This window comes from Chanodichthys erythropterus, chromosome 2 (genome assembly GCF_024489055.1).
Source record: "Chanodichthys erythropterus isolate Z2021 chromosome 2, ASM2448905v1, whole genome shotgun sequence".
In the NCBI taxonomy this organism is placed as follows: Eukaryota; Metazoa; Chordata; class Actinopteri; order Cypriniformes; family Xenocyprididae; genus Chanodichthys; species Chanodichthys erythropterus.
This window is the reverse complement of record NC_090222.1, coordinates 3,208,042-3,496,399: the sequence shown is the minus strand read 5'-3', so window position 1 is coordinate 3,496,399 and position 288,358 is coordinate 3,208,042. Positions and strand designations below refer to the sequence as shown.

The following is a 288,358-nucleotide window of genomic DNA, read 5'->3' as shown; positions in this document are numbered from 1 at the left end:
CTTCAGAAATCATTCTAATATGATGAATTGATATATTGATTATGATTTCTGATTATTATCAATGTTGAAAACAGTTGTGCTGTATATAATTCAGAAATTGTTTCTAGTTCCCAAGCAGATTATGCATATCTACTTCAAGTTTTTGTTGTTCTTTTAACATTGCATTGATGGCAAACCACCAAATGAGAGTTTCCTCCAAATCTGATGTTTAGCCAAGGCTTATTGTGTGAAGTTTAGATACTTTTTTGGTCAATATGTATTGATCAGTGAAAGATGCATTCACTCTTAGTATTAAGAGGCCCTCACAATTTTCTTTTCATTGACTTCAATTCAAGTGCATGCATTAGAAAGGAAATACAAGCTCTTGCAAAGAAGTGTCGCATTTAAGTTCAAGTTTAGTGAATCCTGACTAGTGAATTTGTATCATGTAAAGACATGTGACCAATAGAGGATTGACAAGTAACAGTATGACCATTTACTTAGATGAAAAGTACACAAACATTATAGCTGCATTTTTGAAGAATTGCAGTAAATTGGAGTAGATTGTACATTTTACATTTTGGTTTTGTTATTTGTCATGAGTCTCTGTTTTTCAAACATGTGCTGCAGAGTGTGTCATCATATCACGAGCATTGCAAAATGTTTTCCGTGCTCAAAGCGTGAATGGAGCACAAGGTCTAATGTGGCCGCAGCTTCTGTCAGAGCAGCTGATGGTCACTTATCTTGCAGATGATGATACTTGATTTAGGTTTTTTGCATTATCTGTTAACGCTGTGATCTTTTAGCAGATGTTTCGCAGTCATCAAACCTCTCAGCTGTCTGTGAGAGGAGCGTTAGAGCACAAAACTATAGACAAGAGTGCATTTTCTTAGCCGTGATTGACACTTGTGTTTGACGGCTCTGTCAATGCGTTGTTTTCTCCAAAGATAAAAAGATAAAAAAAGTATTTACAGTGCTTACTCATGCACACACGCACACACACATACACACACACTTTGAAAAAAAAGTAGACCTGTTGAAACATGGAGAGATGTCTGGCTGTGGTTCAGAATGAATTTTAAATGTTGGATTCATGTTTGTTAGATGGGTGATAGAGCAGCACGATTCTGGATTAATTGAGAATCATGATTTTTTTGTTTGTTTGTTTTAAAGAGAGATCACGACTTTCCCATGATTCTGAAAAGACAACTAAACATAATAACATTTAATATACTAGAGGTATTTAACAAAATGTTAATTGTTGCAGTCTATTTAAAAATGTTTAATTAATTTGAATGAATTATTTTTTTTTTTAAATTGGTGTGAGTGAATGATTCAATCACTGCATCCGAAATCGAATACTTCCCTACTATATAGTATGTCTGAATACATAGTATTCAAAAAACAGTTGGCGAAAACTCTTTACTAGTACTTACTAGTATCAACAAGCAGTCCAGTCATTCCTCCTTGAAATAAGCAGTTTATTTTCTTTCTTTGTCTTCACGCTGCACACACCCACACATTTAAAACATTGCTGTTGAAAACTGGTTTGCTTAAAAACATAGTACATACACAGGTCATTGACAAATAAGGTTTTTAAAAGTGTAAAAAAAATAATGGAGATATTAATTTTGTAATTTTATTAACATCAATCAGATTTATTAACACATATTTTGTCATTTTTTACTAAAAAGTCATGGTTTTACGGAAAAGTTACGGTTTTACGGAATGACACTTTTGGTTAAACCAAATGATGATATTTTCAATCAGTGCCAACAGGCTGATATCTAGCTAGCTAGCTAAAGGACAACATTTTATATTTAGTACAAGTTTTAAAATATTACAACATTTTCCATGTTTTATAGCGGTTGTACCGAATGACCTGATGTTTCGGGACATGCGCATGATCAAGTGAAAATTTGTCAAATAGTTAAGAGAGAGTTAGTTACAATCATCACGATCATGTAGTCCTTTGCAGGGGTTTGAATGATGTCACATCCTGTCACATGATATTGACCGCATGGCTTGATCTAAAATGGTCTCTTTATATCGGTTACTCCGAATGACATCACTGAAATTCATTTTTCCAGCCATTCTTTCTCATAACAAAGCAACAGCTTTTACACATAATTGTAATACAATTTTGCACTATGTTGTTATAAAATCATGCCAGAATAAAAAATATATACATTTATTACATTTTAAGATATTTTAATCACAAATGAAATAACTGTATTGGCCTTTGGATGGTTAAACCGAATGACCTTTTGACACTTCAAAATCTTTAAAATAGCTTTATATGTAGATATAATATAAAATATGATTAAAACCTTTTGGATTCAATAAAAGAGATCTAGTTGTTCTAACTTACAAACCTGATTCCAAAAAAGTTGTGACACTGTACAAATTGTGAATAAAAACAGAATGCAATGATGTGGAAGTTTCAAATTTCAATATTTTATTCAGAATACAACATAGATGACATATCAAATGTTTAAACTGAGAAAATGTATCATTTTAAGAGAAAAATAACCACTGTGTGGCATCCCCTCTTCTTTTTATAACAGTCTGCAAATGTCTGGGGAGTGAGGAGACAAGTTGCTCAAGTTTAGGAGTAGGAATGTTGTCCCATTCTTGTCTAATACAGGCTTTTAGTTGCTCAACTGTCTTTGGTCTTCTTTGTCGCATCTTCCTCTTTATGATGCACCAAATGTTTTCTATGGGTGAAAGATCTGGACTGCAGGCTGGCCGTTTCAGTACCCGGATCCTTCTTCTACGCAGCCATGATGTTGTAATTAATGCAGTATGTGGTCTGGTATTGTCATGTTGGAAAATGCAAGATCTTCCCTGAAAGAGACGACGTCTAGATGGGAGCATATGTTGTTCTAGAACTTGGATATACCTTTCAGCATTGATGGTGCCTTTCCAGATGTGTAAGCTGCCCATGCCACACGCACTCATGCAACCCCATACCATCAGAGATGCAGGCTTCTGAACTGAATGCTGATAACAACTTGGGTTGTCCTTGTCCTCTTTAGTCCGGATGACATGGCGTCCCAGTTTTCCAAAAATAATTTTGATTCGTCTGACCACAGAACAGTTTTCCACTTTGCCACAGTCCATTTTAAATGAGCCTTGGCCCAGAGAAAACGCCTGCGCTTCTGGATCATGTTTAGATATGGCTTCTTTTTTGACCTATAGAGTTTTAGCCGGCAGCGGCGAATGACACGGTGGATTGTGTTCACCGACAATGTTTTCTAGAAGTATTCCTGGGTCCATGTTGTGATTTCTGTTACAGTAGCATTCCTGTATGTGATGCAGTGCTGTCTAAGGGCCCGAAGATCACGGGCATCCAGTAGGGTTTTCCGGCCTTGACCCTTACGCACAGAGATTGTTCCAGATTCTCTGAATCTTTGGATGATATTATGCACTGTAGATGATGATAACTTCAAACTCTTTGCAATTTTTCTCAGAGAAACTCCTTTCTGATATTGCTCCACTATTTTTCGCTGCAGCATTGGAGGAATTGCTGATCCTCTGCCCATCTTGACTTCTGAGAGACACTGCCACTCTGAGAGGCTCTTTTTATACCCAATCATGTTGCCAATTGACCTAATAAGTTGCAAATTGGTCCTCCAGCTGTTCCTTATATGTACATTTAACTTTTCCGGCCTCTTATTGCTACCTGTCCCGACTTTTTTGGAATGTGTCGCTCTCATGAAATCCAAAATGAGCCAATATTTGGCATGACATTTAAAATGTCTCACTTTGAACATTTGATATGTTATCTATATTCTATTGTGAATAAAATATAAGTTTATGAGATTTGTAAATGATTGCATTCCTTTTTTATTTACAATTTGTACAGTGTCCCAACTTTTTTGGAATCGGTTTGTACATACTTTGTTTTTTTATTTTTATTGAGGCCTTTGGACAAAAAAATTACCTGTCATGTCATTGACCCACACATAGTAAACTCTGCTCTGATCAATGTTTAATAAAAGCCTAAATTCAATCTGTTCATCATATAAAGTGATCGAGTCTCTTCAGAAAATTTGGGCTAAACCACTCAATTCATATAGATTAGTTTTCCGATCTCTTTATGAACTTTTTGAAGCATCAAAGTTTCAGTTGTGAAGGCAGTTTATGGAAGGAAATCTGACATCATTCTGTCATCAAAAATATCTTATTTTGTGTTCTGAAGATGAACAAAAGTCTTATGGGTTTGGAACGACAGGAGGGTGAGTAAATGATGATATAATTTTCATTTTGGGGTGAACTAACCATTTAATAAAATGTAGTTTTATTATTATTATAATTTTCTTTGGGGAAAAATGAAACAACATCTTTATCAAATCACTAAGCCTAAGTGTGAGCATTAGTAATTGTGATACTTGCTTTAGCGAGCAGCACTAACAACATCTTAACAATGACTTTGGATGACTAGGTTCAGTTTAGCACCGTGATTAATTGCCTCCTCTGTTTTATTAAAAAAACCTTCCTCAGAAGGGAAGGCAGTCCTCTTGTGTTAAAATGTAAGGTATGTCAGTAGTTTATTTTTAGTGAATGTTGTGTAAAACAGTTGAAACGGGTGCTTGTGCTGGCTTATTAATGTTCAGCCCTTCACTTAACGAATGAGATGCAGCCAGTTGCCAAGGATACAGCATCTCCTTCTCCACTGCTCACTCTGTCCTTCCTCTTCACACGTCCCCAAAAGAGTCTGCTGTTCACTTAAAGGACCAGTGCATCAAACATTCTGTCATTATTTACTCACACGCATGACGTTTGGAACACAAAAGGAGAACTTTTGAAGAATCTTCATGCAGCTCTTTCCATACGACAGGTTCATAGTTAGTGATCAAGTCTGTCAAGCTCCAAAAAACAAAACAAACACCATGATGGAACCATTAAAAGTTTTCTGAAGGGGGAAGATTGGTGAATAACAACTTCAGGGATGTGATTATACCTCATTTATGCAGATTTATATCTATATTTTCTGACCTGAGAAGTAAGACTTGTGGGAATTAAGTAAATCTGAGAAAAATATTTGTCTTTTTCTGATATATGTAAAATAAATTGTGTAGTATTATTATTATCATTATTATTTGTTTTTATATTTTATTATACAGTAGTAATATTTGTCTTTATTGATTTGTTTAAATGTTATAATGTGAATTACAATAAAATAAAATGTATTATTTTGTTACTTTTGTTTTGCAGAACAATAGTAATGTATTAACATTAAATTGATGTTATTGATTTAATTGCTTTAATTAAATGCAAATAAAATTTAAAAAAGAAATATAATAATTACATACAATTACAATAATAAAAAATGAATTTGCATTGTGTTATAAATTAGGTGAAGATGTGGAGATATTTAAATATAAATAATAAAGGGGATTGATAATAATAATAATAATAATAATAATTATTATTATTATTATTATTATAACTAAGCATTGTTGTATAGTTATACAGAATGGGGAAAAACTGGTTATCCCTCTTTTTGCTCATGATCATATTCCTGCAACTTAAATTTCACACAAAGCTTTTGTATGACATTAGAAGACTTGGATTATAGTGCACACATATGTAATTTTGACTGAACTATACATTTAATCTTTTCTATTTTTCCTCTCGTCCTTTGCATAAACATCAATATAAGAGAAAGAAAGTGAGAGAGAAAGAAAGAGGAGTGAGTCAGAGTCAGATAGTGATGTTATTATCTCTGTGATCATCTGTGGTGATGAGGGCACAATGACATGACTCCACATTAGTGTGAAATATAGACGATGCTTTCAGAGAGTTCATGCTCTCTATTTGCATTCTTCCATTAAACACTTTACCACACACACAGTCTTTATAATGATGAGTACATGCATTTTATTAGTCACATCTGAGTGCACATCTCTTCTGAGTTATAGTATGTCACATATGTTGTAACTCTTCTAGTTTTAGAGGCTGAGATCCATGCTGGAACAGGGAAGTTCATCCAACTTGGCTGAAAGTTGAAAAACCCTTGATATCTGAAGGTTATTTAACTGTGAGACAGTTGGAAGACCGATTAGTAGTTTTAAGGGTGTTTCAATGGTTGCTATGATGCTAAACAGTTGCTAAGGTGTTGTAAGTTGTTGCCAAAGGGTTCAGGGCTGCTTTTCCCATACAACAACATTACTCCCTTATTAACTACCATAGTACGATGCATCACTGGAGAAACCAACCAACTAGTCACGAATGCTTCCCGAAACTGTAGTAACGTGGTCGCACATGGTTGAATCACATTGTTTCAACAAAATAAAACTATCGTTAATTACGTCACACGCAGATGGAAGAGTAACAACTTCTGCTAATTAGTCTTAAAGGGATAGTTCACCCAAAAATGAAAATGTGATGTTTATCTGCTTACCTCCAAGGCATCCAAGATGTAGGTGACTTTGTTTCTTCAGTAGAACACAAATGATGATTTTTAACTCCAACCGTTGCCGTCTGTCAGTCGTATAATGCGTGTCAATGGGAACTTCGTCTATAAGAGTAAAAAAAAACATGCACAGACAAATCCAAATTAAACCCTGCGGCTCGTGACGACACATTGATGTCCTAAGACATGAAACGATCGGTTTGTGCAAGAAACCAAACAGTTTTTATATCATGTTTTACCTCTAAAACACCACTATGTCCAACTGCCCTCCACATCCAGTTAGTGAGGCTCATAAACAGAGCCGTAGTTCACCGATAAGCCACGCAATATCGCGTTCATTATCGAAGGCGATTCATCTGCGATATGAACGCGATATTGCGTGGCTTATCAGTGATCTACGGCTCTGTCTATTAAATGCCCCTCCATTTGAAAGCAGGTGATGGTGATTTAGTGGTAATCAGGGAACCGGCTTTACTGACGAAATGCGCGTGACAATCGCATGCGATATATCGCCCAGCCCTAGTTGCAGTGATGAGCATGTAGCCGATATCATGTTGAGCGCATGAATGCATTGATCTCTATTTCTGCACACTAACGAATGCTTTAACCATAACTAATCATGTAAACACAATGCAAATAAGAGATTTGTTGATTCTAACACTCGTGCTGTTTGATTGACAGCTCCAGCGATTGCAACGGCAGTGTTCTTTGATCGCTTTCTATATATAATTTAATCACAGTTTAATTAACAGAATATTTTCATCCTACTAAGAGAAACAATGTGAAGTTAAATGTTTAGTCACTGGTTTGCTTTACTGACAATAAACCATTTTGGTCATACAAACTGCTTTTATGATTTTTATACTGCTTTTTTGTAATTTTTTTTGGAGCTTTGCAAAAAATGTGAGGTCACTATTTGCTGTCATTGTATTGAAAATAGCGACTATAAAACACAGCTAATATAACCCTCAAAATTGATCTTTACAAAGTGTTCATCATGCATACTGCATGCATTCATCGGATCATGTGAGTATTGTATTTATTTGGATGTTTACATTTGATTCTGAATGAGTTTGAGGCTGTGCTCCGTGGCTAACGGCTAATGCTACACTGTTGGAGAGATTTATAAAGAATGAAGTTGTGTTTATGAATTATATAGACTGCAAGTGTTTAAAAATGAAAATAGCGACTGCTCTCTTGTCTCCGTGAATACAGTAAGAAACGATGGTAACTTTAACCACATTTAGAAAGACAGTTTACAAATATCACTAAATATATCATGTAATCCTGGATCATGTCAGTTATTATTGCTCCATCTGCCATTTTTCACTGTTGTTCTTGCTTGCTTACCTAGTCTGATGATTCAGCTGTGCACAGATCCAGACATTAATACTGGCTGCCCTTGTCTAATGCCTTGAACATGGGCTGGCATATGCAAATATTGGGGGCGTACATATTAATGACCCGACTGTTACGTAACAGTCAGTGTTATGTTGAGATTCGCCTGTTCTTCGGAGGTCTTTTAAACAAATGAGATTTATATAAGTAGGAGGAAACAATGGAGTTTGAGACTCACTGTATGTCATTTCCATATACTGAACTCTTGTTATTCAGCTATGGCAAAGGAAATTCAATTTTCCATTCTATGGCACCTTTAAGATTCAGTTATTTGAATTGCATATAAAATTTCATAAAATATTGCTTGTTCTGCAGCCAACTTTAATAAATGCAATTGTTTTCATAATGAACAGATTTATGCTGATTCTCAGCAGTTTGAATAAATGCATTTTGAAAATATGATTATTTAAATAAAATCAAATAATGCAAATAGTTTGCCCATGATTTTTTTTGAGAGCAGAAATCTTACCTGTTTCACTTATGCATGACTGACAAATATGCATCACATTAAGTTTATTAGTTTATGTTAAAACTGTGTAGTAATCCAAATGGATAGCAATTCAAATAAGTAAATCTTGAATTTTGGCCTTCATTTTTTGATTGTATTATTATTATTATTGCAATAATTATTACACTTTTTATTATTATTGTTAGCATTACATCAGACACCTTGCTCTTTAGAGTTCAGAATCTGCCATATAAAACCCCATCTATAGATTGAGCATTTGTCTGGATTCCGTTGTCGATTGCGGCAGATTATGAAAGCAGACTGGAGGGGTTTGACATTACTAACAGCTCGATGTTGTTTGACTTGCAGGTGTTGAACCCCATGGGCTGGGATGCGTTCGGTCTGCCGGCTGAGAACGCTGCCATTGAGCGAGACCTGGACCCCGAGGAGTGGACCAAAAGGTGCCGTTTCTCCACTCGATTAGTCACACAGCAGCCCTCACTGATGATTCTCCAAACAATCACAACTACACACACACATAACGATCCGTCGTACGGGTTCCTTAACACCCCTTATTGTCTTGTACGCCTATCTGTGTGTCTTACAGTAATATCGAGTCCATGCGGAAGCAGCTGGACAGCCTGGGGCTCTGCTTTAATTGGGAGCGGGTGAGTGAGCGGAGGTGGATGGAACAGATGTGGGAACTGACCTGCATCTCTCTCTGTTAACTTTGCTGGCTTACATCATTGTATCAGTACACATCAGGGGTTTTTCCTCAGACACATATCCTCAGACTGGCATGTCTGAGTTATGTATGCTGTATTTTGAGCGTTGTTAGTCGCCATGTGCATTACAGCTGTGTTTAATAACTTCTTACTCTTAATAGCTACAACAAAATCAAGAATAAATGGTTTTAAACCATTATTTTAAATCAGTTTTCTTAGGTCATGTAAAATATGAAAAAATCATGGAAATTTTCAAAATCGTTCCCTCTTCCCTATATAGTACACTTACAGTGTTTAAATTCTTAGAGAACAATTTCATTCCCTATTTAATGCCCTATTACCCACAGTGCACTCTCTTCTAAAGTGTACTACTGATCAGGGCCGTAACCACTATAGATAAGTCCCCCCAATAATTAGAAATAGGCAAATTGTCCGACATATATATTACATTTAAAAAGTTACATTTTTAGGCTGGTCTGCCTCAGCGGTCTAACAGCGCTCGTCACTGTCAGAATGAGTGAACTGGCCAATCAAATCAAAGAAGGCGGGGCTCACTGTTCACAGAAGACAAATGCGAATTCCAATGCAATGCTTTAATTTTAGCAGTGAAGAGTAAGTAGCTAAACGTTTAATATTTGATGACTGTTTTATGATTGAAATATTTAGCGACCGACAGTAATATCCAGTGATGCAAACTACAGTTTTTATGAAATTTCACCATTTTGAATTGAAAACATGCTATTATTTGATTAATATGATATGATTAATGTAATTCATAACTGCGTGTGACGAGACAAGAATCAAATAAGAGTGAATATATTTAAAAAAATATATATTATTTGCAAATAGTTTAAATTGATTACTTAAAGGTGCCCTAGAATTGAAAATTGAATTTACCTCGCTATAGTTAAATAATTAGAGTTCAGTACATGGAAATGACATACAGTGAGTCTCAAACTCCATTGTTTCCTCCTTCTTGTGTAAATTAGATTTTTGCAAAACACCTCTGAAAAACAGGCAAATCTCAACATAACAGTTGGGATCATTAATATGTACGCCCCCAATATTTGCATATCAAGGCATTAGACAAGCCAATATTAACGTCTGGATCTGTTCACAACTGAATCATCAGACTTTATGCAGGTAAGCAAGCAAGGACAATAGCGAAAATGGCAGATGAAGCAATAATAACTGACATGATCCATGATAACATGATATTTTTAGTGATATTTGTAAATTGTCTTGCTAAATGTTTCGTTAGCATGTTGCTAATGTACTGTTAAATGTGGTTAAAGTTACCATCGTTTATTACTGTATTCACGGAGACAAGACATTTCATTTTTTAAACACTTGCAGTCTGTATAATTCATAAACACAACTTCATTTATTATAAATCTCTCCAACAGTGTGTAATGTTAGCTTTAGCCCGTTAGCCACACATAGGCTACTATCAAACTCATTCAGAATCAAATGTAAACATCCAAATAAATACTATACTCACATGATCTGATGCTGCATGATGAACACTTTATAAAGATCCATTCTGAGGGTTATATTAGCTGTGTGAACTTTGTTTATGCAATGTATTGTATTATAGAGTCGAGAGCTTGGGGGCGGGGAGCGTGAGATTTAAAGGTGCCCTAGAACTTTTTTTAAAAAGATGTAATATAAGTCTAAAGTGTCCTCTGAATGTGTCTGTGAAGTTTCAGCTCAAAATACCCCATAGATTTTTTTTTATTCATTTCTCTAACTGCCTATTTTGGGGCATCATTATAAATGAGCCGATTCAGGGCTACTGGCCCTTTAATTCCCTGCTCCACGCCCACAGAGCTCGCGCTTGCCTTAAACAGCATAAACAAAGTTTTCACAGCTAATATAACCCTCAAATGGATCTTTACAAAGTGTTCGTCATGCATGCGGCATGCATGCGTCGGATTATGTGAGTTTTGTATACTATTATATTGTTTACATTGATTCTGAATGAATTTGAGGCTGTGCTCCGTGTCTAACAGCTAACGTTAATGCTACACTGTTGGAGAGATTTATAAAGAATGAAGTTGTGTTTGTGAATTATACAGACTGCAAGTGTTTAAAAATGAAAATAGCGACAGCTCTCTTGTCTCCGTGAATACAGTAATAAACGATGGTAACTTTAACCACATTTAACAGTACATTAGCAACATGCTAATTAAACATTTAGAAAGACAATTTACAAATATCACTAAAAATATCATGATATCATGGATAATGTCAGTTATTATTGCTCCATCTGCCATTTTTCACTATTGTTCTTGCTTGCTTACCTAGTCTGATGATTCAGCTGTGCACAGATCCAGACGTTAATACTGGCTGCCCTTGTCTAATGCCTTGAACATGAGCTGGCATATGCAAATATTTGGGGCGTAAATATTAATGACCCGACTGTTACGTAACAGTCAGTGTTATGTTGAGATTCGCCTGTTCTTCGGAGGTCTTTTAAACAAATGAGATTTATATAAGAAGGAGGAAACAATGGAGTTTGAGACTCACTGTATGTCATTTCCATGTACTGAACTCTTGTTATTCAACTATGCCAAGATAAATTCAATTTTTCATTCGAGGGCACCTTTAAAGGGGACATGCGCTGAATCGGTGCATTTCTAATTATGCCCCAAAACAGGCAGTTCAAAAATTGAATAATGAAAATCTATGGGGTATTTTGAGCTGAAACTTCACAGACACATTCAGGAGACACCTTAGACTTATATTACATCTTGTGAAAAAGCGTTCTAGGGCACCTTTAAAATATAATAAGTATCTGTCTACCAAGCTCTGATAATGTATGGATATATATATATTAATAGTTTATCCAAAAAACAAACAAACAAACAAACAAACAAGAAATACCATTGGCTTTAGGGGATGTCTGGGGTACAGGAATCGATGCCTTTTAGCAGCACAGACGTATCTGTCACCGGCCACATGCTGCTTTAAGGCAGACATTCCACTGGGAGAAACGGAAAAGGCTTTTGATCAAACTGTCATTAGTTACTAACTTTTCCCCATTCAGCCCTGTATTTCTCTTGTGTTTAATGAGCTGACTTGAGCTCGATGTGTTTTAAGAAAACTCGCAGGTTTACGGTGTATGATCTCAGACTCCGTCACTAGGCAAACAAAGACGCTCAAATGTAATCACGTGAAAATGAGCTCCTCTACTACTTCTGGTTAAATTAATTTCTTTATATTTGCTGTTAGTATTATCCACACTGCAAAATCCTTATGCGTTTATTCAGCTATGTGTTAACCTATGTAAAGTATGGGATGCATCATTCAACCTTTAAATACGGAACGATCTCGTATTTTATGATACGGGTGCTAAGACCATAATGCAATGTGAAAAAGACTGCCAAGCTTTAAAAAAAAATAAATAAATAAAAAATAAATTTGTTGTTTGGTTTTAAAAATCTGTACTGAAATTTACACTACCATTCAAAAGTTTGGGGTCGGTAAGATTTATTTAATGTTTCTGGAGGAAATCTCTTCTGCTCATCAAAGCTGCATTTATTTAATTAAAAATACAGTAAAAACAGTAATAATGTGAAATTTTATTATCACTTAAACTGTTTTCTAACTTAAAGGGTTAGTTCACCCAGAAATGAAAATTCTGTCATTAATTACTCACTCTCATGTCGTTTCACACCTGTAAGAGCTTTCTTCATCTTCAGAACACAAATTAAGATATTTTTGATGAAATCTGATGACTCAGTAAGGCCTCCGTTGCCAGCAAGATAATTAACACTTTCAGATGCCCAGAAACCTACTAAAGACATATTTAAAACAGTTCATGTGACTACAGTGGTTCAACCTTAATGTTATGAAGCGATGAGAATACTTTTTGTGCGGCAAAAAAACAAAATAACGACTTTATTCAACAATATCTAGTGATGAGTGACTTCAAAACACTGCTTCATGAAGCTTCGAAGCTTTACGAATCTTTTGTTTCGAATCAGTGGTTCGGAGCACGTATCAAACTGCCAAAGTCACGTGATTTCAGTAAACAAGGCTTTGTTACGTCATAAGTGTTTCGAAATTCCAATGGTTCATGTGACTCCGGCAGTTTGATACACGTTTTGTTTCACTGATTCGAAACACAAGATTCATAAAGCTTTGAAGCTTCATGAAGCAGCTGTTTTGAAATCGCCCATCACTAGATGTTGTTGAATAAAGTCGTTATTTTGTTTTTTTTTGGCGCATCTTGCTGTCACTGAACCATCAGATTTCATCAAAAATATCTTAATTTGTGTTCTGAAGATTAATGAAGGTCTTAAAACAACATGAGGGTGAGTAATGACAGAATTTAAATTTTTTGTGAACTAACCCTTTAATATATTTTAAAATGTAATTTATTCCTGTGATCAAAGCTGAATTTTCAGCATTATTACTCCAGTCTTAATTGTCACATGATCCTTCAGAAATCATTCTGATATGCTGATTTGATGCTCATGAAACATTTCCGATTTCTGAAAGTTCCAAAGAACAGCATTTATTTGAAATAGAATCTTTTGTAACATAATAAATGTCTTTACTGTCACTTTTGATTAATTTAATGCATTCAGTAATCTTACTGACCCCAAACCTTAAAACAGTAGTTTATAAACTCTACATTATAAAGATATGCTAATGAGTAATTGAAATTTGTGTTTTATTTCTCTTTCACAAAGTTTCTGCTATGGTTTTCTGAATGATCGTGTGATATCAGACACATTTCACATGGATGGAACGCTGTATTGACCAATCTGTTTTATCATTTATTATTAAAAGAGCCTTTAGAAGTTACCCAGGACCAGTGCTGTGTAAGTTACTCTAAAAAAGTAATTAATTACTAGCTACTAATTACATCTTCAACAGTGTAATTAGATTACTGTACTGTTTAATCTCTCTAAAAAGTATTGCATTACTTATTGGTAATCACTTTCTAAATCCCATATCAACCTCCACCAGTTGAACAATACAAGGATAGATGTGAAACTGCTCTTTCAAATAAATAATATAAAAATGCATAAATTATTCTTGAACATTATTCTGATAGTATTTAAAGGGAGAAGGTTACACTAAAAACATTTTACATTAGACGTTAAATTTTGATGTTAATTCCACTATTGTGTTTTATATAGAGTTGTTCTCTAGTCTATACAGTATTTAATGTGATTACATCAGAAGTAACTGTAATTAAATTACAGAAAAATTAAGAGTAATCCTTTACTTTACATTTAAAGTATTTCAATTACAGTAATTAATTACTTGGTAATGCAATACACCCAACACAGCTCAGGACCTTAGACGTATTTCAGAATTGATTCAATTAAATTTTCCATAAATTAGCACAGAACACTCTTTAATGACAAAATAAAAGCCACAAATAGTTAAAAGCCATAGTTTAAGCCATAAACAGATCTCTTCTGTACATTACTATTTAAACCCAGAGCCTTTTTGCCGGTGCTTCTGTCATCATTCACAGCAGGATTGTGTTGACTGTATCTATGGCGATAGCCGGCTGATGAGCAGCACCGGGCTGATGCCAGACGTGCCACTCTGAGTTCAGTTATACCTAATTGGATTAGAGAATGTCTTCTTAATGCTTTTAGAGTTCGTTAAGTGAGACAAGCTCTGCCTCTGGCTGTCTAATGCTCAAGACTGGCTTCGGTTTGGTCACATTACCATAGAGACCAGACCGATACAGAGATGACTGTCAAAGTGGACATTGGTTTCTTTATAACCTCTAGGTGACCTCTATTCTTCTGGCCCAAATACTCAATTTGGGACAACTTTAGGAGTCTGACTGTGAAAGGGGCTCTTGAAATAACACAAAAGGAAGTATGGGAAGTGTTAAACAACCCAAAAATCCTTTATATTTGAGCTCTGCTCAATCTGGACATTCTAAATAAATATAAAATAAATTAGCTTTGAAAAGAGATTCATAAATACACATTTGTATGTAGCTTATTTGTTATGTATTGGTATAAAATAAGTATAAGTATATGACTATAAGACTCATTCCAAGCGTTTAACCATTTAAATCCTGAAGGTGTTTATTGTTTATTTTTATCCAGACTTTTACTGTAGTGGATTTTTTCTTTATGGCTCGGTCTGACGAGTAATTCACGCATTTTCACTGATCCACTACAATTACCCTAAAACAAAATCATACATTATACTTTTAGAAATATTGTTTGTGTGCGTAAAAATATCTATACTATCCTTATTGTTTTGCCCTGTATATTGTAGTTTTGCTCTGCCTTCTATCCATGGGTTGGATATTTATCAGATATTTGTTTTGTATTGAAATGTGACTTCTTTCATATGAATGTGGTCTTGTCTTATCTTTTGACAGGAGGTCACAACCTGTCTGCCTGATTATTATAAGTGGACCCAATATCTGTTCATCAAGCTGTTTGAGGCTGGACTGGCCTATCAGAAAGAGGTGAGAACACGCGTCATGTGATCAGTTGGTTTTTCATCTATGGCTGAGAGATAAGTTAATTCCTCAGAAAGTAATGTTTATCAGTTTGAATAAATTACAAGCAAAACATTTTAAAAAAAGTAGTTTACTGATAAATGATAAAACAATACACTTCCATTCAAAAGGTTTGGATCACTATAATTTTTATTTTTTACTTTTCTAAAGAAAGTGATACTTTGATTCAGCAAGAATGCATAAAATTGATGAAAAAAGTGACAGTAAAGACATTTCAAAGAAATGCTGTATTTTAAACTTTGTTCGTAAAAATTTTGAAAAAAAAAACATTGCGGTTTCAACAAAATACAAAGCAGCACAACTGTTTTCAACATTGTTAATAATCAGAAATGTTTCATGAGCATCAAATCATCATATTAGAATGATTTCTGAAGGATCATGTGACACTGAAGACTGGAGTAATGATGCTGAAAATTCAACTTTGATCACAGGAATAAATTACATTTCAAAGTATATTCAAATAGAAAACAGTAATAATAATATTTCACAATATTACTGTCTTTACTCTGTTTTTGATCAGATAAATGCAGCCTTGGTGACCAGAATATTTAAAAAATATAAAAAAATCTTACTGATCCCAAACTTTTGAGCCCACAATCCACAACGATCCTATACTTCCTGTGATGGGACACCTGTGTGAATTTCAGGAGAAATGACTTCATACATGCACTAAGAATCACATTGACACCAGCTGATTACAAGCCATTGAGCCAAAATGATGAATAAAAGTCCATTTTAGTGAATAGAAAAGATCCTGCGCCATTAATTTTCAGATTCCACTTGGTTTAATATCTAACACAATGACATTTTATGTGTTCATATCTTTTCTCTGTGGCACTGTGTGCAGGCGCTGGTGAACTGGGACCCCGTGGATCAGACGGTTCTTGCAGATGAACAGGTAGATGAAAGCGGTCGCTCATGGAGGTCTGGAGCTCCCGTCGAACAGAAGCTTCTTAAGCAGTGGTTCATCAAAACCACCAACTATGCCAAGGTACAACAGCCTGAAGCAGTCTGATCCTATGATGCTTTTTTTCCATGTTCATCTTTCTTTAGTGTGTAATGTTGCAGTTTGAGCATGAAAAAGCTGTGCAAATTCCCTCCAGTGGGAATTATTCTCTTGTAGTGATTTTTACTTTGTCCATCAAAGGGCACAAAGTAAAATAGGGATTGGTACTCACGTCACTGCTGACGTTGTGATTTTTGGATCACACTTCTCTTAAGGTGTGGTTGTGAGTACATCAGATGACCACTTTCCCCTTTTTTCCTAGTTCAGGGCACCAGTCAAGGTCTGTTACCTTGGCAGTATGAGAACACTCCCAACAGGGGCTTTCATTCATTTAGAATTAATGTAAAGTGGTCAGCTGATTTATCTGAAAGATTGGTGAGATTGCTAACTTTTAGAACCTCTTCTGTATTATCAGCACAAGGAAGACACAAGTGTCATAAAATAAATTTTATTAACAAAAAGATAAACAAGAATAACTAACACAACTACTAAATGAATACCATGAAAGATAAAGGAATAAAGTGCATAAGATACATAGAATACAAGTGATTAAGTTGAGTGTGGCTATGGAAGAGTTACGTTATCTTATGGAAAGATAAACTGTTTCTCTGAAAATAATAAGGTGGAAAACCTTATTATGCACCAAACAAATAAATGAAAGATTATTTGTTATTAACTAACATCTGCTAGATTACGTCTAATGGGAATTAGGAAATTATATACTGACAATATACAGCAATGCCAAGGTGTCTGGAAAGAGGTTTGGTTAAGTGATATTTACGTTCCACGTGGTCGAGTCCGATGATGGTGACGTCTTCCACTGGTTGTGCTGGGTGACAATGCAGTGGGGAGAGGAGCCAGAATCTGTTTCAACAGTCTTGAACATGAAGCTCTGTGGGATGCTCCTGGAGCACCAAAGGGTCCTAAAATCTGGAACACGCAGACAAGGCCCTGGTGTAGGTGCAGAAGTTCCTTAACAATCTGGAACACGCAGACGAAGGTACCTTGGAGTGAAGGTTTGCTCTCCTGAGCTGAACCTTGTTGCAGTCTCGCTGGACGGAAACTCTGAACGCAGTGTTTGATGATGTCTCTTTCCTCACAAGCTGGAGGCTTAGAACATGGTCGTCTCTGTTGCTGCCTCACAAGCTGTAGGCTCAGATCACGGGATCTGTTGTTGTCTCTCTGGATGGACCAGAGGCTCAGAACGGTATATCTGTTATGTCTTCTCCCTTCGCAGGGCAGACTCAGAACGATGTATCTGTTGTGTCTCAGCTTCGCAAGCCGGGACTCAGACCGGTATATCTGTTATGTCTCACCCGATGGGAGACTCACCTAATGTCTTACTCCTTACAGAGTTGGGACCCAGAACAAGGGGTGTCTGTTGAAAGGGTACCTTTATCCCCTTCCGATGAGGAAGAGATTGCAACTTGGCGCTTCTCCATTCGAGTGCTGTGATTGGCCCTTCTCTCCCCTGTGGAACTCATTTGCATAAAGCACAAAGTTGGAAGTCTTTACAGTGTCTTTAAATTTACCAATGCATTTCTCACTTTCCAAACCACCACCAGAATACCTTTGGCAATATTCTAAACAAATTGAAAAAAGATTGAACTGTCATTCAGTTGTACATTAACAGCTGAATTTGTATCAGATGTTGCACTGCAAATAGCTGTCACTGAGAATAAGTATCAAATAAGTATTATTTCTGTGCGTAAGTATCAAATGGATGTGTAGTTTGCATCAGTTCTAAAGTTTGCAAACATAGTTTTGAATGGATTCGGATGGATTTCTGTGATCTCTCTTTGTTTCACCCATTTCTGCTAAGGTCCCGAGTAATTTTTATGGCAGTCTGTGGCCAACCTTAGGAAGTAGTGTCTAGATGGGTGAAGGGCAGAAACTGCCTGTGGACCAACGAGAAGTCCTGTCCTTCCCAGGCTTGGTACAAGAGGTCTTCTTCTTGCCCTCTAAGAGAGGTCTGGATGTTGTCCTTACATCTTTATCTGATGGCGTTGGACAGTTTCTTTGTGTTAGGCCACCAAGGTCCAATCAAATTGTAGCAAACCTTTGTCCGCTGTTACGGACAGAGAGGGGCCTGGCCATAAACTGGGCCCTAGAATGTGCTGTTCACTACACTCTACATCAGTGTGATCAGTGTCAACTCCTTGAAACTTTATAAATTTTCTTCCGGGAACGAACACATCACAGTATTTCTCATTTAAATAATTAATATGCAGAATAAAGGGGCGGGGCCTGGTTGAGTTAGTTAGTAGTGTGTTGAAACTCTCAGTTATGGTAAGGGGCGGGACATTTCCCAAACACAGTCAAAGCGCTTGACTAGGTATTTTGGCTAGGTATTGTACAGTACATTAAAATAGTGATCACAAATCAGACATCACTATTATTTGAAGCCAGTTTTGAGTTTTCTTTATGGTGAATTGGTCAGAATATTTCATAAATTAGTCAGAATTAGTCAATTAGTTTGAATTAGAATTATTTTATTTACAAACCCGATCCCAAAAAAGTTGTGACACTGTACAAATTGTGAATAAAAACAGAATGCAATGATGTAGAAGTTTCAAATTTCAATATTTTATTCCGAAAACAACATAGATGACATATCAACTGTTTAAACTGAGAAAATGTATCATTTTAAGAGAAAAATAAGTCAACACACTTACCACTGTGTGGCATCCCCTCTTCTTTTTATAACAGTCTGCAAACGTCTGGGGACTGAGGAGACAAGTTGCTCAAGTTTAGGAATAGGAATGTTGTCCCATTCTTGTCTAATACAGGCTTCTAGTTGCTCAACTGTCTTAGGTCTTCTTTGTCGCATCTTCCTCTTTATGATGTGCCAAATGTTTTCTATGGGTGAAAGATCAGGACTGTAGGCTGGCCATTTCAGTACCCGGATCCTTCTTCTATGCAGCCGTGATGTTGTAATTGATGCAGTATGTGGTCTGGCATTGTCATGTTGGAAAATGCAAGGTCTTCCCTGAAAGAGACGTCGTCTGGATGGGAGCATATGTTGTTCTAGAACTTGGATATACCTTTCAACATTGATGGTGCCTTTCCAGATGTGTAAGCTGCCCATGCCACACGCACTCATTCAACCCCATACCATCAGAGATGCAGGCTTCTGAACTGAGCGCTGATAACAACTTGGGTTGTCCTTGTCCTCTTTAGTCCGGATGACATGGCATCCCAGTTTTTCAAGAAGAACTTCAAATTTTGATTTGTCTGACCACAGAACAGTTTTCCACTTTGCCACAGTCCATTTTAAATGAGCCTTGGCCCAGAGAAAACGCCTGCGCTTCTGGATCATGTTTAGATATGGCTTCTTTTTTGACCTATAGAGTTTTAGCCAGAAACGGCGAATGGCACGGTGGATTGTGTTCACCGACAGTGTTTTCTGGAAGTATTCCTGGGTCCATGTTGTGATTTCCATTACAGTAGCATTCCTGTATGTGATGCAGTGCCGTCTAAGGGCCCGAAGATCACGGGCATCCAGTATGGTTTTCCGGCCTTGACCCTTACTCACAGAGATTGTTCCAGATTCTCTGAATCTTTGGATGATATTATGCACTGTAGATGATGATAACTTCAAACTCTTTGCAATTTTTCTCAGAGAAACTCCTTTCTGATATTGCTCCACTATTTTTCGCCGCAGCATTGGGGGAATTGGTGATCCTCTGCCCATCTTGACTTCTGAGAGACACTGCCACTCTGAGAGGCTCTTTTTATACCCAGTCATGTTGCCAATTGACCTAATAATATGCAAATTGGTCCTCCAGCTGTTCCTTATATGTACATTTAACTTTTCCAGCCTGTTATTGCTACCTGTCCCAACTTTTTTGGAATGTGTAGCTCTCATGAAAACCAAAATGAGCCAATATTTGGCATGAATTTCAAAATGTATCACTTTCAACATTTGATATGTTATCTATATTCTATTGTGAATAAAATATAAGTTTATGAGATTTGTAAATTATTGCATTCCTTTTTTATTCACAATTTGTACAGTGTCCCAACTTTTTTGGAATCGGGTTTGTATTTTAAAATCCTTATTTAGTATTCACAAATAACTGGAAAGTCTAAGGAAAAGTCATTGGTCGAAAAGGTAAAACAGGGAAAAACAAATTACAATCTACTATCTTTTTACAAGGTACCATCATAATAATTCAGAACAGCATGTGTCCTTATGAGATATTCATAATGCTCTCGGTTACAACAAAGTACTTCAGTATGATTCCAGACGAACATGCCTGCGATTTATTATTGTACAGTATCTGCTGCAGGGAGGCTGGCTAGAGTGCACTCGATCTTAATTATACTTCCTCTATTTAAAAAAATATATATTCCACCCACACAATAACTGTTTAAAAGTCCTGTGAGTCTAAATCAGTTTATCTGCTTAAGATCTCACAGAGGAGGCCTGTCTGTGCTGAAGATTTGGAGGCTTATGATGCCCTCGAGTCATGTCGAAATGATTGTATTTACATGAATGTCACTACAGTGTGGTACTCATCAGTGGAGGCGTCTGTTAAAGAATCATGTTGGAAGCAAAATTGAATTGGTCATAATTAAGTTTAAATTGTGAAATTAGTTTTGTATTCTACTAATGAAGCAAAAACAATAAAGCTTGCCGGAATTTATAGCTCATTTAGCCAGTTCATACAACAACAGACCTGTGTGACTGTTTTCCCATGGTTCTCTGTGGCAGCGCTAAAAAGATAAATAATGCTGCGGTTGCACACCTAATGCACATCATTTACTGTTCATTTACTTGCATTAACACTGTAAAGCTTTGTGTCCTTGTAAGTGCAAAAAGAGGAAAAGGAATGTGCCCTTGTATCTTCCGCACAATCCGTCGGTATCTCCCGCATGAAACGACCCTGTTCCCCTTGGTTCAGATTGATTCCATCTGAGGTGTGAACGGTTTGTCTGGTTCGTCTGGTCCTCCACCTCTGATTGTACTGGGATTTAGAGGCAGCTCTGAACCCGCAAATTTTTTTGTATTTATTTTTTTGTCCAGTACTGCTATTATATTGTGGAACAGCTATTATTATATAACCTAAAACTTGCCAGCTTGCTCATTCAATGATCCTTAAAAGCACAATGCCTGGCAGGAACCCATAACACTCTAGAATAGTGAAGCCAACTGGTTCACGGGCAAACACAACTCAGATAAAACAAAATAACTAAAAAAAACACACTGTAAAAATGTGTCATTTTTACAGAAAAAGACAAAACCTGTTAAAGGATTAGTTTAAATTTCCTGATAATTTACTCACCCCATGTCTTCCAAGATGTTCATGTCTTTCTTTCTTCAGTCGAAAAGAAATTAAGGTTTTTGAGGAAAACATTTCTAGAATTTTAATATATATTTTCATGTGACAACACTGAAGAAATGACACTTTGCTACAGTGTAAAGTAGTGAGTGTACAGCTTGTATAACAGTGTAAATTTGCTGTCCCCTCAAAATAACTCAACACCCAGCCATTAATGTCTAAACTTCTGGCCACAAAAGTGAGTACACCCTTAAGTGAAAATGTCCGAATTGGGCCCAAGGTGTCAATATTTTGTGTGGCCACCATTATTTTCCAGCACTGCCTTAACCCTTTTGGGCATCATGGAGTTCACCAGAGCTTCACAGGTTGCCACTGGAGTCCTCTTCCACTCCTTCATGACGACATCACAGAGCTGGTGGATGTTAGAGACCTTGCCCTCCTCCACCTTCTGTTTGAGGATGCCCCACAGATGCTCAATAGGGTTTAGGTCTGGAGACATACTTGGCCAGTCCATCACCTTTACTCTCAGCTTCTTTAGCAAGGCAGTGGTCGTCTTGGAGGTGTGTTTGGGGTCGTTATCATGCTGGAATACTGCCCTGCAGCCCAGTCTCCGAAGGGAGGGGATCATGCTCTGCTCATTCATGGTTCCCTCAATGAACTGTAGCTCTCCAGTGCCGGCAGCACTCATGCAGCCCCAGACCATGACACTCCAACCACCATGCTTGACTGTAGGCAAGACACACTTGTCTTTGTACTCCTCACCTGGTTGCCGCCACACACGCATGACACCATCTGAATCAAATAAGTTCATCTTTGCTCCAGTATTCCATGTCCATGTCTACTTGTCTTCAGCAAACTGTTTGCGGGCTTTCTTGTGCATCATTTTTAGAAGAGGCTTCCTTCTGGGATGACAGCCATGCAGACCAATTTGATGCAGTGTGCGGCGTATGGTCTGAGCACTGACAGGCTGACCCCCCACCCCTTCAACCTCTGCAGCAATGCTGGCTGCACTCATACGTCTGTTTCTCAAACACAACCTCTGGATATGACGCTGAGCACGTGCACTCAACTTCTTTGGTCGACCATGGCAAGGCCTGTTCTGAGAGGAACCTGTCCTGTTAAACCGCTGTATGGTTTTGGCCACCATGCTGCAGCTCAGTTTCAGGGTCTTAGCAATCTTCTTATATTAGAGACGAGTTGAGCATCACTCTCCATCCAGCATCCAGTCTCTAAAAGAGGTCATTCTTGAAGAATAGAAAAAGATAGATGTTTCAAAATGTCGCCAACTTGGTCATTCCATGCCTAGAAGACTTTGTGCTAATCATAGAGGTCATACAAAGTACTAGATGTAGTAGTTTTTGTTGTGGGGTGTACTCATTTTTGCATCACCCTAATTTGAGTAAAACTGAAAAATGTGTAATCTAAGTTATATTATTAACCTTACTTTCATGTTATAAGTTAAACAGATGTTATATTAAACTTAGTCTTGTCAACATTTTGGAAATTGTTTTTGTGTTCATTGAGATATTGCTTAAAATGTTACTTTTTAAAGGGGGTGTATTCAGTTACACAGAGCTCTGTATATAGGAAAAACAAAACGTGCTTCAAAGACTAGGATTGCAGAACATCGAAGCAGTATACATACAAATGATCAAAAAAATCCGGTAGCAGTACATTTTAACTTAATAAGACATAACCTTTCCAAACTCTAGTACATTGGAATTGCACATGTTAAATTACCAAGGAGAGGTGGTTATGTCAACAACATTTTATTAAAAAGAGAAGTGTACTATATTTTTACACTTTATACTCTTTTTTTTTTTTTTTTTTTTCCCCAAAAGTATGAATTTAGAACTTGATCTCAACTCATTTTTCTAATTGGTATTTTTGTACGGATATGTGAATGTTGTTAACATAGCCCTATTTGTACCTAATAATGTGTGTTTTATAGCTATGTGTGGATTGCTTCTAGGAATACTAATTATAAATTGTATAAAAGATGGTCCCCCATTGGGTGTGTCTTGAGGTTGTTTGAATGTTTTTGATTGTTTTGGATTTGTATTTAAATGATGCTTCAATGTAGTTGTCTTGTTTTTAATTGTGGTATACTATAGCTGTTCACATGATTGATCTTGACAATTGAAATTGTTTCATTCTGAGTTCCCTACTTATTGAGTTGTTGCTTTTCTATGTATGTGTGCCTGACGAAGGTCTCTGACCGAAACGTTGACACTTTTAAACGTGAATGTTAAATAAAGGGAGAATAACAGTGTGCAGATCTCCATTGGATTTAATAGATTGATGTATTAACTTTGCATCACTAAATGATAAACAGTTGCAAGAAAAAGTATGTGAACCACTTGCAGAATCTGTGAAAATGTTAATAATTTTAACAAAACAAGGGAGATAATACAAAATGCATGTTATTTGTTATTTAGTACTGTCCTGAGTAAGATATTTTACATAAAATATTTTTACATTTAGTTCACAAGACAAAACAATAGCTGAATTTATTAAAATATCCCCATTCATAAGTATGTGAACCATTGATTCTTAATACTGTGTGTGGTTACCTGATGATCCACGACTGTTTTTATGTTTTGTGATGGTTGTTCATGAGTCTCTTGTTTGTTCTGAGCAGTTAAACTGAGCTCTGTTCTTCAGAAAAATCCTCCAGCTCCTGCAGATTCATCAGTTTTCAAGCATTTTTGCATATTTGAACCCTTTCCAGCAGTGACTATGATTTTGAGATCTGTGTTTTCACACTGAGTACAATTGAGGGACTCGAACACAAGTTTTAAAAAAGGTTCAAACATTCACTGATGCTCCAGAAAAAAAAAACATGATGCATTAATAGATGGGGGGTGAAAACAATAAAATCATTTTGACACAGACAAGGAGTTTGATTGAAGTTGTTCTGCGGTGTGTCAGAAATGTTAGCAACATGTTATGAACATTCTAGAAACATGCTAGCATTGTGCCAAAACATGTTAGCTCTGTCTAGAAAGCATGTTAAATCATGATAAAAACACCTAGCAAAAAGCTAACAATGCCTAACGACACTTAAGAAATGCTAACATGCTAGAAATGCATATGTGGTTTATTTGGTTACTTAGGCCATGTCCACACTAATACGTTTTCGTTTGAAAACGTATATTTTTCTCTCCGTTTTGGCCTTCCGTCCACACTGAGACGGCGTTTTAAGTCAACGAAAACATAGCTTTTGGAAAACGCTCTCCTAAGCGGATAAATTTGAAAATGCCGTCTTCGCGTCGTAGTGTGGACTGTGAAAACGGAGGCTTTTGAATACGATGACGCATTTTTAGTCATGTGATGCAGTCATGACCAATTCAGCCAAGACACGTCTCCCAGTCTACATTCTCGCTTGCTTTGGCCTCCTGTGTTACTCGCAGCAACAACTCCACCACACTGTCGGTCCATTTAAAAAACTCAGTGCCTTTCCTCGACATTGCCTCAAAGTTTCAAAGAGCTGGAAAGTAAATAAACGCCTAGCGGGAATGACGCAGGTCGAAGCTTTACTCATGTGCAGTAGGGGGATGTAAACGTTTTCATACGTTTCAGTGTGGATGAGCAACTTTTGTAAAACGTTTTTAAAATGATAGTGTGGACGCGGAGCGTTTTTAGACGAAAACTCCGTTTTCATATCCGGATTAGTGTAGATGTAGCCTTAGTGATCTTATGAGGTCTAATTAGGTCTAAAAAAGATTATTGTGAAATGGTTTGAAATAGTAACTTGGTAGTTTAATGAGATTAAATGGGGTCTGAAGTAGAGCTGCACGATATCGTTAAAAGATCACGATCTCAATTCAAACATCCACACGATGCTATTTCTAAATGACAATGATTCGCCCGTGTCTATTAAACCTTTGACAAAATCACAGCGATCTGCACTGCCGCTGGTCCAGAGAGAGCAGTTGTCATGTATAGGTATGAAACAACAGTTATTAATGTGTTACAAGAATTCAAATTATTACAGGAGTAATTGGATAAAAGTTTATAGTTGGGATATAAACACTGATGTCTATGGTAGTGAACAAAATAAATCACCTTTTGAAAGTAACTTGATGCTTCAAATAAAGATTGTATTAATTACATTGTTACACCAGTAGGTGGCGACAGTTACAAAAACATTATTTGTCATTGAACCATTATTATTTCAAAATGTTTTTTTATATAATTCATTAAAATTATTTAAACATTTTTAAATAAACTGCAACAGTTAATATTTTAGAAGAACTTCTAGTAAACTATGTTACATGTTTAGTTGTTGTTCAGAATCGTGGGAAAATCTCTATTTAAAAAAAAGCAAAAAAACAAATTGTGATTCTCAATTTGTCCAGAATCGTGCAGTCTGAAGTGGTCTAATGTTGTCTGTCAGACATTGTATTTGTTTTCCAGAATCGCAGCACAAGTAGTAGGTCATCTGGGTACTTTTAACCTACTGTTAAATGTATTCGGACATGCTACTTTGTTGGCATGCTACATAGTAGGGAAGTATTTGATTTTGGATGCAGAGTATGTTTGTGTATTGTTTCATTAGCTTGTCAACATGCTATCGGAAAACTCTGTTGAAATCAGTCACAAGTCGAGTCTCTTGTCATACACTACATTATATTTGTGTCTAGTTGCCTCCTATGTAGATTGTTTCAGATCAGAAGCTGCTTTAGATAGCAGTTGTCTGTGTGCGTGTGTATGTTGATTCACTCTCTGTCTCTGTCGGATGTGTTGAAATGACACGGCATGTTCCTGCGATTCACAGAGATTAATTTTCTCAGTAGTGGAGGGGTGTGTGTGTGTCTGTCTGTCTGCATAACTGTCCTGTCCATTAAAGTAAAAAAAAAAAAATGCATTTCCTGTAAACATCAAGAAACATATTTTCCTTACACCTTGCATTAATGTGACTGTACATATTTTAAGCAACATACTTAAAGTTTTGAAAATAATGATGAAGATATCATTTTAATTATTTAATATACATTTTAAATTCATAAATATCATAATTTGGCGAGTTGCACCACATGAAATTTGACAACCTGAGCTTACCTGATTTTTAAAGAGATTTGTTGGCCTTGACACACATTCAGTAGGGCTGTCATGATATCATTTACTTCATATATATATATATATATATATATATATATATATATATATATATATATAAAATATATACATTTTTATTTATTTATTTATTTTTTTGCATGTTGGTTGCATCACATGGCAGACTAAAAATTTCCAAATATTTATACTATTTTAACAAAACTTCTTCACTGCTTATATTGTTTTTCTAAAAGACTAGCCAAACTTTTTAATAAGTTTTTTTTTCTAGAATTTTGTTTTAATATATGTTTTCTTCTTGATATCATGACAGTTATGCCCTGACACTTGTGTCTGCATTACACAATGTATTTTGCAATAAATTAAAGGATTAGTTCACTGCAGAATGAAAATGTCCTGATAATTTACTCACCCCCATGTCATCCAAGATGTTCATGTCTTTCTTTCTTCAGTTGAAAAGAAATTAAGGTTTTTGAGAAAAAACATTCCAGGATTTTTCTCCATATAGTGGACTTCAACAGTTACCATCGGGTTGAAGGTCCAAATGTTCAAATGTTCAGTGCAGCTTCAAAGAGCTCTACAGGATCCCGGACGAGGAATAAGAGTCTTATCTAGAGAAACCATCAGTCAATTTCACTTCCATTGAAGTCCACTATATGGAGAAAAATCCTGGAATTCCTCAAAAACATTCATTTCTTTTTGACTGAAGAAAAAAAGACATGAACATCTTGGATGACATGGGGGTGAGTAAATGATCAGGACATTTTCATTCAGAAGTGAACTAATCCTTTAATAGATCTGGACAAAGATTTAGCATAATTTCATTAACCCCATTGCTTAAGGGTTGTTCAAAACCTCTAGCCCGTAGTATTAAGCTTAGGTGTATAACTCATCCTGACTTCTTATTTTTATATTGTGAAATCTTATTAGGGCCCGAGCAACAATGGTGTGAGGACCCTATTGTAATTGCTCAGTCAATTCTTCTTCTCCGAAATTAATTGCATTTTTGAGGGCCTAAACCTGCTCGAACTCATGAAACTTTGCACACGCGTCAGAAGTGGTGAAAATTTACATCTGATATCGGTTTCAGAATTAGGTGTAGCAAAATGGCTCAATAGCGTCACCTACAAAATTTCAATTATGCGCCCGTACAGGTATGAAAATTCAGTTGACACATCTAACAGCCCATTACCTACAAAAAAGCCCCTGGGTGCAAAATCTGAAACCCCAACAGGAAGTGAGATATTTTGTGTTTTCTCTGCAAAATTTGTGCAGTTTTTGCCATTTCCACACATTGTATTTTAATGAACTCCTCCTAGAGCTTTAATCAGATCAACATCATATTTGGTCAGTGTAATCTAAAGGCCTTTGTGACATTAAATTGTGAAGATCTTGAGTTTTGAATTGCTTGTTACAATTGAATTTCACATGATCCTTCAGAAATCACTCTGATATGATGATTTGATGCTCAAGAAACATTTCTGATTATTATCAGAGAGGAAAACAGTTGTGCTGCTTCATATTTTTTGTGGAAACTGATAAATTTACTCTTAAGAAAGTTCAAAAGAACAGCATTTGAAAATGAAATATTTTGTAACATAAATGTCTTTACTGTCACTTTATGCATGCAATAAATTTAATGCCCTTGCTGGGAAAAAAAAAAAAAAAAAAAAAAAGTACTGACCCCAAACAGTAGTGTACATTGAAGTACATTGAAGGAGGGATCTTCATAGAGACTTATTATAGGATATAGGCAGTTAAACAACTGTCCAGAACAACTTCAAACCTTACTCCAGCAACACTCATGGCAGCTTCCAACAACTCCCTGTCATCATGGCGGTGAGTTACACAGGTAAACAGTGCTAATATTTTCACATTCAGTTCCTTAAAGCACTCTCTCACTCAGCCCTGAACATGCAGTCATGCGTCATGTACAGTATGCAAATAATTCTGTCTGCACCAAAGCAGATCTCCTAACAGATCACCAAACACTTGCTACCTTGCATCACTTTTTCCACTGTTTAATAGATTTGTGCGTTGCCATGGAGACTCTATAAATGGCTTCAGAAATGTTCTCTATAGCCTTGTTGAACCACATTTTATTTGAAAACATGGACAGGTTTGAATAGAGAGATGTAGCCTTTGGTTTGGCTCTTCTGCATTGCTTGGCTCTTTGAGCATTTTGTTTGCCTCTTACACCTCGCAGTGTGTCCAAGTCAGATCTAAGCGTGTTTGCAGACTGAATGCTGGCAGGCATGTTTGGCTGATAAAATCCTCTCCTGCAATCCACGCTGTGAGAAACCAAAGCACAAATTACATGGACGTCTTTGGTGAACATTTTTGGGGTCCTTGTATCTGTGGCTGTAGTTCTTTCTAGTTACAGCTTGGCTTGTGATATTTTCCTAGAAGTATTAAAGGTGCAATATGTAGGATTTTCTGTCCGCTAGAGGTGCTAGAGGCCTATTCAAAACATAGGTGTTGCTTGATGATGCCAAGTTTAAACGCGGAATCTTGGGACGTGTGGTCTTCACATCACAGCCAGTGGAAATAATCGGGATAGGACTTGGGAAGAAATCATGTTCATGGATGTGATTATTAACGTTAAGATAGTATGAAGCAGAGCAGGATCGAGTGTTAACGAGAGACGAACGCAACACACACCTCGCAAGCAGTGGAACTTTTATTATGCCACAGTCGCCCGCACATTTGAGAGTGTTGAAAATGGTGTTATAACGTTACTCTGTGCGTTCGCTCGGCGGCTGCTGTGAGACACTGTTACACACTGCAGTAAGATAGATCCATTTTACAATATCAGATTAAATACTGGATGGCTTGTGTTGATAAATGGCATGCAATTAATTTTAAAACGTATTGTATGATGGAGACATACAGTGACAAGTGACAAACGACCTATATAGGCGTATTGGTTGGAGAACATGTTGGATTATGCTATGTTAGCTACTTGACAAAATAGCGTTTCTCTCTGAGGCATGGTACTTGCAAAAAATCAAGAAAATTAGATTTAAACAATAAGACTAAACGTGTTGAGCTATTTAACAACAATTAGTTTTCTGTGTATAAATATATAAAAACAGTTGTTCCCTTGTCTATCAAAACATGTAATACATTAAAGCGTCTCTGGTGTTTCTACAAAATAAAACCGGAAACTGAGGGTAAATTGGCTCGCACACCGCACGCGAAACTCAGTGCCGTGACACGTCTTTAAAATTCGAACGCATTGTTTTCTATGAGTGTACGCACACCAGTGGCGACATTCGGCGCCTGTCCGCGACGCCCAGCTACGACTCGGGAAAACAATAGAAAACAATGTGTTCGAATTTTAAAGACGTGTCGCGGCACTGAGCTTCGCGTCCGGTGTGCGAGCCGCTTAACGCGGGTATGACGCAACTGGCAGGCGACTCCTCACACGTCCCGGAGCCTTGGTTAAAATTGCAATTTTCTCACAATTTACAAATAGCTGCAAACATTTGGGATATTATAAGTACTCAAGTGAACAAAATATATAACACTGGACTAGTGTTTTTTTTATATTTTACTATAAAATTCTTACATATTGCACCTTTAAAACAAGTATGTTGCTGCCCCACCAGCAGACTTGAAACAATGTGATTTTGGTAGGGTTTTCACATTGTTCATGGTGGAATCATCCCTCTTCGGTTTGGTCTGTCAGACAACAAAATAATTGATGGAAAAAGAATTGACACACTAAACACATGATTTTTTTTTAAATGTTCCTCAGGGTTCACTTAAAATATTAATGTTTTTTTCACAAAAAACATTATTTTCAAACCTCATTCTGACCTGAAATGATCCGTTTTTTAAGGGGCAGAACCTTTAAAGGGGTGGTTGATTATGATTTCACTTTTTTTTTTTTTTTTAACTTTAGTTAGTGTGTAATGTTGCTGTTTGAGCATAAACAACATCTGCAAAGTTATGACAATCAAAGTTCAATGCAAAGGGAGATATTTTCTTTTACAGAAATCTCTTTTTTTAAGGACTACAACAAACGGCTGGTAGGGACTACAATGAGCTTCTTCCCAGGTTTGTGACATCACTAACCCTCAAATTTACATAAACCCCGCCCCCGAAAACACACAACAAAGGGGGCGGGGCCATGTTGGGCTGCTAAGCTGTTAAGGCAGGAACGCACCAAGCCGACACCGACGAACTAGTGGTGACGAAAGCAGACTGCGGGGTTGGCTTATGCTTTTAGTGCAAAGGGTTCATGAACTGTATCTGTTTTAGTTTGGGTATGTCATTTTTTGGGATTTTCCAAAAGCGGGGGGGGCTGGCTAACAGGTTAAAGCTTCGCCCTCTTCTGGAAATTTATTGGGACACACACAAAAACGACGTGTTTTTGCTCACACCCAAATAGGGGCAAATTTGACAAGCTATAATAAATGATCTGTGGGGGATTTTGAGCTGAAACTTCACAGACACATTCTGGGGACACCAGAGACTATATTATATTTTGTGAAATGGGCATAATAGGTCCCCTTTAAGCTAAGAAACTTGCAGGATGTTTTAATGGTACAAAGACCTCTTACTCTTACCTCTTACTTTAATTTGATTTCTTATATCACGACTCCTAAAACCGTCACAGTGTTCACACACTTAAACAAGTCAATCTACTGGCTTGTGTACTGTTCTCCCTACACATCAAACAGAAAAAAATGTCACTCATGACCTTTAAGCATTTCAAAAAGTGCTCACATTGTCTTGTTCAGAACTCATTTGGTAACTCGCTCTGCTCAAATGAGTTGAAGATTTGAATCCCCTGATTAGAGCGCTCTCAAATACCCTCTTCCGCCTCTTTGTATAAGTGTGAAATGTCCTTCCTGCAAGTGCGTCCGAGTCACTAATGAGTGGAGTGCTGAGGAAATGACAACATTTGGGCTCCTTCAATTATTTTCTATTTGTTTTGCGCTCAGGGAGCGAAGCCTCTTGTGAGTGAGACCGCTAATGGCTAGTGACAGAGAGGAGCGAGATCTCACAACCCAACTGTTGGTGTTTCATATCTCGTCCTTTCAGTACTCAGCAGCCCAGCTGAGCCTTTTGGCCTGAACCTTCGTTATTATGCATAGCTTCCTCTTTTCCATCGTCTGCCTCATCTTTTCTGCCTCACCCCCAACAGTTTTTTTTTCAGCCCGAGTCTGTATGTGTGCGTGTGTGTTGAGACTTCGAGCAGTTCATGAGGCTTTCTTCAAGCGTCGTTCTGCACTCGTAATGTGAGGGCAGCCGCCAGTAAATTGACCATTTTCTGCTAAAACAGCTGGGGCTGTATGACATCAGCTTGGAGAGATCAAGGAAGTTGATAATATTTGGGTAAAGTTGCCCATTAGCATTCCCATTCCTCTCAATGGTGGTAGCTTAATTAGCAAAAGATCGCCCTGGAAGTATGCAACCTGCTTACAGCTTCAGTCAGTTTTTTGCCGGCTGAATGATGCAATTGCACCGTCCACCAACAGTGATTAAAAGATTAGTTCTCCCAAAAATGAAAATTCTGTCATTATTTACTCACCCTCATGTCGTTCCAAACCTGTAACACAAATCTTCCTTACAGATCACAGATCTTTTTAATGAAATCTGAGAGCTTTCAGGTGATGATTAATGTAACTGAGGAACGCAGACGAACTCAACGAATGTCCATGGAAACAAACTAGCATAAATAAAAGGGAAAACACAGTCAAAACAGGAACAGAACACCAACGAAACAAAAACAGAACTACAGATAGATAGATTATTTAATGCATTTTTAACTGTTTTTAGCATGTTTTAGCTTGTTGCTAGTAGAGTTGGGGTCATGGACTCGGACTGCATTTATGAATAAACCCGGGACTCAGATGCACTGGTGGACTTGAACTTGACACAGACTCTTATAGACTCAGAAATTTTTCAGAGTAGGCTACAGTCAAACCCACATCGTATGTAACATAAAAGATTAAAAAGTAAGTAACAACATAAAATTAAGATAAGACATTAATACACTGATCAGGCATAACATTATGAGCCCTGACAGATAAAGTGAACAACACTGATTATCTCTTCATCACGGCACCTGTTAGTGGGTGGGATAGAAGATGGATTGATGTGTTAGAAGCAGGAAAAATGGGCTAGTGTAAGGATTTGAGTGAGTTTGACAAAGGCCAAATTTTGATGGCTAGACAACTGAGTCAGAGCTCTTGTGGGGTGTTCCCGGTCTGCAGTGGTCAGGATCTATCAAAAGTGCTCCAAGGAAGGAACAGTGGTGAACCGGTGACAGGGTCATGGGCGGCCGAGGCTCATTTATGCACGTGGGGAGCGAAGGCTGAACCGTGTGCTCCGATCCAACAGACGAACTACTGTAGCTCAAATTGCTCAAGAAGTTAATGCTGGTTCTGATAGAAAGGTGTCAGAACACACAGTGCGTCAGTTTGTTGCGTATGGAGCTGCATAGCTGCAGATCAGTCAGGGTGACCATGCTGACCCCTGTCCACCGCCGAAAGAGCCAACAGTGGACACGTGAACATCAGAACTGGACCACGGAGCAATGGAAGAAGGTGGTCTGGTCTGATGAATCACGTTTTCTTTTATATCACGTGGATGGCCGGGTGCATGAGTGTTTCTTACCTGGGGAACACGTGGCAGCAGGATGCATTATGGGAAGAAGGTGAGCCGGCGGAGGCAGTGTGATGCTTTGGGCAATGTTCTGCTGGAAATGTCCTGCCATCCATGTGGATGTTACTTTGACACGTACCACCTACCTAAGCATTGTTGAGACCATGTACACCCTTTCATGGAAACGGAATTCCCTGGTGGCTGTGGCCTCTTTCAGCAGGATAATGCTCCTGACACAAAGCACAAATGGTTCAGGAATGGTTTGAGGAGCACAACAACGAGTTTGAGGTGTTGACTTGGCCTCCAAATTCCCCAGATCTCAATCCAATCGAGTATCTGTGGGATGTGCTGAAAAAACAATCCAATCCATCCAATCCATGGAGGCTCCATCTGCTGATCTGCTGCTAACATCTTGGTCCAGATACCACAGCACACCTTCAGGGGTCTAGAGGAGTCCAAGCCTCGACGGGTCAGGGCTGTTAAGGCAGCAAGTGGTCCAACACAATATTAGGAAGGTGGTCATAATTTTATGCCTGATCGGTGTAAATGTTTCCCAGTCTAACTCAATTGATTATGGACTTGGACTCGACTCAGACTTGACAAGGTGGACTCGTTCAACTCTAGTTGCTTGCATTATTTGTGCATTGCTAGCATGATTTATTATAATTAATAGCATAATTTAACATTTTGCTATCATATTTCTACCATGAATTGCTAGCATATTTTAGCATGATGCTAGCATTATTTAGTGCATTGCTAGCATGTTAGCATGTCGCTAACATGATTATAACTAACATGGTGTAAAATGTTGCTTGCATGATGTTGCTAGCATGTTTCTTACATGATTTAGCAGTTCCCAGTCTGCAAGCTGTAATGAGGACAATTTCTATGAGGACGTGATTTTTTTTTAAAATACGAGAAGTGTATTGTGATTGCTAACTGAACAGAACCCTACACTTTTGAAGAGTAGTGTATATTTTAGATAAATCAGTTATATTAACATGTAATTTATTTATTTATTAGTTATTATTAATGCAGAATCCTGTCTTGCAGCCTCTTCTGGATGCTTTGGCCGATCTCCCTGAATGGTATGGAGTCAAAGGCATGCAGGCCAATTGGATTGGTGACTGTTCAGGCTGTTTTTTCAACCACATATTGAAGGTACTGAATGCTTCATCTGTGAAATTCCCTTTACATCTCTTGTGCAGCCAGACAGGATTTGGATTTGTCAGCTCCACATCTCTTTTCAGAGGTGTCTTTACTGCTAACTGCTCACATGGCGCTCACTATGAAATTATGAATTTTTGACTGCAGGTTGTGTACTGTGCATGTCGCTTTGTTTCTTCAAGTCTCTTGTTGTTTCTGTTGTGGGAGGATATTTGTGCTTATTAAAATCGTAATTTGATTTCTAGCACAGAGAGTGTCGGTTTGCCAAAATCTGTTTATCCGTTGCATGTCTTTCTCTCTCAATTGCTTTCTTTCCCAGGTGGATGGTCATGACACAGGGGAGGTGTTATCTGCATACACCTGTTCTCCAGAGGCCGTGTTCGGAGCAGCCTATGTCTCAGTCCTGCCCTCCCACCGGCTGCTGCGCGGCTCCAGCGCCCTCAAACCAGCTCTGCTCGGAGCCCTGAGACCTGGGAGAGGTGAGCAACACACACACACACACACACACACACACACACACATGCACACACAGACTCTCACACACACGCACACACAAACAAACAAACAGATGTGACACCTAGCCACTATTAACTTGACAGCTGATTCTCTCAGAAACAGGTTATTGTATTTACCTAAAACTAAAACAATAATAATAAAAAATGAAATTTCTGAACAAACCTCTTCCGAAAGCTTGAACGTGCTGTGTAACACACGAGAATGAACCTCACTGTACTTGTGTTCCTGTTCACTTGAATGTACATCACAATAGGGAAAAAAGACTGCTGCAACTTCCATTTTGTGCCATTTTATTTTTATTTTTTTTTCAGCATATATATATATATATATATATATTTTTTTTTACAAAAACAAAATTACTGAAACTAACTAAAATGAAAATGGAAATGGAAATTCTAAAATTAAAGTGAATTCAAAATATGAATAAAAACAATAACAGTATCCCAATGAAGCTAAAGTAACGCTGCTCAGGAACATCATCTATAGAGACTGGAGGAGTTCAGCAGGGTACAATAGAGAAACATATATATATATATATATATATATATATATATATAATATCAGCACTGTTAAAGCTTTCATTATATAAAGTTTCTTATGTGAAGAAATCAAAAGGACAGTAAAGAATAACTGCATTGATGTATTAATGATCTACAGTTGCTTTTATTCAGAGTTTTTGTGGTGTGTCAGTGTGTTTTAACCCTTGTGCAGGTTGTTAGTTGTTGATCTTGTGGTCTTGTACCAAAACATGAAATAACGGTGAATCCCAAAGGCTTTGGAGGAGGACACATTTCTGCTAATGAGATCTAAGATTCAGCCTTAGGTATGAGATCATTGTTAGTTGATTGACCTTTGACCCCTGCATGTGCAGACAGTCTGAGTGAAGTAACTGCCCTCAACGTGTTCACCGGCCGCGAGGTTCCAGTGGTAATCTCTGCCAAGAATGAGTTCGACGGACATCTGGACACTGTGATAGGTGAGAGGAACATGTGTGTGTGTGTGTGTGTGTGTGTGTGTGTGTGTGGAGGCTTTTATGTTTTATCAAAAGCAGCAGTGTTCTAGTCTATAAATCTTTACTTTAATACAATAATGTAGAATGCATTCGGATGATATCCAACAGAGACAGCAGTCTCATTAGATTTTGTGTATGTGTGTGTGAATTCCCTAAGGAGAATCTACAGTATACATCAGGGAGTGTATGGAGTTCACCGCTCTAGTTGTTTTTCCACAGTTTTACACATATACTGTACCATAAACATCTCATTAAACGATTTCCCAGCATGCTGTACTCCAGCATCATGGATTTCTGTAAGAGCTCTTCAGCCTCTTCTGTACATTTGTCATTGCATGACCAGTGGATCCAAAAAATATTTAGACAATTATGCCACACTTAAAAATGTACGAAAGCCAATGACATGATGCTCATTATAAATTTGATTGAAAATTATTTTAATTTCTGAATTAGTGAAAATATCATGAAAAAAAAAAAAAAAAAAAAAAAAATATATATATATATATATATATATATATATATATATATATATATATATATATATATATATATATACAGCTATGGAAAAAATTAAGAGACCACTTAACATTGATTTCTGAACTTGGAGTGGTCTCTTAATTTTTTCCAAAGCTGTATATATATATTTTTATGTTGTACAAATTGTAGATTTTCAACAAAACGTGTGAAAACAGCATGAATACAAAGATTACATTTCTAGGAACCTGAAACATGCATTTTGACCTATGCATTAGACTCAAAATATGAAACCAAGTGACATATACCAGTCTATATGTATGAGTCAGTTCTCCTCAAGTTCACACAGATTTCCTATCAGAGTAACAAACATGTTCCACTACTGTTTCCCAAACACAAAGTGTCACAAATCTTTACATGTGCATTTACAATTAACAGAGATATATACACTAGCCCCTGGTTTAACAGACAAGGCTTAAAGGGATAGTTCTCCTAAAAATGCTGCTTACTGCTTACCCCCAGCGCATCCAAGATGTAGGTGACTTTGTTTCTTCAGTAGAAAACATATGATGATTTTTAACTCCAACTGTTGCCATCTGTCAGTCAAATAATGTGAGATAAGAGTCAAATAAACATGCTCAGAAAAATCTAAATGAAACCCTATGGCTCGTGACGACACATTGATGTCCTAAGACACAAAACAATCGGTTTGTGCGAGAAACTGAACAATATTTATATCATTTTTTACCTCTAATACACCACTATGTCCAACTGCGTTCAGCACTCGCTTAGTGAGGTCTGATCGCTCTCTGACAGCCAAATTGATGTCTAGCACTCATTGAAGTAAATGCGCGAGACATCACTGTTGTTGTCAGAGTGCGATCAGACCTCACTAAGCGAGTGCTGAACGCAGTTGGACATAGTGGTGTATTAGAGGTAAAAAATGATATAAATATTGTTCAGTTTCTCAGACACGAGCCGCAGGGTTTAATTTGGATTTGTCTCTGCATGTTTTTTTGACTCTTATAAATTGTGTTCCCATTCACTCGCATTATACCACTGAGAGACCACGACGGTTGGAGTTAAAAATCATCATTTGTGTTCTACTGAAGAAACAAAGTCACCTACATATTGGATGCCCTGGGGGTAAGCAGATAAACATCACATTTTCATTTTTGGGTGAACTATCCCTTTAAGCCAGTCCTAGACTAAAATGCATGTTTGAGATCTTAAAGGGATAGTTCACCTAAAAATGTGCATCCAAGATGTAGGTGACTTTTTTTCTTCAGTCGAACGCAAATTATGATTTTTAACTGCAACCGCTGCCGTCTGTCAGTCAAATAATAGCAGTAGATGGGAACTTCAACTATAACAGTAAATAAAACTTGCTTAGACAAATCAAAATTAAACCCTGCGGCTCGTGACGGCACATTAATGTCCTAAGACACGAAACGATCGGTTTGTGCGAGAAACCGAACATTATTTATATAATTTTTACCTCTAATACACCACTATGTCCAACTTCGTTCAGCTTCCTGTTAATGAGGTCAAAAAACGCATTGTGAAGACGGAAGTGATGTCTCGCCCATATACTTCAATGAGTGTCAGACATCACTTCCGTTGTCAGAGCGCGATCAGACCTCACTAACCGGAAGCTGAACGGAGTTGGACATAGTGGTGTATTAGAGGTAAAAATTATATAAATACTGTTCGGATTCTTGCACAAACCGATCATTTTGTGTCTTAGGACATCAATGTGTCGTCACGAGCCGCAGGGTTTAATTTGGATTTGTCTAAGCAAGTTTTTTCGACTCTTATTGTTCAAGTTCCCAATCACTGCTATTATTTGACTGATAGACGGCAGCGGTTGCAGTTAAAAATCATAATTTGCGTTCGACTGAAGAAAAAAAGTCCTCTACATTTTGGATGCACTGGGGGTAAGCAGATAAACATCAAATTTTCATTTTTGGGTGAACTATCCCTTTAAAATATGTCAGTGTCATTGTTTTGTCTCAAGATGCACACCAGTAATGTGTTTTCTAGTGTTTATAATGTTTATAAAAGCTACTTAAATACCCTAATAGAACTAAGGTCTGTGAAACTGGGCCTAGATGTCTTAAAATATTCTCTTTTATTCTTTATAACAGGGATCCCAGATAGCAGTGAGGAGGATGAGAGTTTGGCTCAGTCTCTGGGTTTGAGCTGGAACTCTGTTCTGAAGACAGAAGAAGACGGATCACAGACTCTCATGAACTCGGATGAGGTAAACTCACCATCCCGGTTAAACACGAAGACAGAATGATCCAGTTAACTGATTACAACTGACAATCTCTTCTGCTGTAGTTTACAGGTCAAAGCCGGGAAGAAGCTTTTACCTCTGTTACCCAGAAAGCCCGGGAGAAGAACGCTGGTGGATATCTCACTAGTACAAAGTTACGTGATTGGCTAATCTCAAGGCAGCGCTACTGGGGCACACCCATTCCCATAGTGCACTGCAGCTCATGTGGTCCCGTGGCAGTTCCAGCAGAGGACCTGCCAGTCATGCTACCTAAAGTACCTTCCCTCACAGGGAAAGGGGCGTCACCCTTAAAGACGGCACAGGATTGGCTGAGATGCCAGTGTCCGAGGTAAGCGCAGTCCTTCTCTAGTGACGGCCATTTGAAAGTAGCTCTTAGTGTTAGCAAATATTTATATTATTATTATAAAGAAATATTATTATATTACACCAGCTGAGCCACTGCCATGAGGATTTTTTTGTTTTGTTTTGTTTATTATGGGTTCAAGTGTGAATCCCTGAATCCCTATTGTAATTGTTAACATTTCCAAGTATCAGCATTCTCCCTCAGAAGTGATCAGGCAGACCAAACCGTAAGTCGTAGAGACTCGCGTAGGCTCAAGTGTCTTATATTGTTGGAATCCTTTCCTCAAGATGAACAAAATGCCCCAAGAATTAATTCGATCATCATTCTGGCTAAATTTTTGGGTATTTGGATTTTTTTTTAAAAACCTAATTTTGCAAACCAGTGCAGCAAGAGTCTGATTGTCAATAAATTTAAAAAAAAAAGTTGAAATTTCGTTTCACGATCCCTAAGGGAAAAACGTTCAAAAGTGGGTGGAGCCACTTTTACTAAAATGGATATAACTCATGAACTGAATGATATTTTCATCAAACTCAGCACACGTATGTAACAGCTCATTCTGTGGTCACGTGAAAAAGGATCTGGCAGCTGGCCACTTAGTGGTGCCGTAACATGGGAAAAAACTTGCAAATGGCTATAACTACTTCACCGTTAGACCGACTAACTTGAAAATTGGCATGCAGTGCCTTTGTCTGAGGTGCCATGATTGTCTATGAGGACATTGGCGTATCTCAAAAAACATGTTCGCCATCAGCTAATAAAATTTGAGCAGTTATCAGACAAGGTAAAATCGAGGCCGATCAGAACTCGCGTTCTTAGAGGCCTGTGAGAATTTTAAAAGAAATCAGCCACCAGGGGGCGCCTTGGTGTTTTTCAAGTGTGTCAAAAATGGTAGAACTCCTCATTCTGAACAACTTTGCCTCTAGGACCGCCTCTGTCCATCAAATAATTTGTTAAAGGTGCTCTAAGTGATGTCACGTGTTTTTAGGCCAAAACATTTTTTGTCACATACAGCAAACATCTCCTCACTATCCGCTAGCTGCCTGTCCCCTGAACACACTGTAAAAAAAAAACGCGGTCTCTGTAGTCAAACGAGTGCAGAAAAGGTGCAGGTGACTATGAAAGAGCTTCAGTTGAACAACAGTGAACTGCGGTCAGATGAGATGTTGTCAGACTTGTCGTTAAAACTCATAAAATTTAACAGCGACTGTCCAGTCAGCCGTTATACTGTGCTTGCGGCGCGCACTCAAGAATTGCATGCGCAAATGCGCCAGCGCGCTCTGCATAATTACTTTATTATAGCTTAAATAAAGCACAAAAGAAAAACTACGAGCAATGACCGTCCTTTTTTCTGTTGTAAGTTAAGTCATGAAATTACTACACATGCGATTAAAGCTGCCTCAAAACTGTGCATGCATGTATTTGTTGACATGGCTTTAAAGCTATTGTTGGTCTTAAAATGTCTTAAAATGCACATATGTACACTAAGGAAATCAAAATTTTCTCAGGTGAGCATGCCCTCGTACCCCCCTAGCAAACTACGTTTTCTGACCTCTGTATTTATGAAACCCTGCGAACGGCCCGGCTTATATTATATCTAGTGAAATCTGAGGTAAACATGTATGTCTACAATTGTGTGCACTTTTGGACTAAAAGTTTGTATGTGTATGCACTGTGATCAAAAATAAATGGGACCAAACGCGATTGAATATAAAGGTTTGTATCTCGTTATTCTATTAATAACTATGGATTGATTTTGCATTTCTATCAGAAATTAAGAATAATTAGTGTCATTGTAGTGTTGCAAATATCTAAACTATCTAATTCTTCAAATCTCAAGGTTAAATTAGAATTTTTTTTGTAAAAATGTTTCTGTAACAGCTGCCAAAAATCCACTGTTCAGGGTTCCCACTCGTCCTGGAAAACCTTGAAAACCTGGAAAATTGATGACAAATTTTCCAGTCCTGCAAAACAAATGGAAAATTATAGAAAATGTAAAATGTCCTGGAAAATCTTGTAGTTGTCCTGGAAAATTATTTTTTTTTTTAAAGTTCTTGGGTTTTTCTTTAGTTGAGACCAAAGAGTTTATCACTGACCTAAAACAATCACCATTAATTGCAGAAAGTGCGATGTTCAGGAATGCTGAGTTTTGACACGTGAGAGTAGTATTTTTTCAATGATGATGTTTAGTCTTGTGTTGCCACTTGCAGCAGTTATTATATTGTTATAGTATGTTATTAACTGCTTAAATGCATAATTTTTTTGCTTAATTATTATGCAAGTTGTTTTTCTGATCATATTTTTCCCAAGCACATTTTACCAATTCCAAACCAATCAAACTTAATAACTACTATTCATTTTGTATGTAGTCATGAAGTTAGTTTATGAAGGCTTGTTTTCTTTAACAGATACAATGAGCCAAAAAGAGATTTATCTCAGACTGAAAAGTCAAAAATTATTAAATTCCCACAAGAAGGATGCAATACTATTGCTGTTAAGGCATGACCATTGGACAGCAAAATGCTCATTGGGTCAGCAGGGTCAGACAAAAACAGGTGGATAAGAAAAGACACGTTAACTGAAAAAGAATTAAGAATTAAGGTGAAGAATTAAGTGTGAAACCATCAGAAACCTTTCAGCGCCACCATTTTCCAGAACTTCAACCTACCTGGGTTCTCCAGGAGTGTGAGGTGTCAGGATCTCAGAGACTTAGATTAGCTAAAGAATCCTAAAAATTGCCCCCCATTTAAGAATCACATACTGTATTGTAGTAAAATACAAGAAGACAGATTTTTTTATAGGCTTTATAGACAGACAGATTGAGAGTGACTCTTGAAGGACCAGCACCACATCCTCTTGTACCACTGTCTGAAGAATTTATCTTCCGGAATCTAGCTGTAAGGTGTTGGAGTTTATTTTTAGTCCATCTCTTACCCTGAAAAGTCCACCTTGCAAAGATAATGATCTTCCAAAAAAAGTAGTTAGAGTATTTATTTATTATTCAGTGGCGAAAACAAGATTCCATATTTTATTGTCATTACTTAATGTCAGCCTAAATGCAACTTTATATCTCACAAGTCTAAATATTTTTTCCTACAATTGCGAGTTTACATAATTGTGATATAAGCTTGCAACTGGCAGAAAAAAAAGTCAGAATTGCGAGTTTATATCACGCTATTCTGACCTTTTTTTCTCGCAATTATTATTTTTCTGGCATTTGACAGTTTATATCTTGCGATTCTTACTTTGTTTCTTAGAATTGTGAGATATAAACTTGCAATTGCGAGAAAAAAAATCAGAATAGCGAGATAAAAAGTAAAAGTAAGTCGCAATTAACAAAAAAAAAAAACCTTTTCAAAACATCCCCCCTCTGTTTTTTTCACAAATCGCACCCCGAATATATTTATATATATTTTTTTTATTTCTTTTATTTTTTGTATATATAATATATATATATATATATATATATATATATATTTTTTTTTTTTTTTTTTTTTTTTTTTTATAATATTTATATTATATTGTATTATGAAGAAATATTAATATATTCACATATAATGTAAAGTCATACTCCAGCTGAGCCACTGACATTGAGATTTTATTCTTTTTATTTTAGAATTCTGTTTTGTTATAGTATAATATTTATATATTACAAATAAGGTCATGCGGTAGCTGAGCCACTGCCATGGATGTTTTGTTTTCTTGTATTTCGCTGTATTGTTTTAATTATGTTTGGTTTTGTTTTGCTTTAGTTTTATTGGCATTTAATTTGATAAGGACAAAAAAGGTCAGTAAATTTAAAAGGTGAGAGAGGGGGGAATAAAAGAACTATACATAGTACAGCTGAATTTGAACCTGCATCCCCCATAGGAGCACCAAGGCTCAACCTGTCTGGAGCATGTGCACTAATCACTTGGACTTGTCTCAGAGGAAATGTTCTTCTCACATTTAGAGGTCAGACAATTTGGTTTCTTTGAGAGTATAAATTGAACTCTGAGAAAATGGAAAATAAAAAAAGTGTTTGATAAGAGATTCATCTGGTGGCATTGTAATATAAGTGGAATAATTTTCTTCCATTATCTGAGTCTTTGTACTCCCACTCTGTCATGTGAAATAATGGCAGACTGGACCAGAACTCATTGTCTCAGATATCATCAAAACAGAGCCAAGTTCAGACTCAGCCAGACTGAAGTGGCTTGTTTCTGGGAGCACTTGTCCCCTGGAGGCTACAGGGATCATTACCACTGAGTCATGGAGGTGGTGAAGATGTGCGCACAGATAGCACCTCCTCAGTGTGAAGGGTATTAATAGACCCTCTCTGACCATGAAGCACAGTAATGCCAGCAGAGCTGACATTTTTACAAAAATCCTTTGTCGGATAGCCACATGAATGGAGAGATAAACATGTCACAGCTGCCTCAATTCATGCATTTGTAAAATACATACACACAGAAATGTGGTTCAGTAATGATTGACCATTATGTTGTTGGTTTTTTATTTATTTATTTTTGCCAATATCCAGATTTAATGCCGATATTTTTTAAAAAAAAAAATATCGCAACAGAGGGTCCATAATGTGCAGAGAGAGGAAAAATTACTATCATAAGTCAGTTTGTTTGTGTTCTTGAAATGAGAATTCAAAAGCTAATACTAATGTCTTTCATTTTAAGGTAGACTAGATGAACAACTTAAAGTTAATGGAATGAAATTACAAAAAAAAAAAAAAAAAATTTTTTTGGCAATGGTGATAGATGCTATTTACACTAAATAAATGGCAAAAAAGTATTTTCTTTGCACTAAATGTAAATAGTTGTTAGATGCTATTTCAGTGTTTCTCAGTGTTTTGCACCATTGCTTTGGCAAAGTATCTGTCAAACGAACTAAAATCGAAAGTATGATATAGCTTTGTGCCCTTACTGAATCTCAAAAGACTGATTTATTTAAGTATGTTTAGTCTGTTTGTGCTGCGTATTTCAAAGCGAAATGCATACTTTGCTCACGTGATCAGCTCGTGATCCGGTATTTTCTGCGTCTTTAAATTTTTTTATTTTATTTTATTTTTTATTACAAGTATCCAATTCCAGAATTGGAATCAATTTTCAATTCCCAACCCTAAGCAGGGGTATTCAATTAAAATTCCAAGACGTCTGGTCTCTATCCTCTATCCCCAGCAGAGGTCCGGACAATACTTTTTTGGAATAGTTATATATTTCCATCAGGCCAGCAGTATTACTTTGTAAAAGAAAAAAATAACTAAACAAAATAGTCATCAAAGATGAGGATATTGGGTCCCGAGAGCCAAAGAAGGTTTCTGATAATTTAAAAATATGAATATTTCATCAGATGAGCCCAATTGGATATGAATATTAAAAGGTAATTAAAATCAGGCTATTATTATTTTTTACATTTAATTATGTATTGCAGAAGGCGGTGTGACAGAAAAGATACTATATGTGGTTTTTCCTCTTGAGTTCTTTTTATATTTTGCTTAAAATAAGTATCTACTAAAAACAAACAAACAACTTACAAAATAATCAAAATAATCGCTCTCATCATGAGCAGAAAATAAAGTTAACTAGTAATTTAAGTTAACTAGTAATAAAGTTAACTAGTAAAGTTTTAATTGCATGTCTTTCCTTGCCATCTACAACTAATTTTCCTAAATATAACATTGTTTATTATGAAATAATGCTGATTAATAGGACTAATGCTAAATGTAGAAAAAAAAAAATGTCTAGTCACAAACCTGGTTTGAATGGTTTGATCCATATACTGTATGTTTGACAGATAAAAATAACATTTTTCTGCTGCATTCTCATTTCTGAAGCGTTTTAGCGAAACTGTTGTTAAAATAACCGCGTCATCTGCAGCTCTTGTAGCGCTTTAGCATCTTCACGGGGGAAAGAAGCAATGCACAGAACGGAAAGGTCTTGAATGAAGCACGCTTGGCTTTAGATAAAAATATAGCACTGAAATCTCATTGCCATAAACAGCCCTGAGCACTTATGGTGTGTACTGCTCTGTTGTTTTGATGCGCTGCTCACTTTAAACTCTAGAAATGGTAAAATGGTTGTCACTTTGTCTTGTGGTCTGGATGGAAACAAGTCAGGGTCTGAAACCGGGCCGCGGTCTGCTATCTGAGGATGCCTGCCCTAGAGGTACCAAGGTCCACTCCCCATAGTCTCATAAAATCCTGTGGGAAACTCTGTACTATACTTAGAATGGCAAATAGTATGTGCATCAATAACAACATATTCATTGTATACGATTATATTTATTAAAATCATAATGGATGCTGCCTAATAGGGACATTACCTGACCCTGTCCCTAAAGCCCTCCCCTACACCTACCCCTAACCATATTGCACCTGCTGACCACGAAGGTCCAGGAAAGGAGCCATGGTTTTGTTTGAGTGTGGTAATATGAGCTAAAGGCAGTCAGAAGAGAAAAACATTTTTCACTCTCTATTAGAAACACCCTCACAGCAGCGTTAACTATTTATTTTGTAATTTGATGCAAAGGTAATATAATACTAAGTATAGTGTTATAAATGTTTACTGTAAAAAAAAAAAATCAAAATATAAAAAACTTTGCAGGATTTACAATATTGATGACTGTTAAACATCATCACACTCTGTGAAAAGGGTCTATAGTTGTTAAGGAGTCACAAGCTGTGTCCAGACACTTTTTGAAATATTGCAACAGCTGTAAGAAATTAGGGCAGGGAATCTGTGTTTCTGGACGCTCTGAAGTTTTTAGCAACCACACTTTTAATTGAAAACCTACAAGAAGAAACTGTTTAGTTTAGAAGAAACTTCATTTAGTTAAAAAGGCCATATTTTGCCCTTTTTCAAAGTCCTGATGTTGTTTTTGGGATCTACTAGAACAGGTTTTCCTGTTTGAATGTTCGAAACACTCATATTCTCCATTGTTGCAGCTCCTCTCTTCCCAGTCTGTCAGTAACGCTCTGTTTAGTTCCTGTTTAGCTCAGTGTGCTCTGATTGGTCGGCTGGATTAATGCTTTGTGATTGGTCAATTGTTTACCATAAACGCAACTTTCAACACGGTACTGATGATCTGAGATCCACTCTTTGTTTGGATCATAACCTGCTATACTGGCCCTCGGGCCTTGTTCATCTCGATCTGCAGGTGCCAAGATATCTTCTGATTGCAGAAAGCCAGTGGCGTCTGCAGAAACAGAAAGAACATGTGGATTGACCACATTCAATATATTTTTGACAGACTGATCCCTTTGCAAGGGCCCTGAAACACCTGAGTGGTGGGAGTACCCTCTGAAACAGGCAACCGATCGCCCAATCTAGCCAACTGTGATGGCGGGGGCTTTGGATGGCGTCATAAATAGGCCATACACACTTGGCCCTAGGGCTGTTTCTCAGACTCCGAAGGCTAGAGAGCACAGAGAACCTGAGACACGGCTCACAGAAAAGGTCTGGCTGGCATTAGTCCAGTCTTGTCAAGTTTCTTCAGTAAATTTGTCTGAAAACTGTTTGTTTCCATTCTGCATATATTTATAGTAACTAGTAGAATTTCAGTATTCGATTGATTAATTCAAAGTTTTTGTTGGTGAGCATTGCCGACAAGGAGACTGGATCATCTTTTATCTGTTGAGACCTCGAAGAAAATCACACCTCAGTTCTTTAAATGATCACCTAGATTCTGTGAAGCGGCTGTGGAGAGAGAAAGAGACGGAAACAAGATAAAAAGAGAGAGATGGTGCTTATCTGCCTCGTCCTTGAGGAAAAGAGGAGTCATTTCCTGAGCTGTGATATTGTCTCTGGCTTCGTTGTTAGAAGTTTAATTGAAATCTGAGGAAAAAAAACAGGGAAAGATCTCACAGCTGGATTTTGGTTCTGATTATATGTTTGAATGATTGTTGTGGGAAACTAACACAAAACAACACTCGCAAACCTTTATTTTCAACCCACGCTCATTGGAAAAAATAGTTAGTTTCTGGGGCAGGTTGCACCAGTTACAGCTTAGGGTTGCAACGTAAAGGGGCACTAAGTTACGACTTACACACTACTAAATATTTTTGCATTGCAGCATTAAACTTAGGAATATAACTCTACATATGAACAAAATGTTTAAAAAAGCCTCCAACCAAGAGTAATGGTTGGAATAAAACAGCAGACTGATTGAATTGCATCAGTAAACTTATGTTTTACCCAACAGAGTTCAACTCCTTAGACATATATGATCTTGACATTTAGAGAGGGAACAATATGTGAATAAATGACTTGTTAGCAGCTCAACCCGAACCAGAATCTAAAAACAAACCTCTGTCTGCATCGCTTTGTGTTGTGCATGCCAGATAAAATCATAATAAATAAATGTAATTTCTTGTTTTTTTGTGTGTACAAGTATTTAGTTATTGCTCCTTAACACTTTAAGCCCTGAAGGCATTTTAGAGTTATTTTTTTCTGAGTGACATACACAAAAGACTAAACTAAAATGAAATAAAGAAAAAAAAAAATGATTGCATTTGGACTTTCTCATGCAATTTTAATATCTTTCTTATTTGACATGCAATATCTCAGAAAGGAAATAAAGTAGGACAATTTTGTGTGATCGATACATTGGATTATGTTGATTTTGGACTAAAAATCGGGAGCATCCACTGTAAATAATAATGTGGCATTTTCTACGATCTGTGCATTCTTCATAAAGTTATAAGTGAAAACGCCACGTGAAAGCTACATTTGATTTTTGTTAGTGCCTGTGGAGTTTTATGTGTCGAAATATCTCATGATCGATGTAATGGATTATGCGTGGCTTCACGTACAAAAAACAAAAAGTTTAGTGAAAGCCCAAAACAATTATGCTTGTTGTATTCTACTCCATGAGACCTTTCAAATGACATATGACACATGATTATCTGAGCTGTATGATGCTTTTGACACATTGCAGTACATAGTACAAAAAGTATAAATTATGAAAACATTTTTTTTTTTTATCAGCAAATAACTTAGCACTACTTATGAGATAATCAAATTGGCTTCATTCATTGTAAAGTACAGTCTCTAAGCTTTCAAATGACAGCTATTTTATGTTGAGGCAGTAGTTTTGAAAAATAATGATTATTAATTTTTTCATAGCTAGGTGGCACCTTGATGCACTTCAAAAGAATGAGGACTCGCACTGGAATTGATACAGTAAACCGACACCATCTTTACTGTTCATATCACTGTGTATCAAATGCTGAGGAAGATCTGGAGCTGAAATTCAGATATGCTAATGACCATTTTTTTAGAGAGACTGAATCCTTTATTGAACCGTTTCAGACATTGTGGGAAAAGAGCTGATGCTACAATTGATATCATGAGAAAATTTAAAGGGGTCCTTGATTAAGATTTCACTTTTTTAACTTTAGTTAGTGTGTAATGTTGCTGTTTGATTATAAACACCATCTGCAAAATTACAACACTCAAAGTTCAATGCAAAGGGAGATATTTTCTTTTACAGAAATCACTTTTTAAGGACTACAATAAATGGCTGGTAGGGACTACAACGAGCTTCTTCCTGGTTGGTGTTTTTTTTACATAAATTTACATAAACCCCGCCCCCGAGAACACACAACAAAGTTGTTGTTGTTGAGCTGTTAAAGCTCCGCCCTCTTCTGGAAAGGGGGCGGGAGCAGCAGCTCATTTGCATTTAAAGGGACACACACAAAACCAGTGTGTTTTTGCTCACACCCAAATAGGGGCAAATTTGTCAAGCTATAATAAATGATCTATGGGCTGAAACTTGAGCTGAAACTTCAGACACATTCTGGAGACACCAGAGACTGATATTACATCTTGTGAAAGGGGCATAATAGGTCTCCTTTAAATGTTTTTGATCTTGGATGCATGTAAACCTATTGTAGGACACCTCCCAAACAAAATTAGGAGCTTTAAAATAGCATAATAACATTTTATGTTCTTTAACTTGCATTTGGAAAATAGACACATCGAAATTTTATTTCATGCCAACTTTTTTTGTCACTCATGTGTCTTCAGCTGTCACTGCTGAGCTGCTGAATCCTGTCAGTGTGCATCTAATGGCTTCCTCTCATGACATTCTGTGTTCAGTCTATTATCAGTCTAGATACACATTCTGTCGATAAAGAGTCGGAAAAAAACCCCAAAACAAAACTGTAAAATTGCATTTTTAAAAGAGCATAAATAAATAATGCCCTAATTTCCTAGTATATATCAGCTATAAACACTCTCCTCTGAGGCACCTCATTACAGTTCATATGTGGGATGCTCGTCTCTCAGATGGCACCTGGCTTTCAAAGAATTAACCTGCTACACCTTCGCCCTGTTGCTAGGCAACCGCGAGGCGCTTGGCTCCCACTGCCGGCGGTATAATAGGCAGGATTGTCTGAACGTTCGACTGATTATCAAAGATGGGGTGGACTCTCTCCGACTGGAGTGGAGGGAGGGGTGGCCGGCCACATACTTTGGGATTGACTTTAGCAAGGCTGGAATCTGCTGACGTTTGGCCGTTAATTAGTTTCTTTTGATGCTGATGATTAGCCGAATGAAGTCTGCCGAGAGCCGTTAGAGTAAGTGTGACTGTATTCTAAGTGACAGATGGCCTGGGATGCAAAGCACTGTTTGCTTTGGGTGCGAGACTGGCATTCGGAGACAAACACGCGGGACTGTGTTCGGCGGTGCCAGCTGAGAAATCCCACAGCAGTTATTATAACTTTGAAAAAAAATAATAATAATATTTTGTACTTTGATTTTTCAATTACAGTTTAGGTAACTTTAATTGTTCATAGAAAATGACTACTTGTAGTTTTCATCCTTTATAGGATAGCAACCAGACGGCTGATTCTTGTCTAATTAATATATTGTAATAGCCTTTTAAAGTACCAGTACTTATTATTTATCAATAGTAAATCTGAGACCTACCTTGATGCTTCAGTATTTCAATTCTGTCGCTGTAAGTTTGGAAATCATTTACACTAACATTCAAAACTTTGCCGTTGGTAGGATTTATTTTTGAAAGAAGTCTCTGATATTCTCCAAGGCTGCATTTATTTCATACAGTAAAACAGTAATATTGTGAAATATTATTACAAGAAACATTTATTATTATTATCAATGTTGAAAACAGTGCTGCTTCATGTTTTTGTGTCATACAGGATTCTTTGATGAATAGAAAGTTCAAAAGAACAGCATTTATTTGAAATAGAAATCTTTTGTAACACTATAAATGTCTTTACTGTAACTTTTGATCAATTTAATGCATCCTTGATGAAAAAAAGTATTTATTTCTTAAAAAAAAACACATTTTCCTCAAAATTTTGAACAGTATTTTGAACTTTTAAATGACAGTATCACCCGGTTTTAGTCTGTCATGTCATAGTAAATGAATTGATTTTGTTTAATGACAATGTTACTTTGTAAATGTTTAAGGGTTGAACATTATAGGGTCCTATCGTACACCCGGCACAATGTTACGCCAAGCCTGACGCAAGTAATTTTTGCTAGTTTCAGCCAGACGCAATTATCATTTTCACGTCCAGCGCCATGTTGTTTAAATAGCAAATGCACTCTGAAAACAAGTGTATTCAGGTGCATTGTTGGCGTGTTGCTATTTTGAGGGAACTGAAAATGACTGAACCATTGATGCAGCAATTTTTTTTTTTTTAAGGGCGCGTTAGTAATATGCGCCTATAGGCGGGTGCACAACACACGTACACTCTGCTTGCTACACACACAGGGACATGCAGCAGCACACAAACATGCCAAATATTAAAAACGTATTTAAACTGTTAACTGTCACCGTCCCACAGGTGGGCCCACAGCCATTACATATTTAAAACAGTAACATTCTATACTAAACCTAAACTAATCTTGACAAACTATATATCATTTGAAAGCTTAGAATCTCTAGTTTACATATTTGGTATTTGATTTTCAAAATAAATTACAGAGGAGCAGTAATTTATCAATTTGCAACAAGCATATCTTCATACTCATAAGGCATGTTCAGACCTTTATTTTGAAAGAGCGATGAACATGAAAAATCATTAAAGATTGGTTGAAACATGTTTGTTTTCATGCCAAGAGTTCAAAAGATAACATCCATTCAATTTTTTGAGGAAAAAAAGGTCTGAAAATGTTTTTAATAGAAAAAAAAAATACATTTATGATTGTGCCGGCGATCCATAACCCACATTCATGTTATTTTTATGTTTATTAGAGGCTGAATTCATATCAATTTTCTGCCAAACGTCCCATACTACTTCTATATAGGATGTCTACTTCATAAATTGTATGAAAATAATGGAAATATATGGTTCAGATCACTCAAACCATATATGGAAATGGAGGCGCCTTTATATAGTCACCAATGGAGCTTGGTTGTCATCTAGTGAAAAAGTGTGGTACTGCGCCCAAACAAAATCTTACTGAAAGCTCATTTTTTGAGATATCAACCTGAAATTTGGAACACAACTTGTTCAGATTTTTGGCTTTGATTTCCTTGCAGTTTTAGAGTAAAAGTTGTTTTGTAAAATATATATTTTATATTTTATATAAAATATTATATTTTTATATTTTACATTTTCATAAATGTAAACTTCTATAACTTTTTTTCTGTTTCACGTACATAGGTTATTATATTTCACTTCTACAATAATCTGCCAAATTTCTTCTTTAAAACAAGACCAGCCTTATGTCTATACTCCAAAGTATTCTTGAATTACAACCATTTAAGTTTGGATAGTGCATTTTCTTGTCTAAAAAAAAAGTGGGGGTGACAGTTAACAGGTTAAACTGAGGGCGTCTATATTACACTTTGTAAATAGTGAATCCACCATGGTGCAAGGACAATTGGCTTTTAAAGGGAATGGGAGATGACACTCTGATTGGTTTATTGCACGTTACACTCAAAACGCACCCATTATTCATTAAGAGTCTAGGTACAACCCTTTTGGACCATGCGCCCGGCACGCTGACCATTTTACCCGTGGTTAAATTAGAAAAAGAGGATTCAGACACACCCTAATGCACCTGCATCGTGAGCTTCAGACCATGAGCTTAGATCGTTAAAATAGGGCCCTTAGTGTTGAAGGTCTCACTATAAATATAAAAGAAAATATTAAAGCATGTGTTCAACGGGTCTTTGATGATATCACTCCCTAACTTTGGTGAAATTTATAGTACTATCCCAAACTCATGCCATTGGTTTAGAGGTTGTTGCGGTGTCGGGCTGGTTGGGATGCTCAAACAAACAGAGCAGTGTTTTGTTTCAGCCTGTGTTTACATTTTTCAGGAAAATTAATGCATGACTTGTGTTACGCTGTATATTAAGGGCCAGATTTACTAACAGCTTGGGCCAGTGCAAACCTCTTTTGGCCTTAAAATAGAAAACCATTATTTGGTTAGAGACTTGAGACTTCTTTTAAAAACATTATAATGGCAATGTGTTCAATATTTTGACTGGTACTGTAAAAACATAGGCCTATACAAAATTTTCTTCACATGATGTGCAATAATACGTGCATGCAAGAGATCACAAAAATCATGTTTTTTTTTGTTTTTTTTTGTCCAGAGTGGACATTAATCCTGTTATCAGCATGATCACAGAGGGTTTTTTCACAGCCTACCTGACTGAAAGAGCTCATTATTTATGCAGGTCATTACAACTCATTATGCAATTCTTTTGTCTTCTCAGGTGAGAATCGCCCATTATTCATGATGATTCACGCCTCCACGCATACTGTGTTTCTTGACCAAAGATGTTTTAGAAAATTTAAATCTAAATTGTTTTATATGAAGGAGTAGGCAGCATAATTTTTACTTCATTCTGAAGCAAAAACTCTAGTCTACAACCTCCAATACCCAGAAGTCTTAATACAGATTTAATATATTTTTTGGCCTTATTTCAGTGACTTAAGTTTTTTGTTTTTTCAATAACCACGCATAAACGTTATTCCTTCAAAAACACAAACATGTACATGCATGTTCCTCACATATTATTGTAGCCTAGTTTGTGCTGAATACATTGTAATGACACTTTTGCCATTAATATGTTTATGAACAACTGAAAAAAGCACAAATGTCAGGGCTTGTAAAAACTTCTCCAGGGCCCCAAAAATCCTCAGACCCCTGAGCGTTAAAAAACTACTGTCACGAGTTACTAAAGACACAGAGTGAGAAAGTAGTGCTGTAAAGGCATGGACAGTTATTTTTTGTGGCTGGTCTTATTGCATATGCATTTGTTGGAGTTTCCCTTTCAGATGCAATATTGGGAGGAAAATATTTAAAACATGCAATGTGATTTAATGTGATCTAAGGTTTGCGGTATTCAATTGGTATTTGGGCCATTATTTAACCCGTTTTGCACTTGTGTTGTTAGCTCACACTCACCTGATTATCATCGGCTCTGCTTGTTTACGACCCTACACGAGTTTGCGCTGCTCTTGGTAGATTGCGTTGGTCATTATGGAAATGATCTGGTTGTGTCTGTGCTCTTTAATTTGCTCATTGTCAGTAAATCACCCCCAGAACTTTACACTCCCATTGGCACTTTAATGGGATTGCGGTCACAGGCTAATTTGAGAAAGTATTTAAGCTTTAAAAATTATGCATATCATCTTTAAATATATCTAATAGTATGATGACCAAGTTCAGTATTCTGTTAATTATACAAGTCAAGGAGGAACAAATGCTATTGTTTCATGAGAATGAACTATATCTATGATCCCAGCACTTACAAAAGTATTCCTGTTGATGTCAGGTGTAAAGGGCCGGCGGAGAGAGAAACAGACACCATGGACACCTTTGTGGATTCCAGCTGGTACTATTTCAGATACACTGACCCCCACAACCCGCTGAGGTAAGGAAAACATCCAGCTGCTCCTCTGTCCCACCAGGTATTTGTGGAGACTGGCCTAGTCTGAGATGCTGAAAGAGCAAGACTCAGAAAGGAGGACCATCTGTCTGTGCTATTTCAGATCAACAACAATGAATTTAAAATGTCACTTCTTTGTCCCTGTAATGCGTCGCACACACCTTCATACAATGAAATGGACTCCATAGGCAGCATTATTGCATGACAGACTTACAGTAAGACTAACTGAATGGAAATGTAGTTTTGTTTAACACTTTACCATAAGCTCTCATTTGTTAAAGAGAACCTATTTTGCCCTTTTTCTTGATGTTGTTTTTGGGCTCTACTAGAAGAGGTTTTTAGAACATTATTTTCCTCATATTCTCCATTGTTACAGCTCCTCTCTTCCCAGTCTGTCAGTAACACTTTGTTTAGTTCCTGTTTCTATGAAGCCCCTCCTTCTGAAAAGCACAATGTGCTCTGATTGGTTGGCTGGAGCAGTGTGTTGTGATTGGTCAAGCGCTTTGAGCGTGTTTGGGAAATGACCCGCCCCTTAACATAACTGCCATTCAACACTCTACTAACTAACTCATGCAGGCCCCGCCCCTTTATTCTGCATATGAATTATTTAAATTAGGAATATTGTGAAGTTCTTTCCCAGAAGAAAACTCAAGACTGCAATGGAGGCGATTGTTAGTTAACTAAATGAGTTACCGCAACATTTTTATTTAAAACCCACTGCTATGATTGGGTAACAGCTTTGCATATGAAACAAGTTTTAGGCTATATGTGGAACACTTTTTGTAAACTTTTTTTCTATGGTTTTTCCCATTACAGCCATCATTATTACCTAGTTTTGAGAAGATTTTTATAACATTACATTTAGATGCATGAAAGGCTGCAGCTCTGAGCATTGTAGTCGATGTCTTTTGTCACGTCTTTTGACTGATGAATGCAGCCCGATTTCTCACAAATGCTTTCACAATATTACTGTTTCATTCTGTGCTAAAAACATATATGATATACAATATCTCACAGAAGTGAGTACACCCCTTACATTTCTGTAAATATTTTATTATATCTTTTCATGTGACAACACTGAAGAAATGACACTTTGCTACAATGTAAAGTAGTGAGTGTACAGCTTGTATAACAGTGTAAATTTGGTGTCCCCTCAAAATAACTCAACACACAGCCATTAATGTCTACAAAAGTGAGTACACTCTTAAGTGAAAATGTCCAAATAGAGGGTATGCATCGACATCACTTTCCCGCTGGAACGCACTCCCTCAGCTGGACTGAGTGGCAAAAGAACCTGCTGCGTGACTGGATTTAAAAGGGGAGACTGTGAAAACGTGAATAAAACAAACGATTACACTAAATGTTGGGCTCGAAAGTGTTTCTTACAACTTGTCAAATAAACCTAAACCATGGATATTGGCATGCAACCAGGAGTCATGTTTCCTGACATTTATATGCCTGATATCGACACCAGGGAAATACATAAAGCAAATCTGCCTGTGAATATTTTATATAACTACAATATAGGTTTAAATCTGCGTCATCACTTATATCATTGTTATACAGTAGGTGGACAACCAAAATGGGTATTACCGCGGCGCATACCGCCGTCGCAGGGCCGCGGCGTTAACTGAAATTCAGTCGCGTGTAAAAAACTACCGCCAGGTGGCGCAAAGGGACGGATTGGAAAGTGACTGTAATGATAAAATGTCGGTTTGTAAACGGAGATGAAAGGACGAAGTAAAACAACAACATTACAGTATAACCTTTTAACATCCTTAAAAACCATTAGAAAATTTAAAGTGAGAGTTAATTTCAAAATGTGGGATAGTCTTAGGCTACTCTATGCATCAAAAATTAAAAGAAAGACTTTTACACAAAGTCTTACTGCATGCTATTGTCCTTAAACAGTCATTAGGCATATATATATATATATATATATATATATATATAATATTTATATTTATATTAGGAGCACACACACGGATTATAAATTTAATATTTTCATGTTTAGTGATTTTGATGTCGCAGACTAAAATATCGGCAGGAATAAATATTTAGGCAAATTTACTCATTAAAACCAAAGGTGTTCATCTGTGATTGTACATCAAGAGCAAGGACACGTTGAGTGCATTTTGTTTTGTGCTTTTACCAGACCGAAACGCTCGATTGTCTGTGTGAAACTGCGCGTGTGCACGAGCGCCAAGAGAACTGATAACAGCAGCAACGAGCACTGGCCATGATTTCAGAAACAACACGTTCCAGTGGATAGATCACCTCTTATTTAACACAGACCTAACAGTTATATCTTATCGAATTGAGATATTTCTTTCTTTTTAGGTACAATTATTGCTGAGTTTAAGTTCACTTTTGAGACGTTTCAGATTCTCGCAGAGAGACAGCTGAAAGCGCACCCTGTTTTTTTATTTTATTTTATTATTCAAAAGTACAAGGTTTTGTTGTTATTGTGAGCGTACAGTCGTAGTCTTGCATCACTCTGTAAGCTATCGCCAAAAATGACGGAAGGCCTGTTTTTGTTTCAGCTGCATGAGGAAAAAATCCACCAGAACGCGCCGGCGCTTTCGTCGGCCAGACGGATAAAAATTTAACCAATTTAGTTTCATATTTATATTTAAATATTGGGCTATTGCCTATTATTTTTAAATGAATAAATTCCACCTATGTTCATTATGAAAAGGGAATAGCAATGTCGGAAGACAAATGCAGCGGGTGAGACATAAGTTTGACCACTTCATTAAGTTTTGTTTTATATTAAGTATTTCTTTAAAGTGAATTTCGTTTTGTAGAAATTGCATCTTAATTTTAATCAATGTTTCATCAACCAATTACATATATTTAATAATCAGGAAGAAAACCATGAACGTCGGATGTGGAATGGAAACGAAACCATGTTTCCGCGGCCTTTGAATAAGGCTGAAGCAATATACGTCTTTCTGTTTTAATTAAATGTATTTATTACTTTATTACATGTCTTTATTACTTAAAAATTAGATAAGATGTTCTTGGTCGAACAATATATTTTAGCTGGTCTACTTAGACACACATTTGCGTAGTGGCTTATTGTGCAAACCTTTTTTTCCTACCACACGCCAAACATTTCTTGCAGAATTAAAAAAACAAACAAACAAACAAAACAAAACAAAAAAAACACACAAAAAAACACAACGCTCCGACTTTTAAAAAATCCCTCCTTACTCCAGTCAAAACTTCGCACATACTCTGCTCGGCAGCTGCAGACGCTGGCAAACGCGCGGGGGGAGGGTCGATCCCATTCGGAACTTCTGGAGTGGAGCGTGAAACACTGCAAAACACTGCAAATCTCCATAATACACACAAATAAAGAAACTTACTGCAAATACTCATAACAGAGTCTAACAATTGTGTGTTTCGTCAGCTTATTTCATATGATCAGATCAGGATGTTAAAATTAACAAAAAGAACCAAGATTGCAAAAAGGTCTGTCAGGCGCATAGCTTAGGCTAATATTTTGAGTCTCCCGCCCTCTGGATTAATGGCTTTGGTGACAAACATTTTAAACAAAGCGCCCTTCCCCCATCTCAAACTTGTCAGGCACTGTTAGGTTGGGTGAGTGCTTTTTATGCACACAAGATAATGTAAAAAATTTATACATTGATATATAAATGGAACACAATCGGTTTGTTGTTTTTGTTTGTTTTTCTTTAACATTTTCATTTTATTTCTTTGTCTTTAAGGAACATTGGATGGCAGTAAAGATTCTGCGCAGTTATTGTTCTAATAATACGGAGCCATAATGTTACATATCTTGGTCAATTCTTTCAAGCTGCTTTACAGCTTAACCACAGTTTGCAACATCAGCAGTTATTGAAATGATCTGAATCAACACAGATCTGCTGATATAAATAAATAGGCCTAAATAAATAGCAAAAAACAAGATTGGGTTTGTACGGTTCATCTGAACTATAATTTAATGATTTATGTTATGATGTTATAGAAGTACAATGTACAGATGCCTATATGTTTTGCACAGTAATATTTAATAAAGAATCTTAAACTTCCAATGTTAAACATGTTCTCGTCATTTTGCTCTTAACTGCAGTCAAAATACAAATATATTCATATGCATTGTGTAGTCCATTGTGTAGAGTCAGATTAGGCGCAAACTATCTATAGCAGAAACTTTTTATCTTAATAGCCTAGCACTTGTTGAATAACAAAATGTTGATTATTGGGATAACTTTTTTTTTTTTTTTTTTTTTTTTTTTTCGTAATTGTGTAGCTTATGGTATGACATTTCTTTTTGTAATGTTTATGAGCATGTTAATGGATACAAACTGCACAATTGCAGTTTATCAGATTGTTACATAGCTATAGTTGAAACATTAACACATTAAAATCGTCTGATAATCATGCAGTAGTTAACATGAACCCTTTGTAAGCGATGTATTACCATTACATCATGGGCGTACGGGACACCCCCCACCCTATGATGGCCCCGGCGCAGATTATTTACTATTTAGCCTTTGCTTTTTTTAGAACTAAACTCAATTGACTAAAGATAAAAATAAAGCATCCAACTGAAGCCCAAAAATGCAAGCAGAATACCACAGAAACTAGTGCTAAATTACCACAAAAGGGGGAAAAATTCACTGTTGTTTCCATCGCCGTTTGTAAGGTAGCCAAGACAACAGCAAGCTTTGACGCGTTACTGTGTTACTGTTAGCGGTCCTGTGCCGAGACAAATAAATATGTTCGGTCTTTGCTGAGATATTATTATTATTATTATATTGCCCAAACGTAAATAGCATATAAGTCTAGAGTTAGGCTATTTCTTTATTCTTTTACTGTAAATACATGAATTTAGTTTTATAATTTGCGTCTAACTTAGAATTTAGAGCAGCTAAAATATATTGTTAGACCAAAACATCTTATCAATTATTTAAGTAATAACGACATGGATGTATTTAAGAAATTTAATAAAAACAGAAAGACTTCTATTGCTTCAGCCTTGTTTTATGTTTTTTTTTTTACATAAAACAAAACTTAATGAAGTGGTCGAACTTATGTCTGACCCGCTGTATTTGTCTCCCAACATTGCGCATCCGTCATGCTATTCACTTTTCATAATCAACATTGGTGACATCTTTAAAAAAAAAAAAAAATTAGGCTATAGCCCAATATTTAAATATAAATATGAAACTAAATTGGTTACATTTTTATCCCTCTGGTCGACGAAAGCGCCGGCGCGTTCTGATGGATTGTCTCCTCATGACAGAAACAACTTAAAACAGGCCTTCCGTCATTTTTGGCGATAGCCTACAGATTAGTACAAGAATACAAATGGTCTACTTTTATTTGTGCGCTCACGATAACAACAAAACCTTGTGCTTTAGTACAATAAAATAAATAAAAACAGCTTTTAGCTGTCTCTCTGCGAGAAACTGAAACGTCTCAAAAGTGAACTTAAACTCAGAGAATAATTACCTAAAAAGAAAGAAATATCTCATTTCGATAATAAATTCGTAGGTCTGTGTTAAATAAGAGGTGATCTACCCGCTGGAATGTGTTGTTTCTGAATTTGATATTTTAAGGAATAGAATACACTCCTGCATTTAAATGCGGCTGCAGGAGTTGCAGTTTTTTTATGACGTTTTATTAATCTGTCCATTCTTTTTAGTTTCAATGATTTAGCTAAATCGTGCCTTAATAATGGGAGCGAAATTATTGAGTGACTCACGTTTTACTAAAATAAAGGGATATAATTCATGGAACATGCAACAATTTCTTAATCAGTGTCCAAACAGATAGGTTATATTTTTCCTAAGTAGTTATCTGTCAAATAAAGGACAGGTAACGAATAACAAAGTATGTGCGAGTCAAAAATCCATGCTGTTTTATTAAAGGAGTTTAAAATATAAATAAAACATGTATTTGTGATAAATATAGGCCTAATATGTAAGAAAACTTACATTTTGCATAAAGATAAATGTGCTTTGATGCATTTGTTGGATAACATGTGGTTAAAGCGCCACTCAGCGGTCAAAAGCTGCAAATGCACTTTGCGACGCGGCGGCAGGCACGGCGGTAGAATCACCGTTTTGGATGGCCACCTACTGTATATATATCGTCATTGTCCATCCCTAAAGCATATATAATTTTATAGTATAGTTTTTGTCAGTGTTTGTGGCGAACCGGGCGAGCGAGAGCCGTGAGGGAACGGCGCGAGGCCGGTGACGCGAGTGTTAATGAGCTTCACCTGGGAGGTGCATCGGCCTTGAGTCCCTCACGGAGGAGCTCCGGGAGCATAAAAGGAGGAGCGACTACCGTGAAGGACGAGAGAGGACCAGGCCTGGACTTTATTTTATGTTTTATTATGTTTGTGTGGCCGGCAGACGTCCACGAAGGTCTGCCGGCATTACTTTCGTTTTGTTTGTTTATTTTATATTAAAGTTTTATTGAACGTTCGCCGGTTCCCGCCTCCTTCTTCCCACATCTACTAACCTCGTTACATTGGTGCCGAAACCCGGGAGGAAGGAGGGACATGCTGTCGGAGAGCCCTCGCTGCTGAGGGGGATCGCGGTGCTGCGGAGTTCGGGCAGCGCGGGAGTTAAGACCGCGAGAGGCTGCCCGAGGCGGTGGTGCTGGAGCCTTGTGAAAGGTGGGACGGAGACCTGGATGCCGTGCTCCTGGGACGAGGTGGGGTGGCTGCCGTCCAGGAGGGAGCGGAGGAGTCGCCGCCATCCGCCGTGGGCCGGAGCCTGCTGCCGTCCGCCATGAAGGGGAGGAGCAGGGGACTTGGGACTCGCTGCCGGCTGCCCTCAGCCGGAGGAGCCATCGCCGGCCGCCAGGAGGCGGTCGAGGATCGGGCCATCCACCAAGCATCCTGTGCCATCGCATGTGGCACCGCGAGGAAGAGCCTCTTGGCAGGCTGAGGACCGAGCGGCAGTGTGTCGGGGAACCGGACCAAGAATTTTTTTTTCTCTTTCTTTTTCCTCTCTCCCCTCTCTCGTCCTGTCGCTCCCCTTGCTTCTGTCTCCTTTCTCTCGTCTCGTCTGTCCTTACCCCCAGGTGCTGCGGCCGCCGAGACAGGCCCCGGGGGGGGGAGTAGAGCGCAGTCTCGGGAGTGGCGACCAGGGCGGGCGAGAGCCGTGAGGGAACGGCGCGAGGTCCCTCACAGAGGAGCTCCGGGAGCATAAAAGGAGGAGCGACTACCGTGAAGGACGAGAGAGGACCAGGCCTGGACTTTATTTTATGTTTTATTATGTTGGTGTGGCCGGCAGACGTCCGCGAGGGTCTGCCGGCATTACTTTCGTTTTGTTTGTTTATTTTATATTAAAGTTTTATTGAACGTTCGCCGGTTCCCGCCTCCTTCTTCCCACATCTACTAACCTCATTACAGTGTTTATTTAAAAACACCCAATTATGCAGAATATAAGATGGAAAATATTTAATTGATGAGTTGTCAACATAATATATAACAAATGAATGTTTCTCACCCTGGACTCCAGCTGTTTCTGTGAATTGCAGTGATCCATTTGCTTCTTTTTTCTGTAGCTTTCGGCAGTTTTTAAATATATATATATATTTGTACAGTCAATCACAAAGCTCTTTTTTGTTTTGGATGTGTTTTGTGTGTTTTTTGCGACATTCACGCTGAAAACCAGTGCTGCCACTCAGTCTTTTGCCACTCTGTGGGCATGACTGCAGTCATAACGGTCGACAGTGATGTCCCGTGCATACCCTCTATAGGGCCCAATTAGCCATTTTCTCTCCCCAGTGTCATGTGACTCATTAGGGTTACAAGGTCTCAGGTGTGAATGGGGAGCAGGTGTGCCAAGACCATACAGCGGTTTAACAGGACAGGTTCCTCTCAGAACAGGCCTCGCCATGGTCGACCAAAGAAGTTGAGTGCACGTGCTCAGCCTCATATCCAGAGGTTGTGTTTGGGAAATAGACGTATAAGTGCTGCCAGCATTGCTGCAGAGGTTAAAGGGGTGGGGGATCAGCCTTACAGTGCTCAAACCATACACTGCATCAAATTGGTCTGCATGGCTGTCATCCCATAAGGAAGCCTCTTCTAAAGATGATGCTCAAGAAAGCCCGCAAACAGTTTGCTGAAGACAAGCAGACTAAAGACATGGATTACTGGAACCATGTCCTGTGGTCTGATGAGACCAAGATAAACTTATTTGGTTCAGATGGTGTCATGCGTGTGTGGCGGCAACCAGGTGAGGAGTACCAAGACAAGTGTATCTTGCCTACAGTCAAGCATGGTGGTTGGAGTGTCATGGTCTGGGGCTGCATGAGTGCTACCGGCACTGGGGAGCTACAGTTCATTGAGGGAACCATGAATGAGCAGAGCATGATCCCCTCCTTTCGGAGACTGGGCCGCAAGGCAGTATACCAGCATGATAACGACCCCAAACACACCTCCAAGATACCACTGCCTTGCTAAAGAAGCTGAGAGTAAAGGTGATGGACTGGCCAAGTATGTCTCCAGAACTAAACCCTATTGAGCATCTATGGGGCATCCTCAAACAGAAGGTGGAGGAGGGCAAGGTCTCTAACATCCACCAGCTCCGTGATGTCGTCATGGAGGAGTGGAAGAGGACTCCAGTGGTAACCTGTGAAGCTCTGGTGAACTCCATGATGCCCAAAAGGGTTAAGGCAGTGCTGGAAAATAATGGTGGCCACACAAAATATTGACACTTTGGACCCAATTTGGACATTTTCACTTAGGGGTGTACTCACTTTGGGGGCCAGCAGTTGTGTTGAGTTATTTTGAGGGGACAGCAAATTTACACTGTTATACAAGCTGTACACTCACTACTTTACACTGTAGCAAAGTGTCACTTCTTCAGTGTTGTCACATGAAAAGATATAATAAAGTATTTACAAAAATGTGAGGGGTGTACTCACTTCTGTGAGATACTGTATATCATATATTTATAAATCAAACTCAAAGTAAATGCATTATATGGTGGAATTTAATCATCATCGAAGCTCAACAAGTGAAATATCTTCATCACAGGTGAAACATCATTATTCATAGAATATTTTCACCACATTTAAGATTGCATCCATAAAGTGTAGGGAAAGTTTAATAAATAATTGTTTTACAAAAAAATTGTTTCACCTACAAAATTTCAATTAAGCTTTGCACTACGTTTCACGTACAGGTATGAAATTCAGTAGACAGATGTAACAGCCCAATACCTACAAAAAAGACCCCGGTGCAAAATCTGAAAACCCAACAGGAAGTGAGATATTTTTAATTTTCCCTGCAAAGTTTGTGCAGTTTTTGCCATTTCCACACATTGTACTTTAACAAACTCCTCCTAGAGCTTTAATCAGATCAACATCATATTTGGTCAGTCTAATCTAAAGGCCTTTGTGACGTTAAATTGTGAAGTTTTCTTTGAAGGGCATGTCTGTGGCGGCCTAACAAAGTTTGATGTTTCGCCATGAAAAAGGAAGTTGTTGTAACTTGAGCATACAATGTCCCATCTGCCCCAAACTTGATAATAGTCCTGGCCTGAAGACATCTACATGCCAATATTCAGTGACAGTCATATCGCCATCTGCAGGCAACAGGAAATGACTTGTTTTACACTGATTAACTCCTCATAGAGCTTTAATCAGATCAATATCATATTTGGTCTATCTAATCTTAATGCTTTAGCAATGTGAAATTGTGAAGATCTGCCCCAAACTTCACATTTGTGATAAGAGTCCTGGCCTGAACACATCTACATGCCAATATTCAGTTTGTCATAGCGCCACCTGCTGGCAACAGGAAATGACATGCTTTACACTTTAATTCACTCACAGAGACACATTTCAATATGCCACGAAGTTCCAAACATGCTAGAGACACGTTAAATCATGCAACACTTAGCTAAGTGCTAATGTATGCGATTAATGCCACGAAACAGGAAGTTGTTGTAACTCAGGCATACAATGTCCGATCTGCTCCAAACTTGATAATAGTCCTGGACTGAAGACATCTACATGGTAATATTCAGTTACGGTCAAAGCGCCACCTGTTGACAGCAGGAAGTGTGGCACTTTCAAATGACTTTGCCATAATTCTCCTGTATTTACTCGCTTACATGCATGTCACCCACTGTTCACTGTTTTCCTGAGGCCAACAGGTGGCGGTGATCCCGGGTGCGAGGACCCTTTCATCGCTGCTTGCAGCTTTAATTTATTATCATATCTTATTATTATTAGCATATCTTAGTATATCTTATTATTATTATTAGTATATTCGCATATTACAGATTTGCTTTTCCAGTGCTGTTGGGTTCACTTTTAGACTTTTTTCCCCCCTTGTGAAGACAAATAAGTAGTTCTGCATAAATTCATGTTATTTTTAGGATTAATCATGATTAATTATATATAAACCAACTGACATCCCTAATTAAAATATTTTCATGTTTAATAGTAGCCCCTATTAAATCATTTTGTTTTCTTCAGAGTACCTATGAAAGGTTATGTTTAGTCAGTGGAATCACTGTTAGTAATTAGTCATTCTGTTAGTAATAGAAGTGTCATGTAAATACTGTACAATATTGAATGAAAGTAAATGCACGAGAATCGCTTCCAGAGCCCTTTTACTGTTGTCTACCGTATGTGGATATGTTTGGGTTAAATGTACGGTTAGTTCAGTGCTTCTGGCAGCTGGTTATAGAGTGTGACGTGTTTGTTTATCACAGTTTGTTCAAGTATGCTTATTGTTTTGTTTTAAGTCACTGTGCGGTTCACGTTCTCTCTTCAGAGAGCAGTTGAATGTGTTATTTGAGTGTGTTAAATGTGATGTCCGTATAAAGCGGCGCCAACAGTAAAGTGTTTTTAGTGAGTTCGTGAGATCTACCAACACCTGTCGCTCTGTAGCCTGTGCTCATGTTTCAGTGTGGATGTCTGTGCGTCAGTGACCCCTAGTGGCCGCTCTCTCAAGATAGAGCCTGAGGTGTTCCTCTCCCCTCACAGGCCTTTTGCACGTTCCCGAGTGGATCACTGGATGCCTGTGGATGTTTACATCGGAGGGAAAGAGCACGCCGTCATGCACCTGTACTACGCACGCTTCCTCAGCCACTTCTGCAGAGACCAGGGCATGGTTTCACACAGGTGCAACACACACACACATACACTAGTGGCCAAAACTGAAAATTGACCCTTTATTCAAGTATTATTACGAATGTCTTAAAGATTTTGTGCGTAGTTGTGCTTGGAGTGATTGTTTTCTTTGTGATAATAACACAATGAAATCATTTTATATAAAGATGATATGAATAATGAACACATGCAAAAACAAAATAGAACCAACGGATTATCTTGTAGTCAGTGTATGCTTTTTCCTGTGAGCTTTTAGTTTTTCTATGCATTTTTTTTTGCACCGTAAAATAAAACTTTTAGCTGTAGTTTGACTTTTTTTCTAAATAATTTTGTCAGATAAATACCTTAATCAAGTTTAGTGTTTTGTTCTTCCTTCATAATTAGAATGTTTAAAAAATATAAAATATTTTCCTCATATTTTGATGGTTTATTCGAACTTGTAGGGTCATCAGTGCAATGAAAAGAGTGCACGAAAGGGCTTTACAACACATTTAACTTTCATAATATGACATATAATGACGTGTTTACTGGCCTGAGGGCGGGGCAACTTGTCACTCACATGAGTTCCACCAATAGCAAACCACAACCATCCAATCAATTCCCCACAGATGAGATCAAGCCCCGCCTTACATATCATCTTGTTCCAGAAGCCGTTTAACTCGGATATACACCACAATAGGGAAGATAAGACTAGCGCAACTTCTGTTTCATGCTGACTAAGAACTAGTCAGACCTCGGGCCGGTTGCATAAATCACTTAGACTAGTCTTAAAAGTTAAGACACTAATGTTTTTCTTGAAGACTCCGAAATTAAAATCAACTAATATTTGTAAAAAAGTATTTTTCATTGTTAGTTACTGTTAACTAATGCAGTTAAGTGATGTTAACAGACAGAAACCTTATTATAAAATTATTATAAAGTGGGCTGGAATATTATTTTGGCATTGGCCTTGGTTACAGTATGATATATAATAAAGAAATGTGGTTTCTTGGTGGAGAAATTTATTTTAGATGAATAGATTTTAAGATAGATTATAAGGAAAGATTTCAGAAACAATTAATTTTTCTATAGTATGATAGTAAGAATGAAATTAAAACTTTTATTAAAACTTATCAAGAACATTCACTAAAGGGATTGTTGGTCGCACTTTACAATAAGGTCTCCTTTATTAGCATGAATTAATACATTTATTTTAGTTTACAGTGCACAGTTCACTGTTAACTAATGATAATTAGTTTATAAATCAGATATATAATTAGTTTAGAGATTAATTAGTAAATGTTGAAATTAACATTTTCTAAGTTTAATAAATGCTGTAGAAGTGTTGTTCATTCTTAGTTCATTTTTAGTTTAGTGTGTTCAAATAGTTCATCCAAAAATGAAAATTGTGCAGTTATTCGCTCACCAATGAATGAACAATCTCGTAAGCTGTTATTTTATTCTTGAAGAACATAAAAAGAGGACAGTTCATATTGTGGCCGCCAACTTTAAAGCTCAAAAAGCTTGAAAAAAATTCAATAAAAACTCATTTAAGTAATTCAAGTGTTCTGAAAGCATTCAGCAGGTTTCTATGATTACTTGTGCACACATTGAATGGACTATTTTGATGGTACTTCTAAGGTGTTTTCTGTCCTTTTTGGTGCTTGACAGTCGCAAAGATTCTTTTAAACATTTTCTCTTTTTGGTTCCAAATAATTACAAATATCAGGATACAGGTTTGAATGCATGAGGATTAGTAAATACTGACAGATTTAAAGGAATAGTTCACTCAAAACGGATTATTTAATCACCCAAGGCCGTCCAAGATGTATATGAATTTCTTTCCACAGCTGAAGAGAAATAAAGTTTTTCTGAGGAAAACATTCTAGGATTTTTCTCCATCTAATGCAAGTGAATGTCGCTCAGTGTAGAATATACAGTATTAATCCATATTTAGGCAGCTTCAAAGGGCTCCAGTACATGATTTGTATAACTGTACTCAAATTTAGTTTATTTCCCCCAAATAAATGATTATGAGTTTCCTTTTGTCACTACCAAAACAATAATGTCACTACCGAAACAGTCATGACCAAAACATGTTTTGAAGTTTCGGTAGTGACAATTTTGGATATGGTTAGCTAGCACAGTTCTAGACAGTTTTACACACATAAAAACTACATTTTATAGAATAACACCCAAAAAAGTTTGCTCATTGCAGAAAAAAGGTGTTTGGTAGAGATGTTTCTCAAAGTTACACACAAATTTTCAGACTTTTGAATACATTTAACTCAAAATGATGGACCTATCTACTATGAGAGGGAAGGACACGGGAATATTTCTTGATCAAAAATGTAGAAGTGTGCTTAAAATCAGTCTAATACTGTTTTGGTAGTGACATGAAAACACGGGACGCATTTTTTTTTTTTTTTACATAAAGCTTCATGATTTACAAAGAAAAAAAAAGAAAAAAAGAACTAAATATATATATATAGTAAGATCAAAGTTCGTCTGGAAGGAAGAGGACGGAGTTGGCAATTGACTGCTGACTGAGCTTTATTCAACAACTCAAAACTGTTCAACAGAAAGACTGTGCAACACTCCAGTCTCACTCCAGTCTGGGTATACACAATTCCCAAAGGGCTTCACTCCAGTATCGCTGTCGTGACCAGCGTCTCAGTCAGCAGTTCCTCTCTCTGTCTCTCATTCCTGCTTCTTGCGCCGTTTTATCCTGTCTCCTCGCCAATTACTGGAATGAGAAACAGGTGTTCGTGATTTACATTCAACCCGCTCACTTACCAACCCTCTCCTTTTATATACGCATATAATATATATACACATATTTATTTATTTATTTATTTTTGAAGAATCAAAAAGATATTTTTAAAAACAAATGGGGGAAAAAATGCAAAATGATTTCAATATAATTTCACAAGTTGAAATTTAGGGGTTAGGGTTCGGGACAACCACCTCCATATTGAAACTACCCAATAAATGATGATTTTATTATATATATATATATATATATATATATATATATATATATATATATATATATATATATATATATATATATATAGTTTTTTATATTATTTTATTTTTATATTTATAGTTTCAGTGCCGCTTTAAAGGGGCTCTATGTAAGATTTTTACTTTAATATAACATAAAAATACCCTAATATGTTTGCAGATATTTAGGAAACATGCGTTCATCATAAGTAATTTAGGAAACATAAGTTCACCTACTTGTTTCTCAGGAAAACAATGCTTCAGCCAGATATTCTACTTTGAAAATGTGCGTTCCGTGTCAGAATGTCTGTTTTTGTTTTGGTCTGTGCGAAACCATGTGCTGCAGTTTATCCAATAGTATTTCAACATGGCAGGTTGCCAGTTGGCGGAAAACAACGCTTACTGCAGCCATGGAAACCAGCAAACGAACTGGGTCAGAAAATCAGGCAATAACGTGAGCTGCGCGTTCTCGCTCTCTTCTCTGTCACGGTGAAGTGACACACACCCGCGCGGGCGCCTCCTCTCTCTCTCTCTCTCTCTCTCTCTCTCTCTCTCTCTCTCTCTCTCTCGTCTCATTCGCTCCGGTTAAGCAGTGTTTGTATTGCGCATTAATTTTAGTCATTCCCGCAGGTCTCGCGCTCACACCGAAAGCGCGCGCACTTGGAGCGAACAAGCCACGCTCAGTCTCAAACAGAGACTCAAGTACCAAAATAAGCGCCTTCCTGCGCTTAAATTGTCAAATACATACAAAAGTATGTCAAAACCAGCGGCACAAGCAATCTTGGCGAGTATACAGATAATCACCGTCAGTTTTGAATCGTTAAATAGCTGTGAACCCATGGCGTGTGTAAGAGTATTACTGTAGGTCCGTTGAACACCGTTCATAAACTCTTAAAGGGACAGCAGTCCAATATTCCTGCTGCTGTCTGTCATGTTAATCAAAGAACAAAAGACAAAGAAAATCACTTTCTGCTCTTGACTGAATAAGTTTTATAACTTTAATGGTAAGAATTGTTTGCAATAAAGACTACAGAAATTAAGGTAACCAATGCAAAATAACACAAAGTTTGTGTGTATGCACAGTGATAATCAAAAATAAATGGGACCAAACACAAGTTTGGTCCCAAACATTTGATTACTTTAATTTCTGTAGTATTTCTTGCAGGGGCGATTCTAGGGTCAGAGCTTTAGGGGTGCTGAGCACCCAATGAGCCCCACTGCCACCACCCACCCTCTTTTCACACAAAAAACAAAAATATGTCTATTGAAAACTAACTTTATCATTTTAACATTGATTAAACTAACTCCAAAATCCAGATTTTTTTCTTTCTTTTTTTTTTTTTAGCCTAGTTATTAATTGAATAACGAGACACAAATTCAATCGTGTTTGGTCCCATTTATTTTTGATTATCACAGTGCATACACACAAACTTTTAGTCCAAAATTGCGCACAATTGGAGAAATGCACGTTTACCTCAGATTTCATTAGATAGAATAACCCGGGCCGCACACGGGGTTTTAATTACCGAGGTCAGAAAATGTAGCCTAGTATGCTAGGGGGGTTGGGGGGCATGCTCCCCCGAGAAAATTTAGATTTCTCTGGTGTACATATGTGCATTTTAATACGTTTTAAGGCCAACAAATTGGATAACAATAGCTTTAAAGCCATGTCAACAAATACATGCCTGCACAGTTTTGAGGCAGCTTTAATCGTATGTTTGGTAATTTCCATGACTTAACTTACAACAGAACAACGACGGTCATTGCTCGCAGTTTCTTTCGCGCTTTATTTAAGCTATAATAAAGTAATTATGCAGCGCGCGCTTGCGCATTTGCGCAGCAATTCTTGAGTGCGCGCCACGAGCACAGTACAACAGCTGATTGGACAGTCATGTTAATTTTTATGAGTTTTACCGACATAGCCTGACAACATCTCATCTGACCGCAGTTCACTGTTGTTAAACTGAAGCTCTTTCATAGTCACCTGCACCTTTTCCGCGCTCGTTTGACACGCCTGGCGCTGAGGCGAAGTCGGAACGCGCGTCTGAAAAGTGTCCCGTTTGTTGTGGTCGTAAAGAGACAGATCTATATAAACGCAGCGTTTTACTTTGTTTAAAAAAAGATTTATATTTGTGGTACTTTATATGCTCTGTTGGTGGTTTGAGGAGTAGCATCACCCAAGGGGGATATTTTTTTATACTGACTCCAGTAGGCTACTCACCGATATGGTTTCGGAATCGGAACAACTCTAGGTAAAAGGAAAGAAGTGGGAGACACAACTTTGGAGCAACTTAGTTGATTCACAACACTAAATAACGGGTTCTCTCTCTGCGTGTTTCGCGCTGGATGACGGTCGTGCCGAGCGGTGCAGGTACAGAGGAGAAGTAGAAGAAGAGAAGAGGATGACACCATTTGCTAAGGGGGATGTTTTCATTTTCATCCTTAACACATACATTTTAAACCACAAACTACAGAGTATGTTTTGGACATTATTTAACCTTGTAAAAGACGAACAAAAATTTTAGAATGACTTTTCTTACTCCAAGTTTTAGGGGTGCTGAAGCACCCCTAAAAAGGGGCTAGCCTCGCCCATGATTTCTTGCCTGAATAAAAACCCAGTTAACCCAAAAAACTTAGTTTCATAGCTTTCTTTATTCTATTGCGTTTATTTGAGCTGTTTATATTTTTGTAACGAGGTTAGTAGATGGGGGAAGAAGGAGGCGGGAACCGGCGAACATTCAACAAACTTTAAAATAAAATAAAATAAACAAAGAACAAAACGAAAGTAATGCCGGCAGACCCTCGCGGACGTCTGCCGGCCACACCAACATAATAAAACATAAAATAAAGTCCAGGCCTGGTCCTCTCTCATCCTTCACTGACGTCGCTCCTCCTTTTATGCCTCCGGAGCTCCTCCGTGAGAGACTCGAGGCCGGCACGCCTCGCAGGTGATGCTCATTATCACTCGCGTCACCGCCCTCGCGCCGTTCCCTCACGGCTCTCGCCCGCCCTGGTCGTCACAATTTTATTACTGACTTTTAATTTTTTTAATGAAAATAAAACTCTGCATTGAAGAAAAGTAGATTTTTGTTTGTATATGTTGTCATTTATAGTTCTTAGAGAGAAAATCGGAATCGGCAAAAAATATGTATCGGCCGATCACACTAACAAAAAAATCGGAAATCGGAATCGGCCAAGAAAATTGCAATTGGTGCATCTCTACTAAAAAGCCTCTGAATCCATCAGCTTATAGTCTTTAAGTCTCTTCAGCTTTCATTGTCATTTGCACTACCTATTGTTGCTGGCAACCACATGCTGTAAAAGCTGGCAACTCGCGTCTTTGAACGAGGGGGCGAGCCGAACAATATTTTGAATTTGGACTGCAGTACCTATTTTGAACACTGGGTGTCATTCCTACAGAGAGCCCCTTTAAAGGGCTTTATGCAATACCAGTTGAGAAATAAGGGTCTTATCTTACTTATGGAACGAACGCAGCACCAGTTCTTTTTTTGCCGTAAGTACAATAGGGAAGGTGTAGGACATACAGCGTAAGCTTTTTGAAGAATAAAAAAGTGCGGTTTTGGCGGAAGCGCTTGGAAGGCGATCATTTGTTTATATAAAGCATATACATTTACATTTTTTCGAAAATAACCAATCGTTTCTATAAGGAGAATAATCCTGGAATGTTTTCATCAAAAACTTTAATTTATTTTCGACTGAAGAAAGAAGGACATGAATATCTTGGATGACATGGGGGTGAGTAAATTATCAGGAAAATTTTATTTGAAGGTGAACTAATCCTGTAAGCTTATTTTAAATATCATTGTTGGATTCAATAGATAATAGAAGGATCTTAGTAAACATCTATTTGAATTCTTGGACAGCAGTTTGCACCAGTTCTGTAGAATGGCCCATATACTTTTTAAGTACAAATGCTTGCCTTGACACTTCACACAGCTGGAATAAGGCGTGCAATTGTACTTACATTATATGTATATACATTTGTATCTTTTTCTGAAAATGACTGATCATTTAGCTAAGACCCTTATTTGTCAGCTGGGGTCGTGTGGAGCCCTTTAAAGGCTAAATATGGATTTTGGACCATCAAAAATGATCTACATTGAGCGACATTTAATTGCATTAGATGGAGAAAAATCCTGGAATGATTTCCTTAAAAAACACTTTCTTTCTCTTGGCTGGCCTTGGGTGAGTAAATAATCAGGAAATTTTCATTTTGGGTGAACTATTCCTTTAAGAAAGTAAATGTGGTCAGTTTTGATTTCATGCACAAAGCTCTGTGCTTGTTTACTTCATATGTCAGATTAATGAACATCTATTCTCCTCCTTCTTCTCAGGGAGCCCTTCAGAAAGCTGCTGGTTCAGGGTCTGATAAAGGGGCAGACGTTCAGGGTGGCAGAGACCGGCCAGTACCTGAAGAAAGAGGACGTTGATTTCACAGGTGTGTGTGTGAGTAAGAGGGTATGAAGTACAGTATGTAGCCATCAGTGCTGGTATTTGTGGTGGATTCATGAAATCTGGTCCATGTTGGGGTTTCTTTTAGCCCAGAATTGGACTCTGAAACTGCAAATAAATCTGATAATAAAGAAGAATATATAGTAACAATGGGAATTGAAGTCTGTTTTCAGTTAAAAGAAGAAATTGCCTTATTGGTAAAGAATCTGCCATTTCTTTTTACTCATGAATGTGCGTGTGCATTAGCTGAACTAACCTGAAGAAAGCAGACTGATAAAAATATGTGCACTCTGATTCCTGGAGATTGCATTAAGCCAGCAAATCAGACTGAAGTGTAAAACTGTGAGACAGCTTGTACCATTTTAGTGTGTAATAGCATGGACAGCCCTTCTCACATTTCTCACTCACTTCCTGTGATGCTTACTGTGGATTCTGGATCTAAAATGGTCTTATTTTTGTTGCCAGGCAACAAGGTAAACAGACTTGTTTGAGCATCTGAATTGGCTCCCTAAAACGCCTGTAATTTCTGTGATCTTAGCGTTGATGGTTTTATAATGCGTGTGTGTGTAAACAGCGTAGAGGAGAAGCGCTTATTACGGTAAACACAGCTGCGTCTCTTTCCGAGGGTTCAAACGTGCCAGATCACACCGAAGACCCTGTTTACTCCGTCTCGAGTGTCCGATCACAGGTGCTCAGCGCCTCATGCAGGTGTAAACAGGCTCTTTCAGAGCTGCTCGCAAACATTTAAAGCTTTGAGTTTTTGAAAGAAGTCTCTTCTGCTCACCAAGGCTGCATTTATTTGATTAAAAATTTAGTATAACTGTAAAATTTTGAATTATTATTACAGTTTTATACAACATTTTAAAGTGTAATTTGTTCCTGTGATCAAAGCTGAATTTTCAGCATCATTACTCCAGTCTTCAGTGTCACATGATCCTTCAGAAATCATTCTAATATGATGATTTAATGCTCAAGACTAGGGTTGCAAAATTCCAGGAATTTTCAAAGCTGGAAACTTTCCATGGGAATTAATTTGCAAAATTGCAGGTTAGCCTAAAACAGGGTACTTAAATGTAGTTTAAAAAACATCTTGCAGCATAATTTTGGTTAATACAACCAGATTTAATGCAATTTCACTTTATTTTTTTACCCTGACATTCGTCAGTCACATTCACACATCACATGACTTACTGCAGAGCTATTGAGGACACAGCCCCTGCATGCACTGTGCTTTCTCCCAGTCCATAACACCAACATTTGATCAAAAATACAGAAAAAAATAATATTGTGAAACATTACTACAATTTAAAATAATGGGTTTCTATTTTGAAATACATAAAAATATAATTTATTTCTGTGATCAAAGCTGAATTTCTCCAGTCTTCAGTGTCACATGATCCTTCAGAAATCATTCTAATATGATGATTTGATACTCAATTATCAGTGTTGGAAACAGTTGTGCTGTTTAATATTTTTTTATAACCTGTGATACTTTTTTCAGGATTCTTTGATGAATAAAAAAGAACAGCATTTATTTAAAATAGAAATCTTTTTAAAACAATATACACTACCGTTCAAAATTTTGGGGTCAGTCATTTTTTTCTTTCTTTTTTTGAAAGAAATTAATACTTTTATTCAGCAAGGATGTGTGAAATTGATAAAAACTGATATTAAAGTGATATTGTTAGAAAAGAATTCTATTTTGAATAAATTCTGTTCTTTTTATTCATCAATGAATCCTGAAAAAATTATCACAGGTTCCAAAAAATATTAAGCAATACAACTGTTTGATAATAACCATGTATCAAATCAGCATATTAGAATGATTTCTGAAGGATTATGTGACACTGAAATAAATAACACATAACAATTGTTGCAATAAAAATATATTTATTTTACATATTTACTAAATTATAATTAATTGAATGCGAATGTGTTATTACATGTTATGACCAAACAGTATGTTTATATTTGTTTTTATATGATACATTTTATATAAATATTATACATTTATATAAATTTCCCCAAATTTCCAATTAATTCCCATAAATTACCATACATTCCCGTAAATTCCTTTTAAGTTTTAAAATTGGAATATTTCCAAAATTCCCCAGGTTAAGTTCCTGTGGAAAGTTTACGGAAACTTTCCGCCCCTTTGCAACCCTGACACATTTCTGATTGTTATCAATGTTGAAAACAGTTCATATTTCTATGGAAACCCTCCTTCTGAAAAGCACAATGTTCTCTGATTGGTCAGCTGGAGCAGTGTTGTGATTGGTTTAAGTGTTTGGGAAATGTCCCGCCCCTTACCATAACCACCAGTTTCAACACACTACTAACTAACTCAACCAAGCCCCGCCCCTTTATTCTGCATATGAATTATTTAAATGAGGAATATTGTGAAGAAATCTCAAGAGTCAAGACTACAATGGAGGCGTTTCAGGGAGTTCAGAAACAGTGACGCTGAAGAACTCCCACTGGAGGGACTTTGCAGCTTTTTCATGATCAAACAGCAACATTACACACTAAAGAAAGATGAACATGGAAAAAAAACATCATACTGATGCTTTTTTCCAAAAATCTTCCTGAGCTTTTGAACAGTAATCATGAAATCAGAGACCCTTCCCTTAAAATCCTAAGGCAATGCATTTTAGATGTTAATACCAGGTGGAACAGTAATGTTTCTCAAATCTCATGACAAATGGAAATGATCAAACACATTCTCTCTGGCAGGTTCGGAGCCCGTTCAGAGGGACACCGGGAGCCGCCTGCAGGTTACATGGGAGAAGATGAGTAAATCCAAACACAATGGGCTGGACCCGCAGGAGGTGGTGCAGCAGTACGGCATCGACACCATGCGCCTCTACCTTCTGTACGCCGCTCCACCTGAGCAGGACATCTTATGGGACGTCAGGAGTGAGTACAGACTGTCTTTTTAATTATATTACATTTTAATTCATTAAAAAAATTATTACGTTTTAAAAAATATAGTAGTTATATTAAAATCATTTAATAAAATAATGGTTATTTCCCTAATTCCAGAAGTTTTAAGAATTGAATGTCCTTCAGTGCTCACACTGTTTATGTTCACAGTGAAATTTTTCAGTCATTTGTGATTATGGATTTATTATTATTTTTGTTATTATTATTGACTCAGAAATAGCAATTTTTACCTGATCAAATATTTTGACATACTATAAAAATGTACTCTTGTTACTTTTTAAGGATTTCATTCATTTCCATGACTACATATTTTTAATTTACTTATTTAATTATTACATTTTTAACTGATTAAATGTTGTTGGCATAACTACGAAAATCTATGACCTGTTCATTGAAATTCCTTGCTTCCTATATATATATATATATATATATATTAAATTTAGAGATCACACTTTTAAAATTCCCTTATATATCCAGGTTTTCCAAGATATCCAGATCTTGGAAGCCCGCATTCTTATCTTAAAAAGACAGATGTTCAAATTAAGATAATGAATTAAAATAAGAAATATGTCAGGTTACATCTTGATTTTTCATTTCAATATATTTACTCATGCTATATTGAATTAAATTGAATTTTGCGTCCCCCTCAGAAGTGTTTCAGAGCCACTGTCCTAAACTATTTTAAATATATTTAATTTATTATTTTTCATGGAGAATTTATCATGAAAATAAACTATTTGAAGGAAAAAATGTTATTACAAATGGTGAAAAACCTGAAATGAAAGATGAGCAGTTATAGAACCTACATATACATAGAAAATTTAACTTACAATCCAGATGTTGAGTTAAAAAAAAAAGAATCATGTGCATCTTATTTTTCAAATAAATATCAGCATTTAACAGCCCTAACCCATCCATCCAGTGCACTGACAGCTCCTCCTCACCAACATCTGTTTAACATCATGCTTCATTTGTGTGTGTAGCTGATGCCATCCCAGGAGTGTTGAGATGGCAGGCCCGTCTGTGGGGTTTGGTCACCAAACTGAGAACTGCCCGCGAGGGTCAAGAGACGCCCAACCCGTCCGTCCTGAACAAGAGAGAGTGCTCCGAGGCCAAAAAGATCTGGGAGAACAAGAACTACGCCATCACACAGGTGAAGCCAGAGACCACACTGATGTTCAGACATAAGTGTTTTATAAATCATTTCCCATCATCTTCTTCTGAAGCACCAAAATACACATTATACCTGCTTGTAGACAGTAGTGTGTTTACCCACCATGCAAAACACGCAATTGTGCGGAGCCCCGCGAGCTTGGGGGGCCCTGCGATTTCTCCCGAGGGGGACCCCACGGTGGTGTAGTCTACGTGATATGCAGGTATATGCCATATACCCACTAGGAAAGGTCAAGGATTTGCATATACCCGCTTTAAAAAGTGCGAGGATACGGATCTGGTGCTCTTTAATGTGCCGTGACAGATTGTAACGCCTCAGTTCTTGAGAAGCGGCAGTCTGACTCGCACATGAACTGATCCTCATCTCCGCTTTAATACCAGTTACAGCGCAAAATAAACATGAATGAACATCTGAAGGTATGTTAAAAGATACAGTACAACTTAACGAAATCCATATCATGTCTTGTGTAATCCTTTAATCAGTGTTTCAACCGCACAAAGACGTTAATAAAAACGCTGGTAAACAAACAAACGTAACGTCATATTTACCTCAGAACAAACATATTCATCATGACCATAAACTCGTTAGTCAGCTAGAAAACTTAACTCTAAAGAGGAGCATTTAGCTAAACATATGCTATGCACCATATCACATATTAATTATAATTTTTAATGTTCTTCAAGCCTATATAATGCATGTTTGAATAAATCGATCAAGTTGACAGCCACCATTTAAATGTTTATATTTTAAAAAACGCATTGGAGTAGAAATAATTTTAAATTTAGTAGGCCTACCAACTTTAATATTATAAAAATTTAAAGTTTGTATACAAATCAGTTAATTTTAACCTTCGATATTAATGTAGTACCAATTTTACAGCATTAGTTGAGAGATTTTTTTTCTTGAGAAAATTTGCCATGTACTGTACCTGATATACTACTTCCAAAATAACTGATACTGAATCGAATAGCAAACTTGTGAATCAAAATGCATAACTATGATGACATACTGGCAGGAAGTTATGCAAAAAAGAAAAAGTCCAAACAGGGTGATATTGTGACATACTGATAAGCCTCATCTTTCCATTATTGTTAAAGGTGGTGTAAAACATCTTTTTAAAAGATGTAATATACGTCTAAGGTGTCCCCTGAATGTGTCTGTGAAGTTTCAGCTCAAAGATTTTTTTTTTTTTTTATTCATTTTTTAACTGCCTATTTTGGGGCATCATTAAATATGCACCGATTCAGGCTGCGGCCCCTTTAAATGCTCACACTCCCCGCCCACGGAGCTCGCGCTTGCCCTAAACAACATAAACAAAGTTCACACAGCTAATATAACCCTCAAAATGGATCATTACAATGTGTTCGTCATGCAGCATGTCTAATCGCGTAAGTATGGTATTTATTTGGATGTTTACATTTGATTCTGAATGAGTTTGATAGTGCTCCGTGGCTAAAACTAATATTACACACTGTTGGAGATATTTATAAAGAATGAAGTTGTGTTTATGAATTATACAGACTGCAAGTGTTTAAAAAATGAAAATAATGACAGTCTTAATAACGACAGACCGTGAATACAGTAAGAAACGATGGTAACTTTAACCACATTTAACAGTACATTAGCAACATGCTAACGAAACATTTAGAAAAACAATTTACAAATATCTCTAAAAATATCATGGATCATGTCAGTTATTATTGCTCCATCTGCCATTTTCACTATTGTTCTTGCTTGCTTACCTAGTCTGATGATTCAGCTGTGCACAGATCCAGACGTTAATACTGGCTGCCCTTGTCTAATGCCTTGAACATGAGCTGGCATATGCAAATATTGGGGGCGTACATATTAATGACCCGACTGTTACGTAACAGTTGGTGTTATGTTGAGAGTCGCCCATTCTTCTGAGGTATTTTAAACAAATGAGATTTACATAAGAAGGAGGAAACAATGGAGTTTGAGACTCACTGTATGTCATTTCCATGTACTGAACTCTTGTTATTTAACTATGCTGAGGTAAATTCAATTTTTCATTCTAGGGCACCTTTAATAATAGTTGCAACCTGCACTCTTAAATGTGCAATGAAAATTGATAAACCCCCAGGAACGCGATCATGGGGCCCCCTTCTTGAGATTTGCTTAGGGCCCCCAATAACCTAAACACGCCACTGCTTGTAGAGTATATGAGCAGTAAGTTACATCTAAATATTTGAGCGCTGTACCAGTAAATGTAGTTGACACCACATACTGAGCAATGTTTGGAATTAATTGGTAAGTAATATAATAAGAGTTGTAATAAAATTAAATATTATATTGTATGTTGCTTTCAGAAAACGTTTGTCAGGATACTTTTGAATGACAATCAGTAGAGTATGTGTTTGGTCCCAGAATGGTGTATTTTCAGCATCTACCAGCAGGGGCAAATGGGTCATTCTAACCTTTACAGTCTATGATTCTAACCAGCCAAACCCTGACCCCTTTAAAGGGATAGTTCACCCAAAAATGTAAATTCTGACATGTCATTTGTTTCTTCTACCGAACACAGAATGTCAGTAACCAAACAGTTGATCGGCCCCATTGACTCCCATAGTATAAAAAAAATATATATATATATAAATATATACACACACTATGGAAGTCAATGAGGAATGTCAACTCTTTGGTTACTGACATTCTCCAAAATATCTATTTTGTGTTCAGCAGAAGAAAGAAATTCAAACAGGTTTGGAACAACTTGAGGGTGAGTAAATGATGTTGCACTCTTTGACCAGCAGAGGTCACTACAGCTCCCATCTGTATTTGTTCCATTCGGGTTTATTTAGATATTCTTGGGTTGTAATTCATGCAATTTCATGCAGTCTTTTAATTAAAACTCCATGAATAAAAATGACAAAAATACTGTAGGCTGCTGTGTGACACGTGTTACATTATATCAGTTTATGTGTTCTCCATAGTGCTGTCATTAAAAAAACTAATTAATTGCTCATTTTTATGTAATTAATCACAATTATTTTTACATTGTAATAATTTCACAGTTACTCTCCAAATGAATGTAGAAACAACTTAAAGACTGTATATTTTAAATATTTGTTTGATGGAATCTTTTTATGAATGAAGGTGAGTATACTGTACTGATGTCTATATGAAATTGATTCATTTATTAGGCTTTAAAAAATAACAACTTTATTTTAAGTGAACTTAAAACAATCTTCGCATAAACCCATTATAATAATAAATGTCATATTTGCCTGTCTAACAGGTAGGAGATATACAGAAATTGAATAAAGTTATCAAACACTTTACAGTCTTCACTGCATAAATTATAAATTAAATATAGATTAATCCTTATTAAAGCTACAATGTTCTCTGTTCCCTTTGTTCATTAATGACAGACTTCATCACAGCAACCGGTTTATTAGGCTGCTGTCACTTTAAGAGCTGTCGCTGCCGAACATGACGCGCATCTCATTTTCTCTTTAAGTTCTTTATTTAACTCATTTAAGACTGCTCTTATGAAGATACTCGACAAAACAGGCATGTTGGCATAATTCTGTGTGTTATTGTTTGTTCAAACATGAAAGAGAACTCAATACTGGCGCATGTCTTTCTGTAATATTTCATAATATTACCATTTTTACTGTATTTTTGATCAAATAAATGCAGCGTGTATGACATAGAGGTGCAAAAATGACATAATTTTCATGTTGGAGTGAACTATTGATTTAACAAATGAAAGGGTGTGTCCATTGGGAAAGTGATGTACATGTGGATTGTGTAAATATAGCCAGTATAAATAGCCTCTCCAGAGCTGAGATTGATTTTGCTCCGGTAAAAGGACCTGGAATGTACTTGATCCATTCCAGAGCTGCTAAGACTCTCGATCTTTGATCTTCTGCCGGGAAAAGACGCCGTCATCAGCTCTGTCCTTCCTTCGGTCAGGGCCTCTGGAGGATAGCTGTTGTTCATTCTGTTCTGATGTGGAGCCGGCCTGATCTGGACTATCCAAAGGAAATTGGTGATCTAGTCTCAAACCACGACAGAAGAGCAGCTTCCACCACAGAGGTCACATGTGTTCACAGTCTTTCATTAGTGAATAAACCTCCGTCCTCACAGGCAGTAATGAGGCACCTTGTGACATTCAAGCTCTGAAAACTTCTGCTGCCTACATAGGCAACTGCCTTCTAAGAAGCAGACTGAATTAAAATGCTCTACATAGACAGCATAACATGAAGCACTCGGAAGACTTGACTTACCATTGAATACTCAGAATTGAGTTTGGCATCAGCACATTGCTAAGCTCACTCACTATAAAGTAGTGTATTTTTTAATAAGGCTGAACTACACTACCGTTCAAAAGATTGGAGTCGGATTGAATGTTTTTGAAACAAGTCTTATGCTGAATTTATTTAATTAAAATACAATAAAATAGTAATATTGTGAAATGTTATGGGGTCATTCTGTCAAATCTACCAAATTTCTGAAACTTCCCCTGCTCAAATTTTTGAGTACAAATTTACTCATGGAGCCGCATATCTCTGGGACTGAACCATTGAGGGCCTTTAAAATGAAGATACTAAAAGGAAAGTTTGTTAAGAAACATAATCTAAAAGGATATTAAGATATCTTTAGTACTTCTTGAGTTGCAGGCATGCAAACTTGAGGCAAAAAACACAAGAAGTGCTGTTGGCATATAATGAAACATAAGTCAACAGATTTTACTAATAGATCTACCAAACTCTGTGTAAAAATAAAATAATGATGCTGCTATCTTTATAAAGTCATTTTTACACCCCTCTAAATTTGCTCCAAATCTCAGGTGAAAATGGTCATTTTGATCCCCTCTACAAAACAGTGGATTACTCAGTAAATATACATCTGTGACATTTAATATTTTGAATTTAATTGCGCTGTGTAATGACACTATTGTCTTTGTAGAGCTGCTTTACAGCTGAACAATATATATGTATGTATAAATGAAGGTGACTAGATAGGCAGTTCAGGTTTTAGGACAGAGCTCCAGTGTCCTTTAAAGTCGGCATGAAACAGAAGTTGCACTAGTCTTTTCTTCCCTATTGTGGCGTATATCCGAAACAGCTTCTGGAACAAGAACAAATGTAGGGCGGGGCTTGATTTTGACCCTGGGGAATTGATTGGATGGTTGTGGTTTGCTATTGGTGGATCTCATGTGAGTGACAGGTTGCCACGCCCTCATCATCAGAGAAGAGTTTGGTTCCAAAACACGATAAACGTCAGTATCGTATCTGGTCGATATTAAAAAGTAATTTATTAATTTTGCGCAAAATGTGATATCCGTCGTGTTATTCTGTCATGTTTTCCCCCCTTCTTTTCAAAAACGCGACAAACGGCAGTCTCCTTTCTCTGCAGAACACGATATATCTGCTCAACCAGCGCTCTGAATACACCCAGCATCCTAGTTTTCCTGATCTACTTTGTACTTTGTGATCAACAAAAACAGAAAAATGAATCATTTTGATGGCATTGATGAACCTGTGGTAGGGCTGGACAATAATTCAATATCAATATATATCGCGATATAGTTTTTTTCGATAACGGTGATATGATTTTTAAACACATTTCCGGTATTTCGATATATACATTACAACATTTCTCACTTACTTGAGGCGCAGCCGTTAGAAAGAGCAGAACGCGATTGGCTATTTGAGTGATGACGTACACCACAGACACGCTGCCATCAGCGTATCTATTGGTTAATATGGTTTGTTTAAAATAGCAACGTGGAAAACAGACAGAGTTCAGATAATGTATGTTTCAGTCGATGGATGCACAAAACGTTACAACAACGATAATCAGAAAGCGTGGACAAAACAGTAACTCTTTGTAAACTGTTAACAGCGAGTGCCGTATGCTCTAATGTCCAGTCATTTACGCCGTCATCACCCGGGTGTTGATAGCGCGCGAGCGCAGGTGAGACCTGAACAGCACACGATGCTATCTGTTTAAACTAAACTCATTTAAGCTTTGCTGATTTAAACCTTCAAGAACAAGACGCGAAAGAGAACTCGCACGCGCTGTGAGAAGATTTGTGTGCGCTCATGCGACGCGCGCACACGCTTATTTCAGTCAGCGCGCAAATACTGACTTCTCTTTCACGTCTTGCGCTTCGGCGGACAAATTCATACAAAAATTATGTCAACATGCCCGTCTTGGCGAGTATCCTAGCAAACATAGTCGGTTATGTCTTAAGTGAACGTATAACAGTCGAGAAAGACATGCATGTGTAACAGTATATGTAGCTACTGGATCGTGCATGTCTTAAAAGGGAAAAAAAATATTCCTGCTGCCTTTTTTTAATGTTAAATCAAACAAATAACAAAGAAATCACTCACTGCTCTTGACTGAATAGTTTTTGTAACTTCAATAATGATTAATATTATTTATTTTATACAGTAAAGATAATATGCAGTGTTATTTTATATTTGATTACTTTATCCATTCTGTACCTGAAAACTGCTGTTAGATACCTGAAAAGCACTGTTTATTTTATTTGAATATTTGCTTTATTGTACTTATTTGTGATGTACTTATTTGCTTGTAGTTTGATCGTTTGTTCTTATTTTCTTTATTTTTATTTGACAGTAGTCAAATAAACAGTAGTTTTTAGGGTCACGGTTTCGGTACGTGCTAATAGCACATACCGAACTGTACCAAAACCGTGATACGAACCGAACCATGAGCAATTTGAACCATTGCACCCCTAGTGTCATCAACACTCAACAATGTTCCTGCCCCAGCAATGTGTTTTTGTTGTTTCTCACTGTTTTTTTTTTTCTGTTTACTTTTCATAATCTTTATCTTGGCTGAAGCACTTTTGTTTTAATCTATATTAAGGATAATAAAATCAGCCTACGTTATAGTTTAATGTTAAAGATATTAATATTACAAAAGTGAGTGAGTCTTATGTTTATTTTTTATGTTTGTATGAAGGCTAAATACAAATAAAAGCTGAACATAAATTTATTTGTACTGTTTTTATTTCTTAAATATTATATAGTTTTATAGGAAGAGATTTCATAGATTTGGCAAATTCATTTTTCAGACGTTGTGGCCGTTCTTGGCAGTTTTTCTGAGGCTATTATATATTTCATATCGATATCGGAATTATATCGTATCGACCGAAATTAAGAATTATATCGTGATATAAATTTTGGCCATATCGTCCAGCCCTAACCTGTGGTGGTTTCTGCGGTGGGCAAGAAACGTAAATCATCAACATGTAATCATTTACGTGAGGAGATTAAGAAGATGAGGCACTCGAGTCGGGAGGAGGAAAAATGCTCGGTTTTATTTTGAAGAAACCATGAAAACACCAAAAACACTTTAATATATTGTGTTTTATTAGACAGGTTAGCAACAAGATGATCAGAAAACTAGTCATGTTATGTATCAACACGTTTAACCATATTGTTTAATTCTCGTTTTCTTGATTTACAGTGAGTACCATGTTTTATCATAGCAGCCGCAGAGCGAACGCAGAGTAGCTCTATAACAACTTTCAACACTCAAATGTATCTAATATGATAAACAGCGCTGCGTTACCCCACATGCGCTTGAGCCGAAGAAGCAGAAGTGGCGACTGTGGCATAATAAAAGTTCAAAGCTGCTCTCGAGAAGTGTGTCACACTCGTCTCTCATTAGCGATCACTTCAGCGGCCTCGTTCCGCTCCAACGGCTTTCAGCCACACCCTGCTTCATACTACAGTAATGTTCATAAATCTTTAATACATGAGCTCATCCATGAACATGATTTCTGCCCGAGTCCTGTCAGATTCTTTTCCACCAGCTGTAGATGTGAAGACAACATCTCCCATGATTCTGAGAAATCAGGGCATCATCAAGCTATGCCTTTGTTTTGAATAAGTGACCTCTAGAGGTGAAAAATACATAATGAGCCTTTATTGTTCATTTTTGATGTAAGGGTGACTTTGAAATGCTGATTTAAAGCTGATAGTGTTCTGAATGAAACTAAGCCAGATTATTCTGTTGTCAGGTCACAGGTCACTTCACAGAGGACTTCCTGTTTAATGCGGCCATCTCTCGGCTCATGGGGCTGACCAACACACTCTCAGTAAGTCAACAGTCAGTCTGATTTCAGAATAATGTGCTTGGAAGTTCAAATTTCCATTCTCTCTTACTGTAGCAAGCCTCAGCTCGAGTAGTTCTGCACAGCGTGGAGTTCGAGGAGGCTCTGGCGTCGCTCTGTCTGATGGCTGCACCCATGTGTCCGCACTTAGCTTCTGAACTATGGGCAGGTATGACAGATTCGCCCCCTCGACATTTCAAACTCCTGTCATCATTTACTCATCCTCATGTTTCCAAAGCTGTAACATTTAATCAAGCTACAAAAGGAAAAGTGTCATAAAAGTGGTCCATAAGACTTACTGTATGTGCTAAAAGTCTTCTTAAGTGATAGTTTTGTAAGGAACAAACCAAAAGTTGTTATTCACTGAAAATCATTGCTCTCAAATCTTATTGGTGTTTGCATTTATTCCAGTATTCCACATCAGGTCAATGCTGCCAGGTTTACATCAAACTTTGGGTTCAACCTGGCTAAAGGCGCATTGAGGTTAAAGGTGCATAGATGGCACAAAAGTTCACCGCAGCACTTTCATAAACATCAGCGTTTTATGATGAAATTTTCTCTTGATGCCATCATTCTGTGTTAATTTGATCTCTCAAGGTTACTACATCAAGATATATTCAATATATACATTTTTTCTGTATTTTTTAAATTAAAATATTTTAATTATGCTTTTTTTTTTTAGCAAAAATAAGTTTATTTATCAAAATAAAAAGAAAATGGTACAAACTTTGCTGAAGTGAATATATTAATTGAGCTAAAGTTTTTGTATCAGTACTGGTGAGCTGTAAAATCCCCACCTCCACCTCAAACATTTATAAGATTTTTAAAAACAAACCACAGTTATGATTTATTTTCAAACATAATGCCTTGCATCATCAATGTTCAGTAAAAACATATATATTTTTTCTGCAATTATACACTATGAGCAGGTCTTGACATTAAAGGGTTAGTTCACCCAAAAATGAAAATAATGTCATTAATTACTCACTCTCATGTCGTTCCACACCCGTAAGACCTTCATTCATCTTCAGAACACAAATTAAGATATTTTAGTTGAAATCCGATGGCTCCGTGAGGCCTGCATAGGGAGCAATGACATTTCCTCTCTCAAGATCCATTAATGTACTAAAAACATATTTAAATCAGTTCATGTGAGTACAGTGCTTCTACCTAAATATTATAAAGCGATGAGAATATTTTTTGTGTGCCAAAAAAACAAAATAACGACTTTCTAACAATATCTAGTGATGTCCGATTTCAAAACACTGCTTCTTGAAGCTTCGGAGCTTTACGAATCAAATCAATGGTTCGGAGCACCAAAGTCACGTGATTTCAGCAGTTTGGTGTTTTGATACACGATCCGAATCACTGATTTGACTCAAAAGATTCATAACGCTCTGAAGCAGTGAAATCGGCCATCAATAGATATTGTTAAAAAGTCATTTTTGGGGGGGTTTTGGCGCACAAAAATATTCTCGTCGCTTTATAATATTAATATTGAACCACTGTACTCACATGAACTGATTTAAATATGTTTTTAGTACATTAATGGATCTTGAGAAAGGAAATGTCATTGCTCCCTATGCAGGCCTCACGGAGCCATCGGATTTCATCAAAAATATCTTAATTTGTGTTCTGAAGATGAACAAAAGTCTTAGGGGTGCAGAACAACATGAGGATGAGTAATAATATTATTTTCATTTTTGGGTGAACTAACCCTTTAATTGCCACTCAGTATTTTCACTGGCCACAGTTTTGACATCAGTACCATGGGGAAAAACTGCCATATATATATTTTTTGATATAATCTCATAATTTGGCAGCAGGTTTATTAGGCTGCTGTCACTTTAAGACCTGACACACTGATCCATTATACTGTTACACATGCGTGCACTGTTTACGTTCACTTAAAACATTATTTTATCAGCAATTTTGACATTATTTTGTGTGTATTTGACTGTTTAAGTGCAATAAGCAGTGAATAAGAACTCAATTTATTACTGAGAAGCGGCTTCATGTGTGCACTTGACTAAAATTGAGTAAAATTATACGCAATGCGTGCAATACATGCAGTCCCACTCCAAAAATTAAAGCCCTTTAACACCAACAATATTCATCTGGAGCAAATGAAACGAGGCGGGTTTGTGTGTCAACTAGTCCGTCGGAGAGATGAGAGAGAGAAAGCTCAGCTGATATTGTAAAATGAGTATTGGAAGAGTTTCAGATATTTCGGTACTTCTATGTATTGAAAAGTTTATTATTGCAGATGCCATTTTAAAAGACTATTGAAAAATGTTTATATTATTATATATAAAATTCAACCCGCCAATTTGGCTAGTAGGAGTCACTGTGTTACACTCCACTGCTGAAATCCACCCACATTTGGCGGGTTGGCAGGTGTCAAGCCCTGATTATGGGAATTGTGGAAATCACAGTGGTGTGCCTTTAGCCCCATTGTACACTATAGGATGTATATATAACTAATAAGTACTCACATATTGGACCACTTTCATGATGGTGTTTTTTTAAGCATTAAATGAGTCAGTTCTGATGGGTGGATGCTAACCTTCAGGGAAACATGTCCATGTAGCAGCTTATCTAATCCTGAAAGAGTCTATTACACCCTGCTGAGGTACATATGCAAACATGACGCACTGCACGTCTCACACATGCACATATTGTTCCATGTTCCTAGTGAACATCTGCTGTAGCCTGACAGGAAGACTGCTATTTGTGTTTACACCAACATGGGCACTATTATATTGTTTTAAATACCTTACACAAAGTTCTGTATTTTTACGTTTACTACATTTACACCCGTATACATTGAACTGAGCCCACTGTCAAGATCATATTAATTGTGTGTGTGTATTTGTTTAACATAATATTGTTAAAGTTTATGAGCCAAATGCTTTGTCAATTCAAACATCAATGAGCAAGCTTATTTCAAATTCCTTATTAAACTCCTATATATCCATGTATGCACAATGTCAGTTGAACTGGTAATAATAGTGTATATCAGCAAAAACACACACACAAAATCCCTGCATCAACAATAGTAATCCAGCATGATCCGGGAGTTTTCTTCTACAAATCTCGTTTGATTTATGGCCTCAACTCGTGCATTCAGTCAGCATATTGTTCGTTTTCATGGTCACTTTTAAATGCTTTTGCATAATTTACAGTAACTTTATGCCACTGAATGTCAATGTTTTATTCCACACTAATTTCAGAATTCCCTCAGTGATTCTGTGCTGAAACCAGGTCTGCATGGAACAGTGTTTATTGGGAAAATCACTATTTTATTGGTTATGAATTTAAATAATTATTTGTGAACACATCAGCAGTCATGGACAGACTGTTTTGACTCTTGATAATTTATATTTATTCGATATATTTGTAGAGGCAGTGATTGTTTGACAGTTGTTTGCTGCTGAAAACGCTGTCGGTCTACAGCTACACCTCTATATCCAGTGATTCAGTTATGCTTTTAGATGTTTGCTGCCTCCATCTGACCACTCCATTAAAAATATCCTGGAGATGCCGCTGTGCTGAGTAGTGCTGACAAATGACCTGTTGTACTTTCCTGTTGTCAACATTTTAACCCTTTCAAAGAAAACTGGCAGGTCCATTATACACTAATGGTGTTTTTTGGTACTGAATGATTACCATATTCATGTAGCATGAAGTGTTTATTTCAGTGGTAGTGCCATTGAAGAATTGGTTTGGTTTTCTTTTAATGTATGAGTGTAGTTGATTTTGTATTTAGTTGGTCACATCACAGGAAGATGAATCGGAATGAGAAATTTACTGAATTGCATTTTAATTCAATAAATTCATCACAGATAACAAAAATTTGTCCAATGCAAATAAAAATACATTAATTATTACTGATAATGAATATTTTTTTCTCTAATATTGTATGTGGAATATATTTTTATACAGCTTACACTGCCCTCCAAAAGTTTGGAAACGCCCTAGAAAGGTGGGAATATTGGCATGAATCCTTTTTAATTTGAGATAATTTTGCACGGATAAGAGACAACACAAACTACGAAAACAGATTTTATTACATGAGTTTATACGTAGAAAAAAATTAAATTTTCGATTCATCAAAATATCCACCATTAGCAGCTATCTGACCTAAACTGGGTTCTGATTGGTTCATTATTCTAAACATAATTGGCAATCAATTGTTGAAGCTATTAAGGTGTGCTGACCCAAAAATCTACAAACCTAGGCCAAGTTTAAACCAGTAACCAGCATCACAGCTGGCAAAGGGGCATGTCTGACTTTGACATGTATATATTCTCATTATTATGTAATCAAAATGAAAATAAGAGAGATAATCCAAAATGCATGTCATTTTTTGTTTAGTACTGTCCTGAGTAAGATATTTTACATAAAAGATGTTTGCATTTAGTTCACAAGACAAAACAATAGCTGAATTTATTAAAATAACCCCATTCATAAGTATGTGATCCATTGATTCTCAATACTGTGTGTGGTTACTGATGATCTACGACTGTTTTTGTGTTTTGTGATGGTTGTTCATGAGTCTCTTGTTTGTCCTGAGCAGTTAAACTGAGCTCTGTTCTTCAGAAAAATCCTCCAGCTCCTGCAGATTATTCAGTTTTCCAGCATTTTTGCATATTTTAACCCTTTCCAGCAGTGACTGAATGATTTTGAGATCTGTGTTTTCACACTGAGGACAACTGAAGGACTCAAACACATTAAAAAAGGTTCAAACATTCACTGATGCTCCAGAAGGAAACATGATGCATTAAGAGTCGGGGGGAATTCAAATTCAAATATTTAAGGTAAATTGTATTTAATTTTTCTGCCGGGAAACATGCAAGTATCTTCTGTTGGTTCCGAAAGGCAGTACTAAATGAAAAACAATGATATTTAAAAAAAAAAAAAATAATGGACATTTTCTACCTGTTCAAAAGTTTTCACACCCTGACTCTTAATGCATCGTGTTTCCTTCTGGAGCATCAGTGAATGTTTGAACCTTTTTTAATAGTTGAGTTTGAGTCCTTCAGTTGTCTTCAGTGTGAAAACACAGATCTCAAAATCCTACAGTCACTGCTGGAAAGGGTTAAAATATGCAAAAATGCTTGAAAACTGATGAATCTGCAGGAGCTGGAGGATTTTTCTGAAGAACAGAGCTCAGTTTAACTGCTCAGGACAAACAAGAGACTCATGAACAACCATCACAAAACATAAAAACAGTCGTAGATCATCAGTAACCACACACAGTATTGAGAATCAATGCTTCACATACTTATGAATGGGGTTATTTTAATAAATTCAGCTATTGTTTTGTCTTGTGAACTAAATGCAAACATCTTGTATGTAAAATATCTTACTCAGGACAGTACTAAACAAAAAATAACATGCATTTTGTATGATCCCTCTTATTTTATTAAAATTATTCACATTTTCACAGGTTCTGCAAGTGGTTCACATACTTTTTCTTGCAACTGTGTGTATATTTATATATATAGGCTTTTCTGATTCAACTCTGAAAGTTCTGAGTGTACCATGGTTCATTCTGATAACAGTACAGCTTATTGCTAGAATGAAAGCAGATTGTAGAACTAACAAAAACAAAACAAAAATATAGCTGCAAGCAGCAATTCGGGGCCAAGCCCCAGAAGGGGCAGTAGCGCAATACGGAGCAGGAAGAGCAAAAACAGCAGAAATTGAATGTACATGCAAAACAGCTGGTTCAGAAGGACAGGTGGAAATGAAATGAAAATCAATAGAAGTTCAGAGAATGAACAGGGAATGAACTAAAAACACTTGTATCTCATTCAAGAGGAATAAAGATTAGTACAATGCTTATTTGGATAAAAAAGGTATCAAAATGACTCATTACACACAATTGTATAAAGGCACCCCACACGGGATTCGAACCCACAACCTCCGGGTCCAATGTCCATTTCTCAACTCATTGCGCCACTGTGCAGGTGAATGTTGGCACACCTGCCGAAGTTCATTAGTTCATGTGAAAATGAACTCAAAATGAAGAATTTTTATAAAACTGCACTGAATGTTATATATTTAATAACTACTTTAGATCATTCTGCAGCTCATCATGCTGTAGCGCAATACAGAGCAGGAAGAGGAAAAACAGCAGAAAATGAACAAACATGAAACAGCTGGTTCAGAATTACGGGCGAAAATGAACTCAGAACTTATGTACATAAGCTTAGATGAAAATGAACACAGCATGAAACAAAAAGCATTTATTTCTAATCCAAGAGGCAGTAAAGGAATAAAAACACACTATTTCATAAAACCGCTCCACCTGGGATTCGAACCCACTATCTTGGGGTGCAGAGCTCATCAGGTAACTGGCTTTACACATTGAGCTACTTGAGGATGCACATTCAACAATCTGTGGAAGAGAACTTTTAGTGTAAGAAAGAATTTACAAAAAAGCATTACTTAGCATGTTAACCATATTAGCATGCTAAGCTAACAAATGCTAATGAAGCTCATGGTTAACTTGATAGCTGAAGAGCCACATTAAAGAGAATGACAACTGGTTAGCATGCTAAGCAATTAGCATGCTAAGCTAACTAGCATAAGACAACAAACACAAGCAAGGTCACATTCAGAGATGAATATCTTGGGAATGGTAGCGAATATCAAAAATCCGTTCAGTCATTTCTGTGCGGCTCGGTCCAAAGATCACCTGAGCTGATTTTGGACAAAATTGGACAAAAATTGTAGGAGGAGTAGTGAAAAAAATGGAATACTGTACTTTTCAAAATGGCCACTACTGTACTGGGTGGAGTCTTAATGTAAGATATTGAATGTGATCAGTATGAAGAGAGAATCAGTTGTATTGACATTCATTTTTCTGGAACAAAGGGTTCAAAAGTTATAACCTTTACAAAAGTGAATATTTGAACTGGTGGTGGCGCTATAGACTTAGTCCTAGATACTCCAAAGTTGGTCAAATTACTTTTAATTACTATCACTACAAGCATGCCAAATTTGATAATTTTCCTTCTTATGGTTCATTGATTACCATACAGGGGGAAGAAGAATAACTACGAATTTGGACATAAAGGAATTGCATGTGATAGCTTCAGATTAGACCAGTTTTAGGCAGAATGCCTAGAACAGACACAAGTTCTGCATCTTTTCCTGCCACAGTACCTCATGCGGTCTGGGCATGTGTCACACTGAGTTTCGAACCCACGATGCAGAGCATTCGGGATCCGTGGCGTAACACATTGAGCTAATCAGCCATGCAAGTTCATCAGTATGCTAAGCAGAGGTTTCAGTGTGAGAAAGAGTTCACAAAAAAAAAAGCTTCATAGCATGTTAACCATATTAGTATGCAAAGTTATTTAATGCCAACTAAGTTTTGGTTAACCTGTTGACTGAAGACCACATTAGAAAGAATAGCAATAGTTTAGCATGCTAAGCAATTACTGTGCTAAGCTAACTAGTATAAAACAACAAACACAAGCAAGGTCACATTCAGAGATGAATATCTCGGGAATGGTAGCGAATATCAAAAATCCGTTCAGTCATTTCTGTGCGGCTCGGTCCAAAGATCATCTGAGCTGATTTTGGACAAAATTGACCAAAATTTGTAGGAGGAGTAGCGAAAAAACTGTTTTTCATTTACTTCAATACGGCAGACAGGTACATTTAAGGAAAATGACAAATTTTACATTGTCGGAATCGGCATAAGCCAGGGAATAAAATGACATGAAGCATACACATTTTGGAAAGTGTTTTCAAAAGTTATAAGCGTTTTTGAAATAATCATTACATCTGTGGAACAGTAGGTGGCGCTGTGCTGAAACTTCTCAGGTACCTTCACGACCTTCTAAAGGTCATACATACCAATTTTGTGAAGATATGTCAAATTGTTTAAAAGATATCGCAATTTATGACAAAATTCAAAATGGCGGACACGTGATTCATCCAATATTGACAGAATCGGTATCGTCGGATTCGGCATGATCCAAGGAATCCATAGACACCAAGATCTTGATTTTCTGACAAACTGTTCAAAAGTTATTGGCCAAAATAGCCATTTTTCATATCTCATGACCTGTAGGTGGCGCTGTTCCCAAGTTTGGCATAGACCCTCAGACCATGGTTCTGATGAAGGGTACCAATTTTTGTTTCGATTGCTCAAAGTTTGGCCGAGATACAGCCTCTATACTAATTTTGGGTCGACCTCGTTAACTTCGTGACATCATAACCTTTGAACAAAGATGAATAAAAAAAAATCTGTTCAGTCATTTCTGTGCGGCTCAGACCAAAGATAATCTGATCAAAGATTGGACAAAATTGGACAAATTTTGAAGGAGGAGAAGCGAAAAAAACAAATACTGTACTTTTCAAAATGGCCGCTACTGTAATGGGTGGAGACTTAATGTAAGAAGTTGAATAGCATCAGCATGAAGAGACGAATCAGATGAACTAAATTTAATTTTTCTATGACAAACAGTTCAAATGTTAAAACCGTTAGAATGTTGAAATTTTGAACTGGTGGTGGCGCTATAGAGTTGGTTCTAGAGACTCCAAATTTGGTCCAATCACTATTCATGAGCATCTCTACAACTGTGCCAAATTTCATCATTTTCTCATGTTCCGTTGATAGGGCTGCCATAGACTCCCATTCGGGAGGAAGAATAATAATAATAAAAGGGAAAACGTACAATTACAATAGGGGCTACAGCCCCTTCGGGGCTTGGCCCCTAAAAACGTACAATTACAATAGGGGCTACAGCCCCTTCGGGGCTTGGCCCCTAACAAAACAAAAAACTGACTCAGGATGAAAGTGAATAATTGTGAGCTGGGTGAAAAGTCGTGGAAATGCTAGTGGTGAGGAGAAAAGGAAACTGTTGGCCCCCGTTGTCCATTCCATCACATCCCGCTATTGTCACACACACACACACACACACACACACACACACACACACACACACACACACAAATGCAGAGACTTTGTGTTAGTCCCCTGAGGAAAAAATGTACACACTGTGATAACTGATACTGACCAGAAGACACAAGATGTATAATCATGTGACCAAATGTTGCTTGTTAAGGGTGTTTATGTGTGTGTGCTCATATAGATTTAGAGAACTTTTATGTTCTACAGAAAAAAATAACAGCATACAGCTTTGGAAGAGCATGAAGATGAGTAAATAATGACAGAATTAATTTTTTTTGTGGGAACTGTCCCTTCCTCTCCAACTTCCTCCTGTACTTATGCACACACACACACACACAAACACAAACACATACTCTCTAAAGACAAGCGGAGATGTACATCCTTCCTGAAGGCCATGTTGAGGTCAGGCGCAGGCTTCTAAATTTGTAGTATCGACGACTGCATGACCATCAGACGCTGTTTATGAGCTGGAGATCACTCACTGCCCTGTGTTATGAAACACTCCGAGCTGTTCGGTTCGGTGACACTAGTGATGCAGAAAATCTACTCTTCATACCCTTATAAAATCTACTTCTAACCCTGTAGACTACTGTATCATGTTTGATACTTTTCTGAAAAAGCTGTTACACACAATCTACTACATGCCTTCTGTCATCTGATTGATCGTTTATACATTTTAAGCATGTTAAAGATCTTTAGTATAATGTAAAAATGTCCCCCTCCAGCTCGTGTTCACGTGTCTTTGAGCTGTGAAATCTGCACTGATTTTTATAAAGTAAACGTAAGAATATAATTTTATATTGGTAGTAAGATGAACACTTATTGGGGTAACTTAGATATACATGATTGTCCTTGTCCTCATTTTTAGAAAAATCATGTTCAGTTGTATATTTTGTCTAAGGCTCTGTTTCCACCTGGTATTAAGATGTGTTTTAGTCGATCGGATCACAAGTTTACGACTACAAATACAGGTGTAATTTTGAGCTTGTCCACTTTTGACCACTTCCAGAGGTAGTCGAAAACAACCGGATTACTTTTGTAGAGGAAATGCTCTTGTGATCGAATGTGCTCAAACAGCCATTAAAGATCGTCTTCTCTCCGCCTACCTAACGTGTGAACATCATGGGAAGCGCGCTAGCCAAACAGGATTTCAACTTTGTCAAATGAAGACCCAAGTTTGGTTTGAAGATGAAAAACGTACCAAGCACAATATTATCTCACCATTCGTGTTCGGCTGATCTTGCGGCTGTCAGAGCAGAAACAAAAGCTGATGCTCTCCCATCATCTCCGGTCACGTTCATATGTAAATTGCTTGAGATTATTTTGTCCATTAGATTGAAAGATCTGAAAAAGCCCTTAGAAGAAATCAGGACAGAAGTGGTTGAAAGTGTAAACATGAATGTGTCTCCCTCGTCTACTTGTGATCCAATCGACCAAAACGCATCTTAATACCAGGTGGAAACAGGTTCAATAAACTGCTCCACTGTGCTTAACTCACCTGCCACACTAATGTCTTTAAATTGTCTTCATTTAGGAGCTTTTCTAAGCAAACATTAATATGTGATTCATTTGATTAATTATTAGCACAGTTTAATAGTCTTGAAACGATTTGACAGTTTCTTGAACCCTCCCTCAGGTTTGTCTCAGGTGAGGAATCCTCTAGGAAGTGTGCTGTCTGGGAAGGGAAGTGTCCTTCAGCAGCCGTGGCCTAGCGTGGACCCAGAGTACCTAGAAACCCCCGACACACTCCAGCTGTCCGTACGGGTATGACACACACACACAGAACTGTCAACACACTATATACACACATTATTCACAGTGTCTCTTTGTAGAATGTTTCGGTGCTCATGATGGGTAAAAATTCATTTTACATTATTTTAGATTGGCCCAGTGGTGTGAGTATTTGTAATTAGTCACTGTACTTAAAGGGTTAGTTCACCCAAAAATGAAAATGATGTCATTAATGACTCACCCTCATGCCGTTCCAAACCCGTAAGACCTCCGTTCATCTTGGGAACACAGTTTAAGATATTTTAGATTTAGTCTGAGAGCTTTCTGTCCCTCCATTGAAAGTGTATGTACGGTAGACTGTCCATGTCCAGAAAGGTAATAAAAACATCATCAGTCCATGTGACATCAGAGGGTCAGTTAGAAGTTTTTGAAGCATCGAAAATACATTTTGGTCAAAAAATAACAAAAAGTACGACTTTATTCAGCATTGTCTTCTCTTCCGGAATCCTTTCCATTGAATTGATTCCATTGAATTGATTCTATTGAATCCTTTCATCTGTCGGCGTTGGTAATGTACTTTTATGTCGCCGTGGTTGTTTTTGGCAATTAGGACATCCGCGACATGCACACTTACGCACCATTTTAAAAAATATAGCAATACCAAAATACAAACAATGTAGAATAGCTTGAATACAGCGTGCGTCTCCCTCAGACTGTAAACGAAGCTCGGGCGCACCGGATAACACGTAAGCAGCGTCTTACATCAGCAGCGTCACTGTGGAGTCGTGACGTGAACCACACTCCAGAGCAGAAGGGGGCGGTAATGCATCAATAAGCTGGATGCCAACCGCCGTAAAACAGGAAAGAAGAAGAAGTGGAGTCATGAACGCGGATTGACAACAGGAAGAGAAGACAATGCTGAATAAAGTCGTAGTTTTTGTTATTTTTTGACCAAAATGTATTTTCAATGCTTCAAAAACTTCTAACTGACCCTCTGATGTCACATGGACTACTTTGATGATGTTTTTCTTACCTTTCTGGACATGGACAGTCTACCGTACATACACTTTCAATGGAGGGACAGAAAGCTCTCGGACTAAATCTAAAATATCTTAAACTGTGTTCCGAAGATGAACGGAGGTCTTACGGGTTTGGAACGACATGAGGGTGAGTCATTAATGACATCATTTTCATTTTTGGGTGAACTAACCCTTTAAGTATCTTTTTAGCTACTTTGTACATTTTGAGTATCAAATATATTATCAACTTACGCTCTATTTGACTACATTTTTGAATAAGTACAAAATGAACATAAGTAATCTTTACTCCATTACACTGGTAGTAAGTAATCCAGTTACTCATTATTTTATTTATCTGTTATATTAAAAAATATTGGTTTATTTTTGCCCTTTTGAGTTTAACTGAGATATGATTTGAATCTCTACTTAAAGGATTAGTTCACCTTCAAATAAAATGTTCCAGATAATTTACTCACTCCCATTATTCTCCATATAGTGGACTTCAATGGAGCCCAAACGGTTGAAGGTCCAAATGACAGTTTCAGTGCAGCTTCAAAGAGCTCTACGTGATCCCAGACGAGGAATAAGGGTCTTATCCAGAGAAACGATTGCTCATTTTCCAAAGAAATGTAAATGTATATGCTTTATAAACACAAATGATAGCTTTCTAAGTGCTTCTGCCATTTCTTCAAGATGCTTACGCTGTATGTCCTACACCTTCCCTATTCTACTTACGGAAAAAAATGAAACTGGTGCCGTGTTCGTTCCGTAAGTTGAATAGGGAAGGAGTAGGACATACAGCGTAAGCTATTTTGAAGAATACAGAAAGCAGAAGCACATGCAAGGCGATAATTTGTGTTTATAAAGCATATACAGTTGGATTTTTTTCGAAAATGACCGAAAATGACTCTTATTCCTTGTCTAGAATCATGTAGAGCTCTTTGAAGCTGCACTGAAACTGTAATTTTGACCTTCAACCGTTTGGGCTCCATTGAAGTCCACTATAAGGAGAAAATTTTTTCATCAAAAACCGTCATTTCTTTCTGACTGAAGAAAGAAAGACATGAACTTCTTGAATGACATGAGGGTGAGTAAATTATCAGGAAAAGTTTATTTGAAAGTGAACTAATCCTTTAAGCATGAGCAGTAGTTCTAGTGATGCTGGATTTAGCAAACATAACCATCTCTCAGACGAATGGGTACCTCAGATATTTTCATGTCATCAGGATGTTTGTTTGCTGAATATTCAGCACAGGATGTTCTCTGGGAAAGTGGCAAAGGGAAAGTGTTTACCTCCAACTTAGAAGCCTGTATTTGAGTACCGGCGCTCTGTAATTTGCACGTGTGTGAAGGGATTGGCCTCTGAATTCGGCATGATGAGTGAACGATTATTACAGACTTCCACCATCATCTCTCTTTCAGGACTCGGGCAAGTGTGTGTCTCTACTTGCCCTCATGCATCTGTCAGTGTTCAAATTCTTGGCATAAATGGGTAAATTTATGCTACCTTCTAAGCTACTTCATTTTGTCCAAAATCTGTGGCAGCATCACTTGGATTCTTCATGGAGAAGACAATCCCAGAATCCTTTGCAAGAAAACTTTCATTCAAGCTTTTGTGTTTCTTGTGCTTACAGTACATTGTATTAAGCACATAACAGTATTGTGTTGTTCGTTCTAGAGGCCTGTTTCTGCCATGTAAAAAACACAGATTTTTTACTTGGCAGCTGATTTATTTCTCGCAATTCAAAGTTTATATCTTGCTATTTTGAGTTAACATCTCACAGTTTTGCATTTTTATCTAAATTATGAGTTTAAATCTTGCAATTCTGACTTTTTTCTTAGAATTTTGACTAAATTTTGAGTTTAAATCTTGCTATTCAGACTTTATTAGAACTGCGAGTTCACATCACAATTCTGACTTTTTTCTCTCTATTTCTGAGTTCACATCTCACAATTCTGAATTGATTTTTGCCAATTTTGAGTTACAGTACATTTCACTTACATTTTAGACATCTGACTACAGGACCTGAAGCCATGAGATGTGAAGCGGCTATCAGCACACTTTTTTATGGGGCACCAGATGACACCTGACTAATTTCGTAACATAAAATGCTGTATTTTATGACAAACTCCTATTAAACTTTAATGCTTTTCTTACACATAAATAACAAAAGCTGCATTTTGTCTACTGCAATGTAAAGTCACTTCATGCACAAAATTCTAAACCACAAACTGACTTCATTCCACTCGAAGACATAATGGTGCATGCATTTTGTTTCACTGATAGCTGTAGAACACCTTTTGTGGACCAAATCCACCCAGCATGCAAAGAAATGCATTTTATTACTAAAATATTCATTCCATGAATGTGTGCTTTTCGTCCAAGTGATGTTAAAAAAGTTGGAATTGCAAGGTGTAAATTCTGAGAAAAAAAAAACAAAAGAATGAGATAAATTAGCAATTCTGACATTTTCCGCAGAATCGTGAGTTTATCTCTTAATTCTGATGTTTTTTCTTGTTTACGTCTTACAATTCTGACATTTTAGATGTGAAAGCAAATTGCAAGCTGTAAACTCAGAATTGTGAGAAAGAAAGACAGAATTGTGGGATAAAAAGTCGAGCATGTCCATAAAAGCTTTCGTGCCTTCGTTCTGTTGCTATGGGTTGTCATCATTGTTCTGTTCTCATTGGTTGGTTCTTTATGTGGGTGATTTCATGTGCTAGAAAAGCTGTACCTGAATTACTCGCTTAAAGGGATAGTTCACCCAAAAATGAAAATGTGATGTTTATCTGCTTACCCCCACGGCATCCAAGATGTAGGTGACTTTGTTTCTTCAGTAGAACACAAATGATGATTTTTAACTCCAACCGTTGCCGTCTGTCAGTCGTATAATGCGTGTCAATGGGAATTTCATCTATAAGAGTCAAAAAAACATGCACAGACAAATCCAAATTAAACCCTGCGGCTCGTGATGAACTATCCCTATAACGCAAAAAAAAAAAAAAAATCTATGTATTGTTCCTAAAAAATGTATTACAGAAAATCACCTGAATTCTAACTACTATAAATGAACAAAAAGTAAACTTTAACTGTACATTTTCATGTTTTTCTCAACCAAACAATTTGCGAAAGTCCAAGGAAAGAATACTCACCCATTTTTGACATACAGTACAGTACGCACAAGTAAGTGTTACGATGAAGGATACAAAAAAAGAATTTCATCTACAAATAAGGAAAATAAGCATGAGATGTTACAGCATACCCTGTTGAAAAAGTGCTACCCAGAAGGCTTTGCTGCGCCCACTCATGGCGAGGCCTCAGGCTGGTAGTATTTTAGGGAATCCCCTGCTTTATGTGGACAGCTGAACTACTTTGGGAGTCATAATAACAGGGTTGATTTTCTCCCATGATGCAGTCCAAATGTAAGTGTGTGTTTAATTTCACCACAGACACACTGAGGAGCAGATGCTACATGAAGACCAGCTTTAGTTTCACACAAACCCACACAACACTAACAGCAGACGCGAACGCTAGGCATCCACCCTCAAAGGGTTTCTTTGTTTAACCATCCCATGATGCACTATAAGCACTTGAACACACACTATGGCAGCTTTAAAAACTACAACTACTGCTGATTTACAGGAAAATCATTTTACCAATATTTTATCTCTGGGCGAAGCATTTGGCGAATATGCACGGCACTATTCCCTACTCTTCAGAAAATGTCATTGTTTGCTTCAATCAGACCATTACCTGCTCAAAATAACATCTTTATTCTCTAACCTCTCAGAGGCCATCAATATTCTCTCTGTTTTCTCCTCAGATCAATAATAAGGCGTGTGGGAATATATCTGTTCCTCGTGAAGTGGCTCAGGACGCACAGAAGGTTCAGGAACTGGTACTGAACAGTCCTCTGGGCGCCCGTCTGCTCTCTAACCGCGTCATAAAGAAAGCCTTTCTCTCACCCAGAACGGCCCTCATCAACTTCCTGGTGGAGGAATGACATGGCGAGATGTGCCTTACTGGAGTTTTGGATCGAAAAGACTCTGAGCCATCTCAAGAGAACAGGACATGATGTACTGAGTAACAAGATGTGGAGTGTTTCTCAGATGTAAATGAAAATTGCTCTTTGCTACTAAATAAAGAGGTTTTTAGATGATTTCAGGTTTATGGGATACATTTTTTTTTTTGTACCAGCTCCACCTCTCAACCCTCGTCACCTCAGACTCCAGGCCTGTCGTGAGCTATTTCTGAACAGCCGGGTTTAGCCTGACATTACAACACCTCTGACAGACCTGCACTGCCTGAAATGGAGATGTGGAGATCATGCTGTGCTTTCAGACAACAGTGGGATTCCTGCTGGCTCTCATAACTGACGTCTCACCCTGACCTCATCAAACGCTCACTCGCTCCTGTATGTCTTTAATTACAGGAGTCACACATGCTAAAGATTACGCTGCGTCAGATCACACTGTGAATCACATTATTTCAGTGGGGATGCTGCATCACATGAACATATTTTGGTCTATGATGTACAGTACTGGTCAAAAATTTGGACACATTACTGTTTTTATTGGTTTTGAAAGAAGTCTCTTATGCTCATCAAGCCTGCATTTTTTATTTATTTTTTTTTTTATAAAAAAAAACAGAAAAAAACAGTAATATTGTGAAATATTATTACAATTTAAAATAATGGGTTTTTTTTATTATTATTTGAATATATTTAGGGGTCAAGCACAGAAGGTGGAACCTATTGTATCCATTGGCGTTCTTATTACTTTCTTCCATTTCTTCTTCTTCTTCCGCTCTTGAAGTCTATGGCAGCCCATAGAACCGTATGGTAAAAAGTTGTGACATTTGGAACACAGATAGAGGCCAGTCCCAACATTAACTTGAGAACTTAAAATATCCCAAATGTTTGCAACTATTTGTAAATCGTGAGAAAATTTCAATTTTACCCAAGGCTCCGGGATGTGTGAGGAGTCGCCTGTCAATGGCGTCATACCCGCGTTACCCTCGGTTTCCGGTTTTATTTTGTAGAAACCATGGAAACACCAAAGACGCTTTAATATATTACATGTTTTAATAGACAAGGGAACAACTGTTTTGATATATTTATAGACACAAAACTAATTATTGTTATATAGCTCAACACGTTTAGTCGTATTGTTTAAACCAATTTTCTTGATTGTTTGCGACTATCATGTTTTACCATGCCTCAGAGAAAAACACTGTTTTGTGAAGTAGCTAACATAGCATAATCAGATGCAGCTTTATTTTTAGTAACAGTAATACAGCATTTTCTCCATCATATACGTTTAAAATGAATTCCATTCTTCAACACAATCATCCAGCATTTAATATGATATTGTAAAATCGATCTATCTCACTGCAGTGTGTCTTAAAAAAGTGTCTCACAGTAACGTTATAACATCATTTTCAACACTCTCAAATGTTTCTAATATGATAAACAGAGGTGCGTTACCTCATACTCATGACCGGAAAAGCGAAAGCAGCGCCGGCGACTGTGTCATAATAAAAGTCCCGCTGCTCGTGAGGCGTGTGTTAAACAATCGCTCCAGCCCTTCGTTCAGCTCCACAACACTCACTCCTGCTCTGCTTCATACTACAGTAACGTTGATAATCACATCCATGAACTTGATTTCTTCCAGAGTCCTATCCCTATTCTTTTGCACCGGCTTTGAGGTGGAGACCACATGTCCCAAGATTCCGCGCTCAAACTCGCTGTCATCAAGCTACGCCTTTGTTTTGAATATACTTCTAGCGACCTCTTACAATCTTACATATTGCACCTTTAAGAGCTAGAAACAAAATTCTTACTCTGAAATTTTTCCGCTGATTCCCTGGCTCAAGACAATTCAATTGCACCCTATGACGTCATTTTCCGTCATGAAAATTTTCCAGCCATTTTGATTTTCTCTAAAAACCTCTAAAAACTTTTTCAAACTCCTCCTAGACCGTCAGTTAGATTTTCACCAAATTTGAGTAAGATCACCTTAAGAACATACCGGCAAAAAGTTATAGATGTCATGTCGATAGACAAAACCGTTTTCATACAGCGTAGCAACAAATTTGAGGCATGATGCCAAAATGACTCTGAGGCTGTATCTATTGGCCCTGGAATTGCTGCTTGCAGCTATATTTTAACATGCAATTTATTTCTGTGATCAAAGCTGAATTTTCAGCATCATTACTCCAGTCTTCAGTGTCACATGATCCTTCAGAAATCATTCTAATATGCTGATTTATTATCAGTGTTGGAATCAGTTGTGCTGCTTAATATTGTTTTTATAACCTGTGATACTTTTTCAGGATTCTTAAATTGATAAAAAAGTGATAGTAACGATTTATATTGTTAGAAAAGATTTCTATTTTAAATAAAAGATGTTCTTTTTAACTTTTTATTCATCAATGAATCCTAAAAAAATATCACAGGTTCCAAAAAAAAAAAAGCCAACTTTTCCCAACACTGATAATAAATCATCATATCAGAATGATTTCTGAAGGATCATGTGACACTGAAGACTGGAGTAATGATGCTGAAAATTCAGCTTTGATCACAGAAATAAATTACTTTTTAAAGTATATTCAAATAGAAACCCTTTTTTTATTATTGTGATAATATTTCACAATATTACTGTTTTTACTGTATTTTTATACTGAAATAGTATTTTCTTGTAAAATACTGTAAACTGAAAATCAATGCAAAAAGCTACACTTCATCATGGAAATAAAAACTGAGAAAATGAGGAATCTATATTGACCAATAAGAATTGCTTTCAAAATTTGCATTTTATGCTCTAACCACACCCCAAAACACACATACAGTACATATTTCTATCCATCAGAGCTTTCGGTCATGTGTTTGGTAATAGTCAAGGACAGTTTGTACTGTATTTTCATGAATATGCAATATATTGAAGTCTTCAAAACTGTTGGCTTAGTCTATGTTGCAGTAACAAGCCAAATCAGCAATAAAAGTTCAGTTCGTCGGTTATAAGGATTGAAAGAAAGTTTGAGTGGATTAAATGATTGGAGAATCCTGCATTCGTCTTTAATTTCACTGGAAGGTCCAGTTATGACATTTTAATTAAAAATGACAAGGTCAAAAACTTTGACCTGCTGAACATAAAATAAGATATTTTGAGAAATGTCTCTAACAAGGGTGAGTAAATGATGACAGAATTTTCAAATGAGAAATATTGCCAAATATGCATATTCACACACAGAATTTGTTCTGTTGATGCTTCCAGTGCACAAGACATAAAATAATAATAAACTTTATTTTATAAAGCCCCTTTAAAAGCAGCTTCTCAAAGCACTGTACACAATATAAGCAAAACAATTTATAAAAGTAAAGATAATTCAAAAAGAATGAGAAAAAATTATAATTAATAAACATCAACAAGCAAAAGCAAGTTTTAATAAAATATCTGAACTTCCCTAAATTCAAAATATTCCCAAATTGAAATATTGTATATTATACAATATCCAGCACTAAAATGGTATACATTTTGGGTGAACTATCTTTTTAATTTTAAGTTAAGGAGACTAACATGCAAACAGAACATATTTCCATTTTTAGTGAGGGACACATCACATGAAACCACAGAACAATAATCTGAAGGTAATGAGTAGATCTCTCCTTTATAAGACTACGAGGTCCCGTCAGACCGCTTTAGCAATGCCTGTCATTCCCTTTGGAAATGAGAACGGAGAGACTTGAGTCATCACGTTTCAACACTGGAGTAATTTGGCCCCATTTTCTCAGTCTCGGCAGCCCAACCCAATGACACACCGACACCGCGCTCGAGTTAGAGCCTCACTCAATGGGGTTCGACTGTGTTGCTTTATATGTTGAGTGTCTGACCTTCTCCAAACGCATCAGAGAACATGTTTCTCAGTACTTGAGTGAACAACAAGTTGGGAACCGGAAAGGAAGCCTTTCATGTCAAATGAAGTGTTGTGCCTTCAGGGTATTGCCGTCCTGATGGGACACTCACTGACAGTGCCTCTGTTGTTTGCTCATGTTTTTTACCATGTTACTCAGTAACCTCACATAATTCAGTCTGAAATCGATCCCCACCGCTGTCCCTTATGGCCTTATATAAGTGACTCACTGATAAAACACTGAAGAATAATTTCCCAGAAGTCCCACATTCCTCAAATGTGCTGACTTTAAAAGGAGGAAGGGGTTTTTTGGTCCCAGATGATATGTGCCTTGTGAACTTGATATTTTTAGAGTATTTATTTCCTGTGCATTGTGTCTTTTTGTATTGCGTTACTGTAATCACATTTGTGGTCTGTTATATCATGTTTTTGTTTCTGTTATTAGTTAATTTTGTTCATTAACTCACCCTAATTGTATTCCAAACCAGTAGGACTGTCTTCTATGGAAATATAAAAGATATTTTGAGAAATGTCTCAGGTTGTTTACAATGGAAGTCAATGGAAACCAAAACATTTGGTAACCATAACACCTTCTTTTGGGTTTCCCTTTAAGAAGCTGAACAAATCCTTAAGCCTATAAGCATTAAACTTTGGCACAACTCTTCGTATTGTTTCCTCAAATCATGTTACTGTTTGTGGAGAGGAGTGTTATTACTTTTCTTAAGAATCAGATTATTGATTATTACTTGGAAGGTGATAAAATGTGCAAAACAAAATCCCCTAGACTTACACCGAAGGCGTCCTATTTGGAGAACAGATTATGAATATACTATTGACAAACTAGGATTCAACATCTAATTTAAACTTAACATTTTTAAACACAGAATATTATGTCAAATATATTAAACGCTTCACATTATATATTATTTCTAGGTCATTAATCGAATAGTAAAGTAGTGTCATTGATCATGTTGACTTCTTTGTACAGACTCTCAGATTGTCTTGCTTCAACTGAAGCATGAGATGATCTTATGTAATTTTTCCAAAGAGATCATGATCATCAGGAAATTCATGTTTATTTGATAAAAGTCAGCTTTTCGCCAAGCACCAAATGTGAGTAAAAATCAGCATTGACGAGTATATGTAATGTGTCAATCACCAGATGGCCAGTACCATTTTTATGAATTCTAACAATGCAAAATTGTAAGAACGTGAAACGTGAAACGTGAACGACGCTTGAGACAGTTGATGGGCCATTGTTGCATTATCACAAAGCTTTGCCAATTTAAATATTCAAATATAGTCAATTCGTTACTCACCAAATCTGTCTCAGACAGCATGCGAATACTGAATTGAGTTTTCTTTCACGTCTTCTTGCACTTTAACAGACATATTCAAACTAAATTATGTCAAAATGCCCGTCTTCTCAGTTGTCTTAACCCTCATATTGTGTGTGGGGTCAATATGGGGTCAACTTTTCCTTAGTTAAAAAAAAAAAAATGACTCCTCATCTCAGTTACATAAAATTTTGTGACTTTTTCTACATTATCTATCTATACACACACACACACACAAACTGGGCTTGATTGGGTTGTTTTAAAGGTATGTAAAAAGAAAAAAAAGTCACTGCCCTTGGTGTGTGTTCACTCTTTACTCCTGTTCATATCTGCTTATTGCTGATTTTGTGTGTTGTTTTATTTACCTTTTTAAAATGATTTTTTATTCTAAAGTTATTTTTTTTTTTTTACATTTGGATTATTGAAATAAATAATACGTGATTATAATCAAGTCTTGTCTTTTAGTGGCAACTTGTGTGTCATTGTTGCAAATTTATGTGGCGTTATTGAAAAACAAGACACCTCAAAAGACCTCAAACAACGACAAAAATTCTAAACTTTAATGAAAATACGGATTGAATGTATTTTATACTGTTTAAATATATATTCACTAAATATACATAAAAGCTGTTATAAGTGCATCCAGAGAAACGAATGGATCTCTTTGGGTCCTCTGCTGGATGTATATGGTAATTACACAGTTTTTCTAAAACTATATTTCTTGCAGATTTTTCTCTAACCAGTAGATGGCGGAATTCTGCCTCTAACACCTAGATCAATATCCAGAAACAACTCATATTTAATTTTGATCATCATTAAAGTGTATATATATATATATACATATATATGTGTGTGTGTGTGTGTGTAATATTTCATATGCATGCTATGGTGTAGTTGATGAATTTTGCAGTAAATAGGTAAAAAAAATAAAATACAAAAAACTTAATACTTAATATCCCCCAAAATACAGCATAAAATATGTTCTATAAATGTTTGGGGTCATATTTAAGAAACGGGAAACAAACACTGTATGAGGTTAAACTGAACGCAAACAAAGAAATAAAATGCACGTGTAACTGAATATTGGATCCGTGCAGCTCTTAAAGTGACAGCAGCCTAATATTCTTACTGCTGTCTGTGTTTTTAATGTTAATCAATCAACAAAAGACAAAGAACAATTACTCATTGCTCTTGACTAAATAACTAGCTTTAATAAGGAATAATCTATGTTTCATGTCTGTTTTTATATATATAATATATTTTATATATATATATATATATATTTATGGCCGGTAAATTTTCTTACGTTACTGACCACTGGCAGGTGTGGCAAAAAGTTTTAGGCCCTGGTTGTACTGAATACTGATATAATACTGTTCAACAATAATGCATAACCAGCGTCAGCACAGCAGGTCTATAGTGGCTCCAAAAAGTATTTGGATACTTTTAGTCATACTCACAAATATCTGAATGTCATTGAAGATACAAAATATCAAACCAAATACCTAGCTAATGGAAAGATAGCAAAAGCATACTTTTCAAGAAAAACATCTCACAAAAACAAAAAAGAAGAAGAAGAAGCTGGGTTTAAAGTGATAAAACAAAACATTTAATTCTCAACATAAAGACTAGTGTGAACATGTTCATAGTTATTGTGATTAACAACACTTGAGCAAATGTGAGGGTCACTGACTAGAAATCAGTGTCACGGCGGTTGATTAAAAGATCCTGCAGCATTTAAGTGCAAATGACTCTTAATTTTAATATTTTGCAGCTAATTCAAAGACATTCAGACTTTTTAAAGTGTCCACATACTTTAAGGGATCACTTATAGGGGAACGCATTTCTGTCCCTCTTCTCACTGCAGATAATGTTGCTGTGGAATGTTTGGCTTGTGGAGCCGATCACATGAGCGCTGTTATCCATCACTTCACTTCCTCTTCACTCACACCGTCATGGTTTGGTTTGGAGCTTCGGCTTCTGGAACTCTCCGACATTCAGATGTCTTCAGATGAGGTCGTGATGATGTGGCCTCCATGTTAACTACCAAACACATGTGCATTGTGTGTATTTGAGCACTTTATATTGTGAGGCGTCATGTGATGTGATTAATGTGCACTCATGTTCTTTAAAAAACAAAACAACAATCAGCAATATGACAAAAGTTGATTAAATAGTCCAACTTGGATGTCTAATCTGCAATAGAGTATGAGTAAAAAGTCTTATCAGTGCCAAGCTCAAATATGTGGAAGTGCAAATGAGATTTGAAAGCTAAAATAGGAAAGACTATCAGTGCATATCATCTTACATTTTGGTCTGTTCATCACAAAGAGCTATCAAATGACTTCAAGAATTGGTATAGGTATAGTGCATGTGGTATACTTTATTAATTTTTGGGGCTCAGCAAGCATCATTTGTGCTCTTTGGAAGAAAGCAAGCCATTCAGGTTGGGAACATAAATGATGACAAAACTTACATTTTTGGGACTAAATGTGAAAACAATGAAAATGCCCTAATTAAAGGATTAGTTCACTTTCAAGTTAAAATTTCCTGATAATTTCCTTACCCCCATGTCATCCAAGATGTTCATGTCTTTCTTTCTTCAGTCGAAAAGAAATGAAGGTTTTTGATGAAATCATTCCAGGATTATTCTCCTTATAGTGGACTTCAATGGAGCCCAAACGGTTGAAGGTCAATATTACAGTTTCAGTGCAGCTTCAAAGAGCTTTAAATGATTCCAGACGAGGAATAAGGGTCTAATCTAGTAAAATGATTACTTTTTACAAAAATTTTAAAAATTATATATGTTTTAACCATAAATGCTCATCTTGAACTAGCTCTTCTTCTTCTTCTCTATTAGAATTCTGGCAGTGTAGACACTGCTAAGTGTATTACTGCCCTCCACAGGTCAAAGTTTGAACTAATTGTTGAATACTTGAACTAGCATATTAAATATGACAATTTACTTCAAACTTTGACCTGTGGAGGGCAGTAATACACTTAGCAGTGTCTACACTGCCAGAATTCAAACAGAGAAGAAGAGCTAGTTCAAGATGATAATTTATTGTTAAAACGTATATAATTTTAATATTTTTTTTAGAAAATGAGTGATGGTTTCTCTAGATAAGGAAGACTCTTATTCCTCGTCTGGTATCGTTTATAGCTCTTTGAAGCTGCACTGAAACTGTAATTTTGACCTTCAACCGTTTGGAGGCCATTGAAGTCCACTATAAGGAGAATAATCCTGTAACATTTTCATTAAAAAACCTTAATTTCTTTTCGACTGAAGAAAGAAAGACATAAACCTCTTGGATGACATGGGGGTGAGTAAATTATCAAATTTTAATTTGAAAGTGAACTAATCCTTTAAATAAAAACCTTTCATTCAAGTTTTTCATTTATGGATGAATAATAATCAAGGTTAATTCCTTTATGATATACCACAGGAGTTTTGTTTGTCCTCATTTGGCATCCATCTAAAAATAAACGTTAGATGTCAAATTCTCTATAATATAGGCTATAAAATGAAGTGCTGGATTATTTCCATGTGTGTTGTGGTGAGCAAATTCTCTTCAATGTACTTTAATCATGTGAAATTACAACGCAACCGCATGATAGTATAGAGAGTCCACTTCTCTTTCAAGTACAAGCTCCCAAAAGTACCAGAAAGACTGATCATGATTATTTATCCTGGGGATCGTGAGAAGCGGCTCCCCGCGGTCCTGTTTTCCTCTGAGCGCGCTCGTGAACAGCACAGCTGGTCGCGCGCTCTTGCCAGTGTCTCGCGCTTCTTCATTCACACGCTGAACTCGGCGCGAGCAGAGGAGGCGGGAGCCGCTCAATCTCTCATTGAGGAGAAGAGTTTACTAAAGGAGCAGTTTAAACTAGCTCTAGTCCGGTGTGGAGGAGATTTCACAGTTTCTGTCGGGTTTCGTTAGACTTAAACCGAAAGCTGCCTCGGAAAGTTAACGGAGGCGCACAGTTTTGCTCGTGTCCGTTTCTTTAGTTCGTTGGAGTTTCTGCTTTTTGTCGCTGTCTTCACTTACACTAGTTTTTACTCAGATTTACTGTTCCTGTTCACTTAGCGGAGTATTTTTTTACTTTTTTAGTGGATGTAATCTGTGTGGAAACTTAAACTCGTCACGTGGCTTTTTCAGTTTTGAGTGATATTATTATCCGTTGATTTTCACAGGTGAACAGCTGTTCCCCATCAGTTTCCCCTCTTCAATGGTTTGACTAAACCCACTGCTGGAGATCCTTAAAGCTTATACTTTCTGAGTGTGTTTCCATTTGAAAACATGGATAAATACGACGATTTGGGACTTGAGGCGAGTAAATTCATCGAGGACTTGAACATGTATGAAGCGTCGAAGGACGGCTTATTTCGCGTGAAGAGAGATGCAGGAAACAACCCGGATTTTGAAGAAACCAGGAGGGTATTTGCCTCAAAAATGACCAAAATACACATGCAAAAGCAGCAAGAGGAGATGGCAAGAAGCGAAAGTGTGCCAGCAAGGATCAATGGAAGTAATCTGAAAGTGTCAGATAACACATTTTACACCAAAGACAGACCACCCATCAATAGTTATAGACAAGGAGGTGAAGCAGCAGCCAAACCACCCATCATGTCCGGACCAATGGTTGGCACTGCCAATGTGACTCCATACATATCTTATGAAGGACAAAAACATTATTCAGCCGGCTTACACGATGGATCCAGCAGCAGTAAGGAGGTTGGAAATGCTGTTAACCCAATACCAGTGCCAGCCCGGGCATCGCCCTCAACCAGCCCCCCTGGCACATGGGCGACAAGAAGCGGCTACCCCTCTCAGGTGCCATCATCTCCATTCTCGAACAGTTCTAGCTCACATGGAGCTCATTCTCCAGTCTCCCAGGGCTTCTCTCAAACCTTTGCCCCATCAGGGAAGTCTCCCTCACAGTCACCCACAGGAACATATAGGGATTCATATCACCAGCCTCTTCAAGTTAGCCCTGGTCAACCCATCTCTGCCAGTGGACCAACACAAAACGGGGCAGCTAATAACATTGGCACCCCCTCCCTTACCCAGGTGACCCCACCTCCACTGTCCCATGGAGGGAAGCAAGGTGAGCCACTCCAACCCAGTAACCTGACAACGGCTGTTCCCACAGCGGCGGCCCCTGTGGAGTCGTGCCGTGATGAGTCTCCCAGCCCTTCTCGGGCACTCAAACTGCCATGCCAGACCCTCCAAGTACAGACAGATCAGGGGCCATCTGCGGCTGAAATAAAATTAGAAGCTCTAACTGAACGGCTGGAAAAGGAGATGGACGTCCAGCCAAAGGCTGAGTACTTTGGTAAGCACAACGTGATCACTGCCAGTGTGTTTTTCTATTTATCTTTTTCACATCTGCAATTGTATTTAGCAGCTTGCTGATTGAAAAACCCTCTGCCTGTTTCCACTTGACCTTCCCTCCATATATGTGTGTGTGGTTCTTTCCACAATGAGCCATACAGTCAATTGTGTGTGTGAAAGAGCGGTGTAGATCCCTGCTGCCGGTGCCTTTCCAAGCTTTTTCCTTTCCAGAAGCTATTCCTGGGCCTGCTTTCTTCCTCATCTGTTGTTAATTTCTTTTATTTCATCACGGTTTAATCACCGAAGGCAGACTTTGCTGTTACCTCTTTTTCTTTTTTTTCCATTGAGTTCGGCTGAGTATGTTTTCCTTGAAAAGTTCAAGCTAATGGAGATTTCTCACTAAGGAAAGTTTCCTCCCTTTCGCGCAGTGCCTGCTGAGTATGAAGCCACCCTAAACTAACATTGCCACCCCTCGCCCCCTCCTGCAAAACAAATCTGTATTCATTCACATTTGCCTCTGCAAACGACCTGCCAAATGTCTCTTGCAGGCTATATCGCAAAACCAAACACATAAGGTATTTTATTATCTTTTATGCTCAATGTTGAGATTAGTTTCAGTTTATTTTAGTTACAAGTTATTGACATAGGAGTAAAAGGATTTTGGATGAAGTTCAGGAGCTGATGGGATATTTAAAGGGGTAGCTCACCTGTAAATTAAAATACTGTTGTTAATTCAACCTCATATATTTCCAAAAAAAAGTTTATTTCTTCTGTGGAGCATTAAAGAGGATATTTTGAGACATGTCTCAATTCACGTACTTGTGCACTATTCTGATGTTTTTAAGTACAAACAGTGTGAGTAGTGTGTTCACAGAAATTTTCAGTAAGAAAAATTAAAATACCCGGATGATGCACTAAATTAACGGAAAAAACGAAGTGTGGAATGTTGGACACTTCATGCACTGAACTGTCACAGCTTTAATCACGTTGCAGAGGAGGAGTATAAAATTCATACAATACATGGATGAGTACATAGTGCATAAGTGCACCATTTGGGATTTGGCCATTTGGGACGCAACTTCAGTGTCTTTTTTGGAAGTCAGTGGTATCCAGTTTTGTTTAGTTTCCAACATTCATGTATTTTCTTTTGTGTGCCGCAGAAGAATTTAGTCTTGCAGGTTTGTAATGATGTGAGAGTGAGGAAATGATGACGGATGACGTATCCATTTACGTGGATCTATCGCCATATGACCAAAATCTTATTTCGCGGTATGTGAAATTTATCTCCATATAGCTAATTTCATTTTATTTTAATGAAAAATAAGAACAAAGAAGCAAATTAAACACAGTAGGAAAAATACACTAGAGCAAAGATAGAACTTAAATGCATTACATTTTCTCAGATACAGTACACTATAAAAAAATGAGTTGGGTTAAAAATAACCTAAGTTGGGTTGAAAATTGACAAACCCAGCGACTGGGTTAAAACTGCCCAGCACGTTTTGCAAACATTTATTGTTTTAAAATTACTATATATCCGGCTTAAAATGAACCCAAAATAGGTTGGAAGTTAAAAATCAGACACATAATACTAGAGGCAACAATAATGATAAATAAGCAATTTAATAAATGTTTATTGTTATTTTTAAAACTTATTAATAAATATTCATTATTAAACTTTAATAAATGTTCATTTCAAACATACTTTTGGTTCATTTTAAGCAAACAATACACTCATTTTTAAACAATAGTTAAGTTAAATAAAACTACCCAGCAGGTTGAGCAAACATTTAACCCAATTGCTGGGTTTGTCCATTTTCAACCCAACTTGGGTTGTTTTTAACCCAGCAGTTTTAGAGTGTAGGTTTATTTAATGTGGTAAAAAAAACTACAGAAATTGAAAAATCAAGTATATAACTAAAACACCACATAGTCTTCACCGTATGAATCAAATTTGAACTGATTCTTATAAAAGATACAAGTGATTCAGTCAAAAGCAGTGAGTGATTTTGTCTTTGTATTTCGTTGTTTGATTAACGTTAATAAAGAGACAGACATTTATTATGCTGCTGTCCCTTTAAGACCAAATGCACTGGTCCAATATAATGTAACTAATTTAATACTAATATACTAACCAGTATAATAATTCTCAACATCAAACATGTCCCACTCTTTATTTTGTCATTCATACATGTATCTTTATCAGTCTCACGTGTTACTGTAAGTAGTATTGTGCTACACGGATATATTTACATTTGTGAAAGAAACGATATAGTAAAATCTCTAACAATAGACACTTTATACCCCTGTCACAATATATACCGTCATAATGCCCAGCCCTATTTTTAGGTCACAGTTAATTTTCACAGCACATTTTTTGTTTTTCTGCCATATTTTCAGTGTTTTGTTGTACAACAAAGTACAACCCATTGAATGGACTGTGCTTTGATCCCTCATAGCCTCAGTTTCATCTGCTTCAAATTAAATATGCCATCTATCCTGAGTGAGGTCCATTAAAACCGTAACACTTCGGCGCCCAAGTAGACTACTAAATTACGTAAGGAAAACATGGGTGGTCTCTTGAGTGTTAGTCACCACATGACAAAAGGACACAAGAGAAGGAGCAGAATAACAGAATCTCATTTGGACCCTATTAATGAGCACATGTTCCTAAACTAGTTCAGTATTTTGACTTTACTGGAGAACTGGTGGCAATGTTGACATCTGATGTGCTTCTCTTCACATGTTCCAGTTCCACCAATGTCTTGCATAGTAGATGGGTGAAAAACAGCAAAATGAATCCGTTCCTTCTGTAACTAAATCGATTACTGAGAGGTTTTCCTGTCGTATATATAGCGCATTGAGGTATCAGTGTATAATATTTCTCAGATGATGAGCGTGATGGTCCAGCAGTCCCTAGCTGCTTTTACTCTTGCCACTGAACTCTTGTAAATTGTCTTTGCTATAGGAATTTCCTGCTGGAAAAGCCATCATAGTGTGTGGGAAGTATCTTTAGCATTTGTTACTGTGATTGCAGAAAAGATACAGATATACAATGTAGACAATGTAGATATACAAAGCCTACATAGACACACACATCGTTTCCTTTAAGCATGTCTCTGGACATTGGTTGTTTATATGTGCTGTATAATGTGATCACTGGGGAATAGCTGGTTTAAATTTAACTATTAAACACATGCTGCACAGCTCACATCCTCCTGACCTTTGTACTGTACTCTGGCTTGAAACTGTCACTCGCGCTCTGATTCATGCCAGAAAATAGATTGTGTGACAAACGCTGCCTTTAGCCTTGCATGAACTCAGAATCAAGGATTTTTTTTATGTAAACTGAGGAGTGAGTGATTCAAGTACCTTGCTTTCATTGTCAACCCCACACATTTTTCTTTTTTTAGAGCTCTAAAAGCCTTGGAAATGTCAAATATCATTCAGGCCATTACAAGTGTTATTTGGACAATGGTTTTTAAAACTAGATCTTATATTTCCTGAAGGAAATAGTGTAACCTAAGTATCACCAATGGACCCTTTCAACTAGTGTTGCTTTCGTCAACGAAAATCATCATTGTCAATGAACCTTTATCACGTGACGAAAACAAGACGAGATGCGATGTAAATGCTGGTCATGTGACGATGACTATAATTAAACATATAATGCAATATTGTTGATGAATATAAAATAAAAACTATGCTAAAATGTCTCTTAGTTTTCGTTGACCATAACGAGACGAGACGAAATGTTATAATGTTATTTCATCTCGTTTAGTTGCGTTATTATTATTATTTTGCAGTATTTGTTTCCTGTGTCTCACTTCAGGATCTGCATCAGGTCGCACTGCGCAGACGCCTGCGACGTCACTTCTTCAAGCCCCACTTGCGGCATTATTTATGCGGTGAGTTTAGCATAAATGACAAAGTTAAGTCTGACACAGAGAAAGGGACCGATATGTAGGGAAATATGTATATTTCACGTGCTCATAACTTCATGAAAAATGCACAGATCATAGAAAACGCACATCATTATTTAAAGCAGATTCTTACGAAATTAATCCAAAATCAACATAATATATTGCGTTGTTCACAAGATATTACACAGGAAATTATTTAACATACTTGGCTAAAAACGTGTCTCGTCTTTCCGGGATGCAGTGTGTATCCAATGATCCCGGACCCATCCATATTCATTTTCCAACGTGGAATAACACAAAATAGGTATCATCTTAAAGCTTAGAAACTCGGCTTTTTAATGCATCTAACCATTTTGAAAAACACCTAACGAGTGCTGAGAAGTGCCTTTTAAACCCGAGTTTACCATCCGTGGGCACCATCTAGCTGCGAAAAAATAAATAACACTTTATTTAACTATACTTTATGCCACAAAATTTGAACCAGATGCAGCTCACATGTAGGAGAGCGTCACCAAAAAAATTTTTTTCTCTGATCTTATTGCTTTCCTGAGTTATTCCATGTCAAACAAAAAAAAAAAAAAATTAAACATTTTAAATATATATATAATTTTTTTTTTTGTCTTTTATCAGCAGTTTTCAGCATGAAAATGTCTAAATGTAAAGTCATTTATATTTTCTAAAAAATTAAAAAGTGTTCTATCAAATGATACCTACCTTTTTGACTCTCCTTGCTACAGTTTTGGAGTTACGAGTCTTTACTTTTGTGTTTGTCGCTCAGAAAAAAAAAAAAAACACACACTCTAAAAAAGCCTTCAGGTCTTAAAGGGTTAAGAGAAATCTCAAGGCATTATAAGGTATTATCTATAAGGTAGCAATAATATAATAGATAACCTTGTTTTGAAAGGGGTTTGGCTAAAATAAAATTTTAGTTTGGTCTATACTACTAGGTACTTATACTATATTGACTGGGTTAAATAGAATTGCATTACTAAAAAGAGACTAAAGTACAATTTTCATTGACTAAAATTAGACTAAATGTCATCAGTTTTCGTCGACTAAAACTATACAAAAATAGTCATGGATAATTCTGACTAAAATAAGACTAAAATGCTCAGACTTTTAGTTGACTGAAACTTGACTAGACTAAAAAGAGTATGAACGTGACTAAAACGAATAAAAACTAAAGTGACCGCTTGACACAAATACTAAAACTAAAATTAAAACAGGCTGCCAAAAACAACACTATTTTAAACTAGGGATCGGCTGATACGTGTTTTTCAGGGCCGATACTGATTAAAGTAAACCGATAACCGATATATATGTCTGGTATAAAAATTGTAATTAATGTCAAAATTAAGAATATCAAGGGCTCTGACAAAAACATTCTTTCCCATGAAACCTGCGGGAATGTGTAGAATTATGTGCAATCCCTGTGGCGCTTGCTTTAGGGCCACAGAGCAATTATTTTATTGGCAAAACGGTTTTGAAAAAGACCGATACCGATAACCATAAAAATGCTTAATATTGGCGCCGATAATCAGTCGACCCCTACTTTGAACAGATAGGGTGATGAAGCACTATAAATTTAGCAAAGTTTTCTTATAAATGTAATAATTTAAAATTTGAAAATATATACAAGACTGAACTTTGTGTTTTATTACCTTGGTATAAAATGACAGAAAACTGGTGTGCTGTGAGTGTTTCTAATACAACGGCTGAGGGAGTGATGGCAAATTTGACATTTTTCTCTCTTCTGACTACTGTAATCAAGCTCTTGATATATTTTCCCCTTTTGGAAAGTCATACACTCTAAAAACACTGGGTTAAAATGGACAAACCCAGAAATTGGGTTGTTTTAACCCAGCGGTTGGGTTAAATGTTTGCTCAACCTGCTGGGTAGTTTTATTTAACTCAACTGTTGTTTAAAAATGACTTTGTTTGCTTAAAATGAACCCAAAGTATGTTTGAAATTAACATTAATATGTTTCATAATGAATATTTATTATTAAGTTTTAAGAATGATAATTAAACAATAAACATTTATTAAATTGCTTATTAATAAATGTTCACCTTTTGATTATTATTGTTGCCTCTAGTAATTATGTGCCTGATTTTTAATTTACAACCTATTTGGGGTTCATTTTAAGCCAGCCATATAATAATGTAACTTTGGGTAACTTTGGTTGTTTTTAACCCAGCATTTTTTGTGTAGAAATGTTAGAAGTGTAGAAATGCTAAAATCTTGGATTTTATCTTTCACAATTGGTTTCAAATGGGAATGTAAAAATTAAGTATAATTGCTGGAGTTTCCATTCACCACTATAGGAGTTTACCCAAATTGATAACTTCTCAGAACCCCAGAAATGTGAAAAGGGCCCATATTAGTAATAATGCCTGCATTAACAAACTGCACTAAATAGTAGTGAAAGAATTCACTCATTTTCTCGATGCATCAATTACAAATTCTGACGATGCATTGATTTGAAACATGGATTTTTGAATCGTGAATCATTTATTTAGTTATAACCGATTTAAAACGCTAACAATCGAATGAATAATTTTATGAATGAATAAATCATCTGTAGCATTTAATTTTAAATGAAAATAAGATAAAGAACCTCAAAAAAGAACAAATAGGACTTTTTTTCCGTGAAGAAAAGTTAGTTTAGGATTAGTTGGGAAAGTGCATGAAATTCTAAGGTAGTCAATCCATAAAAGCAATGTATGTATAATGCATCTGGAACACTATAATACGGTTGTGTAGCCTATACTTTAACACTATCCTACAGAATATTTAGCATGAACTAACAATACTTTTAAAGCAGTAAGCTCAGTATTTAGCGCTGTTGCCTCACAGCAAGAAAGTGATTTGCAAGATTTGAGTGCCGGCTGATCCAGGAGTCCTTTCTGTGTGGAGTTTGCATGTTCTCCCCATGTCAGCCTTTCCTCCGAGTACTCCGGTTTCCCCCACAATCCAAAGATGTGCAGATGACGTCATGAAATGATGTATGACTGTCGTTACCAATCAAAATGCGTGTTCATTTAAATGCATTGTGTGGAATTTTTACATCATTTGTCTTATTAACGACTAAACCTACCCCACCCCTAAACCTACCCTCAGTGATTTATAGTGCATATACACTTAATGAGCACATGAGTTTCCTTGGATTAAACCCACAATTGCATGATCACATGATTGCATGTTGTTATATATTGCAATGCTCTACCATTTGAGCTACGCAAAACCCGAAATATGACGCAGATAAAAGGGTACAATGCATTAAAATTAAAGTGTCCTGTTGTCGATAGGGGCGCAACTTTATTAAACGCTCCTATGGGTCGTATTTCAGGGAAGTGACAAACGACCTATATAGGCATATTGGTTGGAGAACATGTTGTATATTTGCCATTGGACTCTATTGATGAGCAAACTATTCTTACACCCAAAAGAGAAGAGCAAGTGAAGGCCTGAAGGATGTTTCTGCATACACCTGTGTCCTGTTGATGTGTTCTGGATGCTGAGTTGGCAGTAAATGGCATAATCATCCATGCTGGTGTTTATAGTCTCAGTCTGACAGCTGCTGCACCGCAGGGATTTTCAGGAATGTCTGGATTTTAAACATGGACAAAGAGCTGATGATAAATTACAAGACTTTAGTGAAGTCTAATGGTGGTTTCGCCTCTGCTGACATCCGAATGGTTGGCGTCCCCCCCCGTCTGGAGTCGGTTATGCTTGGCTCTGTTTTGTTTTGGAAGAGACACTGGAAGAGATGTGAGTTGGGGGTGGAGGGAGTCCCGCCTTGTGCACACAGACACACCAGCAGCAGACATTCATGCTTTGTGCCCTGTGCTCTTTTGATGAAGGATTCCTTAATCTCCCTGTCGACTAGATGGCTTTATCTTAATTGTTGTCTAGGATTCTTGGCTTCCTGTCCCATAGCTCTTGAGTTCATGTCCTGCTCTCTTGAATGGCTGTACTCTGGGTCCAGAATTACTTTTTGGCCTACATCCCAATAGTGTGCCTGCTATAATTTTTTAAGCCCTATTCAAACAGTAATTGATTCTCATGGGGACGTAAGGTAATTTCAGCGTTTATATTGGCTGGTCAGTTTTATTACCATCCAAATCTGTGTTTTCTCCCACGACCAACGTAAAAATTCTTGTGCATATACTATTGAAATCCGATCAGATTTAGCTGTATGAATGGCAAAAAATCTCATGTCATTGTCATGTTGTAAATAAGACAAACTCCTCTGTATTGCAAACCCCTCTATGTTGCGGTTGTTGTTGTTTTTGGCACGTAACTACCAATGCAACGTCATTGCCATAGAAACCAATGCAGATATTCCGGAAAACGAAAGAGCGCCATGAGACACACAAATTGGATCTGAACAGTTGCGATACACAATGTAGAAGTCAATCATTTCAGATAAGATTCCAACTGGATGCACAAATAATCATATTTGGACTGACAGTAGCTGGGTTTCCATTACAGATTTGGGCAAAACTTTCTGTGATATTTTCTAAATGTCGATAAACGATTGCGAAATGACAGCGTTTCCTCTGATGTTATGCAACTAAAACTTTTTTTTCCTCTCGCAATAAGTAATTACAAAAATCATGGAAACGGATATAAGTTGCACTAGTCGTTATGTTTAATCAAAGGAGACGTAGGCGTGTTATCCAAGCATTAAAGGTGCCCTAGATTCAAAAATTGAATTTACCTCAGCATAGTTAAATAACAAGAGTTCAGTACATGGAAATGACATACATTGAGTTTCAAACTCCATTGTTTCCTCCTTCTAATATAAATCTCATTTGTTTAAAAGACCTCAGAAGAACAGGCGAATCTCAACATAACACCAACTGTTACGTAACAGTCGGGATCATTAATATGTACGCCCCAATATTTGCATATGCCAGCCCATGATCAAGGCATTAGACAAGGGCAGCCAGTATTAACGTCTGGATCTGTGCACAGCTGAATCATCAGACTAGGTAAGCAAACAAGAACAACAGTGAAAAATGGCAGATGGAGCAATAATAACTGACATGATCCATGATTACATGATATATTTAGTGATATTTGTAAATTGTCTTTCTAAATGTTTCGTTAGCATGTTGCTAATGTACTGTTAAATGTGGTTAAAGTTACCGTCGTTTCTTACTGTATTCATAGAGACAAGAGCCGTCGCTATTTTCATTTTTAAACACTTGCAGTCTGTATAATTCATAAACACAACTTCATTCTTTATAAATCTCTCCAACAGTGTAGCATTAGCCGTTAGCCACTGAGCACAGCCTCAAATTCATTCAGAATCAAATGTAAACATCAAAACAAACATGGACTTACGTGATTAGACATGCTGCATGACGAACACTTTGTAAAGATCCATTTTGAGGGTTATATTAGCTGTGTGAACTTTTTTATGTTGTTTAAGGCAAGCGCGAGCTCTTGGGGCGTGGAGCACGAGAATTAAAGGGCCACACACCCTGAATCGGCTCATTTCTAATTATGCCCCAAAATAGGCAGTTAAAAAATTTATAAAAAAAAATCTATGGGGTATTTTGAGCTGAAACTTCACAGACACATTCAGGGGACACCTTAGACTTATATTACATCTTTTTTTAAAAAGTTCTAGGGCACCTTTAATGGTAAGGAAAGCCCCTTATACTTGGGAGCGGCTACATATGAGGTGTTTCTGGGTGTTTCTTACCTCTGTCTGCTTCAAGATCTTGATCAATTGTGGCATTTCTTTGTTGTTTAGAATCCAGTATTCCTGTAATTCTTTTGTCTTTTATAAGTTTAATAAAGAACCCCGTCTCATCTTCTGTCCAAACATAGCACGCCATCTTTAAAGATTTATCGACTTTTATGTATGCCAGGTGACCTGTAAATGCATTAAACTGTTTCCATTGCAGTTTTGCAAAATATTTCTTTTTCGAATTGTCTGAAAAACCACCTTATGTGAGCGTAAAATCTTTTGTTGCAAAATTTACGTGTTTCCATTGGCCATATTTTCAATTCGCAGTTTCAATTTGCGAAATTTGAAGGGTAATAGAAGCACAGGTAGTGTGAACGTAGGCTTATTCTACAAGAAGGGATCAATCCAAAAGTTTTGTAAATACTTTTTTGACCACTGCCAAGCACTGTACAGTAATTGTTGCATTTTGCAGTTGTGGCAGTACGGAAAAACAAAAAAGTTTTTTTCACTAGGCCAAGGTTATATATTTTGTTCACTTGAGTACTTAAAACATCCCAAATGTTTGCAGCTATTTGTAAATCGTGAGAAAACTGCAATTTTAACCAAGGCTTCGGGACGTGTGAGGAGTCGTCTCTCCATGGCGTCATAACCGCGTTACCCTCAGTTTCAGATTTTATTTTGTAGAAACCATGGAAACACCATGGTTTAATATATTACATGTTTTAATAGACAAGGGAACAACTATTTTTATATATTTATTGACAGAAAACTAATTGTTGTTATATAGCTCAACACGTTTAGTCTCATTGTTTAAATCTAATTTTGTTGATTTTTTGCGACTATCATGCTTTACCATGCCTAAGAGAAAAACGCTATTTTGTGAAGTAGCTAACATAGCATAATCAGATGCAGCTTTATTTTTAGCAACAGAAATACAGAATTTTCTCCATCATACAATACGTTTTAAAATTAATTGCATGCCATTTATCAACACAATCATCCAGCATTTAATATGATACTGTAAAATCGATCTTTCTTACTGCAGTGTTTAACAGTGTGCGTTCGCTCAGCGGCTGCTGTGAGACAGAGTAACGTTATAACATTTTCAACACACTCAACTGTATCTAATATGATAAACAGAGCTGAAGAGCATGAACATGATTTGTTTCCAAGTCCTATCCCTATTCTTTTCCACCGTTCGTTGAGATGAAGACCACATGTCCCAAAATTCTGCGCTTAAACTTGGCGTCATCAAGCTAAGCCTTTGTTTTGAATAGGACTCTAGTGGCAGAAATATTACATAGTGCACCATTAATGTAAAGTGTTTTTTTTTTTTTTACATATAATATGGTTGTGATTTACTTTTCTAATGGTTGCATGTTTTTTTTCTCCCTTTTTCCTTCACGTTATTTCTCTGAATCTTGTTGAAGTGTTGAATCTGTCGAAGTTTTCAAGCATCATACTTCTACCTCATAAGCACCAACTTTTACTGTTTTTTTCTTTGTTTTCGTTTTTTTTATCGTTAGTGTTGAATAACAAATTGATGAAAAGACTATTTTTTTTCTTTTGTTGACTGGTGAGAATATAATTGTGAAACTGAACTTGAACTTGCTTTGAACTTTTCTTTTTTTGCTTTCTTTCTTGTTGATTTGGCGAAAATACAACTCTGAAACTGAACTTTCTTTGTGTGGGACTGATTTATGTTTGTAATCTGTGGCTTAAAGGGCTATTCTGGGAAAAAGGACAGTATTTGTAGTATTTGACAAGATTGAGCTTGTCTGGCGCCCGAACTACGTAAAGTAATTTAGATTGGTGATTTAAATTTTCTTTGGGCCCGCCACTGTTACACAGTCATGTGTACGCATTTTAAATATGGACACTTTTATTACTGAAGTGCTAGAAACCGTTTACAAGAATAATGTTATGTCATCACTCCACTACAGTGAGTGGGAGCTGTTGAGAATAAACAGAAAAAAGAGAACAAAAGTGGGCCATTACTGTAATATTTTTTTAAAATATATTTATTATATACTTATAAATTAGGGCTTGCACAATTAATAATTTTACTACTTGGCAGAAAATCATTTAAACCATAGTGCATCAATTTTAATCAAATCAAATTTAATCAAATAATAAACAGTATAATATTTTCCTATTATTAAAATTAAATGGGAATTTTATTTATTGTGCAAGCAATAACATACATTTTGTTTACAGCTGAGAGCTGACAATCATGTGCCTGACCACGTGAGCCAGTTCAGTATGGGACAACTGGCAAGAAACTCTCTTTTACCCACTTGCCAAAGCTAATTTTTAGTTGCATGTGGCATTTGGCACGTGTAAATTTAGCACCATGGCTATAGTAACATGAATGTATTAATACGTACATGTAAGCTGGCAAATAACAAAAACAGATCTAGTCTTTTGAGATGTAGTGCTGGTGCTCATGGGAATCTATTGATTGGTCATGCTAGTTCTCAAGTGTTCTAATGCTGTGTGAACGCAGCCTGTATGTTACCGTGAATAGTGTTGAATATGATTTACTTCAGTGCATAGTGCCAATAGTAATCCGAAATGCACTTGTATTATTTTTTTGCAAAATGTTGCTTTCACTGACTTGGTGATACAAGCTCATTTCTGATTGGCACTGTTAGGGCCCTGTGATTTCCGCAAAGCAGAAAACGTGGATGGAATCGCAAAATCCAGTCATAAAAATGGAATTTACTGTATAGCACTGAATTTGTCAGAGTTTTGATGAATAAATAAAAAACAGGTCAGTACAGTTAAATCAGACCTTGATATAGACTAGTGTCTGTGAATATTAAACTGCTAAAACACTATTTAAAGCTGCTATCCATAACTTTTTTTGGTAATGTACATAACCAGACATTTTCAAGTACATAACCAGCCAGTGTTCAAAACTATCCCCTTACCTTAGCTCGATTCACAACGGTAAGCTTGTAATATGTTTTATTATTCGGGTGGTACTGGTGGGTTTCTGTGGGAAATTCGAGCATGTCGCCTTTTGTCTTTGCGTCATTACGTCACGTCTATTTACATGAAGGAGTCCCAGCTAGTAGGCTATATCGCGTATGAGGCAGATGCACAACGCACGTACAGATAATAATTCTGCATACAACTGCAATTGCAGGTTTCAAACAGAGATGGCGACAAAGAGGCAAAATTATGGACTGCAGCTTTAAATATGAATCCTGCATGTACTGCGTCTCTGTGTGAATGAATGGCGCTGATGCGTGGTTACATTTACCTCACACACACACTAGGGGTGGTTAATCTGTCTGATTTCCCGATTCGATTCGATTACGATTATTGAAGTCCCGATTCGATTACAGTCGATTTTCGATTATTAACGATTCTCGATTAGCGATTATTGATTTTCCATTTCACAACAGTAAACGAAAATACACTACAAAGTGATTGCAGTATTATTATTACTTAACTCTTTCATTGAGTAACAACAACTCAAAGCACTTTCTGTGTCTTGTAGTTATAACTTCAGAATTATTTGTATGTAGCTTATGTTCTGTAGAACACAGAAATGAATACATCACATTGTGTTGTGACTCATCAAGTTGAACTAAACAATAACAAATAAATGAAAGGCTTATTTCCTTTAGGAAGTAGATCAGAACCAACATACTGTAGAAATTGGACAATTTTCTTCTAGAAAGACAATGTGTTCAGGTGGAGGAAGACTGCAGGTTGCAGTCGAAACATGTCAAGGTAAAGAAAAAGTTTGGGTGGTTTAAATCGGCGCTTGTGACTTAAAGTCGAGTGCTTTTACTGTAATTTAGGCAGGCGCGCTCATAATAGAAGCGATTGAGAGCGCGGCTCATGGTTGCATAGCAACGACAGACGCCACTGGAGCGAAAGCGCATTGGAAAGGAGAATGCGGCGCGGACGCGATATGTGAATGCGCCTTAGAACGGCGACTTTTTCTTTGCATATCAGACAGGTAGCAACTAGAGAATAAGAATAAGAATAATTTAGCGGGCCGGATTATGTTTTATTTTTGAGATCAGTTGCGGGCCGGCAGTTTGAGACCACTGATCTAACGTCTTTGCTGCTTACTTGGCGGCCACGGCCAGTGCAGCTGGCATCCAACTTAAAGGTGCATTGCTGCCCCCTACAGTACTGGAGTGTGAAACAGATTAGTGGGGGAAAAAAACAGATGATGACTGCGTGCGTGGCGGTGGCCCGCCGGCCGTCCTGGAGTACCGGCCGTTCTGTGATTCTCCAGATCACACAGATGGCCAGTCCGCCCCTGGCTGGGTGGATCGGTTGGTTGCTCGTTCCTGGTTCTTCCATTTTACACACCTGCTCTGGCTGCCGTTACACGCGCTTGCTAACTGGAGCTGGGCGCGTTCATGACGTTCAACTCCCGGTATAACATTTTTTACAAAATAAAATAATGCAAAAAAATAAATAAATAAAAAATCGATTTTTGAAAATGTAATAATCGATTCATACTCGTCCATAACATACTCGCGATTAATCAATAATCGATTTTTTTCACCACCCCTAACACACACACACTGAAGTACGCGTGCCGGTTGCGGTGTTTTTAGCCTCTGCCGCCTCACTATATGAGGACATGAACACTTGAACTTCATCTCCAGAGCCGCTCTGAGAGTCAAATCATGAGCATTTTACAGTTTAATTTGAGAAAAACTATCGTCATATCATAAACACACAGAAGCTCAAAGGTCTTCATGGCAACCCTTCAAAATAAAAGTTCAGTCTAGCTTGAAATTGTGACAGAAATACATTACTGTTGCACAGTAGAATTTAGCAACGTCTCAATCTAACAATAATACTAATACTAATACTACTAATAATAATACATTATTATTCAAACTTTTTTTTAAGTAATAATCAAAATTTTTCTACCATGTTTTAATTTTAACAGTAAAGCTCCGTTGTGCAGCACTTTGTTTGACAAAAAAAGTTTGTTTAATGTCATATGATTAAAAGATAAGTTAAATATTTTATGCCTTCATTTGATTATCAGAAAAATTAAAATACACAAAACATAATTTCTAAAAAAAACAAAAAAACATTTCATAAAAATTATAATTTTTTTTTTTTTATTAATTTTGTTATTGTTATGAATTCATTAATTAGACATGCTTTTTGATTATTAAAATTTAATCAAACCATTAAAATGGAATCCAGAAAACTTGAAACAGAAAAATTCATAGGGCCCTAAAAATGTAATTTTTCATAAACTTGTAATAAATTGTTGTTAAATTGTATTTGCTATTTACAAGTTGTTATTTACAAGTTGTATTATTTATTTGGAAAATGTTGCTTACACCGACTGGATCTACACAATCTACGTTTAGTTTCATAGGTCTATATGCACATGAATACACAGGAATTAAAGAATTCCCACACTTCTGATGCCGCGATCATTGGGGATTAAACACAGTACGCATTCCACACGCATACTTTCATAATCAACGTCATTGATTATGTCAATGCGTCATGCTGGCCCTAATTAATTACAAAAATGTAACATTCTCCAGTTGTACTGAATCCAGACTCAGTTTAAAAGTGCTACAAAATAGTGTTTCACTTCAATTGCTTCTTTCAATGAAAAGCCTTTTTGTGAAGCAGATGTGAGTCTGATGGTGTTTGTGTAGAAAGTCTGACTGTGGTGCGTTTGGACCAGGCTTAGCTGAGTGGGCAGAACTTGTTAGCATGATGTTTGCTGAATACCAGATGAAACAGAGGCTCTTTTGTGTGGGGCCAGTGCTGGCCCTCCCTCTGTTTAACGCTGTTATCTCAGCTCATGCTTACTTAAATGTTCTCCTAGCACATGCCACGTAGACCAGCCTGAACCAACAGACATGGACAAAGAGCCTCTTGTTTTCGCAGCTCACCTTCCTCACAGCCAGTCTTGTGATTTCACTTGAGCTGGACAGTTATCTCAAGCTCATCTTAATGTAATGTTCTCTGAAGGTCATAAGGGTCTGGTTGTTTACTAATTAGCTCTCACATTACCATCTGATGTGTGTGTGCTAATGTGAACATCAGAAGTGTAGTGTTACTAATGGTAAGCAGCAAGCTCACAAGAGAAACAAACAATATTTTCAGTTCTCGTCAGGTATTTAGAATTGATATTTTCTTTGCATTGCATCAGTCAATATATCAAACTTTAATGCACCATTTCTATTTAGTGCTTTATTCGCAGTGCGAATGCAATATTGAAGCAATATTGTACTATTGCTACTACTTCAGTGCACTGTGCACACTAGTTTTATCATGCTTTAACTAGGGGTTGCATTGACCAGTCTTTTAGTACTGTTCTTAGTTGACACATGGACACACTGGTTCTGTGGCCGGATACAAGAGTTCTATACATGGCAGAAGGAAAATCCCTGTCCACAAAATATATCCCAATATGGCTGTTTGTCATCAGCGCTGTATAATAACCTGCAATAGCCACATAAATTTGGAATTACACAAAAGCAAAAAAGAGAGCCAGTTACTGACCTGTCAAATAGCTAACTAGTGAATAATTGTAGTCATGTAAGATCTAGCTTTAGCATGTAACACAAACTTTCTTCCTGGTATAACTTTAAAATAAATGTTATTATTGCAGCTAAACTATTAGCTATTGCAGCTAAATTGCATTCGGACACACTGTTTCTCATGATCTTTCTCATGAACCTTTTGATCTAAAACCCTAAATGCTTGAAATTAGTGTCTGGTCTAGAAAAAATTGACTTGTTTGTGTTCAAATAATATTAAAAAATATTTTGTAAGCATATTGCATAGTTGTGCTTGGAGTCAATTGTTTTATTTGTGATGATAACGCAATAAAACATGACAAATTGTGCCAACAACATTTTTGGCCAGGCTGTCATACAAGGAAATTGTAGCTGTAGTTTGTCTTTTTGTGTCAAATAATTTTGTATATAATAAATTAACCAAGTTTATTGTTTTGTTCTTCCCTCATATTTAACATATTTATTTTCCTTAAATTTTGATGTTTTAAGTTTAATCAATCTTGTGAGGTCATTAAAAACTAGTGATTCAGCAGATCACAAAACTCAGTGTTCGGATCATATTGTGGTTTTTGAGCCATGGATCGGATCGGATCATTTAAATCAGCAAGAAAAAAATGTTTTGGGGGTGGGGACGGGGTAACTTTGCTTTCCATTTATTATTTAAAGCACACTTTAAGTACTCTGATACAACAGCAAAAACTACTTGCCTAACTAATAAAGTTCAAACATTATTTAAAAAGGCAATTGAACAGTCAGTAAAAAAAAAAAACAAATACACAAATTATAAGCATAGATAAATACAATACAACAAAGTTACAAATACAGTAAGGTCTAACTGTAGTATTCATTTCAGGTACAGAAATGTAAACACTATAGTGTTCACTGTATAAATACAGCTTAATCTTGGTTAAAACTGTGTTTTGTTGTTTGATCAACATTAATGACAGACAACAGAACATGTTGCCATCACTTTAAGACCAAACGAACGGATCCAATATAATAAAACACATCCAATTTCTTTCTTAACTGTTCACATTCACTTAAGACATAACTGACTGTGTTTACAAGAATACTTGCCGAGATGGGCATTTTGACGTAATTTTGTGTGTCTGTGTTCATCCAAGTGCACTTTTATGGACACATACACACAAAATTATGTGTATTATTATAAAAGAGAAATCAATTCTTAACTACCTGCGCCTCTCTCTCTGTGTACGGCTGTGTGCACCGATAACAGAGCATGAGTACCGAATTAAGTTCTCTTTGGCCTCATCTAGTGCTGGAATTGTTTAAAATCTATTGGATGTGTAAACTCGCCAGACAGAACATGTGCAAATTATAACTCTATATTTATTTCTGGTTAAACTTGCAATTAATGCACAAATCAATTGCAGTTAACCGCGATCCGTTTAACCCCCTATTAAAAACAAATATCCCCTCGGGACATCATTTTTGGCCAATACTGTAGATCAAAAATGTGGGAGAATGTTTTCTGTGGATTATCTCATTGTTTAGTTTGAGGAAAACATGAAAATATAAAGTTATGGTTTAATTTTTGTGCACTAGTTTGGCATCAACTGCATTTAGATCAGTTTTCTGTAATCAGTATCTGGCAATAGTGCACAAGCTTTATGTTGCACCTCAAATGACAATGTAATTTATGTTAACTTTACCAGGCGTGTTCCCCAAACTATACCTTAGGAGGTTGCTTAAGGTATATCATCTTAAGTGCGACATTACCAGGTGCTGTCCATGACGGCGGTGCTGAATTGGTTGATAGCGATGGCTCGACAATTGATAATTCACTCTATGTAGGGGCCATAGGCACCGATTTATGTTTCTGCCGGTGGTTGCCCAGTACCCCCCCATTACATCTATATTATATTTTAGATAAATCCGCGCTTAATTGTCATATTTCCTAATGGTCTCGTGTTAGAATTCTTGTCAATAGAGTCAGAGGTCCAGCCGTGCTCTAATTATCAGCAGTTCGAATCTGCCCTCATTTAGTTTTTTTCCTCTGAGTTAAAAGAAGTTCATTAATGTTTGTATATCAAAATGTTTGTGTGCATTTTTTGCTAGTGTTTTCCCTGGAAAGAAGAGTCAAGCGATGTCTGAAGACTAACTTACACGAGCCATAACATTCCAAAAACAACTCGTTTCAGCGCCATTTCGCTTCTTATTTAACTCAAATCAACATAAACTGGATGTTTTATTGCATTATATCCATGCAGGAAGATGACAGTTTTGACCCAAAAGCACATTCTTTTCACAAGTGTTGTCGCGCTCTCGCTGATATCTGATGCAAGAAGAGTTTGAATTTGAGCGCGCACATGTATCTGATCGAGAGCAGAGCCATTTGTGTTCGTGCATCACTTGGATGCTCTCTCGACGTTTGCCATTAAAATATCGCCATAGAAACGGCCTTAAATAAACTATAATACAGGATCGTGTCTAAAAGATCCAATCGATTTTTTTTATATTGGTTAAAATCATTTTTCCACAGGATCCTATGGTAGGGGCTGCTTCACTGCATTATGTGTGAAAGCTGTGGCCTTTATGAAAGAAGCACTTCAGAAGTAGAAATAGCTTTTATTAGGACTCATGTGATCTTATAAAAATAATCCAAATTGCAAACTAAATCTATGTTGTAATTAACCTATATTCCGGGGGCTCTTCTAGCTGAGCCCCCAGCGTGAGTTTAAGGCGACTGTTATTTTAGAGCATTATTTTAGAACGTATTAATTCCTTGGAGATGCGTCATGCAGCTGACAGATATGTAGATATCGCATTTATTTCGTTTTTTTTTCTTAAAATATTCACAAGCTTGTTAACTATATCATGAATTTTATGATATATTCTGATTGTAAAATATGTGGAAGTGAATGTGTTTTGTCGCGTGATGAGTTTGTTTATGGAGCTGCATGCAGGATGTTTTGGTCATTTACACACAGAAGCACAGACAGACAGAAAAGAAGGGGATAATAACATTATCATAAAAGTATTTGATATGAATTTGTTGTAAATAACAAAATACTGTTAAAAACTCACAAAACAAATAATGGGAAGCTGGCATATTTTAAAATAATTTGGGTCCATTCGGTAAGAGCACATTTATTTCAAATTACCCGAGACCCGAGGCTACTAATATCAGACCCGACCCGTGTCCGAGGCGCTCGAACCCGCCCGGGTCTCAGGATCCAAGTGGACCCATGAAGATCTAGTCTGCCATGGACTGAAGCACTGGTAAATGAGTGTGCTGTTAAATCAGACATGTGTCAGTCAGAACAAACATTAATGTGTTTAGTGTCACAGCACAGCCGCCCTCTGCAGTGCTCCCACACTCCTCTGCAGCGTTGCTCTCTCTCTCTCTCTCTATTACTCCTTTTATTAAGTTCGTATTACTTATTTTTAATTTACATTGATGATATGGAATATAGAATGAAATTGAAAGTGTGACCTGGCCTGTTTTCTCGCTCTTTTGCAGGTAGTTGTGTGAAGTGCAACAAGGCTGTTTACGGAGCCAGTCAGGCGTGTCAGGCCATGGGCAGCCTGTACCATGACAGCTGCTTCACCTGTAGCGCATGCAGTAAGTATCTTGTACAAACCCATCTCACACATGCACCCTCGTTCTGGTTATATCTTCAGTGCATGTACATTTCACACTTGCATTGCCTTCATCTTGATTACATTATAACTCATGATAAATCAGAGATGATTTACACGCAATTTACTTTAGTATAACAGCATAAAGAGAAATAATTGGAAAAGGTTTCTGATTTGTTAAATTTGATTCATTTCTGTGAAACAGTTGAAACAGTGTTAAAGTGAATCCTTTCAAAACTTAGAAATGCTTATGGAGATCTCGTGGTTTTATATTTCAAAATGCTATATAATCATGTACATTACCAGTCAAAAGTTTGCAATAATTCATGTTTTTTTTTTTTAATGTTTTGAAGAGACTCGTGTGAGAGAAGCCAGTTGAGTTTGTGGAAAAACCTTTTACAGTGCTTGAGTATTGTTGTCTTTTACTGCACATGATACTTCATACTTAGAAAGTAGAACTGAAATGACATTCATCACAAGATAATAAGTAGAAACATTTCAAATGCACCTGCAGGCTTTCTAGTCATGTATTTCGTAACTGAGGGTTTTTTAAAAATACTGTGTAAAAATCTCATCTTGTGTCTTGTCTCGTCACACCCCTATTATTAATGTTGAAAACAGCTGTGCTGCTTCATATTTTTGTGGAAACCCTGATAGATTTTTCAGGATTGTTTGTTAAATAGACAGTTCAAATGAACAGCATTTATTCAAAATACAATACAGCAATCTTTTGTATCTTACAAATGTTTTATTATAACTTTTGACAGCACTTCGGCAGCACAGCGTTTTTCAGTTGAAATGCTTTGCTTTTTATGATACGGAATATCCACGGAAATGCTACTATTATCTCATCTCACAAATGGTGGGCCCTATTTTAACGATCTAAGTGCATGGTACGGCGAAACTGCGCTTATGGCGTGTCCAAATCCACTTTTGATAGTTTAAGGATGGGAAAAATAGTCGGTCCAAAAGGGTTGTCCCTATTCTCTTAAAGAGTAATGGGGTTTTTTTGGGGCGTAACGTGAAATAAACCAATCAGAGTGTCATCTTCCATTCCCTTTAAAAGCCAGTTGCGCTTGCATCACTAAATGCTTCTCTAGTGAGGAAACAGCTTTAACCTCGCGCACGAGCAGACCATCTATGGGAAAAGCCGGATTCCACCAAAGCATTTTTATCTTTGTGTGACACAATAATAATCTTTTACATTGTAATCCTTTTATTTTTAATATTTGTCATGTTTGTGTGTTGCTGCGCGTCCCTGTGTGTGTAACAAGCAGAGTTTATGCGCGTTGTGCACCTGCATGTAGGCGCTTATTACTAATGCGCTCTTTAAATAACAAAACAAATACTGCGTCATTGACTTTAGACCAGGTATTTGTTGGTCATTGGCGCAGTCATTTTCAGTTGCCTCAAAATAGCAACATGCCAACAATGCTCCTAAACACACCTCGTTACCAGCACACCCATGGACGCACAAATGGGCGCAAATGCATTTGCTATTTAAACAACGTGGCACATGACGTGAAAATGATAACTACGCTGGGCTGAAACTAGTAAAAAACACTTGCGTTGCGCCTTGTGCTGCATTGCGCCACGATGTTTCTATATAAATGTCGATACAATGTAAAGTATTTGCTCTGGCTCTTGTTTTAAATTATTTTTTTTCCATTATTATGCTTGTTGTTAGCAGAATGTGGTGGTTGGTTGGTGTGGTATTTGTCCCGCCCCTCCTCCACTGCGATTGGATGGCTGGGTACAAAGTGACAGTAATGAATGCTGCATTTTACCCAAAGTTGAACATTCTTCAACTCTCGGCAACTGGTAAAAAATGCAGAGCGCTCAGTGCTTCAGCATTAAAATAGACACTCAGCACTTCTCTACACTCCTGGCATTTTAATAAAACGTGGCTCTCCCTTTGAAAACAATTGGAAAAATATGCTAGCAGTGGAAAAAAAACTTTTTGGTGGACACACAGCCTTATGATTGAATTATTTGTCCATGTTTGTTGCTAGTATGTAAGTGTAGGTTGAATTCAGGTTGATTGGGACAGTTTTTGCAATTGAGATGACTGTTAAAATGTGTCCCGATCAACCTGAATTCACCCTTGTGTATGTGTTGGAGTGACTGACATATTTAGTCTTGAGGAAGCAGTTGTTGTGTTTGATCTCAGTTTGTCCGTGCTGTGTGAGTCATTTGCGTTTTTAGCTTGTGACTCAGGCATATGTGTGTGTTCAGAGCATATAGGCTGACAGGAAACAGAGTTGGGTCTGAGTGAACTAAACTAAACAGAACTCATGCTCAGATAAACCTTCATTCCATGCATTCATCCAGTCTTGTTTCCTCACACTTTATTTAGCTCTGCTCTGGCCCCTGGGAATGGGAGCTATTTGAAGGAAAATGAGCATTCCTAAGCTTCTCCTCTGCATGACTGCCTTTGACCCACAGCGTCGCTCTCTGCAACGGCTCTTTTGTTCTCTGTGTGTGTCCAGAGCCTTGTTATGAGCGCACCGAACGTGTCCACCTGTTTACACGGATTACGAGACTAAAGATAGTGAGAATGCGCGGCTCATAGTTGCGCAGGAGAGAGCAGTTTCCCTGCTGGAGAGGAATGCAGGGGAGCGTGCGAGTGAGGTAGGCTGACGGATCAGATGAGCGGAGGCAGGAATGTCTGATCTGTTATGTCAGCTGGAGCCAGAGAGGGAATGAGAGAAACAGGTGTTTGATCTCATAGGTCAGAGCGCAGTGTGTAAATGAAGACCCCAGTGCTTGGCTAATGCATTGCAAGTTCATAATACCACTCTGTGTACATACCATAGAAGCATGGAAATAGGAGTTAGTTTCAAATGTCTGTGCTGGTAAACCAGATGTGTTATTCAGATTGCTTGCTATAAACATGTCAACAAACTTGCTCGTTGCTGAAGAAGAAAAACATTTGAATACCAACAATGGAACGGAGTAATCAACCGATTAAGTTTTTAAAATGGATACTGAATAAAAACAAACATAACGCTTAAAATAGTGCTGAACTTTTATACAAAAATAAATAAATGAATAATGTACTGCACTTTTTAGATATAAATATTAATATATTAATTATATCTTGATCATTCATGCTAGTTCATAGTGCATTAATATTAAGAGATACAACTTTAAAATGTAATAAAAATGTATTACATACAGTCAAACTAAAATTTATCCAGACACTTTAAACACCATAGTTTAAAAAAATGGTAATAAAATATGACAAGATCTCAGAGTTAAACTGTGTCAGAAAAAAAAAATGTATCTTTATTATGTCAGAAAACACTTAAGCAAAACATGGTCAGGTCAAAGTGTGAATCATTTTTGGTTCCAAATTTTCATCAGTTTTACTGGTAGTCCACTGTATGAAGAATCTTTGGGTATAATATGTCACAGTATACTTTATTTTGCTATCCTCACTTACATAAATGAACTATAGTGTCCTAAACCCACTAGTAAAAATATATAAAAAATGTATTAGTAATTTTTAGTTTCACTGTATATATATTGTATGTTTACTCTCACACTTTATTTGCTTCTATTTTAGAACACTTGATGATTATCTAATCAAAATAACAAAATATGTATTAGTGTTGATAAAAAAAGAACTGAATATGGATGCGTTTCTGATTTGTTAATATGTTTCTCTCAGCTGCACGAACATATCAATTTGCTCACGTCACTAGCATTAAAGGTGCCCTAGAATTAAAAATTGAATTTATCTTGGCATAGTTAAATAACAAGAGTTCAGTACATGGAAATGACATACAGTGAGTCTCAAACTCCATTGTTTCCTCCTTCTTATGTAAATCTCATTTCTTTAAAAGACCTCCGAAGAACAGACGAATCTCAACATAACACCGACTGTTATGTAACAGTCAGGATCATTAATATGTACGCCCCCAATATTTGCATATGCCAGCCCATGATTGAGGCATTACACAAGGGCAGCCAGTATTAACGTCTGGATCTGTGCACAGCTGAATCATCAGACTAGGTAAGCAAGCAAGAACAACAGCGAAAAATGGCAGATGGAGCAATAATAACTGACATGATCCATGATAACATGATATTTTTAGTGATATTTGTAAATTGTCTTTCTAAATGTTTGTTAGCATGTTGCTAATGTACTGTTAAATGTGGTTAAAGTTACCATTGTTTCTTACTGTATTCACGGAGACAAGAGCCATCGCTATTTTCATTATTAAACACTTGCAGTCTGTATAATTCATGAATACAACTTCATTCTTTATTAATCTCTCCAACAGTGTGTAATATTAGCTTTAGCCACAGAGCACTATCAAACTCATTCAGAATCAAATGTAAACATCCAAATAAATACAATACACACATAATCCAACGCATGCATGCATTATGCATGACGAACACTTTGTAAAGATCCATTTTGAGGGTTATTTTAGCTGTGTAAACTTTGTTTATGCACTGTTTAAGGCAAGCGCGAGCTCTGGGGGCGGGGAGTGTAAGCTTTTAAAGGGGCCGCAACATGAATCGGCGCATTTCTAATGATGCCCCAAAATAGGCAGTTTAAAAAACTGTATTACAAAAAATCTATGGGCTATTTTGAGCTGAAACTTCACAGACACATTCAGGGGACACCTTAGACTTATATTACCTCTTATAAAAAAACGTTCGATGGCACCTTTAAATATGCAACTTTGCTGCATAACGAATTTATAAAGATGACCAGCTGGATATAAACTAATCCAAATAGATGGTAACAATCGTGACATTAAACATTTGGGTCAGTCTTGCGTGTGTTTTTGTTGCATTGCAACTTTTTGAGGTACTACTAATGTTAGCATCCTCTCAGCCTCGACGGCAAACACTGCTGTTCTCCACTAATGCAGCATCTAGTCAACAAATGAATTACTTTATAATGATATGAAAACACGTATGTTAGTGACTGATTGTATTACATACCATTTTGTTGTCTGTGTCCATTGTCCCTCTCTTTGTGTGTAGTCTCACGTGTCAAAACAAACACCACGAGGCATTAGTGATAGTTTTTATTTCACCTCTACAGGCCGCTTTCGTACTGTATAATTACAGTGAACCCTTCTCAGCCACTCCAGCAACGAACGCAACCCAGAAAAACTATCAGTATGGATTTTTGCCAATAACCGTTTGTTCCAGCTATCAGTTATTGGTGCCGATTAATCTGCAAAACTGATCAATCGGTCGACCTCTACATAAAACACATAAATAGATTATTTTCCTTAGTGATTGTGAATAGAAGAGTAAAAATCTGTAACTGGCTCTCATCTCTGTACTGTACTGAGTTTTCATGCTGAACATTTGTTGAAACAAGCATGTTTCAAATGATAAAAAAACCTGCAACTTTTATATTTCGGAAAATACAGTATGCTAAACAGTAAATAGACACCAAAGTGAAAATTTTCGGTTGCTATTTGTCCATAATTTTTGTTCACTGTAGCCATCAGACAGTATAGAACTGTTTAAATGATTTCTTCTACAGTGTAAACATTGTCTATGTGTCCTAGTTTTGTGGTGTAACTTAGAATAAGAATGTGGTCCAAATTAGAATAAAAATTTTTTTTAATGCTGGGGATTCAGTTGGATCAATCTTCTAACACTTCTACAGTCAAACTGATCTCTCAGTAATATCCTCTAGCAGAACTCACGCTGTGTTTAGATCAGAGAGGTTTGCCAAGCAGAGAGACTTGCATAGAAATAGCGTCATGGACTACACAAACGGCCCATATAAGGGAAAGTGCGAAGGAAAACATTGCAAAGCCCCCATAATACTTAAAATCTCAACGGGCCAAGAAGAAATTCTTTGATTTCTGTCTTCTTTTTGAACATACTTCATGGACCTCAGAAAAGTTGTACAGGAAGTGACATAGGCTTCTGCACCAACAAGTTCCAGGGATGAAAAATGTGTGTAGGATTTACTTTGAAACAATGTTCACTCAGAAATTGCTAGTAAATTTCACAAATAGGGAAAGGAAAAGGCAAGTAACACATTGAATTGCTGATAATGTTTTCATGTAAAACATACTCTTCAAAAAATATTTTACAGTATATTAAGATACTTTTAATTGCTAACTCTCGACATTTCAGACTATAAAGATAAGAATGATACTTCACTCAAATTGCACGTTTTCTGTCAGCATTTGACATTTTTCCTCTCAAACGCTGAATTTACTGTTTATATACTGTAGTAGATTTAAGTTCGTAGTGGGGAAGGAAGTGGTCAGGGACGACAAACAACAAGTCTTTATTGAATGTCAACAGAAGGACTGTGCAACGCACAACAACGAAAATAAACAATCCACAAAGGGCTTCACTCCAGGTTCGGCATACGCTATCCACAAGGGCTTCTCTCCAAGTTTGGTTTACACCATCCACAAGGGCTTCACTCCACGAACCTCGACTCGACTCAGTCAACAGTTCCCCTCTCTCTCACACGCTCGTTTTAACCTGTCTCCGCGTCAATCGCTGGAATGAGAAACAGGTGTTCGTGATTTGTATCCAACCCACTCACTTACCAAGTGTCTCCCGCTATTCTCTCCAGTTGCAGACCTCGCTGAACCACGCCCCCCTTGCCACATACCCCCCACCGCCCGACTCAGGCCGGGGAGCCGGACAGTCATTCGAACACCCGGCCTGTGGACCACCTTGAACTTAAAAGGCTGTAAAGCCAGATACCAACGAGTGATCCGCGCGTTGGTATCCTTCATGCGGTGGAGCCACTGCAGGGGAGCGTGGTCCGAACAGAGAGTGAATTCCCGTCCCAGGAGATAATAGCGGAGGGTGAGGACAGCCCACCTGATTGCCAAACACTCTTTTTCTACGGTACTGTACTTAGCTTCTCTCTTCGAGAGCTTACGGCTAATGTACAGTACCGGCCGCTCCTCACCCTCTATCTCCTGGGACAGGACAGCACCCAGCCCCCTGTCCGACGCGTCAGTCTGCAACAGAAAAGGGAGAGAAAAGTCAGGAGAGTGAAGCAATGGCCCGCCACATAGAGCAGCTTTTACCTGGGTGAAAGCCTGCTGGCACGGCTCCGTCCACTGGACCGTATCTGGAGCATCCTTTTTAGTTAGATCAGTCAACGAGCTGGTGAGGGCCGAATAATTAGGTACAAACCTTCTATAATATCCCGCCAGCCTGAGGAACTGTCTAACCTCCTTTTTGGTCTTGGGGTGCGGACAGGTCGCAATCGCTGCCGTCTTGTCAATTTGGGGACGCACCTGCCCATGCCCCAAGTGGAAGCCCAGATACCTTACTTCTACGCGCCCAATTTCACACTTCTTCGGGTTGGCCGTGAGCCCAGCCGCTCTCAGCGATCTCAGGACGGCTCTCACATGCTGCATATGCCGCTGCCAATCATTACTATAGATAATAATATCATCTAGATAGGCAGCCGCAAATTCAACATGGGGCCGGAGAATTTTATCCATGAGTCGCTGAAAGGTGGCCGGTGCCCCAAACAGCCCGAACGGAAGCGTAACAAATTGGTGTAATCCGAATGGCGTCGTGAAAGCTGTCTTTTCTTTGGATAAAGGCGACAAGGGGATCTGCCAGTACCCTTTCGTTAAGTCCAGTGTCGAATAAAATCGAGCCGCACCTAGCCGGTCAAGCAATTCGTCCACCCGCGGCATTGGATACGCGTCGAATTTCGACACTGCATTCACCCTGCGATAGTCCACGCAGAAACGAACCGAGCCGTCGGTCTTAGGAGCCAAAACTATCGGGCTCGCCCAGTTACTGCTGGACTCTTCTATTACTCCCATTTTCAGCATTGCCTCTAATTCGTCCTGAGCTACCTTTTTTTTGTGTTCAGGTAATCTATACGGCCGGCTGCGAACAATTACGCCCGGCTCCGTCTCGACATGGTGCTGAATGAGGTTGGTACGTCCCGGCAGGGGAGAGAACACGTCTGCAAATTCCTTTTGCAATTTGAATAAATCAGTGAGCTGGGAGGGCGAGAGGTGATCTCCCCCCGGGACCAGAGCGAGAGATTGTTTTTACATTCGCCTCTGGTCCGAGATCATCCTCCCCACTAATCACCGTCGCCAGCATCAATGATTCTGCCTCATTCCATTTTTTTAGGAGGTTGAGGTGATAGATTTGACGTGCCCCCCCTCCTGTCGGACCGTTCCACCTCGTAATCGAGCTCGCCGACTTGCCGTGTGACCTCAAAGGGTCCTTGCCACTTTGCAAGTAATTTCGAACTGGAAGTAGGGAGCAATACAAGCACTTTTTCCCCCGGTGCGAATTTACATAGGTTAGACCGTCTGTTATACAGTTGGCTCTGTCTGTGCTGTGCCTGTAACAAATTCTCCATTGATAGCCGCCCGAAAGTGTGGAGTTTTGATCGCAAGTCCAGCACATACTGAATTTCATTTTTGGCCTGAGATGGTCCGTCCTCCCAAGTTTCTCTGAGGACATCCAGCACCCCACGGGGCTGGCGCCCGAAGAGAAGCTCGAAGGGGGAAAACCCCGTGGAGGCTTGCGGGACCTCTCGTACTGCGAATAACAGAGGTTCCAACCACTTATCCCAATTTTTGGCGTCCTCTTGAACGAACTTACGAATCATGGATTTAAGCGTGCGATTAAAACGTTCGACCAGCCCGTCCGTTTGTGGGTGAAAGACGCTGGTACGAACCGATTTAATGCCCAATAATTCGTACAGTTCGCGTAACGTGCGTGACATAAACGCCGTGCCTTGATCAGTGAGGATTTCTTTTGGAATCCCCACCCGGGAGATTAAGCGAAACAGTGCATCCGCAAGACTTTTAGCAGAAATGTTGCGGAGAGCCACTGCTTCAGATATCGTGTTGCATAATCAACAATGACTAATGCAAAGCGATGTCCCCTTGCTGATCGTTCTAATGGCCCGATGAGGTCCATACCAATTCTCTCGAAGGGGACCTGCATTAATGGAAGTGGGCGCAATGGCGCTTTTGGGGTGGCCGGTGGGTTCACCAACTGGCATTCACGACAAGACGCGCACCACCTGCGTACATTCTCGTGAATGCCCGGCCAGAAAAACCGGGTCATGAGACGATTTAGTGTCGCTGCCTGTCCCAAATGCCCCGCCATTGGATTAGAATGAGCCGCGTGGAAAAGCATTTCCCTGCGGCTCTTTGGCACTAATAACTGGGTTGTATCTTCTTTTGTCTGAGTGTCTTGGGTCACTCGATACAACCTATCTTTTATAATCGCGAAATACGGGTAAGCAAATGGACGTCCAGGCTGGAGAGGCTGACCATCAATCATCGAGACCCTATCAAATGCATTTTTTAATGTCTCATCCTGAGACTGCTCCAGGGGAAAATCATCGCGTTCCGGAAGAATTAGTCTTCCGGCTTCACTCAGATCCCCTGCAGCAGAACTCTCCGGTCTCTGATCAGTCTCTCCCACCTGTACTCGCGCTTGCTCACCCCGCGTTCTTTTCCCCCAAGAGGCATCCGAGCAAAGACATCCCAATAATTGTTTAAACGCGGGCCAATCCGTTCCCAAAATTATCGGATGCCGGAGGTGCGGGTTAACTGCCACCTCAACACTATGCTTTTGTCCCCTAAATTTAATTATGACGGACATTACGGGATATTTTACCACATCCCCGTGCACGCACCGAACCCCAACCATGCGGCCTGTATCCAATGCCCCAGACGAAATCAGGCTTTGATGGAGAGAGGTTTGGTTACAGCCCGAGTCCACCAAAGCCTGATAGGTACCCCCCTTGATACTCACAGGTATTTGGTACCCGCCAGCCTGACCAGGGGCGGCCTGAGGTTTGTCGGGGACCCGGATCACCGTCCCGTCCTCCATAACCGGACATTTATCCACAAAATGATCCGGATCCCCGCACCGCCAACAGGCCGGCCCAGACCTGCCCGCCGCTCCAGTGGCAGAGAGTGGGCTGAATACATGGCGCGGAGAGAGGGGAGAAGCAGGAGCGGGGTCCGTCCCGGCAGCAGGGAGTCCCGCCCCCCTGGGTCCGTAGGAAGGTGCCTGTCCCGTTCCGCCCCGCCCTCGGGGCGGAACACGAGGTGGGCCGGGCGGACGAGACCTAGGGAGAGGGACAGGTCTAGAGAGAGAGGGGGACAAAAAGAGAGAGAGGGAGAGAGAGAGGCAGCTGGAAGGGGTTCGCCGCCCCCTTGGCACGCCACCAGATGATCCTCCGCCAGTTGGATGGCTGAGTCCAGCGACGTGGGGCAGTGGCACTGGACCCACTCGGCCGTCTTCCTCGGGAGCCGAGTGATGAATTGCTCCAGCACCACGCGATCGACGACCAGGTCCACGTCGCTTCCCTCAGCCAGCAACCATTTGCGGCACGAGTCCCGGAGCTGCTGGGCCAACGTGAAGGGCCGGCCGGACTCACCCAGGTCGAGGGAGCGGAAGCGCTGTCGGTGCTGCTCCGGGGTCCGACCGACCCGCTGGACGATGGCCCGCCGTAGGTCTTCATAGACCAGGAGGTTCGGGACGGGGAGCTGCTGTGCCGCCACCTGTGCTTCTCCTGAGAGGAGCGGGACCAGCCTCATCGACCACTGGTCCCGCGGCCATTTACACGCCTCCGCGGATCTCTCGAAGAGGTCTAAGAACACCTCTGGATCATCCAGTGGACCCATCTTATTTAATGGCAGGTGGACAGGCACAGCGGGTGGTTCGGTGGGCTCCCGGGGAACCTCCCGGTCAATCCAGCTCCGGAACGCCTCGCGGTCCTCCTGCTGGGTTTGTAGAATGGCTTGGAAACACCGCTCCTGGTCGCCTCTTAACTCCAGCAGGGCCTGTTGTTGTTCGCGGTGCAGGACCGCGAGGGACGCGATGATGTCCGCAAATGTGGCGGAGGACGAAGATTGCATGGCGACGTGCTCACCGACTTCCTTCCCAGGTTTCGGCACCAGTGTAGTAGATTTAAGTTCGTAGGGAAGGAAGTGGTCAGGGACGACAAACAACTGCTGACTGAGTCTTTATTGAATGTCAACAGAAGGACTGTGCAACGCACAACAACGAAAATAAACAATCCACAAAGGGCTTCACTCCACGAACCTTGACTCGACTCAGTCAACAGTTCCCCTCTCTCTCACACGCTCCTGCCTCTCACGGCGTTTTATCCTGTCTCCGCGCCAATCACTGGAATGAGAAACAGGTGTTCGTGATTTGTATCCAACCCACTCACTTACCAAGCGTCTCCCGCTATTCTCTCCGGTTGCAGACCTCGCTGAACCACGCCCCCCTCGCCACATATACAATGCGCAGAGTTTCTGTCCAAAGCAGGCAAATATGAGTATGCGATTGGCTGCCTGTTGTTAAGCCTCTAGCTGTAACATTTTAACACCACATTGTTTCGCATTGTTTCACACTGTACAGGTTTGGCACTGCAAAAGTGGCACTAAACCTGCCTGTAAATTAAGGGTTAAAAGCGGTGTTTAGATTGACAATAACCCAGGGTTATGCACAGTGTGAAAAGCCCTAGAGAGAAACCCAAAAGTTACTGGCCACCTACACACTAAGTTTCAGGAGTGACAACCGCATTTAAATGCGGGAGTGAATCCACTAAATTATCATTATGTGTGTGTACGGAACACGACTCACTCTCGAAACTGCGATGATTGACAGCTTGGAAACCATAGCGATGAGCTGGCGTCTCGCGTGTTTCGTATCCGTTATCGTGACCAAAGTAATATAACAGTGACAAAACACTTGATATTTTCAGCAATAAAGCGATTGGATTTATGGAGTTATTAATGTGAGCAGACACGGGTCGCGATTCTTTGGTTTTCTTTTCAGCATAAAGCTGATTTTTCTAGCAAGATCTGGCAACACGAATGAGTCCAGACTCGTACTGCTTTCCCTGTGATTCACTGCGCATACAGACGAGAGATGCATGTTAAAAAAACGTCATTAACAACCAGTTGTTCAGTTCGGTTCTGTACACACTGCGTAGAATTTCTGTAAATGCAGTTGTCACTACCTGTATTTTTCTGTAGTTAATACGGTTGTAGAATGCGGTTGTCACTTCCATATTTTACTGAACTGTGTGTGACCAGAACGCGATTAACCACTAAAAGGTGAACTGACAACCAAATTTACTCTGTTCAACAGACTCAAACAACTCCCAAATTTGTATCTCCTCTGGACAATCAAGACTTGCTTTCTTGAACTCCATTTGGCTTATTTTGTGGGTTCTCTGTGAAGTCCTGATGTTTGGCACCAGTGGTTTGTGTGAAGGGACAGACTGCTCATTGTTCTGGAGCTGTTAGGAGGGCAGCTTTCTTCATGACCCAGTGAAAATGCCCTCAGTATCAGATCCACCTGGGATTCCCTGACATTTAAGTGCTGTACAGAGGTTTTTCTACTGAAATTGGATGGCTTGGTAATCCTGTATCCTCCACCGTATTTATAGATATACACTACCAGTCATTACTATTTTTAATGTTTTTGAACAAAGTCTCTTATGCTCATTAAGGCTGCATTTATTTCATAATAAATACAGAAAAAACAATAATATTGTGAAATATTATTACAATTTAATATTATGGTTTTCTATTTTAGTATACTTTAAAATATAATTTATTCCTGTGATGTAAAGCTGAATTTTCAGCATCATTACTCCAGTCTTCAGTCTCACAATGATCCTTCAGAAATCATTCTAATATGCTGATTTATTATCAATGTTGGAAACAGTTGTGCTGCTTAATATTGTTTTTATAACCTGTGATACTTTTTCAGGATTCTTTTGATGAATAAAAAGTTTAAAAATATCAGCATTTATTTAAAATAGAAGTCTTTTGTAACAATATACACTACCGTTCAAAAGTTTGGGGTCATTCATTTGTTTTTCTTTTTTTTTGAAAGAGAAATTAATATTTTTATTTAGCACAGATGTGTTAAATTGATAAAAAGTAATAGTAAAGATGTATATTGTTAGAAAAGATTTTTATTTGAATAAATGCTGTTATTTTTAACCTTTTATTCATCAAAGAATCCTGAAAAAAAGTGTCACAGGTTCCAAAAAAATATTAAGCAACACAACTGTTTCCAACATTGATAATAAATCATCATATTAGAATGATTTCTGAAGGGTCATGTGACACTGAAGACTGGCGTAATGATGCTGAAAATTCAGCTTTGCATCACAGAAATAAATTATAATTTAAAGTATACTAAAATGGAAAACCATAAAATATAATAGTATTTCACAATATTATTGTTTTTTTCTGTATTTATTATGAAATAAATGCAGCCTTAATGAGCATAAGAGACTTCATTCAAAAACATTAAAAATAGTAATGTTTCCAAACCTTTGACTGGTAGTGTAAATATTGGCCTCATAAAAGATTTCATTGCATTAGATAACAAAAATAGCAAAGCAATTGGCACACAAATGCTGCTTGATCTAGACCTGAGCTATTTTTGGTGAACTCTTCAACTAGTTGTTTTTAAAGCGATAGTTCACCCAAAACTCACCCTCATATCATTCCAGTCCTGTTTGACTTTATTTCTTCTGCAGAATACAAAAAAAAAAAAAAAGATATTTTGAAAACGTATAGGTCCAAACAACATTGGACCCCACTGAATTTCATTTTATGGACAAAAAAAAAGAGACATTTTTGTGCTTCTCAGAAGAAAGAAAAGCATACAGGTTTGGAACGGACAGAACGCAATAGAAAGGAACAGATCACAGGGATCATTTACTCCTAACTGTTTTAACTCAAAATGTCTTAAAAACACAATGTCCAGTTATTACAGCCATGCCTCTTAACATGTTTGTAATGTCATTTTCATTTGTATTGAATTCGGAGGGAATGTTTTTAAGAATATGATCACACTTGAATTATGTCCTTAAAGAGGTAATTTGCTTAAAGCACACACAATACTATATTTACCAGATTAAACAAAATTGGATAGCTGAATTACATAAATCAAATAATGAATCCCTGTCTGAACTGCTAACATTTGGTGAACATCATCAGGATGCATGTAGCTAAAACTCTTGAGGTAGAAAATGATCCACATGCTTCTTTCAGGAAAATATGACAATTTATTACTCTGGGATTCCTCCCATGAGCAAGACCCATCGTCCTCTTTTTCACTTTTCTTTTAGAAGAGACATTGCTGTTTCTTAGAAATCCTGTATTTCTGTCTCTTTAGAATAAAGCTGAAGCTAAACTGGAGAATAATGTTTCCCTCCAGAGAGCGGTCATAAATCTGTCCTCACATTCCTAACAATTCTCAAAAGTCCTCATTCATTAGCTGCCATTGTAAAAAACAATCTAGATAACGTTCAGTGAATCTGTAAATCTATAATAGTTTTCAGAAGGTTAACTACCATGTTTACCATAAAAACTACTACTTGAAGACATCAGATCTATCTATCTATCTATCTAATTCAATTAGATGTTTTTATTGTAGCTTATGTCTTTTTTGGCGGATCTGTGAGCTTGCTGGTTTTCGAGTCCACCATAAGCCTCAGAAATCCTCTCATGAGTGTGTGTGAAAAGTTCCTGTGTTTTTACTCTCATCTCCCTGGAGAAAGATAAACTCACCCTACGTCCCAGTTCTCCTACTTACACTATCCCCTAAAAGTATGTACTATTTTTGTGAAGAAAAAGTACATACTTTTGAGTGTGTAGCAGAAGAGTAAGCAGGCTTTGGGATATACTATTTTGTCTTACTTGAGTATTTAATAGACACTCTGTCACATCCTGACATTGTTTAAACTGGCTTGTCAATCATCTTGTCACAGTTAAAATCCTCCACGTTTAGTTTAATTAAATTTCCTACCATATCAGACATAAATATAGTAGCAGATTGATCTCTGAGAGTCGTAGGAGCTGTGTTTGCTCATGTTTTTGCATAATGATGCATTTTAAAGTTAATGACTAAACGTATCTTTACAAAAGTTCACAGTGCTGTTGCAGATGAAATGTAATGTGGATAAATATTTTTGTATGTGGATAAATTGTTTTTCTTCAGTTAAGATACTAATTATTAATAATCACTTTCTAGCGCGGCCACATTATGGGGAACATTTATACCGCTGTGAATTATTCTAATTAATAATAAGTACAGCTGTTTTGTATATATTTTTTCCCCTGTGTTATGTTGCCCAGATATGTGTTTGTGTTCCCGTTTTACTCACGCGAGACTTCTGTCGGGAAGATTCAGGGAATCCCCGTGACGTCATGAGGTTGGACAGCTGATTGTCACATCTGATAAAAGAAGCCGGTTTACCGGTGTTCGGGAGAGGACGCTCTCATTGCTACGTGGATAACGCGATCGATCGCTCTACACACTACTTGTTTGTCATCGTCTGTGACTGATTATCTCGTTGTGGAAGTAACATCCATTGGATTATTTCACCGTCGGGATACTGAACAGGTCAACGCTATACATCGTGCTCCCGGACTAAAAGGCTTTCCGGTGAGGCCGATTCAACACACACACACACACACACACACACACACACACACACACACACACACACAACACACACACACAACACACACAACACACACAACACAACACACACAACACAACACAACACAACACAACACAACACAACACACACACACACAACACACACACACACACACACAAAACATTGGACTGAAACGGACTATTTCAACACGCATACATACATTTTTGTTTATTTATATATATTGTTGGTGTTTTGGTATATTGCTGTTTCTTGTATAATACACTTTGGGTTGACATTGGGTTGCGTTTTTTTTGTGGAGAATTTTATTCAAAAACGTAAAAAAAAAAAAAAAAGGTTAAAGAACCAGTTTGACGTTGTGTAAATTGCCTTATATAGGCTGAGTGTTACATATTGGTGGCCCGTACGGGGACTTTTCCTGAATAAGGTGTTTGTTTCTTTTTTGTTTTTTTTTCTTTCAACTGGCATTATGGATGGGAAAATAATGAATCAGTTGTTGAAGTTCATGTTGAGCAAACTGATGCCACTGTTAAACCTGGAATTGTCTAAAATGAGAATGAACCCAGTGATATGGATTTTACTGCAGGCCCATTTGTGACAAGGCGTAATCCAGCTGCAGAAATAACGTCTATGATTAGTTCACTGTACATTTCTGATTCTGAACAGTCTGATGATGATGATGAGAATAGTCTAAGAAATGTTGATATGGCACAATCATTACACACAGACCTGGCACAATGTAAAGTGGATTTATTGGCCCTTAACCAAAAAGTACTCACTTTAGACAAAGATTTCAAACAGTCAATGGACAGCACATTGAATAGGGAAACCAACTTCAGGCAGGCTGTGGATTCTAGCTTGGCAGGGTTGGAGGATTATTGTATGAAGGCCCTGGAAAAATTAGAAAAGGCTGTTACAAATTGTTTTCTTAGGAGAGACCATAAATGGGAAAGTCAAATGAGAAAATTGAGACTGACTAGCACTCCCACACTCTCCAGATTACAGGCCTACTCTCCGGATGCCTCACGCTTTTCATCTGTACGTCATCCACAGACCCCTGTTCCAGTATCTAGGGAGAAAGTTCCAACTTTTAAACCTCTTGATGATACATATGACATTCCCCCTCCTGTGCATACTAATCGCCAAAATGTGCTTACCTCTTCTTCAATAGGGGTTGGTGCTTCCTCATTCTGTGCTCGACCTCCCATCCGCATCGAGTTCCCCTCTTTTGGCGACTCCTGTGAGACCTCGGAGGTGCTTAACTTCATTGAGCAATGTGAGAACTTCTTGGAGATCAGGCCCCTTCCTTGTGTCGAGTTTATCGGAACCCTAAGTACGGTCCTGAAGGGACCCGCTCTGAGCTGGTGGAAGGCAGAGAAGGCGAAGGTAACGGACTGGAAGTCCTTCAAAAATGCATTCATGGCTGCTTTTCTTTCAGACGATTACCTCTCTGAAGTGGAGGAAAAGCTGAGGACCCTGGTTCAGCAGCCACAACAACGCCTGAGGGACTTTGCTTATGATTACCGGGCCCTCTGTCTTAAATGGAAGCCAGAGATCTTGGAGGAGGAACTGGTGAACCGTATCTTGAACAACATCAACCCCAGGGTTGCAGGATGCCTCAGAGGGACAGTTCACTCAGTGGAGCATCTGGTGAAGGTGGGGTCAAGAGTGGAGAAGGACTGCATGGGAGCCAAAGACTACTGGCAAAAAGTCAGCACTCAGAGCAGCAAAGAAAAGCCATACAAAAAAGCTGGAGAACGTACCTTCAACAAAAACCTGGCCGGAGTAAACCTAGCCCAATCCCATCCTGGGTCTTCTCTCCTTGTTGTGCCTATAAGGGTGAATGGCAGAGAAGTGAGGGTGGTTCTGGACACAGGAAGAACTTACACATTAATGCAAGAGAACCTGTGGAAACAGTTGAAGGGGGAGACACCAGCGGTTGTTAACTCCAGTCCTCAGAGATTTATTATGGCGGATGGCACAATTCATAAATCCAGAGACCTGCAAAAGATCAGGTTTCAGTGGCATGATCAGGAGTGCAGTATGGATACTTACATCCTGAAAGACACTTACCTCGCCTTTCCTCTTATTACTGGTCTGGACTTCCTGAGTGCCACAGGTGCTGTCTAGGAGGTCGGACAAGGCAGGTATGGGTTAAAATCTGAAAGAGGATACACATATCACCCTTTCTTGCCTTCGCTGATACCAACAGGTCCAGTTACCTCTACAGGACAGGCTCATTCTCTTACGGCAGCAAAGCTGAATCTATACTACGCCTTACCACCAGCTGACACTCTTCCTGAGCTCACGTCATTCAAACCCCAGATCACTCAGTGGGATTCAGACAATCAGGAGGAGATGATGAAATTGATATCCACTTGGCCACTCTCCACCTCTAACACCCTGGGTAGGACATCAGTGGTACAACACAAGATTACATTAATGGACAACATACCCATCAAATCCCGAGGATATAGAATGTCTCCTCTCAAGAAACAGGTCATAGAGGAGCATGTTGATAAGATGCTGCAGGACGGCATTATTGAGCCATCCTTCTCACCTTGGTCATCCCCGGTGGTCCTAGTCCCCAAACCTGATGGATCATATAGGTTTTGTGTGGACTATAGGAAGCCAAACAGCAAGACTCTACCTGACGCTTACCCAATGCCCTTGATTCATGACATCCTTGAGTCCCTTGAAGGTGCATCTTGGTTTAGTTCGTTGGATTTACAGTCGGGGTACTGGCAGGTGGAGATGGAGGAGTTGAGTTGAGAGAAGACCGCTTTTATCACCACCAAAGGATTATTTCAATTCAAGTCTATGCCGTATGGACTCAGAAATGCCGCTGCCACCTTCCAGCGTTTGATGGAGAGGGTGCTGTCTGATTGGAGGGGGAAGTTGTTTTGTCTACATCGATGACATCATCATATATTTAAAGTCACAAGATCAACAAATTCAAGATATCAACACGGTTCTACACAAACTTACCCAAGCCAATTTGACGCTGAACATGAAGAAATGCCACTTCTTCAAACGCCAGCTCAAATTTCTAGGCCATATTGTCTCTGAGAGGGGTGTGGAGATTGATCGAGAAAAGACCAGGGCCGTTGATGAGTTTCCCCCTCCACAAGATCTCAAAGCCCTTCAGAGGTTTTTGGGCCTGGCAGGGTGGTATCATAAGTTCATTCCCCACTTCGCTGACATATCTGCTCCCTTGAACCACCTTAAAAAGAAAGGAGTAAGGTGGGAATGGACGCCAGAGTGTCAGGCAAGTATGGATGCTCTTAAACAAAGATTACAGAACTCACCTGTGTTGATACAAAACCTTCCAGGTTCACACGGATGCGAGTGATGTTGGACTGGGCGCCATCCTCACTCAACACTCGGATGAAGTGTTGGCGTATGCATCACGGTGGTGTGTATGCATCACGGTGTGGTGGCGTATGCATCACGGTGGTGTGTATGCATCACGGTGTGGTGGCGTATGCATTACGGACCTTAACAGGGGCCGAGAAGAATTACAGCACTTCTGAAAAGGAATGTTTAGCAGTGGTGTGGGCTGTTGAAAAGTGGAGGCATTAACTGGAGGGATGTCCTTTTGAGGTTTTCACGGACCACTCCGCACTCTCCTGGGCATTCAACTGCCCTAAAACCTCCTCCCGACTAACCCGCTGGACACTCGCCTGCAACAACTCAACTTTCAGGTCCATCATAGAAAGGGCTGCCTTAACGTGGGACCTGACGCTTTATCCCGGGTCCAGGAGCCACTTTCTACTGATGATGCCCAATGTCTTTCCATGTCCTCGCAACATTCGTCCACTTTACCCCACTCGCTGGAAGAAATCGCTTAAGCACAACGTTTGGACAATACCATCACTCACCTGCGGTCTGGCATCAAACCTCGATCAGTCAAGGAACAACCCATCACCTTTGAAGACCACCAGGGGGTGTGGTACCGCAAGGTTCCTTTAAGGAATAAGGGAGAGAAGTATCAGTTGGTAGTACCATCCTCGTTAACCACTGACTTCATGCATTATTACCAGGATAATCCCCTAGGTGGCCACCTGGGACAGATGAAAACCCCCAAATACCTGGTGTCTGATAGGGGGCCCCAATTCACTTCCAGCCTTCTGGGCGATCTGTTCAAGACATGGGGTTGTGTTCAAAAACTAACCACAAGCTACCACCCACAGTCAAATCTAACTGAGAGATTTAACAGAACGATAAAGACCATGATTGCTGCTTTTGTGGGTCAACAACATCAGACCTGGGACCAGTGGCTGCCAGAGTTCCGCTATGCTATCAACACCGCCAAACAGGAAACCACAGGAAGGACACCTGCTGAGCTCATGATGGGTAGGCAGATTCTGGGACCACTGGAACGCCTAATCCATCGGCCACCTTCACCAGATCACCAGATTTATGTAGCGCGGCCACATTATGGGGAACATTTATACCGCTGTGAATTATTCTAATTAATTATACAAGTACAGCTGTTTTGTATATATTTTTTCCCCTGTGTTATGTTGCCCGGATATGTGTTTGTGTTCCCGTTTTACTCACGCGAGACTTCTGTCGGGAAGATTCAGGGAATCCCCGTGACGTCATGGGGTTGGACAGCTGATTGTCACGTCTGATAAAAGAAGCCGGTTTACAGGTGTTCGGGAGAGGACGCTCTCATTGCTACGTGGATAACGCGATCGATCGCTCTACACACTACTTGTTTGTCATCGTCTGTGACTGATTATCTCGTTGTGGAAGTAACATCCATTGGATTATTTCACCGTCGGGATACTGAACAGGTCAACGCTATACATCGTGCTCCCGGACTAAAAGGCTTTCCGGTGAGGCCGATTCAACACACACACACACACACACACACACACACACACACACACACACACACACACACACACACACACACACACACACACACACACACACACACACACACTACATTGGACTGAAACGGACTATTCCAACACGCATACATACATTTTTGTTTATATATCTATATATTGTATATATTGTTGGTGTTTTGGTATATTGCTGTTTCTTGTATAATACACTTTGGGTTGACATTGGGTTGCGTTTCTTTTGTGGAGAATTTTATTCAAACACGTTTAAAAAAAAAAAAAAAGTTAAAGAACCAGTTTGACGTTGTGTAAACTGCCTTATATAGGCTGAGTGTTACAACTTATCTAAACCTCTCTACTTAACTATCGGTCTTGTGCATCTGTCATGTTTGTAGTTTTATAAAACTTGCTATTTGTGTTTGTAGTTCTAATCAAATCCTCGTTGTGGGCAATATCCGCTGTTTAGGGCTTTGCACACAGAGTCCGAAAATCGCATGTGAAATTTTCGCACATTAAAAAATAAATTCGACCTCACGTTATGTCAATCACGTTTACACACTGCCTCCGAAACTTTCGTCCATCAAAAAAATATTCGGATTAGATATTCAGGTTAGATTTTCTGCGTTTTTCACATCCGTGGCATGCATTTTGAGAGACATTTTGACAATTCAGAGCCACCATACGCGAACGCAAAAATCCCGAATGCCATCTGACAAGTTGATCCACGTCGTCTACAGCACAAAACAGCAGCACTGAATGACAAACAAAGTGCAGAATACAAAGACACAGAATATAAAGACAGATTGTGCCAGTAGCAAAGCATCAAACTGAGCCACTGACATCCTGAAGTAAACTTTGAAATGCTCGGGATAATCACGCAGCTCCTTGATGAGGTGAACTCTCCTTTCTCTTTATGCAATCTCGAAATTCAATTGACCCTATATTTCCTTTCTTTTTCTCTTTTTAAGAAGAGAGAGGACAACTAAATCATGCTCACTGCTTGAAGACTTCATTTTGTATTGTTTTGCTTTTTTTTTTCGCAACACATTCATAAAAACGCATCGGACTCAGTGTGCAAGGTCTTTGTGCGTGACAGATTTTTAGGATTACGAATACAAAAAAGGCATGCGAACATTTCGGACTCCAGTGTGCAAAGGCCTTTAAAGTGTGCACAGATCTGGACTTCAGATTCTAACCAGAAAAAAATAACCTTTGGGAAACTCATTTCAACAATTTTAATTTTAAACGCTATATAGGATGGATAGTATACAAATTGAGATGCAGCATCGTCCCATGATTCACATCTTCCCAGCATTCCCTGTGATTGACATCTGTTTCTTCTAACAACAGATTGATCTCGTCTGTGAGCTTTTCACTCACAACAAATGTCTTTTCATTTTCCTACATACTGCTGATTGTCTGTTGCATACTGACCATGCTTGATAATGTAATTGTTTTGGTTATTACATTCTCTACCATACATACCATACTTTTATTTTTATTTTTTTAGGGATGCACCGATAACATTTTTTAAGGACTGAGTACAAGTACCGATACTTTTTACTAGTACTCGCCGATACCAATGCCTATACATTTATTAATTTGTCTCTCTCTCTTCATTATTACTCTAATGAAAAAAGTAATCATTTTTATGTGCTTCTCACAAACTTAAAGAACAAAAATTTCAGTGTCCAATAACCTTCAAAGGGCATAATTACCTATATATATATATATATATATATATATATATATATATATATATATATATATATATATATATATATATATATATATATATATATATATATATATATAAAAAGTAATTTACAAACAAATTACAAACAGTACAACAATACTATAGAGATACAAATTAAATAAACTTATACATTTATTTAACATATTTTGTTGTTTTATTAACATCAATGACAAATATAGGCTACCTTTAAGACCGAATGCATGGATACTGACACATATCCTGTTTTCACCCAATTGTTTACATCCACTTAAGCCATAACCGACTGTATTTACGTAAGATACTCCACACGATGGACATTTTGACAACCATGTGTGCATTTGACCATTCAGGCGTGAGGAGAACTGATTGCGCGCTGTTTGAAGGAACGGGGATCGCGCGCAAGAAAGAGAGAGCGCTTCTGGTCTGTGTCATTCAGCGCGATCCGCCTATCCCGCCTTCACTAATCGATAACGAATTGTGATTGAAAGCATGCAGTTCTCAATGTGTGTGTTGTCATCATTAAATTATAAGTATTTCCACACCGCTGAGGCTGACATTGTTTCTGCTGCTGCCGCCGGTGTCTCCGTGCACGGAAAATTCTGTCAGTTACGTCTCGTGAGGCATCGGTCTTTGGTATCAGGGGTGTTGTTACGAGTACGAGTACAAGTACATGAGCTTGGTATCGGTGCATCCCTATTTTTTTTTAAAGAAATTAATACGTTTATTCAGCAAGGATGCATTTGACTGATCAAACCTGACAATGAAGGCATTTATAATGTTTCAAAAGATTTCAACCTCAAATTAATTATTTCTTTGAAGAATCCTGAAAAAAAAAATCTCCGTTTCCCCTAAAAAATATGAAGCAGCACTACTGTTTTCAACATTGATAATAATTAGAAATGTTTCTTGAGCATCAAATCATCATATTAGAATGATTTCTGAAGAATCATGTGACACTGAAGACTGGAGTAATGATGCTGAAAATTCAGCTTTTCCTCACAGAAATACATTTTACATTACATTGACATTTTAAAATATATTAAGAAAACAATTATTTTAAATAATAATATTTCATAATATTACTGTTTTTACTGTATTTTTTATCAAATAAATGCAGCCTTGGTGAGCAGAAGAGACATTCAAAAACATTTAAAAAATCTTACTAACCCAAACTTTTGAATGGTAATGCACATCTCAGCACTCAAAACCGTTTCAGGCAATGACTTGTGCATCTGAGACGGAGGCATGTGTCAGTGTGACTAGAAAAACATGAGCAGTGATCGTTTCAGCATTAAAGCAAACATTCTTAATGCCAGCAGACTCATTGGCCCTGTGATCTCAGCGAGCGTTTTGTTCAGGTTGAATGTGTTCCACTGTGCCGGGATGGCAGTAACATGAAAGCTTTCATTGAGCTTCGGCTTATAAGGGTTAACTACATCGGCCTGAACCCCCCTCTGCAGAAAATGTGCGGAATGTTCCCCTTTCCTGTGGGACGGGGTCTGTCTGAATGGGAAGGGTTTGTCTGTCTGTCTTTTGAGGTAAAAAGCCAAAAACAGTCCAGATTGGGACAGGAAGTCCTAACCATGAGCTGGAAAACAGCATTGCGTTTCTGAGCAGCACGTGTTTAGCAGAGTGCTGACACTTTCTTAATGCGTTTACTGTGTGTGTTCATTAGATTCATTAAAAACCCTCCATCATGTGCTTAGAGTTTAGCCCCCGGTTTAATTTAACCTTGTAAAATGCATCAGATTCAGTTATAACTTTAACAAGGTTTATGCTGAAGACTGAAGTGAGAACAATTAAGATTGTGACAGTGAGTGTGTTTACATGCGCAATCATGTGTCCTTTTATTGGGAGTAATAAACAGTTTAAAGAAAATCCTATCAACACCGCATTACCGCAGGTTATAGTTAACTAAATCTAAAACCGTAAAAAAACATTTTTGTTACTTGAAAGCATTAACCGAAATAAATGATCAAAAAGCTTTGGCTGCCAAAGCAACATTTCTCATTTTTATGTATTTATTTATTTGTTTGCTTATTTAAACTTATGTACTAAATGTATGTACTGTGTACCAAAATAACTATAAATAAAACTGTATGAATTAATAATTAATAGGAAGTATAAAAACATATTTAATGAAAATGACAATAACACACAACAAAATTACTAAAACTTTAACTAAAATGAAAATACAAGTTAATTTCAAATTTTAAAAAAGGACTGAAATAGTAACCAAAAGAACTGTTCTTTAAAATAAAGTCATTTTTCTTTTGGATTTTTATAATTTATCACTGTGCTGTAGTGCTGTGTAGTGTTGCTGAATTGGTGGTAAAATGTTTTTGTGTGTGTCTTGTGCAGGTCGAAAGCTCCGGGGAAAAGCCTTCTACTACGTCTGTGGGAAAGTCTTTTGTGAAGAGGACTTCCTGGTATGCTGTCTTCCCCTCTTCCTTTTATGGAGTGTTCATGTCTGCACATGACTTGAGACACGGGTCATAGATAATTATGTCAGAAGAATGTGTCCTCTTATCTAAAGTATGTCTTTAAAACATTATGAGGGGTCAAGTTTCAAAACATGAACCCGATTTTGAGTTCACTAGGCCTGTCGTGATAATCAAAATATTGACTTATCGCACGATATATGGACCTGACCTTGATCATTTTTGGTGATGTGATATATTGCCCTTATGTTGACGTAGGGCTGAGTGATATGACCAAAAAAAAAAAAAAAAAAAATCACGATAAATGTTTTTATATCAGTCGATATCGATAATTATCACGATAAATGTCAAATCTTAAGTTTAAAGGCAGATTTTTGCTCCTGAGTGAAAGTTGTAGAAACCAGATAATTAATTGTGGTTTTAAACTACTCTTTATTGTCAGAACATGACAAACACTTGCCTAACAGGTGAACATTTCACCAAAGGTAGAACATTCAAAACATTTTTGAATTCTTTACACTTTTCCTGTCATTTTTCCTTACCAAAATAAATAGAAGAATTAATTTCTTAGTTTCTGCATGTTCTAACGGGTGAGTGATATTGTTTCAAATCATGAAACAGGTTTGTGTTTCCTGACTTTGATGGCATGTATCTTCAGCACAGTTTTGCAGTGCAGGCTGCAATATTAGTAATATTACATGTTTTGTCTCTTAGAAATGCACATCTGACAGTAGCTTGAGTTGACAGTAGTAGTAGCTTGCGTTAGGATGCAGATGTAAACTTATGTTCATTAACAAAAACGGTAACATTTGTAAAAATAAAAATAATTTGAATCCAAACTCAATAAGGGCCATGCCGAGGGTTGTGAATAAAATCAGAGGCCGGACATATATTTAGAGGATTTTTTCATTTATTGAAGAAAAATAAGTGTATCAAACGTATTAAAAACTCACAATTTATTAAACCACATTTATCAAAACAATGTGGTTTTAATTTTCAGTTGTAACACATTTGCATCACAGCAGGCTTTTTTATCTTTATCAAAACATGAAATAAGTTCTCTGACCAGCATAACTGCATAAAACTACTTTAAAACAACCTGGACTCATGGAAAGACGTACCTGTGGGAACGTTTTTGTGAGTCGCAAAAATACGTACCAATACGTACATATCACTGCAGTTTCCAACAGAAACGAGCACTAGAGGCAGTAAAACAGCAAGCGCTTTTAATCGTTTTCATACATAGTTACGATTACAGGGTCAGATTGTGGATTAATAAAGATTTTATGTCTGTTATGACTTCAAAACACTTTTTACCAAAGTGCACGATTTGTAAGCGAATATATTTTGGACTTTGCATGGGTTAACCAGCTCTATATGTTTCGCTTTTCTGACATAACAAGCTTGCTCGGTAGCTCAACTGATACGGAGTGGGACGAGGAAGACTTGGGTACAAATCCAGGGAAAAACGAGTCACAGTAAAAGAGCTCCAAGATGAGAGATCAAAACAAGCTAAAACAACACGATTATGGATGCTTTTTATGTCACATTTGCTTTTGTTATCACTATCGGGTAGGTTTAGGTGTAGTGTTGGTGGGACGTTATTTTAAAACACAATGGAGCACTACACTTTTAGTGCCACTCACCGGACAAAATTTCAAATCAGAACTGTGGCGATTCATATAAAAGCCAACGTCATAAAAACGTACCATATTACGGTTATCAAAAAAATAAATAAATAAATAAAACCGTGCTTTAGCGCCACTCATTGGACATTTCACATTGAAACTGCAGTGATATGTACGTATTTTGTGACTCGCGAAAACGTTCCCACAGGTACATTTTTCTGATGAGACCAGGCTCCTTTTAAAAACAACAATTTCAATTTCAGAAAGTAATTTTGATATGAATACCACAACAACAAATGGTATCTGAAATTGTATTATTTGGCTTATTTTGGTAGCTCTTACTTTGAAAAGACAACTTTAACTTGAAAGGTCCCAAGCACCCAAGACCAGTGAGTGTAGCCTTTTTCCTTTGCTGTGCAATAAATTGGCTTTTGTAAAAACATCAAGCTCTTATGGATGCTTACAAAAGCAAATTTAATCAGGGTGAGTAAGAGATGTTTCTCTTTCGGTCCGTTCAAAAGAGGTGAAATGGTATTCCAGACACTAAAAATACAGTTTGTGTTATTGAAGTTTCTTAAATTAGAGGAATGATTACGTCTGAGCTGTTAATGTTGTGTGGTTTAGAGAAAATGAAGTGACGGAAAGGAATGAGAGTCAGTTTAAGCTCACTTCTGTCCTCACTCTTGTCTCTAACAGTACTCTGGGTTCCAGCAGTCAGCTGACAAATGCAACGTGTGCGGACATTTAATCATGGACATGGTGAGTCTGATGTACCGCCACACCCTGCATTAGTCACAATATCACACTACTGAGAATCAACTGGAGCTTGAAGGAATTGGTTGAGTTTAATTTGTACAGCTCATTATTATGCATCATTCCTTACATTGATGTGGATAGATGGTCCCACTTTATATTAGTTCTCCTTATCAACTATGTAGTCATTGTTAGGTACATTGTACTTATTGTGTTCATGTTGTATATGATTCAGATGATTCATTTAAATGTTAGTACATAGTATTTATAGGCACTTAATATAAAGTGGGTCAGATGTAACTTACATTTAAGAGTCATTTTGACATGACAGGAGGCCTATCACACACAAAATGTGTAGCTGTTGTGAACACAGTGTTCCTCCACAGATCCTGCAGGCGCTGGGAAAGTCTTACCACCCAGGCTGCTTCCGCTGCGCCATCTGTAATGAGAGTTTGGATGGCGTGCCTTTCACTGTGGACACAGAGAATAAGATCTACTGTGTGAAGGACTACCACAGGTGAGTGGGTCGAATTTTTATTCATACATTTAAGTGTGTTTATTTAATGACCCTTTTTATCAGACTGAGTTCTTTTTAAGCTCACAACGGCCCATTCACACCAAGAAGGATAACTATATTAGAGTCCACACCATCAGACGATAAATGGTCTGTTTATTCTAAACGCACTGCACTTTTTTCATCTGCCGCTTTAAAGCAGGGTGGATTCTGATTGGCTGTCATTATTTTTGTTCATCATTGTGAAAGTGATTCCAATGATATTGTTCCTCTGTGCCATTATCATTTTAGTTATGGTGTGGACTCTGCTATTCTTTTTCATTTAGAATTATTTATCTATTTATTTTTCGTTATCTTTATAGTTATCGTCCTCCGTGCCTTTAGACTACACTGGCCATGCTGTGTGTTTGATTTTATGTGCAGCACCAATATTTTCACTGCAAAGTTTGTTTTTTTTTCGTTTAGGGGTAAAACGAAGTTCAAAATACCTTTGCAGCAGTATACTGTTAGCAAACATCCAACACCGCCTACACTGCTGAGAGCGACGTTTAGATGGATATGTAAATATGTGCTGCGCGCTTTCCTCTCAATAACAAAATAAACACAACAGAATTAAGAAAACAGCAAGCATTTTTTAATAAAGCATAAGAAAAGCATCTAATCATAGAAACGTGGATATGTTTGTACAAGATCATTTTGGCACTCCAGTAAAGTCACGTCATGTTTATTTATATAGCACTTTATACAATAGATTGCTTAAAATTAAGCAGCTTTACTATATTAAACAGTGTCTCGTTTCATCAGAAGTACAACTTTGCTTTCTACAATAAAGCAGCTCTCCACTGTGTTCATGTTTTCACTTGCGGACGTCTGATTTCCATAGGCTCAAGAGGAGAAATGAACTGGAAAAGATTTCAGTGTGAAAGAAAGCGGAGGCTCAGCATGTTACGTAATTGCCACAGACTAATGGTAGTACAAAGGTGTTTACCAGCCGAAGGGAAAAAAAATTCTGGAAAGTTCACTTTGGCACGCTGTTTCCAACTCCCAAAACGAAATCCAAAAGAAGGTTATTTTGGCCTGATTTTGTTCGAAATGGCGTCAGTTCGTTCTTCGATTTTTAGGGCCTTAACTCTACAAAACAGTTTTTTTTTTCTACAAAAAGAAATATCCTTCACAGTAAAATGTTATTATATATTTTTGTAATAACTTTAAACATGAACACAATATATATTCGAGCAAGAGTCAACTATATACTGAGAGCAGAACAGGGTTTGATTGAAAGATTGAACATGGTTTCCAGGTCAAGAGCAAATCGTTGTTCATATTAGGTGTATTTAACTACTATGTACAAACATTTAAATTAATCATTTGATACAATGAACTTATTATGCACATGTTTTTACATTTTATTTAAAAAAAAAGACCTGCATATAATTACCAATTTAAATACTCAACCCAACCTTAAACTCACCCATACCATCAAAGTGTTTTGTAATACAATATGAACACAAAAGAACATTGTACTTATTTTTTAATGTAAGTACATAGTAGTTAAAGACACCTAAAATAAAGTGTCACTGTTACTTTATATCAAGGGCTTTTTTTCAAGGGCCTATTGATTCAAGAAATGTTGATTCAAGTATAAAGTGAGACAACTTGCAGCAGTCTATTTAGTGAAGCCTGTATATTGATAGAATTGCTTTTGAATCAAGAAACTTACATTGGCCAAAACTGCAAAAAGATGACCGTATAAGCCTTTGACCAGATATTATTATAGTGCACTTGGTGGCTGCTTCCCATAAAAATCAGTACTTGGAGTGAACTGGAATATGTGACCAACTTTTCTTCCCTATTTTGACGTATATCTGAGTAAAACGGCTTCTTGATTGGTTCGTTTCAATTGATTGTTTTTTTGTTCTAGTCATAATCTTCAATGATTAAAAACAATGAAGTGCCACAGATACATCATGTATAATAAATACTGCAATATTCCATTAAGAATAAGAATTCCATTCCATTTTTATTTCTTGGTGACTAAGATTTGCCTGGGAAAGCAAAGATTAACTCCAGATGCATAAAGTGAGCTATATATTTCCTTCAGTTGATGGTATATGTGTGCTATGTGTTGTGGAGTTTTCTCTATAATTTCTTTCACAGGCATTTTCCTAGCAGTAGCTTGATGTAATGACATTTTATTGTGAGTTTTATTGGTGTTGAGGGTGTGTGTGTGTGTGTGTGTGTGTGTGTGTGTGTGTGTGTGTGTGTGTGTGTGTGTGTGTGTGTGTGTGTGTGTGTGTGTGTGTGTGTCTACTTTGCTGCACTGCAAATTCTTCTCATGCATCCTTTGCCGTGAGCAGTGAACTGAGCAATGATTACTGTTGTTCCAAAACCCCAGACAGTCAGTCAGGTGGTGACCATATGGAGATGAAATCAAACAGAGCCTTTCCACTCAGTCCTTCTGGGATTGAGCTATGCACAAGCTGATGGAAGAGCCAGCATATCTGGAGCCTCTCTTCCCCTCTACTCCATCCACCTTTCACTTCCAAGTCATACAGTGGCCCAAGAGTGTACTCACACTAGGCGTTCTGAACCGTGCCCGAGCGCGTTTGACCCCCAAAGCCCGGTCCGTTTGACCTAACCAGCTCAATAGGAACTACCAGTGACGAATGTGTACTCTGATTGGCCGAAACACCAGTACTCGCCATTTTTAAAAAAAGCTGTGTACAAACACAGTTTATAGCCTATATATTCACTTCACAAACAAACTCTATGAACATGGAAAACGGTGATAGATGGACCTCTCAATCCTTACGCTAAGGAGAAAATCCAACGTAACACTAATACTTTTTACTGTCACAACAGTTCTATCTAATAACATATTAGACAAGACTGTTAAACAGATCATAAACTGATGGAGAATGTGAGCGTTATGTGCTCAGGCTCTGGTGTTCTCAGCACCGTCAAAATAAATGTCCACTGTACTGTCAAAATAAAAGTCACAACAACAAGCACGGTTTACATCACTTCAGAGTTCCTCTTGGCGGTCCCTCTGGGAACGTTTAGTTTTCGGGAACTGCCCTGGTGGCTAGTTCCTGTAACCTAAGTTCCTTTAACTGCCCCTATTGCATTAGATAAGTATAGCACTTTGCAATCAAAACATTTCACAAAAATAAGCTTGTTTAAAATAACAAAACAATAGATGCTTTATAAAAGAGTAGTTGTATTATTCACTCAACCAATTTCTTTAAAAATGTTAATTCATTTCAAACTGTATTCATCTGAAATGCAGGACATTGAATTCTATTGTGACTTTATATGGAATTATTTTAGATGATGAAGCAAAAATAGACTAAAATATAAGTTACTCAACATTAGCTTTATTGAACTGTTGTATAAACATAATATTACACTTGAAATTGCGCTGCTGGTCTGAATAGCAGTGTTGAGAGCAGCAACACTCATGCTTTTGTGCAAATGCTTAATCTGTATTATATATTGATTATATATATATATATATATATATATATATATATATATATATATTATATATATACATTAATATATATTATACAGCTCTCAAGATAACAGCGTTCACTGTTGTCTGTTAAGAAAGTCATAACCAGCTCACCTGTTGGTTAAAAGTCATTGTAAAAGTAGTCAGTTAGATCTGAGAAAGGCTTCAGCATCATTTGATTGCAGAAGGAACTAGCTTTGATATTTTGGCAAATGCAGTGACATTCGGACATTTTTAAGTGAGGCTGAAGTACCCAATTCTTGGGCCACTAAATATGTTATTGTATTCTGGGTAAAGAGTCATTCGGATACCTTTTATGTTAACTTTCATGGAAGACTTTCATTAAGAAGCCATTTAATGTATGATCTGTGTGATTAGTTTTCTCTCTCTGTCTGTTTTCAGAGTTCTAGCACCTAAATGTGCAGCATGTAATCAGCCGATCCTGCCCTCCGAGGTAAGACATGTAAATCTCATTTGGATGAAATCACCATTGTGGGCATTTAGATGAGCCATATTCTCAGACTGTGTCATAGAAACATCTTCCCCTGTATTAGAGCCATATGTCATAGCAAGGCACTGCCAGTGCCAGATTAGACTCGTGATGTGTCATTCCTTGTTATGGGACAATTAACCAAACAGTGCCTGGGAACTTTCTACTACTGAGCACACCTTTACAACTACAGTTACTTACACCAACCTGGACATCTAGGTCATTCCAGAACATTTAAACCCTTCTTTAGGCCTTTTACTGAAGTTAATTCTGTTAGCATTGATGAAGGAGTGATTACTACTAATTTAGGGCATGTGTCATTTGTTAAACCCACCCATCTATAATTAGAGATGACCCCTGAGGCATGCTGCACTCCAACACCATCAAGAGAGGCTTCACTTCAGAGCAAGAGCTCGGTTTATCCTGCACCTGCATGAGAAACTCTACAGGAATTTCTTCTCTCTAATCACAGTCAAGAGTAACATTAATACTTTTTGCAGCTGTAATGATTGCTTGACCTAGAAAAGATCAGAAAACAAAAAGGAATATTTCATCCAAAAAAAATTGTAATTAATTCATTTTGTTTCAAACCCTTCTGTTGTTATCTTTTTCCATAGGACACAAAAGACTGTTGTTGAATGGAAAAGAGACGTGTATAGTGACCACAGCTAAATAATGAGAGGATTTTCCTTTTTGGATAAACTATTCCTTTAATAGCAACATGCATTAATCAACCCAGCCTCATTGGAAATATGTGTATCTACCTACATTTCTGCAAAACTGCAAAAACATAGTCTTACCTATACATAAATTTCACTTTAATGTCCAGCTGAAATGAACACCCAGATGCAGTAAAATGAACTTTGACATCCCATTCTTAATCCGTAGGGTTTAATATGGAGTTGGCCCACCCTTTGCAGCTATAGTGTGTTTATGGGAATTTTTGACCATTCTTCTAGAAGCGCATTTGTGAGGTCAGGCAGTGATGTTGGCGAGAAGGCCTGGCTCACAGTCTCTAATTCATCCCAAAGATGTTCTATGGGGTTCAGGTCAGGACTCTGTGCAGGCCAGTCAAGTTCCTCCACACCAAACTTGCTCATCCATGTCTTTATGGACCTTGCTTTGTGCACCGGTGCACAGGCATGTTGGAGCAGGAAGGGGTCATCCCCAAACTATTCCCACAAAGTTAGGAGCATTAAATTGTCCAAAATGTCTTGGTATGCTGAAGCGTTAAGAGTTCCTTTCACTGAAACTAAGGGTTCAAGCCCAACCCCTGAAAAACAACCCCACACCATAATCCCCCTCCACCAAACTTTACACTTGGCACAATGCAGTCAGGCAAGAACCGTTCTCCTGGCAAATCCCAGACAGAGAAGCATGATTGGTGAGTGAACACGTCTCTGCTCTCCAGTGACGGTGTGCTTTACACCACTGCATCCAACGCTTTGCATTGCACTTGGTGATGTAAGGCTTGGATGCAGCTGCTCAGCCATGGAAACCCATTCCATGAAGCTCTCTATGCACTGGTCTTGATCTAATCTGAAGACCACATGAAGTTTGGAGGTCTGTAGCTATTGACTCTGCAGAAAGTTGGTGACTTCTGGGCACTGTGTGCCTCAGCAAGCGCTGACCCCGCTCTGTGATTTTACGTGATCTACCACTTCATGACTGAGTTGCTGTTGTTCCCAATTGCTTCTACTTTATGACACCACTAACAGTTGACTGTGGAATATTTAATAGCGAGGACATTTCACGAATGGACTTATTGCACAGGTGGAAACCCATCACGGTACCACACTTGAATTCACTGAGCTCCTGAGAGCGCCCCATTCTTTCACAAATGTTTGTAGAAGCAGTCTGCATGCCTAGATGCTTGATTTATACACCTGTGGCCATGGAAGTGATTGGAACACCTGAATTCATTGATTTGGAGGGGTTTCCCCAATACTTTTGGCAATATAGTGTGTGTATAATATATATGTATATGTATATGTACAGCAGTGCACTTTTGATGTGAAGCGATCATGTACGAGTCTCATGAAACCATTAAAAAAAGAGCTGAAAGACTTGTAGAAGCAAGTTAAAATGGCATGGTTACCTAAGGTAATTTTAAAGTAAAGCATTTTTATCTCACTTTGCTTTTGTTAATGCTATCAGTTAGGTTTAGGGTTTAGTGTAGGTGGTACTTTATTTTCAAATGTTATTTTCAAACTGTGGCAATACTTACTACAACCAACATAATACATTGCCACAGTCACATGTAACTGTTCTGGTGAAAATTGAAGACGCCATTTAGTGCCACTTACTGGACATTTCATTTTGAAACTGCCATCAAACATTTTACAACCAATGCAATATCACTTTGCAGAAATTTACCCACAGGTAGGTTTCTGTCATGAGTCTGGGACGTTTAATAAACCCGTACCTGCAATGGAGAAAAAAATATAACGCTTAAAGCGTCACCTGATAAGTGCAGCAAATGTACACTGCAGAGTGTATTTCAGGTTTTGCAGAAATGCAGGCAGTATTTCCAGTGAGTCTGGGTTGGCTTTAACACAGTGAAAAAACAATTATTTGTATTAGTTGTTAGTCAATTGTTGACAGATGATAAAACGTGTTTCTGTCTGGCTATTTTGGAGCAGAGAGCAAAGATTTCAGTATGGTCATCTCATAGTGTGTGTTGTGAAAAGCTGTGTTTTTCCAGATGTGTGTCATCATCTCACTAGTTGTTTGCTCCCATAGGGATCAGATGAAACCATTCGAGTGGTCTCCATGGACAAGGACTACCATGTGGAGTGCTATCACTGTGAGGTGAGTTGAGCTTGGGAGACGACTACAATAACACGGTCAGAACACTACGCAAGTCTGTGCTCTGATTGAGTGTCGTTCTCAATGGTCATATGATGCTGTTTAAGTCTTTTTTTTTTTTTATTGGGTGTATTAGAATAGGCTAACATGCTTTAATGTTCAAAAAACTTTATTCTTTACATACTGTACATTATTGTAGCTCCTCTATTCACAGTCTGTCTGAAACACGCCGATTTCTACAAAGTCCTTCCTTCTGAAAAGCTCAGTGTGCTTTAATTGTCCAGCTGACCCAGTGTGTTGTGATTGGCCAAAAACCTCGAGTGAAACAGAAACGTAACGTCCCTCACCATAATCGCGAGCTTCAGCTTCTAAGGCTTCTAAAACAACTGTACAGTAAACACACAGTTAAAGGATTAGATCACTTTCAAATGAAAATTAGCAACACAATCGGAGTTATATTAACAAATATCCTGACTCATCTGAGCTTTATAATGGCATTGAACAGGGGTCACGAGTATGAGCTGAAGAAAGTGCTTCTATCCACATCCATCCATCATAAATATGTACTCTGCACGGCTCCGGGGGGTTAATAAAGACCTTCTGAAGGGAAGCGATGCATTTGTGTGACTGCCTTCCGTATTCAAGTTACAAAAAAATCACGTCAGTTAAGCTTTTTCCATATATTTAATAATATATCTCTGATTGTCTTCATCAGAAAGAATACAGTCATATACACCTAGGATGGCTTGAGTGTGGGTAAAGCTTGGGCTAATTGTCATTTGAAAGTGAACTAATCCTTTAATAATGTCGTCAGTTTTAGCAAATCGATTTGAGTCTGAGTAAGATTATAAAAGACCTGAACCAACTCAGCAAGCACAACTTGAGCAGGTTTCACAGTGGTACGTTTTTGGCTTTTTGTACCTTTCTTAACTTTCTTATACGATGTTATAACTAGGGATGTGCCCGAAGCCGGAGAGGCACGCATTTTTTGGAGCTCCTAAAGGGATGTGGTTAGGCTTGCTGTTGTAGTTACGGTACATCAGATTTCACTTCTCACATGAAGATATTAAGGAGAGATGATTGACAGGACGATGTCAGAGATTTGGTGTGCAACAGATCCTGAGCATCACTGACAAATATCTTATCTTGTAAAATGTGTGGTCAGTATCGCCACTCCCTATACACAGAGTATGCGTGATCGAGAAATGGAAAGTAAAAAGCGAGTGCACATTCAAAAGCTTGTTCAATACCCCGCATATTGATAGCACCTCCCTAATGCGTGCAAATAATGTACAATATAATCACCCAACTATATAAAGCAATGAAATATATATTTTCCTCCCATCTCATCACTATGTCCCTTTAGAGGCTCCGTATAATGCATCATTTCCTTTCCGAACATAGGATTCGGCTTCAGGCATGTCCCGAGTTATAACAATTTAATTTGTCTTCTTCACTGTAACAACTTTATGTCCTGATGAGACAAATTAAAATACAGTTTAAAAAACATACTTAAGTGTATATTTACGTGCGTATTGCTGTCCCAGGTTCAGGAAGCTGTCCTTTTATAAAATGTGCTGTACACAAGTTAAATTTTGTCTTGTAACTAAGACAATGAACTAATTCATCCATTTTCTGAAATAAACACACAGCATCTTTATGACATGGTGACAACACTACATTTCACTGAAACCTCAGCTTCTCTCTTTGCGTTTGTAACATCTGGACTTCAGTCGAGGTGTTTTAGGCAGGTCTGTACCTTTGCGGATCATATACATGCACTAATAGATGCATTAAATACTAAAGAAAAGGAAACCTTTAAAAAGCATCATATGACCCCTTTAATGCGAGTAAAGAAGCCTTTGTTGTTGGAAATAAATCACCACTTCTCCTGAGGCCTCCATGCCTTGGCATGTGATATTAACAAAGATCTGCTAATGTCTTAAAACAGAAGAGCATGAACTTGAACGGTCACTCTTTTCCCCAGGACTGTCACATGGAGTTGAATGACGAGGAGGGTCACCGCTGCTATCCTCTGGACGGACACCTGCTCTGTCACGCATGTCACCTCAAACACATCGACCCCGCCGCCCCTCTGTCTGCAGCAAACAGCTACCACTGTCAGTTTTAAGGATCTGCCACCCCCTTGTGGGTGTTCAGAGACATCATCAACATTTGCCAAAAATGCTCAGCTATTACATGCCAAAAATCACAGCTGAGATTGAGATTGCAAAAAGAAAGTAATTTAGCCTTGCTTGTATAATACAAATGCTGTAAACAATGAGCCATTGGCTTATGCAAAATGCTACAGATTTTTGTAAATAGGGCACCCATTACATGCTGAATGTTATTACTAAACTTTGCAAACCTTTTTCTGAATTTCTTCAATGGCATCTAATAGCATATAAACATTTATTTAAGTCTTTTTAAAAAGGTGTGCACAGTAAATGTTTTTATTCTCTTGTGCTGGTCAATATTCTTCAAGCTATTCTGATACTAAACAAAGTAGACGCTGCATCATAAAAAAGCTTTTTTTTTTTTTTTTTTTTTTTAATTTCAGAAGCTTATTTGGATGCTTGTTCATGTGTAAACACATCAAGCATAAACCAACCAAATAAAAATCACACTTTTCTACAGTTAACTATTATTCTGAATACCTTTTGAAGTGATTTTGATCAGGTCACTGCACAGAATTCAGCAGTACACCACAACTCTTAAACTTGGCATGTCAAACCCACACCTTAACTGAAACCATTATATCAGACCTGGAGGTTGACATGTTTCTGTTAATGATCTTGATTGTTTGCACATTTTGTTGATTGAAGATGTGGCACAATAGAATGTCGGGTTGTTTGCCAAGTTTGGTGAATCAGATCACAAAAGCTATTCTTGCAGAAATTCAGATAATTTAAATGGGTTCCCAAAATTGTTTCACAAAACTCCAGATTAAAATTAAATGATCTTGAGGCCAAAAGTAACTGCAGCGTAGCTCACCTGCTTATTTATAAATAACCATGGGAAAGACTTAGTAAATCATTTATATGCCTGTTGTTTCTATCATTTTCATTAGTTAAGCGGTTGATTGTGTTCTCAGTGTTACTTATTTATCCATCTGCTCCTATTAAAACGTAGGATGTGATGTTATGCTGATGATTTTGAAAAAAATAAAAGATTTTATTATGATTTATCAAGTGCTGTTATTATATACACACCCTCACATAGCTTTGGAATGATGTAAAGCATAAAAAAAGTTGGTCATCAACATTAGTCAAAAAAATCCACAGAAAAAACAAATGCATAGAAATACATTTTCAAACAGTTTTATTGCTGTGTTTTTTTATTTTTCAGCATGGGATAGTGCATAGTGCATTGTATTTCAGAAGGCATTAGCCTTCTTTTATACCATAGCAGAAAATGTCAGCTATGAACTCCACATATCTTGATGAAGTCATTTTGAGACCCTACGCGATCTTCCATCTCACTTCCACTCCCTGCTGACGTCACAGTCTTGTTGGAACGTGGTGGCCACTCATCAACCATCCTGAGATTAGTCAGTGAATAAAACTATTTGAGAATTAGTCTTTTATTTCTACACCCACTGTAAATGTTTCTCTTTGTGAGGTTTGGTTTGGAGTGGCTGAAACTGCCAGCCTGCATGGAGAGCTTCTTGAGACTCCAGAGACACCAGCAGCTTCAAATACCTGTTTGCTGCTCAACACTGGCTTTTTTATAGCTGCCCTTTTAATACAATTAATTTTTTGACAGGAACTTTCCTTAATAAGCCTTTATCAGAGTTCTGCTCTAAATCACATATCTTATGATAATTCGATAATCTCCATCTACAGAAAGATCTTTCTTCTTCCCCATATTGCATGAGAACTGTAACTTGCTTAATAATGTGGAACAACCTCTAAGTAGGGTTTCCATCTGGCAAATTATTTTTGTCTGAGATTGATACCAGTTATCTAAAAAGACATGGATAAATAAACAAACATTTTCTTAGAAAAACTAAAATCTGAATGTACTGAAATCTTACTGATATGTCACTTGCAAAATAATGTGGAACACAGTGTATATAAACACACATACACAGATCAGGCAGTACATTATGACCTCCTTCCTAATATTGTGTCGGTCCCCCTTTTGCTGCCAAAACAGCCCTGACCCGTCGAGGCATGGACTCCTCTAGACCCCTGAAGGTGTGCTGTGGGATCTGGACCAAGATGTTAGCTGCAAGTCCTGTAAGTTGCGAGATGGAGCCTCCATGGATCAGACTTGTTTGTTCAGCACATCCCACAGATGCTCGATTGGATTGAGATCTGGGGAATTTGGAGGCCAAGTCAACACCTCAAACTCGTTGTTGTGCTCCTCAAACCATTCCTGAACCATTTCTGCTTTGTGTCAGGAGCATTATCCTGCTGAAAGAGGCCACAGCCACCAGGGAATACCGTTTCCATGAAAGGGTGTACATGGTCTCAACAATGTTAGGTAGGTGGTACGTGTCAAAGTAACATCCACATGGATGGCAGGACCCAAGGTTTCCCAGCAGAACATTGCCCAAAGCATCACACTGCCTCCGCCGGCTCACCTTCTTCCCATAGTGCATCCTGGTGCCATGTGTTCCTCAGGTAAGAGACACTCATGCACCCGGCCATCCACGTGATATAAAAGAAAACGTGATTCATCAGACCAGACCACCTTCTTCCATTGCTCCGTGGTCCAGTTCTGATGTTCACGTGTCCACTGTTGGCTCTTTCGGTGGTGGACAGGGGTCAGCATGGACACCCTGACTGATCTGCAGCTATGCAGCTCCATACGCAACAAACTGACGCACTGTGTGTTCTGACACCTTTCTATCAGAACCAGCATTAACTTCTTGAGCAGTTTGAGCTACAGGAGCTCGTCTGATGGGTCGGCCTTCGCTCCTCACGTGCATCAATGAGCCTCGGCCGCCCATGACCCTGTCACCGGTTCACCACTGTTCCTTCCTTGGAGCACTTTTAATAGATTCTGACCACTGCAGACCGGGAACACCCCACACGAGCTCTGACCCAGTCGTCTAGCCAACAATTTGGCCCTTGTCAAACTCGCTCAAATCCTTACACTAGCCCATTTTTCCTGCTTCAAACACATCTATCCATCTTCTTTCTCACCCACTAACAGGAGCCGTGAAGAAGAGATAATCAGTGTTGACCTGTCAGAGGTCATAATGATATGTCTGATTGGTGTATATATATATACAACATTACATTTATTTTATTTCTGATGCTTTATTTAGGCTCCTCCACAGTTATACTGAACTTCACAGGTAAGATTCTGAGTGGGAAATCTGTACAGCTGCTATAGAGAAATGGGAAGATTGTTTCTGTAAATGTGCTGAGGAACGTGCACAGATGTGTGTTAGTAAATGGATCAGAGAATGAAACCGTTCCTCCGTCCCAGTCCAGCTTCACTCTAATCACCTTCAGTCTCTCTTCAACGGCTAAATGCGTGCGAGCCATCAGCGGTAACTGTGACGTATACTGGCCAGCCATATAGCGCACACGTCACGCTCTGGTGTCAAAGAACACGTTTCCTTTTCTCTGGTTAGATGCTGTTGTTTTCGACCTCCACATCCCAGCAGTGCTGTCCAGAGTTAAAGCCCTCAGAACCCAGCGCACAGTGGTAATAGTCAAATCTCTCTGGATTTTCTGGATACTGTTGTCCATCAGCGTTGGATTTTACATGGGTCAGATCATCAGACAGGAACAGCAGAGGATATGCAGTGTTGGGGTCCAGTGTGACAGGAGCTGCTGAGAGAATACAATACTCAGAATGCAAAACACATGTACTGACCATTGCAGGCATGATTTTCCTGGTGAGTTTAAATGTAATTGTTGTCTGTGACACTGTCATTCAAACCCATTCAAAACCCACTGACTGTAACAATCTCCTGCATCTTCTCCCAGACTTTGAACCTCAGGTTCCCCAGGTGTTCTGGCACATTCATCAATGCTCCAGTAGGAATCTCTGGATCCTGCAGTGTGATCTGGGCTCTGCGATTACATTCAGGAGTTAGAAAGAAAGAAGGACTGCACTGCAGAGAAAAGATCAAGATAACGGCTCACTTACCTTTCCTCCGAGAACATGAAGTTCTGCAAAACACAAAAGGAGGACATAAGCTGCATGATCAAATGTCTTATTTAACCCTCAACTAGTGGTCAACAAATATTGTTTTTTTTTTTTTCATGCCAATTACGATATCTTAAAGCAGGTGGCTGATGGCCGATATAAAGCAGTTGGTGGATATAAAGTACTGTGCAAAAGTCTTAGGCACATTAGCATTTTCACCTTGTTGGCAGAGGTTATTTACACTAACTCTGCCCACCACTGTGTGATTGAGCCAGACAAAGTTACAAAAGAAACCTGTCTGATAACAGGATCAGTGCTGAGGAGAGTAAGGGGGCGTTCACACAGAACAGGTTTTTGTATTGTACTGTGCTACTTTTGCATTGTAAACACGTGCTAGACGGATGTGTTTGACCATTGCGCTCACGTCTTGTGTCTTCTGCAGCGTCTCACACATGACACAGCATTCTAAAAACTTCTTGGCACTTAAAGTGCCCTTATTATGGATTTTTGAAAAAACCTTTCATGCAGTGTGTAATGTAGCTGTATGTGAATGTAAACAGACCGCAGAGTTGTAAAGCTGAAAGTGCATCACAAATAAAGTTATTGTCTCTCAAAATAAAGAGTAGACTCTGAACCGCTTAAATGAGTAATTTGTAAATTGAATCCCATTTCCATGAAGTTCACACATCACAAGTTCACACATTTGCATAATGCCCGCCTTTATTCTACGTGGACATCCCGCAAAAACTTGAACCTCCAAATGCTGTAGCTCATTCGTGTGGATAACATGTCGACAAGACGCTGTGCTCTGCGCTGCGAAAGGAAATTCAGTTTATTTTCACTTCCAAAGGATTAGGCTGTGAAGAGTTAAAGAGTGGTTAAAGATGGTTAAGTATCCACTTTATTTGGACCAACTTCCTGCTCAGAATCACAAACTGTAGTGTGATTAATTATTGATGCACATTATTTTATACCGAGTGTTCAAAATACATAGTTTTATGTATTGAACTTGTGGAGCTGAATCAGTAATGGTAATGGCCGTTTGTTTCTGCATGCAGTGTAAGCGGTAGACCAATCACAACAGACTGGGCCATCTGACCAATCAGAGCAGAGCAGGCTTGTGGAAAAGAGGGATTTTGAGAAAATGAAGCATCAGACAAGTTGTTTGAGAATCACTGACAAATGTGGTGATGTGCAATGTATATTATGAGAAAATGAAAGTGTTTTTTTGACCTTTGATGCACGTAAACCTGTTATAGGAGACCTCCAAAACAAAATTAAGAACCTTTAAAATAGCATAATTGGGGCACTTTAACATTAAAAAAAAAAAAGTGTCTCTTTGCAGGGGGTTGCTCCACTGGGATACTCCACCGTTTTTTCATATTAAACTATGTTATTCCCTTAACTAAGACGAGTTGATACATACCTCTCTTGTCTCAGTGCGTGCACTAAATTGCTCTGTCTTGCGGCGAAACTTTATTAGCACTTAGCTTAGCCCAGTTCATTCAATAGGGGCCAAGCAGAGAAGCTACCAAACACCTCCACGTTTTCCCGATTTAAATACAGTTACTCGAGTAGTGTAACTCGACCTAGGACGGTGACACAAAACAAAACTTTGCGCTTTTCTAAGCGTGTAAAATGGATAACTATATTGTATGGCGGAATATCATAGCAAGTGCTCGGGAGCACTTTGACTTGGCGCAGTAATATCTTCACTCGTGAAAAGTCCCCCGCTCCCTCTCCTGTAAAAGTCACGTTGGTTCTATTGACGGAAATGAGAGGGAGGAGGAGAGGGAGCTGGGGCCGGTGAGAGGACTTTTCACGAGTGAAGATATTACTGCGCCAAGTCAAAGTGCTCCCGAGTAGCCTGACTTCGTCATACTCATATTCTAGGCAGAATGTGAGTCTGATACTGCTCCATTGCACTTGAATTATGGGGCGTGTCTTAACCGAACCAGTACAAAACAACAACTCTGCACTCAATTGGATAGACCTTCAACCAATCAGAGCAACGCAGTAAGTGACGTATGTTGAACTTGTACTTTTGCCGAATCCCGTTGGAAGGACGGCAAACACATCTTTCCCATCGACACATGCCGTGATAGCGGTTCTTTGTTCGTCTTTTAAAATTAATGCGCTATCGATTTCTTTTATTACAGACGTGATAGCGGAATATAAACATCTTACTTCTCCAGCAGTTATCGTTGGTGAAAACCAATTCAACCCAAGCGCTCTTTGATGACGTGGTTGGTTACGTAACCGCAGATAGCCTGTCCATCATCGATTAAAGCCCGCCCTGGCAATTTGATTGGCTCGGCCTTCTGGGAGCCGAGCATAATGGTGCGTTCAAGTCATGTAGGAAAGATCGTATTTACGAGCAGAACCGACATGAACGCCACCACAATGTCGTAAATACCAGTGGGAAGCTCGTAATTTTCTTTAAGCTCCGATCTGTACGAGTTGGGGGCGTGTCAGTCAGAAACATGGCGAAATACCACAATACAGTGACATTGTCAGGCTTTTCTATTTACAACGAAGTAAGCTGATTCCCAGCAAAAAAATACGACAGCATTACAATATAAAAATGAAATATGTAACAATATTTTTTTTACAATGGCTTCATAAATTAATTAAAAACATAAAAAAGCAACATGCAACTAATGCACATTATTTGCTCTCCATTTTCTAGAAGCAGAAGTGTTGTTATTTTGTGTAATTAATTTAGAGAAGGCACACCGCCATCATACTCCGACGAAAGTGACTTGAACACACCGTCGTATACACGACTTCCCACCTCGTAAATACGAACTTCCCAGGAGGACTTGAACGCACCATAATTACTCCACAATGGATCGAGTCCAGACCGAACTTCCCGTCCAAAAAATGTTGTGGGCGGGGTTCGGGCTGGCACCCAGGCTAGCTCCCGAGCATATCGCGATAAACTCACCAAAGATGCCAGGGACCGTTATTTGGAGAAATTTTCATCCATTCATAACAGATCAGTACGAACTGACTGCAGTAAGTTGGACTGCTGCTAACCCCGCATTGCTACCTAAATCATCATACTTAAATATTGTAAACTATCTTGTTTATGGTATAAACGCATATACTAGTGAACAATTTAAAAACTATAAATATCTCGAAACCCACAACATTTCACTAATGGCTGGGTGCAGGATTTATTTATATTCTGAAGGAAGGACTGCGATAACACAGTAGTAAACGATAATGATGATGATCTCGTGTTAACTGTATATCATAAGTGCCTGATTAAGGATGGTTTAGTGTTGTGATCAGGAAGAATTTTGAACTAATACTACCCCTTTTTTCATGCATTTTTTTCTTTATTGCATTAAGTACATAAACCAATGTATAACACAATAAACATTGTTCCAATAAACAAGGCATCATCAGAGATGTATGTAGAATTTAATCGTATTTTATTATAGTACATTCTGATATAGTATACCTTTTAGAGCCAAAATAATTTGTAAATTATTGTCCTCCATCTACCTCTGTGCTGTCTGGGTCAATGACATTATGGGTCTTTTTTTTTTTTTCAAAAGGCCTTAATAATAATAAGGCCACCATAAAACAAAGATATGTCGTGCAAGTTAAATATCTGGTTTACAGATTGTGTATATTATTAATTATCCTGTTAATACTATAAGTGCATATACCTGTGAACTCATAAAATAAATCTTCAAATCACCATGAAAAATGTAATTATACATGCTTTATTGTTCATGCAAGACTGGATAAAGCATAAGTACATTTTTACACTACAATTCTACAAAAGATTCAAACATGCGCTGTCAGATTGGATGGTTTATCTGTGAAAATCTCAAAACGGTCAATATTCTCTGCTACTCTGTATTTAAACAAAGGAGACATATTTCTGTGCAAATCATCTCTGTCTGCCCATACAGCTGAAAGCTTCAGGTTTGCATATAGATATGAAAGTTTCATTGAATGTTCTGTATACTGTCTCAGGGGAAACATGAGAAGTGTTGTGCAGGCAGATCAAATCTGAGGTACATTAAGGTTCACAGAAGCATTTGAAATTTGTATTTGCTGCGTCTGGAATCAGAGGCACCAAAAAAAAAAAAAATTTGTAATAACGCCATAAAGGTTCCCAGGTTTGGCAGACACGTATAGTACATTAACATCATCATCTCCAAAACAAACATCAGACATCCTGTACATATCAAGTCGGTTTACTTCTGCACATGCAGATCACCATCTCCTCCAGCCTCCTGCATCTTCTCAGTGTGAAGATGATCACTCTCTCCAGCCTGATGGACCATAGTGTCAGCTGACTGACTTGGGTAAAGTTGGTTTTATATTCGCACATTCGGACATCCGTATTCAATAGCCTTGTTAATCACACTACATTGGACATTCACAGCCATCAAACAATACTTGCCTATTTTGATCGACTGTGAAAAATGTTGTAAGTTGACAATCGTCGCTGCTTAAAATTCTTAAACGTTAATTTATTGCATATTTATTGGAAACTATTACTTAGTGTCTGTGTGTGCATCTCAATCATCTCTGAGCTCTCCTGATCAGTGCCCTAACTACTGAACTAGGGAGCTGATTGAGACACAGCCTGTGTTTAATGCTGATGTGGCCTTAATGTAGGGAGGGATGGTGTCCAGTTGGGTCAGTCTCCATAATCTTTAAGCAGGCTGATCTGCAATGAAATCAAAAGGTTTTTAGCTACATAACATAAGACCACCGCTGTAAAAAGTAGTCAGAAAATTAGAATCAGCATATGGATACAGAGCAAAAATGTCGTACCTTAAGTATATAAAATAAAAATGCCTTAGCAAAATTAAGAATAAAAAAAAAAATTTAGGCCTAGACATATTCAAGTAAAGGGATTCAGTTTAAATTGACTATTGTTTCATAGCACAATCCAAAACAATGCGTTGCTATAACGTTTGCTACTTTAGAAAACAGAAATCTCTAACTCACCTTTGTGAAAATGTAGAAAATGTAGAAAATGTAGCATACGTGAATGGAGATATCTTGACAAAAGTGATGTTTTGCATCTCACCGCGGCAACCCATGCGATCCGGCGCCTCTGTTACTGCCTCTACATACTCTCCGTACAGCCTTTTTTCAAGTAGGAAACCGACTAAATATAATCTCGTAGTAAAGTTTTTGACATTTTCTATCGTGGGACATATTATTGCAGCTTTTCACACAACAAAAGTGTGCCATTTTTACAATGAAAAGAAGCCAAAGAAGAAACAACTCTGCACTGATACAGAGATTGTTTGGATACCTCACAAATGGCGGCGACACCCATAATGCACTTCGGTTTTCACGAGTGTGACGTCACCTGACAAAGACCGATTGAATGAACTGGGCTAAGCTAAGTGCTAACAAAGTTTCGCCGCAAGACAGAGCGATTTAGTGCACGCACTGAGACGAGAGAGGTATGTATCAACTCGTCTTAGTTACGGGAATAACATAGTTTAATATGAAAAAACGGTGGAGTATCCCTTTAAATGCATTTTTGTGTGAAAAACGCATTCTTCGAAAATGTGCCACAGCAAAAGCGTGTTCTGTGTGAACTGGCCTTATGACCTTATGATTCTTCTCCTTTTCCCATCACTTATCAACTCAGAGAGGCATTTATTTTAAATAAAATAAAATAAAATATTTGAAAAGTGGAAATATATTGCCTAACAGGTATTTAATAGTGGGAATAAAGTGTTTAAGGGGTAGGTGTAGGGGAGAGCTTTAGGGACAGAGATGTCTCAATAATGCAGCATCCATTTTAATAATTATAATCATATACGCTGAATATGTTATTACTGCATACTGTTTTATAATATATTACAGTACACTAAAGTTCAAATAGTATCTGCTGTAGTTGCAAAGTTACTGGATGTCTGTTGAGCATCAAAATAAAGTGTTAGCAGATATAATGCAGACAGTCTTCTAATACTCTAATGACTGCTAGTTGCCATGTAGTTGCAAAGTTACTTATAGTCAGAAGAATATCTAAAGTGGACTATCAAAATAAAGTGTTACTTAAAATGTTGCTATTTTCACTTAAATAGCTGCCAATACCATTTACTCTCTAATAATTTATTAGACAGAACTGTTAAACAGAAGACAGAGATAAACTAATGAAGATGGAGAATGGGAGCTCTGATGATCAGGCACTGGTGCTCTCAGCGAAAATAAAAATCCTGCTTCTACACATCGGCCAAACAGAAAAATTTACGACCAAATATCGGCTGGTATACCAGTCGACCCTTAACCTTCATGAGAGTCACTTTAATGTCTTTATGTGTGTTGATAAATACAATAAAACCTATATAATAAAACATTCAATTGAAAATACAGGTTAGTTCTTACTTGCAGAAAGGGCATGTTGGCAGCGTCTAAATCATCTTTAATAGCTCTGCTGTTGTTTGAAAGAGATTCAATTTCTCTGTCTATTTGTTCAATCCTCTCGTTCATCATGTGACTCTTCTGATTCTCTTCCTCTATCAGTGCAGATATTCTGAGCATCTCTTCATCTTGCAGAAACTGATGAAGCCGCTCAAACTCCTCCTGCAAGCATCTCACCGTCTGCGGTAAAATACAAAGCATCATTTCTTCTACATGAATCGTTCTAAAATAATTATTCTAGAACATTTCACTGTATGTTTCTCACCTTAATGTGTTGTGCTGCATCATCAAATGATTGTTTCATTTCTTTAAAGCTCTCGAGTTTTTCTTGAAAATGTTTTAATGCAGTCTTCAATTCCTCCTGAAATTAAATAAAATCGGTGTTTGTTAATCAATCAATCAATCAATGGAAAGTCATTAATATTAATGTTATGCAAAAGAGTAGGCCTATAAAATTTAAAGGTCCCGTTCTTCGTGATCTCATGTTTCAAACTTTAGTTAGTGTGTAATGTTGTTGTTAGAGTATAAATAAAATCTGTAAAATTTTAAAGCTCAAAGTTCAATGCCAAGCGAGATATTTTATTTAACAGAAGTCGCCTACATCGAACGGCCAGTTTGGACTACATCCCTCTACTTCCTTCTTTAATGACGTCACTAAAACAGTTTTTGACTAACCTCCGCCCACAGGAATACACAAGAGTTGCGTTTGTAGAGTGTGTTTGTTGCCATGTCGTCGAAACGCTGTTATTTTCATCCCGCAGTCCAATCACCTTTGTTTGGCCTTCCCAGGAACGCTGTACTTAGAGATCAATGGTTACAATTTATGTTTAACTCGGTTCCCGAAAATTATAATTGTGGTATCCTTACTGCAATAGTTAATGTTGGACTGCAGTGCACATAATGGCCACAAGAGGGGACTATGTTTCTGTATATGGCTGTTTTCCGTATGAGGTACTCTTCTGAGTGAGTGCTAACGTTGTACATTTTCTGTCGCTGCTTGTGGAGATTAAAGAGTTCAGTCTCTCGGGAATTATTGTCTTTTGTGTTCATTCGGCACAACACCACAATAATCCACATGTAAAACTATGTGCAGCACACGTTATGGTAAGAGGCGTGACCTTTCCGGGCAAGGAGCGCTAAGCTGCTGTCGAATCACAACACAGGAACCGCTGGCACAATCAGAACTCGTTACGTATTTCTGAAGGAGGGACTTCATAGAACAAGGAAGTCATCAGCCCGTTTTTATGACAGTGGAAACAGCGGTATACAGATAAGTCAATTATGTGAAAAATACTGTGTTTTTTTACACGTGAAACATGAACATGTTATATTGCACACTATAAACACAATCAAAGCTTCAAAAAAACACGGAAAACGCGACCTTTCACCTTAGTGATTCTAAAAGTTCCCTGTCTTGGCTAAAATATTTCTTCTGGAATTTCTAATTATGACAATGCTGCTTGTTTTTCAATTTGTATGTTTTTTGTTTTTGTTTTTTTTACAAAAAAATTTGATATATACAGTACAGTCCAAAAGTTTGGAACCACTAAGATTTTTAATGTTTTCAAAAGAAGTTTCGTCTGCTCACCAAGGCTACATTTATTTAATTAAAAATACAGTAAAAACAGTAATATTGTGAAATATTATTACAATTTAAAATAACTGTTTTCTATTTGAATATATTTGACAAAGTAATTTATTCCTGTGATCAAAGCTGAATTTTCAGCATCATTACTCCAGTCTTCAGTGTCACATGATCCTTCAGAAATCATTCTAACATGCTGATCTGCTGCTCAAGAAACATTTAATGTGTACAATTGTACAAAATATTTGTGTACAATATTTTTTTCAGGATTATTTGATGAATAGAAAGTTCAAAAGAACAGTGTTTATCTGAAATCTAATCTTTTGTAACATTATAAATGTCTTTACTGCCACTTTTGATTGATTTAATGCATCCTTGCTGAATAAAAGTATTCATTTCTTTAATTTCTTTTCAAAAAAATAAAAATAAAAATTCTTACTGACCCCAAACTTTTGAACGGTAGTGTACAGTATAATGCTACAGAAGCTTTGTATTTCAGATAAATGCTGTTCTTTTGAACTTTCTATTCATCAAGGAATCCTGAAAAAAAAAAAAGTACACAACTGTTTTCAACATTGAAAATAATCATAAATGTTTCTTGAGCAGCAGATCAGCATATTAGAATGATTTCTGAAGGATCATGTGACACTGAAGACTGGAGTAATGATGCTGAAAATTCAGCTTTGATCACAGGAATAAATTACTTTGTCAAATATATTCAAATAGTAAACAGTTATTTTAAATTGTAATAATATTTTACAATATTACTGTTTTTTACTGTATTTTTAATTAAATAAATGTAGCCTTGGTGAGCAGACGAAACTTCTTTTAAAAACATTGAAAATCTTAGTGGTTCCAAACTTTTGGACTGTACTGTATATAATTAATGAATCAATTCATTTTACCATCCTATAAGATTCAAGATTCTGCATTGTTTTAATTTAATCATACTGTGGTCCCGTGGTGGAAAACCACTGATTTAAAGGCAACATATCATGAGGAATCAATTCTTTCATCGATTTTTAACACTTCAGTGTACTGTTGTCGTGAAATGTTGTGGCTTTACAATACACACGGCACAGTAGACTCGAAGTAACAACATTTTATTACTCAGAAATATACAGGAGAATAAACAAGGATGCTACACGTTAACATTGACGAGACCGAACGGTGAAAAGAAAAAAAGTCGGGGCTTAAATACAGGGTAATCAACTGAACGGAAACAGGTGCGTGGAACTAATTAACAACCAAGAAAACTAACTAGAGAACACAGGCAGGCAAAACTGGGACAGAGAACAGTAAAAACAAAACTGAACATATATGTTACAGCTATGAAATAAACTCTAACTTCAGAACTCAAAAGTTCCTTCTCAGTCCAAAAATTTGCCGTCCATATTTACACATCACTAACAGCTCGGCATTTTGTGATACTGCAATGAAACATGCCAAAGTTGTGCAGACATCATTTTTGGCCAAGCTGTCATACAAAGAAATAATGAACACATGCAATGAAATTTTAATAACTGATTATGTTGTAGTCAGTGTTAGATTTTTCCGGTCAGCTTTTTGCTTTAATATGCATTTTTTAATGAACCCAATATAACCACATAAAACCTGTAGCTGTAGTTTGCCCTTTTTGCCAAATAATTTTGTCAGATAAATACCATAACCAAGTTTATAGTGTTTTGTCCTTCCTTCATGTTTAAAAAAATCTAAAATATTTTCCTAATATTTTGATGGTTTAACCCCCTCTGGACCACACTTTTGGCCATTAGTAAAATGATTTACTCCAATTATTTATGATTTGACCCCTTTTAAAGAAACATTCAAAAGAAGCAGATTTCGTGAGCATCTTCTCTTTAACGGGGACCTATAATGCTCCTTTCACAAGATGTAATATAAGTCTCTGGTGTCTCCAGAATGTGTCTGTAAAGTTTCAGCTCAAAATACCCCACAGATCATTTATTATAGCTTGTCAAATTTGCCCCTATTTGGGTGTGAACAGAAACCATAGACTGTAAAAAAATATGGACGTAGGGTCCGTGACGTCACCCATAGAGTTCTGAACAGCAGTTTTGAAGCGAAAATGAGGCCGCGGCCATCTTAGCTGCGCGTCACCGCACGTCACTCCCGGATAACTGAAAATGGGCAAAGAGGCGGGGAGGTGGTTTGAGCTGATGTGATTGGTTGCTGAAACCACGCCCGCCTAGCTCGACGTGACCACGTTAGCAAGCAAAGGAGCTATCTATCTAGATACTATCTAAATAAAGATAAGTTTTAACATCAGAAAGTTCTAAAGGTTTACTGTCAATTTACTGTGTCTTTTTAAGATATAGATGCTCCAACACCAGTAATTTGTGTTGGGTGTGCAAATAACAACATGGAACATCAAACCTTTATAATAGAGATCGCGAGATGAATCCAATCTGTGGCACTTGGGTAAAATATAAATGTCCATTGCAAAACAAAAAAAAAACATTTCACATTTCTTCTGAATGATCTGCTCTCTGTCATCGTTCTTCAAGAAAGGATGCAATCTGAGCAGCGATCGTATCTAACAAACAAATGAGCCTGTGTCCAAAGTATATTTTTTTCAGAATAGTGCAGCAGTTTTAGTTATAATATCCAAGCAGTGCTGTCAGAGTATGCATGCACAGACACACATCAATCTCGAATATTATGCAGCAAGCCATATTTTATAATTGTATAAAATAATCGAGAAAAAAAGCACAAAAACGGCTGAGATTCCTAAATTCAGCGTCAGCTGAAGTGACAGCTAACAGAAAGCAGCGCAATCTACCTGTCACTCAAGTGGCCACGCCCTTAATTATGCAGAACTTTAAGGCTTAATATAATTTAAACGGATAAGTTATAAAAAAATTCACCCCCCTCAGAGTTGTCATGAAGGGCAAAAATAGCAGTATAGACCAAAAACACAATTTGAACCAACTTGTAAATTTTTTTTTTTCTGCTATAAACTTGGCCAATTTAACATGGGACTCTATGAGATTCTGCTCTCTTTTGGCCAGTCGATGAATCGCAGTTTAAGTTACTTCCGTATTGGCTTCACGAGAGAAAGGGGGAGGTTGCCGCTTGGCAAAAACACGCCGTTTTTGAGTGTGTCCCTTTAAATGCAAATGAGCTGCTGCTCCCACCCCCCATGGTGCCCCCCGAGGCAGACGTGTTTGCTTGCTCGTAAATGCCGGACTTTTCGTCTTTTTTGTGTGTTTTTTTGTTTCTTCTGCAGTGCAGAAATGCAATGCACTGCTAACATATAACAGACAGGCACTACTGGACTTCGCCAACTCGCAAAGACATTTTGATTTTACTAGTTTTATTCCGCCAGAGCTACAATTCATTGTTCGCTCCCAGAGTCAGTACCGAAACCATCCAAGGGACCATGAAGCACCGGGCTTGAGTGAGTTAGCTGACCCCAGGAGAGTGCCTCGGAGATGGCGACGCAAGCGAGGCAAGAGGGGAGGGCTCCATGCTAGGCTAAAAGCTCGCACTAGCTGACCACCGCTACCTAGCCTCCAGCTAGCGAATGTGCGGTCTCTGGAAAACAAACTGCACGAGCTATGAGCCAGGATTACAAGTCAACGGGAAATCAGAGAGTGCTGTGCTCTGATTTTCACAGAGACCTGGCTCTCAGACAAGGTCCCAGAGGATGTCATTCAGCTACAGACACATTCTGTTCACCGAAGTGACCGAACTGCAGCGTCCGGTAAGGCTAAAGGGGGAGGTGTGTGTGTGTGTGTTTGTCAACAACTCGTGGTGTGGAGATATACAGACGGTTGATGAACACTGTTCGCCAAATGTGGAGTTTTTACTGCTGACATGCCGTCCTTATTATCTACCGAGGGAATTCACTGCTGTGTTTTTGGCCGCTGTTTACATACCCCCGCGAGCTAACTCCACGGCAGCACTCAGCAAACTCCACGATTTCATCAGCGCGTTAGAAACGGCACATCCTGACGCTGTTTTCATTGTTGCTGGCGACATTAACCAGTGTAGTTTATGGACTGTACTCCCCAAATACCACCAGTATGTGGACATTCCCACCCGTGATAAGAACACTCTGGATCATGTTTACAGCAACATACGTGGTGCGTACAGGGCTGCACCCCGTCCTCATTTTGGACACTCAGACCACATCTCTTTGTTCCTGTACCCTGCTTACAGACAAAGACTGAAACAAACACTCCCTGTCACCAAACAGGTTGAACTCTGGACCCCAGAGACTGAGAGTATCCTGCAAGACTGTTTTGCTTTGACAGACTGGGATGTGTTTAAGGCTGCAGCCACTCTGGAGGACTCTTCTGTCAGTGTACAGGATTATGCTGAGTATGTGACTGGGTACATCAGCACTTGTGTCGACAACATCATACCCACTATACAAATCAGGAAGTTTCCTAACCAGAAGCCCTGGATAAACAGTCAGGTACGTCACATGCTCCCTTCCATTCAGAGCTGGCAATGAGACCGAATACAAAGCTGCAAAGTATGGACTGAGAAAAGCCACAACAGCAGCCAAGAGGGAGTATAGAGAGTAGCTGGACAGCTTCTATTCTACTGCTGACTCGGGGCGGATGTGGCAAGGCCTTCAGCACATCACAGACTACAGGACCACCAGCAACAACATCTCCTCAACAGACAGCCTGCCGGACGACCTCAACACATTCTATACCCGCTTTGAGGCCTCCAGTTACATTGCAGAGAGAAGGCTCACACACACCTGGACCACCCAACCCCCCTCCACCCCACCAACCGTCTCAACGGGCCAGGTACACAAAGCCCTGAGGAAGATCAACCCTTGCAAAGCAGCGGGACCGGACAACATTCCACATGTCACAACAAGCATGTGCCAGCGAGCTGGATGATGTTCTCACCTCCATCTTCAATCTCTCTCTCAGCCAGTGCACCGTTCCTTCTTGCTTTAAGACTACGACCATCATCCCCCTGCCTAAGAAGAGCCCACCCACCTGCCTGAACGATTACAGGCCAGTGGCACTCACTCCAATCATCATGAAGTGTTTCGAGAGAGTGGTGCTGGCTCATATTCAGAGCAGCATACCAGACACCCTTGACCCCTTGCAGTATGCCTACCGGTCCAACAGGTCCACTTCAGATGCCATTGCTGCTGCCATTCACTATTCCCTCTCTCACCTGGAAAATAAAGACTCATACCTCAGGATACTCTTCATCGACTACAGCTCCGCCTTCAACACGGTCATCCCCCATAAACTCATCCACAAACTGTCCACACTTGGTCTGCACCCCATCCTTTGTGACTGGCTCCTAGATTTCCTGACTGGCAGGCCTCAGTCTGTCAGGATTGGCAATAGGACTTCAGCCAGTATCATCACAAACATTGGCACTCCACAGGGTTGTGTACTCAGTCCCATCCTCTACACCCTGTTCACCTATGACTGTGTTGCCTCCCACAAGGACAACATTATCCTGAAGTTCGCAGACGACACCGCAATGATAGGATGTATCACTGGTGTGGACGAGGCAGCCTACAGGAGGGAGGTGGCGAGGCTGGTGTCATGGTGTGGTGACAACAACCTCACCCTCAATACAGACAAGACGAAGGAGATGATAGTGGACATGAGAAAGGAGAGGAGAACACATCAGCCACTGTTCATCCGGGAGCTTGAAGTGGAGAGGGTGAGCAACTTTAAATACCTGGGTGTCCATATCAGTGAGGACCTTAGTTGGACACCTCAAATCACGCAGCTGGTCAAAAAGTCCCAACAGAGGCTGTATTTTCTGAGGAGGCTGAGGAAGTTTGGCATGTCGCCTAAGATCCTCAGCAACTTCTACAGCTGCGTCATCGAGAATGTCCTGACCAATTGCATCACTGTGTGGTATGGCAACACTACTGTCATGGACTGTAAACGCCTGCAGAGAGTGGTTAAGACTGCGCAGAAGATCACTAGGACTCCACTGCCCTCTCTGCAGAGCATCTACCACCACAGAGTCCACAGGAGAGCTGCTTCCATCCTCAAAGACCCCTCCCACCCTCAGCACGGATTGTTCACACTTCTACCCTCAGGACGGAGGTACAGAAGTGTGAAATGCAGGACTTCAAGACTGAAGAACTCTTTCTTTCCCTCTGCCATCAGACTCCTAAACAGCTGATAAGAGTTTGTAATCATGGACATAACTGTTTACACTGATTCATAGAACTGCACTACCTCACTTTTTACTGTTTTTATTCAGGATTGCACTACCTCACTTTATTTTTATTCAGAATTGCACTACCTTTATTTTTTTATTGCTCTTATTTTTTATTCTTTTTATTTATTTTTCTTACTATACGGCTTTATTGTGGACGATAAACACTTTGAACCTTTGAACCTTGAACCTTTCCAGAAGAGGGCGGAGCTTTAACAGCTCAACAACAACAAAGCAGGAGAATCTCACGCAGCCAAAATGAGGATTGTCAGTAACGGTGTTCATCTTACATTGTTCAAACCGGAGTCGACACTGATGGAGAGACTCAGGAAGAAGTTACAACTTTTAGACGTTTCTGAATGGTTAGTGGATAAATTGATGTAGTTGCTGTGGAGTTGGTTCAACTCATCCACTAGCATGTGCCGTCATGTTCATCTTTTGTGTTGAATTGATCCTCGTTTGTGAAGCAGTCCGGCGTAAAATGACGGCATGACAACAACACTCTACTACAACAACTCTTCCTCTTCTCTAAAGCAGCCCAACATGGCCCCGCCCCCTTTGTTGAGTGTTCTCGGGGGCGGGGTTTATGTTAGTGATGTCACTAACCGGGAAGAACTCATTGTAGTCCCTACCAGCCATTTGTTGTAGTCCTTAAAAGCTATTTCTGTAAAAGAAAATATCTCTCTTTGCATTGAACTTTGAGTGCTGTAACTTTGCAGATGTTGTTTATGATCAAACAGAAACATTACACACTAACTAAAGTTAAAAAATTTAAATCATAATCAACCACCCTATTAAAAGGCCTGAACTACAAGACAAGCATGTTGCACTGCAATAGAAACATAATGCAAAGATTTGCTTTTACCTTCAGAAGTAGTGCGACTTCATCAACGGGGCCTGAATGTGTGATTACGGTGTTTCTCTGAATCTCTGCACACCAAACACACGGGATGTTTATCGTCCAGACAGAAGAGTCTGAGTTTCTCTCTGTGCTCATCGCAGAGCACATTTCTTTTCTGTAGGAATGACTCGCACACGTTCCGCAATGCAAGATTATTCGGGGGATGAAATCTTTTCCTGCAAATTGGACATTCGTGAAACCCTCTGGTGCTGCACAACTGCTGATAACACGCTCTACAGAGACTGTGACTACATAATAGGAGCACAGGATCAGTGAAGATGTCGTAGCACACGGGACACTGCAGATCCTCCTCTGAGATTTCACTCATTTTCCACCACTGTTTCTCCAGTTATGCTGGAAACACTGTAAAACTATAGAAGCTTTTCATATCTGTTATCCCGGATATCCTTGTTCCATTCTGAGGATCAATCCCTATAGCATGTTTGTTTTGTGATCATGTGATCATCATTATCACATTAGAGGTTAATGATTACTTCAGAGGACGCTTGCAAAGGCACTTCAGATGTTTGTTTGAGCTCTCTGTCTGTCAATATGGTTTCCCAATACTGGGTTAAAAACAACCCAAGGGCTGACAGAACACATGTTGGGTTAATTTTACCCAGCAAACTGGGATGGTTATTTAACCCAGCATAATGGGTTGATTAATTTTTACAATAATACGAGCCTTTTTTTTATTTTTTTTTACTTCATACATGAATGGTTTCATGATAATTCCTTTATTTTCGATCATATTTTATTTTATAGCATGTTTTATATAATTTTTAATACATATTACCTACATCTAAGCTCATTTAACAAATATTAGAAATAAAAATTAAACATTTAGTAGTAATTCAAGTGTAATCGATCAGTCTCTGTTTCCCTGTTTCCACCGTAACGGCGCTGGATCTCATGCCGGAGATGGCTCGCGTTCAGCGGGGGAACTGATTACTTCAGACCGCCGCCTGCATTTCACTCGTAGCCGAAAAATGCTGTGACTGTCCTGTCCATTAATAATCAGTGTACAATATATCTGAGAACATATTTTAACACCCTAAGTATTTATATTCTGTATCTTTTTGAATAAAATCATATCAAATTTTATGCAAGGCAGGCGTTAATTTCCATCACGCGAAAAGACTGCATGTTGCTTTGCATAAAATTAAATGATATACAGAACAATCATGAATTTTTAGATAAGAGACATGCACCAATTTGATGAAGCTGCACTGCTCTCTCCTGAAGAGAGCGCAAAAAGCCCATGATAAATAACTCAACGCCTGGGTTACGTCTGACACAGGAGCATGGGTAACGTAAAAACTACCCAATAAGTGGAAAAATAACACAAAAAAAATTACCCAAAAGGCTCAACCCAGGACTTGGGTAGATTTTTTTTTTGTGTTGTGTGAAGAAAAAAATCAGGCCTTAAGCAAAACTTCACTGACTGTGAGTCTTCTTTATTGCTCTCGTCTCAATTAATTTCATCGCATGAAGAATTCACTGAAAGAGAGAATTCTGATTTCTAGCAGTACAATACAATGCAATAAAGTGCACTATAAAGTACGTGTTTGAAGTACGCTCTTCTGCTCACCAAAACTGCATTTATTTAATTAAAAATACAGTAAAAGAGTAATTTTGTGAAATACTGGTACCATTTAAAAGAACTGTTTTCTATGTGAATATATAGTAAAGTGTAATTTATTCCTGTGATCAAAGCTGAATTTTCAGCATCATTACTCCAGTCTTCAGTGTCACATGATCCTTCAGAAATCACTCTAATATGCTGATTTGCTGCTCAAGAAACTTTTCTGATCATTATCAATGTTGAAAACAGTTGCTGCATCATATTTTTCAGGATTCTTTGATGAATAGAAAGTTCAAAAGAACAGCATTTATTTGAAATAGAATCTTTTGTAACACTATAAATGTCTTTACTGTCACTTTTGATCAATTTAATGCATCCTTGCTGAATAGCCGTATTAATTTCTTTCAACTTACTCATGAAAAACTTAATTTTTGAACTGTAGTATATGATGAATGAAAATGTCAAATATGAATGTTATATTCAATCTGTAAAAAGTACACAGGGAGTATTTAAGTTGAAGTATACTATTTAGTCAAATCATACTTGAAAAAGGTGCCACAATTAACTGTAGTAAAGGTTTATTTCTTAGGTTTTGTAAAGCAATTTCCAATTCTTGGCTCAGTAAGATGTAAATATGTCTTAGCACTTGTAAAAAGTATGATTTATGCCTTGGAAATCTGAGTACAATTATTCTTTTTCAACAGTCCTAAAGTGCAAACTACAAAGTATGAAGTTCAGTTACTCAAGTGCGTCACACCCTTGTATGCATTATTTATGACTAAACTCCTAAACACTGATTTTTGCTTGCTTTACAGAGCAGATGGTGTGAATCTGATTCTGAGAGGGTATTGTTACAAAGAGTGCTTTATAAATCTATTGTAAAGCATTCAGTATGGAAACATTGAGGCTACAGATTTCATTTTAATGTTGAGCTACTACTGTATGAACACAGTCATTCCCTCAAAATAGCAGCACACTAAAATAGAATGTTGACTAGTAAATGACTGGCTAATGTGTCACATTTTTCTGTAACACATGTAAACAGCTGGAGAACTTCTGTCTGAATCACTCATGTTGCTGAGAAGACAGTCGCAGTTATAGACTGTGTTTATTTCCTCCAGCTGACTTATCTTATCTGTCAGTTTATTGACGGCTGTGGACTGAACGTCTCATGCAGGATAACAGAGTCCGGATCTCTCACACACATTCAGTCAATCTCACTATGGCATGTGTTTGGAGAACTCTTCTTCTCAACATTTTCATTGTCTCTGGTATTAGTGGTAACGTGTTGACAGGTATGTCTTCTATTGTCTTGAGGAGCTGGTTTGGCTTAGATATAACTTTAAAAACACCTGCACATATTTTAATTAACACGTTGTTTATTGACAGTGTTTTACCATTATGAATTTATTAGAGCATGGGATTATGTGTTGTTTTTAACATGGAAGACATAAAGCTGATATTAAGGCAGTGTGATGCACATAAACTTAGTTATGCAACAACTGCTAGATTGCAATACTCAGTTCAGAGGTATTTATTATTATTATGAAAAATGGTTGCAAAAATGTTTTATTTTAAACATATAGTGTCCAAAAGTGATGTCTGGCCTAGGAAAATTGACATCTTCACCCTTTATTCTAAAATTATTAAGGACACCCATTGCTGAAAATCAAGTTTTTTATGTTGTTCATATGTCTAGCTGGTGTTTTTAATCTGCTTTAGATAAACCATGTGCAGATTCATCAGTCAACACCATTGCTGAGTATTTTCCCGATAAAAAAAAAGACCTTCTCAAACCCGCGGTTTGAAATCGCTGGTGTTTGTGATGTCACAAATTACCTTGAAACCAATCATGTCAGTGTGCCAGCGGGCTTTAGCATATCATTAACCATGAGCGCTCTGAAGCAGGAGAGTCTCAAGAGAAGGTTTTCTCGGTATATTTTTCTGTTGATATGAAAAATCGTGTAGATTTAGCAATATGGCGGGTGTATGATGTATATTACAAAGTTATGATGAAATATATGCCTTTCTTCAAGTTGTTCAAAGCGTTTGTAAGGATACTGATTGTTAGAAGGCAGCTGTCTGACTCTGAGATGGCAAAAAGGAACATGGTTTGTGTAACATTTTTAGCTTGATAACATAGTCAAGCAAAATACTAATCATATTAATTACTGTTATGTGTCGAACATTGTAAAAAGCTACACATAAAATGCATGACCGTTCTGATACATCGACTTGTAGACAAACCTGTGCATTTCACTCTTCCTTTTCTTCTTCTGAATCATTTTCTGGTTCAAACATTCCTGAATTAAATCAGTATTTCCACTTGACATTGAGTAGCGTTTACTACAGTAAAGTTGACAGAGTGGATCTCTGAGCTGGTGTGAGTGAGTGGAGGCGGGGCTAATCTGCATATACATAGATCCACGAATACTAAATGAAGCAAGGGTGTACAGTTACATTCAAGCTATTTTAAGGCATGAATAAAAAATGTTTTTCACAGGAAAAAAACGCTTAAATATGTCATTTTGGTAATCAAAGATGATAAAATTATTGACTACAGGGGGACTTTAAAAATGTCAAATTGTCCCAACATAATTTCTGGCCAGGCAAAGAAATTTTAAACGCATGCAAAAACAAGAGAGAACCAACAAAATATTAATAACTCATTATGTTGTAGTCAGTGCCTGTGTTTTCCTGTCAGCTATTTGATTTTCTAATCATATCAAATGCAGTCTTCCAGCAGTTTTCTAGAAGATTTACAAGACATTGAAGCCTAAATTCGGAAATCAGACATCCTAACAAATGGACTACATACATTTAAACCTAACCCCCCAATCACTCCCCGGGTGCTGCAGCAAAATGGCTGCCGACTGCTCCGGGTGTGTGTGTGTGTCACGGTTTGCAGTGTGTCTGCACTACTCTAGATGGGTTAAATGCACAGTATGTGTTACCATACTTGGCCTTCACATCTCATCACTTTCACTTTCACAGGTTATTTTTGGCACATCTCAGACCTCCATTGGGATCCTTCTTATGATGTTGGGAGTAGCTCGGCATCAAAATGTGCTTCAAGTGGAGGCCGTCCGACTCCAAACGCAGGCAAATTTGGAGATTATTCTTGTGACTCACCATGGACTCTGATAAACTCATCAGTGAACGCCATGAGAGAGATCCTGCCTGACCCTGACTTCATCGTTTGGACGGGGTATGTGCCAAAAACCCGTTCAAAAAACCCACTGACTTCTGGACAATGGAAGCAGAAGCGCTAAAATGCAACTCGTTTCTGGCCTACAAATTCATCCCTGCAAAATTATATTCAGTTTTTAATTATTTTAAATTAGCACAATGGTCGAAAATGTCAAAAAAGAACTTTTCAGTCTTTGAAATGCCTGATATTAGTTTTGTAAGCAAATATAAAATATGTATAAACGTAAAATTAGTGAGATAAAATCAGTGTCCAGTACACACAAATTATATTATATGATATACTCCCCATACTTCACAATATTATAATGGGGGGAATAGCAATAATAAAGAATGAGACATTTGACTTGTACTGTAGGTGGGCAGGCTGTCTGACTTTTCTCTTGACTGAACTCTTTTTGACAGAGATGATACGCCTCATGTGCCCAATGAGCAGCTGGGAGAAGAACCCGTCCTGAGAATAATCGGCAACCTCACCCACATCATAAAATCTGTCTTTCCCAGTATGTGTTTCATTTGGCCTACTAACTGCTTGTTTTTATTTCTGTTTGTTCATGAAATTCATTGTCCATCTGTATTTCTTTAGACACCAAGGTGTATTCTGCGATGGGAAATCATGACTACCATCCAAAGAACCAAATGCCTCCAGAAAAGAACAACATTTATGAGCAAACAGCAAACATGTGGCATGACTGGCTCCACACGGCCTCAAAAGAAACCTTTAAAACAGGTATAAACTAAATACACTATATAGACGGACACAAAGACAAACACGAGCTTGGTTGAAGAAGGATATCTTTTATTATACATTGAGCAATTCATTTGTATTTATTAATTTTTTTTAACGTTAGATAATAAAAATACAACTGTTCATGGTAAGTTCATGTTAGCTCTGGTCAATTAAATAATATTATATATATATATATTAGTAAATGCTGTAATTAATATTAATTAAAAATAATAAATGTATTTTTTCATTGTTAATATTAACTAATAACTTACGTTAACAAATTAACCTTAATGTAAAGTGTTATCGTAAATACTGTTATTTTTGTACTACGCTGAACAAAATTATAAATGCAACACTTTTGTTTTTGCCCCCATTTTTCATGAGCTGAACTCAAAGATCTAAGACTTCTTCTATGTACACAAAAGGCCTATTTCTCTCAAATATTGTTCACAAATCTGTCTAAATCTGTGTAAGTGAGCACTTCTCCTTTGCCGAGATAATCCATCCACCTCACAGGTGTGGCATATCAAGATGCTGATTAGAAAGCATGATTATTGCACAGGTGTGCCTTAGGCTGGCCACAATAAAAGGCCACTCTAAAATGTGCAGTTTTATCACACAGCACAATGCCACAGATGTCGCAAGTTGTGAGGGAGCGTGCAGTTGGCATGCTGACTGCAGGAATGTCCACCAGAGCTGTTGCCCGTGAACTGAATGTTCATTTCTCTACCATAAGCTATCTCCAAAGCATTTCAGAGAATTTGGCAGTACATCCAACCGGCCTCACAACCGCTGACCATGTGTAACCACACCAGCCCAGGATCTCCACATGCAGCATCTTCACCTCCAAGATCGTCTGAGACCAGACACCTGGACAGCTGCTGCAACAACCGGTTTGCATGACCAAAGAATTTCTGCACGAACTGTCAGAAACCGTCTCAGGGAAGCTCTTCTGCATGCTCGTCGTCCTCATCGGGGTCTCGACCTGACTGCATTCGTCGTCGTAACTGACTTGAGTGGGCACATGCTCACATTCGATGGCGTCTGGCACTTTGGAGAGGTGTTCTCTTCACGGATGAATCCCGGTTTTCACTGCACAGGGCAGATGGCAGACAACGTGTATGGCGTCGTGTGGGTGAGTGGTTTGCTGATGTCGACGTTGTGGATCGAGTGGCCCATGGCGGTGGGGTTATAGTATGGGCAGGTGTATGTTATTGATGGCGTTTTGAATGCACAGATGAGATCCTGAGGCCCATTGTTGTGCCGTTCATCCACGACCATCACCTCATGTTGCAGCATGATAATGCACGGCCCCATGTTGCAAGGAACTGTACACAATTCCTGGAAGCTGGAAACATCCCAGTTCTTTCATGGCCAGCATACTCACCGGACATGTCTCCCATTGAGCATGTTTGGGATGCTCTGGATCGGCGTTCCAGTTCCTGCCAATATCCAGAGACTTCGCACAGCCATTGAAGAGGAGTGCACCAACATCCCACAGGCCACAATCAACAACCTGATCAACTCTATGCGAAGGAGATGTGTCGCACTGCGTGAGGCAAATGGTGGTCACACCAGATACTGACTGGTTTTCGGACCCCCTCAATACAGTAAAACTGCACATTTTAGAGTGCCCTTTTATTGTGGCCAGCCTAAGGCACACCTGTGCAATAATCATGCTTTCTAATCAGCATCTTGATATGCCACACCTGTGAGGTGGATAGATTATCTCGGCAAAGGAGAAGTGCTCACTTACACAGATTTAGACAGATTTGTGAACAATATTTGAGAGAAATAGGCCTTTTGTGTACATAGAAGAAGTCTTAGATCTTTGAGTTCATCTCATGAAAAATGGGGGCAAAAACAAAAGTGTTGCGTTTATAATTTTGTTCAGTGTAATTATATATATATATTATATAGGTTTAAAGAATGTCATATAACTGTGCTTGTGCATTTTCTGTCATTTGCAGGTGGATATTACACAGAAAAGTTGCTGAATCAAACTGGCTTCAGAGTCGTGGTGCTCAATACAAATCTCTATTACAATCAGAACAGTCTCACAGAAAACATCAAAGACCCTGCAGACCAGTTCAGTTGGGCTGAAAAAGTGCTTCAGGATGCAGCCAAAAATAACGAGAAGGTTACTATATATAAAAGAAAGCTAAACTTCCAGTTTGGTCCTTTATCCATGTATTGTGTCATTATTGCATATAAAGATTGTTTGTTCTGTTTCTCCAGGTTTACATTATCGGCCACGTCCCTCCAGGGATGTTTGAGAAGAAGCGAGATAAGGCCTGGTTCAGAAAAGAGTTTAATAAGCGCTATATCGACCTCATTCAGAAGCACAGCGCTGTTATTCAGGGCCAGTTCTTCGGTCATCACCACACCGACAGCTTCCGCATGTTCTACAGTTCAAAGGGTACTGCAAATTCTGCTACATTTTCTGCATGTTTTTGAACAATTGGCCATGAAATGCATTTCTCAAAGCATTCCTAATTCCACCACAAGTCTCATAGTTCTCAATATTATATTACCACATAACACATTAAAAACTTGAATATATTATAGAGCAAATCTCAACTGCTTGATTGATATATTGTCAAAAATATATACCATACAGTAAATCTCAACTGTTTGAATGCTTGTCATCACAAAATGTAACCATATTATCGCCCATCTCTGATCTGCTAAATGTGACTATAAGCCATGAAGACAAGATATTATAAACATTAACTTCATGACTTTCTGTAAAGCTGCTTTGTAACAATATACAGGGGGGCAAATACAGGGGTTGGACAATGAAACTAGAACACCTGGTTTCAGGACCACAATAATTATTTATTAGTATGGTGTAGGGCTTCCTTTTGCGGCCAATACAGCATTGATTCATCTTGGGAATGGCAGATACAAGTCCTTCACAGTGGCAGAGGGATTTTGAGCCGTCACTATGTGATGCTGGTGGAGGAAAATGTTTTCTGACTCACTCTTCCAAAAAAAAAACCCAAAGTGGCTTAAAAATATTCAGACCTGGTGACTGTGCAGATCATGTGAGATGTTCAACTTCACTTTCATGTTCATCAAACCACTCTGTCACCAGTCTTGCTGTGTGTATTTGTGCATTATCATGCTGATACATGACCCCACCTTAAAGGATTGGCCCAAGCTTTACTCACCCTGACTTTCTTCTTTCTGATGAACACAATCAGAGAAATATTAAAAAATATCCTGACGCATCATATGAGCTGAAGAAAGTGTCTCCATCCACATCCATCCATCATAAATGTACTCCACACGGCTCTGGGTGGTTAATAAAGGCCTTCTGAAGCAAATCAATGCCATATTTAACAAGTTATGAAGTAAAATATCTAGCTCCCGCCAGGCCTCCATCCATATTTTACTTAAGAAGAAAGCGTAACTGACACAATGTGCAGTTTTTCTTCGACTACCTTGTGAATCGATGCCCCCAAGGCACGGTTGCCACCTTTGTGGATAAACTAATTACTGCATGCACTGTTACAAAAATCTGGCGGTGTGTGTTCTCCTCTGATAATGAAATTTGCATCACGTCCACTGTACACTGACCCTCCCGTATGCATAAAACGTGAAGTATACTTTGGGCTTTAGGTGCACAAGGTCCTTCAGAATGGTTCGGTAGCGCTTGGCATTGACGCGCCCATCAATCAAAGTAAGGAAATGCCATGATATTGCAGCCCAAACCATCACTGATCCACCGTGCTTCACCCTGGGCAGCAACAGTCGGGTGTTGAGCCTCTTTGGGGCTTCTCCACACTGTAACTCAGTGTAGGTGGACTCATCAGACAACAGTACATGTTTCACATTGTCCACAGCCCGAGATTGCACTGCTGGCACCAATGAAACCAACATTTGGCATTGGCATGGGTGGCATGTTTGACTATAGCAGCCCAACCATGAATAATGACTCTGGAGCTCCTGATGAGTTTTGGTGGAAACATGAGAATCGAGTGAGTTGGGCAGCTGTAGTTTTATGTTTTTTGGATACAGTACCTGGAAATCCCTTTCAGACAGCTTCCTCTTGCATCGTCAATCACTCCTGTTGGATGTGGTTCGTCCTTCATGGTGGTTCGCCGACATTACCCTTCATGGTAAAAAAGAGCCAGCCATTTAGTAATTCTTAAACAACAGTTGAGTTAAATAAAAGCATGTTGGGCAAACATTTAACTCAACTGCTGGGTTTGTCCATTTTCAATCCAACTTGGGTTGTTTTTAACCCATCATTTTTTTTTAAAAAAGTGTGGATACCATAGCTCTCCATACAACACTAAGACTTGCTGTCCTGGTCACAGACCAGCCAGAAAGACGCACACCAACAATTTGTCCTGTTTTGAACTCTGAAATGTTTCCTATTATGTTGTGTAAATTGTAATATTTCATGTACAGCTGTGCTCCTACTGATGGACTGTAAAATCAGTAAAGATTGGCCACCAGCCATGCATACAGTGGGTACGGAAAGTATTCAGACCCCCTTAAATTTTTCACTCTTTGTTATATTGCTGCCCTTTGCTAAAAACATTTAAGTTCATTTTTTTCCTCATTAATGTACACACATCACCCCATATTGACAGAAAAACACAGAATTGTTGACATTTTTGCAGATTTATTAAAAAAGAAAAACTGAAATATCACATGGTCCTAAGTATTCAGACCCTTTGCTGTGACACTCATATATTTAACTCAGGTGCTGTCCATTTCTTCTGATCATCCTTGAGATGGTTCTACACCTTCATTTGAGTCCAGCTGTGTTTGATTATACTGATTGGACTTGATTAGGAAAGCCACACACCTGTCTATATAAGACCTTACAGCTCACAGTGCATGTCAGAGCAAATGAGAATCATGAGGTCAAAGGAACTGCCTGAAGAGCTCAGAGACAGAATTGTGGCAAGGCACAGATCTGGCCAAGGTTACAAAAACAATTCTGCTGCACTTAAGGTTCCTAAGAGCACAGTGGCCTCCATAATCCTTAAATGGAAGACGTTTGGGACGACCAGAACCCATCCTAGAGCTGGCCGTCCGGCCAAACTGAGCTATCGGGGGAGAAGAGCCTTGGTGAGAGAGGTAAAGAAGAACCCAAAGATCACTGTGGCTGAGCTCCAGAGATGCAGTCGGGAGATGGGAGAAAGTTGTAGAAAGTCAACCATCACTGCAGCCCTCTACCAGTCGGGGCTTTATGGCAGAGTGGCCCGACGGAAGCCTCTCCTCAGTGCAAGACGCATGAAAGCCCGCATGGAGTTTGCTAAAAAACACCCGAAGGACTCCAAGATGGTGAGAAATAAGATTCTCCGATAGATAAGATAGAACTGTTTGGCCTCAATTCTAAGCGGTATGTGTGGAGAAAACCAGGCACTGCTCATCACCTGTCCAATACAGTCCCAACAGTGAAGCATGGTGGTGGCAGCATCATGCTGTGGGGGTGTTTTTCAGCTGCAGGGACAGGACGACTGGTTGCAATCGAGGGAAAGATGAATGCGGCCAAGTACAGGGATATCCTGGATGAAAACCTTCTCAAGAGTGCTCAGGACCTCAGACTGGGCAGAAGGTTTACCTTCCAACAATACAATGACCCTAAGCACACAGCTAAAATAACGAAGGAGTGGCTTCACAACAACTCTGTGACTATTCTTGAATGGCCCAGCCAGAGTGCTGACTTAAACCCAATTGAGCATCTCTGGAGAGACCTAAAAATGGCTGTCCACCAACGTTTAACATCCAACCTTACAGAACTGGAGAGGATCTGCAAGGAGGAATGGCAGAGGATCCCCAAATCCACGTTTGAAAAACTTGTTGCATCTTTCCCAAAAAGACTCATGGCTGTATTAGATCAAAAGGGTGCTTCTACTAAATACTGAGCAAAGGGTCTGAATACTTAGGACCATGTGATATTTCAGTTTTTCTTTTTTAATAAATCTGCAAAAATGTCAACAATTCTGTGTTTTTCTGTCAATATGGGGTGCTGTGTGTACATTAATGAGGAAAAAAATGAAGTTAATTGATTTTAGCAAGTGGCTGCAATATAACAAAGAGTGGAAAATTTAAGGGGGTCTGAATACTTTCCGTATCCACTGTATATAGGCATGAAACCTCCAACACTATATTGGCCAGTGTTTCAGTTTCATTGTCCAACCCCTGTAAATCTGACTTCAGGCTACTTTACAACAAGATACCTAACTTGTTAAAGGATTAGTTCACTTTCAAATAAATTTTTCCTGATAATTTACTCACCCCCATGTCATCCAAGATGTTCATGTCTTTTTTTCTTGAGTCAAAAATAAATTAAGGTTTGATGAAAACATTCCAGGATTATTATTCTTATAGTGGATTTCAATGGCCTCCAGACTGTTGAAGGTCAAAATTACAGTTTCAGTGCAGCTTCAAAGAGCTTTAAACGATACCAGACGAGGAATAAGGATCTTATATATAGAAACGATCAGGTCATTTTCGAACAAAAATGTAAATTTATATGCTTTATATAAACAAATGATCACCTTAAGTGGTTCCGCCAAAATTGCACTTTCGTATTCTTCAAAAAATCTTACGCTGTATGTCCTACACCTTCCATATTCTACTTACGGAAAAAATGGAACTGGCGCCGCATTTGTTCCGTAAATAGAATAGGGAAGGCGTAGGATGTACTGCGTATCCAGCTAATCCTTTAATATCTCTTTACACAGGATCTCCAATAAGTGCGATGTTCCTGACACCAGGAGTTACGCCCTGGATAACAACACTACCTGGTGTGAAAGATGGTGGAAATAATCCGGGGATTCGCATCTTTGAGTATGACACCAAAACACTTTTGATCAAGGTTAGATGCAGCCACATGAAAATAATATCTGTATTTATATTACAAACTTTAAACATATTCACACTTATTTTCTTGGTTCTTGTGCTCCTAAAGGATATAGTTACCTACTATCTGAACCTGACATATGCAAACATGGCCCGGGCGCGCTGGGAGAAGGAGTACCGTCTGACGGAGGCGTTTCACGTGCCGGACGCCTCTCCTGCCTCCATGCACCGCGTGATGGAGCGGATAACCAGCGACAAGTGTTATTTGCAGAAGTACTTTGAGTTCAACTCGGTGGGTTATGACCTGACGGAGTGCCACGCTGACTGCCGCGTCGATCACGTGTGCGCGGTGAGGGAGGTTGACTTTGAGGCGTATGAGCGCTGCGTGCTGAAGGAGGGAGGATCGTCTGCTGGACCAGCGCTGTTCACTCTGCTGCTGTCACTGATGCTGAGCCTGCTGCGTCTCAACTGATCCCAGAACAGCAGCGTTCTCTGAATATTGTCAGCCAGACCGGTGTGTGAATGACATGTCCTCACCAGTATTTAAAGTAGCTTTTCTTACTATTTATATACTTGATTTATTATGATTTGTTTATATCTATTGAACTGTCTCTTAAAGGGTTAGTTCACCCAAAAATGAAAATGCCGTTCCAAATTAAGATATTTTTGATGAAATCCGATGGCTCTGTGAGGCCTGCATAGCCAGCAATGACATTTCCTCTCTCGAGATCCATAAAGGTACTAAAACATATTTAAATCAGTTCATGTGAGTACAGTGGTTCAATATTAATATTATAAAGCGACGAGAATATTTTTGGTGCGCCAAAAAAACTAAATAACGACTTATTTAGTGATGGCCGATTTCAAAACACTGCTTCAGGAAGCTTTGGAGCGTTATGAATCTATGAACCACTGCACTCACATGAACTGATTTAAATATGTTTTTAGTACATTAATGGATGTTGAGAGAGGAAATGCCATTGCTGGCTATGCAGGCCTCACTGAGCCATCGGATTTTAATCAAAAATATCTTAATTTGTGTTCTGAAGATGAACGAAGGTCTTTACGGGTGTGGAACGATGTGAGGGTAAGTAATTAATGACAGAATTTTCATTTTTGGGTGAACTAACCCTTTAAGAGACAGTTCAATAAATATAAACAAAAAAAAAAATGAAAATTTTGTCATTATTCACCATCAAGTTGTTCCAAATCTATATGAGTTTCTTTCTTCCGTTGAACACAAAAGAAGATATTTTAAATAATGTTGGTAACCAGACAGTTGATTGTAACCATTGACCTCTATAGTATTTACTGTCAACTGTCTTTAAAGGGAGCATTAACCCCAAAATCAAGAAGATATTTTTGAAAAATGCCTTTTTTTGGACCCCAACATATATTCTTTTGTTTTCCACAGACATTTGGAGTGACATGAGAGTAAATAAATGACAGAATTTAAATTATTGGGTGAACTATCCCTTTAAAGTCTGCATGAAATGGACGTTGTGATGTAGTGCTGTAGGGATGGCATAATTTTTGTAGTCCAAAACCCAGAAATGAGTTGCATTTCAGCACGTCCGGTTCCATCGTCCTGAAGTCCTGAATGGGTTTTTGAATGGGATTTTGTTTAAAAGTCTGAAATAAGGTTTGTGATAAACACAAGCTCAAGATAGTCTCAGGTTTCATTTTAAAACTTTTACTTGTCTTGAGAAAGGCAGTTGCTAAGAATAGGACTACAGAGGTTGTCAGACATTAAAGGGTTAGTTCACCCCAAAATTAAATTTCTGTCATTGATTACTCACCCTCATGTCATTTCAAACCTGTAAGACCTTAATTCATGTTCTGAAGATGAACGAAGATATTTTTGATAAAATTCAAGAGGTATCTAAACCACAAATAGGCAGCAGCATCATTGACCCTTTCAAGACCCAGAAAGGTCAGTTTTCACACTGTGTCTACAATGTAAACATCACAGGAGAATGACAGGGAAGCAGTCACGTCGACTATTTTAACAATGTTTTTACTACTTTTCTGTGCCTTGAAAGGTGCAGTAACATCGCTGCCTTTGTGTGGTTCAGAAATATTAATGATTATAATAATATTAACTATTCTCGCAAACTATTCTAACTCAAATTTTCAGGGTTGATGTTTTTTTTAATAAAGACTGAAAGAGTTGGTCATGTGACCGTGGCGGTGTGGTTCATTTACAGCCTAAGGTTAGCTTTTTATTTCTGCTGATTGTATTTAGGCTTCAAAATTCATAAAAATTGTTAATTTTTGAAAATGATCTTAATGGATAAAAATTGCAAATTTTCATAAACTTTTTGTATGATGAATTTAAGACTGGCAGTAACTTTTTCACTGTTCTGTATGATTTGTCTCTGCTCACATACAAGAAATATAAAAAAAATATATATATATATGCATGGAAAACTGTTAAAAATGTTAAGTGGTGTAATTAATCTTCTTCATAATGTGATGAAGGACAAACACTTTCCTAAAGATAATGTTCACTTTTTTTGCATAAAAATACATGGATGGAAACAGTAACTCCAGCGATAAAATCACTTTCAATGTGAACAGGACACTGGTGTTAAAAAAACAAACTGTTTAATGTCAATAAAAGCCAAAGAGAATGATCAGTTTTAGCAAACACTTTATTAACAGTCACAGTGTGTTTGTTACTGTTGTACCTATTTCATTGTCAGTCTATTACAGGGCTTTTATTAATGGCATGAGTGTGTTTTTAACATTGAACCCCCATATGAGGATTTACATGTTTGAGTCCATGTAACAAAGCAACAATCACCTGACAAGATGCTCAAGATGAAAAAAACAGTCAGTCTTTGTCAGTCTGGTTATCTGTGTGTGATCACTGTAAAAGCAGACTGACGTCTGACATACTGATAATCCTTATGATGCTCATATAAATGCATTCAAAGACAACACCAAAACCCTGTTGTGAAGCTGATAAAGCTCACTGGACTTTGATGTCACATTTATTGAATGTGTGTTTGGGGTTGAATTACTGCACAGCTTAATGTATTGAGAAAGTGGAATCACATAACCAAAACTTGTTTGGTGGACACATATGGCTTCATGGCGCTCTCCAGGGCTTTTCGGAAGTCTTGAAGCCTCACTTCAGTGCAAGCCGGAGCTGACAGCTTCCCCACACGGATAAGGATGCAGAGTTCGTCCAGCATGTTTCGTAAGGCGTCTTCATCTATCACAAGAGGCCAAAGCTGTCAATGAGTGTTTCAGGTGAAACTCCTCACACAAAAACACGAGTCTGTTCGATTTTTTCTGAGGAAACTTACTGTGTTTGTTGTCTCTCTTCCATTGGGTCACCCAAAAACCTCTTATTTTCACATCTTTAAAGATCAGTGCGCTCTAAGAAAAATAATACTTATATAACTGCAATGTACACCACATGATAGGAACATGACTATATAAATCTTCTATTATAATTATATAAAGTCAGATATCATCAGTCAAACTCACCACAGGAACAGTGACTGGTTGTTTGGCCATCCCACCGTAGGTCACCATACTCCCTCCACTCCTGAGGAACACAGACACCTTATTCATGCATTTATAGACTGAATACATAGGGCTTATCAAGAATCCTATTTGATCCATTATGTAATAAAACATTTATGTCCTATGATGCTTTTCTCCATGTTCATCTGTCTTTAGTGTGTTGCTGTTTGAGCATGAAAAACTCTGCACAACTCCCTGAAACACCTCCACTGTAGTCTTGAGTTTTCTTCACAATATTCCTCATTTAAATATTCATATGTAGAATAAAGGGGCGGGGCCTGGTTGAGTTAGTTAGTAGTGTGTTAAAACTCTCGGTTATGGTAAGGGGCGGGACATTTCCCAAACACGCTCAAAGCGCTTGACCAATCACAACACACTGCTCCAGCCGACCAATCAGAGCACATTGTGCTTTACAGAAGGAGGGGCTTCAAAGAGACAGGAACTACACAGAGCGTTGCTGACAGACTGGGAAGAGAGGAGCTGCAACAATGGAGAATATGAGGAAGATAATGAACATTCAAGCATGAAAACCTGTTCTAGTAGAGACAAAATAAACATTGAGAAAAAGGGCATAATAGGTCTTCTTTAAAAACACACAATAAATTGGTAGGGCTTCAGAAGTAAAATCAGCTAAATTTATTTGAAGCCCTTATATATAATGCATTATAATAGTATTTTAATGCATTAAATGTGCCTTATAATGCATTGTATGATCTCATTAACAATTGTAACTGCAATTATAATACATTATAACACTTATCTATTCATTGTTACGCCTTTAGGAAGTATAATGCATTAAAAAACATGACAAACAACCAATTTCAGATATAACAAGGAATCTGCAAAAATTATAATGCATTTTAAGTTTGGTTAACTTTGTTAATTGACAATTATATATTGTTAATACATTGTTAATATATTAATAGTCTTTATACAAATAGTGAATTCTTCTGGATCATCTGGATCAACATGCACATTCTCAAATTTCTATATATCCTAATTATTGTTAATGTAATTCATTATTTCCAGGAGCTCTTTGCTTCTACCTTCAGTTAAACTGCTAACAGTGATTGTAAATTAATTGCCTAAATTATTACATTTGCTAACTGCATTCGTTAAATTGTAATGTTGACATGCATTCTCTGTAAAGCTGCTTTGATGTATTGTCAAAAGCGCTATACAAATAAATGTGAATTGAATTGAATTCTTCATTAGTCACTGTAATTATCACAATTATTATTGTTGTTTGATTAGCTCATATGTTAAGAGTTTGATAATGTTTTTTATGCTTTGTTAGGTCACGGACAATGGGAAAATGTCCATTTTCCGTATATTATATATATATATATATTAATTTATATAATATTTTATATTCCGTATATATATATAATATATATATATATATATATATATATATATATATATATATATATATATATATATATATATATATATATATATATATATATATATATATATATATATATTAATGCTGGGCAATCCATTAATTGCAATTAATCGAATCCAAAATAAAAGTTTTTGTTTACATAATATATGTGTGTGTGCTGTGCATAATTATTATGTACATATAAATACACACACATACATGTACTATATATATTTAAGAAATATTTGCATGTATATACTGTACATATATGTAAATAATTTATATTATATATAAATATAAATATTTTATATGTAAATATAACACATTTTTCTTAAATATGTATATGCATGTTTTAATGCTGAAGCATTACAATCAATGTGAACAGTGTTGTTCAACCTTTTTGACTCTGTTGTCCAACACGATATTCAAGGATCCTCCATCGTATGGATGAATGTATTTCCTCTAGTATTTCTGCTGTAATTAATGACAATGTATGAATGTTTTAAACAGTAACTGGGAGTGTTGCTATATTTAATTAATCCTGATTAAATTTTTTTTCATTTTGTGAAGTTTCAAGAACTGTATGTTCTTCAATTAAAACAATTATTGAGGGGGAAATGATTTCATCTTGATTTTCGGTATTTTTTTAGTATTTAAATTTAGACCTTTTTACGCATAATATAATATAATATAATATCCTGGGGCCCCTTGTAAGTCTGCTGAGGCCCTCTAGTGTTAGTTTTTAAAAAACCTCTTACGGAAAATGACTGAGAAAAGGATTTTCTGTATGAAGGCTGCTGAAGAAGCAGGTGGACACTGTTACAGATTTTGATTTCTGTGTTTAGATAACATTTCCACTTACTGTAAATGACGTAACAGCTCTGTGGCACTCTTTCCTCCAACTCCATTTAGTGCTAGTTTAGGTCGAGGACACGACTGTTAAAAGCAAACGCCGAAAACTGTCATGATACGGAGTCTCTTTCAAGCTACACAATGTCTTTGCATGTGGCTTCTATAACACAGAATTGAGAGCAAATACTAGAACTAGTTTCAGACTGACCCTGAAAAGCTCCTTCATTTCTGGACGTCTCAGCGTCTCCTCTGTAATGATGTGAGTGGCGCCCAGCGCTGTCAGTCTGTCAGAGAGCTGCTGCAGGTCCGGCCTAAAATGGCAAACAAGTGGCTTTACTCAATGACAAAATCTGCATTGTAGAGAAAGGCGAGCTGATTAGGATTAGTTTAATCACTTTAAATGCTTTAGACATGTAAAACATCTGTGTCTGTATTGAGTGCTATACAAAATTTAATTGTAAGAAACTTATACAAGATATTATTAATAGTTTTGACGTACATGATTGCTAAATGACACTGATAACAAGAAACACACTGTTAACCCTTTAAATTACATTTCAAATTTTTTTTCCCCAAAGATGGTTTCTGTCATTTTAGGCAGTTTTTATCATGCTGATGTTAGTTCAAATGTTTGTTCTTTAAATAAGTTTGGTTTTAGTTAGTTATTTGATGCTATAAAAACACGGGTTTTGACGTCATGATTGACAGCTGAGATTGACAGCTTCTCTGAGCGAAGTAGTCACTGAAGCACCAATACACTTTTTCTGGATCTTCAGGAGGAGATTGGAGCTTTAACTTCAATTTGTACATTTCCAAAACTGGTTATTTCACAGCAACATAATGCATTCTGCAGGAAACTGATATCGCGGCTCGACTTCGTGCTCACTACTGCGCAGACTCGAGACTCAAGATGTCAGTGCCATATTGGCACACTGTGTGCGTGCATCTTTTTTTACAGTCTATGCTAGAAGTCTATACTGACTCTGTGACTTCAGTCAAAAAAGAAAGTCACAAGCAAGTTTTTTACATATGATGAAACATTACAATGACAAAAAAATCTGCACCGATGAATCATTCACAACAAAACCAAAGTAAACAGCATCCATTCTGATTTCATGATCAGCTGAAGTTCACTGTTACCTGTCTCTGATGACGTTGATAGTTTGAATACCCTTAGCTGCAGCAATCTGAATTACAGCCTGTCCAACACCACTGTTAGCTGCGTTCTGGATGACTGTGTCTCCTAAAACACAGAGTTAGACTTTGTTGCATGATGAACAGTTTGAATACAGCTGAGGTAAATGAAAAATGAAAGAACCTGGTTTGAGCTCCTCGAAGTCTGTGAGCATCCTGTAAGCTGTACAGGGGTTGACTCCCAGAGTGGCTGCTGACAGCACAGGAATGTCTTTAGGTAAAGTCACTAGATCTTCAGCCTTCACAACTGCTGCTGTTCTCCATGTACCTGTGCAGATCAACGCAGGGATATAAGATCTACTGATGAGAAGAACACATTGACCATACCTGCCTTATGAAAGCACATTAAACGCTCACCTATGCCGGCATCTCTTGGGATCACCCAGTCGCCGACCTTGAGTGTTTTCACCTGGTTCCCCACCTCCATCACCTGACCCACACCCTCATTACCCCCCACTGCTGGAAGCTCAGGCAGGATGGCGTACGTACCTGTTTAAAGACACTGGGTGAATATTGCAAAATCATAAATCAAAGATATTTACTCTCAAATCAAGTTCCCTGGTTTAAAGGAAATCTCTCTCTGGAGAAAGTAAAATGCCATTTTCCACTCAGTTTTTGTTATGCAATGCAAACACAATAGCATAAAACTCATTTTAAAACAATGGGAATTATAAAAACCATAAGTAAAATATTCAGACACATTATGGTAGTGAGAATTTGAAGGTAGCATATTTTGAAAATAATATCACAATGTATAAAGTTCAAAACTATGGAGCCTCTAAGGGGACATGGTGGTGAAAAAAAATGAGATGGGAGGGAAAATAATAAGTAAATTCTTTTGCATTTTCTCGCAAATGTTTGCGTTCCCCCGAGAAACATTGCGTTCGCTTTTGAAATATTTGCGTTCCCTTTCAAAATATTTGCGTTCACAAGAAACTTTGCATTCACTCGCAAATTATTTGCGTTCCCAAGAGAAACTTTACGTTCGCTTTCAAAATATTTGCGTTCCCCAGAGAAACTTTGCATTCGCTCTTGAAATATTTGCGTCCCCCAGAGAAACTTTACGTTCGCTTTCAAAATATTTGCATTCCCAAGAAACTTTGCGTTCGCTCGCAAAATATTTGCGTTCCCCAGAGAAACTTTCCATTTGCTCGCAAAATATTTGCATTCCCCAGAGAAACTTTGCGTTCGCTCCCAAAATATTTGCGTTCACTTTCAAAATATTTGCGTTCCCAAGAAACTTTGTGTTCACTCACAAAATATTTGCTTTCCCGAGAGAAATTTTGCGTTCGCTCTTGAAATATTTGCGTCCCCCAGAGAAACTTTGCATTCGCTCGCAAAATATTTGCGTTCCCAAGAAACTTTGTGTTCACTCACAAAATATTTGCGTTCCCGAGAGAAACTTTGCGTCCGCTTTCAAAATATTTGCATTCCCCAGAGAAACTTTGCGTTCGCTCCCAAAATATTTGCGTTCACTTTCAAAATATTTGCGTTCCCAAGAAACTTTGCATTCGCTCGCAAAATATTTGCGTTCCCGAGAGAAATTTTGCGTTCGCTCTTGAAATATTTGCGTTCCCCAGAGAAACTTTGCGTCCGCTTTCAAAATATTTGCGTCTCCTAGGGAAACTTTGCATTCACTCGCAAAATATTTGCGTTCCCAAGAGAAATTTTGCATTCGCTCTCGAAATATTTGCATTCCCGAGAGAAACTTTGCGTTCGCTTTCAAAATATTTGCGTTCCCAAGAAACTTTGCGTTCGCTCGCAAAATATTTGCGTTCCCGAGAGAAATTTTGCGTCCGCTTTCAAAATATTTGCGTCTCCTAGGGAAACTTTGCATTCACTCGCAAAATATTTGCGTTCCCAAGAGAAATTTTGCATTCGCTCTCGAAATATTTGCATTCCCAAGAAACTTTGTGTTCACTTACAAAATATTTGCGTTCCCGAGAGAAACTTTGCGTCCGCTTTCAAAATATTTGCATTCCCCAGAGAAACTTTGCGTTCGCTCCCAAAATATTTGCGTTCACTTTCAAAATATTTGCGTTCCCAAGAAACTTTGCATTCGCTCGCAAAATATTTGCGTTCCCGAGAGAAATTTTGCGTTCGCTCTTGAAATATTTGCGTTCCCCAGAGAAACTTTGCGTCCGCTTTCAAAATATTTGCGTCTCCTAGGGAAACTTTGCATTCACTCGCAAAATATTTGCGTTCCCAAGAGAAATTTTGCATTCGCTCTCGAAATATTTGCATTCCCGAGAGAAACTTTGCGTTCGCTTTCAAAATATTTGCGTTCCCAAGAAACTTTGCGTTCGCTCGCAAAATATTTGCGTTCCCGAGAGAAATTTTGCGTCCGCTTTCAAAATATTTGCGTCTCCTAGGGAAACTTTGCATTCACTCGCAAAATATTTGCGTTCCCAAGAGAAATTTTGCATTCGCTCTCGAAATATTTGCATTCCCGAGAGAAACTTTGCATTCGCTTTCAAAATATTTGCGATCCCCAGAGAAATTTTGCGTTTGCTCTCAAAATATTTGCGTTCCTGAGAGAAACTTTGCGTTCGCTCGCAAAATATTTGCGTTCCCGAGAGAAATTTTGCATTCGCTCTCGAAATATTTGCATTTCCGAGAGAAACTTTGCATTCACTCGCAAAATATTTGCGTTCCCGAGAGGAAGTTTGCGTTTGCTCGCAAAATATTTGCGTTCCCCAGAGAAATTTTGCGTTTGCTCTCAAAATATTTGCGTTCCCCAGAGAAACTTTGCGTTCGCTCGCAAAATATTTGCGTTCCCGAGAGAAATTTTGCGTTCACTCTCGAAATATTTGCGTTGCCGAAAGAAATTTTGCGTTTGCGAATGCAAAGTTTCTCTGGGGAACACAAAAGCATTGCCAAATAATTTTTCCTCCCATCTCATATTTTTTTCTTCACCATGTCTTTTTAGGGCATACAAAACAGCCTTCGCTTTCCTCATGCAAAATATGTTAATTTTGGGTTTTGATGTGCCCAAACAGGGCCGGATTAACATAAGGGCTAGGTGGGGCTGAAGCCCCAGGGCCCGCGGGTAGAGGGGGCCCGTGATTGGCTGGAGGAAATGAGATTGACAAGTCATAAGTGGTTGATTTGTGTCTAATAAAATAACAAGAAAAACTGATTGGAAAATGTGCCTGACTGATAAATAACCGTCCAATCAAAATCACTTCACAATTCGCACCATGACATCAGAAAACGCCTCTTTGCGTTATGCTATCGCATGTAAACTAGAAAATGGGAAATTGGCCTTTATTGCTTGTTCGCTGGTGTTCAAAATGCTAAAAAAAAGTGATAGTGGTGCGCAAAAAAGAAAAAATAAATTTGAAAGGGAGAAAAGGGAAGCTAATCTTAGAGCAAAAATTCCTAAACTAACAGACTTCTTCGAATCACATAAAACACCCGAGCCAGTGAAAGACCCCGCGTGCAGCGGCAGCTCACCTTCACCCACCGACACCGTCGCCGATCTCCGTGCTTTACACGTTGAAGAAGGTGAGATAGCAACTGCAGCAAGTTATTATTCTTATAACGAGTTAAGCCCTATTCGGATGGTAATTGTTTCTCATGAAAACGTAAGGTGTTTTCAACATTTACAGGGACGAGTCGATTGATTTTATTGCCGTTTGAATTCAAAATGTCAGTGTTTTTCTCTCATCATCATCACCCGTGTAAAAATCCCGAATTAACTTTCCTACTGTGTTTTAACGACCACCAATGTCGTGTGACTTGTCTCCACTATCTGCCTTTGAAGCACATTCTATCAGTTGCAGTTCTGGTGCCTCCATCCGTACAACTCGACCTCGACACATTCACATCACACGTTAACACAGCGGTTACTCACGGGACACTGCACTTATTCGCAATCACAAAAGTTCTTTATTTGCATGTGCTTTAAAGCCCTGCCAGTTAAACATGTCATTCGTGTGCTGTTCTGAAATGCGCTTTTTCTGACCCCATACCCGAAGCGTGCACACACACTTAAGCCTGTCAAACAGCACCTGACTTAATCTTTCGCGTCTGATTGCGCTATAATACTGTCAAATACACAAAAGGTTTACATAAACACAGTTGGTTATGTCTGAAGTGAGTTGAGAAAATCGGACGCGTGCACACCGTGCAGGTCTTAAAGTGACAGCATCCTAATAGTTATCACGCGGACCCTTGTCCTTAAAGGGATAGTTCACCCAAAAATTAAAATCCTGTTATCACATACTCACTTTCAAGTTGTTTTAAACCTGAATAAGTTTTTTTCCTCTGTTGAACACAAAATAAACTATTTTGAAGAATGTGGGTAACCTAACAGTTGCTGGTCCCCATTCATTTCCATATTAGGAAAAAAAAATGTGGAAATCACTGGGGACCATCAACTGTTTGGTTACCCACATTCTTCAAAATAGTTTATTTTGTGTTAATCAGAGGAAAGAATGATTGTGTCAGCAATATATGCAATACAATTTTAAAATATGTATTATGCACATTAAAAATATTAATCAGCTCTACTTCATGTAAATAAGAGGCTGCAGTAACTTCTATATTTTTAAAATAACATCTATCATTTTGAGATAAAATGCAAGATAGAAAACCAGATGGACAAATCTCCATCTGAATGCATGAGTTGCACTGAGGTGCAATGCAAATTTATTTTTACTGATGTCCACATGAGAAACAATTACCATTTTAATATGAAAGCAAGGGTTTTTATGAATGCTTTCTTTGCCCCTTTAGATAATGACAGAAATAGTCCAGTGCACGATGAAATATTGGTGCCACCACCAGACAACGAATCAGATCAGACTCCAGGGAAAAATGAAATGTACAGTACTGACCCGGGATGTTGGCCTGCTGTAGTTGACATACAAGGCCAAAATTATTGGATCGGAAAGGACCAGTGCCATGTCAGAATCGCAGCTGTGATTTTTCTGCTTCTGAAAAACAATATAAACACCAAAAACGGGCGTTTTCAAAGAGTCTTTTTAGCCGAAAACTTGCCAATGGTGAGTCTGTTCCACGTGACTGGCTTCTGTACTCTCCAATCAAAGGATCTGTGTTTTGTTTTGTTTGTAAACTGTTTGGAGGCAATTCACCATTTTCTGGACCATCTGGATACAGTGACTGGAAACATGCCCACAGTCGCATTCTGATCATGAGAACTCTGAACAACACAGAGAGTGCATGGTAACTTGGGTGTCAAGGACATCTGAAAAGGGGCAGATTGATGCAGGCCTGAGGGATCAGTTCAAGTTGGAGTGTCAGTACTGGGAGGATGTGCTAAAAAGGGTTGTGGCTACAGTCAAATTTTTGTCTGAGCGTGGTCTATCGTTCAGGGGCGATGCTGAGACATTCAATTCCCCTAATAATGGTAATTATATGGGAATACTTGAACTCATTGCTCAATTCGATCCATTTCTGCGGGAACACATAGCTCGTTTTGGAAATGCTGGGAGAGGAAAGCCGTCCTACCTATCTAGTACAATATGTGAAGAAATTGTCAAATTGATGGGAGAAAAAGTTTTGTCAGAGATTGTCAACAAAATAAAATTAGCCAAGTACTTTTCTATAAGCGTGGATTCCACGCCAGACATTGCCCATGTTGATCAACTCACTTTCATAGCGCGATTCCTTTCTCCAGAGGGAAATATAGAAGAACGCTTTCTTGAATTTCTTCCTATTACAAGCCACACAGGGGAATCGCTTTTTAACTCTGTGATGACTGTACTGCATGAGCTGGGGATTGACATAAACAATTGTCGAGGACAATGTTACGACAATGCAAGCAATATGTCGGGGGTTTATAAGGGTGTACAATCACGCATTCGGGAGGTAAATCCACTGGCAGAATGGGTGCCTTGTGCAGCACACACATAACTTGGTGGGAATAAACACAGTGAATTGCTGCTTTGAAACAAATGAGTTCTTTACATTTGTGCAGACACTGTTTAATTTCTGCTCCCGATCACCCTCGCGATGGCAGGTGATTACCAGTGGTCTCGAAGCAAATGAGAACAAGCGAATAGAGACAATAAAGTCTCTTTCAGACACTCGCTGGTCTGCACACGCCTCAGCAACTAAAGTACTGTGCTACAACTATTCAAATATTCGGCGGTCTCTCATTGACTTGTCTGAGGATGACAATCAAAATTTATCCACTCGTAACGAAGCTAGAGTGCTCGCAAAAACAAATGGACAAATTGGAAACCGCTCTTCTTTGCAAATACTGGAACTGCGTACTTCAACGTTTTGATACAACTAGTACAGTCCTACAAGACATTGACCTTGATCTCTCCAAAGCTGTGGATTTGGTTGCATCGTTAAGGGACTTTGTTGCAGGGTTGAGAGGCCAGTTTGACAGTTTTGAAACAGCAGCAAAAGGAATGTCACCCACTATTTCGCAGGCCTACAAAAGTGACTCCCAGAGAAGCGAACACGCAAAAAACATGCAGATGAACCAGACAAACTTCATCAGGACTTGCAGATGTCTGGTAGACAGAAGTTTATTGCAGATGTTTTTAATGTGATAAATGACCGTCTTACAGCAGAGCTTGATAGAAGAAGTGAATCATACAAAGAGATCACTAACCTTTTCACATTCCTGAATAATATCCATACTCTCCCTGATCAAGAGCTTCGTTCTTCTTGTGTTAAATTACAACAGAAATACAATACAGACTTACAAGAAAGATTTTGCTGATGAGATTGTACATTTTAAAGCATTTTGCAAAAAAGAAAAGACTGCATCAGCCAGGGAATTGCTGAAAGAAATGAGAGCAAGGGACCTTCAAAATGTTTTTCCAAACGTGGACATAGCCTTGAGACTATATCTCACCTTGCCAGTCACAAATGCATCAGGAGAGCGCTCCTTCTCAAAATTAACTTTCATTAAATCTCGATTGCGGTCAACAATGGCCCAAAGAAAGACTGAGCCATCTAACACGGATGTCCCTAGAATGCGACATTGTTAGAACCATGGATTTTAATGATATCATTAAGGATTTCTGCTCTGTTAAAGTTAGAAAAAAAGACTATTTAACAGTACTTATAGTTATAGTGATAGTTCACCCAAAAAACATTTACTCACCCTCATGATGTTCCAAACATGTATGAGTTTCTTTTTGTGTTAAACACAAAAGAAGATATTTTAAAGAAGGTTAGTAACCAGACAGTTGACGGCACCCACTGACTTTTTTCCTACTATGGAAGTCAGTGGGTGCCGTCAACTGTCTGGTTACCAACATGTAACATGTAAGTAATGACAATTTTCATTTTTGGGTGAACTATTCATGGTAAAGTAATCATTGAGGAAGTATGACTGAAATATGACAAATGTCTTTGCTGCTTTTAGCAACCTGTTTGTTTGGAGTTCATATCTGGAGTTAATGCATTTGTTTTTAATGTGTTAAATAGCATGGAATATTTAGTGTGCTTGTGCTTATATAAAATGATTTGATAAAATGAGATTTGTAAAAATATAAAAATAATAACAATAAAAAAAAAATTCTTGTGGTACAAGACACTGTGGCATGGCAATCAGATGAAAGGGGGCCCTTGGTGTTGCTATAGCCCCAGGGCCCAATGTGTTCTTAATCCGGGCCTGTGCCCAAATATCTTGTGCTTACTGCCAATGACTTGTATTTGTCCACAGGAGTCAATTAATGCATTATTTATATAAAAAAATTAAATCAAATTCTCTTGCCTTGAATCATATTTAAATCAGAGGGGTTGATGGGAGCCGCCAACATTTTCACCAGGACGCATTCAGGTCCCATATGAGGCAGGTCCAATGTCTCCAACCTGTCAATCATGCAGGAAACGCTGTTAACTTTATAAAACTGTCAACGTGTTATTAATATTATCTATGGGCATGAGATGCCTACTGAACGACTTGTGAGGGCTCCCCGTGTTTTCTGTAGAAAAGTGCAGTGCTGTCTTTGACTGCAGACACAGAGAAGCTGCTTTTAGTGAGGACAGATCCATGTCTGATCGGCTCATTGCATGACACGGACACTGGAGACCGGTAAACGGGATGGACCCGTATTAAAAAAGATGCGACTCGCGATAGTTTCATTTTAAAGTTGTGATATGGCCAAAATCAAGATGTCATCGTCGTTAGGGGTTTAAATAAACAGAAGAGAGCACAAGTCCATGTTTACTAAGTAAGTGGCCATGTTGTTACCGTAAAGCCGGTAGTAGAGGCACCTAACCAATGAACACTAGGTCGCGTGCGAATCCTACTATCCCGAAGGCACTGTTAATAAATATTAATTAGCAATGGTCACGAGATCGCCACGTCCTGGACTCAGAAATCATAACCCAGTCCTGTTTATCCTAAACTTTGTTCTTTGATTGGACATCCTGACCAGCGCCCATTTACCAAAGCCTATGGCAAGCCGTTTTAGCATTTAATGCCCCTGACTACTAGAAGTCATTTATTTTTGATTAGTCAAAATTCAAATTCCAGATATCTATTCTGCAATTTTGACTCGTCGTAATGGACTATATGCACGGAGTTTTCTTTAGAACTTAGCCAGCTGGAAAACTTCCGGTGAGATGTCATGTGCTGGTGTGTTGAGCATCAGTAGTGTAATACTTAGTTTATAATCAGAATATAGTCACTTAAACAGTCAGGCATAGCATTAATTTAGTTATTCAAACGTAAGACAGCATAAAAAATAAATAAATAAAGACGTACCTCATTGTTCCTCCTCGGCTAAATTCAATTCGACCATCAGTTTTCACACTTTTATATGAAAAAAAGCTTCATAAATTAAACATTTATTGTGCACTTTAGATTAATTGAATAAAATTAGTGTTTTCACAAGTGTGCTGAAATCATTGATCTTGCTCTAAATGACTGACAGCTGCTGTGATCGCTTTCTGTGTCATTCATTCACAAGAAAAGTTATTGTTTTTCATGATATTTTTTGAGTACTTCATACTTCACATTGACAAAATGTATTTTTAAACCTAGTTATTTTATAATGTTTAATAATTAGTCAAAAACGAATTGAAAAACGATTAGAGGAATATATAGGCTGATATATGTGCAAATATATAGGCTGATATATGCGCAAATAAATGCTACTCTGCCGCCACCTGCTGGTTAGAGAGGTAATTATCGTCTTTTTTATTTTTAAATAAGTGTTTTCTATCTCAAATGTTGAATTTCCTACATTTTTAAACTTTCAGTGGGGACAATCTCAGAAGAATGAACAAATAATGTTTGTGGTCATCACATTAAAAATAACATTTGAAGTGCTGTTGAAAAAATGCGTGTTTGTGTCTAATTACAGATATGGCATTTCTTAAATGGTCCCAATAGCTTCTCTTTATTGCAATCAATAAAACTGGTTTATTGGCAAATTAGGTGTGATAACTGCATTAAAATATGAATACAACTTTAAAAAGTCAACCACTTATGATTTTATGTCGATGTACAGCGACTACAGAATGAACAGCTAACAGTTCACCGGAAATACCAGAGCTGGCTTAAGTCTTCAGCAGTTTCTTGAAAATGGCTAAAGGCTCAGCAGCTCGGGATGAGTTAGGCAGGTCATTCCACCAGCAGGGAACAGTCCAGGTAAAGGTCCGTGAGAGTGATTTTGTGCCTCTTATGGATGGCACCACAAGGCAGCATTCACTTGCAGAACACAAGCATCTGGAGGGCACACAGGTCTGAAGTAAGGAGTTCAGGTATAGGGGTGGCGAGCCAGTGGTTGTTCTGCAGGCAAACGTCAGTGACTTGAATCTGTTGCGAGCGGCTATCTTCAGCGGCGCTCTCTTCGGCTCATTAAAGACCGCTCTTGCTGCAGCATTCTGGGTCAGTTGCAGAGTCTTGACAGTAGATGCCGGAAGGAGAGCATTACAATAGTCCAGACTGGATAGAACAAGATCTTGGACAAGGAGTTGTGTAGGATTCTCTGATAGGAAGGACCTAATCTCCCTAACGTTGTATAAGGCAAATCTGCAGGACCTGGCTGTTGTAGCAATATGATCTGTGAAGTTTAAAGGTGCCCTAGATTAAAAATTTAATTTACCTTGGCATAGTTGAATAACAAGAGTTCAGTACATGGAAAAGACATACATTGAGTTTCAAACTCCATTGCTTTATCTTTCTTATGTAAATCTCATTTGTTTAAAAGACCTCTGGAAAACACACGGATCTCAACATAACACTGACAGTTACGTAACAGTCGGGGTGTACACCCCAATATTTGCATATGCCAGTCCATGTTCCCAACATTATGGAAGGCATTAGACAAGGGCAGCCAGTTAACGTCTCGATCTGCACAGGTGAATCAACAGACTAGGTAAGCAGGAACAACACCGAAAATGGCAGATGGAGCAATAATAACTGACATAATCCATGGTAGCATGATATTTTTAGTGATATTTGTAAATTGTCTTTCTAAAAGTTTCGTTAGTATGTTGCTAATGTACTGTTAAATGTGGTTAAAGTTACCATAGTTTCTTACTGTATTCACGGAGACAAGAGCCGTCGCTGTTTTCATTTTTAAACACTTGCAGTCTGTATAATTCATAAACACAACTTCATTCTTTATAAATCTCTCCAACAGTGTGTAATGTTAGCTTTAGCCACGGAGCATAGCCTCAAACTCATTCAGAATCAAACGTAAACATCCAAATAAATACTTTACTCACATAATTCGAAGCATGCATACAGCATGCATGACGAACATCTTGTAAAGTTCCATTTGAGGGTTATATTAGCTGTCTGAACTTTGTAAATGTGCTGTAACATAATTGAGAGCTCGTGTGGCAGGGAGCACGTGAATTAAAGGGGTGGCGCTAAAAAAAATCAGTGCATAGTTAATGATGCCCCAAAATAGGCAGTTACATTTTTTTTTTTTTTTTTTTAAATCTATGGGGTATTTTGAGCTGAAACTTCACAGACGCATTTCAGGGGGCACCTTAGACTTATATTACATCTTGTGAAAAAGCATTCTTGGGCACCTTTAACTGATCATTAATCACAACTCAAAGGTTCCTGGCTGTCGTTATGGTTGACGAACCTAGCTGAATGGAGAAGTTGTGATGGAGTGTTGGGTTGGCCAAGACCACAAGCAGTTCTGTCGAGGTTGAGTTGAAGGTGGTGGTCCTTCATCCAGGAAGAAATGTCTCTGTCAGGCAGGCCGAGATACGAGGAGCAACCGTCGGATCATCTGGTTGGAATGAGAGGTAGAGTTGTGTGTCATCAGCATTGATAGGATAAACCATGTTCCTGAATGACAGATCCTAGTGATGACATGTAGATGCAGAAGAGAAGCGGTCCAAACACTGAGCCCTGAGGCACCCCAGGAGCTAGATGATGTGACTTGGACACCTCACTCCTCCAAGACACCCTGAAGAACCTACCTGAGATGTACTCAAACCACTGGAGTGCGGTACTCGAGATACCCTTCATCTTGAGGGTTGACAGGAGGATCTGGTGGTTAACATGTGTCAAAAGCAGCAGACAGATCCAGCAAGAAGATGAGCACTGAGCTCTGTAACATGAGTACTGATATCTCTAACTGAAGGACCACTAGTAAAAATTATAATTAGAGATATCTCTAACTGGTGTCTGAATAGTCATAATTCAACTTTAAGATATCTTTAATTCATCATCTCTAAAAATATTTTTTTAAAAATACATTTGTAGATATCAGAAAAATGTTTTCCAATGGAAGAATATGACTTATCAAAATAGCATATCTTCAATCCATATAATGACTAGTCATAATCAGATATCAGATATCTTAATTCCAATTATGACAAGAATAGATATCTGGAATTTGAATTTTGTCTAGTTTAAAATAAATTATGACTAGCACAGACAAAGGCATTAAATGCTAAAATGGCTTGCCTTAAATCACGCCTACCGATGATGAAGCAACTTAAAGGAATAGTTCACCTAAACATGTAAATCCTGTCATTATTTCCTCACATTAAGTTGCTCCAAACCTGTATGAATTTCTTTCTTGTGCTGAACATAGATGAAGATATTTTGAAAAAGGTCAGTAACCAAACAGTCTTCCATAGTATTTAAGAGAAAAAATACTAGTGGGGCCCATCGAAAAATCTTCTTTTGTGTTCAGATTTTTTGCAGTATTGTCTCTTCTTTGAGTGAGAGTACTGCAAATAAACATGATTGAATAAACCATAAACTAATAATGCATAACAGTAGAACATGTTATACTCACGTCCTACTGTTGTTATTACATTTTTAGCGAGTTTCTTCAAAACATGCTTTTTGATTATTATTCTCCTTCATAGTCTAATCTTTGTAACCCTTAGTTTGACAAGCATGTCTCTGAGCACAAGCTCTAGTGAGAGTCATGTGATGAGAGCCTTGTGTGTGAGATCTATGATCCTGTGAAAGTCATGAGACAGGAACTTGACTTGCCAGAGCTTATTTCTTCCAAATCCCACCAGTCACTCAATATTAAAGCACAACTTAAACAGTATATTAAGGCCTAGTATTTATGTCTTTGTATTAGTGCAGAGGACCAATAGGAACTTACATTCACAACAAACAAAAACAAACACACTAGATTTTCATTGCATTAATTAGAAAAGAGGAGACACTAAAAGTGTCTCATGTGAGTTCAGCATCATTCTAGCAGTGTTGATGTCTAACAGCGGTTTCTCAAGATCCGTCCTCTAGAGGGCGCGTGGCGGCTCAAAACGCAGAATTCTTCATTCAACAACATTGACGTTTTTATGTCTTCTTAGAGGCATTTGTGAACGAAACCTGTAACCTTTTAGATTTATTTATTTTCCAAATATTGGTAACTGACATCGGAAATCTGTCCCAGAAAACTACAATTATGTAATGCCATGGCCTGTCCAGAAATCACAAACGACTGTGACTGGACCTCCTTGTCAAGCGCTGACAAAAGTAACAAGTACCACGTGACAGCGTCGCCCCTTTTTCGGCTTCAGCGAGTTTTATAGGCATTAATTTATACCTTAATAACGCTACTGAGAACTTTAATATACATTAAACAAAGTTATTTGAAGAAATATGAGAATTATTATTTAGACCCATCGAAACGGGCCGTTAAGCCCCGCCCACTCAATGCACGTCCATGTTTTTGTCCATTCTATTCTATTTCTATGAGAGCAGAGAGGCGCGTTACCGCATCTGAGCATCACAGGTATCACAGTCATTCTCTCTTTTATGAAACTGTTCGCTATGTTGACATTACTGCAAGTATTGTTGCTGCATCATTTAAGATGATAAAATAACATAAATATCGTAAATATGTTATGATGGCGAAAGGCCTGTTCAGCCCGAACTGATATGAAATGTCTTATTGCGTACGCAGTATTTTCTCAACCTTAATGATTTACGTTTATTTATTTATTTTTTTTTTTTTTATCTATTCACCTATAATTTAATGACCCGTTAATAATGACACTTATATCATCAAGTGTAAATTGTTGTTTTCAGTCATCATGTCTTACGGAATGATGGACAGCTGTCACTCACAGCCGAGAGATTTCAGCAATCTCACTCAGACATGCAGCTCAAACATCCAGAAAATCACACAAAACAGTGAGTAAATGTGTCACTTAAAGAGAAAAGATTATATTTGTTATAAAAGTTTGGTTGCATTCCTCATAAACACAATTATAACTGCTTATTTATGTAATCTTTCCCCATAATTCAATGTTATAATGTCTCATCTCATGTTTTCTGTGCATAGCTGGCCAGATCAAGAGCATGCTGTTCCAGCTCAGTACCAGACCGGACACACCAGAACTTCAGGACCGACTGTGAGTCCAGCTTTCTCATCCATTCTTGCTTCACAGACTATAGGGTCATTCTGTGTCGACCCGACCAGAGGTCCCGGCTCAAGGTTTTGATTTCTCTATAGAAGGACAAACATAAATAGTGATGAAAGCCAGAATATTAAATGTCACAGATGTGTATTTATTGAGTAATCCACTGTTTTGTAGAGGGGGTCAAAATGACCATTTTCACCTGAGATTTGAAGCCAATTTAGAGGGGTGTAAAAATGACTTTATAAAGATAGCAGCATCATTATTTTATTGGTAGATCTGTTAGTAAAATCTGTTGAGTTTAGCAATATTTGTTTCATTATATGCCAACAGTGACAATTCAAAAATGGGGAAAAGGCATTTCTTGTGTTTTTTGCATCAAGTTTGCATGCCTGCAACTCAAGAAGTATTAAAGATATCTTAATATTCTTCTAGATTCTGTTTCTTAACAAACTTTCCTTTTGGTATCTTCATTTTAAAGGCCCTCGATGGTTCAGTCCCAGAGATATGGAGATCTTAATGCGGCTCCATGAGTAAATTGGTCAATTGTACACATTTTCAGTGGTCAAAAACTAAATGTGGGTCACTTTGCATACAGCTGATACTTTTTTTATTTTAAAGAGGAATATCTAAAGAACAAATAATGTTGAAACTAGAAATGTATCTTGTGCATACCTGTCTGAGTGCCATAAATATTCTTTTTCCAAAGTTTCCAAGTATTCAAGATATCTTAACATCCTTCCAGATTCTCATTCTTATTAAACTTTTATTTTGAAATCTTCAATTCCAAGGCCCTATGTAGTTCGGTCCCATAGATATGGGGATCTCAAAGCAGCTCCATGTTCAAATTTTTACCCATTTTCAGTGACCAAAAACTAAACTTTCGAGGGTAAAAATGGTCATTTTGACCCCCTCTACAAAATAGTGGATTACTCATTAAATATACATTTAATATTTTGGCTTTCATCACTATTTATGTTTGTCTTTCTACAGAAAAAATATTTTAAAAAATCAAAAATTTGAGCTGGTGAAGTTTGATTTGACACAGAATGGCCCTATACGCTGCTCTCTCTTATATTATATGGTTGTAGCAATTTATCTCACACTCGGGGCAAAAGGCACCCAGTATATTGATATAAATACTGTAGCCAAAGTAATATGTTTTGCTAATAACTAAGTTAGTACTTATTCAAATTCTTCTTCAGAAGTGCTTATTTTAGCAAAAACATTTCCTGTGAACTGTTAAAAACCTGTGTATACTAATTATCTCTCACAATGTGAATGAATGTAGAGTATAATAATAATAATAATACCTTTATTTTATATAGCGCCTTTAAAAGTGGCTTTCTCAAAGCCCTTTACAAGAAAACATAACAGAGAAAATGACACATTCAAATACAAAAAATACACATCAAAGAAATAGAAAAAATAAAAAGATTAATCAAGTAAAAGCAATCCTAAAATAGAATGTTTTGAGAAGAGATTTAGAAGTCACTAATGTATTCGCTGTCAGCTGGGAGAGCGTTTCAAAGCTTAGGAGCATAAGAAGAAAATGCTCTGTCACCCCTAGAGTGAAGCCGTGTCTTAGGAACAACTAAGAGTCACTCTGAGAGGAACGCAGATTTCGACATGGTGTGTAAGGCATTAAAAGATCAGTCAAGTACTGACAGATCATGCAAAGCCTTGTATGTTAACATGAGGACTTTAAAATCAATACGATACCTGAAAGGGAGCCAGTGCAAAGACTTCAAGACAGGGTAATATGATCACCAGCCCTGACCCCTGACAGTACTCTAGCAGCCGAATTTAGTAAATATTGAAGTTTGTTGAGTAATGATTTAGATACTCCAACTAGAAGAGTAGTCCAGACATGAAAAGACAAAAGAGTTTATCAACTTCTCAGCCACAGAAAAAGGACAACATAGGACGTAAACGTGCTATATTTCTGAAGTAAAAAAAGGATGTCTTAACCGTATTCTGAACAAAAGGCTCAAATGACAGCGTGGCATCAAAGATTTTAGCCAGGAATGGAAGATTAGAAATTGGGCGATAATATATATAGTAATTGGGCGATAATATTATTTATAGACATTCCCAGCCACAGTATTTCAGCTCATTTTGGTCTGAAATGAAGAGAGTGTTGTAAATAGTAACATTTATTGGTGGTTGAACCTCTGTATGTTGCACACAGCCAGCAAATGCAGCACTACACAAACCAGTTAGCAAAAGAGACCAACAGACATCTGAAAGAGCTGGGCTCTCTGTCACAGCCGCAGTCCCCTTCAGAACAGGTGAGTGGACCCCGCCGCTGACCTCCGGTCTGCCCGACGCGCTCATGCTAATGCTGCTCTTCTCACAGCGGCAGCAAAGGATCCAGAAAGACCGTCTGATGAATGACTTCTCGGCCGCCCTCAACAACTTCCAAGTGGTCCAGCGCCGAGCCGCGGAGAGGGAGCGCGAATCAGTGGCCAGGGCGCGAGCTGGATCCAGACTCCAGGAAAATAAGACACGTTTGCTTATTATCTACTGCTTATTTTTTTTGCTTGTCATTAAGAAGAAGTAAAAAACCTTTTTTCCTTGCAGGTTGATGAGCTCAATCAAGATGAACAGCTTGTGACATTTGAAAAGTAGGTTCAGTATATTCATTGAGGCGTGAGAGTCTCTATTTTTGTGTTAAAATCTGTGTGAGAAGAGTTTGTTGAAGGGGCAGTTCACTCCAAAGTATGGAAGCTTGTTTCTGCCACTGAATAAAAAATAAAAAAGGTAATTGTGACTTTTTATCTCACAATTTTGACTTTTTTCTCAAAAGTATGTGATATAAACTTGCAATTGTGAGTTATAAAGAAAGAATTATGTGATTTAAATTGGCAATTGCAAATTATAAAGTCAAATTTGTGATATAAATTGGCAATTGCAAGTTATAAAATCAGATTTGTGATATAAAGTGGCAATTATGAGTTATAAAGTCATAATTCTGTGATATTATTTGGCAATTATGAGTTATAAAGTCATAATTCTGTGATATTATTTGGCAATTATGAGTTATAAAGTCATAATTCTGTGATATTATTTGGCAATTATGAGTTATAAAGTCATAATTCTGTGATATTATTTGGCAATTATGAGTTATAAAGTCATAATTCCATGATATAAATTGCCAATTATGAGTTATAAAGTCATAATTCTGTGATATTATTTGGCAATTATGAGTTATAAAGTCATAATTCCATGATATAAATTGCCAATTATGAGTTATAAAGTCATAATTCTGTGATATTATTTGGCAATTATGAGTTATAAAGTCAGAGTTGTGTGATATAAAGTCAGAATTTATATAAATTGGTGAGTTATAAAGTCAGAATTCTGTGATATAAAGTCATAATTCCATGATATAAATTGGCAATTATGAGTTATAAAGTCATAATTCTGTGATATTATTTGGCAATTATGAGTTATAAAGTCATAATTCCATGATATAAATTGCCAATTATGAGTTATAAAGTCATAATTTTGTGATATTATTTGGCAATTATGAGTTATAAAGTCAGAGTTGTGTGATATAAAGTCAGAATTTATATAAATTGGTGAGTTATAAAGTCAGAATTCTGTGATATAAAGTCATAATTCCATGATATAAATTGGCAATTATGAGTTATAAAGTCATAATTCTGTGATATTATTTGGCAATTATGAGTTATAAAGTCAGAGTTGTGTGATATAAAGTCAGAATTTATATAAATTGGTGAGTTATAAAGTCAGAATTCTGTGATATAAAGTCAGAATTCCATGATATAAATTGGCAATTATGAGTTATAAAGTCAGAATTCTGTGATATTATTTGGCAATTATGAGTTATAAAGTCAGAGTTGTGTGATATAAAGTCAGAATTTATATAAATTGGTGAGTTATAAAGTCAGAATTCTGTGATATAAAGTCATAATTCCATGATATAAATTGGCAATTATGAGTTATAAAGTCATAATTCTGTGATATTATTTGGCAATTATGAGTTATAAAGTCATAATTCCATGATATAAATTGGCAATTATGAGTTATAAAGTCATAATTCTGTGATATTATTTGGCAATTATGAGTTATAAAGTCAGAGTTGTGTGATATAAAGTCAGAATTTATATAAATTGGTGAGTTATAAAGTCAGAATTCTGTGATATAAAGTCAGAATTCCATGATATAAATTGGCAATTATGAGTTATAAAGTCAGAATTGTGAGAAAGTAAGTCAGAATTTCTGGATATAAACTTGAAGTTGTTGAGTTATAAAGTCAGAATTGCGGGATATAAACAATATTCCACAATTGTAAGACAAAAAGTGGCAATTATCTTTTAAATTGTTTTATTCCGTGGTGGAAACAAGCTTCCATTAAAAAAACTGATCATTTTGTCACCCTCATGTCATTCATCTTTGGCACACAAATTAAGATCAGTTTAATAGTCTTCTCATCATTTTTGTCCACCAAAACTTTCAAGCCTTATAAAGTTCAGAAAGAGATTGTAAAAGTAATGCTTATGAATCAAGCGGTTTAATCCGAGTCTTGTGAAGAGACTCTTTATCTCTGTATCACTTTATCTGATGGACAGATTGAATGGAGGCTTTTATTCACATATAAACATTGATCAGCACGACGCATCAGATGTGATAAACAGAAGCTTTTGTAATACATGTTGTTTGCTAAAAGCCCTGTGATAAAACCTGAAAGTGTTTAGAAAATAATTATGTGAACGGGCCTTTACTAAAGTGTTGGGCAATATTTGATTTGTGCCAAAATTACTTCTTTGTGATTTTGGCAGCAACTATTAAACAGCACATGTAGCTTTTGCAGGAAACAATGAGGTTTGTTTTCACTCTTTAGATCGATGTGAAGGTGAGTAAATGATGATTAATTTTCATTTCTGGGTGAACTAACAGTATAATGACTAAAATCTAAACCTTTACCCAGCTGTGTTCATATTTCCATTGACCCTAACTAAACTCAAGGATCAAATATTGCCTTCATGTACCCTGATCTTCATAATAATGCACATCACAAACATACAATACATACTCCGATGATTTACTGCGTATCAATGATATATGAATCAGATCTGAACATTGTGTCTGGTGAGAGATCTGACAGCAGAAACGATTCTATCTGTTTTTATGTGAAAAGAAATGAAGGATGGCGAATGCAGGCAGAAGAGGAGCCTGTGACCGAAGAGGACCTGGAGCTTATTAAAGAGAGAGAGACCAATATCCGTCAGCTGGAGGTGAGCACTTCCTGTATGACATCAGCATATCAAAATGATCATATCTTCAAGACCCCTCAGCACCTAAGCTATCCTGGCAGAAAATCAAATAGCCAGAGATTTTTGCCTCTGACGGTTTAAAAATCAGCCAATCACTGTCGAGTATAGAGTGCATTAGTGCCCGCCCACTTCTTCAGTGGTGTTGCTTCTGGAAGTATTTTTTTCCATTAATTTCTCCCGTAGGAATTTAAGAGCTAGCTAAGAGGTGAATCACAACATTACAAACTTTGATTTGAAGCAAAAAAGTATTAGAAAATCAGACAAAAATACAAAGGTACAAGACTGAAAAAAGAACTACAATCCCATGAGGCACTGCGAATGACATGGAGAAATATAAAACTATTCATTTATAAATGTTAAGTAAAATAAGCATATATATTCAAATATGTAAGTATTTTGAGAGTCTAGGAAGATGCTTCATGAGAGTGGGCGGAGCTAAAGAGCTCTTTTAGTTCGTTTTGCTTGTTTCGACTTTCTGATTGGTGGAATTTTGTGCACAGTATCATGGGTAATGTAGTTTTCACCACAAATTCTGCTGTTAAACATGATTATTTTAAAAAATTAGTTGAAATAGTGCGGCTTGATGCCTTCAACAGAAGCAAATACTATCAATTAACTCTTTCCCCACCAGCGTTTTTGAAAAAAGTTGCCAGTCAGTGACAGCATTTTTTAAAATAATTTTCACAAAAGTTTCATGGCCCCCAGAATATTTTAAAATAATAAAAAAAAAAAGTATCAAAAAAAAGGAGAAAATCACATGACTATGTCTGGATCAGATTCACAAAGATGATCAAAACAGAGATGGAGTAGATTGAGTCTATCAGCACCCCCAAAACTTCACATTACTGGGTCGACATTTCATTCGCTAACATTATTTTGATTTATATGCTGTGTAATGTTTGATGATCACGTTATAAGCAGTGCTTTTATTGCTTGTTTCTGTTTCTTCTTCGCCTGTGTTTTGATCCGGAGATACAGTACTCTATCAGAAGATGTGTAATAGCGCCCCCTACTGTATAACAGTGAAAACAAAATGCCAGGGAAAGAGTTAACAACCTCGTAGCTCACAGTAAGGATGTCTTTAAAGGTTTATAAGTTATCATTAAAAATTAATTTCCATAAAGCTTTTTATTTCTGGAACAACTGTTGCTCTCGATTGCACATTCAGCAGAGCAGAGGAGGATGGTATATAAACCAGCAACTTAGCAACTTTTCAGACCCCTTTAGTGACTTTTTTTTAAAGCGACTAGTATCAGATCTAGCAACTTTTTGAACTGCTGGTTAAAAGATTTAACAAAGATTCAATCCTTTAACATGTAGCGAGTCACTATATCATACTTGATCTGTTGTCTGACAGAAAATATGTAAAAGAGAACAGCTTTTTTGTATATTTGTCTATATATTATATTAAAGGGTTAATTCACCCAAAAATGAAAATGTATTAATCGTTGTGTACAAATCGTTCCACACCCGTAAGACCTTCGTTCATCTTCAGAACACAAATTAAGATATTTTTGATGAAATCCGATGTTTTTATCTCCCATAGAAAGCAACAAAATGATCACATTCAAGGTCCAGAAAGGTACTAAAGACATAGTTTAAACAGTCATGTGACTACAGTGGTTCAACCTTAATATATGAAGAGAGGAGAATACTTTTTGTGCACAAAAACAAAAAAAATCTCGTCTCTTCCCTGTTAGTCTCATACATTGTTTTCGTCCAGCGCTTCCAGGTTCATCGTCAGAACGCCGACTCATTATTGGCTGGCACCTGCGTCATCATTGCACACATGCGTCGTGCTGATCACGTGATCAGCGTCGGCCAGTACTGAGCCGGCATTCGGACGTAAACAGTGAAGCACTGAACTGCATCAACAGCGTAGGAGAATGACTGGGTAGAGAAGAAATTGTTGAATTTCTTCTGTTTTTGCACACAAAAAGTATTCTCGACGCTTCATAACATAAAGGTTGAACCACTGTAGTCACATGACTGTTTTAAATATGTCTTTATTACTTCTCTGGACCTTGAATATGGTAATTTCGTTCATCTCGGATTTCATTCTGAAATTGAACAAAGGTCATACGGGTGTGGAGCGACACGAGGGTGAGTAATTAATGACAGAAATTTCATTTTTGTGTGAACTAACCCTTTAAACACACAGTATGTGAGCACAGATTAGAAGAGGAAACAGTCAGTTGCTGCATTGCGCCATTTAGAGACATTTACCGACTATTTGAGCAACCAATCAGCATTAATTATGGAGGGAAGAGATACTGAATATTCAATAGCCATTAAATGTACCAAGCTGCATCTACAAATGAAAATGAATGAAGTTGGACATAACCTTTTAATGCACACTTTTAAATACTGTGTTCAGTCTACATTGTCATCACTTAATGGTACTTATTATGTTAATTGATGGGTTATAGTTCAATATCACAACTGCCTTCTGGTCTTGATTCAGTCAGACATCATGGATGTGAATCAGATCTTCAAGGATCTCGCAGTCATGATCCATGACCAAGGTGACATGATAGGTGGGTTCGTCTAGTTCTCTCTCTTCATGTTTCTGCACGGGTTCACACATGTTAAAGCCTGCTTTCCTCATGTCATCACACACAGATAGCATTGAAGCCAACGTGGAGAGTGCAGAGGTGCATGTGGAGCGAGGGGCCGAGCAGATCCAGCAGGCGGCCTATTATCAGGTATGACTGTGTTAGATGAAGTCTTTCACTCTTTACACATTTGTAACAGATGATGTGCTAATGTTCATGATTCTGTTTTTTCCCTTTAAAGAGAAAATCCCGCAAGAGGATGTGTATTCTGGCTCTTGTCATGTCGCTAGTGGCAACCATCTTTGCTATAATCATTTGGCAAGCAGTCAGATAAGATGAGAGCTGAAACTGACTGATCCTGCTCCAGTGTTGTGTGTGTGTGTGTGTGTGTGTGTGTGTGTGTCAGAGGTGGCCTTTACCATTGTGTTTAACATTGTTAACTCTTTAATAGTTACTCATTTAAAATGCATTCTGTCTATGCATTACAATCACGACCGGAAACAAAATCAACATTCAATCTTCGTCACTCTCTCCGCCCCTCAGCATTAATGACCACGAGAGCAAAGAAATAAAAATGAAAGAACAGGGATTAGATAAGTGAGTTAATACAATATGAATAAGAATATGCTACATCATGAGGAATTTTTTTACACTTAGGTTAATCTGATTTTGACATTTAGAAATTGTCTTTCTGATAATGAAGTGCTGCAAAATCTCTGAAAGTTTATCTTTATACAGCGATCTCATAACGTCGTGTTCGGTTGTAATCTGGGCAAGTGCGGACAGTATTTCTTGCAGCATGTTGGACTGCATGAGATATAAATATAGAAAATTAAACGATAGAAAAAAAAACTAAAACTGCCAGTAGATGGCAGCAAATTATTTTCTTACAGGTTTTTACAATCACTAGGACTCATTTCTCAGTACTTAGGTCACTTTTTCAAAACTCTTCACACAGTTCTCCTACCAACTTTCAGCTTCACAGCAGTTAATTTTACATTCAAACTGCACTAAATCTAGCAAACAACTTTATACGTGTTTTAAATCAACTCATTCTTCCAGAACACTAGCAAAGGATGTAAACCAACAAACACACTTTGGCTGCATCCAAAATCTCGTACTCTTTCGAGTAATTACTTCACGACTGCTAAAAAAGTACATTCTCTATAGTATGAATGTAATCTGGATGTCATTATCATGTGACCTCCCAGCGTCAGTTCACAAACCCTCTTCCATGGCCTCATGGGATAGGAAATGTCCATCGTGTGCACACTTAAGAATCTCACCGGAAGTAATAGGTCACTTTTTGCCTACTGTGAATGTGGACATACTTCTTTTGTCACATGCTGTTTTTTTTATATTCCCTATTATATTGTAGGGAAGTATGTGATTTTGGATGCAGCATTTGTCACTCATAAAACATTGGGTCTCATTCGCTAACAGTGCGTACGCTCAAATTTGTGCGTGTAATCTGCGTATGAACGTTTTTACGAACAAATCATGATTAATCAATAACCTTTGTTCTAAATTTTATCCTAAATTTGCGAAAAAATGTAGGACTATTCATACACAAATCACATACCCATGAAATGTTATGCATACATATTTCATCTTAAAAATATGTCATCATTACACACACAAATTCTGTATATATATAAAGTAAGAAATGGTGCATTATAGCTCATGCTGCGAGTTTCCTCTGCATCAAGATACAGGTGTGTGTGTATGTCCAGCATGTTTGCTGAGAGCGGCGAAAGTAAAGCCCTTATATGGACATGATTTGGGTGTGTTTTATTCAAATGACTAACCTCGGGCATGCGGTCGCTCATTTAGAACACTGTCCAAATTCATTAACGTTCGAACGAGGTTAAGAACAAATCCTCACACACGTGTTGTGAAGTAGGTGTACATTTTTCATGAGAAGTTCTGTGCGCATAAATACAAATAACACCCGCAATTATTAATGAATGTGACAGAGTGACCTGAAAAATACTAACAGGCAACATTATACAATGTTTGCTTTGGAAAATGTCTTTGGAAAACAAGAACGACACACTCTCCTGATGATAATTCACTGCAGTATATGTGTTACATAGCCAATGTTTACATTACAGTACAAAATTATTCCTAAGTTTCCTCTTTTGTATAGATAGTAATGTAATTGAAAGACTAACACTTATGTAGATGTTCATATAGTTGTTTTGGTAGTATTTAATTGTTTTACATTTTTTTTAATGGCTTAGACCCTAAAAGTGGTACTTGAGGCGACTCGTCTTGAGAACAAGTCTGCAAAACTACACGCACACCTGTTTATAGTGTAAATATACCTAATTTGATCACTTAGAAATCAAAACTCAATGATTTGAGAGACAAATACATTTTTCTCCCTTGAATTTCTGTTTATTTTGTAAAGTCAAGTCACCTTTATTTCTATAGTGCTTGACATCTTTCAATTTACATGAATGCATTTCTCAATTAGAAACACCTACCACCAACACTTTATGTGCTACACAGGCCAATTTCCACGTTTACATACTCTTTTCAAAACTGTTAAACTCAAGTTCAAAACCTAATAATAAAAACATCATACAAAAATAAATAAGACAGCAATTTGCTACATTGCATACAGTAAATGAAGCACAAATACACTGTATATATATATATATATATATATATATATATATATATATATATATTCACAATTGTTGCACAGTTGATTAATGTTACAGTTATTGAACAGAACTGAATCAACACTGAACTCACTTGAGCTGAATAATGACACTGTTGGCCTGTTAGAGCTGCTTTACAGCAGAATTTACTTTTTTTTGAAACAGTGTGTATTGTATAAAGCACTATAGAAATAAAGATGACTTGACTTTACAAAATAAACTGAAATTCAAGGGTGAAAAATGTATTTGTCTCTCAAATCATTGAGTTTTGATTTCTAAGTGATCAAATTAGGTATATTTACACTATAAACAGGTGTGCGTGTAGTTTTGCAGACTTGTTCTCAAGATAAGTCGCCTCAAGTACCACTTTTAGTGTCTAAGCCATTAAAAAAATGTAAAAAATTAAATACTATCAAAACAACTTGCTAAACACCTACACAAGTGTTAATGTCTTTCAATTACATTACTATCTATACAAAAGAGGAAACTTAGGAATAATTTTGTACTGTAATGCAAACATTGGCTATGTAACATATACTGCAGTGAATTATCATCAGGAGAGTGGGTCGTTCTTGTTTTCTAAATACATTTTGTGCCAAAGCAGTGATAAATGATCCACAGTTTAACCCACATAGACTGATGCTGTGATCACTGTGTGTTGAGTTTTGAGAAAGTGACCCATTGAGAAATGTGTCCTGTGATTGTAAAAACTAACGAGTGAGTCATTCAATCATTCAGTCACAAAGTCACCTTACATTAACTTCTTGTTTATGATATAAATATGAAAAACAAGTACTCATACAGGGACATTTTTGCCACATATATCTTGATTTTTGGGGGGAATTTTTATTAATTTTGGTGGCATTTTTGCCCCAAGCCCCCATTAATTTCCTTGATGGCGGGGGCGGGGCTATTTTTTGAGCACAAGCAGATGGAGGTGTGTGTGTGTGTGTTTATTGTGTGTGTATTTTATGCATGTGCAGGCATGTATTTAGGAAAAAATAACTTCAATTTCTGCATGAATTGCTCATAAAAATTGTCTCAAATATTTCTAATCATATACACCCTTCTTATAAGACATCAATCAAGCATCTCATGACCTCAGATCAAACTTAATTGGCACTTTAAACAGTAGATATGTAGTATTAATATGGATCAGATCTCAATGCTATGAGCCATTCATGCAGAAATACAGACCATTTCAAAGTGTTTCACTAATCCTGCACTTATGTGTCAGACACTGATAGTAAGAGAATAGTTTCCATATAATATGTTTGTCTATGAATTATCTGGAGCATATACAGTACAGCATTGAAAACAAGACTTATGTTTGCATGAATGTAATTCCTTTTACAAATGGTATTTTGTTGCAAGTCTTGTTTCATTTTTCTCAGCTGAAATTATGCAAAATAATAATACTTTGTTTATTCTCAAGAAATATTTATTTCTTAAAATGAATTAAAAGAAACTGTTCTAATGTTGTGTATGATTTGATGCACAGTGCTTTGATCTCACAAGTAAATGTATTTCTTGGTAGTACCTAATAAAGATGAAATAAGTTTTAATACATTGTTCTTCATTTATCTACTTATAAAGTAGTGCAGGTTATATCCTTTAAATACAGGTGCTGGTCATATAATTAGAATATCATCAAAAAGTTGATTTATTTCACTAATTCCATTCAAAAAGTGAAACTTGAATATTATATTCATTCATTACACACAGACTGATATATTTCAAATGTTTATTTCTTTTCATTTTGATGATTATAAGTGACAACTAAGGAAAATCCCAAATTCAGTATCTCAGAAAATTAGAATATTACTTAAGACCAATACAAAGAAAGGATTTTTAGAAATCTTGGCCAACTGAAAAGTATGAACATGAAAAGTATGAACATGTACAGCACTCAATACTTAGTTGAGGCTCCTTTTGCCTGAATTACTGCAGTAATGTGGAGCGGCATGGAGTCGATCAGTCTGTGGCACTGCTCAGGTGTTATGAGAGCCCAGGTTGCTCTGATAGTGGCCTTCAGCTCTTCTGCATTGTTGGGTCTGGCATATCGCATCTTCCTCTTCACAATACCCAGATTTTCTATGGGGTTAAGGTCAGGCAAGTTTGCTGGCCAATTAAGAACAGGGATACCATGGTCCTTAAACCAGGTACTGGTAGCTTTGGCACTGAGTGCAGGTGCCAAGTCCTGTTGGAAAATGAAATCTGCATCTCCATAAAGTTGGTCAGCAGCAGGAAGCATGAAGTGCTCTAAAACTTCCTGGTATACGGCTGTGTTGATCTTGGACCTCAGAAAACACAGTGGACCAACACCAGCAGATGACATGGCACCCCAAACCATCACTGACTGTGGAAACTTTACACTGGATCTCAAGCAACATGGATTGTGTGCCTCTCCTCTCTTCCTCCAGACTCTGGGACCCTGATTTCCAAAGGAAATGCAAAATTTACTTTCATCAGAAAACATAACTTTGGACCACTCAGCAGCAGTCCAGTCCTTTTTGTCTTTAGACGCTTCTGACACTGTCTGTTGTTCAAGAGTGGCTTGACACAAGGAATGCGACAACTGAAACCCATGTCTTGCATACGTCTGTGCGTGGTGGTTCTTGAAGCACTGACTCCAGCTGCAGTCCACTCTTTGTGAATCTCCCCCACATTTTTGAATGGGTTTTGTTTCACAATCCTCTCCAGGGTGCAGTTATCTCTATTGCTTGTACACTTTTTTTCTACCACTTCTTTTCCTCCCCTTCGCCTCTCTATTAATGTGCTTGGACACAGAGCTCTGTGAACAGCCAGCCTCTTTTGCAATGACCTTTTGTGTCTTGCCCTCGAGCAAGGTGTCAATGGTCGTCTTTTGGACAACTGTCAAGTCAGCAGTCTTCTAGTGTAGCCTACAGAACTAGCCTGAGAGACCATTTAAAGGCCTTTGCAGGTGTTTTGAGATAATTAGCTGATTAGAGTGTGGCACCAGGTGTCTTCAATATTGAACCATTTTCACAATATTCTAATTTTCTGAGATACTGAATTTAGGATTTTCCTTAGTTGTCAGTTATAATCATCAAAATTAAAAGAAATAAACATTTGAAATATATCAGTCTGTGTGTAATGAATGAATATAATATACAAGTTTCACATTTGAATGGAATTAGTGAAATAAATCAATTTTTTGATGAAATTCTAATTTTATGACCAGCACCTGTATACGTTTTACTTGAAATGGTTTTACCATTTTGTATTTCCAAGGCCTCCATCAGCTTTACAAATCACAAAAATTATTATTATTTACATTAGAAAAATGTATGTCAAACACAAAAATTGTAGAGATGTATTTTCTTAGTGTATTGGTCCTATATTCTTAGGAATATACTGATTTAAGTAGGACAGCCAAGTACCATATTAATGTTCACCGTTTCTGTTTCACCCACAAGGTGGCGAACAATAAACATCCATGATCCGCTCCTTATTGGTCATCAAAGGTCACTGATGCTTGTTGTGAGAAGACAGAATATTCAATGTTGTGTCTTTTACTCAGGACAGACTCTGTTTCAGCATCACAAATTATAATTATAATTCGTCAAGTTAATGCAGAGTATAAAGTGCCTGTTGAAGTTATTTTCAAGTGGTCCTTGGTTGGTCTTGTGCGTCATTTATGATGCATAATCAGCAGGCCGAACACCCCCACTGTCCTCCACTGATTAACACGACTGACCCTCCTGACGGTTCAACACACATGTCTTATATTCAGCTAGGCATTCTGGGAAAGTCTTGATTATGATTGCAGCGGCTGAAGGATTCACTACATGGAGAAGTGTTTATAGAGGGATTGTGTAGGAGGCAGAGACTTTGCTTTTGCTTTTCTTAGTGCTTTAGGTTGATACATCACACTTGTTTTCAATTGACCACTGATTATTTCGGCAAGATCCTTGTTGGTCAGAACATGTACAAATTATGTATTACTAGTACTAGTCTGGCTTTGTTGTTTGTTTGTGAGGTAGATAAAGATAGGTGACACTATTCAGCTGCTGTTTCTCTGCTGTGTCACATTTTGTAGAGTTAATTTAAAAAATAACATTAGTGTACAAAGACGGTCGCAAGAGAGAGAAAAGGTAAAATCACCTCTCCCTCTTGGCTGCTGTTTTGTATGTGGAGTGAAAGGAGGGACGTTGTTTGTCATATTTCTTTTCATCTGAGACTTTTCCCCTTCAATCCTTTTCATTTCCTGCTCCGGAGCTTATTTTGTGTAGAAACATGAGAAGAAAGGAAATGAGAGTTGGTGGTCTTGTAATTTCTCTCTCTCCCTCTTTCTCTGTGTGTGTGTGGTTTAGTCAAGTTTTTCTAAAATTAAACCATTTAATCCCACTGGTTGCATTTGTAAATGAAATTTAGTTTTAAGTTTAAAATGAAAATAATGTCATTTATTAATCACCCTCATGCCGTTTCACACCTGTAAGACCTTCGTTCATCTTCAGAACACAAATTAAGATATTTTTGATGAAAACTGAGGGTTTTTTTATCCTTTATTGAAAGCAAAGAAATGACCACATTCAGTGTCGAGAAAAGTAGTGAAGACATTGTTAAAATAGTCGATGTGACTACAGTGGTTCAACCTTAATGTTATAAAGTGATGAGAATACATTTTGTGTGCAAAAAAACAAACAAAAATAACAACAATGCAGAGCTTCTGTGTTTACGCCTGAATGCCGGCCAATATTGAACTGCTGTTCTGACAAACACAGAAGCTCTGCAATGTAAATAGCTTAGCAGGATGACAGGTGAGAGACGAATTTGTTTTGGCGCACAAAAAGTATTCTCGTCTGTTCATAACATTAAGGTTGAACCACTGCAGTCACATGACTGTTTTAACAATGTTTTTAGTACCTTTCTGGACCTTGAATGTGATTATTTCATTGCTTTCAATAGAGGATAAAAAAAACATGGATTTCATCAAAAATATCTTAATTTGTGTTCTGAAGATGAATGTAGGTCTTAAGGGTGTAGAACGACATGAGGGTGAATAATTAATGACAGAAATTTAGTTTTAGGGTGAAATAACCCTTTAATGTCTGCATGAAAGGGAACTTCTGCTTGTCTCTTCTTCCCTATTGTAATGAATTTCTGAGTGGAACGGCTTTTGGAACAAGAACAAATGTAGGGCGGGGCTTGATTTTGTCCGTGAGGAACTGATTGGATGGTTGTGGTTTGCTATTGGTGGATCTGATGTGAGTGACCGGTAGCCCCGCCCTCGTCATTAGAGAAGAGAAGAGATGCTGCAAGAGGGAGGAGAAGTTATTCTGATTCAAGATTACGAGGAACATGAATTTAAAGCAATAACGACGTGCACCAATAAATCATTTAGAATAAATGCAGCAATATTCCATAAAATAAGAACTGTTCATTTTGATTTCATGGTGACTTTAAAGGGTCTAAGGTATTTTCAACAAGAAATGAAAGTGGAGACTGTCCTCATTTCATTTTTAAATCAGTGGTGTAAACAGACCCAGTCACATAAGTCATTTTATTCCAGTTTGTCCCACTGGAAGATGATATCTGTGTCAAAACTCCATAAAAGGAAGCAAGCAAAATCTGTCCAAATACAGATGTCTAAAGGGTCTATTATTGATTCATAAACAAAAAAATAAAATATTCTAGGTTTATCGTAACATTTCCCTCTTCAATTGCATGCTAGTAAAAACTTCAATTTATTACCATATTATTAGCCATTTTATAATGTGGATCACTGTATCAATACACAATATTATACTTTGCCTTTCTTTTTAGTAATGGGCCAAGTGGAAATTCTCAATGGAAATTCTCACTGGCCGAAACATCGACTTCATATCCTGTCTCATGAAGACCAATCTGCAGCAGTAGCTTGGCGTTCACACAGATGGTGTTGTGGTGTATTTTAATCACACACTCAAGTCCATACTCAACACATCTGTCTCAGACACCAAATTTCACTGTGCAAGGGAAAATGTGACCGAGCAAACATTCCAATATTATGTACAAGGTTTGTTCAAATGCACAAAGTTAATGCATATGCAATAGTGGACAAATTCCACTATTATATTTATCCAATGTCCATGGTTATCTATCTAGATACCTGCCCAGACAATGAGGATTGCACACCTTTCATGGTGGTGTTCTATTTTTCTGTGACACCTCTCAGCGAAGGTGTCCTTGGTCCCAAAACTCAGAGCTGTTCTTTTAGATTAATGGCCGAGCAGGTATAGTTCATCTGTCAGTGAACACACACACAGTCTGATACAATAAAGCTGTTGTAGTTTGTCATTATCATGGAAGTTCTGCATATATTTTGCAGACCTCACACAACTGGGTGCTGTGCTCTAATTCCCTGTCTCTCTCCCTCTTGAAACACACACATAGCCACTGACAGAGACGGGGTCTGGGGTTTGGATCTATATATAGATGTGCTGGGTGTCTGATAGCCAGTACAAAGGCAGAGCTGTTCATGGCTGGCCCTCCAACTCATCAACAACATGCAATACTATGTTCTCCATGTTTATAGGAAGGAAAATCACAGAGATGTACTGAAGATATGATGTTCTTTAGCACTTTGATACTGAGTCTATAGAGATGGTTTGTCCTCAATTTCTTGCTCAGGTGAAGTTTGTTTTCATACCCTATGAAAGGCACCTTCAGCTGCCAGACTGCGGGGTGGGGGTGGGTTGGGGTGTTAACCATGAGTTATTTTCAACCAGAACTGCAACGGCTGAAACACCCTGATATGTGTCCCAAGGAGAAAAGTACTGTCCCAGTGTCATGCACAGTATCTCATACCTCATTATATTGTGATGTTTTCACCCTTGACATCCTCCTTTATACCTGAAACAAAGTCTTTGAAAAATATTGTATTGTACACGCAACCTTTATTAACATAACAAATGTGTTTTGCATTTGTATAAAGCACTTGAGTAACCTCATTAACTATCTACTGTTGCTTTCATGGACTTTTAGTCTGTTTCTCTCAGTTACCTGTTTTCCTTTGTTCCATTTTCCCGCTCTTCATTTGTTACCATGATTTTGATTAATTAGTGTCACCTGTTTGTCATTGAGTTCATTCACCCTGTGTATTTATGTTCCTCATTTCATTCAGTTCTTTATCTGGTATTGTTCGTGTGTTTGGTTCTACATGACGTTTTGTTTATGTTTCTTGCTATTGGATTACTTGAGTTTAATTTCTTTAAAGGTGCCATCAAATTGAAAAATGAATTTACCTCGGCATAGTTGAATAACAAGAGTTCAGTACATGGAAATGACATACAGTGAGTCTCAAACTCCATTGTTTCCTCCTTCTTATATCAATCTCATTTGTTTAAAAGACCTCCGAAGAACAGGCGAATCTCAACATAACACCGACTGTTACGTAACAGTCGGGATCATTAATATGTATGACCCCAATATTTGCATATGCCAGCCCATGATCAAGGCATTAGACAAGGGCAGACAGTATTAACGTCTGGATCTGTGCACAGCTGAATCATCAGACTAGGTAAGCAAGCAAGAACAACAGTGAAAAATGGCAGATGGAGCAATAATAACTGACATGATCCATGATAACATGATATTTTTAGTGATATTTGTGAATTGTCTTTCTAAATGTTTCGTTAGCATGTTGCTAATGTACTGTTAAATGTGGTTAAAGTTACCATCGTTTATTACTGTATTCACGGAGACAAGAGCCGTCGCTATTTTCATTTTTAAACACTTGCAGTCTGTATAATTCATAAACACAACTTCATTCTTTATAAATCTCTCCAACAGTGTGTAATGTTAGCTTTAGCCAAGGAGCATAGCCTCAAACTCATTCAGAATCAAATGTAAACATCCAAATAAATACAATACTCACATGATCTGATGCTGCATGACAAACACTTTGTAAAGATCCATTTTGAGAGTTATATTAGCTGTGTGAACTTTGTTTATGCAATGATAGAGCGCGAGCAATTAAAGGGGCCGCAGCCTGAATCGGCGTATTTCTAATTATGCCTCAAAATAGACACATTCAGGGGACACCTTAGACTTATATTACATCTTGTAAAAAAAAAAAAACGTTCGATGGCACCTTTAATAAAATGACTTATAATTGATCTTCTTTGCCTCTGTTCATCATCATCTGGACTATGACAGACGCATTAGGCAATGGACCTAATTATACTCATTCATTTGCATTCTTATGTTGCTCAGATTCGAGTATGCGAATCTCACGGTCAGTGTCTCAATTTGTCAGTATTGGTCATTTGACAGAGGTAATTGACTAATACTGTTTAGATGGCCACCCACGCTTGCTTTTTTCTAAAAGTACTTTATTTAGTCCCCATAGATCTGTATACACTTGAATAAACTAGCAACACTATCTTTAGTCAGAGGACATGACCACTATAACAGATATAAGCCGACCAATATTACATTCTCTGATAGTAGTTTTGGTTTGGTCGTGCCACGGTTTCCCAGGTACACTTGAGTACATTGCTAGAGTAAACAGAGGTAAGGCTCACCCCGTTTAGGTTGGTCGAGCAACATTCTGTTGTCCTAAACGTAAATTCCCTTTTAGCCTTTACAATCTAAGTGCTCCTGAACCAAGTGTACTCCTGCCAAATGTTAGCTGGAACTCTAAAATCTCAGTTTGTGTGCCCTATAAACATATAAACATGGAATCCCATGAGCAGGAGATAGCAAGGCCCTTCAGCTTTCTCAACTGCCTGCTGAACCCTCAGTCCTCCTATGAGAGCACTTCAGAGGATCTTGCCCAGAAGGGCAACCAATGAAAAATAGAGCGCTATTGTCAACTTAACATTCTCCTGCTCCATCACTACTTTCCTAGCAGACCATCAGGGAAGCTGCCGACCTATATTGTCTGCATGCTCGCCTCTGAGCTAGACCAGCCGGAGGGGGGAAACAAAGAGAGCAGCAATCAAGCTGCTCTCTATTTTATCCTTCATCCTTCCCCAGGAATCACCTTAAAGGCTCATACCGCCAACCTCCAAGGGACCACTACAACTCTCATCCATCTGCCCTAGCCGTGAGTAAATAGTTGTGGTTATTACATTCAGTATTAGCAGGGCAGTTCGCAGGATGCTCTAGGCATACATCTACAGTCACCGCCCTACCTCTGCACCGGCACTTCAAGATGGCTTGGAGGAGCAGAGGGCAGGATGCCCAAGGGTATATAGTCCCCTTAATCGCCTACGTCACTGTGACGTCACCACTCTAGCTGGTGGCAAAACATAAATAAGAACTAATAGCGGGCGCGCTAAAAGTTTGAGGTTTTGACTTTAAAATGTCGTCTTGTTGTGTTTTTGGCTGCCAGAATAGAAGGAACAGCACTTTTGGTTCAAAACTAAAGTTTTACCAGATCCCGGCAGACATTCCTTCACAGAAATCAAAAAGATAATTGTGGTTGAAAACAATACGGCGTACAGACTCAGACTGGACGGAGACGATCATAAATAATGCTCGTGTTTGCAGTGCACACTTCATATCAGGTAAAATAATCGATGAATATGTAATGGTGTGTTGGTTTTATCTAGTACAAATCAGCAAGTTTCTGTTTTATAGGTGAAAAGTCGCCAACTTTCAGCGCACTAGCTAGCTTAAATGTTAAACAAACATACAGCGATAGATGTCTGTGCATCCTTTGAATGGTCTCTTAAAATAATCCATTGCTAGCCATAATCATAGTTAACCCAGCGTTAGGTTACATTAGACAATAAGCCTTGACAAAATTCCCCGAACCATCCGAAAGTAATTCATATGTTGTATAGGAAATATCCAAAACTTAAGTTAATTTACAAAAATAGCTGTCACTCTCCCGCAGAGTCAGTGACTGTACGTATTCGTACAGTTCTGAACCTTTTTCTGCATCTATGTTTAATAAATCCCTCCTAAAACATGCTAGCTTACGCTTGTCAACATTGAGTCCAGCGCCTCTTTTTGCCTCCAGCTAAGCCCCGCCCACCAGGAAACATTGCAATCTTTACAAACTTTTAAGGGATCTATAGGCACCAGCACCACCCAACATTGACACTGTCTTTAGGGAAGTAAGCCAACATAAACTCTATAGGCTACTACTTCCAAAAAAAAGACTGGAGAGAGCAACTGAGAAAGTGGGTGGCTAACACAGCCTGCTACCTTTCCGTTAGTCACACTGATCGGCTAAAGGTTGCAGAGTTCAAGCCAGTGCTGCGGAAGGGTGACATAGCTGGGCCCTCATTTATCAACAGTGTAGTGTCCTTAATAGTGACACCCGTTGTGCCCGAGGAGCTTGAGGAGCCCATCCATTGCCCCTTCCATGCGCCGTTCACCAAGAGTGCTGAGTGAGGCGGTGCTACAAAATTAAGAGGAAACAACAAAAGCCATTAATGACCTAAAGGGTCAACTGAGCAACACAACAAATGTATTGATTCAAATCAACGAGTCTCTGAAACAGATTGCCTCTTGTGCAAATATAATTGCAAATAAACCGTTGACTGAAGTGATTTCAGTTATTTGTTCCCACCAAGCTGCAAAATACACAATGAAATAAATCTCGGTAATGTTTCTGAGCTCTGCTGATGGCCAGACTTACCTACAACATCTGTATGATCCTCCGTCTTGTCTGAATGGCAGCGGCATTAGGAGGTGGCAGGGGCACTGCATCGGGCATAGGGCTGTCTGGTCTGGGGGGCTCCTGCAGAGGGATGCCCTGTCGGATGGCCAAGTTGTGTAGCACACTGCAAGCCATGATGATTTTGCACACTTTTTCTTGACAGACACAGCCATCGTCCTTTCAGCATGATCTCAACATGAAAACAGTGTCAGTGTTTCATTTCATCAGAAGTACAACTTCATTTTCTACACTAAAGCAGCTCTCCACTGTGTTCATTTCTTCACTCGTGGATGTCTGACCTCAATGGACTGAATAGGAGAAATGAACCGGAAAAGATTTCAACGTGAAAGAAGGCAGAGCTTCATAGCACACCTACCTATTACATCAAAAGTGTTTACCAACTGTAGCAAACTTTTCTGGAAAGTTGCAAGTTGGCAAGCTGTTTTGAATTCCCAAAACAAACTCCAAACAAACTTTGTTTTGGCCTGATTTTGTTTGAAATTATGTCACATCAGTTCGTTCTTTGATTTCGCTTGAAGTATGTCAGGGCCTTAAAGGAACACACCACTAGTTTTGAAAATAGGCTCATTTTCCAACTCCTAGAGTTAAACAATTGAGTTTTACCTTTCTCAAATCCACTCAGCCGATCTCCGGGTCTGGCGGTACCACTTTTAACTTAGCGTAGTTCATTGAATCTGATTAGACCGTTAGCATCTTGCTCAAAAATGACCAAAGAGTTTTTATATTTTTCCTATTTAAAACTTGACCCTCCGTAATATCATTGCACCTGCTGCAGCCATGATACAGCAGCAAAGTTCCTGATTATTACGCCTGAATGAGAGTATAGTTCCTAGCCATATCAGCCTAGAAAATCGCAACTTTTCATTTTCCGCCGGTCTTAGTACACGATGTAACTACAGAAGAGTCAAGTTTTAAATAGAAAAACTTTTGAAACTCTTTGGTCATTTTTGAGCGAGATGCTAACGGTCTAATCAGATTCAATGAACTATGCTAAGCTATGCTAAAAGTGGTACCGCCAGAACCGGAGATCGGCTGAATGGATTTGAAAACGGTAAAACTCAACTGTTTAACTCTAGGGGAGTTGGAAAATGAGCCTATTTTCAATAATAGTGGTGTGTTCCTTTAATGCTGCACTTCTAAATGCCGGTAAAACTTACTTTGTATAGAATAACCTCCATGGCAAAAAGTGTGGAGGTGGTAATAATATGGATGGACGGATGGACAGAATTGTTTTAAGTATTAGTCAAATTAAGGATTGGTCAAATGTCCTCAGATCTTCAGGAGCCAGAACTTTAAAAGTCTACTGTAAATTAGGTTAACCTATCTTTATTTCACAATACATCTTAGAAACAAAACACAAACTATTGTTCATAGAATATTATTATATTTTTGTAATAGATAATAGCTCTAAACACTAAATACTAGTTCCCCAAGAAAATGGAAACATCTTCATCATCCTCTGTCTTAGTTCACCTTGGTTTCTCTTGAGATCTGTATCCACCTCATTTTTCAGGTAAAAGCAGATTAAATTTGTAATTTTAATGTGTCTGGCTTACAGTGTCATTAGCTTCCAGTTATTTTTAGCTGTACAAAACAGCTCATTATACTGCTTGATATTGCACACTGGTATTTCTTACCATATTATTTTTATGTATTGTCTTAGTTATAAACACACTGGTTTGTAGCATAAACAGTTTACAGTTTACTGCACTTTGATATTCTTTTCGCTTCAGTGGCTAATAAATCAGAAGTCTTGCACATTCCCAGAAAACACCTTACTTCTGCGTTGAAAAATATAGGTAGGTCTCAAACTGACTGATGCTTAGTTTAATGAGAGAACAGTCAGATGTAACACTTGACAATTATCATTTTCTAATCAAGCTATCAAACTCAGCAAATGTTTTTCTATGGGATGAAACATGAGTGCCAAAAATATGTTCTAAACCTTTTACAAATATAGCATAATATAAATTTTAGTGCTGTTAAACGATTAAAAAAATAACCAAATCACACATTTGTCTGTAATTAATTGTGATTAATCGCACCTGACATTGAAATTTGTAATCTATTTTTATATTCTAATACATTATTTCACATTGAATCTCCAATGTAACGAAGAAACAAAATATAGACGTTATATTTTAAATATTTTAATAGCATCTTTTTACCAAATACTGTGAATGAAAGCCAATATCACTGACACCAATACTACTGATGTTTTTTTCCCACTGAGAATGGGCAACACATTTCTATCTGGATACTTCAGCCCATTCTCAATGAGAAAGTGCCCAAACAACAACACTTGGAAATATTGCTCAAAAAATTGCCCCGTGTATCATCACCTTAAGAGCAATTTGCATTAAAAATGCATTCAGTATGATTTGAAATATTACCCAAACCCAACAGATACAGTGGCATGAAAAAGTATGTGAACCCCTTGCAGAATCTGTGAAAATGAGAATTATTTTAATAAAATAAGTTATTTTTTGTTTTAGTACTGTCCTGAGTCCCTCAGTTGTCCTTAGTATGAAAACACAGATCTCAAAATCATTCAGTCACTGCTGGAAATGGTTCAAATATGCAAAAATGCTTGAAAACTGATGAATCTGCAGGATCTGGAGGATTTTTCTGAAGAACAGAGCTCAGTTTAACTGCTCAGGACAAACAAGAGACTCATGAACAACCATCACAAAACACAAAAACAGTCGTGGATCATCAGGTAACCACACACAGTATTGAGAATCAATGGATCACATACTTATGAATGGGGTTATTTTAATAAATTCAGCTATTGTTTTGTCTTGTGGACTAAATGCAAACATCTTTTATGTAAAATATCTTACTCAGGACAGTACTAAACAAAAAATAACATGCATTTTTTATTATCCCTCTTATTTTATTCAAATCTCATTTTCACAGATTCTGCAAGGGGTTCACATACTTTTTCATGCCACTGTATAACTTAATTCACCGCTACACAATAGTGATTGAACAATACTCGTGAAATCAGACCGTTATGTAGGCTTTTCTGTATTCCAGCTGCTTTAATTCATGCCATCATACTAAAATTAGATCATATATTCACAAAGTAGTCACAAAAGATCTCAAGCAGGGATTTCAGGAGAAACATATCACAGTCAAAGTCACTTGAACTAATCACAAGTGAGAGGTCCATTGGTCTCCAAAGCAATGAGCAAAACCTCTGAGCAATAAAACTTTCCTCTGGGCGGCTGCAGGGTCAGGTTTCTGTGCGCGAAGAAGAGTCTGTTCATAACCTGATCATATCTCTGCAGAGGAATATATACAGCGCGCGCCGCGTATTAAACGCAGCGTTTACGATTCGTATTCGCGTGATTCTTTTTTTTTCCATCATGGATCTTCATTTGGCAAAGAATAACGTAACAGATTCTCTGGAATACCCAGTGTGCTCCGAATGGAATGAAAAACCTGAAGGATCAACGTTTCACCTCGCTCATATACTGCTGGTTTTGGGATTCATGGGAGGCAGTGGCTTTTATGGATTACTCTACATGTTCTGCTTCTTAACGCTCGGCTTTTTCTGTTATTCGATCTGGTCGTGGTCCGACCCCTGCACGACCGACTCGTTTTCATGGACTTTTGCGCTTTTCGTCTTTTGCTTGGCACAAGTTGTCCATGTGTCGTACCGACTGCGAAGAGTCACTTTCGAGAAGGAGTTCCAGGATCTCTACGATTATATGTTCAAAAAGCTGGGAGTATCCTTAACACATTTTGGGAAAATCGTCGAGTGTTGTGATGGCGATATCCATACTATAGACAAAGACCACTGCTTCGCCATGGAGGGTAAAACCTCCATCGACAAACTGTCAGTTCTCCTCTCAGGCAGGTGAGTAGAGGGAGAATATCCAGATACTGTATGTGTGCTTACATGCAAACTAGACCTCACTTTCTCTGAAATAGGATACGGGTGACGGTGAACGGGGAGTTTTTGCACTACATCCATCCATTTCAGTTCCTGGACTCCCCAGAGTGGGATTCCCTCAGACCTTCAGAAGAAGGTTATTTTCAGGTGAATAATTTTAAATAGCTCATATTGTGCGTTCACACTGTATACTGTGTAACGGAACGTCTTGTTTTGTTCCAGGTTACGCTGCGCGCAGATAACCGCTGCAGGTACGTGGCGTGGAGACGGAAGAAACTCTACCTGCTGTTCGCGCAGCACCGCTACATCGCCAAGATCTTCGCGCTGCTGGTGCGCAATGACATCGCGGAAAAACTCTTCTCTTTGAACGACAAGGCTTTCGACATCCGCGGGTTCCGCTATGATCTCCGGTTACCCAGCTTCTGTCACGGACCAGAGCCAGAAATAGAAAACACAAGTGAATCCCAGCCACTGCTGGAAGAGAGTGAAACCAAACCGGCGGAAAGAGACTCATGAGAGACGCACGCTCCACATTTCTATAGTCTTAATCGGTGGTAATTAATTTTTGGTTTTGCATTTTTTTTTTATCTTGAGTGCACTTGGGATGTTTTCCCCAAACAATGTTGTCCTTGTTTTAATTTTAGTGATTAGAAATTGAGGTTAGTCAATTCAGCCATTTTACAACACGCGAATCAACTATTCTGAAGATGTTGCACTTGCTTAATAAACTATCTGTGTATAAAATTATATTTGTGGAAATGCAGTGTTTGGATGATGAGAGATTCACTTTCAGCATTTAACTACTGAATATAAGCTCTCACATTAAGACTCCTCTGTATATACCAGTTTTGGGGAAAGTTACTTTTAAAAGTAATGCATTACAATATTGCATTGCTCCCTAAAAAAGTAACTAACTTGCGTTACTTAGTTACTTTTTATGGAAAGTAATGCGTTACATTACTTTTATATTACTTTTTCTCAACTGGACTGGGCTGTTTGTTTGTTTTTTTAACAACAATAAAAACTTCTATTTTTGGTAAATGTAAAGGCTCTTTCACACCAAGAGTGGAATGAATAAGCGTCAGGCTGAAGGAAAAGTAAATTCACATCTCAATTGGGTCATCAAAGGTCAGCAGCAAAGACAATAAAGTGAGATTAAATACATAAAATATATTAGTTAAATATATTGAATTATTGCATGTTTGTGCAATATTCTGAGTTTGCATTTCACTGTTTTTATTCATTTTGAGGAATACTGAATCTGTTTATTTGCAAGTGAGATGTGTAAATGTTCACATTTAACAATAATCATCATGTTCACACACAACACCTCCGCACTTTATTTCTCTCAACATGAGAACTGTCAGTTTAAACAAAGTAACTTGCGTTACTTATTTGAAAAAGTAACTTATTATGTTGTACATTGAAAAAGTAATGCATTACTTTACTAGTTACTTGAAAAAGTAATCTGATTACATAACTCAGGTCACTTGTAATGCATCAGCCCCAACACTGGTTATCATTATCAAAACATCATCTAACGTCCATCATATGAAACCTGAAATTGTTCTGATTCACTAGTTTGCTTTAGCCTACATGAACTAAATGTTCACACATCAGTTTGAAAATAAAATTCTTATAAAAATTATAATATCAACTGCAGGGGTGTACTAATCATTTCAGAAGTGAGATAAGACTCCCAGACAGATTAAGTTTAAAATTCTCTTCTCTTTTGTCAAAATTGTATTTTTAGCATATTTATGTCTTCTTAGGATTAAAGGGATAGTTTACCCAAAAATGAAAATGATCCCATAATTTACTCACCCTCAAGCCATCCCTTATGACTATCTTCTTTCACATGAACACAATCAGAGATATATTTAAAAATATCCTTAATCCTGCAAGGTTTATAATGTTTGTGAATAGGAGGCTTCGTTTTGAAGCCAAAAATAAATGCATCCACAAAAAAAGTTATCCATTTATCCATCCAACATTTCTCTTTAAAAATTATAATTTTAGACTTCTAAAAGCTAGTTATTTGAATTTATAAAGTTTTAAATATGGATATTTTTCTTACAAAACCCCCCCAAAAAACTAAAAGGACTTTATTAACCCCCCTGGAGCCGTATAGATTACTTTTTTTAATGGACGGATGCATTATTTTTGTTTTAAATTGCAGCCCCCACATTCACAACCGTTATAAACATATATGTATGCATATTGTATGTATATAACGTTATAATATATATATATATATATATATATATATATATATATATATATATATATATATATATATATATATATATATATATATATAGCTTGGAGCCCTCTCCTTGGACAGCACGCCAAATATGCATACATTATTTATTATATACCTCTATCTTGATCATAAGTGTGTGGATTATATAAGATAAAAAGGATTATATTAGATAAACCAATTAGATTAGTCTCTTGAGAAAAAAACAGACCCCCTGTGGTCATGAATGTCGCCCTCCAGCGGTGGAGTCGCGCAGGTGCGCAGAGGAGTGGCCGCTTGGTTTGTGCCCATTTTAAGTCAACGCCTGTCATCTGACTGGAATGCGCGCCTCACACTGCAGCTATACCAGTCTGTTATCTTCTGCCTTAACATTCCTCCAGAGCGCGCACATTACAGCTTCAATCGACAGCTCCGGTGAGTACACAAAATTGTAATTAATAGGCTATAATAACGCATTTTAAAATACCACGTTCTTTTAACTGAAGCTATATTCACGCGGAGTTCAGCAGATAAACCATATGTGGTTCCTTAGAAAGTTTATTGGAGGTCAGTGACTGCGTTGCTTGGTTGGCAAATCTCCCGGATAGTTCTGTGCGCATTTCGGTTTCCATCATTACTGCGGAGCGCGTCTGAGTTTCAGCATTTATGCACTTAAGACACTTGAGAAGTTGAATTCGTTCAGATCAAAATTTGATATGTGCACAGTAATGCAACCTAGAATGCAACATAAAACCTGCGTGTTTTTTGCTTTATGAATGTGTCAGTTGTTCTAACAGTTTTGCTCTCTGGCCATCATCTCCCCATCAGCTCGAAAGCCTCAGAATGTCAGTGTCTCTTTCCTACACATCACCTCCACTGCCCTCCAGTGTCCCGTCACTGCCGGCTGATTCAAACGCCACGTTATGCCAGGACTGGAATCAGTCTCATCACCTGCTGTTCCACCTGGCCAACCTGAGCCTCGGTGTGGGATTCCTCATCCCCACCACGCTCGCGCTTCACATGATCCTCCTCAGACTGCTGCTGATGACAGGTACAGCTCCACTGTTTCAAGTTTAAACAGTGCATTTTCAAATATCACGAATTATATTTAAAATGCCATACAAATGCACTGAAACAATGGTAATGATTAGAAATAAAATATAGTAAGACGTTTAGATGGTATGTCAGCTCACTGCAGAACTTTGTACATTATAGTTCCATAAAGTTTGTTGCATGTAATTCTGCTGAAATCAGTTGATGAGCTCTGATATTAGCAGATTAATGGTGAACAGATCATCTTTAGATGTACTTTTAAAACATGTGATAATATTAGGTGAGACTACACTAAACTATTAACAATTGTTGTCAGTTATTAAAATAAACTAAATGTCAATATTAACTACAGTTACAAAAACTACAACAGAAAAAATAAAGCTTAGAATAAATATATATTAAAAAATGACAAATGCACATAACAAAATTACTTTAAGTAAAATAAAATATAAAAATAACAGCTAATTCAAAATATAAACTGTTACGACCCTGGTCTAGGGTCAGTGAGGTAACATAAATAAAGTGTGGTAACACTTCATTTTACAGTGCCGTACACGTGACTACATATACTTACTACAGTAATTGAAGACATCATCAACACAACAGCCAGTGCCACAGTTTCCTCAAAATTATAATCACGATTATTAATCATGTTCATTCTATCAAAAGAGTAATGTAACTATGGCTATTTTGCAAGTTCTTTACCAACCTACACTTCACCCAAAAGGCCTGTAGGTGGCACAAAGACTTAAATTTAACCAACTATGATAACTTCGTTAGATGGTAAATCAATACAAAACATGGTTTTGGTGAGCGCTTTGTAATATGTATTCACATTAGATTTTAAAGCAACACAATTCGTGTGCAATAAGACAAACCAGATTCAAATTGCCCGGCAAATTCGTAAAGCAAAGAAAAATCATTTCTAGCTCATCAACATTATGAAAACTGGTAAAACCTTTAGGAACTTAAAAAGATAAACCAGCGAAATTCCTAATATTACTTCCAATATTTCCAAATTATGTTCATTTTCATAGAGCAGGCCAATATCGTGACGATTATTTAAAATCAATCGAGAGAAGCAGATATCGTTATCGTGATAAAATACGATTAATCGTGCAGCCCTAATTTAATTTAATTTGACTTGACATTTGATATTCAACAGTATCCTTGACATTTGATATTCAACAGTGCTTTTGATCTGCCTGCATTGACATCTTTAAAAGGAAAAATGATATACCAATTATCAATGTAAAGCTGCTTTGACACAATCTGCATTGTAAAAAGCGCTATAGAAATAAAGGTGACTTGACTTGACAGTAATAACAGTAAATTCTGCATAATTATAAGTAACTAACCCTAAACCAAACCCAAAACCTAACTGTAACTCTATACTATGTACATATAGTTAATTAACTTATTTGAGTAATTACAATGTAACTAAGGCATTGTAAAATAAAGTGTAACCTAAAGTGTTATTTATAAATTATTTATATGGTTTTGTATTTTGTTACATCTGAAGACATATTTGGACATACAATACTAAAAATAATATATAAATAACACTAATAAATCTATGATTTTGAAAGGCATTGAACAATTTTGACATTCCAATATATTTTGCAACATCAATTACCAAATTAATCGAAACCACTAAAATCTTAGAATGACAAAAGTGTGAAAAATGACCTTAAATTGTATTATTGTTTTAATGACATTATAACAATAATAAAAGTTTTGGCATTTTGTCTATAGCAGTTATAATTTAATATAATATGAAAATCTGCTCAGAATATTTTGGAAAGTCTAAACAGATAGAAAAAGTACTCCCTTTAATTTTTAAAACAAATGTGTAATTCCTCTGCAACCTTTGCAGTTTTAAGAACCAAAAACAGCAGATTTTAGAACAACATTTAAAGAAGCTGTTGCTCTGATTATACTTTATTTTATACACACTGTCTTTTTATTCTTTCAACTCTTTTTCTTATTTTTTATTTATTTCATTTTCAATGCATTTTATATATTTTATGTATCTTTTTATTTTCTGACTTTTAATGCATTTTATATCTTGCTGTCTGGTTGAAAGAGCTGGGAGAATTAGGAAGTAAGTTACCTGACAAATATTAACAGTTATACCTCTGTGGTAAACACTTGTTGTTTTAAAAAAAGTGCTTTATAAATAAAATTTGACTTGACTGCATGAGGAAGATCCATTTAGATCCGCTCTGACGGACAACAAAAAACTCCCTGAAACTTCCTAACTCTTCCATCCAGATAGCGAAATTCTCTGTTTTTACTGTTATTTCTATTTCTTATGTGTTCCATTATTATTATGTTTTTGGTTCTTCTTTATGTAAAGCACTTTGAATTACCATTGTGTTTGAAATGTGCTATACAAATAAAATTGCCTTGCCTTGCCTTGATCAGCTGTGCTGGATTTGAATGCTTGTTTCTGGATTTCAGGCTGCTCTTTGTTCATAGCGTGGGCCACGTTATACAGATGCACGCTGGATGTGATGGTATGGAATGTGGTTTTCCTTCTGGTGAACTTCATGCACTTCTTCTTCCTGCTTTATAAACGCAGACCGGTGAGTACAGACACAATGAGCAGGATATATATTATTGATACAGTCATGGCTGAGAGATGCTTACCTGTCAGTGTCCTGCTAGTGAAACACTTGGTGGTCTTCTTGTATTGCCTTTTGTCCTGTCATATATTTTATACTTTTAATTAATAAATTAGGTATAATTCGAGAGCTTAAACCCTCAGTATGCATCCTGTGAAAACAATTTTGACTGCGTTATCATATAAATCCCTAAAGACTTTTAGCGGGCCCCTCCCCGTGGAAACACAAGCATTGGCTAAATTGGCCGCTGATCGACTCCGGTGGCCGCTTCAGAGCTGTAACATGTCACAGACACGTGCAGTGTCAATAAGGGGTAACAGATCGCACATGAACATATAATTGTTTTTGCAGTAATTAGTTTATCCACAAGGTGGCACCCTTGCCCTGGGGATATTGATTCACAGGTAGTCAAAGAAGAACTGCATAAACAGAACAAACCGTAACACATGCAAGCTACAGTGACGATGGAGGCCTACATAGACGAGAAATTGTGCAAAGAGGTCAGAAAGTATTCTCATGTGTACAACTCTAGCATGTAAGAATACAAAGATATTTACATGGGTTGTAACTCGTGGCGAGAGATTGCTCAAAACTGTGCATGCGTCGAACGCCTGTGTACGCTTACGAGTCAAGTGAAGTATACTTTGCAAGTCTGGGCATTCAACTGTGTACGCGTAAATTATACCCAGGGCCCAGAGTACATGTACTTATTCAAAAATGTAGACAATTAGAGAGTAAAAGTTGTGATATCGACTTCAAATTTGGAACACAAGCGGCAGAAGAAATGCAATAAACACTGTCATGTTAGCTTGAGTTTGGATGCTAGTGTTTGGAAGCTTCTCTAAACCAAATCATTCTGATGACAGACTTTGGCTCCGGCGTTTCAGAACCACCAAACCAACATTTGCGATGCTGTGATGTAATTGGTCCGCTGGTTAGTCCAGTTATCCAATCACAGCGTCTGCTGAGGCAAAGTCACATGAGATTTGTATTGCACATGGATGGATTTATTAAGTGTGCAAAAAAAAAACAAAAAAAAAAACAGTTTTTTGATGCAATTTTTCTTGCAGATTCCATCCAGTGTTATTTTTTTATGCGATATACCAAAATGTGCATAAAAATAGTTGAAAACATGTCTCTCTTCATGAGTGGGAATTGCCGTTTCTGTACAGTGGCTGGATTGTCATGTTGCCTGTGGATTCATTTTGAATTCACTTTCACTTTGTGCTAAATTCAATATACATGTTTGCCTATGCCGTTTAATTCCAGATTAAGATTGACAGGGAGCTGAAATCCGTGTACCATCGCATGTTCCAGCCTCTGCACGTACGCGAGGCTCTGTTTCAGAGGCTCACTGGCCAGTTCTGCACCATCCAAACCTTAAAGAAGGGACAGGTCTACGCGGCGGAGGACAAGACGTCTGTTGACGAGCGCCTCAGCATTCTCCTCAAAGGAAAGTAGGTGCTTCGCTTCACTAAGAGTGTAGGTCTCCTATAATATGTTGCATCACTTTTGACCAAGTTTATGCATTTGACACAGGATGAGGGTATCGTACCGTGGTCATTTCTTGCATAATATTTACACCAATGCCTTCATCGACTCTCCAGAATTCAGGTCGACTCAGATGAACAGGGGTGAGAGGTTTCAGGTAATGTGTTTGAAGTGTAATATTTAAACATGACATTCACTGAAAATTTTGAATGGTGAAAAATCACATTTCACATTAACTCTTTCCCTGCATTTGAAGGAATTTTTCGGTATTTATGAGACAACGCTTCTGCTCTATTGATGGAATTGTCAGGCTTACTGTGTTTTCACTGTTATATGGTAGGGGGAGCTATTATGCATCTTCTGAAAGAGTAGAGAATCTCGTTCAAAGCACAGGAAAGCAGAAACAAGTGATAAAAGCATTGCTTATGCACTTTGCAGCCTTTGATTTTCTCAGCTTTTTGTTTCAAATTTAGCTTTTTTTAATGAAACACATTTGTGTTGATAAAAAAGAATGTATGAAGCTAGAATAAAAAATGTTTTTTGTTTAAAGGCAGAGGCTCTGTTCTTTTTTTTTTTTTTGATATATTGCATGTTCAGATATTCATACAACAAAATATTCTGAGGGCCATTCAATTTTTGTGGAAATTATAAAAACGCTGGCAGCGGCTGGCAACTTTTTTAAAAAGTGCTGGCGAGGAAAGAGTTAAGTGCTTCTTGTAATTACCACAGCATTTTGTCATTTCTGCACCCAGTTATATATCATATTATGTAATATATATTGCAAAACTATTTTTTTAATATTTATTCTTTATATAATTTTTGTTTTGTTTTTTATTAAAAAATTTTTACTTTTGTCAACAAGCCCTGCTTGTTTTGTTCCTGCTCATTTGACCAGTGTTGGGTGTAATCCATTACTAAGTAATTAATTACTGTAATTTAATTACCTTTCCCTTGAAAAAGGGATTACTTTACTCTTTATTTTTCTGTAATTTACAGGTGCTGGTCATATAATTAAACTGGTCATATATAATTATTGTTAATTATTTTTAAAAATGAAACTTTCATATATTCTAGATTCCCTACATGTAAAAAAGTAAAACATTTCAAAAGTTTTTTTTTTATTTTTTTTATTTTGATGATTAGAGCGTACAGCTCATGAAAGTCCAAAATCTCAAAATATTAGAATATTTCCTAAGATCAATCAAAAAATGGATTTTCAAAACAGAAAAGTTCAAGTTCTTTAAAGCATGTTCATTTGTGCACTCAATACTTGGTCGGCAGCACATATTACAGCAGATTACTTGCTCTAGCACAAATTACAGCATCAGTGAAGTGTGGCATGGAAGTGATCAGCCTGTGGCACTGCTGAGATACTGTTGAGCCTTCAGATCATCTGTATATTGTTGGATCGACTGTTTCTCATCTTTCTCTTGAAAATATCCCATAGATTCAGGGGTCAGGCATGTTGGCTGGCCAATAAAGCACAGTAATATCATGGTCAGCAAACCACTTGGAAGTGGTTTTTGCACTGTGGGCAGGTGCTAAAGTCCAGCTGGAAAAGGAAATCAGCATCTCCATAAAGCTTGTCAGCAGATGGAAGCATAAAGTGCTCCAAAATCTCCTGGAAGATGGCTGCATTGACTTTGCACTTGATAAAACACAATGGACCAACACCAGCAGACGTCACAGCCCCGCCAAATCATTACTAACTTCAGAAACTTCCCACTAGACTTCAAGCAGCTTGGATTCAGTGCCTCTCCAGTCTTCCTTCAGACTCTGGGACCATGATTTCAACATGAAATGCAAAATTTACTTTTATCTGAAAAGAGAACTTTCAACCACTGTTCACTGCCCAGTTCTTTTTCTCCTTAGCCCAGGTAAGATGCTTCTGACGTTGTTTCTGTTTCAGAAGTGGCTTGGTAGTCCTTTTCCTGAAGATGTCTGAGTGTGGTGACTCTTGATGTGCTGACTTCATTTGCCTCACTGTGAAGCTCTCCCAAGTGTCTGAATCGGCTTTACTTGACTGTATTCTCAAGCTTGTGGTCATCCCTGTTGCTTGTGCACCTTTGCCTACCCAATTTCTTCCTTCTAGTCAACTTTGCATTTAATATGCTTTGATACATCACTCTGTAAACAGCCACCACATTCAGTAATGACCATCTGTAACTTATTATCTTTGTGGAGGGTGTCAATGATTGTCTCCTGGACCATTGCCAAGTCAGCAGTCTTCCCCATTAGTGTGGTTTCAAAGAACAAGAGATACCCAGAATTTATACTGTAGGGATGGTCATTTAATGAAACTCAAATGTAAATATTAGAATATTTTGAGATACTGGATTTTGGACTTTCATGAGCTGTACTCTCTAATCAAAAAAAAAAAAAAAAAAAAAAACTTTTGAAATGTTTTACTTTACATGTAGGGAATCTAGTATAAATTAAAGTTTCATTTTTTAAAATAATTTACAATAAAAAAATGAACTTTTTCATGATATTGTACTTATATGACCAGCACCTGTAATTACTTCTCATGTATAGACTAACAGTTCTATATAAAACAATAGTGAATTTAACATAAAATATTATCTAATGTTAAAATGTATGTTTTAATTGTAACCTTTTCCCTTTAAATACTTTGGTGAGTTCAAGAATACTGCATTTTTATATTATTTATTTGAATTAATTAAAAGAGCAGTTTCATGTCTATCCTTGTATTGTTCAACTAGTCGAGGTTGATATGGGATTTAGAAAGCAATGCAATGCAAAACATTTTGGAAAGAGTAATTAGTGCCGTAATCTGTTGAAGATGTAATTAGTAGCTAGTAATTAATTACTTTTTTAGAGTAACTTACCTAACACTGCATTTGACAAATCAAACCTTAACTTTGGACTATAGGCCCAGATAGCGGTGATAACATCCTCCAGGTTGTTGTATGAGGGGAACAGAAAAGAGTGCTTTGGCAGCTGATTTGGATCATGAGGTTTTCTGCTATCATTTAACAACAGTACGTACAAACTACTTAGAGAGAAAAAGTACAAAAAAGAAAACACACAACTAGAAAAAATCTATGTAAGAAGTGTACAAGCCATCTCAAGAAGGACAATATCACATATCTGACATGGTCATTTTGAGGAAGAGCAAACTAATACACACCATTTATAATGATCTGTCATATGATTATCCAGGTGACGATCACTGCCGAGGAAAACTGCAAGCTCCTGTGCTGGTCGAGAGAGCGTCTGACGTACTTCCTGGAGTCGGAGTCGTTTCTGAACGAGGTGTTCCGGTACCTCATTGGCAAAGACATCACCAACAAGCTCTATTCTCTCAATGATCCAACCCTGAGTGACAAGGTCAGAAAAGATTTATTTAGTTTTCCTTGTGAGCAGCTTCTCTACTGCTCAAAAATTTGGAATAATAAAGATTTTTTAAATGTTTTTGAACAAAGTCTCTTCTGCTCTTCTGATTTATTTTAATCATAAATACAGTAAAAAAAAAAAAAAAAAATGTTAAAATATTATTACAATCTAAAATAAGTGTTTTCTATGTGAATATTTTACAAAATGTAATTTATTCCTGTGATCAAAGCTGAATTTTCAGCATCATTACTCCAGTCTTCAGTGTCACATGATCCTTCAGAAATCATTCTAATATGATGATTTGCCACTAATTTCTGATTATCATCAATGTTGAAAACAGTTTATATTTTTGTGGAAACTGGAAAACCAGTCCAATTTTTAAAAACCTGTTAAAAACAACAGCAGTCCAATATTTATAAGCATCCCAGGATGCTCCTCATGAAGTTGGTTGAAGGAATGTCCAGATTGAGCAGGAATAAAGACAAAGAAGTCTTGCATTGAATTTCAAATGCAACATTTTAGGTAAAAAGATAATTCACATACTTATATTTGTGTTATTTTGCAATTTTGATGACTTAAATATTGAAAATAGTAGTGCACGAGTGTCAAACACTGACTGGTGGTGTTCTTGTTTATTGTAAAGATGATTTAGCACTTGACTTGAGATTATGCAATTTATTTAAAGACAAAAACAACATTTGTAATGACTTAATTATTACATGACGTTATCAGTAATGTGGTGTGATTACCCAGCTAACAGGAAACTTTAGCTAGAATTCTGGCAAGGTTCTCTCAAAGTTATGAACAAACGTTCTTCCATTAACATCAACAGAATGTTCGTTCAAAGTTATTTGGTCTTTAATAATGTTCTCAAAATGTTAGCACAAAAACATTATTTATACACTGTTGATGGAACGTTTTTTTTTTCTTTCTGAAATGGTTTAGTTGGACGCACATTTTTTAAATGTTACTACTTGTTTCAGAATGTTCAGAGAACATTTCAAAGTAACGTTTCCATAATGTTTGAAGAATGAGTAAATGGAATGCTCACATAAGCAAGAAAAACGTTTTCAAAACTGGATGTTTCAGAGAACATTCAGAAATGGTGTTTTCAAAGCGTACTTAGAGCATATTTTTGTTAGCTGTGATCAACTGAAGTGATGATGATTGAACCGTAGGCTGTGAAGAAAATGGACCGTCAGCCGAGCCTGTGCTCTCAGCTGTCCATGATGCAGATGAGGAACAGTATGGCGAGCACCAGCGACACGGACGACGTTCTCAACCAGATCCTGAGGGGCGGCTCAACTGGATCATCACTCCGTAAGTCTATTGACTTCTTTAGCTACAGTATCTATCACTAACCCACAATTTACCCCATGTATGCCCTGATATTAGACCCTTCATGCCCACAAATGCTGATATAAACCAGAACACGTCTCTGTCTGTCCTAAACTTTGTTTGAAATCTCAAAAGACATGTCTAATTTGCATTCTTCATCTCCACTTTGAACTCCATCTGTTCCAGTTTGAGTTGCTAATAGATACTACATTTGTGGAAATGCACGACATATTGGTGTGATTTCAGACTATTAATGGCTGGCTGTCAGCGTATCCCTGATGTTTTCTCCTCCTGTTCCTCCTCTAGCTGTGACCTCAGATCGGGCCTGATGGGGTGTAAGATGGTTTCTTTTTTTATCTCACTGTCTTTCCCTTCCTCAACCCCCCAAAAATGACCCAATTGTCATTTGGAACATAACCAGAAAGTAGATTAACTCCCTTTTAGTGCTCAGAAATAGTGACTTCTGATAACAAGACCTGTTATGAAGTTAACCTTTAACACACGAAAAACTGCATTTGTTGAGTTTGCCCATAACATCATGCAATAAAACATGTACAATTTTCACCTAAATTCATCTGATCAAGATATAATGAGCACTACACTGTATATGTTATGTACATTAGTGGCCAAAAGTGATATCAGGCCTAGAAAAATTATAATATCTTTAAAACATTTTTAATAATTTGTATAAGCATATTGCATAGTTGTGCTTAGAGTAAGTTATTTGTACATTTACTTTATAAAAATCAGTAAAGATTTCACAGCAAAAAGACATGTGAACCACAAGCTGAAGGTGGAAAGTAGATTAACCGCCTCTGCCATTTTACAATGACAGAGGTTCTTGAATTACTTGAATTTGACTTATTATAACAAAAGTCATAAAAACAGCCATATTTATGAAGAGGTAGGCCTATGTTCTGTTTTGATTTAGTTTTCATTGTGTTCTGGTTCTGTTTGCTCGTTTTACCTAGTTTTCCAGTATGTTTGATCAATGATCACATTCACCTGTTGTCTTGTTAATTAACTTGTTAGCTCTTTTGTTTGCTCTGTGTATTTAAGTTTAGTTCGCAATACCGCTCCGGTATTGTTTATATGAAGTGTAGTTGTCATTCTTTTTCTCTTGCGTGTTCCCATTGTTGATTAAATGACTCTTAGTTTATCTCTGACTTGTGCGTGTGAATACACGTGACAGAATACCAGACCAAAAAAGAAGACCAGTTCTGTGGCATTTGTGCTTGCAGAACAACTCCTGTGCCTGAAGTAGAGGGACCGTTCACCAGAAGACAGTACGAGGGACTTTCTAAATCTGGCATGCCTTTTGCACTACCCTGGTCTAAGGCATTTGTGGAGTGGGTGCTGGTGAACAACAAGTCGGCGTTCACCATCTGCATAGCAGAGAACAACACCAGCCCCACTCTATACCCAGAGCCCAGTCAGCCTTCACCCCGCCAGGCGGAACCAGAGCCTGTTGTGGACAACGAGCCAGAAGAACCTGAGCCATACCCCGCCCCAGAGACTGAGCCCAGCGATGCGTCTGATCTCGTACACGAGCCGGTAACATCGCCCGTCCCTGAGAAAGTACTCATGGAGTATGAGGGAATGAAATTGAGCCCCGCCCACACTCGTGCCACTGGCCTCTGACTGTGGATTGGAGGTAATACCCCTTTTTCTCTTGCCCCTGCTGGTCCTGCCCATTTTAGAACTTCCTGTGCCCCCGCTGGTCCCATCCAGCTTATAACTTCCGGTGTCCCCAGAGTTCCCTCCAAGCATCCCTCTCCCACCTCCTCTGTCTGAGCCAGCCAGTTCTCCAACTTTGCCCCAGCATGAGGATCCCCCCTCTCCGCCTCCTGCCGCCAAGCCCCAGAATCTACCTCGGTCCTCTGACCCATCTTTTTCACCTTGGCTCCATTCTCCCTCGTCTCCACCATGGCCCGTCATCCCAGCAGCTCCACAGGGCTCCCTCATCCCTCTGTCTCTGCCTTGGTCAGGCATCAGCCTGGTTCTGCCCCAGGATTCCTGACTTCCACCTCTACCCTCCATCCCTTCGGCTCCACCGGGCTCTGCCTTCCGTCCAGCTCCACCACAGTCTTCCGGGTCCCCACCTCTGCCTCAGTCCCAAGAGCCATCAGCTCCACCTTGGTCTCTAATGATCTCTGTGGTCATTAAAAATCCCATGGCACTTCTCGTAATGAGTACGGTGAAACCCCTGTGTCCAGGCCAGGTGGCCATTGGCTTTTACCAATCATGACCAATCCTTTGAACTGGCTCTGGTACCCTGTCTGGTATTGTTTGTATTAGGTGTAGTTGTCATTCTGTTTCTCCTTTCTCATTGTATTGTTGAACAAATACAATCTTTTCACACAAAATTAACACTGCAGCCCATCTAATATTGATATAGAGCCATTTTGCATGGCTATAGGTGTGATATTGCTTATATATTTCCGAAAATAAGCGATATCTTTGTCATAGTATCCTTTCAATGGTTAAGGGGTTAGGTCACCCAAAAAAATGAAATTTCTGTCATTAATTACTCTCATGTTGTTCCAAACCCATAAGACCTTTGTTCATATTTGGAACACAAATTGAGATATTTTTTGATGAAATCTGGGGGTATCTGAACCACACCTAGGCAGCAATGTCGTTGCACCTTTTGAGGTCTAGAAAGGTATTAATAACATTGTTAAAATAGTCAACGTGACTACAGTGGTTCAACCTTAATGTTATGAAGAGACGAGAATACTTTTTGTGCGCAAAAACAAAACAAAAATAATGACTTAATTCAACAAATTTGTCTCTCCCGTCATTCTCCTATGCTGTTTTCATTGCAGTACTTCCAGGTTCTATGTCAGAACACTGGCTCAGTATTGGCCCGCTCCTGCTTTTCCGGAAAGTTCACTTTGGAAAGGTTCGAACTCCAGAAACTAACACAAACTGAACATCGTTTTGACCTGATTTTATTTGAAATGACATCACACCAGTTCATCCTTTGATTTTGCTTGAAGTATATCAGGCCCAAGTAAGTCAGTCTCTTGCAGCCACCTACTGGCATAACTATGTACCCTGCACTAAAGTCATTGATAAACCCCCATCATTAACACAGACCGTTTCTCAATACCAAGTATGCCAACATTAATCTAAAATATTATTTATTGAACAATAATAGGCATTATAAACGTTGTATTTAATATATATATATATATATATATATATATATATATATATATATATATATATATATATATATATATATATATATTAAATACGTTGTATTTTGAATACCTTTGGAATAAAAAAACAAAAACGAAACCCTAAAAAATAAACAGTGCAAACAAGTCATTAGATTGTAATTTATATTTACAATGAAATTCTTTCTATTTAAAAAAAAAAATGAAATCCTTTGTTTTCTTCTATTACATCTTCTAATAAGAATCATATACAAAGTTTATTCCCTTTCTATTTCTATTACTTCTTAAAGCTAAAATTGCCATAGTCATTGCATTCTTTGCATTTGCTTCAAGAAACATTTTGTTTTATTAGTATATTTTTATTTATCTATTTACCTTTTTCTTTTAATTTTAAAGATAATAAAGATATTGTTTGATATGAGAAATGATTGTAGTCCCTGAAAACCAAAAAATTAGTGTTTAAAAGTCCTGGAATTTCATTTGACAGTATCTGTACGAATCCTGCAATTATACTAAATGACTCTAAAATACCCAGGTGAAAAAAAGTACATTTGTACAATGTATTTAAAGCACTCTATTTTCGCACACTAATTTTGTACTGAATCAATCTGATGAAAGAATGCAGTAGAATTTGTGCAACAGGGTTTTTTTTTTTTTTTTTTTTAGCAAAGTTTTGATCATGTTGATCATTTAGAGCAGGGTTTCTCAACCTTTTTGCCTACTCTGTGACCAACTTTTACTTTTTTGTGTGGCAGTCATACAACCCACTAAGGCTGGAAATAAATAAATAACTGAAATGGCTCTTTATACCTAGGCTAAACCATATATACTTATTATAATTAATTTCATGAAGGCAGACTATGAGGCACTCGTAGTGTTGCACACAAATTTGCTGTTGTCAGCCTATTCCGGCTTTTTGTTTTCATTGCAGTCACTTTTGAAAATCCCGACTCGCAAAGATAGGTAGTGCTAAACGGTAAGAGAAACTTTGTTGCATGATCTGTGAGTTCTGGATATCCGTGTCTGGTTTGAATCCAGAAGGAGCTCAGGTATGTCTTCCGAAAAGCAAGCTGCAGGCTGCTGTCAGATGCAAGTTCCACTAACTGTGTTTGCAAATTAATGGGGAGTACAACATCCACATCACTTGGGTCTACTGAAAAAGGATTGTGAATCCACTTATTCCCAACTCTGCGGTCATTGGGGAAAATAATCCGAAAATAATGTTCATCACCTCATTAAAGGGCACTGACATTTCTTTGGATGCGAGGCCTTCGCAGTGTAAAAAGCAGTAAACCCATGTCCCCTCAGGTGCTCTATCCAAAATGCTCCTCACAACCCCACTATGTTTGCCAGTCATTGAGGCAGCGCCATCCGTGCAAATGCCTAAACAATTCTTCCAATCCAGCCCATTTTGTGCGAAATAGCCATCGAGACAACGGAAAAACTCATCTGCTGTCATACATGTTGGGAGCTTATTACATATCAGTAGATGCTCATTTGTTGCACCTTCCCAGTTGTAGTGTACAAATGCAAGCAACAATGCCATCTTTAAAATATCTGTTGATTCGTCGATTTGAATGGCAAACAAGTGGCTTGCTCGCACTCGATCTAAAAGTTGTGTTTCAATATCATTGCTCATGTCTATAATCCGCCTGGAGACTGTTATTGGAGAGTGGGATTTCTTTTATTTTGTTAGCAGCACTTTCCCCTAGTACCTCACGGCACATGTCAACTGCACATGGGATAACTAGTTCTTCACCGATATTAAACGATTTCTTAGCATGGGCGATGTGGCCAGCTGCCAGATAACTTGCCTTCAGGGTGCTTTTTGAAGCTGTCGTGTGACACAATACTACTTTGTTGTCTTTTAAGTAGGTCTTGCTTTCATATAGTAATCCACAGGTTTACCCACACATGTTGGATGTTTAGTCTGTAGGTGACGTTCAAGTTTGGATGGCTTCATGAACTCCTTTGCTAAGACCTCAACACACTGTGGTTTTTCGTCCAACGCAGTGAATCCATATTTAATATAGTCTGGGTTGTACTTGCATTGTTTATATTTTGCTGCCTTTGAAGTGGAAGGATTTTCTGAATCTTTTTCTTTTTTTCTTTTATAAAACGGATGCATTTTGTCAAGTTAACAGGCCGTAGCTGCGTACAGTATAGTAAGTCTGCAATGCATTGCAATCTCCTGCGCCGTTGTTACCAAGCAACAGGGTAAACAGCTGCTAGTGTGTGTAACATTACGTAAAGAGAGTAGGACCTTGTCCAATAAGAGCCGTTCGCGGCAGCGATAAATTATTGCAATAGGACAGTTTAGAAACAGTGTTAGAAAGTTACGGCAATAATGATTCAACATGCAACATTCAAAAATACGATTCGTTGGAGGTCACTGTTTCAATGAGCCTTTTGTGAAGCGCAGTTACTGGCTGTGCCGGTGTAACACCGAGAACACAGAGAAAGTCTCGCGACCTCCTATAGAACGACCCACTGGTTGAAAAACATTGATTTAGAGGCCTTTTGCATGCCAAATATGAAACCGTAGGCTTCAAAGGGTTAATGTTAAACATCTTGCAGATTATGAAAGGGGTATGCAAACTAATGCACTCCAAAACATGCATGTCAGACATCATTAATCAATGTTACGATAAAAATACTTCTTTAATGCTGCAGTCACAACTAGACTTTGCTAGGAATTTGAAGGTCAGCGTTCACCAAACTCAAACTTCAGAACACAGCTACATTCGCATGAGCCTGAGTTTTCGGTTCACATGCGTATGAATGGAAGTGATAGTGCGACCATCCCTTCAGGCACAAGACTTAAAAACTCATTCTCAGCCACACATTTTATTACTGCTCATTTTATATAACATGCACAGAGTGTATTTAACAGAGTTGTAATTTTATTGTTTGAGTGATTTTATTCTCATTACTGTTATGATATTGTTGAGCTCTGGAAAGTTAATACTCTTAAGAGAATGATACAGAGTTTTGCCTACATATGACTTCATAAAACATTATACTTAAATCTTAATTTGTACCATTATGAAATCCTCAAAAAACATAAACTTTAACATTGACAATCAGTATTGTTTCTCTCTCTCCAGAGAAAAATCCTCTGACAAAAGCATCCACGGCTATGAAGCCAATTGAAGAAGGAATGGAAGATGATGTTTTCGAATCTGAATCCCCCACTACCTCCCAGAACATTGGCAGGAGCCCCAGAGAAGACATGTAAAGCGTCTTTTATCACCCCACGCTCTTAGACTTTTGCATTTGTACATTCTATTGAAATTAATGTACAATTAATTGAAAAGTAAAAGAATTCAGGCTCATGCTCAAATTATACAGTTCTGCATAGAGAGACCTCTGATTAAATGAGATTTGTTCTAGTATTAAAGAATTATCTTTTAATTTACATTGGATACTATCACATTTAAAATAATATAGTCCTGCTTTAGTAAAGTTTGTTTAAAGAAAGCAAAAGAAACACCTGTCACAATTTAAAAGAGGACCTATTTTGCCCTTTTATAAAGTCTTGATGTTGTTTTCATTCTTGAATGTTGATTATTTTCCTCATATTCTGCATTGTTGCAGCTCCTCTCTTCCCAGTCTGTCAGTAACACTGTTTAGTTCATGTCTCTATGAAGCTCCTCCTTCTGAAAAGCACAATGTGCTCTGATTGGTCAGCTGGACCAGTGTTGTGATTGGTCAAGGGCTTCCAGCATGTTTGGGAAATGTCCCGTCCCTTATCATAACTGCCAGTTTCAACACACTACTAACTCAACCAGGCCCCGCCCGTTTATTTTTCATATGCCTATTTAAAGCTGCAGGCCTATGTTTTGCCTCTTTGTCAGCATCTCTGTTTGAAACATGCAACTGCAGTTATTTGTGGAATTATTATCTTTACATGGATTGTGCATCGGCATGGCTCCTCAGAGCGGATGAATCTACTGTTTGCTGTCAGTCACCACACCGGTGTGGATACTGTACTTCAGAATCACAGATCCAATGGTGATTAAATCTAACGATCATTTAGCTTGGATCATGTCAAACTGTGCAAACTATTATTATTGTTATACTTTGTTCTCAAATTGTTAATGTTAACAACATCAGCATTGCGTGACTTTGTGAATTTATTGTACATTAGCATTACCTGTAGATTTCAATTTCTGTAGTCACTGCACAGTCCGAAGTCTTTTGCTTTTGACTACGGGTGAATCTCCAGTTGTCACTCATGATTGTCATTTGGACTTTTCTGGATTACAATCCGCCATTGAAATGATAAGTTTAATTACTGCTGCTGCTGTGAGAAAAGGCTATAAATGATCCGTCACCAGCAGCATCCTCCACATGACATATTACCCTACTAGCTGGGACTCGGTCTCTATGTAAATAGACATGTCGTAATGACGCAAAGATGAACAGCGGCATGCACAAATTTCCCACGAAAAACCCATCTCTACCATCCGGATTAGGAAACATTATTACAAGCTTACCGTTGTGAATTGGGCTAAGGTAAGGAGATTTGAACACTGGCTGCTTATGTACTTGCTCAAAAATTGATTTTGGATCATTTTAACCAAAAAAAGTTGTGGACTGCAGCTTTAAATGAGGAATATTGTGATGTGTTTGTTCCCGAAAGAAAACTCAAGAATACAATGAAGATGTATCAGGGAGTTCGGATGTTCAGAAACAGTGACTATGATATAGAGAATGGAGGGACTTTGTACTTTGTAAATCTGCAGAGCTTTTGATGCTCAAACAGCAAAATTACACACTAAAAAATGATGAACATGAAAAAATGCAGAATAGGACTCCATTAAATTATTCTGAACAGGATTTAGGATTCTTTTTTGTTGTGGATGTTTTTATTCTTTATGGTTTTATTTTGAATTTTGCTGAGACATTCTTACAGTGAGTTAACTACAATTTGCTAATTGTGTGATTAAGTGTGGAGGAACAGAAGCACATGCTTTTCCTCAACAAATGTATCACCTTTTTTCATGAGAGCTTATTCAGTGAAAATTAATTAGATGCAGCTTTACATGGGTGGTTAAAGAACCAGGCATGACCTGATAAAAACAAAATGACCTTTAAAACGTCAGTCTAAAAGGTTATTGCAAGCATCAGATGGCATAGCTGTACTAATCTACATGTAAAACTAAAGTGTTGACTCATCAGTAAGACTGGTACCATTTCTCTGATATGTGCATTTCCACAGTCATGTTTTCTTGTGTGATGTGTTAACAGTCAATATTACGTTAAAATGAATTGTATTAAGACACTTTAGCAAATATGTGGATTACATCTTTTCTCACACCAGTTTAAATTAGTGCATTTGATTTGATCATATAATGAACTAAATGAAGAATGGGTCACTTAGTGTTAAGCAATGGTGAAGTGTTACATTGAATTCATTGAATGTCTGGTTTTAAAGCTAAATGTTTTTTTGTTTTTTTCTGTGATAATTGTAATGTGACTTGTGTTTTTAAAGTCATACAGATACTTGAAATCACTTTTTTAAATTAAAGTTTGGCACTACAGACATGCGTTTGTTTACTTCAGTATTCCATTATTGCTTTTTTCTAACATAATAATGGCTGTGCTTAACATTATGTGGTTCACAATCACTCAAGGAACAGAAACAAAACACTACTGAAAGATTAAAATAATAATTCAGCTGAACACTGCTTATGATCTAATATTAAAGCTCAGAAGATGACATTGTTAATTGTTCTCATTTTAAGAACATTTTAATATCACACTGTATATTGTTTCCGATACCATTGATGAAGATCAGTCTCACATCATTCAAATATACTGTAGTAACTACACTGCTGTCAAAAACAATACCTTATAGAAAATATGGTGCCTCGCACACCCAAATCATTTAAAATATTGGATAAAAGTCCAATATGAACTTGAAAAAAATGTATAAATCTCACACACTACTTACACGTGCATCATAACAAAATATTATTCGCTTAGGAATGTTTTGGTCAATCGACCTTCCTCAGGCTTACTGTACACAAGAAAGGTCGATTGACTGAAACAATGCTAAGCTAGTAAAATTTTGTAATGTTAAAGTCAGCATAAAAGGGAAGTTGCGTTCTTCTTTTGTGCATATATCTGAGAGAAACCGATATTGGAACAAGAACAAATGTAGGGCGGAGCTTGATTTTGTCCATGGGGAATTGATTGAATGGTTGTTGTGTGCTATTGGTGGATCTCATGTGAGTGACAGGTTGCCCCGCCCTCATCATCAGAGAAGAGATGCTGCAAGAGGGAGGGGAAGTTATTTTGATTCAACATTATGAGACGTGAATTTAAATCAATAATGATAATTTAACACGGATAAATGATTTAGACAAAACACTGCAATATATTATGTTTAAAAAATAAGAATTGTCAGTTTTGATTTCATGGTGACTTTAAGATTGAGTAGTGTGCTGTATTTATACTTTTTTTTTCTTCGAGGAAAATACATTGAAAACCCTGCTTTGGATAAAAGTGCCTGCTAAATGTATACATGTAAATGTTTTACACTGTATTTCAAAGACAATAATGTGCAAACTACAACAATATCAGCTAAACAGCCAGGGACACTTGACTAAATGTTGCTTGAATCTCTACCACTGTTCCCAAAAAAATTCAGGTCTTTACTTGTGATTAAAGGTGCCATCGAACATTTTTTTTTTACAAGATGTAATATAAGTCTAAGGTGTCCCCTGAATGTGTCTGTGAAGTTTCAGCTCAAAATACCCCATAGTTTTTTTTTTAATTAAATTTTTTTAACAGCCTATTTTGGGGCATAATTAGAAATGCACCGATTCAGGGTTGCGGCCCCTTTAAATTCTCATGCTCTCCACCCACGGAGCTCGCGCTTGCCTTAAACAGTGTATAAACAAAGTTTACACAGCTAATATAACCCTCAAAATGGATCTTTACAAAGTGTTCGTCATGCATACTGCATGCATGCGTCGGATTATATGAGTACAGTGTTTATTTGGATGTTTACATTTGATTGAATGAGTTTGAGGCTGTGCTCCGTGGCTAACGGCTAATGCTACACTGTTGGAGAGATTTATAAAGAATGAAGTTGTGTTTATGAATTATACAGACTGCAAGTGTTTAATAATGAAAATAGCGACGGCTCTTGTCTCCGTGAATACAGTAAGAAACGATGGTAACTTTAACCACATTTAACAGTACATTAGCAACATGCTAACGAAACATTTACAAAGACAGTTTACAAATGTCACTAAAAATATATCATGGATCATGTCAGTTATTATTGCTCCATCTGCCATTTTTCGCTATTGTTCTTGCTTGCTTACCTAGTCTGTTGATTCACCTGTGCACAGATCCAGACGTTACTACTGGCTGCCTTTGTCTAATGCCTTTTATAATGTTGGGAACATGGGCTGGCATATGCAAATATTGGGGGCGTACATATTAATGATCCCGACTGTTATGTAACCATGTTAACCTGCATTGTGAGGAGCTGGCTAGAGGAAGGAGATGGGCTACCCGCTGTAGAGAGAGTACTGAGAGTAGTGCGTACATGGCCTGCGTGCAGATGTCAAAAAGTATGTGGCTCAATAAAGGCTACAAAACATAGATGCCTTAATTACAGTCCTAGAAAATCACCAGGTGAACAGTGAGCTTGTTAAAGCCTGAAGTAAACAAAACCCCCTTTTGGAAACGAGCGAGAGCCCACTAAGTATCACCCCGAAACGGCCCAAACAAGACCCCTAAAAGCCCAAGGAAACTGGAAAGATAAGAGGCCTCTGCGAAATTCTGTTGCGTTCTGATGTTCCACATGTGGAAGGGAGGGACACCTGGCCCGGGACTGCCCAGGCAGAGAGGAACTCATGTCCACGGCCAGTGCTTCAGAATTATCAAGGCTTCCATGCCATTTCCTTACCAACTGTAAGTTATTTTGATTCAAGATTGTGAGACATGTCCTGGTCGGCCGATACTGCCAAGCATTTTCTGCCTGCTGGACAGACTGAGTTCGAGAGGAGAAGAGCCAGAATGTGTGTAGATACCGGAGGACAAAGAATCTTGTGAAGTATTTTCTGACTTTCCAGAATTTCCCACAGCAAAGAAACCCAGAAGACCCGGTACTGAACCAAGCATGGGGGAATGTACAGAAAAGACCTACAAATGCATCCCCACATGATTCTACTGGCCTGGGGTCAAGAAGGTGATGAAAGACTATTGTCGTCACTGTTCTGAGTGTCAGCTCCACAGCCCCAAGGTAACATATGCAACAGGAACAAATGCAACAGGCCCAGCAACAGCAGGCCAAGGTATACAACAGAGGGGCACAGATATAAGAATTTCATCCTGAAGAAAATGTATTAGTCCCATCTAATGAATCCAAATTCCTGGCCAGGTGGCTGAGATCCTATGAAATTGTAGAACAAATGAGCCCAGTCAAAACTACAGAGTGCGTCAACCCGGCAGCAGGAAGGGCCAGCAAGTCTACTATATAAACCTCTTGAAACCGTAACATGAACCTATCACCCCTCCAAGCGATGTCTTCACAGCCAGTGTCCTTCCCCCTGTAACCCCCAAGGTGAATATGGGTAGCCAACTCTCCCATAGGCAAAGGCAGGAGTTACGAGAGCTCTTGTGGCAAAACCTCTATGTGTTCTCTTATCTCTATGGACAGACCTCACTTATAACCCATGATATAGTAACAGAACCCAGGAAGATTGTCAGACTTCGACCTTACAGGATTCCAGAAGCTTAAAGATAGGTCATCTGGAAGGAGGTAAAAGAAAATGCTGGATTTATGAGTTACAAAGGAGTACCAAAGTGCATGGCCCATCATCCTACTACCCGATTCTGCAATGACTACAGAAAACTGAATGAGATTTCTCAATTTGACACTTACGCCAAGAAGATGCCAAGAATAGATGAGCTGATTGAGCGCTTGGGCCCTGCATGCTTCATCATAACCCTTGACCTGACCAAAGGGCATTGGCAAGTGCCAAGCAAGTGTTCACTCAACCAAAATGATGCCAACTATCTGGGATACACTGTTGGGAGAGGAAATGTGAAACCCCAATCTAAGAAGATTGATTCCATACTCACTTGGCCTCAGCCTCAAACCAAGAAACAGGTGAGGATCTTCCTAGGGCTAGTTTGTTACTACCGAACATTCATCCCTGGCTTTGCCACAAAAGTAGCCCCCTTAACCGAACTGACCCGCAAGTATCTCCCAAACCAAGTGAAGTGGACCAAAGAAGCAAAGCAGGCCTTCACCGACCTAAAGCACCCCCTCTGTTGTGAAACCAAGCACAAACTTCAACAAACCCTTTGTTTTGCAAACAGATGCCTCAGAAGTAGGGATTGGAGCCGTCCTGTCCCAGTTGCAGGATGGTATGAGGCACTTAGTCATGTTTATTAGCCGTAAGTTGCTGCCCCATGAGAAGAACTATGCCACAATTGAAAAAGAATCACTTGCTGTCACATGGACTATTGAGAAATTGAGATATTACCAGTTAGGTCAAAAACTTACCTTAGTAACTGATTATGCCCCGCTGAAATGGATGTCTCAAAGCAAGTTCTATATATATATATATATATATATATATATATATATATATATATATATATATATAAAAATCACTTTACGGGGAATAGGCATAATAAATAAATAAATAAATAAATAAATAAACAAACAAACAAACAAACAAACGCATGGAACGGATTTTTTTTTTTTTAATTGTATGTCTTTATTATTTTATGTACTTACTTAGGCCTACAATTTTATCATGGATTGATAATAACAAACTGCACAACATAGTAGTTTATAACATACTAATATAATAATTTCTGAATTCCACCCATATTTTGTCATTCATTAAAAATAAATATTAATTCTGATAATTCCAGGTTGCTATGGTAACACAGGCTGTTTACACATTTAACTCATGGCCATGAGAAATAGATGTTGTTCCCTCAACATAAAGAAGTTGTGGCCGCAAGTAAAATATGTTGTTTCCTTAACATAGGATCTCGAGGCCACAACTTAATATGTTCCCATGAGTTAATATGACATTTCCAAAAATTAATATCTTGTGGCCACTACATATTATCACATTCCCACAAGTTAATATGTCGTGAACATGACAACACGTACATGTCCCCTCCCAGTCACTGTACTCTTGTTATGTAAATGACCACATCCAGTCTCGGAATATAAAAAATATTAAAAAGTATTTTTATTAGTTTTGTATAATTTTGAATGACTTGAATTTATATGATAATATTAGAATGATTCTGAAGTTCACATTTTCACTTTCAATAAAAAAAGAGTTATGAACAGACAAACAATATCTTGTCTAGGGCTGCAGCTATCAATTCTTTTTGTAATCGATTAATCTAGCACTTAATCGATCGATTAATCGGATCTTTTTTTTTTAGCAACCAAAACAAATAATGCATAGTGAAAATGATGTGGCTGTAAAATGATCAAGCATTTGGCTTTTATTTCTAAAAAAACAGAGGTATTGGTTACAACTCCAACATTTGGCTCCAAAACTAAGCCTTTTTATTGCAATTTTTTACCCATTTAGTGTTTATAAGTGCCAGTGCCAACAATTATATAACAATACAGTTAAGTCAACTTACTGTAATACATGTATAACATGTAAAACTATGAATACAAACTTAAATAATAAAGGCCATTTGGCCTTAGTTTTGTCGTCTTAATACAACATTACAAAAAAAGGATCGCACATTCTGCAAATTACCCACCTGAGAACAAAAACACATGCCGTGTGTGAGGAAGAGTGACGCCCCAGTCAGTTGCTTCATTGCAGTTTGGTACGGCAGAAATAGCCTACATGCAAGCCAAATTCACCGTTCTATTGAAAATGATTGCATCACTTGCATTCCGGTTCATTTTAGGTGAAGCATCCATTCGAAAAATTGCGTCACAACATCACGTCCCTGTGTATACAGTGAATGCATGCTGAAATTATTGTTGCGTGGCTACATAAAAAGTTTAAGCATATGTGATGCATTGCCGCGATTGGTCTGACTGGCGCGTGAGAGAGACGAGGGTGCATGTGTGTGTGTGAAAGGGTTCTTTTTTTAGGCTATACTCTCTTACAATTGAACGTGAATACGTTCACTACTTAAAAAGATCGGTAACACTTTACAATAACAGTACATGAATAACCATGAACTAATACCTGAGTTAGTTACTTCAACATGAACTCATGATTAGTTAAGATATGAACTAATGAAGAGTGATCCTTAACTACGACAGGAGTCATAGGGATTCATGCATGAAAACAGCAGCCTTAACTATGCGTTAATACATGTTTGTTAATTAATGCATTAATTAACATTTAGGGTAAACTAAATCAAACAGTCTCTATAAGAAGGAATAGTACATATTTGGACTTTGAAATAAATTTAAACAATTTATTATTGTCAGAATTTAAACTACTGACATCAACAGCTTCATTATAAACATCACTGAAAGGCACAGGATTAGTTTGTAATTATTTTCACTTATCCTCCTTATCAAACATATAAAATACTAAATACACTATTTATCTTAAAAGGTCTTAATCTGTTTTGTGATATTCTTTCCTATCAAACTAAACTACTGTGACTTACATCAGTTCCTAAAGAAACGGTTCCCAAAAAAATAACCGAACAGGAAACATGAACTAAGGTCAGGGAGCGTTTGCTGGGATCAGATTCAGAAGTTCACTCTCCATCCAGATGCAGGCCGTGATCATATACTGTACCTCCATTCTCTGACTTTATGAAAAGTCACACAACATCACTTAACTGGGCTGATTACTTATATAGTTGTGTTAGTACATGTGTATTTGATAGTAAGTTAATGATAATCATGAGCTGAATTTGGTAAGTAGTTAACAGTGAATTAATTATGATTGTGCCCCCTCAAGTAAAGTCATGACATAAGTATACATTAACAAACCATTAGTTGATGTTAGTATATGCTTAGTTAATAATGAGTTAATTATGATTGTGCCCCCTCAAGCAAAGTCATGACATGATGCACATATCACACATCATTAACTAATAACAATAAATACTATAGAGTGCCATCCTTATTCCTTTACACCCAGGTACAAAAAAAACTAATGAGTGTCCCGCCAGAAACAAACCCTACATACTTTAGTTCCGGGAATAAACTAGGCCTATGACTATTTAGCTATATGACTAAATGTAAATGAACTATAAAAATCAGAAAACAGTTTAGATCAAATTAAATTTATTAGTGGTAGTTAGTCTATTTTCCACATTTGATTAGACAGATCTATGTAATTAATGGCTAAATAATCATGTGCCATTGCAATTATTTGTCACAAAGCTGCAGATGGCAGATTATGATATTACAGTGTAAATTATGACAGTATTAAATCACGTTTAATTCAAATTCAGAGTACTTCTTGTTTACTCTTATGGAGGCTGATTTATTTAGTGTACCCCTAAATGTTAATTAATGCATTAATTAACAAACATGTATTAACGCGTAGTTAAGGCTGCTGTTTTCATGCATGAATCCTTATGACTCCTGTCGTATTTAAGGATCACTCTTCATTAGTTCATATCTTAACTAATCATGAGTTCATGTTGAAGTAACTATTAATTTAGGTATTAGTTCATGGTTATTCATGTACTGTTATTGTAAAGTGTTACCAAAACATCTAAGCTAAACATCATATCTATCTGTACTCTCCGCCATCGCGCCAACTAAATTCAAAATGTCACGCGCTATAGTGTGCTTCCTGAACATGAACAACGGTCCGTGTGAATCAGATCCCTGCGCGTATAGTGCGCGTCATAGGAATTTAACGAGGCTTCGAGGCAGAGTTTTTGCCTCGAGGAATTTTTGTAATCGAGTTAATCGAGTAACTCGATGAATCGTTTCAGCCCTAATCTTGTCATCGGTTTAATTCTTAAAAGGTTGGGGAAAAAATGTTTATGGATTTAAGTGACTACTTTACATTTCTGAGTAGTGAATTTACAGTTGATTAACTTCTGTACTCTTGAGTCTTTGCATGCAGTGACCTGTTAAAAGTTTTATACTTGACTCGCACCTGCGGTTTATGAACTTGAAGTAATTCCATTCATAAAAGAAATTGAGATTATAAATAAAATTGCATATCTTTAAGCCTGTACACATGTTGCCACCCAAACGATCAAAATGGCTCTGTCAACTGCAGTGGTATCCTAATGAACCAAGAAATGTATCCTTTAATATGGTACGTTTTTGTACCTTTATTGCACAATTGATCCTTAAGGCTGGGACTCAATAACGGAACACACTGAAGAAACATAGTCGCCCGACACAAAAAAACTGCCCGATGACCGATCATCGGCTTGGTGTGCTCTGGGCTTTAGGGTACAAAATTGACTCTTAAGTGGTATAAAATTATAGGGTACTATTGTGTTCTTCTAACTAGAAGTACCACCCCAGTGATGGCCTTACAGTTTATTGCTTTCCTGAGAGCATCATTAGGAAGAGACTTTCATGTTTTGCTCTTCAAATATGAGGGTAAGTACCTACTTAGAAAGATATAACACAAATAGAAACTATTCTTGAATGTACAGTATGTACAGAGTTTTAAAAAACTATGTTTGTCAATACAATATTCATTATTAAGGGTATGTTTACACAACAACGATGTCCTAAAAACTTTAGTGTTTTTTCTTTGCATTTTTCGCATACAGATTACAACGTTGTAAAAAAAAAACCCCGTTTACAAGGATCCACAAAAATTATTAAAAACATTGTGTTATGCTGTCAGCCAGTAGCTGGCGATGTCTCTTTGTAAATAACACTACATGCCTACAGACTGAACACATAATACGCAAGAGTGTGGCGTCACCGTGTTCACAAATTCATGTTTTTGTAGTTTACATGGAGATGATAATGGTATCGTTTTCAAAAATGTGCACTTTGAATACGTTTTCATACGTTTACTTTTTCTGGCAAAACACAGTTGTCATGCAAATGAATGGCCAAAAAAAAGTTTTCTGAAAACAGTGTCATGTTAATGGCCCCTGAATCTTAAATTATAATCATTACTGTACACTTATTAAAAGAGGTGGATATTAAAAAGTTAAATTTAAAAAAAAAAAATTTACATTGTAATTTTTTTATTGTCCTACTTAAAGATGAGATTTAAGTAAAGCTTCTGCTAATAAAAAGTTCATTACACTGTAGAAAACAATCAACCATTGCAACAATAATACAATAAGAATGTTAAATTATTATTATTAACATATTTTATTAATGTTACATTTATAACATTAAAATATGAATAATATGGAGATAATATGGATCTAATGCAGATCTGGTGGACAGTAATGTACTTTAAAATTAAAATCTTTATTGTGTCTTTCCTGGGAATTTTTTGTGAGTTCCTCCAAATTAGAGTTCAAGATAAATCATTTCATTACTACTGGAACTGTCAGTTTGCTAAGTTTCAAATGATTATTAAACAGCAAGCACAAACTATGAAAAAGCAGCAGTCCTTCAGGCACACTCAGGGCCATATTTTAACGATCTAAACGCAAAGTGTAAAGCGCACAGCGCAGGTGCACTCAGGGCGTGTCCAAATCCACTTTTGCTATTTTAACGACGGAAAAACGGTCCGTGCGCCGGGGCGCATTTTTGAAATGGATTGTCCATATTCTCTTAATGAGTATTGGGCGTAATGTTCAATAAACTAATCAGAGTGTCATCTCCCATTCCCTTTAAGAGCGAGATGCGCTCGCGCCATGGCGGATTGCTATTTACATGCCGGAATTTGTTGGCGGAAAAGCTGAACGCTTTTCAAGCGAAGAAACAGATCTGCTCGTGCGCGAAGTTAAAGCACGCAAGCAGATCATCTACGGGACAAGCAGGAATCCACCAAAGCTTCCCGAGGTGAAGAAGGCGTGGGATGAATTAGCAGTGATTGTGTCCGTTATAAGTAGTAATAGGCTGAATTGAAAATAGGTAGCCTAATTCTAATACTTTTTATATTTATGTAGCCTACACAATAATATTCACTGTAATCCTTTTGTTTTTAATATTTGGCATGTTTGTGTGATGTGCATCCCTGTGTGTAATAAGCAAATTCAACGCTCACTGTGGACGCGCCAAGAGGCGCAGTTTCTACCAACGCGCTCTAACAAAAAAATATTGTGCCATTGACTTTAGACTTTAGACCAGGTTTGAGTTGGTCTATGGCGCAGTCTATTTTCAGCTCCTTAAAATAGCAATGCGCCGGCAATGCACCTGCACACACCTCTTTTTTAGACCAGCACGCCCATGGGTGCACTAACTGGCGCAAATGCATTTACTAATTTAGGACGTGGCGCTGAACGGGAAAACGCGAACGGCAAACACACTTGCGCTGCACCTTGCGTCGCATTGCGCCGGATGTATTATAGGGCCCTCAGTGTCTGTATTCACTCACTCCCTCAAGTGAACTAATGTAGGGAATAGTGAATGAGGGTATGTATAGGCGATTTTAAAACACAGCTACGTTTTTCATTTAGGTCTTGTTTGTTTCCATGGTTACTGAGTATGTTCGCCACCTGTTTCATGGTTAGTTTCATGTACAGCCCTGCCTCTTTAGTTTGTACTGTATTCATAATAATAATAATTAATAATTCATTACATTTAGATAGAGCTTTTCTCTGTACTCAAAGCACTTTACATGGAAGGGGTGAATCTTCTCAACCACCACCAATGTGCAGCATCCACCTGGATCATGCGATGGCAGCAAAATTGCGCCAGAACGCCCACCAAACACCAACTTATTGGTGGAGAGGAGACAAAGTGATGAAGCCAATCAGTATATATATATATATATATATATATATATATATATACACATCCTCAGATTTTTAATGACCACAGAGGTCAAGACCTCGGTCTCAACCAAAGGACGGTACTTTTTTTGACAGCACAGTGTCCCCATCACTATACAGGGGCGTTAGGACCCACACAGACCACAAGGTGAGCACCCCCTGCTGGCCTCAATAACACACATTATACTTTACTATAGCGTGTAAGGCTGTTATGATTTCCCCTACGGACCATGATTTTGGTAGGCCTTCTTTGTTAGGGTTAGGGTTAATAATAAAAGTAAACTGCTGCAATTAAGATCCACTCCTTGCCTGCTCCGCCATAACGGAATACAGGACCTACAAAGTAATTTGGATTCAGCAGCAGTCTCCCTCCACCCTGAGGACCAACCTCTGTACCTTTATCAAGAGGGTTGTTCGCTGAAATGAGGGCAAGTTGAAGGTGTACTTTTGGAGTGGGCTGGATGACCACCTCCACAGGATGTTGCCCATGGGAGATACCAGTAGCTCGATCCTCCAATATTGTGACTGGTTCTCCCCTAAGGCCATGTGCCCACTGAAGTGTTTTTAGCCAACTCCACTGTGATTGGACGGCTGGATCCAACTGCTACACTACCTGACTCCTGAGCCTCTTCCTTCCTTCAGTCCTGCTCAAACCATTCATGTTCTAATATATGCTCTAACGTTGGATTGTTGGATTCATAATATTGCAGGCAATGCTTTATCAGATCACAGCATTCTGTACAAGTTTTCAAAGAGAAAAAGAGCTGGTTAGTCATGCATGCTATTTATGACCAAATAGCTTCTAAAATGCATAGTATTTAGTACTGCATTCAATTTTAAACAAAAAAGGGCAATCTCCTGTCATCAATACAGTTATTATCCATTAATCATTTCCAACTATCCCCTTTTATATTCAGTGGTCAAACTCCCTGAGATTTTGCCAAGGCTTTGTGTGTGTTTAACAGTGTTATTGTTGTTGTGTGCTGTGATCTCACCATTGGATACATTCGGAACACGCGGATCACGTATTCTGGATTTCTGAAGAACACTTAGGGGCTGGTCTCCGCTCACCATGTCTAAAAGCACTCTACCCAGAGACCAGACAGTTGATTGGACTGCCAATTCACGACCTGAGTTGAAAGGAAGAGATCATTTAATTTGCTAAAGTCATCTGTGAGCCATTAGTCTACATTTGAGAGAATCTCTGAAAACTATAATGACATACAATCCAACACAGTAAATTTCAGTTGTATACAATAAGTTTGAATCATGTACAATATCTGGCATATTATGGCCAAGTCAACTCACCAACAGAGGTCTTAAAAAGTTCACTACAGCCAAAGTCTATTAATTGGAGCAGCAGCGTCTCTGTGTTGACCAGGATGTTTTCCGTCTTGATGTCATTGTGGAAGACGCCCTGGTCAATGCAGTGTTTGGCTGCAAGCACTGCTTGGCACATTAATCCACGTGCCACAGTTTCATCAAGGAAGCCTCTGTTGCGCGTGATGAAACTGAGTAAAGTCTCGCACGGATACGGATACTCCATAATTATGATGTGCTGTTGTGGCATATCAAACCAATCTAACATTTGTACAATGTGAGGGCTTTTCGGAGGTTTGCGCATCAGCAGATTCACCGCCACTTCTGCAAGCAGAGGTTCGGTAGACCCTGGCTAGAGAAACAGGTTTGACAAAAGATTGGCTGTGACCTTTCACTTTTATATTGAAACAGCAGAGTTTCAAGTTTGAGACCACTTGTATTTGGCATTTTAATTCTATTTTTCCATTACAAATTATATTATCAGCATTTCAACATTTTAAACTAAATTTTCAATGTGGTCGCAGACTTTTGGACCCAAAAGCCTATTAAAAGTAAATATGTTCATTGAAAAAGATGCATGTATTAATCTTGCCAACTTACCAAATTAATACATTTGTCCCAGCTGCTCTTATGTAGAAATTTGATAGCAACCTGCAAAAAGAAAAATAGTTTTAAAATCCTTTTGATCTAAATAATCTGCAATGATCCATATGTTACATTACAAAAATAAAGAAAGAAAGAGAAAAACAAGAATAAAATGAAGAGAAATTAAAGCAAGAGTGGATTACCATCTGGTTATCAAATCTACGTATCCCTTTACACACAGTCGCAAAGCCTCCACTTCCCAGCAATTCTTTCACTTCATAAAAGGAGGAAAATGATCCTGAAAAAACAGATAGAACAGATTGTGATTCCTACATTACGTGGCTTAAAAGAACTAGATCCATTAGAATTCTAATATTGAACAGGGAATTAGACAAGTAGCATAAATACTGACTAACTAGGCACAAATGTGATTTAATGACAGTTGACTCACCTGTAGCTGGCCAAAAACCAGATGGACCTGGGACAGGCTCTACATCAAGGGTATATGCACCTGGGGTGACTTTTGGCTCAGGATCAGCCAAATCCACGCCAGGTGTCATTTCAAGAGTGGATGAACCTGGGATGAATTTTGGCTCAGGATCAGCCAAATCCACGCCAGGTGTCAGCTTGAGACTGGATGAACCTGGGATGGATTTTGGCTTAGGATTGGCCAGACCCATCTCAGGTGTTAGTTCAAGACTGGATGAACTGGGAACAGGACTGGATGGTGTCAGGACAGATGTTAACTCTGAAACAAGATAGGATGGACCTGGATCAAGCATTAACTGTGAATCGATGCTGACGGAACCTGACTGGGAATCAGCTGGATCCTGGTTAGCCACTGGTTCCAGACCGGATGGACCTGGGACAAGTGACGGCTCAGGATCGTCTGGATAAGGGTCAGATGTCCGCTCGAAATAAGATGGACCTGGGTCAGTTAACACCCAAGAGAGGCCAGATATACGTGGCTGGAGATCTGCTGGATCCATTGGGTTAATTCCGCATGGATCTGAGCCCACTTTGTTGTCCTTGTAACAACAAAGAGTGGACTTTATAGTCCTCCATGCACGTTGGAAGAATGCCCTGATGTCTTTCTTCATGCTCCTTTTTGTTAGTTGTCCTAAAAGTAAAAGAAATTGAAAAGTAAATGAAATTGCATCATGCTAAGTTCAGACAGAACAAGGACTTCTAAGAAAATCATGTTAAGGCAATAAAACGGCAAAATGTAATGGACTTATAATAGCTTGTGATTGTGACATGGGATACAGGAGTAGAGAATCCCAAAATCATTTTCATATAAATGGTTGTTTCTTTTTTTGATATGACCTTGGCACTGTCTCAGTTTGCCACTGCTCCCTTTATAAACATATCACGACAACTCACACAAACAAATACCTTTTAAATTGTCCCTTAAAAACAAAATAAGAATTATACTAAAAAAAACAAACAAACAATAGAACTAGATCCCTGCATGCTAAATCTTGAATACTAATAAAAGGGAACAAATACTAGACACAAATGTCAAACAGCAGACTAGGGCAAAAGTAAAAATACAACTATAACGAAAGTAGTGACAGTAGATTAATAATGCCAGTAGACTTACCAACAGCTTCCGTTATCCCAGAATCCAGAGTGGATGGACCAGAGACGGAAAATGGCTCCGGATCAGTCCAATTAGTCTTAAGTGTCAGCCAACCGAGACTGAATAAAACTGGCATGAGATCTTCTGAACCCTGTTGAGCCACTGGCTCATCGGCAAACGAATCTGAGGCCACTTTGTTTTCCCTTTGAAAGCTGAAGACACCACACTTAACAGCACTCTTCTTCCTTTTTTTTGTTCGGTTTTCAGCAAACTTTAAGTCAAATACTGAGGAAAGACATCATGAAGAAATAATACAATTGTTAAGTGAGACAACTAGTAAAGTGGGACGCTTAAGAGTAATCGTCTGAAAAAGGATTAGACAAAATAGCATAAATACTAGGCACCTATGTGAAATGGCACACAAGTGGAAAACAATATAACTAAATATTAGGGCTGGGACTATACAACTATCTCCCGATTCAATACTATCACGATATGATGTTTTATTAACAAAATTCGGGAGGAGCAACGTTCAAATAATCTGACTAATCATCACGTCATTGCAGCCAGCTGTTTACAATCAGTAATCATCATATCTACCCAATCAAGATGTGTGAAAGCATATATATAGACACAGTCAACTCAGCCATATTCCTCGACAGTTTTACAGCATCCCTCCACCACCCCGTTTCCTCACACTTGCCTGGTTACTTTCCTAATCAGAATACAGGGGGAGTACTTTGGGTTCGGAGCCCTCTCCTCAGACAGCACGCCAAATACGCATACTACTACGCATACTATTTACTATCTGAATATTTGTAAGTGTGAACTCGTGAAACTGGGGTGCCGATATGATATGTATTGTGAAGGACAAAAATATGCAATTTAATATGAATTAATATCAATTCTGGAATAAAAAAATAGACTTTAAAATCATAAAAAAATGTCGATAAGTGAATCGATTTTTTCCCTCAGCCCCACTAGTTCTAGCACTGCCAGTAGAATAATAAAGACCAAAGACTCACCAAAAGCTGGCCCTAAACCAGATGGACCCGGGATCTCAGAATCCAATGCAGATGGACTCGGGACAGGTGATGGCTCCAGATCTGCCTGACTTGAGTCAGGTGTCAGCTCGATACTGTATCTTGGTATCTCAAGACTGTATGATACTGAGACAAACTCTCGATCTAGAGTCAGCTCTGAATACAGGATCTGTGGACCTGTGACAGATGATGGCTCCAGATCAGCCGGACCACACTCAGGTGTCGTCTCAAGACTGGATATATCTGAGACAGACATCAACTCCAGAATGGATGAAGCTGAGACAGATGATGGCTCTGGATCAGCCAGATTGCTCTCAGGTGTCATCTCAAGACTGGATATGTCTGAGACAGACATCAACTCCAGGATGGATTGAGCTGAGACAGAAGATTGCTCCGGAATATCCGGATCGCTTTCAGGTGTCAGTTCAAGACTGGATATATCTGAGAGAGATGACAGCTCAGGATCGGCCGGATCAGCGTTAACTGGCAGCTCGATACCAGATGGACATGGATCAATTGATAACGCCCATTCGAGGCCAGATAAATCTGGCAGGACATCCGTGGGATCGCTGCATGGAAATGGGGTCACTATATCTTCCCCATTGCAACAGAGAATGCAAGACTTTAAAGCCTTCCCTATTCTCCGTAAGAATGCACAGAAGCCTTTCTTCTTCTTCCTTTTCTTTTGTTTTTCTAAAGAAAGGTGAAAACATTACCACAAGAAACTGTTAGTCAAATACTGAGGCTAGACTTCATGAAGAAAGAAGGAAATTGGGTGAACACCGTTAGGTGAGACAACTAGTAAGGACATTTAATGCGGTCTTCCTCATAGACCTATTTTGTGTTTGCAAACAACGATGACGTTCTTCTGGTGGCAGAAAATGACAGTTCTGCAGTAGCACTCTATGGAAGCCATGGAATAAAAAGATAAAAAATGTAATTGCGAGTTTAAATTTTACAATTCAGACTTTTTTCCTAAGTAGTTTGCGGGTAGCATGGGTGGGACATGTCCCCACCACTTTTTGCCAGGACCGATATTGTCTCCACCACTTTTTGAAACATCTCGGATGTGTCGAATACAAAAGAAACATCTCTAGTTGATTGGCAATTCATTCGTTTGTGTTAAATAATAGGCAATCTGATGCTGGGATGTATTGTTTTTGAAATCATGTTAAGTGCTCGTTGTTACGCCACTGTGTATATCTCACAATTATGAGAAGAAAAGTCAGAATTGAGAGAAACAAACTCATTATTTAGTCTTTTTTCCACAGAACTGCAAGTTTACATCCCGTAATTCTAACTACCCCCACCCCCCTCCCCTCAGAATTGTGATATAAACTCAAAATTGTGAGTTATAAAATCAGAATTGTGAGATATAAACTTTTATAAAAAGATTATTTTATCTTTTTTCCAGATAACTGCAAGTTTATATCCCTAAATTCTGACTACCCTACCCCAGATATAAACTCGCAAGGGTGTGCAAAAAGTCATTAAGTGTAAGATAAAAATGTTATGTTTAAATGTTATCTATGCAAAATGTTAACACGTTTAAACATTATCGCTAATGCATTATGTCCCCTATGAACTGTATATGTGAATATTTTGTAAATCTATTGTTTACATCAATGTTTTAATAGTAGACTAATCATTGCAGGTTTCATCAGCTCAGTCTGTGGCTTGCAACCGTAAATGTCTGCATTTAGCATCAAAGGGCGCCTTTGACGGCGATATTCTCTAAAAATTAAGACTATCTTTTTTGTATTCCACTTCTAACATCCAAAACATTTTTCCATTCTTATTCCATGGATTTTGGCCGTTTTCCTGCACTTGTTACCACTGTTTTTCTGCCACTACAATGCGTGCGCAGCTGCAAGTGACGTAGCTGTGACGTCTGCTCCCAAATAATCTATTCCAGTGCCCCAATTACAACCATCCACACATAAACACAAACACCTGCTTTCCTTTTCATTTTTTCCCGTAAAATTAAAATTACAGCTATACATTAGTGGACAAAAGTAATGTCCGGGCCTAGGAAAATTGACATCTTCACCCCTTATTTAAATATTATTAACAATATGTTAAAGATTTTGTAATCATATTGCGTAGTTGTGATTTGAGTCGATTGTTTTATTTGTGATAATAACACAATGAAACATGACAAATTGTGCTGACAATTTTTTCCAGGCTGTCATACAAAGAAATCATGAGCGCATGCAAAAACAATCGAGAACCAAACGAATATTAATAACTGTTTATGTTGTAGTCATTGTATGATTTTTCCTGTCAGCTTTTTGTTTTTCTATGCATTTTGCATAGTAAAATAAAACCTGTAGCTGTAGTTTGCAATTTTCGACAAATAATTGTCGATAAATACCTTAACCAAGTTTAGTTTTTTGTTCTTCCCACAAATTTTAAATATTTAAAAAAAAAATAGTTTCCTCATATTTTGAGGAAATAACCCATCTGGACATCACTTTGGCCACTACTGTGTTTATACAAAAGCTACAATCACAGAATTAACAACAAAGAAAAAAAGCAACCAGCATTTTTCCAAGGGTTTTTTAAATTTAAAGGTAAAGGTATTTTTAGGATTATACTGTACTAGATTAAATCCATATATGTTACTAAAAAGATGTTTACTGATTTTATTATTACAGCTTTATTTTATTATTATTATTAGTTATTAATTCCATAATATTTCAGCTACATGGAAAATGCTATAGTAATTCACAGTAAATACTACAGTGTTTTAGAACCATACTATAGTAAAGTACTTTCATTTGTTTTAGTAATTCTATAGTTGATGTGGTAATATAACAACTATAGTAATAGAAGCAAATTACTTTACCCAATAGTTTTCTACAACTACAGGGTATGTTATACTACAATATACAGTTTACTGTAGTAAAAACGAAAGTACACTACAATATTTATTACAGTTTATCAGTCCACTATAGTTAATACTACAGTATGCTGTAGCATTCATTTACAAAGTGTTATACACTATAATATATACAGTGTATACTACAATTTACTATAGTATGGTTCAAAAACCCTAGCATTTTTTCATGTGGGTGTTTTCATTTGTTTTTTGATTGGTTTAATGTCATTGTAATGTCGTGTCGTCTCTTACCCAATGGGGGGTTCTCCACAGCGGCTGCAGGAGCAGCTCCAGGTGGGTCTGTGGTGTTTCCTCCAGCTGTACGTGTAGAGTTACTCCACACAGGACGAGCATCTGCTGACACTGGACTGCTGGACTTGATCTCCACTGACTCCATCGCAGGAGAAACGCGTGTGGATATACAGTACCGTGTCAAACTCTCAGTATGTTTGTCGACTTTCTGAGTTTCTGCGCAGTTGATTATCTTCGCTACCGCTCGGACTCTCACTGACTGAACTGAACAATCGTTATAGAGCGCGCGGGTTTAAGTGGGCTCCAGTGTGACGTCACAATCAACCTTTGCGTGTTTCAGAGCGACTGTTTGTTAATCGCGTCCAGATTATGCTCAGGAAGGATCGTTTATTACTATTTTAAATTCTAATGTATATAAAATAGGACACCACCTTTTTTCGCGTTGCGGTAGAGGGCTTCCGCACTGGATTTCATAAGTTTGATGACTTTATAGGCCTAAGTCCTTTGTTTTCTGATGGTATTTAAATAACATGTTGTTAATCTGGTGATAGATGACAATGGTCAGTTTTATTCCTTTTCACAATTTTCCAGAAAATTTGATTTTGGGGATTCGTTAAATGAGTATAATATACACCATTCCTAGTGGTATAAAAACTCTTTTGAAAGGAGAGCAAACCTGCTGTAATCCTGTTTATTTGTATTGACCTTATTCCTGACTAGCCTACTGCGTTTTGAATTATGGGTTGCACTTCCGGTTTGGGGATTTTCCATTTAAAGCGGAACTCAGTAAGATTTGCGAAGCTCCCCCCACTTTCCTTCAGTGAATCACACTGAATACTCCAAGCGCAGCTCTGGACTACAACGACTACAACGCTCACCAGCGCAGTATTTTTGCAAATACAGTACACTTGATGGAGGTGGGTAATTTTCGAAATTGTCTTATAAAGTCATAATATATACATTGTTTTTGAATTACCATAAAGCGTTTTGTCACTCTCGCGTGAACGCGAACATGAGGCGAGATTGTGTCGGGTCGGTGCAGCTCAACTTGCAAGTGCTGTTTTTTGGTGTAGACGTGCCAGAGGGGGTTAGTGCACGCCTCAAACACACCACTACAAGTCAATTAACCATCGTAAGGACTTAGAAAACTATTTATGAAGGTAAAAAAAGTTACTTAGTTCTGCTTTAAAAAGACCGAAACTAATCATTTCAAATCATAAGGTTGCGCTACAAATAAAGCTTGTATAATGAGCTGTCAATGTTTCTTTCATGTTTTATTTTTTAGACATCATGAGAATAACGTAACGCTTGGTATTTTAACGTTATAACAAGAATATCTATGGCAAGAGCTCTTTTCAGTCGCTGCTTTCTATCCTCATGATTATTTTCTTTTGTCTCTTTGCATACTGCTGTAATAGTATGAAAAAGGACATATACTGCACATGTGTAAAGTAATCTCTCGTTTTTCTCCTCAAAGCCTTGCGTCTCTTTCCAGGTTTGTTTTCACAGGTAAATACAATTTATTATCTGTAAAATTGACGGAAATCCCTTTGAAATAGTATCACTTATATCACTATAGTTATATTTAACCCGTCCGTTATTGCTGTGGAAAGAATGACACTTTTTCATGCTGAAAGTACCTTGTTGATGCTTTTTAATGTTTGTTGGTTGAAGGGTGAGTAGAATAATGTCAGCTCGTACCCAGTTTAAAAATAAAACGTATTATTGCGTTCATAGAGCAAGCCTTTCACTGACTGCTTACAGCTTAACGGAAGTTACACCCATAAGTCGTGCAAGCAGCTTGATGACGTCTTGATTTCGCCGAATCATGGGAGGTGTTGTCTTCATGTCTAAATGTTAATGTTCACTTTTAATAATATCAAATGTTGCACAATAATTACTATTAATATTATTTATCACAACTCAAATTCTCATATTCAGTACATTGTTAATCTTTTTAAATCTTTGAAAAGTAAAACATTGCTTTCAGTGTTTAACCTTGTTTTATTTATTTCCACTCTGGCTCTTGTTTATTTTATTTTTCTTGTGATATATGTCTTGTTTTCTATTGTTCTTATTGTACATGTGTGTACTTGTTACAATTCATCTAAATCTTTTGGCATTAACAAAAAAAAAGAGAAAAAAAGTCTAATTTGTGGACTTTCTGCGCGAGTCTTCCAGTATGAATGAAAAAGACATTACATGAGTGTTTAGCGCGCATCGCCTTATTTCACACAAAAACGGAATAAATTTTATCTCTAGAAATTTGAAAATTCATCAATATTTCTCCAAATGTGCGTGAAACTTCAAAAGTGTATGGAGTGAAAACAGCACCTAACAAATGCATGCGAGAGCTGAGATTTTTTCCTCAATGGCTGCGGCTGAGGCTTATATTTCATATTAAAAGGCATCAATTCGGGTATTTTATTTTTATATACAAATTAATAAATTACTGTTACTATCAGATTTTTAGAATAAAACAAGTCAAAAATTGACATTTTGAATGATGTATCTGTCAAGTTCATTCTTTTACATTAAATCTAGCAGGGGAAAAAAAAGCATAGGCTAAATAAAAAACATCAACTTTGAACTAATGTAAACTGTAACAATACGGGACTCCGTATTGGTAAGATCCGTATGCAGCTTTATTAAATGTGAGCGTGGTCATACAGGCAGGGTCAATCAGGAGCAAACAGGAACAGCAAGGGACAGGCAGAGTCGTAGTCAGGATACAGGCAGTATATCAAGGCAGGCAGATATCATACACAGAACAGCAGACAAGGCAAGGATCAGGACGGGTAGCAACGGGTCGATAACAGGTAACAGGCAGGCAGACAAGATAATAATGCTTAGAAATGTAACACAAGGTAAACAAGACTTCACGATCCAGTGATGTGTGAGTGAGTCCTTTATAGTCCAGATAACAAGCTACAGGTGTATGTGGCAATTGGTGATTGGTGTGGGATGTGAACATGTGACTGGCAGGGAGGATTATGGGAAATGTAGTCCAGGAGCTGACAGGAACTGACAGTGATCGTGACATAAACAAAGAACAGTTACTCACAAGTGCCCAAGTCTATAAAATACAAAAAAAAGAAGCCTGATTATAGTGTTTCTGCCACAACAAACTCAACATTCCTGTGAGCTTTCTTTCTTTCTTTCTTTCTTTCTTTCTTTCTTTCTTTCTTTTTTGTGTTAGCCTATTTTACCGACGGGTCTGCACTGAGATACTATTGTTGACGAGAATTTAATAAATTTGGCATAGACTAATAATAATTTGTGTAACAAGCAACACTCAGCCTATGTATCTGATAAATCAGATTTCCCTCAGACGGACTGCTAAAATAACCGTTGAAATGGAGATTCACAGGGATGAATTAGGAACTGTTTAATATTTATGATTATGGGCAGAGCGTATGACATCACTGCGGGTGACTTAAGTGAAAGTGAAACTGGAACTGGAAACTTCTTCACACGTTTCTGCTCTGAAATTAACAGTCAAATCTGATATTCACTCACAGGTAAGCGATGGAAATGCAAGTTCTCTAGTTTAATAGCATGAAGCATAAGAATGTTGGTAAAATTAAATGTGTTCATATAAACTGTGAACTGTGTTCATGTGAACTGCAGACAAAATAAGCAAAGTTCAGTGAAAATGACACCTCATCATTTTATGTGTTGTCTTTTATAAAAGATCTTTTCATTATGGTGTTAAAATGCTGTACAAAAAAAAAAAAAAAAAAAAACCTGTTACATTTGCTGTAGGGGAGAGTAAGGTGATTTGTGCCAGGGGGAAGTAGTTCCACCCATTGTTTCTGGAAAACCATAGAAGAAATTGGTCATGTGACCACATAATTTTAACATAATTTGTTTACCATACTATAGTATGGTAACATAATTTCCATTTTACTCATCCTCCAAAGAAGAGAGACACGTGGCATTAGAGGAAAGCACATTTTAGCTCAAAAAAAGTTTTTTTCCTTTCAAAGTAAAATTTCTATGATCAAGGTTTTTAGATTGTAGCGTCTGAACAAGTATAGACAAGTTTGAAAACATTTCACACATGTTTGAGTGCTTTAGCAGGCTACACAATGAGTCTATACAGTTAGCATGATCTTAGCTCTTAACTGCTGGATCATGATAGTTTTTCAAACTTGTGGGTCCGGGGTGATTTTTGCCAAAGGGCCTGGGTTAAGTTGTGCCAGTAACACAACTCACCCCCACTTATGCTTATTTTCAACATATTATTAATTTGTAATTGTACATTGTATCTTACATTTTAGCAGTTAAACTATGTGACATTCTTGATTTTAGACCAAAACCCATCATGCCACACACTTATAAAATGCACTTTCTGAAGATGAAAAGCATGAAATGGTGCAATGTTGTGCAAAAGGCATGAAAACAACTAATATTGTGTGAAAACTGAATGGAGATTATCAAATTATCATAAGATTTGTGAGTGATTTAGAGCACAGCAGAACTCGGTCAAATAAAGGCTTATTAAGGAAAGTTCCTGTCAAAAAAATCTATTGTATTAAAAGGGCAGCTATAAAAAAAGCCAGTGTTGAGAAGCAAACAGGTATTTTCATCTTCAGAAAGATCTTTCTTCCTCCCCATATTGCATGAGAACTGTGACTTGCTTAATAATGTGGAACAACCTCTAAGTAGGGTTTCCATAGATCTGGCAAATTATTTTGTCTGAGATTGATACCAGTTATCTAAAAAGACATGGATAAATAAACAAACAAACATTTTCTTAGAAAAACTAAAATCTGAATGTTTATTCTACTGAAATCTTACTGATTTGTCACTTGCATTATAATTTGGAACGCGGTATATTCTTATATGTTACTGACAGACAGCGTTCTATGTATGTCAACAGGCATCTATTGCCAAAGCCTTTTTGCCTGAAATGATTCACAAATATCATATATTGTGTTTTTCCAAAAACAAC

General features: G+C 37.8%; 9 protein-coding genes across 17 annotated transcripts in view; 7 read left to right on the top strand and 2 right to left on the bottom strand.

Annotated features, from left to right (window-relative positions):
* lars2 (leucyl-tRNA synthetase 2, mitochondrial) overlaps positions 1 to 102,052 on the top strand; it is a 125,546-nt gene extending 23,494 nt beyond the window's left edge. For 2 of the 4 annotated variants that reach the window (XM_067399833.1, XM_067399847.1), the window contains exons 4-21: positions 8,616 to 8,707; positions 8,854 to 8,914; positions 15,342 to 15,431; positions 16,333 to 16,476; positions 34,524 to 34,631; positions 34,957 to 35,116; positions 36,025 to 36,129; positions 38,787 to 38,902; positions 38,983 to 39,266; positions 54,039 to 54,137; positions 65,145 to 65,282; positions 72,611 to 72,714; positions 75,462 to 75,644; positions 76,655 to 76,824; positions 84,875 to 84,952; positions 85,025 to 85,136; positions 95,539 to 95,666; positions 100,477 to 102,052. In XM_067399833.1, the coding sequence (XP_067255934.1) occupies positions 8,616 to 8,707; positions 8,854 to 8,914; positions 15,342 to 15,431; positions 16,333 to 16,476; positions 34,524 to 34,631; positions 34,957 to 35,116; positions 36,025 to 36,129; positions 38,787 to 38,902; positions 38,983 to 39,266; positions 54,039 to 54,137; positions 65,145 to 65,282; positions 72,611 to 72,714; positions 75,462 to 75,644; positions 76,655 to 76,824; positions 84,875 to 84,952; positions 85,025 to 85,136; positions 95,539 to 95,666; positions 100,477 to 100,656 (2,352 nt within the window). In that variant the 3' untranslated portion in view covers positions 100,657 to 102,052. The remainder of the gene's footprint in view (positions 1 to 8,615; positions 8,708 to 8,853; positions 8,915 to 15,341; positions 15,432 to 16,332; positions 16,477 to 34,523; positions 34,632 to 34,956; positions 35,117 to 36,024; positions 36,130 to 38,786; positions 38,903 to 38,982; positions 39,267 to 54,038; positions 54,138 to 65,144; positions 65,283 to 72,610; positions 72,715 to 75,461; positions 75,645 to 76,654; positions 76,825 to 84,874; positions 84,953 to 85,024; positions 85,137 to 95,538; positions 95,667 to 100,476) is intronic. The other 2 variants (XR_010896360.1, XM_067399857.1) reach the window with 2 other exon arrangements.
* A 7,493-nt stretch (positions 102,053 to 109,545) lies between these two features.
* Positions 109,546 to 167,792, top strand: limd1a (LIM domains containing 1a). 3 transcript variants are annotated; one of them, XR_010896356.1, is made up of 8 exons: positions 109,546 to 111,235; positions 130,883 to 130,984; positions 155,411 to 155,478; positions 157,815 to 157,877; positions 158,258 to 158,388; positions 162,302 to 162,353; positions 162,738 to 165,200; positions 167,185 to 167,264. XR_010896356.1 is itself a non-coding variant. In XM_067399783.1 (8 exons), the coding sequence occupies exons 1-8, from the start codon at positions 110,200 to 110,202 to the stop codon at positions 167,326 to 167,328; spliced, it is 1,665 nt and encodes a 554-aa protein (XP_067255884.1). In that variant the 5' UTR covers positions 109,548 to 110,199; the 3' UTR covers positions 167,329 to 167,792. The 3 variants fall into 3 exon arrangements, 1 of the variants encoding a protein (XP_067255884.1); XM_067399783.1 differs by having other exon boundaries at positions 109,548 to 111,235; positions 165,132 to 165,200; positions 167,185 to 167,792; XR_010896355.1 differs by lacking the exons at positions 109,546 to 111,235; positions 130,883 to 130,984; positions 158,258 to 158,388; ... (1 more) ...; positions 162,738 to 165,200; positions 167,185 to 167,264 and adding an exon at positions 146,242 to 151,302 and having other exon boundaries at positions 157,815 to 157,868.
* A 2,841-nt stretch (positions 167,793 to 170,633) lies between these two features.
* On the bottom strand, positions 170,634 to 186,804 carry LOC137029954 (E3 ubiquitin-protein ligase TRIM35-like). Of its 3 annotated transcripts, none has more exons than XM_067399804.1 (6): positions 186,353 to 186,804; positions 177,988 to 178,083; positions 177,687 to 177,902; positions 171,309 to 171,331; positions 171,114 to 171,232; positions 170,634 to 170,989 (listed from the first exon to the last, which is right to left on the bottom strand). In XM_067399804.1, exons 1-6 carry the CDS (start codon positions 186,494 to 186,496, stop codon positions 170,784 to 170,786), a joined length of 804 nt encoding a protein of 267 aa, XP_067255905.1. In that variant the 5' UTR covers positions 186,497 to 186,804; the 3' UTR covers positions 170,634 to 170,783. The 3 variants fall into 3 exon arrangements, with proteins under 3 accessions (XP_067255905.1, XP_067255915.1, XP_067255922.1); XM_067399814.1 differs by having other exon boundaries at positions 170,793 to 170,989; positions 171,118 to 171,232; XM_067399821.1 differs by having other exon boundaries at positions 170,793 to 170,986; positions 171,118 to 171,232.
* Positions 186,805 to 189,056: 2,252 nt separating this feature from the next.
* smpdl3b (sphingomyelin phosphodiesterase acid like 3B) lies at positions 189,057 to 201,367 on the top strand. Its single transcript, XM_067399756.1, has 8 exons — positions 189,057 to 189,268; positions 190,968 to 191,181; positions 191,586 to 191,683; positions 191,767 to 191,910; positions 193,881 to 194,050; positions 194,149 to 194,329; positions 198,621 to 198,754; positions 198,848 to 201,367. Exons 1-8 carry the CDS (start codon positions 189,145 to 189,147, stop codon positions 199,208 to 199,210), a joined length of 1,428 nt encoding a protein of 475 aa, XP_067255857.1. The 5' UTR covers positions 189,057 to 189,144; the 3' UTR covers positions 199,211 to 201,367.
* A 46-nt stretch (positions 201,368 to 201,413) lies between these two features.
* On the bottom strand, positions 201,414 to 214,026 carry mecr (mitochondrial trans-2-enoyl-CoA reductase). The gene is made up of 10 exons (XM_067399771.1): positions 213,595 to 214,026; positions 213,414 to 213,511; positions 206,066 to 206,197; positions 205,833 to 205,976; positions 205,655 to 205,757; positions 204,723 to 204,825; positions 204,525 to 204,598; positions 202,237 to 202,297; positions 202,053 to 202,125; positions 201,414 to 201,958 (listed from the first exon to the last, which is right to left on the bottom strand). The coding sequence occupies exons 1-10, from the start codon at positions 213,783 to 213,785 to the stop codon at positions 201,795 to 201,797; spliced, it is 1,143 nt and encodes a 380-aa protein (XP_067255872.1). The 5' UTR covers positions 213,786 to 214,026; the 3' UTR covers positions 201,414 to 201,794.
* Positions 214,027 to 218,849: 4,823 nt separating this feature from the next.
* Positions 218,850 to 229,368, top strand: stx12l (syntaxin 12, like). The gene is made up of 10 exons (XM_067391675.1): positions 218,850 to 218,877; positions 219,174 to 219,278; positions 219,430 to 219,499; positions 221,697 to 221,796; positions 221,865 to 221,996; positions 222,083 to 222,132; positions 224,673 to 224,769; positions 227,273 to 227,345; positions 227,431 to 227,513; positions 227,605 to 229,368. The coding sequence occupies exons 2-10, from the start codon at positions 219,179 to 219,181 to the stop codon at positions 227,695 to 227,697; spliced, it is 798 nt and encodes a 265-aa protein (XP_067247776.1). The 5' UTR covers positions 218,850 to 218,877; positions 219,174 to 219,178; the 3' UTR covers positions 227,698 to 229,368.
* Positions 229,369 to 243,796: 14,428 nt separating this feature from the next.
* Positions 243,797 to 245,279, top strand: popdc3 (popeye domain containing 3). Its single transcript, XM_067399745.1, has 3 exons — positions 243,797 to 244,539; positions 244,614 to 244,722; positions 244,798 to 245,279. The coding sequence occupies exons 1-3, from the start codon at positions 244,046 to 244,048 to the stop codon at positions 245,089 to 245,091; spliced, it is 897 nt and encodes a 298-aa protein (XP_067255846.1). The 5' UTR covers positions 243,797 to 244,045; the 3' UTR covers positions 245,092 to 245,279.
* A 1,843-nt stretch (positions 245,280 to 247,122) lies between these two features.
* On the top strand, positions 247,123 to 265,420 carry bves (blood vessel epicardial substance). 2 transcript variants are annotated; one of them, XM_067399732.1, is made up of 9 exons: positions 247,123 to 247,249; positions 247,643 to 247,865; positions 250,331 to 250,455; positions 251,764 to 251,951; positions 252,034 to 252,142; positions 255,169 to 255,336; positions 256,521 to 256,662; positions 256,987 to 257,015; positions 262,973 to 263,113. In XM_067399732.1, exons 2-8 carry the CDS (start codon positions 247,658 to 247,660, stop codon positions 257,007 to 257,009), a joined length of 963 nt encoding a protein of 320 aa, XP_067255833.1. In that variant the 5' UTR covers positions 247,123 to 247,249; positions 247,643 to 247,657; the 3' UTR covers positions 257,010 to 257,015; positions 262,973 to 263,113. The 2 variants fall into 2 exon arrangements, with proteins under 2 accessions (XP_067255833.1, XP_067255824.1); XM_067399723.1 differs by lacking the exon at positions 256,987 to 257,015 and having other exon boundaries at positions 262,973 to 265,420.
* A 21,444-nt stretch (positions 265,421 to 286,864) lies between these two features.
* LOC137024297 (E3 ubiquitin-protein ligase TRIM39-like) overlaps positions 286,865 to 288,358 on the top strand; it is a 12,710-nt gene continuing 11,216 nt past the window's right edge. Inside the window, exon 1 of the mRNA XM_067391664.1 lies at positions 286,865 to 286,922. The gene's annotated coding sequence lies outside the window, so the exon portion shown is untranslated. The remainder of the gene's footprint in view (positions 286,923 to 288,358) is intronic.

What these genes read in the sequence shown, in the direction of transcription:
- limd1a (XM_067399783.1), top strand. Translation starts at nt 110,200, where the DNA reads ATGGATAAATACGACGATTTGGGACTTGAGGCGAGTAAATTCATCGAG. An exon ending in TTTGTGAAGAGGACTTCCTG is followed by an intron (nt 155,479 to 157,814) that starts GTATGCTGTCTT and finishes TGTCTCTAACAG; the next exon opens with TACTCTGGGTTCCAGCAGTC. An exon ending in TGTGTGAAGGACTACCACAG is followed by an intron (nt 158,389 to 162,301) that starts GTGAGTGGGTCG and finishes GTCTGTTTTCAG; the next exon opens with AGTTCTAGCACCTAAATGTG.
- LOC137029954 (XM_067399804.1), bottom strand. Translation starts at nt 186,496, where the DNA reads ATGTGCTCTGCGATGAGCACAGAGAGAAACTCAGACTCTTCTGTCTGG. An exon ending in AAGTCGCACTACTTCTGAAG is followed by an intron (nt 178,084 to 186,352) that starts GTAAAAGCAAAT and finishes ATTTAATTTCAG; the next exon opens with GAGGAATTGAAGACTGCATT. An exon ending in TTCATGTTCTCGGAGGAAAG is followed by an intron (nt 171,233 to 171,308) that starts GTAAGTGAGCCG and finishes ATGTAATCGCAG; the next exon opens with AGCCCAGATCACACTGCAGG.
- smpdl3b (XM_067399756.1), top strand. Translation starts at nt 189,145, where the DNA reads ATGCAGGATAACAGAGTCCGGATCTCTCACACACATTCAGTCAATCTC. An exon ending in AAAAGAAACCTTTAAAACAG is followed by an intron (nt 191,911 to 193,880) that starts GTATAAACTAAA and finishes TGTCATTTGCAG; the next exon opens with GTGGATATTACACAGAAAAG. An exon ending in CCAAAACACTTTTGATCAAG is followed by an intron (nt 198,755 to 198,847) that starts GTTAGATGCAGC and finishes GTGCTCCTAAAG; the next exon opens with GATATAGTTACCTACTATCT.
- mecr (XM_067399771.1), bottom strand. Translation starts at nt 213,785, where the DNA reads ATGAAACTATCGCGAGTCGCATCTTTTTTAATACGGGTCCATCCCGTT. An exon ending in CTTCGAGGAGCTCAAACCAG is followed by an intron (nt 205,758 to 205,832) that starts GTTCTTTCATTT and finishes TCTGTGTTTTAG; the next exon opens with GAGACACAGTCATCCAGAAC. An exon ending in ATCAACGTCATCAGAGACAG is followed by an intron (nt 204,826 to 205,654) that starts GTAACAGTGAAC and finishes TTGCCATTTTAG; the next exon opens with GCCGGACCTGCAGCAGCTCT.
- stx12l (XM_067391675.1), top strand. Translation starts at nt 219,179, where the DNA reads ATGTCTTACGGAATGATGGACAGCTGTCACTCACAGCCGAGAGATTTC. An exon ending in CAGCTTGTGACATTTGAAAA is followed by an intron (nt 222,133 to 224,672) that starts GTAGGTTCAGTA and finishes TTATGTGAAAAG; the next exon opens with AAATGAAGGATGGCGAATGC. An exon ending in TGACCAAGGTGACATGATAG is followed by an intron (nt 227,346 to 227,430) that starts GTGGGTTCGTCT and finishes CATCACACACAG; the next exon opens with ATAGCATTGAAGCCAACGTG.
- popdc3 (XM_067399745.1), top strand. Translation starts at nt 244,046, where the DNA reads ATGGATCTTCATTTGGCAAAGAATAACGTAACAGATTCTCTGGAATAC. An exon ending in TCAGTTCTCCTCTCAGGCAG is followed by an intron (nt 244,540 to 244,613) that starts GTGAGTAGAGGG and finishes TCTCTGAAATAG; the next exon opens with GATACGGGTGACGGTGAACG. An exon ending in CAGAAGAAGGTTATTTTCAG is followed by an intron (nt 244,723 to 244,797) that starts GTGAATAATTTT and finishes GTTTTGTTCCAG; the next exon opens with GTTACGCTGCGCGCAGATAA.
- bves (XM_067399723.1), top strand. Translation starts at nt 247,658, where the DNA reads ATGTCAGTGTCTCTTTCCTACACATCACCTCCACTGCCCTCCAGTGTC. An exon ending in CAGACTGCTGCTGATGACAG is followed by an intron (nt 247,866 to 250,330) that starts GTACAGCTCCAC and finishes TCTGGATTTCAG; the next exon opens with GCTGCTCTTTGTTCATAGCG. An exon ending in ATCCAACCCTGAGTGACAAG is followed by an intron (nt 255,337 to 256,520) that starts GTCAGAAAAGAT and finishes ATTGAACCGTAG; the next exon opens with GCTGTGAAGAAAATGGACCG.